At 37.5% G+C, this 288,358-nt stretch overlaps 1 protein-coding gene across 1 annotated transcript; it reads right to left on the bottom strand.

Moving 5' to 3' along the window:
• Positions 1 to 9,585: 9,585 nt before the first annotated feature.
• CLSTN2 (calsyntenin 2) lies at positions 9,586 to 207,562 on the bottom strand. The gene is made up of 16 exons (XM_027650645.1): positions 207,440 to 207,562; positions 88,638 to 88,833; positions 86,741 to 86,949; positions 80,362 to 80,511; positions 66,753 to 66,938; positions 61,230 to 61,478; positions 60,280 to 60,401; positions 35,093 to 35,255; positions 22,561 to 22,727; positions 19,016 to 19,164; positions 17,443 to 17,666; positions 15,622 to 15,792; positions 14,591 to 14,736; positions 13,577 to 13,700; positions 11,825 to 12,009; positions 9,586 to 11,182 (listed from the first exon to the last, which is right to left on the bottom strand). The coding sequence occupies exons 2-16, from the start codon at positions 88,796 to 88,798 to the stop codon at positions 10,973 to 10,975; spliced, it is 2,616 nt and encodes an 871-aa protein (XP_027506446.1). The 5' UTR covers positions 88,799 to 88,833; positions 207,440 to 207,562; the 3' UTR covers positions 9,586 to 10,972.
• Between the last annotated feature and the right edge of the window lie 80,796 nt (positions 207,563 to 288,358).

The raw sequence follows: 288,358 nt of genomic DNA on the forward strand, positions 1-288,358 counted from the left end.
ATTGAATCAGTCATGTGGAAAACATATGGATAGTAACAATGTTGAATTCATAAATGACTGTGCAAATTGACATGGCTTTTTGAAAGACACCACTATGTCATGGAAGGGGTTTTGTACAACTTCTTCCCACTATATGTAAAGTTAGGTTTCATGTACTGTATTATGTGTCAAAATTTACTGTACATTTTCATATAGAAAGGGCTGGGGTTTTTTTTTTACACAGCAGATTTATATCTGTTCAAAAATAATTTCATATTCACCTTTTTAATTGCATATAGTCATTTAATTCATCATACTGCATAAATGGTATAGATTCATGCTTTCAGAAATGCAATTAGCATCTGCAACAAGACATTTCAAGATGTGGTTTATGGTTGTTTCACATAAACATTAAAATATTTCATATAAGAGCATCTCTCCTGAACTGAAGAGTCTGTTGGTTTGAGACATATTTAAGGAGTCACAACCATACAGTATATATTTATTTGAATCCCTTCTCTGGTATATTTTTATTATCAATAGAAGTGGCCACAACTACACAGAAATTGGACTGCTAGGAAGCAATCCCAAGCTACAAAATACATGCTACCAACTGCAGTTACTGCTCCTCAACAAGAACTAATACACCAACATGGAAGTAATCTGGGAAATGATGAACTGTTCTACATTTTTGCGGGCAGATGAGGTATCACTTTTACTGTCAAGCTATGATGAAATATGAAATAGAATTGTCCCAGCCAACTAGAGCACAGCTGTTACATTCAGCATGATGAGAATTTCTCACTCTTCAAAATCCTACACTCTCAGTAACATATAAAAGTTTTAATAACTATATGGTTAATTTTAATTAGAACAACCCCTTTCACCGAACTGCAGCAATACTCAGGGTAAATTTCTGATTCCTTCTCTGCTGCTCATCACATTTTAAGTCATGTTTTACAGTTCCTTGCTCAGGAATTACTCTTCTTTTTCCTCTCCCTTTGTGTTGCAGCCTCCTCACCTTGCAAGGCTCATTCATCTTCCCACTTAGTCTATTAGACTTCGGTTACTCTTCGGTTACTCTGGCTCATTTTGGAAAGGTGAGCAGAGAAGGTAGAGAAGTGATAAGTGACCTAAACCCGATGGCAATTTATCTCTTCCTACAATGTAGTTTGCACAATGCTGATTGACACCTACTGGGGACAGAGATGTGCTGAGGGAAGTGTAGAGTCACCACTGGAAGCCTTTGTGTTCCTGCTTTCCCTTTCACACCAGTCTTGTAGACAGAGCAAATGAGGACGAGGGTTTAATTTCCCTCGGATCTTAGTGATTCAGTGGGCCTTTGAGCACAAGGATTTCAGTTCTGGGTTGGCTTCCAGGTGCACAAGCCAGGAGCAGAAGGAGGAAACAGATCAATTAAAAGACCCAAGCTGACTGTGTACATCCTTCCTGCTTGCCTGAGTGATCAGGGTTCTGAGCCAGAGGACAGAGGTTTGCTTGAGGCGTGCTTGCAAATGAACCATCTAGTCATCATGCCAGTCAGAGACCATAAATGCATCACAAAATTGCAAAATAATGCTTGGCAGTAATCAGAAGAGCTGGCACAATTCTATTTCTTTGCAGCAGTTTAGCACATGGCTGGAAATCTTGAGTACTTGTTTTAGAAAGCAGGTGCATTCTACCAGTGAGATTTGAGGAGAAGCAACACAATCTGTCTTAAATGAACATATTCATAATAGTTACTGTTTAGTGTAGGGAGACTTAAAAGCATGGGCACTTGAATGACACTGTCTGTTTTTACATTAGTGATAGCAATCTCATTTTTACAAATTACAACTTTGTATTATTCTTTGATTGGCTCCAGCATTTATTGTTTGGCTTTGTTAAATCATACTGACATAAAAGACACTGCCAAATTCATATAATGAGAACTCATCCATAGATTACAGAAAAGATTTTTTTTAAAAAATCAAGTTTCATTTTATTGTTTAACCTTTGACAACCAGTGACACACACCAACAGAGAGCACCTAACAGAGTGAACTGACCGTGACTAATTTAAGGAAATTCCAGGGGCTTAGTTTTTGTATTAATGATATTTCATGAAAAGGTAAGAAATACGAGACTGAAGGAATGAACTGGGACAAGGAGGGATTCACAGCATCTCTAATAACTGAGCAAAGGCAACGAACTTGATAACTATCTAAAAATATTCAAAGGATATAAATCATGGTTAGAGGAATTATTTAGAGTGGTGCAAAAGGGTATAACTGGGACTAATGAGATAAAAATTACAAAAAGGATTATTTAAATTCATTTTCAGGAAAAGCTGAAATGGTGAAGCCTAATAGACTCTAGAACACTCTCCTAAGGGAAGAAGTAGAAGCCTCAGGCTTAAAAACATTTAAGTAGGTTGAAGCACCCCCACCCCTAATACTAGAAAATATATTCTAGGAACGATTCTGCACTGTTAGCATAATACTCTACCTGCACTACTTTTTCTGTCTACTAATTCCTATTTCTAGGATTTTATGAGTCTAGAAGCAACTTCTAAACACACTGAAATTCAGATGAAACAGTTCTTAGGAAGCCTAGCCATACTGTGTATTACTCTGCAAAGCAATAACCCACCATGGTATATCTTTCCATCCCTGTTGTGATAACCCTTTGTTCAGAACTGCCTGTTAACCACAGTCAGGAATTTACTCAGGATTCTGGTGGTGCACTATTTGTAACACAATATTTAAAACTCTCATCTCTTTTCAGATGCACCTCACATTTTTAGATCAATTTGTGGAGAAGCCAATAAAGGTGCCAACAGCTGATTCTGAGAATCAAGGTAATAACTTCAGCTCTTGAATTTGTTCGGGGACGATCGTTACCCCTGAAACCTTTTTGTATTACATACATTTTCAAAAATCAAGAGTCTTAACTATGTGGTCACTTAGGAGATTGAATCAGCACAAAAATTTTATTTAAGGGCCTTCACAATATGTAGTATAGTCTGTCTTGGGTGTCTCCAGTTCTCTATCAGCCTACAGAGTATGTTGGGTGTAGAAAATCTCTAAAACTAATCAACACAGTTGTCTGTGTCCAAAAGCTCCACTTCCCATCTCAAATTAAAATGTGTGGTACCTGTACCCTTGAATTTGAGTCACAGCAGACAGAATGTTTTGCCCCAAACTCCCACGGGCCTTCCTTGGCCCTAAAATCTCCTACTTTAATGTACGCACAGTGTAGCAACATCTCTCCCAGTCTTACTCCCTCCCAGCTCTGCTGGAGGTAATGTAACTGTAACTAAGGAAGCAGCTAGAGACAATATCAACCATGCTAAATACCTGGAGGTTCTAGTTCATTACCACAACCACCACCTCCATGGTGTGATTAAGTAGGTGATTTTTTTTTTATACATATATATATACATGTATACACACACATGTGCTTCTGTGCATACACATGGATGTCATCTCAGAACCCTTCAACATCCCATATTCATTCCTTTTCTTGTTCATTCTGATAGCTTTAGTTCTGGACATGAAAACAGCATGTTTTCATTTGCTTACCATTTGATACTCACACTTTTATTTTAATGTCTCTTTTTTTCTACAAGATTAAATTCCAACTTTTTTCACATCAACTGTAAACTTTAACTCTTTCTGTTATTCATGCAGTATTCTCTTCTATCTTCCTGTTCACTCCTACCTAAATAATAACTTGATTTTATAAAAGAACTGATTTTCCAAAGAAAATCACATTCCAAAGAACCTGCCCAAAAAACACATTCCAAAGAACCTGCCCAGCTAAAACAACCATCCACCAACATCTATACGTGTGCACATTAAGCAGATTGTAGACAAGAATTTACTGCCAGTTTTAGTACTGGTTTGGAATGTCATGGTAGTCACAGACTTGGTCAGGGTTGTCTGATCAAATCATTTGTATCTGTTTATATATTTAGGGGAGACAGTAGTAGAAAATAAAAAAAAAATTGTAATTTTAATTTTTTGTTTCCCTTAGGATATCCTGAAATCTTCAGCCAAAAATAGATTTATGGCTTAATACACCTAAAGACACTTGAAAGAACTTTATATCCAATCAGGAAGTTACATGCCTCTGAAAACCCAAAACTATATCCGGATTTATACAAAAAGAACAAGTAGGGCTGCAGAAAACCTTTTTACTCCCATGAAATTTTCTGGGTTTCTAAAGTATGAGGATAGAACATGGTTGTAAAACCTTTGTTCCCTATTTGGAGACAGCTTCTCTCTGCGTCTGGCAGGCTTTATGCACCTTGCCTAAGGAAAGCTGAACTCTTTTATTGCACAATGTACTTAGCTGGGAAAAAAATCCTCCCGCTTTGTTCTCAGAACAGATATAAATAGTGACAATACTCAGCCATGTAGCTTCAACAGCTGATGAATGCACAATTTCCCACAAGTTAGTGCTGAAAGTAGGCATGAGGGCTTTTCCTGAACACTGTTTTAATGATTGTAGGGCTTCACACTATTGAGAGTGTTTCTTTACAGGCAATAACTAATGAAGCCCCAACCCAAAGTTCTTGACTGTAACCATTGTGTCATTCCTTTGGCATTTGCTCCACAATGAGGGATATAAGCAGAGCTGCAAGAGAATTATTGAACCATAACACCACCAAGCTCTTTGATGATGCTTTTCATCTACAGGGCTCAAAGTGCTTTGTGAAGGATGTCAGGCTCACTATTCCTATTTGCCAGCTGAGACATGGAAACCGTAAATACCGAACCACTGTTGATACCTACTCAAAAGGCAGCAAAATGCCTCTAGGGAAAAAGGTTACCTGATCTGGTATCTGCCTTTTTATCACCAGGAATGAAGTTATAAACATACAAAACCTTCTGGATTAATTTTATTCTGCTAAGCTTCAATAATGTGGACTAGAATTGTTTATTGTTTTAAACCCCTTTGTTAGACAAAGGTTTATGAAATTAAAGACGTTGCTCCCCTTTCACTTTTGTGCTGTTCAAGGATTTTGTTTTTTATTTTACGATTATGTCTTCTTTAGGGAAAAACAAAACCAAACTATACCGGGCTTGAACCTTGCTACTCCTACAAAGGTAATGAAGTATAATTACTTCCTGAGATATCGCTAGAGTAATTTTCCCTATATATTTAGCAGAAATATTTATTGAGATTCAGTGTGTCAAGAGAATACGAGTTTTGCTCTGCTGTAACTTTAGTAGTCATCTTTATTCTTTGTGTCTTTATTCTCCATACTAACAAAAAACCAGCTGGATTCTAGGAGAGACTAACATCCTAGAGCTGAAGGAAAATCTGATCACTGGATACACAATCTTTCATTGATTCATCTAAGACTGATATCTTCTTCACTGGAAATCTGAAATGTGCAGCATTGGGGAACCTGATACATTCCAGTTTAGGCCACTCCCCAAACTGCTTGTTATGTCTTTCTCAATTTTTTAAAAAACATTTGACCCAAATGTACAAGAATCTTACAGGATCACTATTTGCTTCTGAGTGCTGTAAAAAGTATTTATTTTCTATTACAAAGTGTTGCATGGTTTGGACATAAGCATGGGAGTGCTGGTTTCTGTGGGAACACCGCGATCTCTGAGGGACAGGGCAGCTGTCACTCTTACACTGTTTGCAGTGGCACTTCTACACTGGGAGCTTTGCAGACTGTGGGCAATGAGGCTGTGGCATGAACAAAGCCTGTCATTCTCTGTGCCTGAGGAGGGAAAATCCTAATGTTATTGTGTGTTTGGTGATACTGGCTGAAGCTTGAGGAAGATTATATTTATATAGCACAGCATCACGCACAATTAATAGGAATAAGTTTAGTGATTTAAAAGGTGGTTTTATTTCTGCTGTCTTTGACAATCTTTTTGATGTTTGTTTTTTGTTGTTTGTTTGGCCTTTATCTCCTATCTCCCTTAGATCTGCCCAACTGCTGAAGGAGAACTTCTTTAAGCAGTTGTTCAGCAAAGGTCAGCAGCTACAGGGATCACCTAGAGGTGCATTAACCCCAAGACTTGTGGTCAAAAGTAAGTGAAACATCTAGATGAGTCTACTGCACATTCAGGTTCCCTCAAATATTCTCCCTCTTTTTATTCAGTAATTTTATCAGGCAGAACTTGGTGATCCAGGATATCCCCAGTCTCAGGGGGGATATCAGGTTTTAAGCTATTCATTCTTTCACACAGTCAGCATGTGTGAATTAAGGAAAGACGAAGCCCTGGAGATGTACTCAGTTTTATTTCCTCTCCCTCTCTAAGTATCCATATGTTTTTGCAAACATCCTTAACTTTGTATTCCAATCTGTATTCCAGGATGCCAGGAGCAACTCAGTCCCACCAGACCTTTACCTGCTGTCACCCCAGTACAGTCTTCCATTCCCCTGTTCTGCTAAGCCTGGAGGGTTGGAGTTGGAGTGCTGTGTGTGCTGGCACCAAATCTTTCAGAGGAGGAAGCGTTGTGTCCAAAGTGCTGGGATCCCTACCAGGTAAAAGATTAAAGCTGCCTCTGAGGTTACAGGTCGGGGAAAGAGACAGGGGAGACACAAAATAGGTGCAGGGCTCAAAAGGTTTTGCCAAAGAGAATTAAGGGCTGCTGCTGCATTACCCTCTGACTGGTCCTTCACCTGGGACTAATGATCTCCAATGCCATTATTTTCAGTTTAAGGTCAGGTAGGAACAGCTCCTGCAATGGAGACAGTGGATTTCATCCCCACAGGAGGAAATTTATAACCCTCTAATCCTTTCTAAATCTTATTTTCTTCCAGAATGAAGTAAGGATGGTGCACAGATGCTCAACAAGCTCAGCACCACAACATAGCAGAAATGGAAACTAACTGCTCCTTCCCATTAGCCCTTGGCAAGGGAGATCACCACCAGGTAAAAAGCAGTCATGCCACCACTGCAGGATATTATTACCTGTTTGAATGAACAAATAGCAACAGTTTATTTTAATTATTTTAATTAGTACGTGTCAAGAACCCTACATGTCTATTTCTGGTTTGAACTGATGTCAGCCAATGTAGTAAATACTAAGATTAGCCTCGACAACTGTGCATTTTAAGGTTTACTTGCAAAGATAAAACACCTGTAGAGGGAGCAGAAGTGAAAAAAAAGAAATGAGAGTTATTAATCAAGAATGGCCATTTGTGCAGTTATATTAATTCAGATAACATTGCATATCACCATCTGGAATTTGCATTTGTAGGTTTTGCAGCTTTTCCTAACCTTAGATTAGAATTTTAAAGACTTAAAGGCATCATTGATGTGATGTCATTTTAGACCTGTGCTGTCATGGATTCCTGTATTATGGGTGCCTCTTCAGAAATGTTTTCTTTGGATACATTTGTTTATTGCTACTGTAAAAATATGTACCTCGTGACATTGAGGTGCTGGAGTGAGCTCAGAGAAGGGAATGGAGCTGGGGAAGGGTCTGGAGCACAAGTCTGATGAGGAGCAGCTGAGGGAGCTGAGGGTGTTTAGCCTGGAGAAAAGGAGGCTCAGGGAGGACCTTCTTGGTCTCTACAACCACCTGACTGGAGTTTAAAGCCAGGTGGGGGTTGGTCTCTTCTCCCAGGTAACAAGTCACAGGACAAGAGGAAAAAGCCTCAAGTTGTGCTAGGGAGGTTTAGATTGGATATTAGGGAAAATTTCCTCACTGAAAGCATTGTCAGACATTGGAATGGGCTGTTCAGGGCAGTGGTGGAGTCACCACCCCTGGGGGGGCTTTAAAAGATGTGTAAATGTGGTACTTGGGGACATGAGTTAGTGGTGGGCTTGGCAGTGTCACGTTAATTGTTGGGCTCAATGATTTTAGAGGTCTTTTCCAACCTCAATCATTCACTTATTCCAGAGAGGAAGGGAGAGACTCTTGGCTTTTGATTAGGGGGAAAAATCCTGTGTGTGTGTGTGTGTGTGTGTGTGTTTGTGTGTGTGTGTATGTGCACACATATGTGTATGTGCTCTGGTTTTTTTGTTGGTTTGTTTTTTTGTTTTTTTTTTTTAGCAAGTAGTTGACGTCAAAAAATAATTCATGGAGGGGAGGAAATATTGTTAAAATTGTTTTAGAAAAAGTGATATTTTTCTGATTTTCTATAAGTAGGCTTTTGCTCAGGAGTCCACTGCTGTCAGTGCTATACAAATATTCTAGGGTCTATTTTGTGAACAAGTATCTCATTCTCACTAACATTTTGTGAAAAGTATTTTTCTGTTTATTTGAATGAAAAAGCTGCATAATGCACTCCAATGAGTAATCTAAAGTAAGTACAGTGAAACATTTTAGTTTGCTGACTATCTTTTTGCAAACCAAATTTTAGTGATAACACACATGCCTGTATTACTTTGCTTAGGTTTAAAAATGTAGGTTTATTTACAGTAGAGAAAATACTTTGTTTGCTTCTTGTGTAATGTATGAGTACATCCTGAAAAGATTTGCTTCCAGTAACAAAAAGATAAAAATCTATTAGATGGAGAAACACACTGATGAATTCACAAACATAAAAGAATTAAAAGCTGTCAATAAGGTTGTAAATTGCTGTTTTCAAGTTGCCCTAAGGTTTGTTATGTTAAAAAAAAATAAAAATAATAATAATCAGGAATAACAGAAACTTAAAAATAATTTAAATCCAGTTTTAAATCTGAAATTGACTTTAAAATATCTACTTTTTTAAATATTTTTTTTTCTGAGCAGAAAGATTTGCTGATATGCACTGAGCAAGCACCACAAAGAGCCTGCTTCATGTCACTAACAAAAATTACACTAGGAAATGACTTAGGGTAGTAGGGTGCTAGGAAATGATCTAACATAAAATTTTAGTTCAGGATATTCAGAAATATGAATATTAATTTTTTACTAAACAGAAATTTTGGACATTTTTAGAGTTGTCATTTCTGCAGATAAATTTTGTTTATGTGGGCTTGATTCTGCAAATATTCTTCTAAGTTTAATACATGTGAGAGAATAAAAATGAAACAGGACTGCTAACATAAGAAAACTCCTGTATTGCCAGTCTTAACAGTCATGTGACAACATGACTGTTGGCACAATAAATAAAAGCATTGAAGATCTCTAATTTTAAACTTAATATAGAGTTTTTTCATTTACTTTCTAATTATTAAACTACAAGGCCTAGTTGCTGTCAGTATTTCTCTTCAACTATCAGATGCAAGAACTGGAATTAAAAGAACTCCCAAACCCACAATATATTCTCTATATTCCAAGATATTCAGGAGCTGCTGATAATTTAGTATTGAGGGGGATGGATACCCCAAAGATTGCTCCATTTACTCTTTGCAACACCAACTCAGGGGTGCTCGGGAAGATCCTGTTGTGGTAAGACTGCTTGTTTCTCTGCGGGAGAGGAGCATAGGAAGCAGCTCATTTTAAACAGCAAATTACAAAAGCAGAAGTCAATGATGAAATTGTAAATGAAGTAATTAGGGGAAAAAAAACCCCAACAACAGACAAGCCACTAAGCAGCATTCTCTTCCATGCCATTTTGTTTTTATGCATTAGAGCAGTTTTCCTAGCAAGTGCTGCAGCATTTGGGATGCAGAGCAGTTGAAGATGCAAAGGTACTTATGGAAAGGGGACAAAAACCACACCACACAGACTTACCAACACATTTTACGTAGCTTTGCTTTTTTTTTTTTTTTTTAAACTTTTTAAACAGTGTTTAAGAAAAATATGCTGTGTTACCATAACAAACTAAAATACTCTCTCAATCTCTTAAGAGTTTAGTTTTTGTTTTCAATTATTTTGGTTCCAGGTAGGTTTTATTTCTCCTTGTTCTACTTTATAAAACCTTTTCTCAACATAAATGGCTTCAGGAAGAAGAAATAAGGGAGAATTATGAGCACAAAAGAGAGCTGACAGTTGTGTATGCTGTTCCTTTCTTTTGTGCCACTATAGGTGGGCTGGGGTACAGAAGAAATAGGGCATAATGTTTTGTAGTCAGACAGGAATTCCAGCTGGCATTCACTAAACAAAAGGGAACATTTTCCTCATCTAAAATAATTGTTTAAATCCCAGCCATACATAGCTATGGAATAATGGGGTCACTTATTTTCCACTACTTCAGTGTGATGCTGCAGCAAGCTAATGATTTCATGGGACAGACAGTTTAAAGTATCGATTTGCTGCAAATTGCTCAATCCATAACTAATGAGCAGCTCTACGGATTTGCAGTGAATCAATCCCATTAGAATTTACAGTTTGCATACGATCATATTACTCAATCTGTGGACGCAGAACAAGTTGGGTGGTTTTTTGTGGGGTTTTTTTGTAACCTTCAGCAGCCCCTTGTTGCTGGTTTTTATTAAACTCTCTTAAATTTCTGTCGGTAGGTTGGACAAAAATCCCTCTCTTGAGGGTCTGACAGCATGCCTGAAAAAATACACTGTCCACTTCTACATAGGCACACACACATTCCATGTGAGGTCCTAGATATTCCCTTGTAAGGGACAGTTAAATCCAAGAAGGCAGGACGAGACGACAAATGGAATTCAGTCTCTGCCCCCTGTAGCACTAAAACCCTGCCCCAGTTTGGAGGTGGATTATCTTTTACACCTGTAGGAGTGTGAAGTCAATTGGAAACTTATTTAGACCCATACAAGTAATTCTTCATAATAAGCTGAAATCTCTCTTGTGTGGAAAAAAAACAACAAACAAAGGCAAAAACCTGTATGCGTCGAGTGACAGGACTTTTGTCACATATCTGTAGTATAGAAATAGGAAATGAGAACCATGCTTGCTAACAGATCAGGTCCTACTTACTTTATTATTACTGGGTAGGCCAGTAGGTTTGTACCATGTTTTCTCCAGGCTTTGTAAGAAAAGGGTCTGTTCTATCATTACCAATTACTACAACAAGATCACTTTAGGCAAAACAGGCAAGCAGAAGTTCAAATCCTGTCAATGAATTCATAGACTCTGAAAAACCATTGTATTGGTTGTTACAAAAGTGTGATATGGCTGCAGGGCTGTTAGTATGGGAGTGTTGAATCATCCCACTCCAGCTGGGCTTGCCTGGTGGCATTCTGTTTGTCTCCCTTTTGGACAATCACTTCCTCTTCCTCCTCTTCTTCCTCCTCCTCTTCACTTTCATCTGATTCAGCACTGGTTGTGTCTTCCTCTTCATCTTCTATGTCTTCTTCCTCACTCTCCTCTTCTGTCTGGTGAGGCTTTTCATATTTCTACAGTACATTTAAAGAAATGAAAGAGAGACAGTAGGAGAAAGCTGCTTTCTTGCTAACCAGTGGCTGTGAGAATATGAGCATGTAGTCCACATTTAGAAATGCTAAAATCCTGGGAAAATCATTCCACCATTATGTGACTATGAGGCATCAAATCTGGTATGATTCGGTAGCAAATATTCAAAAGCTAATGTAAGAGGAATAGAATGTCAACAACCAATATCTTTGTTAGTCATGCTGCCAAAATTTAAGCCATCAATGTCAGTTTCTTTAAACTCTGATCATTTCCCCTCCTTTTAGTGTATTAGTGCTTACATTAAAAGGTTAAACCAAAGAAACTATATAATCTTGGGTACTTAGGGTACAAACATGGATGGAGAGAAGTGTTGTTGTACCCAAGAATTCTTCACCATCCTAATTAGTGATTATATATTACAATAAATATTAAGTTCTCAATTATATATTATCATGGTGTGCAGAGCCGAAAACTGAGATGGGGTCCTGAGTGCATATACAACTGTTCTGCCAAGGCTGAACAACTGTTCTCTGAAAGAGGCTTAAAACTCACTGCTGAGTGAGCTGCCAGCCCAGGCAGTGACTGCTGGCAGTGCCATGATCTAACATTATGCCTCAGGTATGTACCTCCATAGGGTTGACGGTGATGGTCAGAGCAGAATCATCCCAATCCATCTCATTGTCTTTGCTTCCCTCCTGGTCTGCAGAGCCGTGCTGGTGAGCTGTGCGGATCCGATACACGCCCAAGGTTATGACAAAAATGAGGATGCTCACACAGATTATGATCACAATGGTGGCCACACTTGGAACAACTGCAACAAAAGGTGGCAAAGCTTACGTTTGTGGAACAAATCGCCTAAATCCCACTAAATACGCTGTGAATTTTTAACCCATAGCATCTCTTCCCTTGGACTGAGAATCAGGACAGCCATCTGCCGTGTGCCTGGGGCTTCTGAAAGTGTTGACAAGTGCCCACCTACTAAGGCAAAGCATACAGGAATGGTGCTTACAGATACCTTATAATGAGCATTATAAATCAAAGCTAAAAAGTGAGCATGCCTACCATTTGTTCTCTGAGCCACTTTACTACAGAAGACAAGTATTTAATCAGTGCAGAACACATTACTTTCAGAACAAGTGCTTTTGCAATAAGGTTCCCTTCTCTTACTCGTATGTTGACCCCTTCTGATCACAGCTGAGGTGTCAACCTCACGTGAGAGAAAAAGTGCATCTCAAAGCTTATAGAGGTTTCAAACACTTATACTGTGATTTGAATCTCATTCTCCAAGAAATAAAATAATGCATTGCCACTACACTTGCTTGTGTTATAGCCTTTCTGGGAGACTCCTGAGGATTCAAGACATTGTTCCTCACTGTTTGGTTGCGCTCTGGGAAGCCTCTGCCTCCATCTAGCCACAGGAAGAAATTGCTCTGAACTACCATATATCAGCTCCATAAATAGGTTAGTGGAGAAGTGCTGCAACTTTCTCTGTGCCCTTGTTCCTGAGGTACTGCAGTTCCAGGAGCTGGAGTAGTTCTATAATGCATTTTATCACCTAGCCCTGCCCATAAGAATGGAAGTCTGAAATCAGAACAATATTAAAGAAGAAAGAACTAGTTTGCAACAATTAATTTAGTAAAAATTCTGTTTCATTTTAGGGAACTGTCTGTACAAGTGTAAAGAAAAACAGAGTAATCTTCTAAGCATATTTGTATATAATTACTTATAACCACCTACACTTTACATCAGCTTCACTTCTTTACATATGTATCATTCAGCTAAAAAGATTTCAGAATCAAACCTTTAAAGAGGTATCTCTGCCCTGGGTTTAACTTTATTTTAAAAATATATTTTAAAAATATATTTTAAATTCTGTTTTTAGTATATGTTAATGGCCACTGCACATGGCTAGGTGAACCTATCTTCTCTCCAGAGAGCTGCAGACTGAGGCCTTGACAGCAGCTAACAGAGCCATCGACGCAATTATATATTTAAAAAATAATACAAACGTTTTGTCCTTTTGTTTAGAAAAGAGCAGGCAGAAATTAATATGCCATAGAAATACAGATGAACAAAGACAATATGACCATAAATATTACCCTTCATACCATTTAATACTAGAAACAAGACATTTTCTTAACTGTGTGGGTCAGAGTACAAAACCATTAATGAAGACCTTAAAAAAGGATACCCCAGGTTTTAATGAGAGAACAGAATTAAATGTTACCTTCTTTTACACTTGTGCAGCAGTCTCTGTGAGGTTTTACAAGCTGTAACTCTGGACCTCAGGGCTTTTGTCTGTTGCCCAGGCTAGCTCACAAGGGAAACACTGACATACCTGAATCATTATGAGCAGTCTCTGTAAAGGTGTCACATACCTGAGTTGTGAACAGCACTTACACTCCCCTCAGGGTGCTGAACAGATTGGAGAAATTGTGGTTGTACTATCATATGATTTACATGGTCCATGAAGTTGGAGTTGGAGCTGTGTAGAATATTAACCTGATACAAGAGAAAAATAAGGGATTAGATACTAAAAAGTGTTTTATATTCCAAGCCTGCTGGCTCTGTATATTAAGTTACATGAGCAGATAGAAAGAGTATTACATAGATCTTAAAGGCCAAATTAACTCTTTTTATGCCTGTAAAAAAATACACAGCTTGAGTTCTATGATGAGCAATGCATTCTAACATTTCTAGCTGTTCACTATGAAGTGGCACAGAACAGGACTTTATTGACTTACCTGTCTGGATAAGGAATGACTTTTTCTTTTCTCAACACCAATTAGCTTTTAGGTGTTATCTAAACATAACATGTAAAAACTTTATTTTATTAACAATTATTAAGTTAATAACTGCTTATAAAAACAATTAACAAGTTTTGACCCTATTGCTAAAAAGGCCCTGGCCATTCCTGTGGTAACTTGGTATCTGGGCTCTAGGCTGGATAAGAGAGTTCCTCTTAACAGGTCCACCAGTCCTGCTGAGGTGAACCAGCAGTCATCTCAGTCCCTGAGCCACTGTGCTGTATTGGCCTTAGAACCAGCACACGTGGACTCCACAGAGGTATCTAAATATTCTTGTGGTTACTGACCAGTCTAAGGAGTGGATCCAAAGCATTCTGTGTAACAGAAGTAATTCTCTGTGTTAGTGGAGTTTGAGAGAAGGGTCATCTCCTCAATTCACAGCAGAATAGAGACCCACACTGAGGAATGCCCACAGAAGTCGACTTCCTATTTGAATGGAACTTAGCATCTTTTTCTCTTTTTGGTTACGCTTACCTGAGCGCGTCAATCATTTTACATATTTTAAAGAAAACACCATGCTGCTGAAGCTAGGCCAGTGCTCAGCCTCAGTGCTAGATAAGAAAGCTTGACTGCATAATTGCTTACCTCCAAGTTGAATTCATTGCTCGTGTAACGCCCGTTTAGCTCAGAGCACTTGACCCTGAACTTCCTGTCGAAGGTGGCAGCGGTGTCCCAGTTCCGGTACCGGATCTGCCGCAGAACCTGCTCGTAGTTGAACATGCTGTCCACACCTGCAGGGGGGGCAGAGCAGGGACAGGCTCATGTAACATTGAGCAGGGGAGGCCATGTGACATTGCTCTGTGCAATACATGAGAGACTAAATGCTCACAGCAAATATGAAAGTTGGCAGAACGGTCCGAAAATGAGAGAGTGTCAAATACTCCCTGATAGAGCCTCTGGCTGATCCTAGACTACGTGAACAGAGTCTTTGGAAGTGAATGTAGATCCATAATGGAGAGGGACAAATACAACAGCAGAGATGCAAAATAAATTACTTAATAAAAATTAAAAATTGGCCAATGAGTTACCAGCGCTGTACAGGAGGAATCTCCTCCTACCCACATGTCCCCAGGCAACCAGCAGTAGGGCAAGAGGGCACAGTCTTCAGCTGCAGCAGGTTAGACATTAGAAAGAAATTCTTTACAGATAGAGTGATCAGGCATTGGAATGGGCTGCCCAAGGGAGGTGGTGGAGTTACCATCCCTGGAGCTGTTTAAGAAGAGACTGGATGTGGCACTCGGTGCCATGCTCTGATAGACAAGGTGGTGTTGGGTCAAAGGTTGGACTTGATGATCTCAGAGGTCTTTTCCAACCTAGTTAATTTTGTGATTCTGTGTGATTCTGTGATGGTCCACAAGAACCCCACATTAAAGAAAGCAGTGATGCCATTTTCCTTATTTGGGGAGTAGCAGGAGGAATGCTGAGATTCCAAAGGATAAATACAGCACATCCAGAGATCAAGAAGTGACTGTGCTTTTTGAGATGCAGTCCTTCTTGGAATATTTTTACGGCTAGTAAATCACAGATTTATGCATAATTTCTTACATATTAGTGCTTTCATTCCAATAACATAATTGGTGTGACAAAATAAGGGAAGGCAAATTCAACGAACATACCGTAGATGGAATATCCTGCTGTGGAATTTGTGGCATCTAGATGTTTTCCTTGGAGATCCACATGATCTAGTTCTAAACACTCTTGTTCAGGATCTAGTTCTGCGCCCATGACCAAAACATCACAGAAATCCAAGTTGTGGAGCATTTCCTCTACTATCACTGGCTTATCAGCTGTGAACCCATGGCACATATGAAAAAAAGAGGGAAAAGAAGATAAAGGATTACAGAACAGCTCAGTCATTTTATGTGCTTTGCATCAGGGCTTTCAATTTTTGCAAAGATATCTGAATTGTTTTGTGCTGATATTAAATACAGGATAGTTGAAACAAATCAAGAGAAATGTCTTGTCTGTTCAGGTGCCATGATGATGGAGGCCTACAAATACCTAGTGAGATAGACAGAAAATATATTGCTCTGTAATGAAAGGCATCCAAGAACATCACTGGAAGTAGAAAACTGAAATTTGATCTTGGAAATAAATTAATGTAAAAAATTCTGGTTTTCAATACTGTATCAATACCAGGCTGATGCCACGCATTCATTTTTTTCTCAAGGAGAACCAAACAGGAAAAATACACATCAAATATATCTTTGCTTGGATGATTCTCTCAGACACTCTACTGCCCATAAAGAATTTGCATTACAAAGAAATGGCCATCTAGCCAAGAGCAGGGTATTATCATAAATGGCAAGATCCTGTGTTGTGTGACCTAAAGAAATGAAGTTATAAACTGACTATCCTTCAGTACGTACGAGTTAAAAAAAAATAATTCTGTCACGGGAAAAAGAGAAATATATCAAGTTATCATTTAAATTCTCTGATCAACTTAGCACAGAGCGTGTGGCAGGACTGCTTAAGCAGCTCCCTGAGGGCACTGCAGACACAGACACTGCAATCTTGGAACTTACTGCCCATTTTGTGCATCTCATTTTAGAGATACCTTTCCTTCCTTTGGGGAAGGAAGGCACAGACAGAAAAGCCTTATGCCCTAGATTTTTTAATCCTAGTACAGTAAATTTGGGTATCTGATCTCTAGGTACAGCTCTAATCTGCACAAAAATGCAGACCCAATCCAAATTTTCAGGCTTCAGGGAATCCATGCCCCTAAACTTGTAAATCATCACCAATTTTATCTTCCCCAGATCTGTACATCTAGTTACTGCTTAGTCTAGTGCAACAAATACTGTTCAGAATGACTCCTCAGATTACTACACCTTTCATTTACCTTGCACACAAGCATTCAAAACAAAGACTCCTTTCTAGACAATTATTTTAAACCTGATTTATCCTTTGAACATTCACACAGCCTTGAATAATAATACACACATTGCTCAGCATTAGAATAAATTGTCATAATTGAAAAACATCTTTTAAAATTATTATATTTACATTTTACAGTTTGGAAACTGAGGCATGAGATTACCTTCTCAAGTATCATCTACAAGTCAATATCAGAGCTCGACACATAAGAACAGACTAAAAATTCAACTATCAGTCAATTACTGCTTTTCACTTTATCAGTACAATTAACAAAATTCTGTTACAAATAGATTCTAATGAAAATAAGTTATTCAACAGAATATGAAAAGAAGATTTTGAACTAGGGAAGACACTAAATATAAAATCTGTTTTTTGAATCACATTTTGATCTGGCACTATTTAATTGAATTTCTTCAGTACATCATTACAGTGGCCTAACATTGCTCAAATTAATTTGGGTGAATTGACTTCCTTTGCATGACTTGTTTGCACTATCCCTTAAAAAGTAAGAGGGCTCATGTTACAGAATAAATAATAACATTTAAAAGAAAGACACAAACCTCTGTCATGTTCTTTTAAGTCCACTCGATGCTCCATTTTAGTGACTGTGCTGACAATCCTGATGTCAGGTAACAAAATAACACCTCTTTCGCTTTCAAACTGTGCAGCTGGTCTAGCAAAGTGATCCATCCCAGTTATTGTAATCTTGGGCTCATTGGCCTGAAACACCATTACATAGGCATCTATATCTGGGATATTAATGCAGACATCTTCACCAAAACATCTGAAAAAATATATTATTCATTAACTGCTTGTAAAACATTGCACATCAGAGGTGTGTGGCACTTGCAGTGCCCAAACCCCACCTGGTGGCTCTCAGGTCACTCTGTTCCACACTGTGAACTGCCACAATCAAGGACCTGTACCACCATGTCCACAGGCCAGCAGGGAGAGGAACAGCTCTGTTCCCCTCATCCCCTCCCACTCTGACTACTGAAATTATGTAGAGACAAGCTCAGTCTTTCATAAGGCACTCACTTGTTATGATAATAATATTTTGATGTTTAACTGACATTTAACAACAGTAGTGAATAACCATTCACCAGAAATAATTAGATGATAACAACTATAGTAAACCTAACATTAAATTCTGAAAGTGATATCTAATGAATATAATATGGTTATCTTGTCACATGTGAATAAAAGGGCCTAATTACCCATTTAAATTGGTCCCCTGGCAAATACTGGCACCCTCCAGTATTTACAAGGGAGAAAAGGTTCCTGTAACAGCATTTTCATCTGAATCAGCACTGTGCTTTGGAAGTGAATCTCTTGACAAACTCTACCTTATTTCATCCTGGCACAGGGCTTGGGCCAGCCTTGGAGTGTGCAAACTGGACTGATTCCAGTTAAACTGCATCAGAAAATGCTCTATAAATTGTTTGGTCAGCCCACAGCACTGGACTAAACCTGGTACTTAGTGAGAACTGTGCACAGAGCAGGTGAGAGTCCACAGAACTCATGTTGATTTTCACTTTAGACCTTCTCTCCCCTGCACTGTACAACTGTGCCCCAGGGGAGCGCAGGAGTGGCTCTCTGGCTATGTAGAACTGTAAACATTATTGAGCAGGTTCTGGCACAAAAATAGAAGGACACAGATTCCTGTTTAACACCCATCACCAGTATTTCAGTGACAGCAGGCATGTGAGGATACAGACAGACAGACTATTCCAAGTAAAGCTACAAATCCTGTTCTGTTAGATGCAATAGGCCTGCTTTAAAAAGTCAGGGTTCTACATATCTCAGAAGGAACTATAAACATTTAAAATGAAAACTAAATACGAATGCCATAAATGCAAGTACTGTTCAGTCCAGACTACATGTTCCAAACTATAAACAGAATGCAAGTAGATTACATTAACAAGAAAGGTTCCTTAAAAGGATAATATCAAAAGAAAACCACCATGTGAATTGGCATAAAAGTAAATTAAATTAATCCTTTATGCTCAGAAACAAAACAGTATGATTTATCAATTTAATTTAGCCAAAATTCTTCCTTTTACATGTCCAAAGAAAAAAGTAATTCATTAAAAATGTTCCTAATCTAATCAATTCAGCTGAAGTATAACTTACTGGACTTTAGATGAGACTTTGAGACGCCGTACGCCTGCAGTAGGGAACTGTCTGGAGTTGATGTATGAGACCTTTCGGAGAGCTTGATTTATATTCTCAATGTCATCTCCTTCCATGACAAGGACTGACTGGGAAGGGTTGAAGTGATACTAGGAGAAATACACATAATTAGTGTTTAAGGTACCAGGTACAGAGTACAAAATAAGACATTTTTAAGGAACATTGCACAGACACAAGTTTAAAATCTAATGATTTAAGAAAAAAAAAAATCATAGTAGCTATTGTTGGCTGAACCCACATGTTGTTCCCTAAAACATGTACTTGTGTCAGTTTCATATCTGAAGGACTACTGTTATAATTAATTTTGGAGTATATTTCCTGGTTTTTGCCTTATCAACTTTGCTGGTGCTATTTCTGCAGCAATTTCTGATACTGTATATTTTTGAACCCTGTAGAGTTCCAAACCTTAACTTACCACTGTGATTATTATTACTATGTAAGCTTTTTAGGTTAAACACACCCTCCATATAAAAACATGGGCTTGAACCAGACTAGCATGCAGAAGCATATTTTAGCTGCTTTCTCTGTGGCTTTACCCTGGGCTACCTTTCTGAGATATATTTCAAAATGAATGAACAAAACAATTATAACATTTGCCTCCTGCATCTTCATTAATGTCAGACACAATAAAGGGGATTCTCAGTTCTGTCTCATGATCAATAAGGGTGTCATGATTTAAGATGGAGTTGCTGCTTGCACAAAGCCAGCTGTTCATTTGAGCCAACAAACCCTGCAAAGTCGATGGCTGCTCTTGTAGCCCTGAACTTTCTCTAGTCCATTGCACTGAACACAAAACAGCCTCGCTGACCAAGAAACTTTGCTACTATTGTGACATAGCAAATGATTGATTTTTCTCTTCATCATAATTTATCCTGATTCCATTTCTTGTCTCTTAATTGGTTCAGCAAATCATCTGCATTGCAGAGAAAACCAGCTTAACCCCTTTGATTTTGTACCCTACTCTTGTCAGCACAAACCACAAAGAAATGTACCCTGTTCCCACGTGTAGTCCCTTCCTGAAGCTGGATATTGATTATATGAACACGTTCTATTATATACGTCTGCCTACACTTCCTTACAACAAGAAAGGTTAAAAAGCAAAAGATCAAACAGACTGTGAAGAAGAACAGAATGAAGCTCAGGGCTCTCTGTCGAACAGAACATGGAGGACTGCGTTTAAAGCTGTGCAAGAAGGTCATAACACACTGAAGGGTATTTTTAACAAAGAGAACTAACACGAGTCACAGCCTGCATCCACTTATTTTTGCTTTCTGTAAGCTAGCAGTAGTAGAGAATAAAATTAGCAAAAGGAGACTCTAGCTGCCAGAACAGCTGGAATGCTGCCAAAAGGACTGGAGAAAGCCCTAATCTGAGCCATTTTTGTCTTTCTCATTAAAAAAGGCTAAAAATAGCAACAGTTTAGACAGCGTTTTTGAGAGCTGTTACAGATATCTGAAAATTAGGCTGCAGACCAAAAATGTCCAAGACTATCGTGTCAGAAACTGTGTTACAGTTGCATTGCTCCTTCTCAGGTGATTAAAGGGTGAATCTTCACGAGTCCCAAGTGCCCAGCAGAAACACCTTCCAACATCAGTTATGCCAACACTGAATCTGCAAAGCATCATGTAAATAGCCTCACAGAACCCGTCACCTGTGCAGCTGTCACACGTGCCTGTCTGAGATCAGGTACATGTATTTCTGACACCAGAACACCTTTCTCTCTAATTTTCTGTTCAAGGTCAGGCAAACTGCTCTGCTTTTATCTGAGCTTCTTTCTGTCAGCCCCCAAAAGAAACCCTACCACATTCTATCTCTGACTGCTCCTTTCATGTTGAGCTCCTGCTGTTGAGCTTGCTGAGGTAGTAAAAGCAAATCGGTAACTTTAAAAAACCCACTGTGCCTCATCTCTATTTCAGAAAATGAAAATGTTTTGAAGGTTCGCAAAAGGAAGAAAAGGCAGAAAACAAGCCCTCGTCTTCCTTTTCCCCACACCACTGCTGTACTGTAAGGAAGCCAATCCCCCATGCTGCAGCAGCAGTGGGTGACAGAACAGGGATTTTTCCAAGCCCATGAAACTAGAAGACTCAAATATTGTCAAGCTGCAGAATGCAATAGTGGAGGACTTACTATGCTTTCAAGCACCAAGAACCAAGTGCTTTAATTCACGTAAAAAAACCCAGCAAAGAACTTACTGTTGGGCATATACTCTTGGGTTCTAGGAGTCCCTACCTGCTCCTTGTATGCCTTGCCTTTTAAAAACAGGTTTTACCTATCCCTGTGTCGTGTTGCTGCAAGAAGTAGCAATGTGAAATTCTTAATGATGTCCTTGGTAGGATGATAAAACAGCGATTCTTTGGGGTGTTTTGCTCATATATAAAAGTCAGAGCCAGCAAAACTCCTCCTTCTCTTTGCACTTTCAATTTGCATTTTTACCCTTCTTTTCAGAAAACATATCAGCTATACTACACACTGCAACCCATCACCCAGACAGACACTGGAGTGTATTTCAGGTCAGCCTGCTATCTCGTACAATGAGAGGTTTAGCTAATGAAATGTAGTACATGGCACTCCCACTGCATCCTCTGCATTAAGTGTTACAGCACCATCTTCCTCCCAGTTGAGAAACACCACACTGAAACCACACTGTGCAGTTTCACAGGATGCAGAGCCTGCAGCCAAAGTAACTTCCCAGTTTGGAATTTGAAGCTCAGCTCCTTTGGAAGGTGGTATCTGTGTGCTAGGAAATAGCTTTACAGTGCATTTACACAATAAGCACAAGAACACTGGTCACCTAATAATGGCACCAGTAAAATGCAGCTCATGTGAGCATTACAGAAGTTACTGCCAAGATCCTACATATGTATCCAGAGAACAGAGTTTGTCTGAATGAATGTAAAGTAATCTGGCCACTATGTCAATTGAAACAGGATTTCCCTCCATTTGTTGTTCTCCAACCTCAGAAAAAGTGCCACATTACCAGTAAAGATATTCATATGCATAATGAAGGTGGATAATGATTTATATGCAAATTTATAAATTTAATTTCTTGACTTTAGGGGTTTTTATTGTCCAATTTTCACATACCATAATATCTTCCTCTTTGAACACACTGAATTTTTCAATGGTATTCCATTAGGACTTATGTTTTCCTCTGTTTTAAAACTACTTGAGATCAAAATTCAATATATCTTGTCCATTTCTGTAGAACTACCAAAATAAGCATGAGAACACAGCCTAGTAATTCACAGGGACTCTGAAATATCAGCAGTGCCTCACTTTCTGAGCATCTAGCTTAGCAATAATGGAAACATTTTTCTTTGCAGTGTCACAGCTCTTCTACTGTTCTGCTTTTTCTTTGCATGATTTTATGGGAAATTACATTGCTTCTGGGAGTACATTTGTACTGTGTGTACTCTACCTTGGGCTCTCCACTTCATAAATCAGACCTAAATTTTTATCAAAGATGATGTCAGTTCATCCCTCACCTTTATTCCTTGGCCAAGACTCTCAAGAGAATTAATATCCAGACCTTCCTTGCAGGCCTGCAAACAGGAAATCACTTTCTGACTCTCAATTTTCCCTGGCCTGATAGTAAGACTGGCCAGGCTGCCATGGAAATACTGAGCAAATCTGGGCTTGGTGACTTCACCTCCTGCAAGAAAGCAAATAAAAAATGATTATTGATACCAATACACAAACCACACATCTAACAATTCACTTTATGTTTTAACACACTTAGAGAATTTATATTTGTTTTTGCCAAGTGTCTTTGAGATCTCATTTACTGTGGTAAGTGGAATGCCTTTGTGGGTTGTTGGGTGGTACCTGGTAGCAGCCTGTCTTTAAGATTCTTGTTTTTCCAGGACTGTGTTCAGGTGTTTATAAAGCTGTGGTAACGAACTCTCAGATGAACCATAGCTTCCCAAATGTGCAGAAGGAAGCATATAATTTTTAAAAATAAATCGATTAATTTATTTTAGTAATCAAACACCAGTTTAAGAAATGCTTAAGGTCCAGTGTTTATTTATACAGAAACTGTATTTGCAAGTGTTCCATTACAGGATCACTTACTGTGTTTTTTGGAGAAGAAAGGCAAAGGTATCTGAAGTTCTCAGTCATGGCTCTGTGTAAGCAAACTGCTACAGTCCTTATAACGAGCTGTCTCTCAGGATATGGTATAAATTCCAGCAGTGACTGTGGGCCAATGCGCAGCACTGTACTCAAAGGCTGACAGTGCTGCCCCTGGCCCAGAATGGTTCATTTGGTGCCAGATTTTGGTCTTGTCACTGTACCTTGTGTTAGAGCCTCCAGCCTTCACTCCAGGTAGCTTCAAAGGAACACTGATCTTTAGGAGCTGTCAATAAAAGGTGATTACAGACTGCCTGCACCAGTGATCGTAGCATCTAAATTACTCTTGGGACATTTAGTGATTTACTCATCCTCCTTCAGGAGAGTTTTTAGAGCTTGTCTTTCCTGCAGGTGTTAGATCTCACAGTGCATGTGAATTACTGCCTACCTTGAGCCTAGGAGGACTGAGGGAGCCACACAGCAGTGAGACATGCAGACTAATTGGATTAGCAGTTGCTAAGCTGTTGATAAGCTGTTGTAATTGTGGATAACTCATCTCTATGGTGTTTGTAGCTTTAGAGTCAAACAACCTGGTTTTGCCAGGCAAGTTACCTCAAGCTTGAACTTTAGCTTGGAAATCTGTGTGTGGAACGGGGTTAGGATAGGAATGAAGTGGCAAATTTTCTTTAGGCTGATGTTCCTGCCTGAACTTCACTTCTGGTCTCTGCAGGAGAAGCATTATGAAGAAGGCTTGAGTTATTTTATAGAGAGAAGAAAGTATACACTGGTGTACTGAGAGGAAAGAGGTGTCCTGCAGGCTTTTTCTTCACAGAAGTAGATGGGTTTTGTTCTTTTTTCTTAACATTGCAGCATAAACCGCCCTTCTTTTTTTTTTTACCCCAAAGGAAGGTCCCCAGGAGATTATTCTTGTGCACTCTCTCATTCATCTGTCCATTACACAGAAAATTTTCTCTGGGCAGAGTTTTGTTGACCTTTACTGTATGTAGCAGCTAAAGTTCAGCCTTTCTTATACTTACCAAGACAATTATTTGGTACATAGGTAGTGCATTATGGGGACGTTGGCCTTTCAGCATAAATGTTGTTATATTAATCTGTTTACACTGTCTTTAAAAGAACATGCTGCCACTAATACAGCAGCAATGTATCTGGACAGAAAAAGGTAAGCCAAATTTAAAAAAACAAAAACCAAACCTCTCCCTAAAAAGAAGACAAGGAGAAAAAAAAACAGTCAAGAATGTTCAGAAGAAAAAGGAATTTGTGTTTTGAAGCTCCACATTCTCATATCACTAACAGAATTATGAAAACAGCAAATTCTAAGGCTGAAACACCAACTAATCCTGGAGCTTTGAAATTTAGAGATCTACAGTAAGTCTGCCAGTAGGTCTTAATAGTTCTGAGGAGATGCAAAATAAGCAGTCTCGGGCTATCAACTGCTATTTCTTTTTTTTTTTAAAGCAAGTATTTCAAGAAAATGTGAGTGAAAAATAGCTGGGAGTAGCCAGCCTCGTGTTGTGTGAGTGGAGAAAATCTGCAAAGCCATGGCCATGGTTATGGCAGGCGATTTGGGCTGGGACAATTGCACTGGAATAACTGCAGGGACAGTGAGGGAGGATGCAGGCTGTCCCCAGCACCAAGACAAGAACAGCTGCACTTAATCCATTCTTGAGAATTGCCTGAGCTGTTCTAAACTCTTCTGAAGACAGAGGCTCCCCAAACAATCCACTCCAATGGCCACAGAGTTGGACATTTATTCCTAATAGGGAATGAATGTGAGCTGTCAAAATATAGCTATATCATCCCTTTGCCAGGCTAAACAACGACTTTTTTTTACATCTTCCGCCTAACTCTGTAGACTATGAATATTCCTGTTGCTTTTCCTGGTACTTTTGTTATTATCAGAAGTACTAACCGTAACCTAGTGTTCTTCTCATCATTATGTGTAAAACATAGGACATGCCTGCTCATCCTGGGCAGTGTGAACACCAGCTTTTTCCACAGGAAAAAAACAAGAGCCCTTAAAGACAGAATACTGTCTCACACTTTATTAGAAAAAACAGACTGCTAAATAAGCCTTCCACCTTTTACCAGTGTTAAAGACAAAATTACATACCTGCCAATTTAAACCTCGAAGGTGAACAGTGCTCATTATATCTGACTCTTCTCACAGCTGCTTGTAATTGCAGCATGTTGATATTTTGATATTCTTCTATCTCAGCATCTCAGAATATTTCAGCTAAGTGAAGGATGTTCCAATCACCAGTAATTATTAGATTGCAAATGGACAAAATCCAATGCAATAAAATTGGGAAGCAAAAACCAAAACTCACTCTAAAATTGAAGGAATGGCCTAAAGCCAGTTTCCTACAATCCTGCTTTCTAGTTTTGAACAAATGTTTTATTCATACTTGGTTTTACTATATTAGTATGTTTGAAATCTGTCTTTCTTTCTGCTTCTGCAATCCGATAGTCTTCGAGTATCTGACCTCAGCTGGTCAGTGGGTAGAAATTTAGTCTAGGATGGCCAGTCTCCAAATCCTATTCTCTAAAATTCTTAGCTCCCAAGATTAGATGAGTATGAATGTATTTAATCCAGCATGAACATAGCAGTTCTATTGCATGTTTAAACACAGTGCATAACTGTACCTAATGCTCATAGTAATATTTTTACAGAATATTATCCAAATTCTTCTAAATACTGATTTTTTAAATAGAAATCCTTTGAACCTGAGCATGATTCATTTCATGCCTGTGCAGCTCCCCACACAGCTGACAGGCAGCTCAGAGCCACTGGCTCCACAGAGCAGGAGGATGCTCAGTTCCACTGTCTGGATTTGACTCAGTACTGAAGTTACCACATGCTAAGAATCAACTGAAGAAAAGACATAAGGTACTCCCACCAGCTTTTACTGCTTTAAGACACTTTGAACTTAACTCTTGGTTCTGACACCATACAGCCTAAGCAACAACATTTTGGGGATAATGAAAAACTAAATAGATTACACAAGCCTCTGGAGCAACAACTGAGAGAACGAAGTGGAGCTGCAGTGATAATGGCCTTGAGGTAATCCAAGTGTCCTAAAATTTATTCTACTTCTCTTTGTCAGGGTGCAGTGAAAGACACAGTGACTTGTAACATAGCATCTCCAGTTTCTATCCAGAGGTCAGGCCATGCAGTTAACCTAGACTGCCTCAGCAAGTTTCACAGGACTTTTTTGTTGTCAGGGTCTTTACACTTCCTTGTAAGTGAGATACTACTCAGATACAGCTCACCTCCACAGAGATGCTACCAAGATCTGAAAGAATAAGAAAACATACTCCTCAACTACGTTACATGTTGTGTTTCACTCAGCTCTGTGTTTATTGATTACAATGGATTAATATGCTGTGAGTGCTAATTCTTGGGGGACAGTTAAGTGGTTAAGACTTTGATAAATGATATGGCCAAGAGAGGAAAACAGAACCTTCTCTACTGTCAGGGAATTAAGTTAATGTCTGTAACACAAAATAGACTGAAACTAGACTATAGAACAACATCACTGATTCTCATAACAGTTCCTTGCATAACAAATTTTCGAAGCTACTGGTTTTTTTCCATTCCTTAAATGTAAATGTTGTGGTTATCATCACAGTTGTGAGGCAGTACAGGCCATGGTGTTATGCAGACCTTGATGATAAAACTGCCCATTGCTTTTCCCACCTGACCCAGCACGCACCTCCACTCCCAAAGTCTGGTAGATGCAGGAGGATGGATGTTGGCTTTTTGGCATTAAATTAACCCTCATAAAGGGAAGATGGTGTCAACAGACTATGGGAGGCATCCAGAAGAACCATCAACATACATAATTATTCACTATAATGCTGTTCACTGCTTAGTCATTGTCAAAGTAGTATGCATCACAGTTTTCACTTGCTAAAATAATAACTCTTTTCCAGGCTGAAATTATTCTATGCTGGTTCTGATCTCTTTTGCTGCTGGAATTATTTAGGTAACTAGAATTATGTGGGTGTGCTGATGGGTAGTGTCCCATGATAAAATTTCAAACACAGCAGATCAAACATAGAAGCAACCTATTTAATCCTAGATAAGTAGGTTGCAGATGACCATGTTACCTGGGGAGAGCTCAGTTGGGATGACTCCCTTACACACATGGAGGAAAATAAATGCTTCTAGTATACATGTCACCTTCTTACAAACAGGTAGAGTCTCCCAGATGGATAACAATTTAGGGGGGTTAAGAACTGCTGCCTGGCAAACACCTTCTAATCCCAGACAGGAAGAGATTCTATTAAATATAACATTGGAGAGTCCAGGGGAAATGGAAGAGTCTCAGGGTTCAGACTTCATGGGGTTAAGGTGCATTCAGTAATGAAGCAGAGCCTGCTTCCATGACACTTTTGTTTTTCATTTTGCATTGAGTTGATATGAGGTGTGACAGAATTTGATTATTACCGAATTTTAGAGTTGTTGGTTTGACTCCAGAGATGTAAAGTGGTCTTTGCATTCACTGACCAGTCTCCAAAGAACAATCAGGCATGTCAAAACAAGTGACTTTATTGAGCTCACAGATTTTGTAGGCCTTTTGCCCTACCCTAATAATGAGCAAGTAATTATCAGGGCAGTCTAAGTCCAATGGGAAATGATGAATCAAGAGAACTTCCAACTGAGATGTGATTCTTAAGATATTATAGACTCTGGTTACTGTACTGAGCCAGATAATTAAAGAACAATCGATTATTTAGGGTCCCAACATAAAGATTGAAATGAATCTGGGAGCAGCTGCAAGACATTCTGGCTCTGAAGTCCTCAGTTCCCAGCCTCCAAATTTATGCCATCTTTTTGTTATGGCAGTTTAGGGAGCTGGGTTTAATTCCCAGACAAGTAGATTGGCTGTTAAACAGGATGAAACCTAACACAGATTTCAGGAGAAGTCCCAATTAGTGACTTGGGTTTTTATACTCCCAGAGCTTCTCAGCACAAAAAAGTTTTAGTGGGTTTTTTTTTTTTTTCTTTTTTAAATATTGCTTAGATAAAAATTACTCAGAAATTGCTCATCAAACACGGCACTATTTAAGTTTGCCCCTGCTCTGGGAGGATACCATAACCTGACAACCTCACACAGGCTGCTTTAGGCTTTAAAGCATTATCTGAAATACGACAAGTACAGAGAACACGAAGGGCTACGTGCTCTAAAGTATGCATATGCTGACCTATCCCTGTGCAATAGGTCCTTAAATCAAAAGCAGGTATAGCTTACAGTATTGAAGACAATTTTTCTCACGATAAGAAAAAACTCCATCATCTCTCGAAATTAAGCCAATACATTTTTGTTATTTCCAGAGGAACTGTTGGAAACTCTGGCAATCATAGAAAAGTGTTACAATCATATATCTCAGAGTAGATTGCAGTCCAAGCAACATTAATGTTGCCCAAAAAGCTATATTCCTATTCTCCAAAAAACATTCTCATGCTGGTGTATAGTGTTCCCTGCAGAAATTCTATTAGATAAGGGCCATATATCTAGGCTAAATTGGTGACAGTTTTGAATGCAAATTCAGCTCTCCAAGAAAACACACTCCTAAACTAAACCATTCACATCTGTTTGTATTTGTACTGCAGCTAAAATTCAGCAAAGATCTGTGAATTGCACAGAAATCTGCTCCATCTTTGTTTTGATGAAGACAATACAGCAAGAACACTGCTGTACTTAGAGAAGCCTCAGTACAGAGATGTTCAGCATCACGTTATGTCGAAATCCACCTAGGTGCTCTTGCATTAATTTCTTTGCTTTTATCACTCCTGAGAGGTCTCAGGTTTGTGCAATCTATGTCAGCCTCCAAGGCAGGATCCAATGATGTCAGATGTACAGTAGAGGTTATCTTTATCTGTTGAATATCCTAATTTCTGGGGAAAGCCCAAGGTTGAGGGATACATGCTGCTGCTACACTGCCCGGTTTATTTGTCTCTCCTTGATCTGATCCCTCTCCAACTTTTATGGTTCTTCTTGCCTTGAATAGTCAGTCAGTTCTCTGACTGTACTTTGTGATTTCTATGCCAGCAGAGGGCTGGTACACAAGGTTAATAAGGTTACTTCACAGAAGGACATTTTAAGAAACCTGGTTTCCAGTCTAGGTTAAAGAAAGAGGAAAGTGACAGGAGAATACAAAAGAAAATTAGAATAGAAACCAGGAATTACTTAGAAAACAGGAACTACAATAGCCTTCTGTTGTAACCATGATAACAGAGTTTGCCCATTGACAGGCTTCTCCTAAAGCCCTTCCCTGCACAGAGTCCAGCATAATTACACTGTGAGGCTCCACACTCTCGAATGAGTGGCATTATTAGAAACAGTGACTTACAGCCATGGTAAGCTACAGCATAACCTTGTGACAACTCATTAACTTGAGCCACTACTTTCCTGACAGTGCTTTAGGAATGATACATAAACTCCTTCCCTCCCCAAATGCATTGTATGAACTCAAGACCTTATCTTTCCAGAGAAGCCATGAGGAAGCCTGTTTTCAGCCTGTGCTACAAAAAATTATTAGACTACCAAATCACGTAACTTGTTCTCTTCTCTTGTCTGCTTTTGCCACTGAATGTATAGCAATAAAGGGATCAGAGTGGGAATCTATAAACCTTGGTTTAATGGAAGAAATTTCTCACTCTGTAAAAGGGTCCATTTGCTATGTCCTCAGATAAACCAAATCAAAAACAATGAACTCGGAGGAGAACTTACTAGGGTAAGCTCTTGTAGAGCACGCTCCAGGATAAGCTAATGATTTGCTTGTATTGCTTAGGAGAATGAAAAAGGACTGCAAAAGCTAAAACAGAGAATAAGAGCAATTTTGTAGTAGATCAGGAAGTCTGATTCTATTTTTGCTGTGACACAGATTTTTTTAAGTGAGCCAAGGAAGTGTCGTCTACCCTCTTGATACTGCACTTTATCCTCACAGAGACAGGGTAACTATTTCCTGCTGCAGAACTGTGTTACCTCCTTACTGTTTGAAAAGGGCTTGACCATCTTGAGCTAGAAGGGCAAAGCTAAAGTATCTTTATTGCTAAAGAAGAAGAGAGTAGTAATGAGAACCAAAGCTGGGCCTGGGACAGTCCTCTCCTATCCCAATGGACCATATCTGCTTCCAGCATCCATTCAGGGAGGTAGGGGCTCAGAGACAGTGCCAGGTCACACTTCCCACATGTTCTCTTTGGTGGCTCTTTTGTTCTGAGAAGCACACATGCATCAAGTCAATTTTGTCATTTAGATACCAAGAGAAAGAGTGATTTTGCAAAAAGTTTCTTTCACTGTTAGAGACAGAACAGCACTTTGGCTTTAAATAACTTGACCTACATCAAAATCATACCCTTGACAATCATCTGTGAGACCACTGATGTGACCAAAATTTTAAAGATGCTAAATTTTAAGTTATATATTTAACCCTGAGTACCTGCAGAGAAAGCTGTCAAACTTTACCAGTGTACAGAAAGGTCTAATTTCAGGAACAGCTGCACTAACACTTCAAACTGTTCACTTTTTCCCTCAGTTAGCTCAGTAAGAGTCCAGTTTGCTTAGCTCTGTGGTCACTTTTAACCTTTTCCAGGCCTTGTGTCACTGAAATCACAGCTAAAAGTCAGTTAGGATTTGCTAAGTATGAAGGCTGGCACTCTGTTGGAGATGGGCTGCAACAGGTTCAGAAGTTTCTGTTTCTAGCTCTCACTGCTCCTGGGTCACGTGTAACTGAACCAACATAAAGTTTAGCCTAAAGATAATGCTTTAACTCCCACCCTCAAATAAACTACCCCCATTAATTTGTAGCAGTATTAAACATGACCTACCCAAAACAAAAAAAAACAATTCACTCTATGCTAACCATTGTGAAGGACCCTAAATCAATGAGGTAGCTCTACTTAGATCTTCCCTTTAATGAGGTACCTGAAGAAAGAACCAAGGTTTTTAAGTTAAAAAGGAAGATTATACCACAGTAACATCCAGAACACCTAATTTTAATTAGATAAAATGGATATTGATGATGCTAGAATAAACTGTACAACATTCCTCATGCCCAATGTGTCATTAGATTTGGGAACTATTCCCCAGGCTTGGTTTCAGGTAATTAGGTGACTTCCTGGGCTGCAGTAAACTTTACCCAGTGCCTGACAGACCCTAGCAATGTTCTCTTCTATCACCTTCAAAGCCTGGCTTTCTGCTTGTTCAGCCATCTTCACATTCTGCTTGTCTCCAAGACTCTGCTCTTCAGGAAAAGGCTAATTTTTCCTCCTTTTAGCAGAGTCTTAGCACTCAACTCACATTATTTAAAGAAATTTTGCATAAAATTAGGAACAAACATATCAGGCACACTTTTTACACTGCCGAGACAAGGGTAAAGATGTAGGAGAGATTTGCATATTCCACCTTGAATGCTGACACAAAAAAAAAAGCCCCAAACCGAGGTATAGTGAGCACATCATAAGCTAAAGTTTAAATATATCACATAAGCCTGAGAGATTGCACATTTGGTTTGTTTTCATGTTATGGTCAGGAGAACAGCACCAAACTTAAACTGCTTTTATATTTCACTTGAAGAGCTGAAGGTAGAGATAAAAACTAACCTAACTTTTCATAATGGATGCTATAAACAAGGCTATAAAAGTCAGAAAACAGTTACTCAGGCATTGAAATATTAATAATAGGAAATAATAATCTCAAAGAAAAGCATTCCCTTTCCATGTCTAAGATTCCTGCATGATATAACCGTGAGAAAGATAAGGAGGTGGTGCAAGTAGGATACTCACTATGTAACCTCAGGATGAGTACCACTGTAAGTGATGAAAAGATCAGGGCTGAAAGAGTTACAAGAGTTACTCAGAGGATACTCAGTCTCCTAAAGAAATAATTCCCAGTTTCCAGACCAGAACTAAAAATTTTCATATTTGAAAGGGCAAACCCCTCATAGCAGTAGCAGATTTTCCTATTAGTGCTAACAGAGTAAATGATAATTCTTCTTCCCCTTGATTTTTCATTGTTCTCTAAATACACTCTTCCTGCTCCCTGCCAGTTCTTAAGCTGCCCCACAGTCACAATGACTTACATTTTCCTGTGAGCAAATCAGAACTGGTGTGTTAAAAAAAAAAAAAAGGAACATTCCTTATTCTGCTTTATTTAGTTGTGCCAGTGCTTTGATGAAAAGGGAAGGAGGCAATCTTGGCAAATGAGAGCTAGAAACTTCTCATATCCTCTTAACAAGGAGCCCCCTGAATGGCTTATGACACCTAAATCACTGCATATTTTACTAAAATAAATCATAGATTGTTGTTAGGCAATTTTATAATGTTTGAAGTTGTAATTGTTTAGACTATTCTTACTGGATAAAACGCATTATCCTAAGTAGACCTAGTTAACAGTTTCACAGAAAGTATTTACAATCAAATTACTTATTTGACAGAGCCGCTTTCTCCTGAAATACACGGATTTTGAAAATTATCATTTTGAATGGAATAGATTAGTTTTGTATGTTGAATAATTACTCTTCTACAGACTAAAATAAAGTGCTGAATCTTATTAACAAAGTGACTTTCCACACCACTCATTTAAAATCGTTTGAAGTGATCAAAACAGACTTATCAAAAGATAAGCTTTGTCAAAAGCAGTATCTTGAAATCTTGTTTCACATGAGCATTAAAAGTTCATCTTTTTGCCTGACACATGACAGTTTATCAGAATCTTTAGCACACTATCTTAGCTAAATCTTGACATTTTCATGAGGTGGAAAATCTACTTCTACTTTTCATGAGTTCCAATTCTCCCACTATTAAAAGAGCAATAACACAATCTTGCAGTAAATATTAACAGCAAGGTGCATTTTCAGTAGTTTAAATAATGTGTTTCACCAAAGAGGAAGAAGAATCTTGTCCTGAACGGTTACTCACTAAGCCATCAAATTATTCAAGGCAAAGATAAAAATGTTTGAAAACAATTGCAACTTTCTATTCATTTAACAGTTTACATACTAAATATAGCCTGTGCTCTAAACATATTGTAAGCCTATATGAGAAGTTTTGCCTTAATTTCTTCTCTTGATAATTTGCGATAAGAGACAGAAGTGCAAAGGGAACAAGATTATCATTGTTGTATTCAGCTGCAGCACTGTGGCAAAGGAGTGGATTCCCACCAATACTGAGACTTCTGGGAAAAAATCAACCAAAACACTAAGGACTGCTATTAGAGAGTGATAAAAACACAATGCGTGTGAAAAAAGATAAGGGACAGAAGTAATACAAATAATGCACAGAAATATTTAAGTAGATCTATGCAGAAGAACCTGGTATAAATAGGAAGTAACGGATTAAAGTAAAATTTTTTTAGCACACTTCCTGAGAAATGCTGATTTTTCAGAAGGCAACACTCAATCATTATTCACAGCCTCTATGGCATTTGCTCATGTCTGCAAGGAACTGAATTTACAAATGACATTTGCATTTGGTAACTCTGGAACTTTGATTTTTAAAGTACTGCACAAATACTACCTAGAGAAAAAATCAAACAGGTCCAACTAAAAGAAAATTCATGCAAGTCAAATTTATATCTGTCAGCTATTCATCCCAGTAAACTAATGGCCAAACCAAAGTTCTGGTTTCTGAAAAGTTTGATAGATACTTCACTATGTACTTTTAGTAAAAAAAGGACTAAAATTCCCTTAGAATATTAACACTCCACAATAAAATTAAATGTATTCTGTTATATGTTTAATATCAATGAGAAATTACATTATACCAAAAGGTCATCTAAGATAAAAAGCTACACACGCAAATATCAATTAGACAAGAATTAGTCTATACTTTTCCAAATATTTGGGATTACTGTCATTTTGACTGTCTTCTCATAATACCCATCTCAGTGATCAATATTCTAAATTTATCAAGTCTTGTTTTTAGAATTACTGTGGCTTCATTTTCCATATTGTCGTCAAAGTAAAGATTGGATCTTTACCCCAAGGTGTTAATAATTCAACAGTTGGATTTGTTTCTAGAACTATTTACACTGAACAGCTCTGCCATGAATAAGATGTCCAAATTTTGCAGATAACATATCATAAATGAGCAGAGATCAAACTGGCAAGGAAGGAAATAATGGAGAAAGTGACACAACATTAAAGAGTTAGGAAGAACCACAATCTGTGTTAAAGCATTTTTCGTAATTATACAGTTTGATTCACTTCATATTTTGTCTTAAAGTAAAACAAGACACAGTGTATAAATAGCAAATCAGTAATGAAGGCAACTTTACAAAAGCAGACAATCAGAAAAAGAAGAGTACTTCAGGTGTAAGGCAGAATACAGAGAAAAAAAACAGTGGTGTAAGGACCAGGAGAAAAGAATGAGAGGAGTGGGACTATAAAGGGTAGAGAACAGAAAAAGCTAATATTTAAGCAAAGGCCCATACTTTTGGATTTATTCTACTCTCACTTTTATCTCTGGTCTATAATAGGGTGAATCAATTAAATCACAGGAATTGCTGGTAACATCCATCCAATGGGAAGAGCACAGGACTGGGCCGTGCGTTGTGAAAGCAATTTGAGGCAGAGACTGAAAAGAGACAGCTGAAGTTCTTTAGTATTTAGATAGTTTGCCTGAAGGTGGAGAACGAGGGAAACAACTAAAAGAAGTGAAGACAAAAAATAAAGAAGACAATCTTTCACATTGAATAGACGAACTATATCCAGAACTTCTTTAGGTGATGAAAATACAAAACCTATTAATGCCCTGTGTATTTTATCCTTGGACTTGATTCATTAACAACTCTGGATTTACCTTTGGTTTTATATAATCAACCTTTTAACAATTTATTTACTATGCAATCAGCAAGAAAAATAAGATTATTTTTTGTTCTGAATTGCTAATTCCTAATTGTCTGTTATTTGCTGTCACCTTACCTTGCCAACAAGCCCCGACCGTGAGCTGCATGGCAATGTGGGAGGGGTGGATGGGCCAGTCATTGGTCACCAGGTAAGGTTCATATGTGGTTCCATCCATGTACAATGTAACAACGGGAAACTCCACATTGACAATGTAGTAATGCCACTCTTTATCACATATCTGAAAGACAGAATGCAAGAAAAATATTATTTAGCACTTAAGGTGACTAATTGTTATATCCCATGTTTTTTTTAATTGCATTGTTTCAAAATTTCACTCATGGAAAAGAAATAACATTATTGTAATTTATACATCTCTAACATTAATGAAACCTAAACCAACCAACCAACCAAACAAACAAAAATATTCGTGGTATACTTGAAGAATATATGTGATACATAGAGGCATCTTAAAATACACTCTTTGAAAACAAGACATGGATAAAATAGAAAAATCAGACAATTCGGTATTTGCTCAGTATTTTCAATATCAGATTATTAATGTCTATATCCACTTTTAAGAATATAAAATTTTGTGTAAGAGACGCTTACTAAGATGTATCAGCATAGTTACTGAAGATCTCTATGAGCTCCAAATTAAGTACAAAAATATATAGCGCTTAGTCACTAGATTGGTGAGTTCTTATCAATGATTGCCATTATTAACTTATCACATTAGCATTTAGAAAGTCCTGTGCAGCACACCAGGACTGCTGCAGTGCTACAAGGACCTCAGCAGTCCCTGTGTCCAACTGATCTGGGCAGGACACTCACTTCTTTTCTCCGCTTCATCTTTTGGCCTCAAGCTTCTTCACAGATACTTGGGAAAATTAGGATAATATATGGTTTCACTGATACACATTAGCTTTGAAAAGCAATGGTCATATTTACAACAGGCTTTCAACAGGACAATATTAGTGTCAAATCTCATATGAATTTCTGAGCTGGACAACCAGAGATTACTGCAAGATGGCCAAATTCAGTTTTAGTTCAGAAATATACACCCAAGCCTCTAAAGAGGAACCTAGTGTGTAAATATTAATGTCTGCCCAATTATTTTTTTCCTTTGTTATATCTTGCAGATTGAAAAATTCAAAGGAATAAACAACATCAAATTGGTAGGATAAGTGAGCTGTTTCTAAACCAAAGCAATAGTTACAACAATGCTATTTTCAATTCTGGAGAGAGACTTGTTTTGATGTATTAAGAAATGAAAGTGCTTGAATGCAGATATCCTTGCTATTTCACAGAAGCAAACAGAAAAGGGATGTTTAAACATAACACTTTGTCCTTGGCCAGGTTAAGTGCTATCTGCTGCAATATCTGCCCTTTGAAAGCAAAAGCTAATGTTTTGTTCCAGAAGACATTTCAACAAGCACTTAATCACTTCTATTTCAAATGGATACATTTATTACTGCAGACATCATAGCTCCACAGCAAGAGATAAATGCAGCAAGGGGCTGCTACAGCCTTCCTTTTGTAAGCAGCAGACAGCACAAATGTTTTCTGAAGGTTAAATGAACTGAAACCAAAATTGAAAGTAAATAAATTGGAAGACTGAAAACTTTATTGAACAAACAGCAATCATGTATAGTATTCTGCAGCCCTCCTTTTCAAGAAAAACAGCTTGCCAGGTGTCCTGACCTGACCATTAGCATGTGATGCATCACAGCCTAATGTGTCAGACATTTTATATAAAACAAAACAACTTATACACCTGATTTTGAGAGACCTTGTATGGTAAAAACTACAGGTATTAATATTTGACACTTTTCTGAGAACTGTTTCACACTATTTCTGTTTTGCAACCCTAAACTGCATCACTTGGGATGCCCCAAGTGCACCCCAGCGAGTGAGCAATCCTCCTCATATTTAATGAATGCAAGAGCATGTTAATATAGCAAACCCAAACATTTTTGGACATTATATACACAAAGAACCTGATAACGTGTACTATGTAATTACTCCATTGACTGATCATTAGGCAGTTACATTTTTCAAAGACAATGCTGCCTGGAAACACAAGATTACATAAAATCCACACAATTCAAGCCTCCAGCAACTGTGCTCAAGTGCTTCCAAGAAAAATGGAGTTGTGCAGCTGTGGATGTCCACACTAGACAAAGTATTTACTAACTTTATTTTTTCTGATACATTCCACCAAATGATCTCTCAGTATATGTACTGGGCCCCAGTGTAAAATCAAATACTCTACAAGGAAGTAAACATTTCTTTCAAAACTCTGGAATACATCCCAGTCATTCAGCAGCAGGTAGTATTTCGTGGCTGGTCATTTCACAGGTAACAAAATATGAAATAAATAATTGTGGTGTGTAATTTGTTCTGCTGTCATTTCAGACACTTTCTTCACCTTCTAAACATAGGAAGCCAATTTTTACCCTGCATGTATTCCACAGTGGCAAAGAACGTAATATGAAGCAGTGAAGCCACAAAAAGAAAATTATAAAATATACTACACAGCAAATAAAGAAATTTTAATGTTCTCAAGTAAGAACTTTATTTAAAAAAATCTAATTTATAAAGCTATCTTAATGAGATAAAATTACAGATTAGTAAGCTTGGCTTTCAAATACTGCTTGATGGCTCTAATCACTCTACCATGCAAGTGTCTGCCTCTCAAATGTATTAATCAAACCACAGTGAATTAAGACTGAAGTCTTAGTGCTGATTACAAGCCATTGCATTGGAATATGCTTTTATGAAACAGATAAAAACACACTCCCTATAAATCTTACAAAGTAGGTATTCCAAGCTTTTAGCATCTTCTGATTAAAAAAGTCAGGGATTTTTCTGTTTTAAATTGAAAAGCTTGGGAACAGACTGAAACCTGAGTACTTTGGTCTCAGAAGCACATGGTGCTTAGCAGTAGATTTTGTTGGTCTGCAAAATGTCCCATTTTTTGGCTTTGTACAGAAGGGCTTGCCGTGCACATGTGGGAACATTTACTGCACAGCTCTTTAGCCTCACTCAGGTCAGCTTGGGCAATACAGATCATTCGCCTCTTTGGCTATATACACAAAGACAACCTGTACTTCCAGAAGTATTCCAGCGCCTCAGTGAGGAGCCATGCACACCCACCACCCTCTGACGAGCTTCCTGAAAGCCCCTGAAGTAATTTCAGCAGCCCCTGAGTCTGCCCACGCCAACAGCGCTGTACGTCCTGCTAGCGCTGCCCAGTGTGCAGAGTCCATCCCTCTAGAACTGGGAAAGCAGTGTGCTTTACTGCTTCGTGTGACTGCTGAGGAAGTGTTCTCAGAATACACTCAAATATCCACAACAGAAGCAGCAAGGAGAAAAGCAGAGCAAAGGAAGCTCTCTGCTTACTGTAAATAGCACTACTTACTGCAGGTACGAGACACAAACTCCTTTCTGCCTGAGTGGTCTGAACCACTTGTTTGAAGAAAGCATCTTAATCTAATTCCAAAGAACAGAGCATGTCATTCTATTCACTTCTTTATGCCTTTTGTAGCCTCTTAACACTCTGAACCATCTCTATCCTTAGTCATCATTTATAAGACAACTGGGCCTAGTTTAGGCCCCTTTATACAAGAAATACTCATATAAACTGGAGTGAATTCAGAGGAGAACCAAAAAAATAGCCAGCTCTTGCCATGTGAGGAGAGGCTGAAGGAAATGGGCTTGTTCAGCCTGGAGTGGGGCAGCATCAGGGGACTGGTCACAGCAGCCCTGCAGTGCCAAGGGAGAAGTTACTGGAGAGAGGCTTTTCCAGGTGTGCTGTGACAAGGGAACCATGGACATTCGCTGAAAACACAGCCGGTTCAAACTGGGTATAAATTGAAATTCAACAGGTTCAGGATGTAAAGTAAGCCTTGTGGACATTCAGGCAGTAGAGCAGGCTGCCCAGAGAGGTTGTGCCTCCATCCTTGGAGATTTTTCAAGGGCTGGTCCAAGCTCACAGCTGCCCCTGCTTTGAGAAAGAGGTTGGCCCAGAGACCTCCTGTGATGTCTCTTCCCAGCTAAACTACAATTCTAATTCCATAAACATCATTGTGCTGAAGATTATAGAAGCGCAACACTGTCACTCTGATGTAACTTTTTTTTTTTCAAAATGGGAGATTTTCAAAGCCTCTTAGCTACAGGAATAAGGTTGAAATTCATAAAATTCAGGCTTGCTATCTTGCAGGTGACTGTTGTAACCACCAGACCATGAGGTACAGCAGCAACACTACCACACTCCATATTCCTCTGGCCATAGTTTGAAAAAGAAAAACCAACCCCTCAAAAGTTTTTGAAAGGTGCATAGAGATGTCTCCGTGTCTGATGAGTGATGATTTTCTTACATAGACATATGTGGGCATTATTTCTACACGTACATTCCACCATGCTTTAAAAAACTGGATGTCATTTGTCACTGATGTTGACAACATGGACATTTATGAATCAGATCCTCTTATAAGGATGACAAATGTATAAGACTTTCTTTGAATTTTGCACTTGTTTCACATAAAGATTAAAAGATATTTTGCCTCTATACCAGCTTTGATAAGAAGTAAAAGTCTAGAGAGTAAGGAATAAAATTTGTACATTCCTTTTGGCTACTCTGGTGGACTGCAGGAAGGGCACATATTGGAGGTGTTTGTAACTGCATAAAATGAAGGAAAGTCCTCTTCCAAATTAGCTTCATGCTTTTGGAAAACCTGTGCCTGGGTGGAGGCAGAACAAATTCTGCCTAAGCAAGGCCTCTGAAAACTTGCTATGTCCTACCCCACAGATGTTGTCACTTCCTTTGTTCCACTCTTGCTTTGCCAGCTTTAAAGTACTTCTCTTCTGCTGATGGCTCACTGTTAATGTGAACTAGGAGACTCATGAGAATAAGAACTGAACTGTTTTGCAAAACAGATTTTTAAAATTCCATTTTAGAAACAAACCATCCCACATACTAAATTCTCTATGGAAAAAAAAGATCCCAAATTACTGGTTTACATCAATCACAATATTTCCACTGTAAACTTACTTCAGAAATAAAAGAGAAAATAAAATGAAAAATCCCCGCAAGCAAAAAGGCAAAAGTAGAAACAATTTCATTTAAAAACACTAAAATGCCTTCACTCCTAACTTTTCTTTCATCATGGTTTGGCTAGTATCAGCAGAGTGGGAAACACTTCAAGTTATGCTAAGTTTTCTTTTCTGAAAGCATTTTCCATTTCAAGTATTGGCAAACTCAAACCCATTGCATGCACTTGTTCAAAATAGTACGGCCTTTTTACCAAAACCTTCAACAATGGAACAGTGTCTTTATTTGCCAGCATTTCTCCATAGAGCTGGGGCAGGTCATCATTTGTAAATACACAGAGAGAAGTCAGGCTCTGCATGTTTATCTCGCTTCACTAAACAAGACAACAAATGGAGAGAATCTCCCTTTGATCTAATCGTTAATGGCATTAGCAGTACCCACCCAGCCACAATCCCCAAGTCAACCCCCTGCCTCGTTCTGAAAGCAGCCACATGCTTTTAAAATTTGCTTCAAAGCCTGGCACCCATAACCCTAGTTCAGAGCACAGAGGAGATGGTATTTGGATGGGGAGAGGGATATTATTCTGACTTAAAAAAAATACCATGTTATTCTCTCCATCTCCAAAATAATCCTTCTGAAAGAGCTTTGTAAACCTTTACAGAATTTGGCATTGCTCTCCTTCTGTTAGTTCCCCTAATTTTGGTACGGTTTTTACATACTTTGATATAACAAAATATTTTTATTATATAATTTTGGACATATTTTTATAGCACTGGGAGAAAGCACTGCACTGTTTGCAAACAGAGCTCAAAGAACAGACCTAAAGGTTCTGAAAGACTGTTTCACTACACCCTGAATTAGGACTAAGGAATAGTGTCACTGTAAGCAAAGAAGCCTAAAGAAGACATTTTGAAACAACTGGCAGTGGATTTCAAATAAAAGTGAAAAAGTTACATATATTTGAATTTTTTTTTTTAAAAAGTTGTATATTTACATATGCAAATTAAAAAAAAAAAAGCATTTTTGGCAGTCGAGTCACTGTGCACAAGATTGGTGAGTTAGGCATGAAGGCAACCCACAGGTGAGCACAGAAAGGCCTCTGCTCTCTCACTCTGGGGTTTCTAAGGATTGTCTCTAAAACAGGATCTTTAAAGACACTGAATGAGCTTTTATCTGTTCTTTTAGAAACTCATTCATTACCTTAATTGTTTTCCTAATGTCAGTTGTCACCCACAGACTTCTACAATTAAGGCATGTTAGTGTAAAAAAAGGAAAGAATGTACCTTGGGGCATTGCTTTTGCTCTAACTGCTGCTTTCTGTTGATTTCTTCTGATAAATCTTTGCCTTATATTTCAGTAGCTGAGCTACCTGCAAAAGCTGATTAAGTGATATAGGGAAATAAGTTACACAGTTGAGGTTTTTTAGTTCTTTTTCTCATTGTCTATAAACTTCTATGATTTCTTTTTTTTTTTTTTAATTATCCCAACACCACCAAGAAAAAAAGATTCACTGCTAAAGATGCCCTAGACTTGTAGACTTCAAGTATGTAATTCAGATATTCAGTATTAAGGATGGGCTTGCTCCACTGTAAAGCTGGGTTACCTAGTGCATTTCTGTTTTCTGATATAATGAACAAAAAATTATTTCTGCAGGGAATACGCAGTCTTCAAAGTAAAAGTTTGCTTTTGGGAGAATCAACAGATATATACTTGAAGTTGGCTTTGTGCTACAGTATAGTCTGCCAGCATATTCATTTTGGGGAAGAGCTTTTGAAAATAAACAAAAACAAAGTGCAAACACTGACTAATCAAATCCATCCAGGGATATAAATTGCTATATCGTGTAGCATTATTTATTCTACCCCAGTAATAGGCTCTGTGCATTAGGACAGAGATTTGCCACATGTTTGGGCTTTACTCAATCTAAGCACTGCTAAACTGAAAAGGATTAAAACATCTGCAGGAAAGGGTCTGGATATTCTTGACCACTAAGCGGAGCTGTGCAGACTGTAAATACGTCTCCAATATCTGCACAACCTCTTCAGACAACTTTAAATAAAGTTTGAAAATATCCATATTATGTACTGGGTTGTTTGTTTGGGTTTTTTTTTAATAGTCTCTTTGGGTTTCCTGTTCTACATTTATCCTTTAGAAGCTCCTTCACATGACACTTTTTTCCCGTTGTCTGTAAAATCAATATACAATGTCTCTGAAGTGACAACAGATACAGTATGTAGGTAGTTAATTAAGGGAGGATGGAAGAAAAATATACGGTATATGGGAAAAGAAGCATCAATATACTCCCACCAGTTACCAGGTGATACATCAAAAAGCATCATCGGAATCTACCAGTTCAGTGTTTTGTCCACAAGAATATTGCTGCATACTTAATCTCCACATAACACTTGCAGTTTGAACCTTGGCCCTGTTCAAATCTGATCACAGAGTCTCTCTCAGCAAGTTGCTGAATTCTGACAGCTGGTGGCAGTGAAGCAAAAAAACCCCAACCAACCAGACTGCTTTGCAGTGGACCAGTGATTTTATGCTTATGAGACTGGAGCATCTACTACTACTATAAGCACTAGTACTCAATTATTAGCAGTAATGATTATAGGGTGGAGTAATTTGTACTCCTTTGTGAGGAAGCTTTTCCATAGCTATTGGAGCTGTACCGGAGGTTGGATGTCCCCAGTACACATGCTGATGTGATGGTAGCTTCATATACAGGGAGTTAACCTGGAAAATTAAATAAACATTCTTCTACATCTGCATTTGTAAAGGACCATGTATGATCAGTCCTAGAACAAAGCAGATTGAACATTGTGCAAATTAGTTCCTTATTTCTGGGACCTCAACTAAGAATCAGAAGAACATTAACCAGAGAAGGGAGCAAAAGAGACTGCCCTGCTCCTTATGCAACTCTGAAGCAAGCTGATGCTTCCTCATAGATTTCTGGTGAGGAATTTAGAAACTCAGCTTGTATTTCCTACCTCTGGCTGCACAGATAAAAGAAAGAGAAACCTGTTGGGATTATGCTGAGGTGGGTGAGAGCCACAGAAATGTCATTCTCGAGGCTCTACTGCCCATGGCACATGTGTGAGCTCCCAAATGAGGTACCAGTTACGTGCCCATAGACAATATGAAACCCTGACAACAATGGCCATGACTCTCTTTAGATGTCACTATACTGACATCTTACTTAGGAAGCAAAGCAAAGCAGAAAGATTTTCCACAACAGTGCATTTTGAAAAAAAGGAAATGGAGTTGAAGTATTGGGAAGCACTTCTTTGCCCTTATAATCTCAATAATTGAAAAGATAATGCAGCTTAATGATGATCAATTTAAAATAATAGTTCATATACCTTATAAAAGAAGCATTTTTTCAATATAAACTACTGAGTTTGATAGTTTAGAAAACTTTCCATTAGAAAAACACACTGTATTTTCTCATGTACTTTGCTCAAGTAAATGCTAGATGCAAATAAGTACAAATTTAATCTCAACTGATATTTTCAACTGTTTACTCACTGCCTAGTCTATATTTTTTCTTCTGCTTAATGTTTATACAACTTAAACGTTTACTTTCACTTGAAAAAGAAAATTTACACAGACTGTTTAGGAAACAGCCCTAAGATTTGTTTGGCATTTTAAAGAAAATATGGATAAAATATTTGATTAGAATACCTTGAGTTCTGCAATTTGGCATGCAGTATGATTTATTTAATATCTCAAACAGTAGTGTGGGTGTCCATTAAATCAGAAAATTTGGTGAGGGAAGTATCATCTCTTAAGAATTTTTTTCCCTTGAGAAATACCCCAAGAATACCTATTTATCCAAACTAATTCCTGGAATACATTTATATACATGTTTACCAAGTACATTTCTTTATAGCTACTGATGTTCCCGCAGGAAATACTTTGTTGTATTTAATCAGAAATTCTTATTTACCTTGTAGTGACAAATAAAAGTAATTATTTTTCTCTCTCCTCAGCTCTTTCACCTCCATGTACATTCAAATGAACGTAGAAGGAGAAGAAGGATCTAAAAGAGGTGAGTCTGTATTTAGCACCAGACTTACAGATGTAAGACATGTTTTGATCTTTGATTTTCCTGAGATAAAACTGAATCTTGCAGAACTCTGCAGTGTATTTTATTTGGAGGTTGACAGACACAGCAAATGTCTTTCATCTCAAAAAGAGGGTGAACACAGACACTACAAGTCCCCCTGTGGCAACTGGGGTAAATTTTTCATTACTGTGAGTTGGTTTTAATGTGATTTGTGTATGTCATCAGTTTAAAAGAGCTCTGACTCTGAGTTTTCCAAGATGTATTATCTGGTTTTTCCTGAACTACCTGCCCCATGTGCTAGAGGAGGATGTTAATTGTAGTGCTGACCTCTCTGTTAGGCAGGTTCTCTTGTCGTGCTGCTGGCATTCTGCCAGGCAGGGAGATCTCTGCCTTTCATCTTGGCATCCTGTGCCCCCTTTTGTAATCACAATATCCACTCTATTATTCCATCGCTTAATGAAGCCAACTTAATTCCAACCACAGATGACATTTGAGTCATCTGCAAATGAACCTTCAGTGTGTGAAAACAGAAAGGATTTTAAAAAATCTCATGGTAAACTTCTACTCATTAATAGCAGAAAAAGAAAGGACAGGGAATGAAATAACAATCAAAGACATCTCTCAGCTTTTTATTTTCCAGTCCCCTGATGAGATCCTGCATGGCAACACTGCTGGTCTTTTTCCATCAGAAACCATTCTAATTTGAAATATATCTGGCCATTTGCCTGGATAGATTCTTCTCCTGTCTTACTCTTAAAAGACTCTTAACAACTCTGTACTGAATCTGAAGACTTTTACCTTACTGTAAGACTGAGAGATGGTGGGTGGGGAAGGGTATATCAAAAACAATTCAATGGTGCCATCCTTTGCAGCTTTTAGTGGTACATATATATTATGAATGTATGATATATAAAAATATGCATATGCATACATACACACAGGCTTTGGGGGGAGTTTATTATAACCTAAAATGAAACAGATTACAAAACAAGGTTGCAGAATATTTCTAAAGTTTTAAAATAAAAAGCGAATACTGTTTTCAAAAAGTCCACATGGTATAATCACTAAAATGAATAAACTCCAAAGAGCTTGTATCAGTGTATTTTCTCAGACCAATGTGTAGTATTCTACCAGCTGTAAAAATCTACTACTCTAACTGTGAAGACTTCAGGGTACTTTCACAGCTTGTAGCTGAACAAATTGATTTAAAAACTGTTAAAAAAAAAAAAAAGAGAAACTATAAAAGCATACAAAATAAAAAGTTTTCAGAAACTAAGTATTTAATAGCTGGGGCTGAAATTGAGGCTATACTACTGAAGTGATACATAGCCAATGAAAACTGATCGTTTTTAACTATACTATTAAATAAAGTTACTATTGATATTTCTTGAGCTACCTAATAACAAAGTCTTGGTAGGTAATATAAAATAAAATACTTTGTAGAATTTATTATAATGATCCCATAAAGAAATAATCATGAAATTAGGAAGTAGCATGCTGACTATTCTTCATCACTAAGGCAATTTTCCTGGCCATTAATCCTTCTCTTCCTCTCTCTACCTCTGGCAAATAAGCCCAGTTAACACTATCTGAACATGGTGATCTGGATTGGACAATCCCTCTTTCTAGGCTGTCTCAAAGGAATATTAGGTAACTTTGGGGTTTAGCCATCCTCTTAAGGAAGAAGTATTTACTAGGTATCAGAAAAGGTTCATTTTACACAAAAAAGCCCACATTCATTGGACTTTCTTAGCATTTTTTAAAAATTCCTTTAACAGTGGCTAAAAATTTAAACATCTTCATTAGAACAAATATAACACTTTAATAAATGCATGCATTTCCATGAGCATTCTTCTCAGAAGTTCCCAAACCAAAATAAAACACAGCATGGTAGAAAATTAAAAGAAAAGAACCCACAGTAAAATGAAGTTTTTATGCCTGATATTCCTCATATCACAGAACTTCCACAGACCTCAAAACTGCCACTCCAAATTTGTAAAGAGATCATGAGTTCATTGAATCTCTTCGAATCCTGAATCCTTGTTAAACCAAAACATTTTTCTTTAAGAAAATGCAAATGATTACTTTTGACTTGCACATTCATTCATCAACAGAGTAGCATGAAATGAAAAGGTGAGTAGACTATTTATATAGCAGTGTTTATCAGTAGATAAACTCTATGCTGCCCACACCTACAGCAGGCAATTTCTGCTCAGCTTTTCATACTCAACTAACCATAACCAGCTGTGACCAATTCTGTGCTCTCTGATCTCTTTGACTGAGAGATGCTATTTTTCACCCATATGCTTTATAGCTCCTTCTCTCTTGTCTTTATAGATTTTAAAAATAAGTATACAGGCCACAAGCCACGGGCTAGAAGAAGAGGCAATAACTTCTCTAATTTAGGTGTGAAAGTTGGCTGTGCGTTTTAAGTGTATCTCCTCTTCATAAAATAGGTAGCTAAATCCCCTATAAAGTCAATGAAAAAAACCACATTACTTTGAAGAGTTTCAAAGAGACTGACAGTCTCTTTAGCTTTCATGAGCAGAAAATCTTCAAAAGCCCGTTCAGTGACAAGAAAATGAAGGTCCAAATTTAATGTCTTCAGCCAGGCTGAAGAGACCTCCACCTGATGTCTGTCACCTTTTGAAAACAAGCACACAGTATGACTGAAAAAGAAATGCATTTACCATCTGTTTACATTCATTATACAATGACAAAAGTTCAACTTATAAGTTAACAGAGCTGCAGACAGCATTAAACCACTATAACATTTGACCATCACATTTCAGCCAAAGGGAAAAAGGACAGCCCTGCATCACCTGAGTGTACCACATGCAGGCCTAACAATGAATTTTCCAGCTCCCCACTCTGATATAAAGCTTATCACAGTTTTTCAAACAAGACATGTCTAAGTCAAATGCCAAAAGGCAGCTGAAGTGTGGCACTCCCATATTTGCAGCGTTACTGCTGGGAAAATTCACCTAATGCTGCCAGGTTAGAGGTGGCTGAGGTCAACCCACCATTGGATAGGACGTCTACAAGTGCTGCACAGACCTGAAGATACGCTGGTAGTATGGAACACATGACATCTCCTCTGCACGTCCTGCTCAAAAATACAGAAATATATACACGTAGGGAGTTTTGGCAAAATATCTTACAAAACCAGATAGTTTCTGTATTTAGTGAGTAAATATGCAACTTGGGAGAATGAGGACTCACTTGAAATACTGTGTAATAAAAAGGTTATTACAAAGGTTCATAAATCTGTGTTGAAAACCCCAAATAATTTATAAAAGGAATTTTTACCAAATTTTAAATCTCATTCACATTATTTGCTACTAGACAATTTGTGGTGTAAGTCAGTAACAGAAAACAAAACTACAGATACAGCACCCACCAAACTCATTGCTACCCTATAAGTCCGTGCTCTACAACTACCACCTTCTCCATATCAGCAAGGAACATGAGCTACAGCCTAAAACTAATTTTAACAAGCGCTTAAATAATGCTAAAACAACAATGGGAAATGCTAACCACATATTGTTTTCAAATAAGCCTCCAGCTTCCCTTTTACTACTTTAAAATTATTCAGAAAACTTTTAAGTTCACTTGAAAAATCAGTATTGGCAAAGAAGAATTTCTCCTTTGTAAATCGATATTTGGCCAGTGGAAGCCTCTTCTATTACCAAAGCCAGAAGATGATCTAGGAAAGCACCCTATGTGGTTTTTAAAACAAAGATTAGCATTTGATCGGTTCCTGCACATGTAATATTTGTGGATGGAAATTATTATAATATCCCAGTTCTATTAATGTGGGAACTTTAACTATGCTCTTTGTCAATTTTATTCAAAAGATTATCCCACCCATTCATATATTTTTAGCAGCCAAACCAAAAGCAGCATTTTATTGGACACACCCACTGCTTCCAAATATCTTCGCTTTTAAATGGGTAAGTTACACTGATGGTCCTTTTGAGGGGCTCTCAGTTAATAGAATGGTTACTGCCATTTATTTGCAGCCCATACCAACATCCAAAAAATTAGTTATCTCCACACAGAAAAGAATAAATAAAACTATTAAGGATAATGCAAAGGGCTTTGCTTTGGAAGTGCAGCTTGGCCATTGTCAGCATGGATTTGCCCTGGGAAATCTACTGCTGAGGAAAGCAAAAAAAGAAAGGGATGAAAGAGGCATTATACCTCCCACCATGAATGCTGCAGCTTGTCAGGCTCAATAAAATACTTCCTTGGTCCTATCAGGGTGGAAAACTGCTTCTTTCTAACTGGAAAGAATGATCAATATTCTGAGATGAATGCACTTTCTACCTAATAATGAAACATGGGAACATTTTTCAAGATCAACCATTACCTACCTGAATCTGAGGAATGAAAAGAAGAACCAAAATCTTAGTCAGAATAAACATTACAAGCTTAATTTCCTGCCCCCTAATTTAAAGGGCTTCTATGATTATTTTATTTATATGCCAGATATTGATCTACACTATGGTTTGTCAGTATAAATTTTCTGTTAAATATATCTTTACATTACAGAAACTACTATAAATGTGATATATCCAAATCTATATATATGATCAGAGATTAAAAAATGCAAAGGCTTCAGGAGATAGCCCTTGAGAATTATACACAAACAGAACACATTTACCACTTAACAAATAAGAATAACATTAAGGGAAAAATATGAAAACCACCAGATCCTTTGACCTCCTGCCTAACTGAAAGAGCCCAAAGACATCATTTGTTTCACAGTCTGAGGCCTGATATCAGATTGATGTTATTTTATTGAAGTTTTCAATCAATTTTTTGAATTTTGGCTATTAATGCTTTTACAAAGAGTGAAACTGTTTTATTTCCAAACACTACACATTATGTTCATGAGCACATCAACAGGAAGTTACCGAAGAGATTAGGGATAACACTGAAGCCCCAATTGTGTTACTCTTACATTTTTGCATTATTAATGTCCTTTCCAAAACTGAGTAAAAAGGAGGTTGTCACTGTTCAGAATAGGATGATATATCCTTCCCTTGCTGCTGGTGTCTGAACAAGTACAGTGCTTGGTTGAGTCAGTTCTTTGGATGTTATGAAGGTACAGAGGGTGTGATTAGTGCAAAGTAGACTCCAGAGACAAAGAAAACAGGCTGGTTGGGGTTTGTTTGCTTTTGAGAGCAAACACTTGTGCTCAACTCTAAAAACACGTTCTGAAGAGACCTTCTGTCTCCTCCCTCTCACACATTCCCACTTCCACACATCACTCACTTTGTTAGACTCCCTTTATCAATTCAAATCCCAGAGGAAGCGTTATGTGCTGGGTTTAATTCATTAAATAAATATCCAGACTTGATACCTCTCACCTACCATCTGGAAAATGCCAGGATTCCCAGGTTATTCTGCACACAGAAGAAAGCCCTCCTGAGAGCTCTCCTTTAGGCAATGGTACTGCTGGCTCTTTGAAGGCTTTCTACTGCCTGGCAAATCCCTCTTCAAAGGTCTCGTAGCTCGGAAGGAAGTGTTGAGACCACTTGCAAGGGTTGCTTTAAACCTACTCAGCAAAGGAAGACAGAGCTGACACAGGCACTGAACACCTTTCACAATTTCCGCGTTTTGAGAAAGGTGGTTTGCTTGAAAGATATTTGCTGTGTTGAAGGTGCACAGTGCAAATCAGAGATGAAAGAATTTCTGCTCTTACACAACTCTCACATTTAATTGAGAGGATACCTCCAGAGAAGCACTTGGTGTGAATCCCATGGAACCTACCCCTTTAACAGTTTTGAATACTGCTGCAGCCTGAGATGGAGGGACCCATAGCAGCAGAAAAACACATCAGAAATAGATGCTCCTTCTCCATTCAGATTAGTGTTGGATTCACTTCAGTTCCAGCAGGCAATTAGGACATAATGCAGAGAAAAAGCAAAGGATATTTTGTTTTTAATGCAGCTAAAAGGTTGCAATGAGTCATATTTGGCTACCTTAATAATTTCTGTGAGGTGAAGAATGGTTGTGTATCCACACTTCTGTATTTATACTCAGGGATAAGTCAGGAAATTATACAACCCAAATATTATACACAGTCTCTTTACTGAAATGGGGACTTTAATTACATAGCTGGCATTTTGCAGACAGGCAATTATATGTTATATACCATACTGAGATAATTAGTTATCAGCTATATTTGTGACTTTGCCTGAGAATGTTGTTATTTCATCAATATATAGCTTGCTTTCAGTACTAATCATGATCATGTTCTTAGTGTTTTTATGGGAGGAAACAAGTCAGCATTGAAGGTCTGCATCCCAGAATAGTTCTGGGTTGACGTTAGGGACATGAAACAAATAGACTGTGGGAAGAAATTTTCAATATCAGTGTTGCACAAACCCTTAAAGTTTTATGGATCTCATTAAAGTAATTATTTCAAGGTTCAAACATGTATTCACAGTTGAACTGGCTGAAATTTTCCCTGTGAAGCACTGTTTTGCTGATGGAAAATGACTTTTGGATTGCAGACATATTCTTAAAATGAAATTACTATTGCTAGAAATGGGACAAGAGGTTCTTCATGAAAAAAACCCGAACACTGAAAAATATACCTTGTCATTTTTTCAAATAGTTTGTTCAGGTGTTTATTTTCAAAACTGTAAATAACTTTTTTTAAAGAAAAAAAAGAAGAAAAAAATCTGAATATTGAGGACTAAACGTTCAATTTGCTCCCCTAAAGTATATTATAATAAATTCAAACCAATTAATATAGAAGTCTTACATGACATGAAATCACTGTAACTGCTGAAATACTTAAAGATAAGTCCAGAGGTGAATTGTATGCCAACTCAGGGCTGTGTATTTCTGAAATCAAAACATAATTAGTCCACTTGAACTAGAAAGTGACGGTGAAAGAAAGGAAGAAGAGTCCTGCAAGGACTCAAAGTCTGACAGTCACCAAGCTCCCTTACAGCAGACATCTGAAAGAAACTGGACTTTCCTGTCACCTCTGCATACAAAGTACAATGGTCTTCCACTGCATACACACTAGAGTCAGATTAATAACAGAATTTTCTGTTTGAATTGTAATACACTGAACTGTGATCCCAGTCCTCCTGTTGACTTTAGCTGAGTGCTGGCTGATAAGTTACTGCAAGAATCTTCATTAAATCAGCCACATTTGGTTAAATATTCAGCATATGGAAAATGAAGACTGAATTTGAAATCAGGGTCTGTGTGCTGGCCGTGGAGCATGACAGCAAACCCTTACTCAGGAGCACAGCCAAATCCAGGAATGTCAGCAGAGATGCCTGAGTGAGAGTGTGAGGCCACTTATGGAGGAATAAAAAATGCCATGCAGGCTATGCATCCAATTACAACAACAACAGTAAATTACTCTGAACAAATCTGAGTCCACAGGTTAATTGGAATAAAAAAAATTGAAAGGGAAAGACTGAGCTGGTAATAAAAGAGCCATTGTAAGATTGGAAAATAACTTAGCAAGACCCTGGACTCTGATTAACTGCTCGAAAAAATGCAGTAAAACTCTTGAGTGTCTTGAATCCATTAACTGTCCATTTGGAAGAACACTAGCACAGGTCTAGGAAGATCTGTGCAGTATCAGTCTGCAGCTTTTTGTCTATTTTTAAGCAGGCTTGAGTAAATGAGGAACTTTAACTAGCTGCTGTGAGGGTATTTTGAAATTGGAAGGTATGTTATAATACACTGCTAGAACTCTGTGCAACATCTGTGGCATAGGGATGTTTCTTTTGGGAAATTTACTTGCTGATGGAGGATTGTTATGACTTTAATATGCAAATACTTAAAAACCTCTAAAACTAAAAACCATCCCAGCTATCAATAATAATAGCGAAGAATGTCAGGAACTTTCACGAAATTATGATTCAGTAAAGTCACAGTTTCTAACATTAAAGTTGCACTTAGACTTCCATTTGAAAACAACTTCTGCCAATGAAAAATTCAAGTGAGGATCCTACTTTTGCCTGCCTAGGAAGCTTCTGTAGGGTTAATTTCCTGCTTACAAAGAATGTGCAACTCTAAAGTAAAAAATGCTTTTAAGACACAAAATTATTCATAAGGATTTCCATTTTATAGCCAGCACTAATACTACTACAAAACTATAAATGGATTGACAATTATTTGTAACCTAATCAGGGCTGAGATGATGGCTAATGTTAAATTTTGAAGTAATCCTGGCTTTGTCATGCTCTGGCAAAGCTGATGGCTCCAAGAGCAACCTGAAGACTGCATTTTTAAATGATGGCATTGAACTAAAAACCTTCACAGTTACCCTGATCTTATTTAAAAGCTGCTGATGTTCCCTTTGTTCTTAAGAGAGTGAATATTCAGTAGGTAAGAAAGCAAAGGTTTAGATGCTCAGCCAGTGCAGGAGCAGCTGCACTGAGAACTGCACAGATTCACACCAGTGGAAGCACTGGCTTATAATTTCTGCAGGTGCTTAATGCAGCCCTCAGGAATTTTTTACTTTCTGCAGCAAATAAACACACTAATATCATAAAAGTTCAATATGGCCAATAGATATCAATTCTTCTGAAAGCCTGGTGAACGCAAAAAGTGTTTTTTAAATCTATGTCTTAAGACAGTCCATATTTTTTAAAAAGTAGAGCTCTTTATGAAAAGTGAAATTGATCTTTCTTCAAAATCATGTAAATCAAACATTTGGTTTACCCACCACAGTCATTCCTAATGCATCCCAGGAGTTCTGCAAATAAGAATATTGATTTCAATGATCTATGGAGGTGGTGTAGTAAGAACTGACAAATCCATACTACAGCTAAATGACTCCTACAGTCTTGGGTGTGGAGTTATTTATATGGTTACTCTCACATGACAAATTACTGATATAAGTTTTATTAAACCATTAACAACCATAATAATATACTTTTAGAATATTAGGCATTACATAAAGGATCATATATAAGGCTGGAAGGAATTTTAAGATGATATATAAAGTCCATCTCTTTCTTTGCCAAGGTTACACCATGTACATCCAGTACAAATTGAATAATAAATATAAGAAAATAAAATTTGGTGAGTAAAGTATTGAAAGGGAAGATTAGTAGATAAAGTTCTACTTCAGATTAGTAGATCAAGTTCTACTTCCTTTTTAATGGACATTTCAGTAGCAAAGAATTTGATTTCTGTAAGCTTCAGTTTCCTAGTTTAATAACAAGATGGATTTATGGACAACAACGCAAATGGAAGATTTCCATTCTGTTTTCTCAGCACGGCAGACTGAGCTCACTGGAATCTGACCATAACGTGATCTACCCTTTTATTGCATTTGCCAGAATTTCCCATTATTAATATCATGCTCTTCTCAACCCAGCACTTGCTCTTGAGCTCTGCAAATGATTCCCTCTTGCCGTTGATTCTGCCTTGGATTTTGGCCAGGAAAGTTTTCCCTGTAAGACCATATTATTTCCTACTGTCTACCAACCTCTATTCCATAAGAAGCAACTCCATTGCCCTCAGAAAAACACATGCCCTGGGGTGTCTTCTGCACAGCACCAGCTGGGCAGAACAACCTGCTGCATTCTCTGAGGCCTAATGAGCTGAAATAATCAGTGATGAGCTTCATCAGACTCTCATTCCTCTACTCCAGGATCCAGCATTCCTGGAATGAAGATTCCTTTTTCTTGCCTTGGTGGGTGCAAGTAAATAACTGCATTAGGAAAAAGAAAACAGCTTTCAAATAAGAACCTTTCTATGTAACATACATTCACTATTGCATTGTGGCAACACTGTAAGAGTTTGCAAACTAATTTGCATGCAGGCTGTGAGCTGCTTTTGTAGCCTTGAAACTCGTAATGTGTTATACGGATGTTCACAATGGGTTTCAAAAATATGGATGGCTTAATTACAACTTTAAATAATGAAATTGCTTAATCATACTGACAGATAAAAGCACCTGAAAACCCTGATTATGTACTGTATCTGCAGCATGTCTTTGTGCTGTCATGCTGTAACTTCCATGTGTCTTAGTAAATTAGATCCGCAGTTCATTCATGATGAAATAATTCTATTATAATCCACCTTGCTTGTCACTAAATTGCATCAAGCAAACATGTCAGTTCAGTAACACTTGATGACTACACCCTGTATTTATTTTTTAACTGTATAACTAGAAAAGCTGCTCATTTTTTCATTTTTACATAATTTTTCATCATGTGCTTAAACATATGCCTTTCTAGCCTTTGACATTGCCAAGAGACTACCCAGATGTGGAAAGCAAATCAATGGAAAATCAACACCATCCTTTCTTCCTGAACTACAGACATCCACAAATCTCTAAGGCTGGAATAAACAGCTCGTGCACATACACAAATGAATTTATATTTATTGATAGCACAGCCTCTTTTTCTCCTAACCTACGTTTGGGAGGACAAAGATGTCAGTTCTACCTTAGTGAAATGCTGCAACCACCTCCTGAATGCTCCAAAGCCAACCTGTTTTTCTTGAAAGATAAATAGAGGTGCCTCAGAAAATTGCCCAAGTAACAGCTCTGGCTCTTCAGCAACATTTTCAAAACAGTTTGTGCACGTTTTGTAGAAACTCTGGTGGCACAAGTGATAAATCAGGGACAGTGTAAAATAAAAATATTAGCAATAGCTGAAAAATAAGAAAGCAAATGTGACTATTCACTTTCACATTATAGCTTGATAGGGAATTTCAGTCCTAGGCTTTGTATTTCTAGAGTTCCCAGAGTACTGTTGGAACAGAGCAAGTTAACAGACACTTTAATCCAGCTTGTTTAGGCATATCAATAACTCCCTATCAAGATATTCTCTAAGAATTTTTGGGGCCTTCCCAGAGTGTGCTGAAAGAGCATTATACTTGTTATCATCTCATGATACTACAGCCAGTTTTAAATTCCTTTTTATTCTTGTAGAATTTCCTTCCTTTTTTTTTTTTTTTTTTGGTCTGATTTGATCAAAAAAAGTAGGTGTCTTAGGGTCTAAAGGGCTTAGTGGTTGCAGTAGTTCTAACTTCCCTTGATAACAACCATAACTACATATCTGAAAAACAGTTTCCCATGTAAGAGCCAAAAGACAACACATAACAGGTATCATTTTCATGAGAGTTGTCCTCACTCATCTTAAGTCTTTGGGAACAGTAGGACAGCACAAACAGGTCTGAAAATCCCAAACCATTGTAATAAAGCTGCCACGGTCAAAAAATTGAGACAATTGCAAAATACAGAACATAAACCCAGAAACATATCCAAGTAATTTCAAGCAAATGAAAATATAGAAATGACAAAATACTCAGCTTGGTTGCTCCTTAAGGGTTGCAGAAGTTTTACAGAAGCACAGAGCAGTCAGTGCCTTTCACATTGGGCTGGACTGCAGAAATCAGAAAAGCACATCAGCAGATCAATCTGTAGGCAATACTTCAGAGCTGGCCCAAAGGAAATTTGTATATCATAAAGCAAGTTCTGGACAGCCACTGGGAGCAGTTTGTAAAGATTTTGTTATTAGCAGTGATGTAGCAGTTCCATTAAAAACATATATTAAAGGAGCTTCTTTCAGTTGGGATCTCAAAGAAAAATTTCGGGAATTTATCAGCACTGGTGACTCATCCTTGTGCTACCAAAAACTGTTTTGAAGCAAGATGCTGAATAAAAATTTGGCAAAGACTTTTTAAGTTCTGGAATTATTTCATCTCTGTTGCAGGATTAGTGTGATTCATTTATCATTTCTCTCTTACTGGTTCTATAGGAAAAAATCTGATTTCTCTCCGTAGTTTTATTAAAGGTGTATGCATAAAGCAGTGCATGTTGGAAAGTGTGGGACTGGCAAGCCTGAGGTCTCTTATCTAAGAGGGGAAATTTCATGCACAGAGATGATGGAAACTTGCACCATCCTGTCTCCTCGGTGAACCCTTAACCCTCTAGGACTGAGAATACCGTGTTCTGTCCCTCAGTATTCAGTCGTTTTCTCTCTCTCTGAGAGGGAGGCCACTTACAGTTTTCATGATGTGAATGGTGTTCTCAAAACCAGATGCACACAACTAATCAGTTTCTAAAAATCTAGCATATAAGAACAACTTTCACTCAGAAAAATGCCACTGTTAAAAAAAAAAAAGTCCAGGTACCAAATCAATGTCACTTTACTCTCTTATCATGCAATACCAATTTCTTCAGAAGTCAGTTCCTTGTCTATAATGTCCTTGCACAGCAGCTGGGGTTGAAGGGCTTGACTGGACATGACTCTTTCTGTGGGTAAAGACCCTACTTGTGTGTGTGTGTGCTCAGTGAAGTGATTAAGTGCAAATGGAGGCCTTGCCTTGATCCTTCAGCATCCATGTGCTCACACAGACACAGATTGCAGCATATTCAGATTTATCTAAACCTCTTTCTCTACTTCCTGTTTTACAAGTGAGTGTTTGGGGCTTTTCCACAATTAAAAGCACTGCAGGTTTATTTTGGATTATTCAAAGCAATTTATTTCATCTTAGAAAAGAAACAGTAACTTTCTGCATGTTTATAAATTTTTTGCTGACTTAGGATGACTCCAGATCATGCAGCACATTCCCTGTTTTTTAATGGGATCAATACTAATTTTGCCTGTGGGCCGGAAGACTATTTTCAGAGTGATAACATCCTGAAAATAATTTTCCATTGTGAATAAAAATAAGTACGTGAAAAAATTGCTAATTTCTGGCTCAGATGCCTTCTTCCACTAAAAAAAAAAAAAGTGTTCCTATTTTATTGATTTGGGGGAAGGAAAAATGCCTTTTGGCTTGACTATCCTCATATTTGTATGAAAAATGTAATATCCGTGATGAACAGAGTGTGAAATACATTGTGCATTGTCCTATTTAATGGTATGCTTTCCACTGTCACCAAATGCTTGAATGCCTTGGTTCATTATCCAAACTATTATTTTGATTTGGTTCACAGCTTTCCAAGAATTTCAAAGAAACAGCTTTTATATTTTTTATATTTTTCTTAGATGGCCCAAATGTATATTTGTCTGCCCAAATAATTCACTTAAAATGGCATCTATCTTTCTATCCATTTGAGACAATTAGATAGTGATTTAGGTGCCTTTTACTGACTTTGGTAACAAAACTTTTTGTAATAAGGTCTCGGGTCTAATAGTTAAATATGAGAAAAGAAATCACAAAAAAAAGCTGACAAACACATCATTATACTCAATTTAAACCTTTGCATGGGAAACTCAGGAATAAGGTCATAATTCTGAAACAAAAGTAACACCTGCATTTCCAAGGAAACTGGAATAAGTAAAGGGAAGGAACCACCTCTACCTGGGCACCTGTTGCAGTTGTTGGGGAAAACCACAGTTTTTATTACCCAGCATTACAGACTTGAACTGGTTTTCTTTAACATGGCTCTTTCTGTACCTTTTTCCCAGATTACTGGTAATGGATTCTCCCATAACTAAGATAGTTAATTTCAAAAAGGATGAAACTGGACTATCTAAATTTTTTCCCCCCTCATGTTTCTTATAAGTAGTAAGGATGCCTTCAGTGTAAAGTCTGTTACCTCTGATTAGCAGCACTTTCTGCAGATACTCATCTCCTGTGTTAACCTGGCACACTAAAGGCACACAAGCCCAGGGTTATGGCACTATCAGGTTGTGCATCCTCAGCACAGGAAGCGAAAAATTCACCTTGCAAAGGCCATTCAGTCTAATGTGACAAATAGGGCTAAATACACTGAAAGCCACACTGCAAATAAATCCTTAGGTTTATGAACTAACTTAAAGACACAATCTTCCTGGAGAGAACTTGGCAGGCACTACTGTGTAAAGGTTTCAGGCACTTTTATGCAAGACTGTTATGGTCATGTGGTAACATGAGGCTTCAGATGCACTGCTCAGGTGTAACTACGTAAAATGTTACATGGATCCTTGTACTCAGCCAAGAATGGAGTCTGCAACTAAGCTGTGTGCCATACACATCCACCACAGAAATGAGAGCTAGAAAATTAAATTAAACTTGTAATGACAATAAGCTCACCTTCTTGGTCAGTGCCTTGAAACAATGAGTAGTCTTGTGGAGTAGATAGAGCCCAAAGCAGCTGGTATCATAAATTTTACTGTTCCACAGTAAGAATGATAAATGATTTCACTAGTTCATGCTTCACCCTATTCCAAGGTCACCAGATTCCTCTCAGCAAAAACAAGCTATGGATTGTTCTCAGGCTCATAAAGTGAGCTCAGCAATAAAGTGCTCTTTTACTGTGCTATGTCTGTGCTTGCTACCAGCTGTGGCATTGTCTTCCAGAGTCATACATGCAATGCCATCCACAGCATCCTGTATCACAGTGCAGATGGTCAGAGCATGGACAGCATTTAGGTAAGGCCTAATTCCCAGGCTTTTCTTGGAAAAACAAAAAGCAACAACGAGGAATCTGAGGATATGCCACTACAGAATGAACTGTTCTTAAGATGAGGTTTCCTGAGGTAATTCAATATCTAAGTATGCAAATTTAGCATCTAGAGCACTTAAATCTACTTTTTAAGGTTTGGCCTAGCTTCTTTTCATATTGAATGGGATCATAACTTGTTTTTTGATGTGCTTCTAAAATATCCTGTGCTTTCTAAGGTAGATCATTCTGGGTATATAATTAGTAGCTTGCATAATTTTACTACTTGGAAGTGAAAGCTTCTGACTGCCTTGTCTTCAAAACCATGCAAATTCCTTACCAGCCCACTATTCACATATGTTTTATTTTCAGTTTCTTTTAATTTACTCCACCATATAGGGCAGATGGAGCATGAAGAAGAAGTAAAGAAGCAACCTTTATGAGGTCCCTTCATGACAAAACTTACAGCAGTATCACCACGACAGTATAAATTTATCTTCATGGAAGCCTGGTCACACAACTCATAAAAAACTTTATTTTATACTTTAATCTTACTTTCTTTTTCAGCTAGAAAGAACAGCTGAAAATATACAGTGGAAATCAACTGACAGTAGCCAAATGAAAGGAAATCAATCATGTGACCTAAAAATCTCTTCTATCTGTAGTTTCTATCATGTAGGAGTTTTCAGCAGAAGTTAGGAAGGTTCATGACCAAGTTACAAGAGTTACACACAAATTTCAGTTGTTGAGAGGACATTCTCACTGTAAGGTTATTAAAGCTGACTGCACTGACTGATAACACAAACTTTGTATTATCATTAATTTAGATGCTTAGCAAAGAGTTTAAAAATAGAAATCCATCTTCAGTGCTCAGAACAGCATTATCTGAGGTGACATCAGTTACTCCTGACTTGCAATCTTCAACATGATTTATTGTAAATTTGCTTTGAGGCACTGTAAGATTTCATATCAAGTACAGCAAAAACTGATTCCAGACTGGTCAGTGTAAATGCAAACCAAGTACTATGGTCATCACATGCTTTCTTACCACACTCATCTGATAATCACAATGAAGATCAGATTTTGATATATATATATTTAGAAGCTGAATTAGAAAAGTAAACATTCCTATATATCTACATCTTCAATATCATAGTTTGGACTCAGAAACATGAAAAAACTTGCTTTGAGAAAATACTGCTTTGCTGAAGTCTGTCTCCTTTTATCTAAATGATCTTTATCTTGCTTAAGATTAATAAAACTATGAAAGGCAACTCTTATCTCTTTGATAATAATTTTCTTGTGATATACTCTTAATAATAAGGAGACATTATATACAGCACAGCAGATAAAAGAAGTCTGCAGATTGGCTTTACACTACATTACAAATGCCTGTGTGTCAGCATAGTCTTTACTGAAAAGGTTTCCATCACTTCCATTGTGCTGATAAAGCAGATTTTTAAAAAATGATAAATGGAAAACTTTTAGGGAACTATATGCAATGTCATGTCTCTATCCATTGCCAAAGGATATAAACCTCTACTTACCATTTAAAATGATTCAGTTAAAAACCCTAGTGTATAAAATGACTCAAACCAAGTTAACTCACTTAGATCTTTTTATGTGGATCCCAGCTGGAGTCGTAACAGTTACAAATTGCGGCATAACTGCAACAGACTTCAGATTTCCCAGGGCAGCTATGTTGGGATTGGAGTTGTTCTCTATGTTTTGGAGAGGGGGATAGAGATAAGAGAGGAGCAGGGTACCTGATCCAGTTTCCAGTGGAATTCAGCAGGCCGGAAGGTGTCGGCCTGGTCGAAGTCCTTGCGCAGCAGGAACACGAGTCTGCAGTTGTGCACGTACAGGGCGTAGTGGTGCCTGTTCATCTCTGAAAGGAGGGACCGACACCATCAGTGACCTGAACCATCACCAACACTTTGGGTTAGGGGAATGTGTTTGAAAGCATTTACACATAAAAGACAAATCCCAACTGAATAAAAAAAATCCCAAACACCAAAAGAACTAATTTATATTCCTATAAAATATTAAGCTATTAGAGTGTCCAAAGCAGGGCGATGAAGATGGTGAAGGGCCTTGGAGGGAAGCTTTATGAGGGATGGCTGAGGGGACTTGGTCTGTTTAGCCTGGAGAAGAGGAGACTGAGGAGAGACCTCATGGCAGTTACAACTTCCTTGTGAGGCAAAGAGGAGGGGCAGACACTGATCTCTTGTCTGGGGTGACCAGCGACAGGAGGGAATGGCCTGAAATTGTGTCAGAGGAAGTTTAGGTTGGGTATTAGAAAATGGTTTTTCCCCCAGAGGGTGGTTGGGCACTGAACAGGCTCCCCAGGGCAGTGGGCACAGCACCAAACCTGATAGAGTTCAAGGAGCATTTGAACAGCACTCTCAGGCACATGGTGTGACTTGGGAATGGTCCTATGCAGGGTCAGGAGTTGGACTCAATGACCCTTGTGGGTCCCTTCCAACTCAGCATATTCTGTGATTCTGTGAAAATCTACAGCTGTGTTACCCAAGAGGAGAACCAGTGTTGGATATTTAGGCAGTCATCAGTCTCCCCAGTAAGCTCTTAAGTCAGTGATGCTTAGGGTCGCACCAACCCAGCTTTTTCTCAGACCAAATTAAATGAGGAGAGATGGTAACACTCTACTAATGTTGATACTCCCTTTGCATAACATTTTTTCAACACACAGACTCACCTGTCTTGTCAGAGTTGCAGAGAATAGTCTCTTTCTCAGCTCTTAATCCAGGACTAGGTCCATGTTTCATCCACAAAGTGATGGTGAATTGATCAGTTAAATTTTTCGGGACTATTCCATCTGGGATTTTGGCTCCTTGCTTTCCATCAAATTTAAAAATTATGTCATTGCTATCCATGACAAGCCCAGCTGTCCAGTTAGTTGTTGTACTGGGAGATGGTAACAGGTCAATGGCACCTGAGGAAGCTCCTGCAAATTACATATAATGAGTAACAGGATGAGAAACTAATGAAAAAGCTGTGAAGATTAATGTAATATAGGCCAAGGTTCTGATTCCCACTCTTTAGATTATTTTCAATACCCAAATGGTCCTGTTAGCTTTGATGCCAAACCACATAAACATTCTAAAATGTCAACCATTGTAAAGCAGCAAGATTTTTCTAGATTAAAGGTATTGCACAGAAAACTAGAGAAAATATTTTAAAATTATCTTTCTTGGAAATTTTCATTATTTTCTATAATTTACTAATGACATTTCTTCAGTTATTTCAAGAACTTCTAAGACTAAACCCAAATTTTCTTCATTAATCTTCCTTCCCTGATAGTATGAAAATACATGGTATGTGGGGATGATGTGTTGTAAAATGCAGGTGACAAGTCACGTAATGTCCAGTAGACAGCCACAGATATTCACAATGACATTGGCATGAATGTCAGTACATATGTAGCATTCACCCTAAAACAGATAATATCACTTTAAGGCTGGTTTATGGCACACACTTGATGGTTGTAACTCCATGTGTTCTTATTTAATGATGGACTGAGATGGAAAACACGGTGGTGCCAAGCCCTGATAAAATATCACAGTTCTTTACAGCCTGTGTTTTCTTACAGCTTAACAACTGTCAGGCACTATTAAAAACATGTAAGGAGCTACCCAGAGCATTTACCTCGCTGGGGAAAGACAGCATTTAGCAGAAAATGTGATTCCAAGAGTAAAAAGCACAAACAATCTTCGTATTCTTGTTGATGCTTTGTCGAGTAAGAATATGGTGAACCAACCGCGACTGCATAAAAAATCCCCTGCTAAGATACTCTTCCCTCCTTCAGCATCCAAGGAGAGAAAAAAGATCCCAGCTCTCTGCAGGAGTGCAAAATTTTAAGCCAAGAGTGTGTGGAAATGTATCATATGGATTTTTAAAAAGGTATTATAATAATGATATGAAAACATTCACATCACTCAGTAACTGAATGCCTTGACAATTCTCCAAAATTTATTACTGTAAAATGAGGCTATTTTGAAGTGATAGCAGTATCAAACCTAACACCTACATGCTTAGAGTTTGAGCACAAAGTGTATTTCTTTTATAAATTGTAATTCTGCATAATACACCACAGTGCATTGCTTAAATACCCTAATGTTACCAACAGGAATACATCAAACTCAGTTTATCCAGATGGCACAATTTGTTTGCTTTCATTCAAGTCACTAAAAAATAAAATTATTTGCACAGAGCACAAGAAATATCATTTTCACACTCAATATTCTTTTGTGCTAATATTTATGTTCATTTTTTTAAACTTACAGAAGGACCAGAAATTCCTTGCACCCTGGTGTATTATCAAAGGAAATATGCTTTTAAATGGTCATATGCTTATATTAGGTAAATTATGGGTGTAAATAAGCTTCATCTCTCACTTTATCTACTCTGGCCACGAAAATTTGGAAAGATCTATTTTTTCCAATAGAATGAATCTGAGGAGAAACTCCAAAATGGAATTCTCTCATATTCACAGAACCATAGAATGGTTTGGGTTGGACCAGTCCTTAAGGATCATTTTGTTCCAATCCCTCTGCCATGGCAGGGACACCTCCCACTAGCCCCACCCAACCTGGCCTTGAACACTACCATATAGCTTGTTAAACTCTGATTTGTCAAGCTGCCCAGGTAAACTACTTTATTTTCCCAACTTAAGGACAGGCTTGTGTAAGAGCATTTGGGTAATCAGTACAGAGCTCAACAGGTTCTACTTTATCTGCCCATATTTTTATGGAGATTTACGGGTTAGTTTGGAATCTCATCCTGTTAGTGTGTGTTAATCCTGCCCTGTAAAAAACCACTGGATTATGTGCTTGGGAGATTTAGCTGGAATAAATATACTTTTTCTATCTTCATAAATCCAGCCAGAGTCCCAGGCTGCTCGGCCATGTACACAGACGGACCTGGAGCCGTGCAAGCAGGATGTATCTGGAGGCGTTCCCAGAACAGTCTTGTCATGCCATGGATCAGTGCACTCCAAAAATGTAGTGACTGATGTCCTTCTCTTCTACAATGCTTCCAGAATAATGCAGGAGCCACTGATGAAGCACAGTTTTGGACTGACACTCTCAAGGTAACCCTTGCATATTAAAGTGCTTGTTTTCACAAGCAATTTATGCAGTTGGCCCCACCTCCTCTCCCAGTCCTGCATATTTGGGCTCCAAACTTTGAGCCAGGATAAGCACAGAGTGATGCTGCCTGCTGAATTGGACCAGCCTCCTGGCTGAGCTAGAAGCTAATGAGCCAACAACACCAAGCCTAAATTATACTTTTTGATCAGATCAATTTTCTTTCAGCTTCTTGCAAAGCTACACAACCCAGGATAAAAGAGAGAGGGTGGAATCTTACCCGGAGCATGGCCTTGAATCAGTGTTTCCATGTTTATGTTTCCCAATTGCCATAGGTGAAAATTAGCAATCTCATTATTTTCTATTTTATCTACATTTAGAAGGAAAGAAGACAGCACCATACCCATCTTTCCACTAGATTTCAGGCTCTTTAACCAATTCTTGGTTTTAGTGTGATTTATTCTTGATGTTTTTGCAGTCCAAATTGTGCCTTTTAGACAGTCTTTACTTTTTATTATTGTCAGATGACAAGGTGAAAAAATGCCTACTAAAATGCTTTGAGGCACAACAATAATAACTCCTTGACTTTAAAAATGACTCTAGTGTAATTTAATCATTTAAGCTGCCCACCCTGACCATCAAAGTGAGTGCAAATCACGGAGTTATGGAAAAGCAGACTTAAACCATCATACAACGATGAATTTTAATGTACTGTCCTCAGCATCTGTATTCTCCAGATTTCCGACAGATAAATGAAGAAATGAGCACAGGATTTATAAACTGGGTCTTTAACTATACAGAGAGAGCCCTGCATTTTCTACAGCACAGATCTGTGTGTGATCACTCAGTTCTGCACTCTCTGCAACTGCACAGTGATTTTTTGCTGGTAGAAAAAAATTCAGGCTTTTCTTCTTTTTCAAAGAATTTTAGCACCCAGGCATTAGTTACAATAAGGTAATTTCTGGGAGAAAAACGACTTCTGGAAATAATGTAACGCGCTTTTGCAGGAGTTCTCTCTACCTTAAGGCTGGTAAAAAATATTAAATACCAAAGTGCAAGCCAGTCTAAGTGCAATTCTGATGTAAAGCACATTGTCACTTACAACCTTTTTATCCAAGTCCTATTACAAGTTTCTAGCATGTCTGCTCTCTATGAAGATATAGAAAACTTGAACAAAAAAAAAGCAGTGAGATTTTTTTCCCCCATTTACATATACTTTTACACTATCTATTTTCACAAGTGCTTTCTATTCTGTTCCTTCATGGATGTGCTGAGCAAAAGCTGGAAGTTCATCAGTAACTTCTGTCCTCCTGCCTGCAACTACTACAATGGCATTGACAGACCTACTGAAATGGTTTTGATCATTCTGCTTTTCACCAGCTTCGGTCTACACATGGTGCAGACTACGAATTATAGTTGGACTAGTATTGGGAAACACCTGGTTAATTCAGGAGAAAAGAGAAAGACTTGCAATTCTCTTTTCTATTACTGCAGTGTCAGCAGGTAAGGCAGTGAAGCCACACTGCCAACTGAACCCCTTAACACTTTGCACAACCTTCCTCAATTAAGGAATTTTGCAGCAGCTGAAGGTACCTACTTTCAGCCCTACACTTACAATGATAATATGGTTGGATATAGTGTTTTATGTCAAGGTAATGATTTGGTGCTTTAGATCCTGTTCATAGTGATCTGCTCTGAACTGCCATTTGTAGTTCAGGTCTGTAACAGGATAAAGCAATGCTCCTTTTTCTGCCAATACAGGTTCTTAGAGGAGGCAAAAGTACTTCACTTTAGCTACAACACATTTATTTTTATTTAAATGTTAGTATTTTATGAAATCAAGTCTTGCTCAGCCTCTCAGATTTAATCTTATTAACAGGATGAAGATGCATACCGTTGGCAGATGAGTTCTCATCTGCTTTTCTAGGATCCCAGTCAGATGGAAAAAGATACAGGATTATAATTGTGATTGTTTCTGTAATCTTAACTAAGCAATTTTCAGGTTTAAAACATCCAGCTTTTATGACAATGCTACTATTCCTATTAACCTTTACATACTTACCCCATCTCCACTAATAATTTGTAATCATAACCACAAAATATTTTTCCCTGGGACTTGGTCTCCATTTTTTATTTCATTTACAAAATTATTTCATAAAGGTTAGTATATTGACCTTAACATATCTGTGTGGTCATCAAAGCACATAAGCCACATAAGCATATAAGCCACACACCAGAGCACCTCAGGCCAAAATCCAAGCATTTAAATGAAAAAAAATTGTACAATTGCTACCGTAGCTCAGACAGGAGCCAGGGAAAGACACATTGTGAAGAAGATGAGAACTAATGTTCAACACCATCAGGGCTTCAGATGAAGACTCTAAGAAAACAGAATTTTAGGGGAGAAAGAGAAACAGCAGATCTCAAAAGCCGAAAGGCTTAATATGTAGCCATTGCTTTGCCATATACAGAATCTTGAAGTCTGAAAACATACAGCAGTATCTTCAAGTATTGAATTTATCTTTCGAATATAATATGTGTGTTTTACACCAAGTTATTAAAAAGCATGAAAAGGGAAGAAAATAATTAGGAAACATTTCTCCACTGGCCAACTCTTAGCTGAAATTCATGTTTCTTAGATATTTTTGCTAAAATGATTGCCCAAAATATTCTTTTACTTTTTGTTTGTTTGCACCCTGGCACAGCACCTAGCAGAACAGAAAGCTGAGTCAGGAAGACTCAAACACAACATGGAGATTCAATTCCCTTCAAATCCCACAGTCTTCCTATTATGGCAAATCTACACCTGAAATCTCACTACACTGTCACACCAGTATTTGTAGCAGAGGGAAGAAAGAAGGAGAAAGAGGTAGAATGAGGAAGGAGAAAAACAGAAAAGGGAATAGGAGCAGGAGAGAAAAAAATCAGCAGGGAGAAATTATGAAAAAGAGTTGAAAACATGGAAAAGAAGAACAGAGCACCCGTCAAATATCACCACTCTCTATATTTTCATTGCTACAATCTGAAATGAACCAGCTGAGCTAAACCCAAGTACTGCATGCTTACAGGTCACAAGGAATTGGTGCTTTATCTGGAAAAAATATTATCATCTCAACTGAAAAACATATTCATACCACATAATTTCTGCAGAGACTTCTCTGAGTACGTTTCACGATCACAGCCCTTTCCAATGTAGTTGGTCTGCAATTCAATGGTGGTGTGTATTGAGGAAACTGGTCCATCACATGTTTCTAGATGAATGCTGGGAAACAAGGGAATGCTTCCAGAGCCAGGTTTGTATTCAATCCGTTTGTCCCAGTCTGAAAAAAAACCCAACAAGATTCAATAGTGATTAAAAAAGTGAAGGGAGTTATGTAATTTTAAATGACACATTGTTCTCAAAGGTCACTGTCTAAGGCCAAAAAACATTCTGAACTTGGCATCAATAAGTTACTGTATGAAAAAAACTTGGATTTTGGCCCTCTTCTTATAAGAGTGCCAGGATCAATTAAGTAATACTAGTGCTGCTAGAGTCCCACAAGCATGGGGTACACACATACCCTGACAAGAAGTGCTAATTGGTGTCAGTCTGGATCTCCAGTGTCCATGTCCCTGTGACAGACTACAAGCTGACTCTACAGGGATGAGGCTGTCTGCTACACTGAGTTTGGTCACATTTCATTGTTTTGTGATACAGAACAAGTATCTCTAAGGACCAGGCTATATACATCAGTCTAATATAACACATCTGTAGTGCCACTTTTTGTCTTCAAGCATCTCACTAATTTTGTGAAGTATTAATGACAGGATGTTACAGCTGAGGACTACTCATGCTTTCAGCCAGATCTGACTAATCTGTGGTTTTGCTTATGCAGATGTCTCACAGCCCACAATATTTAAACAATCCCTTGCCTTAGGCAGCCACCTGTTTGTGCCATACATACCACTACGCTGCTCAACTGGAGCATTTAATTTTTTAAATCAAATTAATTATGGTGTTTGCAACCTGCTTCAGAGAAAACCCAAACAAGCAGCAATAATTAAAAACATGTATTTTAGCTATCTTTGCAGTTCATATTTTCACCAAATCACAGAATGGTTAGAGTTGGATCACAGAATGGTTAGAGTTGGAAGGGATCTTCAAAGATCATTTAGTCCATCCCCCCTGCCATGGGCAGGGACACCTTCCACTAAGCCAGGTTGCTCAAAGTCCCATCCAACCTGGTCTTGAACAATTCCAGGGATAGGGCATCCACAGCTTTCCTGGGCAACCTGTGCCAGTGCTTCACCATCCTTATAGTAAAAAATTTCTTTCTTATATCCAATTTAAATCTACTCTCTTCCAGTTTAAAGCTGTTCCCTCTTGTTCTTTTGCTACAGACCGTGGTAAAATGTTTCCATGTGCCTTTCTGATAGGACCCCTTAAGCACTGAAAGGTAAGATCTTCCTGGAGCCTTCTCCAGACTGAACAATCCCAACTCTCTCAGTCTGTCTCCACAGGAGAGATGCTCCTGCCCTTTGGTCATTGTCAAGGCCTTTCTCCTCGTTGCTCTAACAGGTTCGTGTCTTTCTCATTTGGTCAAGTCCAGCCAAGTTACCACACAAAGTAAGAATGTCATATTAATATGGAGATGCAAATAGTTAATTATTCTGAAGTCACAAAACTATTCAGCTCTGCTGTCTAATGGGCACATCTGTGTATCTGTGGAGCTTGCCACAAGAAGTGGCATCGTGGCATACTCTCACATACAGAGCTGAAGTTTTCTCTCAGTTTTTTTGTCCCCTGTAAAAGAGAACTCCATAAATGAAAAAATTCTAAGTCCTGGCAGTCAATGAAATCTCTGAAAGTAAATGGTCAGAGACATTCTTTCTAAATATCAGTGGGAAAAGAGTAATAGTCTATACATGAGTATATATATGCATTAAGTAGGTGAAGGAATTTGGTCTTTTTCTACAGATCGTATTTCAGAAAGCTTGAAAAATAGTGCTCTCTCCCACTGCCTTAAACTGTATTAAACATTTCAAAGAAAATCCAAACATCCGTGTGAACATTTTGAAATGTAGGGAAATCATTAGTCCATAGTCCAGACAAAGAAAGGATGATACAATTAACTGGTTTGTATTTCAGAATTCCCAGATTTTCTTCATGAATTTTAATCTAAATGGTACTGATGCAGCATTTTGTTATGAAGAGGAAGCTCAGGCTTCATGGAACATTCTGAAAGCATGTTTAGTATCTCTTTTCACTAAAATCTTTAGGACTTGTACATCACTAAGACAACTATGACTACTTTATTGCCTGTGCACACATCAGTTGAGTTGCTATTTCAGTCGTAAGATTCAGGTAATTCAGTCCATTTGTTCCCTATTAAGTTAGATTTGATCTACAGTATTGCATAATTTCTCAGCAATTGTCAACTAAGACAGTTCCATTAGAATTTCAAGTATCATATATGGTACGTCATTGCAACAATAGATTTCTCTTCTCTATTCATCGCAGAAATTTGAGGTTAACATTTTTCCAATTGAACAAGAGCAGCAAATTCCTTCAGATACTTCAGGTAAAAATAACTTGCTAATTTGCTGTTTTGTATGCAAACTGGTAATATATGAATTATTGATCCTTACAGTCTCTTATTCACCAGTTAGGACATTATATTCTTCTGCCCAAAAGAGAAAATAAAGAAAGTCATATATATATATGAAACATTTCTGACTATTTCAGCAGCTTTCAGCCCATTTTAATTTTTCAGCTATATCAAATTAACCGGCACTCATGCAAAATATTCATAAGTGAATTTGAGATGTGACTGAATTTTTAACTGTCATATATATCTGCAACTGCACACTTACCCCCAGTTATATGAAGAAATTCTTATAAAACCCACGCCATACAAAATGCCACTGCTCACAAGGAAGAATAATGGAAGCCCTCTGTTTCTGCCACATGGATTGGAAGAGGTGTTTTGTTCCGTGGTATTACCTTTCAGTTTGGCAGAAGTGGTAATTTGTACCCGGAGATCATAAACCCTGCACGTTCTAAATCACTCACATTTAGCTCAGCTCTAAATTGTAAAACATCAACTAGACTGGAACAAGTGTCTTTGCAACTGGGCCCACTGCTTTGTCATAGTCCAGTGCTCATCCTAAACACCACCAGCACTACTTTCAGTGACTTACTGCAGATTTAGGAGTCTGTCAGGAAGTTCCTTTCCATGCTGAAGGCATTCCCAGGCAGACATGAGGCAATATTGGAGTACGATACAACCCTGTGATAGTAGGACAGCCCTCAAAGGCAGCAACAGCTCTGACACAGAACAACTGGCTTATTTACATAGTACCTGTGCCTCCAGCAATTCAGCATCCCAGAGCTGCTGAAGCTGAGGCCAGCACCCTCTGGATCTCACCACCAGTACAGTTAGGAATGTTGGAAAGCACTTAAGTTAGAACAAGCAACAAGTGGTGGCAGTATGAAGAGCTTATTTTGAGAATAACCCAAGTGTTTAATTTCATTTTGAATGGGGTGAAAACTGTTATTTTTCTTTCTTCCAGAATAAGACTTACTTGGATTTACTAAAAAGATCAGCACCTTCCCTTCAGGAATGCGATGGCACTTTTTCCATTCCTCTAGAACTGACTCAGAGGAAATGTCTCATGTAACCCGAGTCTGCAATAGCCTCTGAATTCAGATATTTAAAAGATGTATCTTAAAATGTGTGTATTATGCAAACAGTCAAAAGATATACAATCCCACCTGAACTGGTAGGTTGCACTTAGATTAGCTAAATCCAACTAACAGGGCTCTTCCTTTGACACAAACCTGCTACACCACCACGTTACAGTGCAAGTTTAGGAAGGTAAGTACTGTCTCCCCAGTCAGGGGAGAAAACTAATCCCATGGGGAAAATCTGAATAAAACTAGCACTGTTTAGTCCTGCAGCCTTTGTTTGGATTTTTAAATTCAGCAGGCTTTTGCTTGTCACTTGTGGCACAAAGCTGCTCCAGACAATATAAGAGAGCCCCAGTTGGATTAGACCTACAACACAATATTAGAGTGTAAACATCACCATGTCAAGTTTGTGGCTCAGATTTCATCAGTTATAAGCAAACTCTGTACATTTGGATCTTCATCTCTGAAATAGTCAAACTATTCCAAGATCAAAATGGATCAAACTTCAGTGAGAGTTTGAGCCTTTAAAAGTAAGTCCCAATGCACTAAATAAATATTCCTTTTAACAGAAAGATAATGTAGAGACTTACCTTGATCTCTACACTTAACATTTTCTATACATGACTGTCTTTCTTTGTGATCCATGTTTTAAATTCTGATTCATTTCTAATGCTAGTTGACACTAAGAAGCATTTAATCTGATTTTTTTCCTTGAAGGAGAATGGCACTGGTGCAGAAGAGTGAACTGGATTCACGTCTCCTACATGTGTGTGGCTATAAGCTTTGATTCCACCTCATGACATTAAAAACGATGGCAATGTAATTAAAGACAACTGTAACTCAGTGAAACGCAGAACTTCTCTCATGCTGGACTGATGATGTGCAGCTTGGTGACTAAATGAAAGATAAAATTTATGTGGTGCTGTTAATGAGTCTCTGCAGCATCTCTATGTAATAGCTGGAACATAAGGTTCCCAGAGCAATGTAATTGGTATCTCTTCTGTTTCCTCTGCAGCATCTTCATATCTGTGCTATCCATGTAGTCTGGAGACTTGGCTAAAGGTTACTCTGCTGCCTTTTTTGTGGTTTGGGGTTTTTTGTATTGTTGTTTTTCTGGGGTTTTTTGCTAATATATACACTTCATAGCTTTGCTGAAGTGTGGGGTTTTTAATTAAACATTTTTCTCTCTATTAATTTGAAAATCTGAAACAATTCAGAATAAATAAAAATTAAACAAAACAACACAAAACCACTTCACAAACAAAATCAGAATGTCTCCAGAATTTTGCCAAAAGTACACTTGCTTTCATGATCTCTGAAACTCTCTGTATCTTAAAAGCAGTAGCCAGGCAGCTCTAGATGGTGTACAATGACATTTGGAAGAGCAGTACACTGTCCTCACAAAACTACAATTTTCTTTCAACGTCATGAATTTACCAGAAAGTGCATCTTCCCAGAATATCACATGCTGCAGCCCCTCAATAAACTGCTGTACAGTCAGGCATTCTCCATGTGGGAAAGATCAATGGCCATAAGACATTTCCAAAATGGAAGCACTTTGGTACTTGAATTTCTACTTTGAGCTCAGATAAGGGAATTTTTGGCAAAACAGACCCTGGGTAACAGTTCCTGAATATTTTCTCTTGGGCAGCATTTTCTCTATATTTAAGGACTTACAAATTGTGCCAATCTCAAAAAATTAATTTCAAAGGATTTTAATTTCCATATGGAAAAACCCCCCAAAACTCAAAGGCACACAAAGCAATCACATTAACTGTTCAGTTCCTTTGTTTCCTGATTAATCCTCCTCAAAATTCTGAAAAAGGAACATCTGTACTGGCAAAAAAGGAATCTTAGCCTTGCAGCAGATTTATCAAGAAATTCTGAATTCTGTTTCTTGACACAGTTTAAAAGGGGACAAAACTGAGCTAACATTATTATTTTAATTTTAAATTATATCATGAATGTTAAAATGGATCATCTGTTATGCTGTGTCATCTCAGAAGGAAAGTCAGCAAAAAGACTGGCAGTGCCTGCATGCCTGGCCCTTTCTTAGATCCCTTTGTTTCTGTGAAGATCCTGAATGGCTTAAAAAATCCAGACCAGTCAGGTTGTCTAAGCATTTTCACGTTCATGAAATGGAATATTTCACAAGGGAGTGGATTTGGTCAGATGTCCCCTGGTTAACTAGCCACAAATCAGAGTGTGACCATCAGCAGGATCAATGGTTCAGTGAGATGCCTGGAATATAATACAATTGCTAGGTTTTAAAGGGTCAAGCAGCCACCACTAACAGAAACAAAAAATTCTCTTTAATAACACACACATCTATTTCCCCCATTTTAAATTAACATATATATGTATATAATGTACTTATATCCATACATATATGAATACACATACACATATACACACATGCACATATACATAAAATATTAATGTTTTTAACAAAGTAATCATTAAAGTTCAGATAATTTTTAAGAGGAGAAAATATCAGTTTCACATCCAGCACCACCAGTCATAAAATAAGTAAAAGAAGGCTAATAAACATTTTTAGGTTTGACAGCCAATCTACAAGCCAGTAACATACAAGTGACAGGACTACTAAAGTATGTGAAATGAGTGATTTATTAAGGAAATGATAATCACAAGGTCTGACTCAGTTAAAGGTCCTCCACATCAAAGAGAAGACTCAAGTGAATGTCCAGAGCTCTAAGGCACCATGGTTTGCTAAGAGATTTGAATGCATATCTCAAAGCACAAACAAACATTCATATACACCTTTTCTGTCTGCAGCATGTTGGTAGTTTAAAAAAACAAACAAACAAAAAAAGAGACAGAAATTTGTACTAGTACAGGATGGTAGCAAAGTCTGCTGTTGGAGGAGTTAGTGAACCATAATGGCATAGCTGCTGTGCTTGACCTAGTGACACTGAATTCTCCATCAGGTCATAAAGTCCCAAGCCTTAATGTGCCTAATTATGCAAAATAAGCACATAACCATCTAAAAATATGAAACAACAGCATAGGTTAAGCTGTTATTTGCTGTGAGATTGCACTCGGACAATAACAGATATTTTCTGCAGAGTCAGAGCCCCATGGGCACTAATAATAATAGGGGTTCTGGTCTCCAGCTCAGCCACAGTGCTGGCCAAGGGGTCTCTTTATCCAAAAGTCAAGCCTGGACTTGGTGTTCTGGCTTGACAGCCCAGCCTCATCACTATTGACCTGCCCCCCGACCTGATCCCAACTCTATGGATACACTTCCTGAGACCTGCCTCCACCCTCAGTGGGGGTGAGGGGCTGCCCTTGGTGAGGAAGGGTCTGCCAGCTCCGTTATTACAAATGGCTCCTTTTCTTTAGGAATTAACCTTGCTCTTGCTGCTCCTTTATACTAGCTTTAGAGGTGGCCAGAGAATTCTAATGGCTCTACTGAAGAATGTGCAAAATGCTTCTCAGATTCTGAGACAGACTCTAAAAAAATTGCATGGACTAGTGACTGAAATCAATGAACTGAGTATGTCAAAACTTGTGTGGAAAGTCTTCAGTTCTTAAGGCTGTGGTTTATCTAAGAATATGTGGAACTTTATACATGCAGAGAAAAAAAAAATCATAGCAAAAAGCTTCGAAGCTAACTGGATATCCCTTAGTGCTTTAAGTTCTGGGAAGAGGAAATGTTAATGGAACCACCAGCTGCCAGCTACACCTCAGAGATAAGAAATTTCTCAATGAAATTTCTCAATGAAAAAAATTTCTTCAATGAAGCTCATGGAGATTTGCAGTTAAAATTAAAAAAAAAGGAAAAGACTTTTTTTGTGGTTGTAAATGTAGAAATGTGAACAAAGTCATCTTCCACAGAGGTACATGGAAATTAGAATCTAGTTAAATAGCTCTCAAATGAATGGTTACTTGTATCAGTTAAGATAGGAAAGGCAGCCTTTAGTATTTCAGCTGTCACAGATATGCAGAACTGCCTACAGAGAGGGCAATAATGGGTTACTGCGAAAATGCAAAATTCATGGTACACAGGGAAGTAACTGGTAACGATCTGGGTGAGTCTGCCTTGGGAGCGTTATTTGATATTTCCATTTGCTGTCTTGGCACAAAACCAGGACTGTGTTAGTTACTTCTGCTAGGGAAAAGAACAGAAGGCAATGCTACATTAGGAGTCAATACAGAAAGAGGATATCCCAAGCACAGAATAAGATGACCTTGAGAACTGGTGTTACAGAAATAGTGCTTAGCAGTAATGATACAAAGTGCCAGCTCATGCTCAGGAACTTCAGCAAACTGGGGAGACATCACTGAAAAAATGACAAGTAGAAAAGGAGCTGATCCTATTAAGACAAGAACAGCATTGCCATGACCCACCAGACTGATACAGCCAGGCAAAAGAAAGGTAGTTTTGGAATATATAAAGCACTGTGTCTTCAGTAAGAAACACATGAAATCTCCTGGAGTGCTCAGGGAAGATGTATTTAGCTGTAATGCATACACAGAACTTACTGAGGGAAGGAGAGCAAATCTTAAACTGAAACAGGTACAACTGCTTTCTCTAAATACATCTGGTAGTCAAAGAAAACAGTAATGTTGATACAAATACATAAACAAGTATGAACATACGTAAATTTTAAGTTTAGAAATCAATAGTACTCAGGAGTTGAGTTAATTTTCAAATGCCTGAAGTGATTATTTAGAATGGGTTTTCTACTAAAATGGTGCCATTCAAGTTAATAGCCAAATGTAAGTATTTCATTATGATTACCTTGTTTGAAGGATGTATGGCTAATGCATGCACAGCAGTGCCAAGCCTAGATTGGCATAAAGACTCCCTGCTTTGCAATAAGTTTAATTTTAAAAAATATTGGTAAATATCTTAGAGCTAAGTAACCCAGGCATTGTATTTTAAATTGCTAGGTATGTGCACAATAATAATAGAAATTAATTTATATTTATTGCAGAAAACACTTAGCCCTTTAAAATATTTCCTGAAGACTAGGAATATTGTTCTCGTAAGCAAAGTTTCTGCACTTGACCACCCTCCTAAAGCCAATTGCTTTAGTAATCATATTTCTCCTTGTTAAAAGCACTGGCAGCACAAAAGCCAATACAGTTTTGGTTTTCCTCAGTAATTGCACCTACTAAAAGCCCTCATGAACACCCTCCTGAAATCATTCAGCATCTATTGCAAATAGCACCTGTGATGTATGTTGACTCAGTGATCTAAGATCACTCTGCTACTAAAATAGAAGGTCCTGCCCTTCTCTGTATAAAAGAAAGATTTTATTTCAGGAGGAAATGCAAGCTGACCTGACCTGTACAGGGGCTCTGAATGACTATTCAACATAAAAGAGGTGGTAGGAATGTGCCTTTTGGTGGTGGCAAAGCCCTAGGTCACCCAAGTGAGCCCTACATGCCTTAGAAAAGAAGTGACATGCACTATGTTTGATACATTAACTACCCTCATTAAATATTTTTAGAATCTATTACGTGAATAAACAAAGAGAAGCCTTTATTTCAAACCTGTTTTTAAGCAAACGCTATTAAGAAAGTTAGTGAATTTTTCAGGAACATCTCTTTTTTTAAGATGAAGTTTTAAAGAACTACAACTTTATTTTGTTACCTGAGGTAGTTAGGGGTGTGTGTGTATATCTTTTCAGTTTGGTAAAACACTCGAGGCTGGATACTGTGAAATCCTGTTTTCTAATCAGAGTAATTGTCTTTTAAACTGGATATTAGTCACCATTGCTTATGCAAGGCCATATGAAATTTGGCAGGAAAAAAAAAGTCTTCTTTATAAGAAGAGGAGAGAGGAGCCAATGTGACTTCTAATTTTTGGACTGTTGTTTTTGCTACACACTTATCTCCCCAAGAAACACATTCAGCCTTTCCTCTTTGTTTGAGGAAAGCAGAGTTCTCTGATACTTTACTGAGGTATTCAGTTGGTTGGTTTAAAGGAGTTCTTTTGTTTTAATAACTATTTCCTGTCCAAAATCAATAACATTCTAGGGAGCAACCTGACTTGTGATTTAATTGTCAATAATTGAGCACACCTTTAACAGTCTCAAAACGTATTATTTTAAGTTTCTGGGGACATGATTCTGCCCTTCCTTTTTTGAGGTTAAACTCTATTTTCTCCCCACATAATAGATCATTCACCAGAGAGCTTGGTATAGGAAAAATTGGTTTCAATTTTCTGCTATCCTGCATCTTTCAGCACATTGGTTTATATTTAATTTCCATTTGTTATATTTGTTATCCCACTACACAGGGACAGTAAGAGTTTTGTGAGGACTGTTCCTAAAAGTAGAAGAAACAAGACAAGACAATATTATAGTACCATAAATGAGCTAAAGGAAACCTGGTTTAGATTGCAAGGCTGTGACTCTAATTTCACCTTACACTTTTTAATGAAAATACCATATGGATATTTAGTACTGTGTTGCCACAAGTTCATCTACTCTGCTTTGCATAAGGCAGATGTAACTTTACAGAAATCTGTATTTGTGACATTAAAACTACTGCAGTGAAAGGCCACAATGGAAGTGAATCTACAGGAAAAACATGTTGTGTGCTGTGTGTCCATAGAACTGAAACAAAGGCAGGGCCCTGGAGGGGTGGACAGAACCTCAGGGAATGTGACTAAGATACTCCTTAGTATGGAAACTCAGTAATTGTGTTTTAAAAATATTTTAAACAAAAACTCAAAGTATCTTCAGCTGCAGATGGTGTAGAAAATCCTATCATTTAGCTTTCCATTATAATGCACTCTCTTTACTTACCTGGCACTAAGTAATCACTCCATTGTTTAAAAATCATGGAAATGCAAACACAGCTATCACCAAGAGAATTTGTAGCACAGCTCTAAAAGTCAGTAGGCAAAACCCACCAATGAGAAATTCCAATTAAAATAACTGATTAAGAATTAATTCAGTTCATTGATTTACATTTTTATCCTTGCTTAGGATACTAACAACATTTTAAAGTAATCTCAGAACGGTTTAATGTCAGTTTGTTTCTAAAGTAGCCTCTTAGTAGAGAGGAGGCTTTTTTGCTGAAAATGTCTGTGTGGGAGTGCTTGTTGATTGTATATTAATGTCTGTCATCAGAGAGTAAGGAGTAGCTCCTGGATTTAATGAAGACTCCAGTGCTATTACCCAAGAGAATATTGACTAAAGAACAGCACCTTGGCTTGTTGAGTCTTATTTGCTCTGCTATACATGTCAGTCACATGGAGCTGGCCTCGAGAAACAGCAATAATTTTGTACATTGTTTTATATAAGGCCTATTCTCCCTTGTCCTAGCCCTGCACAATGGAGGTTATTTGAAGGGCATCTACACTGAAACCTGCTGCACTGAAATTTTTAACATTGAATTTGCATTAGACTACTACAACCTCTATTCATGACAGTTGCATAAAAAATGCACAGTATTTCAAATTACAAAAGCCATTAACTTTTAAGAACTAGGTGCCAATGCCATAAATTGAAATTCAAAGTATTTATTTCTTCAAGCTAACACTGAAGAACAAGAGAAAAAAAATCACATGTAGTATTTTAGTAACTTCTATATTATAACCAAAGACTCAGAATATTTATCTTTTCTGTCAAAAAACCTCCCATTATTTTACCTCCCTTAGTCATCCAATCTTTACAAACATAGCATTATTTCATAGAAGATGGAGCATACCTGCTGGCTGCCCCTTCGTGGGGAGGTGACAGAGTGACAAACACAGGGAAGAAAGGACACTATAAATATCCTCCATTCCTAGTCTCTTTGAGTAGTGGAAATAATCTTAGTAAGTGTTGCTTATTTGATTTTTTTTTCCTAGCAACAGTTAATTTTTACAGATATTGGATCAAAGTGGAAAGCAACATCACATCTATGAATTTCTTCACCTTTAAAAATAAATAGGCATAAAAAAAATCTCCTCGAGGGAAATGTATAAATTTCTGGAAGTATTATGTTGCAGCTAATTTTCAAGTTAAAATTAATGACTTAGTAATTAAGAACTAAAGCCCTACCTACCCAATTGTTTATCTAAAGACCTTATACTCGGAGTAGGAAACATATTCCCTTGCACTTGCTGCTCTTTGACCTGGGGATGTGCCAGGGAGGTGTCACCTGTTTGACAGATGGTAAATTACAATCCCATATGGATGACATGGATTAAGATGGAGCAGAACATATTAAGCTATTTCATATTCTTACTTTACCTATGATAAAGGCCTATCATAAAGCTTCATCAGACCACAAGGGAAAGGGAGAATGACTATTCATGCCAAATTTCCACGGAAATAAACAAAAATGAGTGCTATCAAGGCACTCTCTTTACTATCTGAGATGCTTTAGACAAGGTGCTTTAAACTCTCACACACTGGATTATTTTTTGTTGATTTGTTGCTTTGTGTATATTCTATTTTCTCTATTTGCTCACCATTACAGGAAAAAACAACAACCTGGCAGCCTCTCATATTGAGTACTTAGTGTTAACCCAATCTGTAGCTACACACAGATCTGACTTGTAGAAGAGAAGAAAATAAACTTTACATGCATAAAAGAACAATGGCTGAATTCCAGCTTCTCATTAAAACCTTAAATACCTTATAAACACTATATATAAACAAGTATCAAAAAAACCCCAAAACCCAACCAAACCTGATTTGAGGTTGTTTCTACCTGGTGTCTATTAGCACCCCATAGGACCAGTAACAACCATCTGTCCTATAATGATGTTTGAACTATGAAATAAGTATGACAATACTGGGCAATACAAACATCATTAAACACCATTTAAACACCATTAATAGGTATTTTTGCAAAAATTATTCAATCAGTAAAATAACTAAAATGGAAGTAATATGAAAATTTAAAAAAATAATCATCAACTGCACTCATTTTATTAAAAATTCCAAGCTAACCTGGGAGTGTTTCATTTATTTGAGATAACTCCATAAAATGGAAACAGAACATTTCTACAGAGTAAAGAGACCATACTGGTTTTATGGAATTAATCATGGGGTTTTGAACAATACGATCAGTTAGAAAATGTGGAAATAGTTCATAGGTATCATATTTTTTTCAACAAAAATGTTCTTCAAAGTACTTAGGTAGGTGGGAAACTAGTACATGCCTGAAGAATTGAAATGTAGCTCTGCTCTCAGAGCTCTCCTGTGAAAATGAAATCAATGACATGCAAACATGTCATTACAAGGTCCTCTAGACCAGGGCTTCTCCTTTTACAAAGAAAACCTTTTTTTCCTTCTAAATGTCAATCTGCCAATTTACCTTTAAGCACAACAGCCAAACTGATTTTTTCCTTCTCAATCATTCTGGTTAAAAATTACAGTTATGAAGGTCAAGTTAGTCCTGAACAGCATCTGCATAATGTGGTTACATCCAATTGGTTTGTCCCTAATCCAGCTCTCATTTTCATCTTAATTCCTTGTAATTAGTGGCATATCTATCTTCCTAGCACATTGCCAGCTGGGGTTTTCTCCATTTCAGACAGAGTGTGGATCCTTATAACCTTTTTAGAAAATCAGTTCCTCCTGAAATGTCTCAATATGAAGACAGTAATCAGCATAGAAAATGCCTTTCACTCCCACTGCCAGGTGAGTGTGTCCTGACTCATAAATGCTCCTGAAAGCCAATTTTGTACCTGGAACAAGATAATCTGAACAACTCTGGCTCACGTGGGAAAAGTACCTTCTCATGGTGGCTGCAAGAGTTTTATTTAAAGGAACAGTAAGATAAAGGCAAATTGTCAGCATTTTTTTCACTTTCCAGTATGTTCAGACTGAATTATAAGGTAGCTTATTAGAATAGAAATTTGTCTTACTCCCTTTTTCTAGTGTGTTCTTTGTTGTTACTAGAGAAGAAACATGAAAAATGTAAACAACCATAGGGTTATTATCCACTTTGTTGGAATGGAGCATAAGAAATGGCAAGTTTTACATACAACTGTAATAAGCACCCCACTTTCCTTACTGTGAGGGGGAGGAAAAAAAAACAACAAAGAAAAGAAATTTAAACAATGAAAAAATTAAAATAGATGAGCTATTAAATCTTACCTTGCCAGCCTGGCTTGCACACTGGTTTGACATTAACTCGTACTAAGACATCTTCTGTTGCATGTTTTTGCCCACAGTCAAAAGCTGTTACCATTATCTCGTACTGGTGCTGTTTATCATAGCTGAGTTTCTCGGTGTTCCTGATGTTACCTACAGATTCAATGCAAGAAAACATTCAGAGATTCATTCTTGGCTAAGCATACACAGACTGTAACATTTGGGTCCTGGTTAATCAAGTCCTTTGTGACTTCAAACTCTCTGAAGCACATGGGACATCCACAGGCAGGACAGTTAAGAGGAATAGGAAAAATAAAGAAGTTCTTAGGTAAATATAAGATGCTGGGGATATAATGTGGGCATGAATATATTAGAAAACATGTGCTCAGTAACACTTTCTAAAGTAAGACAGACTAATTAGCAGTCACATCTTGAAATGTAAAGTATGAATAGGTGCACCCTCCTCTTCCACATTGTCACAGAATACATTGCTTTAACATGTCAGCCACATTCCTGAGATCCACTGCTGAGCATCTGCCCAGCCTAAGGATCTTCCTATTTTTCCAAAATCTATTACCCTTCAGATGAGAGGCATTTTTAGCCCTTTAGCTCCTTTCCCTGGGTTTTAAAAATAGAAGGAGCCCCAGAATCACCATCTGCATTAGAGTGTTAGCAGTATTTGATACCAGAGCACAGTTATCACATGCGAATAAAACTCAGCCACAACAGAGATTATCTGCTGAACCTGACACACATATAAAGGTGACAAATTTCAGGAATAAAGACATTGGAACTTTCAGAAAGCAACGGAAAGATCTTAGAGTAGTTCCTGCAGCACTGGAAGAGTACTGTGCAGAGTGTATGTTTTTGCTGTTAACAAGTTCAGCATTTTAAGTCTGTCCATTTGCACTGAAATTTACTTCTTATACAATCCTCTTTGAGGATTTTTGTTCTAGAATTCAAGAAATGAACTTACACTGGATCAGTGCTACACATAATAACTGCTTACAAGCAAGGATCAGCAAAATCAAGTTGTTTGGGCAAAATTTGAAATGGGAGACCTCAAATCCTGGAATTTAGTCAAATACAGTGAACTGATTCCCATAGGTGCTGGCCAAAGTATCTGTTGTTAGGCATGCAACATTAGGCATTGTTTGCAGGTTTGGGGTTTATTTTCTTTTTTTTTCTTTTCACTCGAATAAAAGACAGGAGAAAGCAAATAAATGCAACTGCTTAACAAAAGTCTTTCACTAAACCTCCATTAGTTTGACAAGACTATTAGCAGGTGTCTGTCACTGCTGCACACTCCTTATCTTGTCAGAGCCCACCACTTTTCTTTCTACTACTACTACATTAAAGCCAACTTTATTAGTTTAATTGAAACTGTCATGCCAGGTCTGAAGGAAGGCTTCTTTTGCATTTATCATCATCTTCAGGTTCAAAATCTGCAGTCTAAACAAACCCTTACTTACATCTGCAGTTAAAATCAGGCCTAATACCCCATTTGCTGTTGGCTTTGAGTCTCCCTCCCTTTCAGAGCAAGCACAGCAGAGGACAAGCCCTCTTATTATTTTTATGTGTCAAGTGGAGAAACAGAAGACCTACTGAAGGCTAATATGGAAACAGTTCTGTGTCCTACAGCTTCTGTGGTTCTGTCTCTGGGGTACACTTCATCTCACCAGTTCTGCCATGTAGACTCCTCTTCCCTCCACAAAAGCAACTGCAATAACAATACCAACCACCTCATTGTTTTTGAATTAGCAATTGGCAAAACAATTTAATCTACCTGTTTTACGATCTTGAGTTGCTTGATTAGTAGCTGCCTAAGAGCATTTAATGAAAAGCTGCCACTATGTATACTTAATTACTGATTTGATATCTGCTCAGTTGTTCTTTCCTTTCTGCATTATATTATTTCTTACAGGAACTTTTATATTTCTCTATTTGCTTCTCTTTGCTATTATTTTAGTCCATAATCAGCAAAGAGAATTCTCAATAAACCCAAATTGCCTGAACCTACATGAGCAGACTGCTAGAACTTGTGTGGCACATTAACTGTCCTATAAGATTTATAAATCATTACAACATATTTACATTTCACTAAATCTCTCCTCCAAGATTTGTATTGTGTTGTGGTCTTTTAAGATTTGGACTACAAAGATTCTCCCTAATATGTGTTATTCTGGAAGGTCATTTGGATGTCTTGCAGATGTTACCCAATAGTTTATTGATTTCCTAATAATTTTTTTGTTACCTCTGATCTTTTACGATTGTTTGGATTTTAACAATTTAATCAATATGATTAAAAAGTAGACACAGAAGGGAAGCACTATAAATACAGACTAATTAAGGGTTTAGAGCTGATAGTCTGAAAGTTTCTATTTACATGTCACCCAGAGACAAACAGGGAATTTAATGTTAAAAAGAGAAAAATGTAATGGGAGTAGTAAGTATATTTCTACACAGTTCACCATTAGGTCATAAAATATTCTTTTTTTCCACTCTTCCTAAATATCTGCCTTTTCCTGGAAATACCCAGAGGTATAACAGATTAAAAATCCAAAACCCAGATAAATGACTACAGGAATAAAAAAAATCCTGCCTGAGGATACAGACATTTACAGCTCTATTTCTTCAAGGCCAGTTTTGGGGATAGGCTGATACAGACATCCCTCTTTTATGGCTGTCTTTCACCTTACTTTGGAGCAGTCACAAGAATGGGGAAAGATTTGGCTCATTTACTATGGCAATTCCCCCTTAAATTCCACACTTACTTCCTGTGTGCATAAAAAGTATAAAACTGAACCTCCTAACTCTTACAAGAGCTGAGGGATAATGTTACATGAGTGGTCTGACTCGAGCCTGCTGACAGGATTGGCAGGTCAACATTTCCACGGGTCAAGAGCCACCAGGAGCTCTGTTTGACCATAAATCCACTGAAGGATTAGAATTTCCTCTTGTCAAAGAGGTTAATTTTTCAACGAAATTGGAAAGAGTCTGTGGTTTAATAGAAAAATTAATAGCAGATGCTTAGCTTTAAAGTTTCGCTACTTTTCTGACCACGTGAAGTTTACACAGCTCCTACCACAGGTCTCAGTGCTGTAAAGGATGACCTTGTGAGGTCCAGTTCACATCTGTTCTCTAAGATATGTAACCTGATAGAACCTGTACTGACTGGACAGGTAAGCCAGTATCTCATCCTCACATTGAACAGTCTGAACACATATTTGTGAAGTGCTTCCCAGTGGTGGGTGGCAAATAACAGTTATCCTCATTTTAAAGATGAGAGTAGGTCAGAGCTTTGACAGAATTTGCAGCTATACCTGAGTTCTCTGATCATCTGACCATGATCCCTGATAAATAAATGCACAAGACGCATAGAAATGTTGTTACCTGGCATTACAACAGATCTGAATTGTGGTTGAATTTTTCTGTCACCTGAAAAAAGCCTACACAAAATTGATAGAATAACTGAAATGATGATTGGGACTCTCTGTCAAGAAGAAAACTACACCAATCTGCATGCAATAGTACTTTAAAACATATTATAACTTACACCTTTAGGCCCAGTTCTTTGCATAGCAAAGCATAAATTTGTCCTCTGCCTTTACATGATTGTATTTTATGCCTAAGAGCTCATTACCCTCCAAGTTAGGCTCATCATATACAAGAGTCAATTTTATTAGTGCTATGGTTTCATAACACAATGTAATTTTTATTCACAAGGAAATCACATACCAAGGGTCAGAGTTGCCAAATGCAAATGGGAAGCTTTATATTACATGCCTTTCGATGCCTAACTTACAAAGGCCTAGGATGTGTAGTATAAATTTTCAAGTCAATGAAATGCTCCATGCATGGAAGTAGATACAAAAAATAAGTTCTGTCTAAAAAGACAATGATCTGCCAAAATAAAAAGAGTTGATGGAATAGCATGTTCATCTTTCTACAGACCTGTGTTTTTGGTTCATTTCATATGTTGGTGGTAAAAAAATCCACCATTTAGGACAGACAATGGCATGTTTTCCTCACCACCACCCACCACACCCACCTCACCCCTTCTTTTTGAGCCCCCTGCAATATTTAGGTTTGACTGTAGGCATCTGGTTATACTCTTGCCGGGCAATGAAATTCCACACTTACATTACTAAAAAGCAGAAAAAAATTATAACCTGCAGAAGACACAAGAACCCAGATTTGTAGTTCACAATGGGTAAAAAAAAACTATTAACAAGAATCCTAATTAGCACAGTATTAGCAGGCAGCCCCAGGCATTTCATACACCTATTTTAGCCATCCTCTAGGGGAAAAAAATGGGCACATTGCCAAACAATTTGCACCAGAGAAAGTTTATATCAGCTACCACAGAGACACATTCTCAGCAGTGAAATATGTTGGAACTAAGCAATGTATTTCTGTCACAAAATAAAAGTGTAGCCATCTATTCTAACTCTGCCTCTAATCCCAGTAGGTTTAAGCAATTACCATTATCTTAAAAATTTGCAAATTAGACTGCAAGTACTGTTGGTTGTGGCAGCGCTGTTCTTTTAGTGAACAAATAGATCAAAAAATATTAATTGAATTCATGGCCAAGAAACTGCAAGTATTACAACCTTATACCAATTATTCACTGTAGGCTTTAAAGTCATGTTTAAATCAATGATTTTCTCATTGCCTTTGCTGAAGAGCAGGTCCCAGGCACATGAGGACGAAGATGTAACCAAGGATTCCTGACATTTCACATGCTTTTGATCATGCCTCTGACTGTAAAAAACCCATGATCGCTCCTGAGGCAGCTGCACTGTGTGATAGGAGCTGAAAAAGCACAAGCAGTAGAAATGCCTACTCTGTATCCTGCTAATTTTAGTGTATTATTTATCCATGATATCTGTCACAAACCTGGTATGAAATTATGAAACTTGTATAAGTACCCAGCCCCACAGGAGGCAAATCCCACAGAGCCCTGGAAAAATAATAGTTTCAAACAGAAACATGGAGAACTTCCTTATATGACAAAATGGGAAATCTCACAGGTAGAAAAAAGTCCACAGAGAGGAAAAGCTTCTAGGGAATTGCTCATTTCCAAATGCCCCCTTCCTGTAAAAAATCCTTTGTGCAATTCTCTGGCAAAAGATTACTGTGCCAGATGACCTCATTTACTCAAACACAAACATACTCATCATGATTATACCTCCTATATCGTATACTTGCCTCCCAGTGTATAATAACATTTTCCCCAATGTCATTACAATTTATTGATGCCAACAGGTTATTACCTTGTGATGCTCAGCTGCTCATTGTGCAAGAACTGCACAAATAGAGATGAATAATTTTTGAACAGGGTAAAGAGCTTTTATAAAAAATCCCAACATTAAAATATCTGCTCAGAGAAAAGAGGAGCTCCACGCATGGTTTCAATTTCCAGTTTGGCCAAAAATCAGATTTAACTTCCAAACAGTGCTCTTTTCTTACATATAACATGGATTAAATGCTTCTGCTAGGGAAGATAAATCAGAGCACTGGTAGGTATGCACACAGGGTGCTTGTTCCCAGGAAACTATTTTGTATTGTCTGAAGCAAGCGGAGAATGGGAGGGAAGATGTTCCACACACTTTTTATGGAACCCAGCCACCACTCACAAACACAGTGTCATGTTCTGTGCTGCTCCCTGGTGAGAAGTTGGCTGGGGAAAGCAGGAAGCCGACATAGAGGGCCATCAAGCTCAAAAACTGCTGCATGTGGAAAACTTTATATGGTTTATTATTTTCTATATAATACTACATATATTAGAAAAACAACTAAAACCAAAACCCACGAAAAATGGTACTAATTCTGCAAAGCACATTTTCTTCCATACTGCAGAATAATGGACCTGCTTCAGGAAGCCCCACAAATGGGCACCGCTGTGGACCCATAACCCTAAAATTTTAACAATCAATAAATGCATCTCGAATATTGTCAATTCTATATTCAGGGTCTGCTCCAGAAAGCTCAGAGGAATGGGGCTAGCTAGAATCCAGTGAATAAACCCTGTCAGGTAGGACTACATCCTGCATTAGGAAATGCCATCACTTGGATGAGAAACTAGATTTGAGACAATTAAGAGGATGGACTGAGTGACAGAGGAACATACTGTTCATCTAAAACAGGTGGTTTAATTTCCACAGTAATTTTCTGTGCTGTTTTCTGCCCAAATCTTACCTAAAAGGGCTGGAATTTCCCAGTGTAACAATTCCTTCATTCTCAGTGATGAGTACAAGATTACTCTCCTGAGTTAACACTCAAGCCAGGTTCCCAGGTAGTATCAACAGGCAATTATAGCATCTACAGAAATTGTTGCTCTCTGTCCCAGAACTAAGGACTGTTCGTTCTCCACACTCACCATTCCTGTCGATGGCAAAGGGAACATCTGTTGTGACAATCTCATAGTTGCAGATCTGGCTGTACTGGGGGGAACAGTCCTCATCTATGGCCTCCACCTGCAGGATGCTGTCATAGATCTTCCCCTCTGTCACAGTGGCCTTGTACACGCTCTCCTTGAATGCTGGTGAAAACTCATTGACATCCTTTACCTGGATGTGGACTACTGCCCTAGAATAAGTAAATAAGACATCAAAGAGAAAAATTAATTTATCATGGCACCTCACTAACAGTTTCTTTTGAAAACACTTGAAAAGACTAACAAAACATATCTAGAAAACTCTGTAAGTACCTATTAAAATGAGATATTACTGAATTTCTATGTTTAATTTACCCAATTTAGTATCTTAATGTGGCACTAAGTAAAAGTCTATTGCCACTGCTTGTAGGGAGAGGACTTCATGGTGCTCCCTATTAAAATCACTCTGTCTCTTAAAATGAAGTCAATGATACCATTACTGTGTAAAATGAGCAAAGAGAGAGGAAGAAAATTACAGTAGTCTTGCATATTCACTGCCTAAAAATGGCCAGTTTATGAACATTTTTCCTATTAAATAAGGCTTCTTCTGCTGATTATAATTATCTAATCCTTTAATTAGTTACAACACTGTACATGTAACCCATTGAGGTCTTTAGTATTTAATGAGTAAACTCTAAAGGCCTTGCTTTGAAAAAATTTGCTCTCTAGTTTGATAGGCAGAGTAACAGAGGGACAGAGAAGTGAAAGGACTTTCAAGATCAGTGGCAGAGCCACTAGTGTAGCTAATGTGGAGTGTAGCTTAGTGTGGGGTTTACTGTAAAAAACATTACAAGAAAGGGTAACAAAGTCTGGTGTTGATGGGCCACATTTCAGTTACTTGAGATTAGACCCAAATTTTCCACAAGTGGAATGTACCATCTTGTTACTGACATGAGAGAGGGAAACATGATAAAACTTAATACTACGAAGCAAAACCTGTTTCTGTGATTTGGTAGTTATTTGATATTGCAGGCTTCCTTCTAAATGTGTATTCTTTTTAAATATCCTGAAAAACTTCAGCATGCATTGTAGACCTAATTAAATTTTTAATTGTCATGTGTCCTGGATCAGGAAAAGGAAGAATGATTACTATAAATCATTTACTTAAGTGGTTCTCAGCAAAATGAACAGTTTGTACAGCACTTATACATCTACATGTAAGTTAAATTCATCTTTAACGACAAATGGTCTGGAGATCAGTTCCATGAATGAAAAGGGAAAAAGAAGGCCCTGTACCACTTAAGCTTATGCAGAGAACTGGCTCCAGAACAAAAAGTACCACCTACTGACCTTCAATACACCTCTCTTTCAGAGGATTTAAGTTCCTCTGAGACTTGCTGTCCAAAAGCTGAGGTCAGAAACACACTGTCCAAATGCAACACTGCTGCAGTTCAGAGACATACATATACTAAAAGAAGAGGGTCATTTATCTGTTCTTACCTTTTGAAGTGAGATGAACAGAGAGAAAACCTATTTAAAATTTGTAATTATCACTTAAAAGCCAGCTTCTTGTCCTGGATGATCTGTTTAGTCAATGTATTTAACATGAAAGCAAGAATGGAAAAAAAACCTGAGATGCGTTTCTCCACTTGAACGGGAATTCTATTAAAAGCTTTAACTGGAACCATTGTAGAATGGGTCAAACTGCAGCAAGCAAAAAAGAAAAACATTTTCTAAAAGGAAAAAGGAATAGATAAAATGGATGGATATTGCAACAATGTTTCATCTTTGTTATATTTACTTTCTATCTGACAACAACATGAAAAGGAGCCCTTCAATATACTACAGAGCAAACGTATGCCTAAGCAAAAAAAAAAAATTTCTCCTCATTTTCACTCACTTGTGAGATTTCTTCCAGTTGGTTCCACTTGGTCCTGATCCACAGTCATAGGCCTGGATGATGAATGTGTATTCCTTCTGCAGCTCACAGTCAATAGGACTCTTTGCTCGAAGACGACCTTCTCCAGATGTCTTGTTCAGCACAACAGCTTCAAAGGGCATTTCTTGTCCATGGATTTTAAAAGCACATATTTCACCTGTGAGGAATAGCATAAAACAGTCATAACTGGGGGGGGTCTAAGTCTTATGCACTGGGGTGACACTTGAGAAATTCAGCTGTATTTCACGTGCTGCTATAGATGGGGAAAATACAGACTCAGACATTGGTTTATAATAGATCCAAAGGGTTCATTAACCATGTGCTTGTACAGCGTGATGTGGAGAGTGCAGTTCTGGCACTCCCCTCTCCCTCTGTCATAACTAAATAGTTTCCTAAAGTCCTAGAGACCATTCCACATGGTACTAACAGCAATGCCAAGCTACATTATTTTTGAGCTAAATTAAGAGACTGTATTTAGTTAAATAAAACAGGAAAAAGAAAATAAGATCATGTTTTAGAGGTAGCCTTTTTTTAACTGTTCTCACGCCTTCTTTGAGCCCCTTGAGCTGGCAGGTGGTAGCAGATGTTCAGATTCTTCCAGTTTAGTTTCCCAACAGTGAAAAAACTAATGGTGCAGAACATGGGCACATTCAAAATATATCTCGCTCTATTTACAGATATACATCATCTTTGGAACAGAAGTAGCTGAAGGAACACAGACGAGTGTCCCTTTTGGACATCTCAGTCACCCACCCACATTCACACGCTCATACATGAATGCCTTCTTGGCAGCAACTCACTCTGCCTCCAAACTGCCTCCTAATATAATGGATCCATAGCTTCTCTCAGAGGAATACTATATAACAAAACAGATGATACTGCAAAGAGTAAAAAAAATTGATTTGGACGCAAAAGACAACATAAAGAATCTTGTGAGAATATGAGTGTGGAAGGGGAAAAAAGACCCAGTTTCTGGTGATCCTTTTTTTATCCTTCATACCAATAGGAAGGATATGCACACTGAGTTCATTTTTAACCACTCCAGAATTCAACTTTAAAAATGAAATATTTATACAAAGACCAATGTGACTTAAATATGTTTATGACACATTAAACACATGCTCTTTTATGAGCAAGTCAGGCTCAGGACATGCATTATAGATTCAAAGCTGTCTCCCACTCACACAATCCTTTTCCATTTATTTCCAATTTACAGTTGCAGCCTTCTAGAAATCTCCTTGCCAATCATATCTAAGTCAACTGCCAAATTCTAAATTAACTCCGAATCTATGACCTCTAATTCAGGCCTGGCTCCTCTTTCTCTATTTCTATTATAATATATTGTTTATTTTTGTAGAAGAGAGTAGACAGTGACTTTATAATAAGGTGCTGGAATTCATAATTCCTATTATGTGTGATAAAGAAAAATGGCAAAGGTGTGTGTTGAGGGAGGGTGGGGATTAGGTACATTTAGAGTATAAACACAGGCTTTTTAGGATATTCCCTCAACTGCCATCACATAGGTTTCCCTTTATTATAACAGGAGTTGAAGCTTTGCTCAGTCATATACTGACATTTAGGCAGACAAATCCCATGCTTTCCAGTTGCAATCAATCCTGTGAATGTCTTTGCAGGACCAGAACACAGTTGTTTTAGCAATTATGAGGTAAAGTACATTAAGTATTTTCTTGGATATTTGCTTGTTCCAACCCCTCACTCAAGGGGCATGAAAGAGCCACATGGTTTCCCAGGACAGACAAAGATGTGCTCTTTTCCAGGCTCTCTCTTGTTTACCCTCAATGAGCCCAAATATTTGGGTCACAGAAGAAGGAAAGGATCTTACCCTGAGAATCAGACTGTGAAAAAGACTAATACTTTGCTTATCCATAAAAGCAGGCTCCAAAATATTTATGAACTGTGCACAGGAATCAAAGCATATGATTAAGAGAGGGCTGAAGTGAAGCAATTTGTTCAGCTTTAATTGTGGGCACTGATCACGGAGTTTAAATCTCAGTGTTGTCATGCACACCTTCGAAAAAATTATCCAAGTTTCTTTGTAACTTCAAAATGAAGCATTCATCTAAAATGATGTTGGGGATTTCAGTTTTATTTTAATTGAATACAAAAAACACCAGTGTAAATGCAGGAAGGCTACTGGAAAATACTATTTTTTATGTTCTATAAAACTGGTCTTTGTAGTTTCTTAATAAACTTTTCCTCAGATGCACAATTCACCAAGAGAAATCCTAACTTCAGTGTTTTGTGTTTATTATTTTATCGATTCACTGTTTGATTGCAAACAATACAGCATTTGCAGACATCCAAGCTACTGTTCTTAAAAACCAGAAATAGCTCAGGGCAGAAAAAAGTTCTCTCAGCCCTAATCTGAACATTTATCATTTTTTTCCTCTCCAAATACAGAGGCCTGATGCAAAGCAATCATAGAAGCAGCACACGTTCCAATTAGTTCTCAGCAAATATTTTAGAAGTCTTTATATCCTGCTCCTATTCTAGACACTCCAGCTTTATATAAAACTCTAATGTTATCTTTATATCCCCACTTGCCAAATATAAAATAACGACAGTTGCCTGGATATGGTGAGATATTTGTAAACACACTACAAAAAGCCCACATACACTTCCAGAATGTGGCTACAGCAACCTATTAATATGAAAACAACTGTAAATGTTTTTAAAAACTAGGTAATTTTTTTTTTCAAAAGAAGGATTCTACTGCTGCTTCCAAAGAAATGAGTTAACTGTTGAAAAATGAAAATGTATAGATTCATAATGTTTTTTAAAAGGTGTCTTAATGACTATATTGCAAATGGAAATGATAACAGAGTTTTAACAAAGCAGAAAATTAAATGAGGTCCACCTTTATACTGCAAGACACACACATTGTCAGATATATAGAACTACTACTATATCTATAAATAGTGTCTTTAAAATATAACAGGTACTATTTCTCATTGTTAATGGCTTTATTTCAACCAGCTGAGCTAACCCCAGACCTATACAATGCCAATGGGAATTGTGCCAAGCTTATCTTATTTAATGGGTTCTCAGGTAAGTGTGGTTGTATAATTCACTGGAGGAAAAGGACACAGGGTTTCTCATTCAGACTCACCACTTAAGTTCCAGTCCAGCTACAGTCAGGACTTTGGCACCACCTTCCTTTCTTCTCCTTTGCAAGGCTGGAATAATTAGAGTGCAAACTGGGACACTCTTTTTCTCACAACAGACAACACAGCAAAATAATGCACTTTAATCTTTATTTCACTTGAATGGGTTTGGGAAGAAGTCGATATAGAATTTTGTGATCATAAAAACAGTGGTGGCAGTGAGTTGCTAAAAAAAGGATAAGTTGATGATACCACATAAAGGTAGAGGCACATTCATGAAGTCCTATAGCAATTGTGTCCAGGGTACAAGGACTCCCTTCTTCCATGGACAGGATGTATATCCTGTGGGTTTCCAGTTGCTTCCCATAAAATCTTCTGGGTGCAAGGTGGAACTCTGCTGAGGGTTGTTTCATTTTAATATGTTTTAACTAAATTCTGGACAGGTTTTTTCTTCAAATCATTCAGACTAAAATTAGCCATAAGAATCTATCAGTTTTGAAGTCGACATTGTTTTAGGTTGGAAGCCTTGGTAGAGATCCACACGTTACTACTGCAGGGACAATAATTATATCATTTCCTCTGTATAAATTATAATAGCCTGAAAAAACCTACTGACAGTTCATAATTTCTGAAACACAACTAACAAATTTATCCACTGTTTGGAAATTGATAAAGACAGTGCTTCCCATTAAGTCACATTTACATGCAAGACTTAGTGATTATAAGCCTTAATCAATAAAATTGCATTAGAAATTACTGCCTTTTATACAAAACACATGGAAACTCATGCTTCTTTCAGTAGAAATAAAAATTCCCCATGTTACTCCTTTAGGAACTACACAGACTCAAGTGTCACCAAGGGAGGTTTAGATTGGATATTAGGAAAAAATTTTTCACCAAAAGGGTAGGTCAGGCTCTGGAAGAGACTGCCCAGGGCAGTGGTGGAGTCACCATCCCTGGAGCTATTTAAAAGACATGTAGATGTGACACTTGGTGACATGAGTTAGTGGTGAGCTTGGCAGTGCTGGGTTAATGGTTGGGCTCAATGATCTTAAAGGTCTTTCCAACCTTAATAATTCTTAATTAGATGCTTAGACAATCATATGACTGCTCATGGAACAGAGTTCACACTGTTGTGTTCAGGACATGTCTATGTGAATGTACACACATGTATTTGTTCCTGAAACCATTTGTTAGTTCCAGCTACATTTCAAAGAGATGAGCTGTTTCCCTCAAATGCTATGAAATTATGCAGCTCCACAATACAGAGATGCTACAGAATTTGTGTAAGGGTCACATCTCACTAAACAGCAAGCAGAGCACAGAAAAACATTTTAAAAGAGAAAAAGCTTCAGTTCTATCTTATACCTTTTAGGTACCAGTAAATCAAACATGAAGCTCAAACCTGCAGGAAACCTAAACTTCACTAGTTCACTGCTGACAAAATTACTCATTTACATTCAAATCCTGTTCTGATTTTGTTACTCTCTAGCCTTTTATTATATTTCCATTTGTGTTTTTCTCAAATACACAAATCAACATAGATGATCGTGTATTTAGAACAAAGGTTGCAGTCTTATATTTCCTAAGGTAAGCACAGAGTCCCCAAAAGATCCCAAAGTGCCTAAGAATCAAAGCCATAAAATCACACATAAATCCACTCAAACCTTGGAAGAGACAAATACTCTGTTCAGGACAGATGCACATCAAGTTGCAATTCCAGAAAGGACAGGAATGCCATGACCAAGGTGTTACTGTGACCTCTAAAGTTTTGCTTATGAGTGACAGCAACACTGCTTTTTCTTATGTGTGTCCTTCAAGAACTTAATTCAGATATGGGGATCCATCATGTTATAACATAGGCATTTCACAATCATCACTAATGAATCTTATTCATATACTACATGCCGCCATTAGGCTTCCAAGAATTTTATATAAGGTATAAACTTGCTTGTGGTCTGACTTTCCTCTTGCTATAACTGAAAGTTTGTCAATGAAACTGAAGTACTCTGAGTACGAATCAAAGTTCAATCTTTAATGCTTTACATCTCTCTCCACATATAGATGGACATCCAAACACAGGCACACCATTCTTTGAAAATCTGCCATTAAAGATCTCTCTTGGCAGTTGGATGGAAGCCTGCAAACAAGCAATGCACTCAGGGCACTATTCAAATTGATGTCTGTTTTCTCAGAAATGCAGCAGGGACCCACTGCGTTCAGTCAATGCCAGGTTTCCCAGTAACTTTGTTTAGGGGTTCCTGTTTCTCTGGTTTTTGAATCCATCTTTCCAGGATAACAGCTGAACACCAGTTTCTCTGCTGGAATCCTGCAAATATCTCCTGCAGTGTAGAGCAGATGACCTTTTAAGTGTCTCTGTGCCACTGGGAAACTTTACTGCTCTGACAAGTTTTTCTATCACAAGTTCTAGCTTCTGTTTAAATAATTACGGAAGGTTACCTTTTAAAGGAGTAAAGGGCAGTTCTTCGGGAAAAGGAGGCAAAATAATGATTAGAGATGTAAAATATCTTTAAGGATAGGAAAAAAATTTAAGTGGGGTAGTAACTACTGTATATGCTTTTCCAGCTCATTGAAGTCTATGCTATTAAACTCATGCTGAAATACTAAAATCCAGCAAGCAATACTGAAATCATAAACAGAGGGAGGCATTCATACCTTAATATAATACCAAAAATTATTGTTTCCTCATATCTAATTTTATGGGCAACATGCTCTGCAAAGCAAGAGCATAAATCCACTGCTACCCTTCCTGTTCTCTGGATTTGAAACTGGAAAAAGGGGGAGACTGCACTTGCACTTCAAGTGATTCATTGTTGCCATAAGTTCACACCAAATGAACCAGACTTCATTCTTATGCTGAAGCAGGGACTCATTTCTCAGGATAAAAAAGTAGTTCTGTGAGTAGCAGTGTTATCTGGGTTTCCTCCTGGCTCCACAATAAGTTTCCCAAGGAAATCACTTTAGGTCATGAAGACACTCAGCAGCAAAGTACCTAAAAAACCTACTTTACAATTTTGTTCACATACATCTTGTTTAAGAAGTGTAATTTTTATGGACACACTTTGACTACAGTGATGGCATTGCTCTGTTGGAATACCCCCCCACTCAGATGTATAACACATCACACTCAGATCTGCACATCACTCTAGAGATCCTGACACTCCAGCTTAAATGATGGAGAACTGATATATGTTTATTTGAAAACTGCAAAAAACATAGAGGTAGATTAGAAAAATATGTAACAAGGAGAGAAAGGTTTGTGCAGATAAAGATGTGCTTAATTAACTAATGGCTATACATTTCTCAAACACTCTCTATTCTAAAAGCATAGAAATATAAAATATTGTCATTCATTCCTCCAATCAAACACTTGAATTTAAGCAAATTCAACATTAATCAAATTAACATTCTATTGAAAATAATTTCAAACATTTCTTAATCTTTTCTTTTTTCTGAAATCTGCAAGATTCGAGAGAGGAAAAAAAAAAAAGCAAGGAAACATGATTTTAAGAACAGTACCAGAAAGGTATACTTTTATAATCAATGTGTGCTTTTATAATCATTGCTCCATGCCCACCTGCAGCAATGGAAGGCTTGTGTCAACCTCATGTTTCATGTTTGCAAGTATCCCATGGATTCAGCAGTGCTTCCCAGTATCACAGGCACACACAACAGCTGCTGCATTCAGCAAGAATGCTGTAAGGCACAGCACAGTCTCTTTAACAGTTTCACAGGCACTACTGAGAAATATTTGCCTTGGCATTTTTTAGAATAACACATTATAATGAACTACTGGAAAAATTAATCCTGCAACCGTGCAGTTAAGTCTGTAAAAAAAGCACATTACTAAAAGGAACTTCATCCTCCAGGAGTTAAATGGAGCATAATTACCCAGTTCCCAATGGGCCATTTGCTGGTCTGCTTTTTCACAGGTGTCAGTAACAATCATAAACACACACACAGGTCATTGCCTTCACACACACTACCTGCATTATTTGAGTGCTGTTCACTGCAACATCTGCAGTCAGTGATTGCAGCAGATGAAACATCGCTTTGCTTCAGACAGTCATCTTCCAGGAAACACAGAAGTCCAGATGCTACCACTGTCCTAATTCCATGTTTGTGTCTGAAAGATGGATCATGAAGCTATTTCACCTCTAGATTACTGAGGTCTACACTGAGAAAAATAGGAGATAACTTGCCTAGTGAGGCTCTGACCCAATTTACTGTGTATATCCTTTGAAAAAAAGTGGACCTATTTTTACAAGAGTATCCTAAAGGCCTCTGCATGTAAGATTAAAAAGGTTATTACAATGCTTGCAATAATTTCTGGCCACTAAGTATTACTGAGTTGTTAAAATGCTAAAAAAAATACATGAAAGTAGCTAATGATGTATAATGTGACTTGATTTTCAAACAAAATAAAGACCTAGAATTAGGAATGTTGGATAGCAAATATGTACTGCTTACAGAATTCCTACAGGAAAACCTAACACAAATATTTCCTGAAGCAGAATAGGTGCACCTACATGACCTGTTAGATTTGTCTCCCTTGTGAGATATACAGGGATAAATAAGAAAATGAACAGCACCATGTCACACTCAGAGCAGAAAATCAACAGCTGTTTAGTCTAGAGAGGACTCATCAGACTGACAGAAAACCTTACTTTTTAATTAAACTACTTTACCCAGGGCCCTATATCAAGGCAGACAATTTCTGAGATAAAGAATATTAGAAATATTGCATTTATTAAAATTATTATTCCTCTAAATAATTTTAAAGGTATTGTTTTGGGGGCATAGTTGGCTAATTCAAAGCACACAGTGAATGACCAATCAGTTTTTCTGTTTCTTTTGATTAAAAGGCTTGATTTAGATCTAACTTAAGAACTATAGCAGCAACTTGGGACTGGCTAACACATAATTTAAACAGTGGAATCAGCCAAGCAAATCAAAGGAGAAGCAAGTAGGACTAAGGCTGTCCTGCAATATTAACAACCGTAATATAATTCCAAATATGTAGACCAAAACAGAAATTATTGTTTGGGCCTTACAAAAAGTGAGGCAGAAAGAAAGGATTGACCATTGGTTGTTATCAATACAGCTGTGTCCCTCTTCCAGCATGCCATTACTTTGAGATAGTTATTCCCTCTTTTTTTTTTCCTCAGATTTATAATTTTAAAGATTAGGTTGATGGCAAGAGAATGCCATTGACAAGTGTGACGGAATCACCTGAGAGCAATGGTTGTCCCCTGAGGCTGGGGGCAAATGGGGCTCAGCAGCTCTGAGCCAGAGCCAGGCTGTCACATTCACATGGTGCTTGTTTATTTTTTTCTTTTCTTAATGAAGTGAGGACCAAGAAAGTGAATTTTTATGAGAATCTTCTCTGAAATGTGTATGCAGACGTGTCAGGTTTGCAAAAATAAGAATTAGAGGTGCAATGCAAAGTACCCTTGGATAACTGTGGAACTTCCATGGCATTGGCAACCTATGAAGTGAGTTAAAAGGGAAAGTATGGAGTTTGGATCTTTTCACTGGCTTCCTGTTAACATGCACAGTTAAATATGTCAGAGATGCATTAGGTGTCTCAGGACTGTTTTACCTTATGCCCATGAAAACACATGAGACAGAACACTGTAAATGAGAGGTTAGGAAAGGGATAAAGTCCTTACACATCCCCAAGTTTTCACTCATCTATTTACTCAGCTGTGGCCTCTTCTTACAGAAGCAGATTAAATAAAAAATTTAGGAACATTAATTTAATCTTGGCATGGAGCCTGGGCACAAGGGTTTAATCTGTGCATCCTGCAGACATGCAGCAAAGTAGAGCACTGAGTTTAATTGTTACAAGAGTACCATATGGTTCCTCCTGATCACAGCTTTTTTTCATTTATTTTTTACTTCCACTTGTCTGCCTTTAAACAATCTGAAATATCCAGCTCCTAATGTAAGTTCATAATTTGGACTGGATCTCTAGCCATGATGAGTTACTTTGGACACAAATGCTTCTACTACAAAGCACCATCACAAATGAAAAGTAACACAGCCAAAATTACAGCACCTGGCTTTTTATCAGAATGGAAATCACACAATGAAGATAATAAATTCATCAAAAGAAAAAGTAAATGCACATCTCACTAGAAGATCATTTGCACTCTAGTTTATGTGGACAGAGAATTCCTATTGCTACATCTAAAAAAATATATATTCAGTTGATCTTATTCCTCTGAGCCTCACAGTCTCTTCCCCTTTTCTTTGGTATAGTTTATTTCTTACCAAAGAGAAGTGTCAGTGCCTTTTGATACTGTGCTGGCCTTGAGCACAAGGTTGCTCCCCACCAGCACCAATAAGCCCTCAGTGAGCTCCAGCCACTGACCACAGCTCAGTCCTACAGTAAATTTGTGCATTTCTATGCAGGAAAGGTTTGCAGTGATTTGTGACTCACAGACAGTTCATGAGAAAGTTTGTTTTTCAGACACAGAAATCCACTGCCCAGCACAGCTTTGTGTAGGACTGCCTTCTCCTCGTCATGCTCAATATTTGACACGTCAGTGGTGTGAGAACCTGAGCTGTGTGAGCTGACTACCTCAGGACTTCCAGAGCTGCCCTTGAGCAACTGCTACTTGACATTTTGTTCCTTATTTCCAGCTTTTCATTCTGTTAATAACAGCACAGACACTGGAGCAGCACAAGATCTCCGATTTTTCTGAGACAGTAACTTATACCTACTCAGAATTTAGTAAGATCCTTGATTTTTAAGGCAGGACTGCCAGCAATAACAGGTGCTGACATATTCTGTGATGCAGATGGGACTCCAGCCACCAAAACAATTTTGGAGGCACAGACCTGTGGCACAGTATTTATAATGGTATTGTGCTCCAGTAAATCTCAGGCTGATTGCAAACATGACTCTTTCATGTAATGGTATGATTAGTGGTACTATAAAATAACTTTTCCTATATAGAAACTTAGATTAAGTTTTTATACTCTCAGACACAAAACCAGCTCTAATGGATACACAAACCACAGCTGAGCTGAGCCTAAAAACAGAGAACAACCATTAAGAACTCCATTGTAAAATCAGGGGCTCTGTCTCTTCTAAGATTTTACAGTGGGATATCTTATTCACATTAATTATTCAACAATGCAAGGAGGTTTGCTATTAAACAGTAAATTCAAAGGCACAATGAGTCCAACATGCTAGGGTTTGTGCCTTTTATCATCTAACCCACTGAAAACCCCTACCTATTTGCTCTGTCTCTTAGATGTTACCTTATTTGTTGCCCTCGTGCTTTCTCTTGAGCAGGAGCTATACAGGGGTTGTTCAGCAGCTTTGAAGATGATGTTAGATTTTTTTTCCAATGTGAAATTAAAAACTATTTGAAACTTCCCATGAAACTGAGCTGTGTCAAAATTGCTGTTTTCAGAGAAAGGTCAGTTTTTCAATTCAGTCCTCTCAAAAACCCCATCAGCACTGCAGAATGGCAGAAGTATCAAAACATCCACAAAACACTTCTACTTCGGTAAGGTTATATTTTTGATAAACCATATTTTTACCAGCTCCATTATAAATATTTCATGACTTTGTTCTTTCTCTTTGATTTCTGCTCCCTTTGCTGCCCACTTCTGGCTGTGTTAGTCTGAGAGGTGCTCGTGACACCATATCCACCTGCATTTTGTGCCATGGTTTTTTAAAATATTTTAGAAAAATTACTTTTCCTTGCTTCATTATACATGTAAGAGTATAAAGGGGAATGCCAGTCCTTCTGAAAACATGCAGCACTTGTCATAGATTATAACGTGTCTGGGATTTCATCCTTGGATTTAATTCATATTTTATTTGAATTTGGACCTTATAGGAATTTCTAATCACTAGACTTATTGCCCTCAAAATATACACGATCTTGTAAACATCTCAGTACCTGAGGATGTAGCAGGGTCCTTCCCCCACCTTCTGCCTCCAATCAGCCTCTAAGTCACTTGCTGCTCATGGAGAACTGGAGTCCTGGAGTCACATGGGAATGACAAAACCCCTAAAACTGGACCGAATTCAATGGAATTGAATTCAACATGGAGCAAACCTGCCATGGACACATATTTCACTTTCATCTCTACATGGAAATATTTGTGGATTTATGACCTATTCCTTTAAATTACTTGAAATTGTTGTTTCTTTTGGCATGTTTTGCATCTCTAAGAGTTAAGACTTCTGTGGGAGTTTCAAGAGGTCTGAATTTAATTATAGACATAAGTCTTTGCATAGCAAACACTTTTAATGTTTTATAATATGAACTCCCAAGGACTGTTCTGTATCTGGTTTATGAGATATTATATTTTAAAAAAAAAAAAAACTAAAAAAAGAAGACTAACTGAAAATACAGTTGAAGTTAAAAGTACAACCGAGATCTTACTGATTATTTACAAATTTTGCATTGATGTCAAAGGCAAAAGGCAATGCCTTGCTGAGTACTGGTAAAATCCATGATTGCTAAAGGGTAAATTAACCTTGGTTAAATGAAGTGCAATAAAACTAAACTTTGTAGTAGAGAAATGAACCCAGATCTCACAGTTACCAGCAGCTGTTATGGATAATAATGCAGTTCTTACTGAGAAATTATTTTTCTCCTCAGTCTGTATTCCATCCCCACTTTCCTTCTAGAAAGTGAAGACCAAAGCTTATTTTTTATGCTGTTAATAGCTATGACTGAACTTTCAATGCAACTTAATGTTTAATTTGAAATTAATGGAATGAAGGATGCAACTATTAAAACCCAACATGTGCAATATAGAGCAATAAAAATGTAACACTATGAAAATTCCACAATAATAAATCATTTCAGCAATTCAAAAAGTGCAAATAAATATCTATATAGTTTCTATGTAACTGCTCCTCAACAGTGTAAAGAAACAAGTTATATTTGCAGTTTCTGAAGTAAATGATAATATTATTTTGAATATATCTGGTAGGAAACACGAAGTATTTTATCAAGATGTGCGGTTAATTCAAAGCCAGTTCTGTGGTTACCACTCAACACTATTTAGGGGTATTTGCATTTACACCTTCACAACTGGCCAAGCAGAATTTGGCTGTGGCAGTACTACTTTGCAAATGCTCAGCCCTGGGAAGCAAGCTCTGTGTCGACACAGTTTTTAGAACAGACACTTACAGACCTGAATTTTTAGGTCACAAATGCGTTTTTGGAAGGAGGAATTAAGTAACTGCTTGTCAAGGCGTTTGTTGAAAACAGCTCCACTGTTAGCTTTGCCCTGAAAATGCCCATATATTTTGGAACACTCTGACTTGATTTAAAAGTGGTATTTTCTCTCTTTGAATATGACGCAAAGTTGTCTTTAGAAATGACTAATAATAGCAGTATTTTCTGTACTAGTTTGTTTTCTTTACTCAAAAGTCATACCCACTTTCTTTCATGACACAAATAACCACTTAGAGTTTTTCTCCCATTACCCTGCAGCACTCAACACTGAGTGAACTGGATCAAGCTTCTGCTTGCACATAATTAGCAAACTTGTTTACTGAAAAACTCATTTCCAGATATATTGAGCAAATGCTGATCCTTGGGACTTCACTGGAAACTGCAGGTGGTGACAAAGCCTAAAGACCAGGCCATCTGTCATAATCATATTTGAGCTAAATAACATAATTTTACAAGTATTTTCAGGGGCATATTTTGAACATAGAGGATCGAATAGTTACCAGTGAGAGCCCAAGGAAATCTTTAATCACAGTAAATACTTAGATAAAATGTTTTGTCTCTGTAAGACTAGGCTGAGTTTATAGATGTAACAGTTAAAAAAAAGCCTGTGATTTGTTTGTAAACTGAACACAAAGGAAAATAACGAAACAGTGACAAACAACATATGGCTTTTAGAACTCAACTACTCTTCCTTTAGTACATAGATATGTTTGCAATTTAGGCATTTTTTTTGCAAAATACACACTCGAAACAGTTTTACATGGACTAGAACTGCCCTTCCTGTGGGAAATCTGTCCCTGGGCTCACCCACCCCATGACCTCTGTCCCTCAGGAGCCTCTCCAAGTTCCTTCTACCATCATGAACAGACAGGGAGACCAGGGTAAGAAAACCATTATGACAGCACCTGATACTCCACAGCAAAGGAAAGAAAATGAAAATAATACAGGAAAACAAAATAATTAAATGAAATGAAATAATACATGGAAGCAGCCATGCTCGTGCCAAGGCTGTTGTCTGTAGGACAGAGTTGCACACAATGAGATGATGGAGGCCACCTCACAAAACCTTGCAGCAAATGGGAACAACTTGGATTCAGGACTGAAAATTGCCCACTTGCTTACCCACTGGTTTTCCTGGCTGCTCCATGGGTGTCTGGGCAGGGCACTTGTCTCTGCACCAGAAGGAACCCAGAGAAAAAGGGTGCTCTCTAGCAGGTAATTCTCACCAGAGTGAAGTTCTTCAAATAGTTCGAAAATGCATTAACATCAGTTTTGTGGTTAATGAAAAATAAGCAGCCTCAACTGGCAAAAATACCAGCAACGACCCTTGTCATCCTCCCAGTACTGTTCCATAATTAGCACATTATGACTGTCAAAATTACTTATCCAGATACGACAGCTCACTTAGCAGATTATAACTACTTAACCAGCCATAATTGTACAGAGATACGCAGTCAAGTAACCATTGAAGAATTTTGAATATTATAGGTCTGATAAATTAGATGATACTGAAAGCAAAGTTATTAAAGCACTTCTCATTTTTCAGAAGTTGTGATTTTCAAATTATCAAGTATGCCAACTTTTACATCTACAAACCACATTCTGTAAATGGGGGGAGGGAGGGAAGCTTCCCAGCTGTGGCACTAGTACAAGTTTGTGTGATGGTATCTGAAAGGAATCCATTTGGCACATCTCAGGTGATATAGCAGCTCCTTCTCCTCTTCACTGGAATTCTGGGAATTCTCAGAAGAGTGTGTGTGTGCACACGTGTGTACTGCAGAGAGCGACTGGAAAAACAATAGCAATTAAAACCCAAGCATTCAAAAAATTCCTGCCTCAAAAGGAGGTGAATCCTTGGCATCTGCTCCTGAACATCAGGGAAGTCAGTGACACTGAGGAATAACTAGAACTTTGATTAATTGTGGGCCAGGCTTTGTAGGTCTTTTGAAATGGTTTCTTTTGGTTTACTTTCCACGGTGGAACAAATGTGTAAACATTCAAGCATTGACACACAAGCTGCTTCCATGACCACTCTCTGCCCTAGACCATAATTTCAGGGATTATTTTGGTGGGATAGACCTGTAGATGGTAAGAAGAAAACATCATTGTTTCTTTGTCACAGCTTTATATTCTGGGCAGTAATGTAAGCAGATAATGACTTTTTTTGGTTTTAATGATGAACTGAGTGATGAACTAGATCTCTCTCACATCAGTTCATTCATAGCATTGTTCCACTGACCTCAGAAAACTGTTCTCTGTTTTTACAGCTGTAAGGGAGCAAAATATGCACAATAATCCCCAGTGACAGCTGCAAATGAGACCTTTTGAGTGGAAATTTCAGAACATTAATGCATTTTTTTAATGCAAACAACACACCAACATTTATTGGTTCAATAGTGCATATACACTGTAAGTGTAAAAAACTGTTCAAGTCTCACTGGGTAAATTCACTGAAGATCTCAAAAGCATAACTTAAATGTTATTTTTACCAGTACCAGTCACTACTACTCTGACCTATAAATCAAAATTACATGAATACAACCACACCCAAAAAGTGATTCTGTTGTCCACAACAGAGGGATATAAAGGTGTTTTTACACAGTATCCACAGTGTCTGACCCTGAATTATATTCTCTCAGCCTGAAAAGAGAAATAAAATACAGATGTGGAAAAGATCTATAAGACACAACCACAGCACGACTTTGACGGGAGCTTTGAAAGATCTTTGAAAGATTGTGCTATCAAGGAATGAGAGATCACTTTGCTTTGATCATAAGGCAAAAAACCCCAATAAAAGAATCAGGAATTCTTTAGGTAATACTGGATTTAAAACAGAGAAAGTACTAATTCACAATCACAAGAACCAACTTACCACAAAACTGATGACAGAATATATACTGCACATATACCAGTAGAGTGAGAAAACCCAATAATATTCTTTATTACATTGATTCTTTGCTCTCCAGAGAAGGAGCTCCATGAAGCAGCCACCAGGCAGCCAATGTTTTGTTAGAGTATTGAAAATATTTAGTCACAATCATCCTCACATGTTTGATTTCTGCTACTGAGTAGCACTGTTTGTAGAATAACAAACCAGGCAACAATTATTCCGAGATACTCCATGTGTTCTCAACTCCATTCTGTAAAAATACACGGCTTTGAATATATATATATATATATATATATGTGGCAATTCAGGGTGGCTTTCTAGATTCTATACTAAATGCTACTAATGTGAAAGAGCAGAGAGTTATTTAAAATGAATGACACAAGTTCCTCACTCTCTCTCTTGCAAAAGCATTCTATGATATATGGATCTTAGAATGGATACATTTTCTGCATTAGAAAGAACAGTACTGGATGAGGCAAAACAAGAAACTAAACAATGATGAAAGTAACCCTTCCAAAGCAATACCTGAGGGGTCTTTGAATGAACAATGAATAGGTTATCAATGAGATGGCTGCTTAAATCCAGGGTTAATGAAATTGTAACTCCCAGGCTGAGAACTAAACCCAAATCACAGAGAGCTATGGAAAATCCCTGCCCCAATAATGAGGGTCAGTTATCAGCAGGTGGTTGATGGAGAAAAGGGCAGGAAGCAGCAGGGAATGCAAAATTGTGTGTTCCTCATATTGTTTACAGACAGACCAAGTGTGATCTATGATCAGAAAGATTATTATTCTAATCTAAGATTATTCTTGTAACATAAAAATTGTTAATCTGTGGAATTCCACACCAAGGCAAGTTTAACAGGGCCAGAGGCAGGTTCAACTCTGGCAAGAGGTTGTAAAAAACTGATAGTGAAGAGAGAGCAGTGACTAATCCAGCCTTGTCAAACCTCCAAGGAAATAAAGAAACCCAGTCCTTCCTCATGTAGGGTAAATACCAGATTTTAATGCTTTTAGGGAGACCTATCTCTTGGAAAGCATCTTTGGTAGAGGAATCAGGGAACAAGACATGTATGCAACTTATCTCTGAGTCGTCACACTATTTTAAAGGAAACACAGAAGCAGCAAGATTTTCCAGAGTCAGAACCAGCAAACCTATCAGACATACCCCAAGGCAGTAATTGCACAATTTATTCTATATGCATCATGATGTCCTGAATATAGACACACATTTTTGAAACTAAAAGTTCTCATATAATTTTTTAAACTTTCCTAATTTTATTAACCCCCTGGGCGTGTGAGGCAGATGTAAAAATCTTGTTCATTCTGAATGAAAGGTGGCCTTTTGTGACCCCTCCCATCAAGGGATTACCTGAGGGACAGATTGCAAGGCAGGGTCCTGAAAGAGATGCAGATTTGCTGTAGGGCCATTCAGGCAAAGGAACCCCCACCACCCAGAACTCTCTGAACCTGTGCTCTCTGTCCTCTTGGGTATCACACAGCCTCTTGCCATGAGATGCTAAAAAGGTATTTTAGGCAAAAGTGCTGTGCAAGTATTACAGAGATCAGCAAAACCTTTAAGGATAGAAGGACAGCAACTCTGCACAGAAGAGACATCCACATCCAAATTTTAAATGTTTTACTTCAGAAAAAAGAAACTTTTTTATATATGTTAACTTGAGTATATTTAAAATGGAAATGGAATTTTGTGCTGGGGCACCATAAACATCAGTGCTACATCTCCGGTTTTGTATAGTTATTCACACAATGGCTTTTCTTTAAAATACTTTTAAAGAAGTATCTAGGTTGATCATAAAAATCTATGTGTTATAGCCATTATATTTTTGAAACAATAATTTTGTTTGATGTTTAAACTTGCAGTATCAACAAGATGATTAAAGGTGAAACGGATTATGTCCTTCATGGTTTAAATCAGACAAAAAGGCTTATTATTTAAAGTTCCTATTTACAAAGAGGATTCCTAGAGCCCCTTTTGTTTTGTTCATAACTTTACTGGCTGATCTGCTTCCCTATTGTGACTTCTAATGTGCTCCCTCTTCAAAAACATCAGCACAATTGGTTTAAAGTTACAGGGACACACCAGCTCTGTGACCAGCAGTTCTGAGCCACCTTTATTCAGTGTTCTGCTCATTTTCAATAAATGAGATGGTGGACTATGCCATCCAAATTTGACCAAGTCTTTGTCTTCTGAGAAAATCGATATTTGGACATGTTCAATAAGCTTGGCAGACACTCTCAGTCCCAGGTGCACAGACCATGTATTGGCTGAGCAGGACTTAATATGAAATTTCTTACCTAGTCTGAAGAATTCTTCAGAGTCACACTAGACCTGAGGACTGGAAGAGGTTCTCAGTTCTTCCCTGCAGGACAGTTTCTAATTCTGACAAGTTAAAATTTCCTTAAATAACTTTCCATAAAGGAGAGCATTGTGAAAATGTGTAAGTTGATGCCTTCTGCTGGACACATTCACTCTCATGTTTATAGCTGAACACAGTACCTTCCATATAATTTTTTCATGCAATGGCTGCAGTCAGTGCATTCCCTAAGATCTAAAAGTAAGAAGCCAGAACTTACCACAGTGCCAGCTTTTTAAGGGCTTTCATAAAACAATATGTTGTCACATGACAAGTGTGGGAGCACATAAAAGATTGCTCTTTCTTACCATCTTACAGTGGATAAGAAAGACACAGACATATCTACTCTCTTCTCTGAGTGAGAGGACAATCACAGTGACTTGGCAACCTCACTCCCTGTTACCAAGTAAAGTTTTGATAAGGAGCATCTTTTCTTCCTTAAAAACAAAATGAAACCAATGAAACCAACCAAACAAAACCTCTTCAGATGAGAAAAAGGACTGAAAAAATAGTTTAAAAATACAGGGGGAGGAAAAGACTAACCATTCCCAAAAGATCCATTCAGTCCGTACGACAGATTAAGCAGTCATACGTTGATTTTGTTGGGAGTTCGGTAGTTTGTTTGATAAGGTGCTTGATTTGTCAGATCATTCCACTCTGCTCCAGATACTTTGTTTTCTCTACCTGTCATTCCTTTGTCTGATGTCAGGCAAAGGATCAAAAGACTGACAACAAGGAAAAGAGCTGGAGTGGGTGATCATACGCAGTGCATGGCATCCAATTATTTCATGCAGCTCGCTTAAATTATTCAAGTCCCTCTTCTGTTGTTTATCACCTTGTGAAGCTTTCTTTCCACAGTTTTTATGGTAGCTGATTTAAAAGCCATAAATACAAATAATGGGGAGATGTAGATTAATTGAGGAGTTAGCTGACTCTTCAAAGCTGACTCGTTACAGCATTTCATACTCAAATCACAGAGTTCTGCCTGAATTAAATAGAAACAACATCTCTCATACCAGAAGGCTGAATCAGATTGCAGAGGAATTTAGTTGCCTACTCCCAAATGATTTTGTTCTCTGTCAGGATTAACTTAACAGCTGGACCTCACCATTACTTTTCAATCTGCTCTAGCTAACAGCAGTGAAAGGTGCTAATAAAGAAGCAAAAATGGGTGAAAAAACACACGGGATATAAAGCAGTCACAGCTCAAAGACTTGGGTTACTCATTTTCTCCCTCAACAATCTATCCTGCTCAGAATAAGAATTCAAGCACATTATGGCTCTGAAAATGAAAGAGTCAGTTATTTTTTCTCTCTTAAAAAAAAAAAGAATTGAAAGACAAATGTAGAATGAAAAAAAAAAATAAAGCATGCAGAACATTCATAGGCAAAACATACTATGGAGATAAGAAGTTTCCAATTTCCTAAACGATATGACACTTTCTTTTAGAGAATGCTTTTTTGTGCTATTCCCTTTCTCCCTTTTTAATTTTTTAATACTTGCTATGAATTTGCATTATGTCCAACAGCCTGCTACCGAATTCACAGCATAGGTGGACATCAATATATCTGCTTTGAACCAACTTCCCATCTCCTGGCATTATAGATCTGCAGACCAGAGAAATGCTTGATTTCCAAAGGATTATTGTGAGAATACATTTTAATGACTCATGAAAATTGCTTCACAGGAAACTCTGCCAGCCGAGCTTTCTATCTCTAAACGGCCACCAATCAGGTCCTAAAGAAGGAATGTCATTAAAAAGCCCATTTTTCTGTGTATTGCACATAAATTCTTGACTATATGCAGGTGTAGATCTCCCAGGAAAAAAGCCCACATCACATCTCTAGGAAAGAACATCCCTCTTAAGGTTTCTTTTTAACCAACTTTCAGCTTTTAATCAGTATGAATTTAATGTTCTCTTCAGTATTACCCAAGACAGTATGAAATATATTGAGTGTTTTTCTTCAGATAGAACAGAATCATCTTCAAAGAATGATTCAATTCTTTGTTATAGTCAAAGTAGCAGTAAATGCATCTTATCAGTCCAGCTACTCTGGATTCATTTTTTCAAAATAGATTTCTGCTTATAGTGGCATTTATTTTCTGGTTCTCTGTAAGTTTTCCTAGTGAACAGTTTGCAGTTTTGAATCCATTTATCCAGATCAATTCCCCATAAAAGACTGTAAGCAATATTTTGCAGAATAGGAAATACAGCATCAATGACTTAAAATTAAATGAAGCCACTAGAGAAACAGTGAATTTTACCCAAACCACTGTCATCAGAACTGCATTTTAAAGCTGTTGGATATTTGCTATTTCAGAACAAATGCTTTTTATTTTTTTTTTCTCCCTAAACCTTGGTCTCACCTGCTGTGCTACAGAAATCTCTAGTCATAGAAAGCATCTGAGGAAAATAAAATATTTCCTAACCTCCAGGCTTCCTTAGACTCCTTATGGGATGTTGATGGGAAAGACAGAAACTTGGTCTACTGGGAGGTGTCCCTGCCCATGGCAAGAGGTTGGAACTAGATGATCTTTAAAGTCCCTTCTCACACAAACCCTCCTATGAATATGTTTCTGTCAAAAAGATCCTTGAACCAAAAAAGTCTGTAGTCCATTAATATGGAACATGGACTTCTGAGACTTCATCCAATAGACAGTTAAGTAAGAACAGGAGCTCAAAAATCTAGTCAAAATTAAAAAATTTAAAAAAAAAAAAAGGAACAAAACTAAAATAACAAAAAATATCCCAATCCCAGCTCAAAATCAATAACAAAATCCCACAGAAACTTAAGACATTTGAGCAAAACTAAAATATAAAAATGTAAATTGGGCATAAACATTTATCAGGAATGCTTTGATAGCTCTAGGACCATTTGCATATGTAAGACAAGGAGCAATTAAGCCTGGAGCAAACTTAACCACAGACAGTGTCACAGACTGTGCTGCTCAACAAACATGAGAAAGTACGACCATTTCTACAACTCAGAGAAGTCTTGCAGCTTATGGTCGCACAACACATGTAATTTATGCCTGTGGGTGCTGGGTGCTCTTCAAATGGATGAAATGAATGTCATGGTCACCTCTCCCACTTTAACGTCACAGGAAGGGCTGAATAGGTAGAGATGACACCTAAAGGACACTTGAGTGCTCTTCCCACCAAAAACCTATGGGTGAGGACAGGAAGCAAAGACTGTAGAAAATTAAAGAAATGAGCAAATCATAGCTTAATTGTAGAAATTGTGACCTTCTGAGTGTGGCTTTGCATTTACAGGAGCTGGACCTGCCAGTATGAGGCCCTAGATTGCATCTCCAGTCCCTAAAACACAGCAAGGAAGATTTGGCCCAGCCTTCAGAATTGGGCTTGAGGCAATATTTCAGTTTCAAACTAAAATAATGCTTAAACTGGACCAGGACCATGTCCCACTGACCAGCTGGGAGCACTTGAGAGCACAGCACATCCTTGATTTGATCAACTGGTCTTGACTGCAACTTGTTCAACCTAAGGACATACTTGGATGCATGGAAGTAAATATCTTCAGCAGAACTGAGCACTTCTCCCAGTGACAGTTGGATTTGCCTGAACACATAATTCCCTAGTGGTTTAACTGTTAAATGTTTCTAGTTGTTTGAGATATATTTACAAAACTGGGAAATAGGGATGGGAAATAATTCTTTGTCAAACAGAATGTTCGAGGAATTTTTTTTTTTTTTTCAAATTAGGAGTTGTTTTCATTTATTGAAACTTAAAATGCATTCTAATCTCTTTTTCCAATTGTCCAGTTCATTAACTGAGGGAAAAAGGTATTTATAGGCTTAATACATAACACAAAATTTCTGTAATATGTTGGTGGCACCTTTGATATATATGGACTATACATGACACATTCAAGAGTGCTGTTTAAATGAAATTATTTTAAAAAGGAAGCAAAATTTCCAAAGAAGAAGTTATGAAAATAAAAAGTATGAAGGAAAAAGAGATATTAGGCAATGAGATGTATTCCAAAATAATCATGGATTTTAATTTACCATTTAATTAGATACTTTACAATGGGGAAAAAATGAGATGAAATACGCAGTGCATTAGGGGAAAACTACGCACAGTTTAAAAACTACGATGAAAAAATTAGATTTTCTCCATTTCTATGCAGTTCACTCTGCACGGTAATACATATATTAATATTCAGCTTCAAAGGAGTGTCCTTAATGGCAGTGTTTCAGTTTTTTCAGGAAAGACAGATGAGAACTAGATGAAATGGAAACACAATGGGAATTCTGCTACGCCAAAATACATATAATTCAATTAGCACACATGGCTGAAACCTCAAATGAAACTAATGAATTGCAATGTCCAATATGCCTTTAAAACAAGATTTAAACTAAGTCATTATTAATGGAATAATTAATGTTCCTAGTAATTGACAGGCTCTGCTGTAGTTGCCATTAATTTATTCAGTTACATGACAGGTTGTTCTTTAGTATACAGAGACTGACTTTGATATGTGTTTTCCATTAGGCAGGAAAAGGTTAAGCAGCAGATGTAAATGGATATTTAAACCAAATTATGTTGCAGAAAATCAGTCAATATTTGCAAACTACTGCTTTTGTTAATAACTCTCTCTGCTCCTCGGTTCTGTGATAATTGTGGATGTGTCTTGGTGGATGGCACCTGGGAATAATTCACTGCATTTTACTAACTTTGCAAAATCTTTTCAATACTTTTTATATGGGACACTCCGTAAGAGTTCACTGCCCAGTAACTCACTGGATTTCAAACAGAGTCACTTTGTGGGCAGAGTCTGTAGAGGCACAGTTCAAACATGTTTTTCTGGCCAGCTCTCACCTATGAAACAGGAAATGCAAAAACAAAGGCAGAGATTTGATTCTATTAAATTTAGGACCAACATTTATTTCTCCAACCCACAAACCAGACACCTGGAATGACAGCTCTGGGAACAGGGACTCATCAAAAACTGCACAGTTCACATAGAATCTGTGAACACACACAAAACATTGCAGTCTGTCCCGGACCTTGGAGACCTGGCCAGCTAAAAGGAGGAAGGTCAGTCACAATTTTCAACAGCAACGTAATTTGCTAGAGGGTCCAGTTGACTCCGAGTAAAAAGAAACAGCAGAAGAGAAAACCCAACATGATGCAACTTCCCCAACCACTATGTCAATGCTTTTGTTTCCATGGAGAAAAGAAGCATAATATGGTCCTATTTAAAGAGCTTCTTTTCCATGTGAGAACATTAACTTCAAATGTTAGAAACAAAGATATTTCATTTGTGAATTAAGTATTCATAAATGGAATATTCATTTATTAATATAATCCATTTCTAACTGTTGTATTACTGAAAAAGTAGTTTGAAAGTATAGAAATCATCCATGAATTTTAATTATAGTCTATAAGAGTCTGGGATTCACTCTTCACTTTTTATAAAGTGACTATTTTACAGACTAAGTCACTGCTTCCACAAAAAATGTGTTATAATTCCCTGATTTGGACTCTCAGAGACAAGAAAAAATCCCCAAACCAACCAGTCTGTTGTCTTGGTTCATGGACAGTTCTACTGCAGTGATTTGATGTGTTCATGCACAGGTTAAGAATTCCAGCATGACCTTTGAACAGGTCCTGAGCAGGAAGTTTATTTGTTCCATGTGCAATGTCATGGGCTCTATTTGGCTCAGGGTGCAGTTCCCTGCAGCACAAGAGTAGCTCTAAACAAAAATTAACTGAGTTGGTAGCAAGACCTCGTCCACACACTTTGTTCCTGGTGGAAAGAAATTCAAACCAGTTTCTGTTTGCCTGGACCTCTTCAGTTCCCTGATGTGATTCAAGGCCCAAATCACAAACAGCTGTTTGACTAAGACACAGACAGGTCCACAAAACTTTCACCAAAATTCCCCAGGGATGGAAATACATAAGACCAAAGCTGCCACCTTTTTTCAACTGCCATTACAAACAAGTTGATCACTGAGAGCAGTAGGAGCTGATCTTACAAATCAGCTCTATACTTTCACCTGAATAAAAGAGTATGTGCATATGCTAATCTTACTGGCAATGTTCCTGTAGAATGACAGAAAACATCTACCTGCTAATAATGGTAAAACTATTTTCTTTCTAGTAGGTTTACGTAATGAATCATATTGAAATATTATTTGTTTTTAAACCATGACAAATCTGTTATGGTCTCTCCATGTTGAAATACATCATTAAGAGGTCATTTGTCTTGAATAAAGCCACATGGGAAATGAAGATTATTTTAATACTGTTGGGTTCTCGTAAAATAAGTAAACAAAAAGAGAGTTCCCAATGCTCAGAAATAAAAACTACATAATTGTTGGAAAAGAAATGTCAAGATACAACCTCACATTATGGGAAAATATTTTTCATCTGGAATTCATTAGCTCCTGACACACACTACTAGTGTAATAATTTACATCGCTCTCCAGCTACTAAAAGTAAAATCTGCAGAAATAAACCATGAATACTTTAATTGGTTTTTGTGTTGCTGGCTGAGATTGAACATGAAAAGTAAATAGGAAAAATTATTTAATGTCAGTAAGTTGATCATTTTGGATCAGCGGTGATTGTCTGCAAATACCTTTTAAAATGCAGAAATAGAACTTGAAATAATTCTTTGAAATTTATGATATATGGATTTCACAAAAACCTCTTGAAATATTTGTTTACTACTAAAAAACATATAGTACTCAGGCAACTTGCAATTTACTAGCATAGTAATATTATACTTTTGGTTAGATATCAGAAAATCATAAAAATTATTCTGAGATGGAGTTCATATTTTAGTTCCTATTTTCTGATTGACCAAAAGGGACAGAAAAGACCTTTTCACAAGAAGGCATAAACATTACCTTCTTTCATTACACAGTCAGCTAAATCCATAAGCAAAAACCAGAATTAGTAGCAATCTTCCCTTTCCCATAAGAGTCTTCCATGATTTTATTACAGCAGAGAACCAAAGCAGGTGTTCTTTTACTTAAATAAAAGAGGGAATGAGAGAAATCTTTTGAACCAGTCTAGAAGACTGTAAAACAGTCTCACAAAACACTACAGCAAAACAACCCACAGATAAATGTAAACTTAGCAACAATATTGTTTATTTACCTATCAAATGTGTTTCATGTATACAGGACTATCTGATTGAATGGTCTTTATTGGTTTTTAGCCTGTACAGATTTTCTTTCCTTCTCCTGCATCTAAATCAATATTCAAATATATTGGCATTTTTTTAATGGGACTGTATTTCTTGTTCCTGCACATATGACCAGATTCAAAAGCACAATGAAGTCCAGGGAAGCCAACCCTCTCATTTCACCCTCTTATTTGTCACAAATAAACTTTCAAGAGCCAGAATTTATCTCCCAAGGGCCCTGGTGAGGCAGGAAGCCCCTCAGATGACACCTACTTACTGAGCTTGCCAAGTGACACCAACACACAGCCTTGGCCCCTACTCTCACTCCATGCTACAACAGGTCTCTTCCTCAGTTGTTCATAGAAAAATACTCACAGGAATATGGTGTGAAACAGATTGTGGATTAAGCCAGGTTAAAAATAACTCTTAAAAACAACGCCAAGTCTTCACATTTTGACACAACCCTCAGGGGTTTGGAAAAGCCTTTTTAATGCTGTTTTCACATCCATAACCAACCCACCCATGCAAAAGCAAATACTAGTTGGGCTTTGAATTTAATTCTTGTGCTCATCTGTGCTTCAGTCTCACAGAAAAAGAACTATAATTTAGGTTTGTAATCTCTCTGAAGACTTTGAGATTAAATTTAAGTATAACTAAAGGCAGAAAATCATTAGTGGCATGTCTCAGGAGCTAACCTAGATTGACTTTCAGTTCCCAAGATTACAAAAAAAGTTTAGGGTTTTTTTTGTATGTGGGGGTTTTTTTGTTTGTTTTGGCGGGGTTTTTTGTGTTTTGGTTTTTGTTTTTGTTTTTTTTTATTTGCAAGGCAGATTGTCTTCATTTTTTTGCTAACAACTGAGATTTGGTGTTGGTGCCAGTGGAACACAGCTCCTTTTTCAGATAAAATCATGCTATTTCCCATAAGAGAAAAACTGGATACTTCAGCTGAATAATCACATCATTTTATGAGCCAGAATATGTACCTTCTCCCTTTCCTTTCTCCCTCGCGTTGAAGGAACAATGAGATTTTTTCCCTCTACTTTTCCTATAACTATATACATATATATAGTTATAGTGGTCTAAAGGCATCTACAGATGTCAGCCTTTCTTTAGGGAAAGGAGTCAGGTGAGGAGAGTAAGAAGCTGTACAGTCCATTTCAGTGGGAAAGGCTATACTGAAATATAATAAATACAAAGGAAAAGTACTACTTACACCAGGCAGTTAGTATAGTTCAAGATGATTTAGATTCAACATGAAATTAGACTGATAGATGAAAGGTAATTCAGAAAATATTGCTATTTTCAAACCACACTCATTCTTGGCTGCATCTTAACCAACAAACAGAAGGTGAAATCGTTTTAAAAGCTTTGAATGTGGCATGGTGTAATGAAACACTATCTATGATGGAAAATCCCCATAAATAAATTCCAACGGGGTTTAATAAAATAACAATTGTGGGAAAAAAACACAGAAATTCACCCAACTAAACCTTCTAAAATCTTTCAACAGGGTTGTTTTACAAACAGTTGAAACAGAAAGTCAAGTACTTAGGTATTACCCAAAGAGAAGACAAGTACATAAGCAGGTGGCACTGCCATACTAAGATGACAAACTCACAGGTCTCGAGTGCCTGTTTTCAAGTGCAAAATGCAATGCTCATAAAATGTTTTCAAAATTTAAGAGCACTTGAGAATGGATCCTCATTAATCACAGAATCATTACAGTTGGAAAAGACCTCCAAGACCACTGAGTCCAACCTTTGACCAAACACCACCTTGTCAGTTAGACCATAGGACTAAGTGCCACGTCCAAACATTTCTTGAACACTTCCAGGGACACTGATTCCACCTCCCTGGGCAGTCCATTTCAATGCCTGACCACCTTTTCAGCAAAGAATTTCTTCCTGGTGTCCAATCTAAACCTACCCTGGTGCAGCTTGAGGCCATTTCCCCTTGTCCTGTCTCCAGCTGCCTGGGAGAAAAGGAAGATCCCTGCCTGGCTACACCCTCCTTTCAGGATGTTGTAGAGAGCAATTGCGTTCTCCCAAGCCTCCTTTTCTCCAGGTTAAACACTCCCAGCTCCCTCAGCTGCTCCTCATAAGACTTACAATAATGCATCTTCTAATACAGAAGTTGTACTGCTACGTAGGAATTTGTTTTGTTGTTCATGTGCAGAACACTAAAAACATTCAAAGAAATATTGAATCATTAAAAATGAAACAAAGCATGAAATAGGAACAGCACAGACATGATGCTTTAGCACTTTGAGTTCTTTGCTGCTATTTTCTAGCTGCCCTTAGATTTAAAGCATCCACAAATTCGAATTCAAGAATGATTTCATCAAGAACAATTGGGGTTGGGTAAAGAGGAAGAGAATAATGCTACAAGGAACCTTGTGTGCATTGCTAAAGAGAGCTGGTGTTAAGTCCAATGGGTGCTTGCTCCTTCTCAGCTATGTGGCTTGGGAGTCCTGTGGGATGTCACGTTATGTACCTGTGTCAGCTGTGCAGTGCTCCACTTCCCCCTAGCTTTGCAAACTCCAAGTAAACCCAAAACACTGTTTCCATGATTTCCCTTTTTCATTCTCTATTTTTTTTAACATGTCTGTAGAGACACAGAGTATTTGAAAGAGTAATGGACTCCAGAGAGAAGCAATGGCAAGCAGATGCAAGAATATACGTGTGCATATGTGTCTGTCTCTCACAGGTAAAAGCAACAATCATAGTGATTCTGCAACCAAAATTAGAGCTTGTCCAAGGGCCAAAGACTTATTTGTTTTACAAAGAAACCAAGCATGATTTCTTAGAAGTATTAAAAAGCTTAATTGGGTTGCAATGATGGAATAAGCCCTTTCAACCACCTGTATAACAGCAGCTCCTAGCAACCAGAGTTATTCCAACCTCACACTCCCACCTGACAAAGTCCAGATATGGGACTCAATCTGTGACAAAGCTCGTAATATCCAAGCAGGAAATTGCAAAATTATGGGCAATTCACTTCCTCTGTACAAATAGCCCTATTTCTACCACCGGTAATTTTGAACTGCAGAATGATAACATGCCAAGTTTGTGTCAATCATGGGTAATTTTGAGATTAAATACATAACAGAGGCCCTAAAGGCAAGCATACTCTAAAAGCTTAACACAGTTTTGATTTTAAATGTTGTCATCCAATATTTTTTTAGTGAAAAACCTCAATAGTATTTTGAAGTAGAGACAGTATGCTCTTTACAAAAATATTTTTTCCTGTTGTGTCTTCCTAATGAAATCATATTTGAATTATTTGGTTTTGCATTGTCTTTCTAACCTTTAATACTTAGAACCCAGTATTAAGATATTTGCTGTCTAATATGTGATAAAGAGAATCAAAGTAGGTCCTCTCAATTCAACAACCAAAATGGACATGCACTGCTCTATTTAAAGAAGTGGTATGTGCCATTCTAATTTTTCACACCAGTTAATTCTGCAATTGCCTCAATTCTATGAATCACCTCTGACACCCTGACAATACCTAACAACATTTTCCCTTCCATCTTACAAATTATCACAGGTTTTTTGCCCTACTATTCTTCTGTCCTCGTCCCCTTTCATCACAGATCACAAAGCAGAGACATGCTACTTACCTACTCCTTTTACCAGCCTCAGTAACACATCCCATCCTGTCCTTTGCAGAAAATTGCTTGCCCAGGCTGAGGAGTGCCCATCTTTCCAGTGTAAGGGCATATTATTTTTCCTTGCCTCATAAAAAAACTCAACCAAACAAAACCAATCCTTTCCATCACTTCCTATCCATACCTTTCCCTGGCTACTTGGGAGCCCTGATGATTCAATGTGCTGTTTCTCAAAGCTGAAAGTCTTTTAAAAAATGCCACCCCATCCACATCCAGCATTTCCTGTGATCTCCTGAAGCCAGGCCATGAGTGTCCATTTAAAATGGGCAAGTGTCTGGCCTGCAAGTCCTCATGCAGTGCACATTTGAGATTCTCCAAGCTTTCAAAGATAAGGACCTTTCCAGAATTTGTACTACAACACACACTCATGTTTCATAAACTTGTAACGTTTCCTGGGTTTAAGACGTTACTCCACTATTATATTTTTTTACAGCTGGCTAAAAAACTTCAGATAAGCACCTAATGTGGCATTAAACAATGCTAATTATGATCTAAAATGTTCTCCATTTTTTTCTTTTAATAATGCATTAAGCAACATTTAATTAGTCATCAATAACCTCAACTATATTTTTACACAATGATGAATATATGGATTCTGTATTTGTACACCTAAAAGTTAAATACAAACTGAACATTTAAGGTATACATTTCATAACATTATGCTGTTTGCTCCATGAAAATAAGACTAAAACATTAGAAGCCAAGTTTTTGCTGAAAGAGACTGTTGAGCTTGGTATAGCAGGGCCTGGGATGTGATTAAGAGACAATATTTGCAAAGTGCCACTAAAATTCCTTTCAGTTTTGGTTACTCTCTTATGAAACTTATTTTCCTTAATGTTGTAAAAGCATGCAGGTGGCATTATTTTAATTTTTATATTATGCCTGAAGGCTGAAAAATCAGCTGAAAATGAAACTCTACTTTTTTTTGAGGCAAGTACCATGAAAATTATGGAAGGACTCAATAGTCATACAACTGAAGTGGTTGTATATTAAAAGGGCTTGTCACACGCACTGCACAGTTAAAGACAACCTTCCAGCTCCAGTGTTTTCAGCGAACTCTTCGTACCTGTACATTGTTTCTTCCCCTTTGGTTACCACTGTGGTACTTATAAATTTAAGTAGTGCTTTTTCAGGAGGAAGCAAGACAATTCAACTGTTAGCCTACTTTGGAGTCAGCCTGTAAACAGGTAAGACTACCTATGTCTATAAATTTACCTCTTGCTCTCGTGTAAAGAGGCAGCACTGTGTTAATCACACACCTGCTGCTTCCCTGCTCCTGCTGCTTCCCTGATGCCACCTCTGGTGCTGCCAGTGGCACAGCAGGGAGCAGCAGGAAAGCTGCTGATGGTGTGCAGCTTCAGTATCTAAAACTGCCTCCGTTTCAGCCATCTTTCTCCAGAAAACAGATGTGCAGTTTGTAGACCAGAAAAGGCAGCAATGGTAACCTCAGCAAGATACAAAATGTAATGCTAGGATATACTGTTAACTGCGAGGCAGGAAACTTGTTTCCTACTGATCATGTAGTATGCAAGTGTTCAGGGTCAAATGGAACAGAAAAGGACTGCTGCAATCACACTGTACTCATGTGCAACTGAACAAAAGATACAGATGGAGAGACAAAGAAAAAGCTCAGAGAAGTGCAGACACAAGTATGGTACATAAGTGTGTTTTTACAGTACAGAAAGCAGCCATCTGACTTTCATCTGACCTTTCATCCCTACTACTACATAGAACTGTACTTCAATTATGAACTGAATGTGGTCCTCTTAACCCCTTTTTTTCAATTTTTCTTAAAAATGCCTCAAAGTTTGTACACAGACTATACACACAGTGGCTATACTGAAAAAATATTTAGGGCTGGCTTAAGCCAGACTTTTAAGCGACAGTCCTTGGTTTAAAATATCAACATTGCATGGGGAAAATGAACCTGTTTCAATAAACAAACACCACCACCACCATTCATTAAGCAGATGAAATTCATTCCAGGAAGAAAGGAATGACTGATGAATATTTCCAATCGATAGTCAAGATTTGAGCTATTTCCCAGGTCACGGAAGGCACTTGATATTTCTCTGCAAGGTAACCTCTCATACAGTCCATTTCCTAAATACAGGCAAGGGGAGAGCAACACACATTGTTCTTCTTGACTTCAGGAAGGTTTTCCACACTGCCTTCCATAACATGCTCATTGACAAAGTGATGAAGTTCAGGCTAGATAAGTAGACAGTGAGGTGAATAAAGCTCAAGATTGGAGCACCTAACATACAAATACATGGTCACTTTAAACCTGGGATTCATCTTACATGAACATTTGGATGACATTTTACATCACTGAGAGGAAACATCTAAGCTTAGAAGAGGAATATTAAGACACTTTAGAGTCAGTGAGAAGTGGTAGAAGAGAAACAATTTTTCAGGTATGTTGACAAGACTTCCTTCACTGTCAGGATAGAAATACAATAATTTACAGGAACCTGGGAGAGAATTAAGCAGAGCTGAGCAAAGGATTCAGAGAAAATGGATATTGCAGAGCTCTGTAGCAATGTGTGATGTGTGCATGTTCATTATTTAATAGTGTAATTTCTTGGAAAGGCATTTTAGTAGGAAATAAGCAATGTGCCTTCTTGGACTTGAAATATGACCAGGCTCTATTGAAATTTAATATCCTATGCAAGATATGTAGAAGTAGATATTCTGAAACAGAGCAAAAAGTGTGACCATGTCATGATTCAACGTCTCTTAAAACATGAAAATATTTACTGTCTCAAAGGATGTGTGAGAAGACATGTTATGGGGTTTTATATATTTAAATTGGTACATTACCAGCAGAACAGTTGCTTTCTATTAGAATTAGACCAAAATCTGTTCATTCCAAATGAAGATTTGATTTTGCCATTTCTGTGTTTTTGATATAAAAATAAGAAGGTAATTTTTTCAAATCTTATGGAAAAGCGGTTATCTGAGGGAAGGTAAAATTGCATGAAATAGCAAACAGTTTTGTGGGGAAAAAAGCTTCAAAGAAACATTTTCAGCAACCCCACATAGCTCTGATGAATACCATAATGAAAGAAAATGAAGGCAGACACTACAGAATTGAGTTATCAAAAATCCAGATGAAAGCATGTAGTGTCTTTTTGTTAGTGCTCTCTGAGGAAGTAGAACATTCATTTACGAGAAGGAGGGGTATTACAGATCCTGCTTTGGGGAGTGAGAAGTCATTTAGAATGATAGTGAAAAAGCAGGTGTAAAACAAGTAAGATATCAGACTGAGAAACTACAGAAGCACCTGTATAATGATGTATTTCAAAGCAGTTTGTGGTGAACAACTGTATATATGGAACAAGATATTGTCTATAGCAAGTATGCAATTGCCACTCCCGGATCTCTGCAGAGAGGCTAAAATGTGGGTTATGTGTTTTTTCAAGAATGCTTTAGGAAAAACATGGGGTCTAATTTTTTTCTTATCAAAAATGTTCTTAGAATACATTTTCCAAGAGTATATTTTGAAAAGATTGCTGCATAACATTAAGAAAGCATAGCCTATATGTTAACACTACAGTTACAGTTTTGTTAAGAAAAGCTTATTAGATTTGAAATTGATTGAAATGTAAAGCTACTTCACCTATGCCACTGCTGCTCTATATGCAGTGTGTACTTTAATATACTTTAAAAAAAAAGAAGTCTTTGTTCCTCCTTTTCTTGTCTTTGGCATCTCTTTATTCAAGTATTTCTGTTAGACAGGGAACTCATTCTGCTAAATTATTAAGATATACAATGAAAACTATGAAAAGATTACACAGGTTTCTACTCTAGTGTTGTGCACATTTTAATAACTTCTTCACCATCTTGGTTAGTTATGTCACTTCATATATTATTTGACAGTATGCAAATACTGTAGGGTACAGGAAAATCAACTGGCTGCTGGAAGCTTTCAGTTTTACTCTCTAAAACCTTTTATTGTCTACTATCTACAGTAAAACAATGATGCTGATGTGTTTTTCATCTTCTAAGCTACAAGGCACAGAGGCAGCAATGAACACTTTATATGCCGTGTGTGTACACATGGTATTACTCCTCTCCTCTTCAGTAAGCTTGAATATGCAGTATGGTCTTCATGCTTCCAGCAGCCAAAGAGGTGAGTCTTGTTTCTGTCTGCTTTTAAACATGAGTATGTTTGTTAGGCTGTAAGTTTGCACACTTAAATACTGTTTTTTTCATGGGCAATCAGTATGTTTGGGGTATTGAACACTCTGCAACTGTAATCCAACAGTTTATTGTATGTGAAATGATCAAGGTATCTCAAAGAGATGCAGCTTCTTTACACATGGGAGAGCCTTCTATGCTGTGCTTCTCCTCAGTCTATATACTCATGAGCCACAGAGCTGCAAAGGCCTAGACCACTTCCAAAAATGTCACTGGCAAATGGTGAGGCAGCAGCAAAAAGGCAGTTTTGCCTCATGCTCATGAATAGCTTGATAAATGTTCTTCAGGCTCTTCCAGAATTTTATTTTTCTTATTCCTCTTGAACAGAAACAGAAGTAAATAACTCTGAAGAGTCCTGCTCTGCTTTCTGGGTTAGAAACCCTGCAACGTGGTGGGCCACACTATGCCCTTAGCACTCGTATCTCCTTTTCAGTACAGCATGAATATAAGATGTATTTGACTTTTCGTGCACAGAAAAGTCTCTCCCTTGCTTTAAGTGGTACTTCAAACATCAGTCAGCTGACCTGTCATGGATCACGGATCGAGTGCTATTCAGATTAAACTAGGCATTGTCAAGAAGAGTTGTCTTCTAATATCTGCTGCCAGCAAAACATCTTGTGTTGTATATCCTGCCATCCTGTTATTCCAGTATCATTTTATAAGAAATTACAGTCTTCAACCAAGTAAGGCTAATTCAGCAAGAGTTATTTTGAGTAAATATTGCAGAGTAGTAAATAATCACACAGAGGAAAACTGTTCTCCAGTCAACAGCATTAAAGTTACAAGTAACTGCTAATTAGACTCTATAACTCAGGATCTCTCCCCCTCTTCTCTGTTCCAACACATTCTTACACGTACATGGCATTTTGGATCTTGGTCCAGAACATAAATATCTCAAGTACATCTCTGCTTACTATCACCTGCAGTCAATCACTGCATTCTACATGTTCATTCATTATTTAATTTCAATTACCTTTTTAATGGTTGCTCTATGCAGAGAGAGAAAATTACAGTGTATCAAAGGAAAAACAAAAGCCTACTTGAACATAAATAACTACTTAATGAAGAAAAAAAGCACAACCAGCAGCAACCAAAGCAGTTCTAGACCCTTTTGTTTGGTAGATGCAGGAGAAAATAAACTAGATTTTGTGAAAACTTTCACTTCATTTGGCACTGGAGAACCATCCACAATAAATGACAGCAATAAAAACTGAGAAGGGAATAAACCAGTTTACCATTGAGTAAATAAAGCAAACTCCCTGATTTAATTTACTAAAAAACAAAGGGAGCCATAAATTCTGTATCTGAAACACTGAGTTGAAGCAGGATGTAATCTCTTGCTCCTGGGACTCCTATCAGCAGCAGAGAGTTTAAAGTCAAGTCCCTTTTCCATAATGTTTAATGTGATCACATTCCAATTCCTCATCGAACTCAAAATGGCATGGAGGTAAGATGTTGTTAGCCTTGCAAGCCCTACACAGCATGAAAGAGGGAGCAATAACTTTCTCCCATCAATGTCCAAAAGTTATATTTTGCATTTTCAGGTCTAAGAACTGATCTATTCTTTACTTAAATGCTTGGATCCATCTTACTACAAATGCCCAATGTCAAATAAACACTTCTGTATGCCTTTATTTAACTATCGTAAAATCTGTCAACTGTCTGAATTAACAGACTTACAGAATTTTTGTCTTAAATAAGAATTAAAAGTATATCCGAAAAGCGATGAGCGTACAATTTTTCTGAATGGGAAGCATAAAATGGACAGAGAGTGCAGCAATGGATTCAGAGATTCAAGAGCATCTTGCTTTGACACACTTGAACAGATCCTGCTCAAAACTAAAGTGGGAAGATAACACTCTCACACAGCAGGACAGAAGGATGTTACAGGACAGATGAGAGGATGAAAGGGCGGGATAAGGCACATACTGATATCTGGACTCAGGTTCCCTAAGCGCAGGAGGGTAATGCATAAAAACTATGTTAGCAAAGCAGTGGAGAGTCTGAAGGGGTAAAACAAAATGAATCCAGCTGTGGTGCCACCAACATGCTGTGGTTATTTTCTGAACAGCCCAACTATCATTAAAGTGCTCCTCATGGACTTAGAATACAAGTATAAAGGGACTCTTCCTTTTTTTTTCCTTTTCTCCTCGCAGCAGTGGCAGATAAGCTAAAGGATGAACTGCTTAGAAACACAGTTTTCATATCCACCATGGTTCTGGTTATTTCCCAATTTTAGACATTTTTCTCCCTTGTGCAATACTTTCCCCTAAATGCAGTAGGCTGCCCTCAGTGCACATGGGTCCTTGACCTTACTATTGGTCAGGGGTGGTAAAGGTACAGTCTGAGCACAGATTAAGCTCTGTGGTAACAATACACACATCAAACTATGCTATTTCTCCACACTCACTTTATTTTGGATGTCTTTCATTGACATCCTAAAGTGAATGGTTCTGTTGGGACAGAGTCCTCCTGCCAGTAAAATAAAAGGGTGGGGACATGAGGCCAAAAAATGAGAGGAAAGAATGGAAGCAAGAGAAGAGAAAATACAAGCTCCTGCTTTACCACTGTGTGGTGTGTTTAACCACTTTAGACTCTTGCAGGTGAAAGCACCAGATAAACACCCCTTTATAGTAAATTACATCATCAGCTGAGTGGGGGAGGCAGAATTTTTGGCTCTTGGTTAAAAACAGAAGGGAAAGACTTTAGATTCGTGCTTTGAAAGCAAAAACTCAGAAGACAGACATTGCACATGAAATATAGTCTAAAACTGACAAATTACACAGACAAGCATATCAAAAGCTATTGGAATAAACACACACGAGCATCCTTCTGGTATTCCAAGAGTTTTAAAGACCCGGAAAACTCCAGTAAAGAGCAAGCCTCCTGCACACAGCTGCAGCACAACATTTATTTCTAAATCTGAGGATGTGAGCTACATTCAGGGTTACTCAGCAGGTGACAAATTTAGAGTAGAAAGATAATAAAAGTAATTCTTCACATTGAAGTGGCAGTACCACCGATTATTAAGGTCAGGAAGACTGAAATAAATACAATCCTGGAGAGTGGTTTTGTTGTGAATACTGACTGCTGGGGGGACAAACTTACAAAGCTTAGTACCTATTATGTTGCAAAATTTATCCAGCAAGGGATTCTTACATAAAAGCTACAGATTTAGACTCTGATCAAGGAAAGTGTTTTACACAAGTTTTTAGCTCATGTGTAAGCAATCCTGTAGTTGCCATTTATTTGTAATGAGAATGTAAAGAGTACTAGATTTTCTTTTCTTATAAATATGTTTTATTCAACCTCTAAATGAAACATAATTTCATCCTATTTCTCTACACAAAGTAGCACTGGCATAATTTCCAAGCATATATAAATATTTTCAGCTATTTCTCATGTCTTATTCAAAGTCAAACCCCTCATCCCCTTAGTACAACGGATAAACTTATTTTAAGAAGTTAAGTTTTGAAATCTTGGACATTGTACCTCATAGAATGCTAAAACTAAGTCTAAAAATAAGGCAAGTTTCCAGTGTCAATGAGAAGAATCAATACTTAAAGAGAAATGCATCAGACACGTAAATTGCCTGAAATAAGCAGAAAACTCAAATGAGTAGGAAATTATTACACTGATTAGGGCACTTAGTGAATTAAGCTGTGGTTTTTTATTTATATTCTCTAATGCTAAAATAGTAACTTGCCTTCTTTGAATTTCTAATGGTATAATTACTAGGAAACAATAATTGAATCTTTGAGAAAACTGAAAAACAGAATCTTTGAGAAAAGCTGTAAACCAGCAATTCTTTAATCATACATATACAGAATGAAAGTCCCTTTCTATGAGAACTATCCTGCGATTACTTCTGAATCTTTCTTCTTCTTAAATGTCTAAGAAACACAGAGTGATCTACTCCAGAAGGATATATCCTTACCAAAATTATGTCCAAGATGATGAAAACATAACTCAGTGTTGTTACATTCATGTTACAATTCAGTTCATCAGCAATTCAGGTGCCCAAATGCTTCCATCAGTGTTAAAGGACCAAATAAACCAACTTTAGACAGTTTAATTGACCCCCCTCACACCCTCCAACGAAAGAGGACACATCCAAATGTCTGTGCCAGTAGTTAAGAAGTTGAGTCCCCAACGCCTGTGATGCCTTTGTGCTAAAGGAATACACAGCCAAGGGTTCCAGGAAGGCATTAATTACTTAGTATTAACTTTTGAAGATAAACTTATGGTAAATCTATATATACACAGTATGTGGGGAGGTGAATGAAAACACACTCAGTGTGGTACAACAATCAATAGCATCCAATTCTCTCTCTGATGGTGGCTTGTTAGGGCACAAGACCATTCTGCATATACACAACAGAGCAAACATCACAGCCTACGCCTCCGAGCTTCAAATTAGGCAAGTTCCGCATTGACAAGGAGGCTTTATGCAAGAACCCTATTGCTATCATATATTTGCAGAGAACAGCAATTACGGGTAAATATTTACTTCTCAGACACAGCACAAACACATACAAATTGTCCACACAGATACTTGTGTCTGAGGTGAGAAATGGATGACAGCAAAGACTCTAAACCTAATGTGCACAACTCAGGACATATAGAAGATTATCAGCAGCAAAACTAGGGATCATGCAAGTTTAGAAGTGATGAATACAATCCTACTTATAAATGCACTAACTCTTTCATTGCACACTGGTATAGCATTTCATAAAACCACTCTGAAAGTACTTTTCTTTCTTACTAGATGTTTGTATGGGCAGAACAGGACAGAACTGGGCTGTATTATTCCATGCCTTCATAACTGCTTTTACACACCCTCACTGTAACTACTCTTACAAGACAATGGATTTTTACAGACCAATTCACAGACACCCTGAAACTCTTCAATTATTTACACTACCAGAGAAGTGGCCTTAAGCTGTACTCCCACAGTGAAACATTTCGGTATTTTATAAAGCTGATGGATGTGTACCCACCAAAGTGTGTCTGATAACTCAAAAATAAATTGGTAAAAGGAACAAGACAAAGAAAGAAAATACAAAACTAGCTGATTTTAATAATGTTACACTTTAGATTGAAATCTTCAGTGTAAGGAAACTCATGGGAAAAGTTGACAGTGCTCCTTCAGATTATGCCATTAAATAAACTCTCTGCTTTTCATTTTTATTTTTTTTATAGGCATCTTTTCACTTTTGGTGCAGACAAGATAAACCTCACATTAGATTCTTTTTTCTTTCTTGATGCTTCAGGTCACAGTTGGAGTTATGAAATCTTTGAGGTATTTTTCTACCCACTGCCAAAAGTTACCAAAGATGTGGAGCTCTGGGGTAGTGTGGAATTCATAAACATGGCCTGGAAAGAGAATCTGAGCAAACTCAGGTTATTGTTCTAATAAGTCTTATCAGAGCACAGCATTTTCCACAAAATCCTACTAAAAAAATCTCTATAGCAGCATTAAACACAACGTGCCATGCTGCTGGTAAGCTTATTGAATGTACAGGCTATAAACTTCGTGGAGCCTTGGAACAAAATTCCCCCTTCATTTTTTATATGTGGATACCAGAAAATGAGCAGGATGACTGACTAGTTAGGACTGTGAATTAATTTTATGACTATTTTGCCCTGCAGTTTTTTCTCTTTAAGATTCTGCTCTAATAAATAGCAACTTCAGAGATACCTCACACACTGGAAAGGTTCTAAAGGAGCTCAAAAGATTGGGATCAGGTGTGCAGAGAGCTGGGCAGGTTCAGAGCTCCCATTCCAGGAAATCTGGTATCACCCTCTCGTGTACCTTTGAAAGCGTCCAGTAATGGAACTGCACAGCTTTCCTGGAGCCAAAGAGCCAGCCCAGAACAACCCATGATGTTTCAGTGTGCAGGCTATCCCAGACCCAAACTTTCTCCTGCAGCTATTGCTTTGTCTGCAAAAATCAGTTTCAAAAGACAAATATTTAGGCTTTTGCAGGCAGCAATGATGTTGTAGATAATATGTATTTACAGAAACTGCTTTATCATCAAGCTTTTAATTCCTACATATTTGAAAAAAGCAGGGCATACGACTGCTACAACTCTAATAAAAACCGAGTTAGCCGGATTTTTAAGTAGTTTGCTGAAAACTGAGCCCCAGGTGCCATATGACAACAATCTGCACAATTTATTTGTTCTACCTGCTGCCCTTATAGGAATGGGTAGAATTTATTCTGCTTTCTAGCATGAACTGGCCAGGGTAAGACTGACCAGAAGAGCAATTGTAGTCATTTGTTATAATTGGTAACTCGAGGCAAGAAAACTAAGGCTAGAGGTTTGGTTCAGGCTGAAATACAATACTTACTTCTCTTGCCTAAAGGGAGAGAGAAAACTGCCAGGGAAAGACAAAAATAAAGAGATGACAACACGTTGTTTTGAAAAGCACTGACAACAAAGCAAGTTAGAGTCACACAGGGAGCTGTGCACCCAAAACCAAGGGAAGATCCATGGCTATGTGTTCTGGCTTTGCCCCGGGGTCAGTAAGAGAACATATTTTATCTTCCGTTTGCTTGCCTGAGACTCCTATAAACTTCTGAATGAAGATGAATTAGAGAGGGGTCCTGAGTCTATGAGCTTATGTTCCACCAATTTCAATTCCTCTGTTCTTTCCTGTTCCAATCAAAGCTCACCAATCCTGTTCCTTCACCAAATCCTGTGACTTTCCTGCACACATTTGTGTGTTTACACACACCATCCACGGGGCACCAAAAGCAGCAATCTACCACTTAATTTAAATCTAGTCCCAGTATGTGACATAAGCCACCAAACCTTCACATGCAGCTGTATTAATCAATCCCCTGGGAGGTAAACCTGACGTGTTTATACAGATCAGTCAGAGACTGGACAAGACTTTTGCTCACTTGTATTGAGACATGAGAAATGAAAGGAAAAGTTATCACAAGTATGTTTCCCTCATTCATAGCCTTGGGGACATTTATTTGCAGTTTTTCATCATGCATCTCAAAAGCTGGTGTTTGATAGGCAGAGTTGCAGGTGGACAAAAGGAAAAACTGGCAGTAGGTGGTGGTTTGGGTTTGTTTTGTTGTTTTGTTTTTGTTTTTTTTTTTTTTACTAACGATGAAAACTGTTACATTACATTTAAACTGCTGTGAAGATTAATACCCATAGAGCTTGTGTAATAATAGCTTACCTAGCAAGAACTTTTGCTTAATTTATAAGTGTGCAATGATGTTTCTTTCAAAAACTTAACTGTTTTGCAGAGTATTACTATAATACATAGTTTTGTATCTAGAAATCAAACTCGCAGAGATCACAATTATTTAAAAGATCATTTTGAATGATCATAAACCCTCTTAAATATATCTATTAAAACCAGTTTTACTGTCAATTACAGGAATCAAGAATACATAATTTTATTTGACTTGTGACTTCAGGGACACAAGCACACTGCTTTTTGAAGGAATTCATTAAACACACAGGAACTGCTCTTGCAATACATACAAAGCTGTGACACTTGTACCTGCATTACCAATATGTGCTATGCAAGCAAAGCATCATATTCTTTACCCCTCTGAAGCAAATTCAGATATTTCGATTTTACGTGACAGAAAAGTACTTTCAGAACTAGTTTTTGCTTTATTTTCTTCACATCTACAAAGCATCTTCTGAGATTTACTTCTGGTTTGTCATTGGTTCCTATCACAGGGATCTTACCATAACCTAAATGAACCCTTCCTAAGGAGGACCATCAGAAAGAACCTCTCTGAACATGATCAAATAAAATGCTAAATTTGACACAAAGTAAAGAAAATGTATTTTAATAGAAAGAGGAATCTAGAGAAACACAGTATAATCAGGTAGTCTGCAATATAAATGACGGAGCTGCACGATGTTTCTTTTGATATAAGGCAGAGAGCTTTATTTCTCCAGGCAGATGTGATTAAGAAGGAAGAAAAAAAATGAAAGAAAGCAAGTTCAGACTGCATGAGACTGGACTGAAATGGCTTTAAGGTGCAGAGTGAGAAGAGGTTGGAACAAAGCTCAAAACAGTAAAGGAAAAACATCCAGTGCAAGACAATAAAATAAATAAATAAATGATAAAACATGTTATTATCAGCATCAAAAAGGTCCTCACAACATTCATCCATATTCCCTCAAAGGCAGAACTTTAGATGTCACCCATTCTTCCCTGGGTACCAAGGACAAAACCTTCAATATTTTCTCTTTCATTAAATTTTGGCATATTTTTTCCTTGGAATTCAGACTACAGATGTATGCTTTGGAAGAAAGTTGTCAAAATGCAACTCCTTAATTCATTATATACTGCAGAAAGAAAAGCCAACCTCAGCATTTGAAATTTCCACTTGCTAAAAGGTTCTTCCATTCTAATCCAGTCAAGCCGGATGAATGGAATTCAAATGGAGAAAACTAAGGTCATATTTGGGCAGGTGATCATTTAGATTTTTGTTTTTCAGTAATGTCTTTAAAGAGTGAGGGATTTTCTGTCCAATTTCTTACTCTGAGAGCCTTAACACCCCCCACCCCCAAAAACAGAAAAGAGAAGGCGGCAGCACTTCAGGGAGAGAAAGCTGAAGATGGTAACAGAGAATTTGGAGAGTTAAGAGGTGTCCAGTTTCTTTGACTCCAAGAGTATTTATAGAACAGATTGCAACAGAGTCACACTCAGCTAGAGTTTCCTAGTCATCTTCTGACCACGTGGAAATTCTGGAAATAGTGTGAAAATAACAGACGACTTTTTATTCCCAAGGAGATTTTCCTTTAGTCATTAAAATCACGTAATGTAGAAGAACTGGTCTGCTGAAAAGCTTCTTGGAATAAAAACCATCTCTTCCTTCACATTTTAGTATGATTGAAGCCTAGTTTAATCCAGGGCAATTTTAGAAAGGATATTTTCTTTATTACCAGAACAAAACAAACAAAAAAGCTATGAGTGACATGGCAAAAGAAGGTTACACAAATTATCAGTTCTATAGGCATGGAGAAAAGTAATAGAATTTTTATCTTGCATTAAAGGGAAGAAAAAAGCATCAGCAATAGAGAAAATGCAAAGGCATATTTTACAGCCTGAATAAACTTACTGTAGATCACACCGACTACAGAAACTTATTTCTTTAAACTCTTGAACAAGATGAGAGTTTCTTGGTGAAAAAGGAATTTTACTGTATTAGCCATTCTGTGTTGACTGAACAAAGATTGAAGTTTTTTGGTTTTTTGTTGTTTTTTTTTTTAAATAACATTAAAAGAATCCCAACCCCTCCAAGCTTTTGGGCACAGTAGAGGTCATATAGACCCACCTAACGGGGTGTGAAAAATTACTATTTACAAGGTCACATTTGCGATGTGTCCATGAGAAAAACAAATCATAACAAGAAATGCAACAACAGGTTTGCAGACAGCAAGATAATAGTTCTATTCCTTCAGGCACAGGAATTCAGTGTATGGAATATTCACAGGCTATATCTGGGTGCAATAGCTACAGAGGGATAGGACCAAGTTTTGTATACAAATTTTCTATATTTGGGGTCCTGTTTATCAGTAATTCAAGGAATGTATCTCAATTACAAATACAGTTCGGTCACATTTTTGGTATCTGGACAAGACTATGGTTACTACAGAATAAAGCATTTAATGAGCTGCAAGAAAGACAGAATATCTTTCAGAAGATGCTCTACAATGTTGACAGAGGGATTTTCCAGAGCAGAGACTTCAGCTGCATGGAATACAGAGACATAAAGGGGTTCAAAAATGGATGGATGGATGCATCCCTTTGTATTAGAGGTTTTTCCTGTCCTCCCTTGCACATGAACACTAAGCAGTTTACCAAAGAGCAGATGAAATACACACCAGATAATACAAATCCAAACTAGTAGAAACCTGAACATTCCAGTAGGTATTTAACTCTCTTTAAGAAAGACAAGGTGCTTTCTGCTCCTTATAAAATTCAAGAAAATTTTGCTCCTGGATTTTATGAACCTAAACTATTCTTGGGTTAATTTTATTTGCTATTACAGATACTTAAGATACTGATATAGTCACAAATGCTAACAATTTGCTATCACATTATAGCTGAAAAACTGATAAATTGACATCTGAACACCCAAATTCACTAGTTTATTCCAGCCCATGAAAATTCTAATAGCTATTGTATCTGAAAACGAAAAGAGAGTCTGGAGGGAAATTTCCCCTCCTCTCCAATCAGATACAGCCTGAGTAGCAAAATGTAGCAGACAGCACTTTGTATCACAAAGAAAGTGTTTTCCAGAAGTGTCCACTGTCAGGAAACAAAGGGGACACTCTCTCTTTAGGGATCAAGTCTGTCATTTATTACCTACTTATCAGTGCCATTTATCTGGAGATACTAATGCAACCCAGGAACAGACAGAGCCCCTCTATCAACCTCTGCCATTTGGTGACATTCCTAAATTTAATGATTCACATTAGAAATTAAAGAACATAAGTACCGTGACAACAGAACTTCCAGTTCTGCTCTCTGGACATCCCACACACATCCCTGCCTCATTTATCTGGGCTTTCTGTGAGGAAGGATCGCAGAGCAGAAGTGACTCTTGTACCTGACTGAGGTCAGAACAATGAGCTGAGCCTCCCTGCTGTTCACCCCAGACTGCTCACCTCTGCAGCACACAGCATGCTAAGGCCAGGGCAGGAAAACCAGAAGTTAGGCTTCAGCTATTTTGCAGATGTACTTGGATAGGAAAAAAAAAAAAAAAAAAGCTAATAGAGCTGGAAATGAGGCAAGATATTCCAAACAGAATCCTTTGGGGAATTTTACTCTCTCAACCACTTTCTTGACTGTTGTTCACGCATTCTGCCATTAATACTGTACAACTGAAGGCCTTACATACTTTTTCTGTCAGCCTGGCTCCCAGATATGCAACCAAGTTCTAAAACGTTTAAAGTAGAGATTGGGGATTTCCCTGTTTAAGGACAAAACAGGCTGAAAAACTTCCTGATTTGAACTGGAATTCACCAGTACTGAGATTTTAACCTAGACTGGGCAAAACATAACAAAGTTATAATAAACAATGGGCAACAAACATTTTTGTCTGGTCATTTTGGGCTCTCCCACAAGAACCAATTATCCCACCGTCCTGTGATGCTTCGGGTTACATTAGTTGTCTGAAATCCATTTGTCCTGTCACATTTTTGAGACTTGACAAGCTATCACAACACTGTAAGGAAGTACTATTTGGTTTTGGTGTTGGGGATTCTAGTTTTGTGATTTTGCAGCTCTGAAAACATATGGACTCAACAAGCACTGCTGATTATAGAGACTCAAAGTGGCACTAGTTGTACACAAATCCCCTTTGTAAAAACTGGACACAAATGTTGTATGTAAAAATTTTGCTTTTACCTTTTTCCTCAACCACTATCTTTTCCTGTTATCATACAGGGAGCTTCGGCACACAGAAGTTAATAACTTGAGAGCCAGCAAATTATTTTATTTCTTTTTCTGAAAAGACAACTTCCCAGAGCTGAAGACAACAGAATAACCAAGCTCTGTTAGAGAAAATACTGCATAGTCTTACTTTTGAAGTGATTGCTAGAGCCTGTCATTTATGGCAGGGAAAAAAAATAAGGATTTTTCTTCTTTGTATTTCTAAGGAATTATTAGTACATTTCAGTTTCAAACTTCAAGAAAATCCAACTGATGAGTGGCATTTCCTCCCAAAGCTGGGCCTCACAAAGTATTGAAAAAAAAAAAAGGCAAAATACAGAAAAAAGGGGGACTGTGAAAAAAGGGGTTATGTTCAGTCAGTTGTTTTTACAATAAAAAGAGAATATTCATGTGCATGAGAGCACTCATTCATACAAGATTGTTTAGCACCTTCCATGATGTTTCTGGCTTCTTGCTCTGCTTATACCTGCTGCTTACAGAGAACTTTAATTTTACAAAAAGGCTTACATTAATTTAGAAAGTTCATAAAAGAAAACATTTGCCATTAAGAAAGGTTAAGTCTATTTTTTCTTAGGCACCTTAGTGTACAGGTGGAATTAACCAAACTGACATGTTAGTTGCTTCAGTGGTGCACTCCTTAGTCTGGAATAATGACGTGTACTTGGATTATTTCTCATGTAATATCATCTTGCAGTCATTTACTGCAGTTTACTCACCTCTGTCACAGTAGCAGTATTGTTACTGTACTATATCAATAAGGAGATACAGATCTAAAATCTGGAGCTAGAAATACAAACCAAATCATACCTTTCAGCCAAATGAAAAGGTGAACACCTTATCTAGGTTATCCAGATCTCATAAATTTGTAGAGGTACAAAGAATGTAATCCTCATTTGTTCTAACAGATCTCAAACACTAAAGGCTTTGTAGCATGCACAGTGCCCTCTTACTATTTGAAACATTTAATTTTTCTCTCACAGAAATCAATCAGCAGTTTTCCAGTCATTGTCAGTGTAGCAAGGGCAGACTTCCACTTGTTTGCCTTAAGGAAATCTATTCTGTATATTTATATATCATGGTGTTAAATCTTAGATGCCACATCTCTCATACGCTTTAAACTCCAGTAAGTATATGGGCGCTAGCAGCAGGTTGTACCCTAAATGAGTTATGGGGGAATTAAACTGTAACTGTAAACAACCAAGGTCACTAATGAGCTGAGACAGAGCACAGAATTGCTGGCTGCCTTTCAAGTTTATGGGAATATTCAAATGGATATGTTAGACTTGAGACCAGAGAACCAGATCAGTGTAATAATTAATTCATTGTTTATTTGGAAGTTGTTAGAAATTTCAAGGGTAATATCCAGAATGCAGGAAATTGGAAGCTATGTCCATTCTGTGATCCAGTATTTGTCACAGCAGGAGATTCAGAAGCTGTCACTGAGGTCACAATTAGACATACAAATGTGAAGAGACAACCATCTCAACACAAAGAGCCACCACACATTAAAATCTATTGCAAATGCATCAGAAACACAATGTCATGTTAATCCATGTGTAAGAAAATGGCTTTGATGCCCAGAAGTTGTCTTTGCCACCAAGGGGAATTGCAAATGCTGTCCTGATGACATTTGTTTCTGTAAAAAGAAAAATCAAGAGGGGACCAAGGCACATGCTCTCTACTGGGACAAGTTCAGAACAGGAGAAAAAAAGGCAATTATATAAGCAGAAATGTTTTGACAGATTAGGTACCATTTCTCTATACCCTGGAGCAGTAATCTGGAAAAAGAACTCTGCATTATTTTTGCCAGATCTACTGGTTAGTAGAAGGCTATGGAAACACATATGCATGACCTTCAGCTTCAGACTTCAGGCTGAACATGATGAGTTAGGGAGCTGCTCCTAGGCCCAGTAACCCTTAAGGCCCTAACAAGTCTACAGGAAATAAACACATTTTTGCTCCTCTCCATTTTTTAGTATGAGCCTGCTCAAAAAGATAAGTGATTAGAGACATCTACTGAGATCAGAACTTTATCATCTCACTATGTCAGTGCATCCAATTTGCCTTTCCAAAGGGAAATATATGACACTGGCTTCCAGGAAGTGGGAAAGGGTTCTCAAAGAAAGCAGAAGAAAGATGTTCTGTCCCAATTACCTTCCTCTCAGATGGGCAAACATGAATGAACTTTTAATTTGCTCTGTGAATCAAAAGACTGAGTCATCTGGTTTGGTCAACCATATCACAAAAGCCACTTTATATTTAATATGATACTTTCCTACACACAGTACAGATCTGTCCTCCCGTCCTTTGCACCACAGGATCTATTTGAAGCCAGACTGTTATTCATGAAGTCCAACATATAACATAAGTAGCATTGTGGCCATTGCTATCAGCAACACACTTGTTCACAGTGCAGATATTATTCTGAAGTTCTATCAGTGTTTACGGAACAAATAAGCCTTTGTCATTTTTTATTTAGTACTATTAAAATAAATACCTTAATAAGTAGACAACTAACAGGTAAAGCAGGGTTTACTGTAGTAAAATAAATTAAGAGTGTGAAGGAATCTATTCTTTAATATTACTGCTTGTTAATCTCTTTTAGTTGTTCTCCCTTACCATAAAGACAAAAGCTATGGATTCAGAACACATTAGCATTTGACCTGTATTCCAAATGGACTCATCAGGAATTTAAGCTACTAATATTAAGGCAATCCTAAAATTGTTACATTACTATAGAAAGACCATTATGTATTTCATTAGACTAGTAGTTTCAAACAATACTCACTTTGAAATAACTTTAATGTGTCCAAAAACCTTGTGCTAGAGTGTGTTTTATGCTAAGGCTAATATTATACCTTTGGAGTCCAAATCAAACATATGCATTTGAACTGAAAAACTATGCATTCTTTCTTAAAAAAAACCCAAAACACCAGTGAAAACAGGTGTGTATTTTTTCCCCATTTTTAAAAATAAGTGCTCTGATTTGTTGTTTCATTATTTCAAATTCATTTTAGCCAAGACATTTCTTCCTGGTCAAGAAATAATGCATAAAAATTCATTCAATATTTACATATTAACAACAGTATTATCACTTCACCAAAATTAAAACAGAATCATGTAAGAAAAGGAGTGTTTTGAAACCCTTCAGTACTACACTGGCAACACATTCAGGTGCAGACACGCAGAGCACGGAATGCTCACAGCACAAGAATGTTCCCCAGCACACAGCTCTCATCACAGCTGGCACACTGTGATCGTGGAGATGATCCACACCTTGGGACTAGTCTGAAACTTTGACTGAAAACTGTGTAGGCAGCCCCCTGGGCTTGACTTCCCCAGCAGAGAAGTATTTGCTGCACAGATGAGCTCCAGTAAAAAAGATGATGGTTGAAGCTGAGGAACTTGATCTCACATCCTTGAAACTGCTGCTGCCAGTTAACACAGCTGAGGAGGGGATGGGGAATACTAGGGGATGAAGACACAAACAGATTCCTGGGGAAAACTCCTAGTTTTACTAAAGTCAAAGCCAAAAAACTTTAAATTATGTGGACAGACTTACATTCAAAGTTTATATAGAAGATAGGATATCTGTCATCCAGGTCAAAAAATATCTGAGGTGCATGCCCTTATGCCTGTAGGGTCTTATAAAACTTGACATTTAAAAGTTAGTAATAAAGTGTATAAAACTATTTGCCCCTTAACTAAAGATTATTTATTCACATTTAGGTAAAGTTAAATTCTTACAAAGTTGTATAATTCACATTAGTCGCAAAATCTGATCCTGAGAATCAGTTCTTTCTTAAAGTATGAAGTATGTTTTCTCAGATGTAGTTCTTGGTTGACTTACAATCCCTAGGAAATCAAGGCTAGAGGCAATGAGACAGCTCAAAATAAAATGAAACCTCAAAAAATGCTTGCTTCCCTGATTATCCTTGTATTTTCCTGAACACAGCATGTTAAATATTCAATGTTCAAGCTGTAAATTTCAAAGCTGATACAACACATAGTTCCAAATCCTTGAAAACAGAAGTTTACAAAAGAAACTTCAACAGACCTTGAACAACAGCACCTCACAATTCCTTCATAATGCAACCTGACTGCTATTGATTTAAGGCTGCTCTGTATTCTGCTTAGCTCTGCCTCTTCATTTGAGTTTCTTGTATTATCCTCATTAATTAAACTGGTTTTGTGTTAGTGCAATGACAGCTGAGCAGTACCTTTTGAATACCCAAATACTGTGCCCTCTTTAGCAGGGAGTTTCCATGACTGCTAATGACCATTTGTGTCCTAGTGGGTACTTTTGCATCACTGCAGGTTTTGTGTGGTGGTTTTCACTGTGCCCATGTCAGGCCTTCAACTGCCAAAGCAATACACTCAGGTGCTCATGTGAATTTTATCCTCAACAGGATTCACGTTACAAAGGTATTTTTGTTGTTTTGACATTCAAAAACATTTTAAATGCTCGCTATGGGTTCTGTTTACCAGTCTTATAAATACAAAGATTGCTTACAATTCCAAAGCACAGTAATAGGAGACAGAGGTTACAGTCTGCTGTGTTCACTGACAGGAAACATTATCTACCTACCGCAGAGTACAGATCACAAACCAAGTAAATGACTGGGGTTCATCTAAGTGCAACTTACTCTATTCAACTGAATCTGGTTTGTCTTAATTGTAAAAAGATGGCTTCAACACTTCCCAACTTGTGCAGTTTGAAGACTTGCCACTTGAAACAAAAATTTAGAATTAACAGTGTTAACACTGGACGCTCGTGTTTGAACATGGTTTCAAGAATTACTGATAAACACTTATTTCCAAACCCTTTTAACTAGTGATATATCTACAAAGAGAATTCACATTTTAAGATCCAAGTACAGAAGTGTAGTAGTTTTGTGTAAGCAACATAGCAGAGAATGTACACGAAGTGGTCTGCATGGATTCAAGTAGATATTCAGTCAGAGGACTCAAACAGCTACACAGGGAATCTGCAGTTGTGCCAAATGCAGGAGGTGACAGTCAGCAGCTCAGTACTCAAAATAAATCAGTTACTTTCATTTGATAGCAGAGAAGACATCAGCACTCAGTAGAGCACTTTTTTTTCCCTTTTCTGATGAGAATATTAAGAATCAAAAAATAAAATATAGTTTTTAATTCAGACCGGAAAAGAGAAATGAGGAAAAATACTGTTGTACAGTTTTGCATAAGACTTGGATCAATACCTTTACAGCAAAGCAGAAACCCCACTGAAATCTTATATTTATAAAGATATGTCAGTGTTCAGATTGCTTATTATATCATTGTATCTTCCAACTCAAAAACTGTTTCAAACTAAAATGTCAAATAGTGGCGTTTTGATGGTCAGTTCAAATGTTATCCAACTTCTCAGGTTTAAGACCTGTGGAGCTGGGCATCTGAATTGGGAAAGGTGCAGTGCAATATCTGAGTCCACCCTTCTCAAAAGAATAAAGCACTTAAGAGAAGTCTCAAACATTGTCATCAGCACTTCATTTATTTCCTAGAGAACCAACAAGGCAGACACCACATTTAACCTTCCCGTTTTCTTGATGTGCAGACCTCTCTTCTCATTTAAAATGTGGAAGTCACCTGAAGTTTCTGCCATTATGAATCCCTTTACAGTTCTTACTACTAGCTACTGCTTTGATAATCCAGAATTCTTCCCAAAATATCAGTGCTACTTTCCATGGGGTTTTGTTGTCGAGTTTTGGGGTTTTTTGGTTCTGGACTCATTCTAGATTTCTAAATAGCAAGTACAGCAGAGTGCTTTTCGTGATAATTAAATATTTTCTTTTACTGACTCATGCAAAAGTTTACCTGATACTAGATGACAGTATAAGGTGTACAGAAAATTTTATCCTAAAATCACTTGGGAAATGAAGTTAACTTAGGTTACAGCTTCATATCATTGGACTGTGCTTCTTAACCAGAACCTACAGTACACCTTCCTAAAGGAGATAAAGCTTTTGCTTAGTCAAGAGCTCTGAAGAGCATACTTTCATTTCTCTTTCAGGATCACCTGTGACTGGCTCAAGTTCAACAACGTTTTTAAGCAAAGGGTCAGGTTCAGTTCCAGTTCAAGAGGAAAATAAACAACTACTTTGAACCAGTTCTCAATTCAAGGTTGTGCTCAAGAGAGTTCAGGTTTTGGGTCTACATTATAGTTCAGCTGAAAAAAAATTAGTAAGGAAACTAACTTTTAGCTTGGTTCAGTTCACCTCTGTGACGTAGGTATTAAACAATTTGAAGCTCAAGAGGCTTCCATTACCCATCCAACCAACATCCCCAGTGCAATTGCAGTCACTTAAGTGATTACCTTTCAGGTTGCCAGGGAAGAGATGAGAAGTACCCAATGAGTGGTGCTCATCCCTCAAAATGTGGTACGGTTTGGGTTTTATTTTTATTTGTGTGGGGTAAAAAGCAGGGACCAGTGATGGTTTTTGAAAACAGCTACCATAACCACTGATCACTGTAGCTCACACCTCCTGAAAGGTGAAAGTAAACAGCCAGAAAGGCTTAACCACTTTAACCTCATGCTTTTCAATGAAGACTCTGAGTGTAACACATCAGCAAAAAGAAGTCAGCATCTCAAAGGGATCACAAGCTGTGGCTGGTTGTATTTGGGTTTCCTCTGCTACTATACCATTTTACACATGGAATAAACAATGTGTACTCATATACTTAAAATGTATGTGTTTCTCCCCAGTCTGGTGAAGCTACATTCTCAGCCCTTTGAAAGATTAGGAACTTTAAATAGAAATGACCTTTCTAATGACTTATTCACTAGGCAGCTTTTGCATAAAAATGCTGTAACACTTCTAATTAGACACATAGCACTTTTAGAATAAATTGAAATGTTTGCACCAGAGATCGTTCTACATGGAGGAAGATAACACTTAGCAAACCAGCTTTATGAAGGAAAGTAACAGATCTTGATTGTGGACTCTCTGCTAGAGGTCTCCTGGAGAACTCGGTTGTGTGGTCCCCCTTTGGCAGGAGAAGAGAGTGACCCAGTTTCCTCTCTGGGTGCCAGGGCAATAAGACCTTTATTTCAAAACTCCCGCAGTTTATATGGGCTTGGGGGGAGGGCAAGAAGAAGAGATGTGATTGAACCAAGGTCCAGTTCCTTTGTAGCCAGTGCTCTGCTTCTAATGTGTCTGAGTTCAAAAGCCGACAAAGTACACAAAATTCTGTGTCACTGGATGCTCATCTTTATGCTGCAAGGTTTTCAGGTAACTCTTTCTGAGGTTTTAGGGGGATATGGAATATCACTGCCCAAGCAGTGCTCCCAGTGAATGCCTTTGCTCAGAGCAAATTCTTTCCTCCCAGCAGTTTGCCTTTTAAGCAATGAACTACACCAATCAGCTTACATCCATCATCCTGGAATTTCACACCTAAAACCTCCCCATTATATTCTAAAATCTTGCCAGGCAAGAGTCAATGGAAACTGTACAACCTCCCTGTAACTTCCCTGCACAAGGCTTTATCTATTTCTATGTATGGTACATTGCACACTTATTACATTTAACAGCAGGCCCCTGTCAAGTTTTGCCACACTTTAAAGATAGATAATTTTGAGTCCTAAAGATTAGTGTTTAAAATGGTTTAAAGACTATTTAATAATAGAAATGGAATTCATTCCATTACTGTCTTTGCTGCACCGTGGTGATAAAATTTTAAGTTCTGTGGCTTTACTTTCCCCTAGCAATGTGGAAGAATAACATGGGCAGCAAAAGAGTACTTAAGCAATAAACATTCTGCAGAGTCATTGATCCCATAAAATATTACAACTGCTAAAGGATGTAATTCACACTGTATTTTATCAATTTTCTTCAGTGCAACGAATGATCTGATTTTAGCATTTTTACAATACTTAATTCTCCTTCCATATAAAACTTTGCTGGTATCAAAAAGACTTTCTTCTGCAAAGTTTTGAGTGAATTCCTTTTGTTTGAGGTTTAAAAGAAAAAGATGCAGATGTTAAAACACTGTATGTAGCATCTCTAGGACAATAAAACAGCTTGGTTTTAATCACATTTTTTTCACAGCATACTAGAGGATAAAAGGTGGGGTTTGTTTTTAACTACTTACCTGCCTGTTTTCAACTTCCATGAAACTAGTAGGAAATGAGGATAAATCTTGGCTTTTAGCAAGATTTAGTGTCAATCAATCTGTTATGTCTGAGAAGTTTACTATGTGGAAATGTACCCTAAGAGAGACAAAAATGCCAAAACAAAATTCCTTAATATATTTCCTGGAACATTTCAGAATGTGAAATGTTTTTTATGCTACAGGAATTATTTTTAAAAAACGTACGATTTAGCTTCACATTAATAGTTCATGTCAGATCAGAAGCCTGTGCCATACAGGAATTTACCAGTGCCCCCATCTTACTTTGCTTCAGTTCACATCACACAGTGGCTTCAAACTCACTATCAAAAACAAGTTTTGTGCCATACTGCCAATTACAATCCCTCAAAATCACTTTGTCATTTCCTCTGTGTCTCGTCTCACGTTAATTCTTTTACAGTTTGGTTCCTTCACCAGCAACTAAAGAACTGCAGCGATGGAGACACAGGACATGCCCTACAAATACACACAGCAGGAGGTCCAGAACAACTTCTAATTCCAGAAAGCTACACAACAGTAATAGCTCAGGTGACCCATTTTTCACTAACATAATCTCAAAGGATACAAAACTAAACTGCCATTTCAAGAAGAATGATCTTCATTTTAAAGCCATTTTTTTTTTCATCACAACCTATTTTTTCTAATTCATTAATTTATTTTAATGAAGAAAGACCAGGGGGAACAAGAAAGAACAAAATCACTACAATTACTGGTCTACTACTAAAACTTGGTGGGTTTTAAAGACATATTATTTCAAAAGAAAAGCTGGTTTTTATCTAAGCACTTGTCCTTTAATCCTAAACATATAGTTTGGTGAGGAAGACTTAGCAATTTGTAGGCAGTTCCATGCTGATGATCTCATCCTACACAGCACATGCTAGGGATGGCGTGTGCTGGTTCATAATTTGAACACAAAATCCGTAGCACAGAAAATGATCCATTCTCTGCCCATCTGTAGCCGCTGTGGTCCCTTGTGGGCTAGAGGAGAAGAAAAAGAGTGCTTAAAGCACATAGGCAGCAATAAAATTGGCATTTCTTTGCTTTGTTTAGCCCCAAAGAGCAAATGAAAGATGATGATGTGACCATAATACGGCAAAAAAAGCAAGGCAGGTGGTAAGATTTAGGGTTAAGAGGAAGGCTTAAAGGGGATGGATAAGAGATAATAGGTAATCATTTATCCTTGAGTAAGGCAAAATTTTTATTTTTTTCAGAAAGGTTCTGATTCAGGAAAACATTTAATCCTGCTATGCTGAACCAGGGGTTCTATCCCTGCAGTGGGGCAGATATCCTTCAATCTCAGTGTGAGGGTGAGGAGACAAGGAAGTAACGTCGGGCAATGCCTTTGTAATGGAAAAACTGCTAAAACCAGTAATGGTTTTACAAGCCCAATGATTTCACAGCATTAAAAATCTCTTATACGCCTATGAGATGCTCAGCCTTTCAACTATCAACCTGAAGAAGGTTTTTCCCATATTCCAAAAAAATAATACCATCAGAATCAATGCACTTCTATAATATAGGGAAGAGATTGTCCTTATAGGACTTGCTGCCAGACACCTGCTTTGGTGTTTTCTGAACCCCTCTAACCAGGTCATTTCAGCCAATTGCAGTCCATTCTATTTGTTTTGCCAAAACCAAAATGATACCACTATGGGAGAGGAAAAGGGATCCAGCACAGATCTGTTTGGAGAGTAATACTGCTCAAAACAGCAAAGGCATTTCAAGTGAGTTCACCACAGCCAGCATCCAGTCCCAAGGAGACAATGACTGGAAGCTCTTGAGGTAGAAAGGGGGACCCTAATGAGAATCTGGTTTGTGTGAAAAGGTGGTGCTGAAGGATTCTTCCCTATCTCCACCAAGAAAGAGTCTCCCCTCCTTTCTCCTAGGCACATAGAGCCTATGTAGCAGTTCAAATTCCTCAAATGCACAGGTACCTGTAGTCACTGCACAAACAAGTTAAAAAATCCAAACACCTCCAAAACTGGAGTACAACTCATCAAATCCTTAAATTCATGTAATGACCCGCTGTGGTACACATGCAACATCAGGTCTCAAAGGTGTGGTTCTGATGGAGGCAGTGCCCAGCTGCAGTGAGCAGCACAGCATTCCAGAGGGAGAAAGGGCACACTCCCAGTGCCCACAGATCTCAGTTCACCCTGAAAGGCACAGACTGCAACACCAGGTACTGCTGCACACAAAATGAGTGCCCCAGCCTTGATTAAATAATCAGAGAACAGATTGCAGACTGTGTTGCCGGTGCTGTTCCCTTAAATCACCCTCACATTAAAAAGAACAAGTGGGAAGGGAAATCTGCACTGAAATCCGTGAAAAGATTTGCTGCAATTTGGTCATTTGTGCAAAAGGGAGAGTTGAGCTCCAGATTTGTGTGTTAGATACTTTTCTTTTATAAAGCTGATCTTTAATTAGTATTGCAGGCTAGCCACAGTGAGGGATGCTGGAACGACTAGTAAAATGTCCCTATCCAAAATATGCTCATACCAAAGAGCAGATGGCTTAATAAAGAAACTATTACGCAGCACAAGGATTTTCTACAATAACATAATGATTCTCTTTACTACTGGAATTATTAATTTCCTGGGATGTTTGTGATAAAATCTAGTTAAAGACTTGGCTGGGCTAAGCATTCATTTCCAACTAAAATGTTGCTTCCTTTTACTCAGTTCAAAGCCAACTGCAAGAATAAAGGGTGGCAATGTTGTTCTAGAATACTCTTCCAATTTAGGATCATAGCTTTGATATCACAGTAGAGAAAGGGAGGTGGTTTTATCCATCAGTAACAGATGGAGATCACAGTCCTACAGTAAATTCCTTGTGGATGATCTCTTCAAGGGATTCTTTGAGAACAGAGAAAATGGTTATTTCTAGAGGTTGTGTATTCTAGTTTGACAGAAGCCTCATTCCTGAGAAAATTATATTTGGTTCACCAGTGAGACCTCTGTTCAATTTTTTCAGGTCTTTATTACCACTTTTGCCATTAAAGTTCCCTAGGTTTTCGAGACTTGAAATGAAAATTTCCTTTTTCCAAAGAGACCAGAAAAAAAGTAATAAAAATAACTACTTGCTTTCTTTCAGCATTTCATCTGGAAAATCCATATATGCCTAGAACTATCTGCTGTATTATTGTGTGTTGCCAAAAAACAATCTGTGACTGATTACTATAGGAGGAAGTAGTCTTGGACATTCCTTATCTTATTAAGGAATGAAATAGGGACCAAAAAGATGCTTTGGGGAAAAAAAAATATGGGAGAAGAAGAAAAGAACAATTATATTAATTGCAGACGTAAATAATTCAATCTTAAGTTTTGCCTCTGATTCAGATGAGAACTCTGAACTCTGCCTCCTGCACTCCAAGTGAAATCTCTCTAATTTTCTTTTTCATATAAATTCTTCTGCTAAAGATGGTTTTATCTGGTTAATTCTGAGGAGAAAGAGAATGATAGACACTCTCGACAGTCCACTGGTGAGGGCACTTGCTTGGGATAAAGGAAGGAAAGGTTCAATTTCCTGTTCCAATGAATATTTCACTTTCTTCAGAATACAGCAAGGGAAGAAAGTGCTAAAAACCACCTTATTGGTTAGTGTACTTGTTTTGGACACTGAAGACCTCACCTGAGTGCTCTGTACCAAGGAAGCCTCCTGCCTGCCCACACCACCTACTCATCCCAGCACCATCCGTCATGTTCAGACTCTCTTTGCCCTCTTGTGACCAGGAAGGACAATTCAAGATTGATGAAACTGTTCAATTTAAAGTAGAGAATTTCCATTACAAACAGAATGAATCTACATAAAATAATCTAGAGCTATTGAATAATTAGATACAGATGGATTAGACTTTGAACTCATCCCATAGTCTGGAAAACTCTGTAGACTTCAATAAACTTTATTGATTTGCTTCTACATCAACTATATCAATCTAAATCTGATTGATAAGGGAGATATAGGCTATTTGTCCCCTCTTATACCACAGAATTCATCTGCTTTCACAGGTACTGAAAAAATATTCTATTTCTACGCATTTTGTTGTTAATTTTCTAATGTGTAAAAATTCTAAATGCATGTACATCTTCATCTATTCTCAATTTACATGTAAGTACTGAATTACAATATCCAGCTCTATACTTGGATTGTTTGTTCTAAATTGTTTCTAGAGGAAAAGCAGAACAGGATAATTTAAAAAAATTGAAGTTATTTAATGCATTAAGTATTTTTTAACATTTTAAACATTAAGCATTTGGTAAGCAACTGGTAAAATGCCTTGAAAACATAAATTACCTAAATCAAAGAAAACTAAGAACACATAATAAAAATTAGAATAGTCAGACCTGTCAGGGAAGAGTTCTGAATAGGAAAAAGGCAAAGAGTGAAGATTAAGGATAATTACAGCAGAACTTTCCCACAGAAAAGTTACTTGCACTGAGTCTGCTCTCCAGACATCTCTCAAAAGAGAAGATAACAATTCAACTCTTGCTTTTTGATTTACTTTCCTTTATTTTGCCAATTTCTAAATCCTCTTTTATATACTTCCAGATCACATCTATGCTGCACTTCCTTTCAAAACACAACAGATTAGAGAGAAAATTGCAAGTATCAAATAAAACACAAAAAAAACCATTTAAGCTTATTAAATCAAGAAAATAATAGAATATATGGATATATAAGAGAATATATGGCTATGTATATTTATTTAACAGTCAGGTCTGTATATTCATTTTTCTAAGGAAGATGAGAAAATTCTGTATCAACAACAAAGGTTTGGACTATCATTAGTCTCTCTATCACTTACTTTAAACAAGATCACAAAAGAAAATCATGCAAACCCAGGAACAATCTCCCTACAAAAGACAGACCTTTTTCTGTATCAAATCAGTGGTCTATAAACTCATGAGAAATGTTTTTCAAGTGAGTTTAAAGTGTAAATCTTGGCAACTAAAAATAGTGTAAAGGAAAACAAATTCTGAGACACCAAGTGGGGATATTTTTCTATTTTTTTCCCCTTTTCTTCCCAATTTCATAGATAAACAGAAGTCTTAATAAAAGATGAGAAACCTCAGCTTTAGAACTCTCATCAGACCCTGTAAATATTCTCATCTAATCTGTTTTTAAGACACTACCCTGGGAAACAGCAGGATACAAAAAAGGATGAGTTGTTAATAACATTTTCGTAGGAGAAACTGAACAAAAATAGAAAGAAACAACAGAATGACTGAGGTCAAAATGAAACTTGCAGTTCAATGAATGCAATTTTACAGACCCAGCTGCATTGATAAGTCACTGTATGGGGGTTAGTTGGATTATATCCCAACTAAAAATGAAAGCCATAAAGAGTCGTTTGGAAGATGGTGGTTGCAGAGGATTCACTTCAACTATCCTGCATCAATTCCTACAAAATGTAATTGGGTGCAGAAGCATTAAAAGCCTTGAATTACCCAACAAGGTATCAGCTACAGACTGGCTGGTATCCAACAGAACAGAAACATCTCTAACACAGCATTTAAGACTGTGCAAGTTCATAGGCTTTGGGAGACACGTGTGAAATTACTGCCCTATATCAACATATGCTTTTTCACAGAAAATAAGTAAAAGATAATTTCCTTCTACAGTAACTGAATAGTTTTTGAAATGCTGGTTGGGTGTTCTTCTTTACTATTTTTTAATTTATTTTGCCCAAGGCATTGTATAACAGTATTGCAGATATTTACTGCAAGTATTTCAGCTAACATTATGACAAGCCAGCAGTGCCCACTTTTATTTAGGATCAACAGAAAGTGTGGAAACTCGGTTCACTATTTTGGACCACAGCAAATGCCTTAATTTTACATGAAAATGTCTGTGAACTTTATTAATACATTATGTCATTCATAAAGGTAGGTTACTATCTAAATATTGATGCTCAAATCCGTTTGGTAAAATTGCATTTCTGGTGGTAACCACAGACATTACAACTCCTGAACTACATCTGATAACACAGTGTTTACTCATCTTTAAGCACAGAGCAAATCACACCTGAAACTTGTCCATTTCAAAGCACAAGTCAGATAGAATCTGTCCCCATTGGTCAACCCAACCCAACTCTGGTTAACTTCCTTTTTGTCACTTTTGAAATGCCAATTGAATTATTTACATCTGAATTGACCTTTTTTTAAATTTATGAAATTCAACTCAGATACCTTCCCATCCAGACTGTTTCCTGGAGATTTTATTCTCAAACTGTATGGTGGTGTCTTTCTCTTCAATTGTCTTTAATTTTCAAGCCACACTCACCAAGTGATATGTCCCACTAGGTGTTAAACTCTACATCCTTTGAAAGCAGCAAGGAAAGTCCTTAAAGATTTCTGCAAAAGCACTGATGTTCATCTTCCAACACTCTGATGTGACCCTGCTCTGTCCTTAGAATTATGACAAGTCTGGTAGTCTGTACATGTCTAACAAAATGTTTCTTATAGCCAGGGATGGCAGAACACAAACAACTAGAAGTGTAACCTCTGTCACCAAGGCTCAGACACTCCCCAGGAGCAAGTGAAAATGAAACTCCACACCGCACTCCCACACCGCCACCAGTACAGCAGCGTGGCAGATGTCTTGCTAAATGAAATCAATACTCCTACAAATAACATCAATCAGAAATACAAAAAAGAACAGAACCAAAAGATGACACTCTAAGGCTCTTATTGCTGAAAGCGCATTAACACAAAATAAAGCAGCAGCTAAATGGGCGCAGTACCGGATACATCAATTAAAGAGAATGGTCTTCAAAATTCTCCCTAGGTTTCCATGTTTAACTGAAGATAAAACAGAATCTCGATAACACTCTTACTTAACCTACTAGGAAAGTAAAAATTGCTAAGCAACTATAACAGGATTTTGAAGCAGAATTATAATCTTAGCAAATGAAAGCCCAAAAGAGAAAAAAGCTTATGTGTCCAGATTGATAAGATTAGCAAAAAATAAAAATAAGAGAGGTGTTAGTACAGTAGAACAAAACTCTATTATGCACCATAATTAGATGTCAGCAGATATTCTGCAAGCTTACATGCTAATTTTAATTTCTAGGGCAAACTGTTTTACACGTTTGGACATTTAAATTGATGCTATACAGTCTAGCCATGAGTATCAGATCTGAAAATTAACCTCTTTTGACAGGCTATTATTTAGGAGTGTGATTCTGCAACCACAAGTGAACCAGGTTTGGATATTGCAACAGTTTGGATGGAGAGAGCATTTATCAGCTTGTCTGGCATATGAATAGAGGTTTGTAGAGCTTAGGACAAGCAATCAAACATCCCTGCAAAGTTTCAGTCATGGTCTTCAAATTAGTAGAGTTCAGCCAAGAGTCAAATGACTACAACTATTTGTGTCCTTGTAGGATCAAACTCCATGACTGCAATAGGCTCAAGTCAGGATAACTGGGGGTTGCTGCTGGTCACAGTGTACGACTGAAGAAAGAAACATCCATACAAATATCCCAAAATACTATAGTCATCTCTAGTAATTAAGTAAGCACATCAACTGATAAAATACTACTGACATCCATCTATTTCACAAAAGATCATGTCTGAACTGCACCAACACCTTTTCTATGGAATGCTTAGAGAATTCGTTCTTATTTGTAGAGAGTATAAAAGATCTGTCCCATAAGAGGCAATGATTTTATGTCTTCTATGCCCATTGAGTGTGAGGGTATAAGAAAAAGATTAACAGTAATATTCAAGGATTCAATTACTCTTTAACTTCTATTTAGGGGAGAAAAATTTTTCCACTCCCCCTCCCTGTCACTCCCCGTTAACTTTATTCTGTTTCAGTCGAGTATTTCTACCCAATGTCTCTGTATTACATAAAAATTAACTGCCTCCAGATAAGTATGGTTCAGTTTGCCTGATATTATAAAACATTGATGATGCTGATTTATAGCATCACTCAATCAAAAGGTTCTCAGAGGATGGTTGAGTGGCATTTTAATTTCATACAACAAAGAAAATTCTAGGGTGCCACTGGAGGAAATTTAAATAGAAGAAAATTATTACCAAGCATGGAAAAATGGTACAGTGTCATATTCATTCATAACCCAACAGAGACATAAGCTTACCAAAAGCTTGGGTTCAGTTTTATGCAAGTACTCAAACTGATTTTAAAACAGTTTTGAATTTATGAACAATCAAAAAAGATATAATTATGGGCATTTTAAAAAGCAGAAATCAAAAAGCTGTTTAATGCTGAGGTTCCCACACAATGTGTTGGAGTATTTTGCAAAGGCACTGGAGTGAAAAACTAGTTTATTCTGGCTAATGAAAAATATATTTGATAAGCTATTGACAAAATGCTTCCATTAAAATTGTATTAAATGTATTATTTCAATAAAGTAATATTTTATTTATTTTATATTTAATAAATAATTTAATAAAATTAGTCTTTTATTTTAAAAAAAATTGTTGAGACAGTATAAATTCCATGAAAATTCAGGGTCTCTTTCAGTGCTCACTAAAAGTGATTTTAAGCCACAAGCCTTGACGAATTGTCCAAATACTCCCATCATAAACCCTTGATAAGAAGGATATTACTCAAATGACTTCAGAGGGTAAATACAAGTATAGACCCCACAAAGCAATAATCCTGGACTGCTCAGCTTATTGTGCTGCCCAAGAGCCAGTACAGTGAAAGGTTTGGAAAAAGTCCCTCCTCCAGGAGCAGCCTGTGAGCTAAAGCTGGGTCTTTCCCAGCAACACAACATTAGGTGCCATCTTGGCTGACAACGGCTGTATTTTCCAGTCAGCAGCACCATGTGTTCCCAACCTTACTGTAACCACCATGACCCTATGATTTCCCACTCCACCTTCTCAGCAATTTGTGAGAAATCAGGAAACAGAGGCAGCCATACAATAAAATCCACATACAAACTCCTCTCCGATGATGCAGAGACAAAACAACTTCTCTAGGTTGTGATGCCACAGCCAGTTGATAAGTTAGTAGGAGATTCCGAGCCCTTCAAACAGCCCTGGGGCAAATGCTGGCAGCAGGGAGGGAGGACGCAGCTTCCACAGATTTTGGGAGGACTCACTGTCTCAACTCAGTGTTTTCCAGATCCGTTTGCACAAACAGCAAAAATGCATCTTTACTATTTATTGCAATTGCTCTGAACCAGGACTATTATGAAAATGTGAGTTAGATTCCATCTCCAAATAACCAGGAGATGCCAGCTAAGTTTCAGTTCCAAAAACAATTTATTGGCAACGGTGCATGAACCAGAATGAACACAGCTTGATTTACATCTCAAGCTGAGTCTGTAGCACTGACAAAACAACAATAACAAGAAATCCTGAAGTGCTTTACTTGTAAATTAAACAAGTGTATCCCAGAAACACTTCACTGCAACAAACATCAAATGCTACAATGCTGCACACTCAGTTTCAGGTTATTTTATCTTTCATCTTAAAAAACAAAATGCATTTCCCATATGGAAAATGCAGAACTCAAAAGCAGACAACTGGTCTACAGCGATGGCCTCTGTATTCTCTTTCTGCCAATGTAAGAAAACAGCTCAAGTCAAGAGTTAATCATCCCTTAACACATAAAAATAGTCTTCATTGTATGACACCATACTAAATTTCAGAAAGAGGTAATTTGTAGTAGATGGTAAAAATTGATGATGGCACATGCCCCAGGATGTTGTTTTGTTTCTGAACATCACTGGAAGCCAGAGCAGTGGAAAAACAAATCCAAACAAGTATATATTTGAAGGAAGAGATAGAACAGATGACAATAAAGCAGATTATGTGAACTGAAAAGTTAAAATCTAGATTAGGTTCTGGCTTACTATGGAACCTAAACTTGTTCAAATTTGTATTTTATTGAACTGATACATGTACAGATATAGTTTTCCAAATGTCCTTTCCAGGTCACAATCACTGAAGTATATTAGACCATAGTCTTTGACATGTAGCTACTTTTAAATAAAAACAGTTTCAAAAGAAACAAAAAAGACCACTGGTCTGTGCAGGAGTCTCAGAATATCCAAACAAACTATTCCATCAATTCAGTTGTGGAAGCAATAATTCAGGTTGGAAGAGCAATGAACAACATCTCAACAGGAATGTATTTTACACCAATTGTCTGTGTAAAGAAACAGGAATTATATTTCATCGAAATGCTGCAATATCCAGGGATTTGATCTGATTTAACAGGATTAAGCTACTTTTCCTCTCTCCATTCTAAGCAATGAGAATGAAAAGTCGTCCATTTACCCCTATAGAGAAGTCCAATATTTCTTGAATCTCACTGAGTTTTCCAAGGCACAGCAGCTTCGGTTGTTCAGAAGGGCTCCAAGTTCTGGAGAGATTTCTCATCTCCTGTATCTTGTGGCTAAAGCATTTACTTTCATCTCCTGCTGCATCTGCTCTTTTCAAATTAACTGTGATACTGCAGTACAGGTAGTAGAATATGATTTCAAAAAGCTATAGCACAAATTGTCTGTGCATATAAACAACATTGAGGGAAAACTACTTTCATCACTTCAGGGTACTTTCTTGGATATCATTATGAGAATTATCTTATTATGTTAACGTTTTGCACTGAAGCTCTAATCTGTCTAGGATCTCTAGAGTGATACCGAAAGGAACAAACAATTAACTACCAGCTAGAAACATTTAGGCATAAGGAAAAAACGAGAAGTTCTGGGAGACCATCATGGCCAGTCTTCACGAACGAAGATTTGGGAAAGGTCTCTACCCACGTGTGCTACAAGCACGCTGGTGATACAGGGCTTTGCAAATGCAGGTAAGGCCTTCGAGCGTGCACAATGGATTTTTTTAGGTGAGACACAGTGTGTGCTGAACTGAGCCCACCCTTTAATCCTGAGGTTCATCTGCTGGGGCCGAGCGAGCTTGGACAGTGGCAGTGAGGTCCTCAGGACATGGGTTTGCTTAGAGTGACCTTCTCTTAGATGGACAGTCTTACAGGGCTGAACGAGCTCCATCTGCCCAGGTTTAGAGTTGTCTTTCTCTTCTGTGTGTTCCGGGGCTCCCCCTCTCATCTCCCACGATGGCACTGTCCACACAGGTGGAGCTCCCACTCTCTCGCTCTTTTCTGCACCCGGGGTCGAGCCGGGCCTGTGCCCCCGCAAAGCTCTGGGAGATCAGTCTCAAAAAAATTAACAAATCCATCTATATTGATTGAAATGGCAGAAACGAGAGGTTTCTCTCTGGTTTCCCATAAAATAGAACTTGCCCCATTTAGAAGCATGTCATTGGAAAGAGGGGAAAAACAACTTTGAGGATTAAATATTAGTGTTTCTGCTCTGCGTTTTATAAATTATCTTACCATTTCAGCACTGATTAGACCAGTAAAGACACCACAGCAGCAATAAAGCTCTGACTGAAAGTGGCACAGTTGGTAATTAAGGATTTGGGGGATTAGGAGATTTTATTCTCCATCAAGCTCCTCAAATAAAAAAACAGGGGAAAATATTTTAAGATTATTTCCTAGCAACCTAATCTAGAACTGGAATCGAGTTCAACAAAACATAGAAACATTCATACTTTTAAAGATTTTTACCACAGCATTTCAAAGACTCGGATAGGAGAAAAACTTTGAAGAACAACTTGCAGTCTGTTGGTGTGTTTAGGCTTAAAAACCAGTACTAGAACACTTGACATGATTAGCATAATAGACAGTTGAAACTACTGTATGCAATGTATAAGAAAACTACTTAATTTTGATACCAGCTGTTTTGAACTCCACTGAAATAGTGGGTACATGACTGAGTCGTTTAATTGAATAAAGACTAGTTTATAGTAGCAAAAGAAATGGCAAATAATTACATTCAATTAATTCACTTGGGATTCAGCTTGTTTTCTGCTTCCTTGATATTAATGAAAAGAAATCTAATTTGTTCTACATGGCAAGAGATGTAATTTAGATGCTTATTAATGCACAGTTCTGGTAGTAGCTCTCTGAGAAATGCAGTCTTTAAAATGTTTGTTTGGTAACTCCAGGAAGCTATAAATGTAACAAAACAACATGTTTTGCATCCAAGTATAATAAAATGGGGAAAAAACCTGTTTCTCACTACAAGTAGCAGATCTGTAGACTTTATCTGAACTTGGAAAGAGACCTTTTGTAATGGTATGACTTTTAAAACAGATACATAAATACAGTATTTTTTGAACTTTACTGTAAATCACACTTAAAATTAAGCAACATGACAAAAAACTTCTCTTATAATTTGTAACATTTCAGAACTACACACACTGGGCACAATCACAACCTCCTTGAAAAAATATTACTAATTGGTTTTGTCCTAATTATTTAACAGCTACCTAATCTGTTTTTACTAGCATAACCCTTTCTGGCACTGCCTGCATTCTTGCCACCCAAAGAATACTTCTGTTGCTTCTAAATTTTTCTGCTGCACGTGTAGGAGTGTTGCAAACATTGTACATGTTGGCTGCAGCACAGGTTTAAATACAGAGGGAAAACAAAACATCATCAAATACTGCCTTGAAATTAAGCAAACGACAAACAAATATCAGCTTGTGATCTACAAAGTAAAACACAGAGAAAAGAACAGCACGACATCAGAGTTCCTATGATCACAGCTTCTAGTCTGATGGTAACTAAGTCTGAGGAATCAAAAGAAATAGATTTCTTAGGTAATGCTTAGTTCTCAATTTTTCACTGCTAACAGTACAAAGAAAAGGAAGATGCACTGTGGAATAAGGGAGGAGACAAAAAAAAAAGAAAAGCTTATTCCTTTAAATACACTCAAATACTACATTACCATCACCCAATAGACACATGTGAGAAAATCAGTGTGATATTAAGTAGTTAGTGTTATTTTCTAGGCAGTGGTAGGTATGACAAGCAACTTCATTTCTGCTCTAATCACTGATATCTGTACAAAATAAATGTATAACACGACTGCTATTTAATACAGAATTCTGACTGAGGAGAGAGTTACCCAAACGGAAACATGAAGTGCAAGTCAGTAAAGAACTAAGTAATTTTGCTGTAATTTCCATTTAAGTTGAACCCAAAGAATCGATCTGGTTACAGCAAAAACTAAGAGAAAGTCCACAATGTGATCTGATGTGGCTCCATGACCTCCCTAGCAGAACCAGACCTCCCAGGAGAGACACTGGCCTGTCTCTGAGCCAGTAGAACAAACACTCCCAGAGCGTGGCCCACAGACCTGAAAGGCAGGAGGCACAACGATGCAAATGTTACCCTGATACAGAGATGAACACCAACTTAAATCCCCACAGACCACTTCATTTGGAATCACTTGAAGAAAACGCAGTGAAAAACACTACTAACCACTTTAGCTTTTGTTCTGAGGGATGAAAAGAAATGACAAAATTTCCTGAAGAAAGAAACACTTTCTCATTTCATGAGAAAATTGGTTTTCTTCATCCTCCTCAATTAACTTCTGTAGATGGCATGGACACATAGTGAGACTTTCAGGAAGAAGAGAGTCCTGGAGCTCTCTACACTGCCAGTGAGAGGAACATTCACAGTATTATTATAGTCATTTGTTTGCTATCTATTCCAAGAACTTTTCTGCTCTCAACAAGTGGGCACGGAGGCATCCAGATGAGGTCCCACACAATTTTTGTGCTGGACACTCATTGGTTTCCTTCTAGTTTTAATTTTAACGTATTTGCAAATCATATGTACACCACAAGCATTACTTGAAGTTGGTATATTTTTAGCTTTAGGGTGAAAAACAGTAACTGTGTCAATGAGGTTATATTTGAGTAATGTGCATCACAAGATTAGTCTGTTTTTCTCCCCAAGAGTTTTTGTTTTCAAAGCTGGTAGGAAAGAATAAAGAGTACTATGAAATTTCTCTTTTCTTTACACTCTCAGAAGTCTGTGTTTGCCTCTTATAAACTTTTTCTTTTTGTGCTGAAAATTTCCAGTTTTCATATTATACCAGAACTTTTTAAAATGAGGATTAGTTCATTCAATATTATGCTGCTAGCTTGGATCTCCACTAAGGCTTTACAAACCCACTGGCAGATGTTAAGAAACGGGATGTCATCATCAAGAATATAAACAAATTTTATGATGGATCTGGACTTGATTCCTCTTGTCCTTCCACAAGACTAGAGGAACCATTAAGCTTCCACTATGGCTGCATATTGGAAGTATTCAATAACCACAAATTTAGTTCCATGGCAGACAATTCAACTACCATGTTTCTATACCTTTCCCAAGCTTGGATTTCACGGCACAAGGCCCTCTTGACAATCGCAGCCAAACCCTACCACTGTTCACAAAGAGGAGGAAAAAGACAACAAATTTATTCCGAGTGCATGTACATATATCTATGGATCAGTAGTTGTTAGTCTTTATTTATCTTGTTTTCCTACAAAATTACATCTATAAGGATTATCATAGAATCATTTAGGTTGGAAAGGACCTCTAAGATTATCAAGTCCAACCATTAACCCAGCACTGCCAAGTCCACCACTAAACCATGTCCCCAGGTGCCAGATTTACACATCTTAAATCCCTCCAGGGATGGCAACTCTATCACTGGCAAACCTGTTCCAATGCCTGAGTACCCTTTCCACAAAATTTTTCCTAATATCCAATCCAAACTTTCCCTGGTGCAACTCGAGGCTGTTTTCTCTTCTCTTTTCTCTTGGTACTTGGGAGAAGGGACCAACCCCCATCTCGCTACACTCTCAGAGACTCACACAGAGCAATAAGGTCTCCCCTGAGCCTCCTTTTCTCCAGCCTAAACATCCCCCAGCTCCCTCAGCTGCTCCTCATAAGACTTGTGCTCCAGACCCTCCAGGGGTCTCAGGTCACACTCCAGCACCTCAATGCCTTTCTTGCAGTGAGGGGCCCAGAACCCTACACAGCAGTCGAGCTGTGGCCTCACCAGTGCCCCACACAGAGGAGTGGTCACCACCCTGGTCCCGCTGGCCACACTGTTCCTGATACAAGCTGGGATTCCATTGGCCTTTTGGGCCACCTGGGCACTGCTGACTCATGCTCAGAGCAAATTATATTATTCAAACAATTATGATTGTTTACTTCACATAGTCAAATATGAACTTTTCAAAGGTCAAAATTCAGCTGTTGCTAACCTAAATAAGCAATATTTTTGAGCAAATAGATGCAAAAAAAACACCAACAAACTGGTCACACAAGTGAAGCTATTGCACAAGAAAACAGATACTAAAAGTATGACCACCTTTAGCATGAGACTAAACTCCTCCTGCATTTTCTTGTAGCAGTCTTTGCTTTCTGGATTTCTTTCCTTTTTCCTATCAACATGCAAGTAAAGGTTTATTTTTACAGAGTGTAATTATTATTTCTTACTATTTTTTGGCTGTTCCTACAGATATTTTGATGGAAGAGTTTCATTGCACAGATCAGGAAGAGTTTACATTTATTCACATTTTCTGCCCACTTATTTTTCTGGTGCCATATGGGGTATGGATGCCATTGTCAACTGCGTTCACTTTAACAGCAGATTTTGTAAAACAGGAGTGTGTTATGGTTTTGATTTATACTCTGTTTGTTGCCTTTTAAAGGCTGTGTACTCAGGCCATTTGTGCACTGCATTTCATGGAGTTTTTATACACGGGGTGGGTTGTACAATACTTGCAATAGAGTGGAAATTTCTTACCTCTGCCTCCAACTAAATTCATTCTACTATCCATCTGAATGCAGTCTGCATCCAACAAATGTCCACAGGGGTCACTTACTCTGGAAGTCATGCCAGGCTTCCAATACTGACCTCCTTAGTTTTTAGCTTGTGAAGGACAGGTTTATATTCCAGTAGGTGTCTTTTGAAGCAAAGAGGGTCTCTCAACATGTACTGGATCAGGGCCAACCTGGCCCAGGTGTTCTCCTGTAGAACTAGTACTTGCTGACCTTGCATTTCTTCTGTTTGATCCCACACTGGTAGGTGTGGCCAGTTTGCTCAGTCCAGGAAATTCCAAATTAGTTCAAGAAAGTTTCTTGCAATACTAATTCAAGCCCACCAGTTTATATGAATATGAGCAAAACCAGATCTACACTTTCCTTGGGCTCCTGCACAACAGACAACTCTCATGCTTCGAGGGCAACCTTGAAGATCAACCAGCTATCCTCAGTCCCTTTATGCTTCAGGGCAGCCTCCCATGCTCCGCACATGTTACCTGCCATCAATATTCCCTGAATTTTAGAATGAGAAAAACCTCTATCTATTGCTCTGAATCCCTAAACTTTTAAATTCCCTGATTCAGGAGTTTAATTTACAATGAAAACTGTAGTCACTAGGGGAAACAGAAATGAGGGACAGGAAATAATCCCAAAATTAAAAAAAAAAAAAAGGAAAAAAAATCACAAAAAACCCCATTTGCCATTTAAAGTCTCTCTTTAAATTGGCATATGTATACATATACACTTCCATATATAAATGAAAAAGACTTACAGCTATATAGATAAAACACTCCCATCATGCTGACAATTAAGCTGGTGTATTTCTAGAAACTGAAACTTGCTTTTAATGAGTGCTAAAAACTTTCTTTTTCCAAACTCCATTGTATTCCAACTAATTGTCTAGTCCCTAGCTGCTAATTAGCTGCAAGTCAATAACTGAAGTTTCTGTCAACAGTATTTGAATTTCAGCTATAAAGCAATGAAAATTCTTTTCCACCAGCACACCTTAGAAATTCTTCCAATTAGCTGCCTTTTGTCCTGATTTATTCCTGTGGGATGAATATAGTCCTGAACTTTATTTGTTTCTGTACTTATATAACCAAGATTATTTTCCAAAAGCCTATTTATGTTTTCCTTTTATAAATCACCTCTAATTTATTTCCACTAAGCTGGTTGCCCCTATAATGTTAAGTAATTATTATCTCGAATACCATTTTGTAATAAAACCTAATTTGCAATAATTAGAATGTAACAAAAAATAAATAAGTATCACTAACAACCTAAAGACATTTTGCTTGGATGGTAAAATAATAAACTATCTATTTTCCTCTTCAAAGTAAAGATCCAACATACAGACTCTCCAAAGTAATATTTAAATTATATAAAATATATAAAATATCTATTATTCATAATATATTATATATAATTAATAATATATTATATTATACATAATAATATTTACATTATAATATAAATAATTATAAATGTAAAATATATTTTTAAATTGAAATATGATTAAACTTAAGACACAGTCCAAAACTGCAAACAGAAAAAAAAGCAGTGTCACTTTTCCTCAATGCAAATATTCAGAATTCTGAAGGCAAAATTGAAAAGCCAGTAAAAAAAAGGTCACTTTTTGCTTTTAAGTTTGTCAGATTTTTTTTTTCCCCCACTCAGATCTTGCAACAACACAAGACATACAAAATAATTTGTGAAATATCTTTGGCTGTAGATATAAACCTACTGGAGCTGTTTCCTCCTTCTATTTGCTGGCTTTAGCCATGTGTCCTTCTGAGGAGAAGTCATCTTTTATGGAATGGTATTAAAGAAGACAGAATTCACTGAAGGGAGTTTTATAGGCAAGCATATCAAAGAATTGTTTTGCAGCAGAAAAAAAATATAAAGGAATGGAAGAAAAAAGACAGGAGAAGCATTTTCTAGGCTACTTTGTCAGATATTACTTTTGCTTTGTGATCAGTGCATCAGATGGGTGGCATTGCAGTACCATGTTAAATATTGCCTTGGAGCACGCACAGCAGAACTAGATTCCAAGAAATTTACCTGTGTATGTATTTGGATTGATAGAATATTGTAGCAGAACCCATATTTGATCAAGAAAAAGGAAGAGATGCACTTCAGGAGCAAAATTACACATAGTCCAGATTTTGCTATTCTATTTGTACACAGAGCTCAGAGGGGGCAGCAGAAGCATTCACAAACTTGTAGAAGAAAAAAGGGCAATAATGAACTTGGGTTCAAATAAATTACAAATCAGTAAAAGGTCCTCTTAGCAAATAATTGCTTCTCTCCTTAAAAAGGATCAACTTCACCTTCTTTATCAGAGAATAAAGATCCTCTGCATAGAAATACAAAAACATTCTTCTAAAAAGATGACTTTAGACATCTGTTTGTCAAAATACAGGATATGATGGCCCTCTACTAAAGAGAGAAATAATATCAAGAAGGAACTGAAAATAAAAACTGATTGGAAAGCAGAGGTAGAAAATTATTACCTAAAGAGTAAGGTGCCTAAATATTAACTAAATGGCAAAATACCTTTGACAGCATATCTAAATTCCTAGAACACAGAAGAATCCCTTAAGTCTGAAATATTAGAAATGTAGGCATAAAGTCTGCTAAAGTCTGCAGTGGGTGTTTCGAATGAGAAATGAAGACAGTACTCTGGACCGCTAATCCAGGAAAGGTTGATCCAAGAAAGGTCGTCTGTTGCAAACTCTTAAAATATAAAGTACAAGAAGTATTATCTACTATACTTCAGCACATCCCACTTTAAGATCCAAAAAAGCTTTGTTAATATGAAATATCTGCATTGCATGATGTCCACATGTGTTCGGAGATAAAGGCTGTATTTCCCCTAGAGTTGCTATAGTCAGCTCTAGACTAAGGACTGGTGGGGACCCAGACACCTGCTCTGAACAAACTGAAGCAGCACACCAGGGTACTGCACCCTAGTGACCAAAAAAGCTTAGTATTTATTTCTTAGTTCAGTCGTTAGCACAGTTCCTAATACCATTATGGATCAGAATTGGACCACTGGATCAGAATCATCTGACTTTCAAGGACAACTATTCTTCCCTGAGAGATTGTTCGTGTACAAGAAATAAAGCTCCACTTTGTGGAAGGTAGTGATCAAGAAACTAAAAGGAGAACAAACTTTTGACTTAAAATGTTTCTCATTTCTTGAATTTCAGCTAAAGCTTATGAAACCATTGGTAGGACTGACTGGTGCAGCGATTTGGGGTGCAAGGGAATGAGGTGTGCTGTTAGAAGTACTATCCCTGCCTGATAATACACTAAAGCTCCAAAATGTCAACACTCAGTAAGAAAATCACTTTCCCCCCCCACTGCTTTTGACATTAGGAAATTCCTCCTTCTCATTAATTGCATCACCAATTTATTTCCAATGATATCTTAACCTTGCTCAAAGCTATTTCACCCCTTTTTGGAGCACCCCCAAAATACTGGTCCACATCCTAGTCTTGTCATCGAGCCTCAGAAGATGGCATTGCTCATTCTGAGCAGAAGTCAATTCAGGTTAAGGACTGCAGATACATTTTCCACAAGATCAGCCACCAAACGCAAGTTTAATATCCCATGTTTCTTCAGGTACAGAGAAGTGAGGGGTGTGGAAGATAAGCAGATAAAAAAATTGGTTTGGTTTAGGCTAACCTGAAACCTTACATTTGTCTTCATGCACCATCTCCATCTGTCTTGGAAGAAATCAGCAATAGCTTCAGTATTTTTACACTCATTCTTCTACCACTGAGCAACAAGTTATTATAGCAAGCCAATTTCCAGCTAAACCCACAAAATGTGATGGACTGTGCTTCTAAAATGAAAAGTGCATGAAGTGGTTGAGATCGAAGCCACAAAGGAATTTTTATTTTTCTTTAACTAGTTTCTTCACTTTAAAGGTCTGTTTTGAGATTCCATCTAACTTCAAATACACCACACAGTATAGAAATACAACTGGGAATGTCCCTAAACAATTTTTAAGCACTTGGGCCATCCACCTTGCTGATAATGCCTTTAAAATATAAATCATATGACAACAAACATTAGTTCCTCCAGGGTTCTCTTCAAGGCATTATCTCACACAACTCAGCAAGGTTTAATTTATCTCAGTCATCTTTTTAGGTTAAATCAGGAGTTTGTAAAATATGCCTTCCGATCAGTGCCTTAGATTACTCATATTATTAGAGTTAGATCCGGAAATAAGATTCTTGGCATTCCAGTTATGACTTGTTTAGGAAATTGATATTGGCGTTTTCTGCATCATTTGCTTTTTCTCCACTGAATTACTTTCCTGTGTTTGATTCTCCTAAAGAAATTTCAACCTTATGGGAGAATAAAACTAATTAAAAAACCTGGTAAATTTAACTTCAGGCAGAGTCTGAGCTTCCTCTTAGAATTAATGTACCTATTGATCTGTTAAAATAATAAACTAAAAGTTGCAGTCTATCACAGAAAATAGTAAGGTATTTGAGGTCAAACACTAATTTATCCTTTAAAGGAGAGCATCATGTTTCTTATACCATATCTGGGTTAACCTGACAGCTTTTCAAGACAGGATGATAAAAATAAACAGGAATTAGGTCCCAGGAAATACATAGGGAAACAGTCATGTGAAAAACAGGTGGTTTTTTTCTTTACACAGATAGAACACCTGTAAGAGTATGGAGAAATGCAAAGCATTTATTCTTTTCAAGGACATATTTTAAACTGTCTAGTGAAGAGTTTTTTGGGGTTTTTTTTGACCACGTTAGTTAACAGAGTTTATTTTAATAAAGTAGTCTTAATTCTGCAATGTACCTGTGAACTTTCGTCCTCTTCCCAAATCTTTCCTGAATACAGTTGCTGCTATTACACAAGTTAGGAAGAAAAGGTCTGTTTTAGAATTTCAATATCAAAGACAAAACAAATCAATTCTAATTTTTCAGGAGATGAAACTGCTGATGCAGAAGGTCATTAAATACTGTCTGCTTTTCAGTGGCACTGGAGCCCAGAATAAAGGACCTTACAAAACAACAATCGCCGAGTCTAAGATGAAGAGAAAGGAAGAGTTTCTGCTGTGGAGGGGGAGTTTTATATATTCACAAAAGCTACATCCTCTTTACTATTCACGTTACTAAATATATCCCAGAGATGCAAGTTCTTCAACAATTTATGACTAAAAGCTCCAAAGAAAAATTAATCTTTGCTGCCAGCTGTCCTCCACTATCACCATTAGGTACCTCAATTTTAAATTAAGGAAAAAAAAAAGCCAAACATTTTCACTTCAACCAATTCAGGCATCTGTTTCCTTCTGCTACCTTATCCTATGGAATCTTTATCACAATACTTACAAAAGAAACATATTCAAAATTATCAAAATTCACATAAGTTATATTAAATGGAAGCAATAAAGGTACTGCATGGACAAAACCACAGGCACAGTGTTAAACAGAAGAGCAGGGCATCTGAAATTGCATCTATGGTTTAGGTCCAACACTGGACCACAATCTGCAAAGATGGCAACTTACAAATTAATTCTTTTTGGAATAATTTGGAAAGCCTTATCAGCATAGTTACCAGTTCCCTAGTTTTGTTGGATTCCTCATAACACCCTTGAATTTGTATTTTCCTGACCAAAACAGCCTGTGTGAATATATTAGATATTTGTCACGATTTTAAGTCAGAGAACTAAAAACATCATTTTGGTTTAACTACCCTATTTTTTTCACTTTCTTTTTCTACCTATTCTCTCTCCTTTTATCCTTTAGTTGCCTTTTGTTTAACAAGAATCAGGTTTATCCAGACCAGACCATTTTTCACAGCACTGCTCTGAGCCTGTGACCAATGAGGCAGTCAAGAGCATTGAACTAAACAGTTAGATGTTAATTCAAGTTTGTCAGGTCACGAAATTTCTGATAAGACTTTGAACTGAGTTTTTGTTTCTGCAGCAGTAGTACTGTACTAAATATGAAAAACAAACAAATAGGATTTTTTTTTCCACTTTTATTATTGGTTTCTTCTCCTCTTGCCAGCATTTGTCTTGTTTTCATATAAAAGAAATAGGCTTCACTTCAGTAATAGCTCCAATCCTTCCCAAATAACTGTCTCTATTAACTCTCCCTCAGCCAACCATCTCTACAAGGAGCACTTTTTACTGTCTCAAAATATATTGTGCCAGTTGTTTTTGCAAACTGCAATTCCTTCTTTCCTTGTGTCTTTAGAATTCATTGAAAACATCTGCAATTATGCACTACCCTTGGGATTAAACTGGCCAAAAGCTTGTAACTGCCAACCATGCTTAGCTGGCCAGTGTCATGGGCAAGCTACTTGCAACTGTCTTCATCTATAATTATGACTGTATTCAGTGTTACTCCCTTTAAAACAACGTTGTTTCTCTAATGCAGCACTGTATAAATTAATTTTCAATATCTAAACACTTAAACCAGGTAAACTAGTTTCCTTTTCTAAACTTAATATATTCCACAGACTGAAACTGGAAACTCCAATATCAACAGTTATCTTACATAAATACTTTGGCAGGTTCATTAGTCAATATACACATTCACTTCCAAACAAGTGCACAGAAATTAGTGTGTAAACGCCTTTGAAGTGAATGAACCAATTCTCAGACATGGAGCTAATAATAAAAGAGTATTACCCACAATACAGTTGTTAACACTGCTATAATTAGGATTTTAACGACTGGAGTTACTATCTAAATTTCGATAGTCATCTTTTTATAGTCACGTTAATTAGGAGAACATTATAGGGTAAGCTGTACCAAATGCTTTCAGTCAAAAATTATTTTTTGATGTTATTACACAATGTTGAAAAGTAGCCTTTCTAAAGCAACTTGCATACTATCAAACTTGTGTAATATTGTAAGCCTTTAAAAATGTAAAGAAGAACACCCAGTGACCTGCCCCAGACAACTGCTCGGGTGTTAAAGAGGAGGATCCCAGGTGGGGCACTGACACTGCTGCACTTGGAGCTTTATAGATGAACTGGTCAGTGTTCCAAGCCTGGCCATACCCACTGACCTGTCCACTCCTCCAGACTGCAGCCACGGACCTGGATACAAGTGTGTTGTGAGAAAGGGTGTCAAACACCCAGCCTGAGTTGAGCTAAATGACATCCACTGCTCTCTCTCCTTGTCCACAAATCAAGTTATATGGAAGTCAGTGAGGCACAATTTACTCTTGATAAACCCACACTGATTATTCACAATCACCTCTTCTCCTTTAAGTGCCCAGATATGATGTTCCAAGAGGACTCAACTTATGATTTGACTTGGGACAGAACCTGTGGTGAGTGACCTTCTATTACCTTCAGACATCAGTGACACAAGCACTTAGACCACACTTTGACTAGGAGATCATTTAATTCTATACAGTTGAACGTGGACTGTCCAGCTCTGAAATTGGATTCAGAACTCCCACAGGCTGCAGTGCAACCCTGCCTTTGCTATAATTTTTCCATTTTTGAGCGAGTGCTCAAGCCATTCATGAGCAACTGAAAGCTGCCACTGTACTAAATGACAGGATATCTTTTTTACATACTCCAATTATATTGAATATTTTTGTTAGCTATGACATAACAAAGCTTTGATATTGTAACTATACGTCAGTCCGTGTGACAAACATAAAAAAAATTTAAATTTACTGTATTATGATAAAGTCATTTCAAGTGCCTTAAAGCAAAATGCAAATCTGTCATCCAAGGCAATTAGGAAACAACATTTCTTATTCTAACTACCTATACTTTTTGCATAAAAGTCACATCAAGATCAACTGTCATTCTCCAATATCAACATCCATCAAATGACAACATCTCCCATCATCAACTGTTTGTTATAATGGAAACAGAGTCCTCAGAATACAATACTCTAGCAGGATAAATTACTCCTGTTTTGGAAACAAATGTCTCTGCTTCACCTCAATATTTATTTCCTACGAGTGCCAAGGGGATAGAAAGACATTCATCCAGCAGTGGGAGGACATTATCCCATTGCAGTGTTCTATTCTGGTATTCTCTCTTAAATAATCCAAAGTCCATTATCAATACCCCTGACCTATAAAGCTTCATTTTTCAGCGTAGGCACTGTAGGCAATGTAGGCACTGGAATGAATTCTAGAAGATACTCATGTGATGGAGCCTTAGAGAACATGTCACCTGGAAAGAGGTTTTACCATTTCATGGCCTTCTGTCTTTAGCAAATATCAAGTGTGCAAGGAAAAATGGGTCACACTTAACAGTTTTAATGTTTGATTCAAGTAAGGGCCAATGTCAATTTTTTTATCAGTTTGGTGAATTTGCTTTTAGAAGGCTTGTGTGAATATATTCTAAGAAGGATTGTGTCATCAACATAAAAAAGAAAACCCTATGTATTTATTTTAGTGCTGCAGAGTTATTTCAACTCAGAAAAGCATTCTGTGAACTCATAATGGTGCTCCGATCTGCAGAGATATGAGCAAGAATGCAAGTCTTTTGTAGGATGAAGCATTCAGCTGAATGCTTTCCTCTGATTTAAAATGCAACTAAAGCCCAAAATACTGAAAGTATGCTCAGGGTGTACAATAACATCACCATTTCAGCTTCAAAAAAGGCCTCTGACCTTCCCTTTCCTACCTGTCACTGTCAGATTCTGAGAAGTTGGTCTAAGCGTTCTTCTAACCCCCCCTATTAGACTGTCTCCAGGCTCAGGGTCACTTTGATACAATTGATGGGAAAAAGAAAACCTTTACTCCACCAGTCACTGAAAGAAAAATATGATATATCTCCTTATAGGAAGTGTGATGATTCTGTTATAGAGTTTATTATAAAATAGTAATAGAAATAATTAAAAGTGAATGTTCTTTGTCACACAGAGAAGATGGCAAGATGCGTACACTGCCTTTTTATATATTTCTTATCACAGAAGACATGCAGGTTGATTTATTCAATAAGAATTTGAAATAGTAAACATAAATTAGGATCACAGCTAAGAGAATAGGAAAATGAACACATAACAGTCTACATCTATTTGGAAGCAGAGAACACTAAGAATATCATCTTAATGTTTTGAACTTCAGAGCATTTTCCCTGTTCTTTTGTGCATTATAAATCCTACTTTTCCATGTCCAGTATAATGAAAGTGTAGAATAGGTGTCTCCTCTCTTTAGGTTCAGCTGGAAACAACCTCTCAAACCCCTTTGAGCCTTTTTTTGTGGTTGGTCCTGCTTTCTTAAGTTGGTCAAAGCTTTCTTAAGTTAAAAAATGTGGTTGTTAAAGCATTCCACAATAGAACTACATCCCCAGTGAGGATGTTATCTTTAAGGTTTAATTAACATTCATTGTCAGTTCCTACATAACTAGAGCTTCAGCTTCCAGATGTTTAAAATCATTTCATTTCACAAATTTGCAATACAGTCAACCTGGAATTAATTTCCAATTAAAAATAAAATAATAATGTGAATTTCATATTCATGTAAGACAAGGGGAAAAAAAACACAACAGGAAAAACAGAATCAAACCAGGAAGCATGCTGCCACTGAAAACAATATCAAGATTTTTACCTGACCTAAAAATATTTTAAGCACAAGCATTCCATTTGATGTGTGTGTGGAAATATATTCAGTTCTACAGAATGTCTTTAAAGTTGGTATAAAACTTGGAACCATTTCTAGGTATCCAATGCATATACAGGAAAATGTTTACATCCCTCTTTCTACATTTGGCAGAGGGAGGGGAGTCCTCAAAAACTATAAGCTTGACAAACACAAGAAAACTTCATCCAAAGCATTGATGTTGTCAAAAAGGAGAAGGGCCCAAACAAAAAAAAAACAGGCTGATGCATAAAACACGAACATCAAACTGATTTTCCAAGTGCTACATGACAAGCAAGCTGGACAGAAGAGGTCACATCTTTTGCTCCATGAACTGAAACATGCAGCATCCATGTCATTAGAAAATTTTTAGAGATACTGACATTTCAAAAACTGCTCTTCTGCATAAACATCCTTTATAAGATTTTATAACACACTTAGGAACTACTGCTTTTGTCCTTAAGATTTCTATAGTGTCTAAACTCAACAGAGTACTAATTGTCATTTCAATATTGTTTACTAATACTTGACCCACAAGTAAGTTTATACTTGAAGAGATCTAAAATAAATACTACAAAGAATTTTAAAAACATCCCCACTGATATTTTCTATTTGTAGGCATCTCTCCATCCCCAAAATCAGACAACATTCAGTTATTTTGTACTTTAGAAGTCAGATATGTCCATAATACTTGCCTATTTTACCCAGCATATTAACTGTATATGCCACAACTACTGTAAATTCATAGCATGAAGTGCAAGCAGTAAAGCACATTTGAAGGAAACAGTAAGACACTTTTGAAAGGAACACAAAAATTCGAGCTTATATGCTATTTTCTTTTTATTTGCAACTAAGTTTTAGAATTTAAAGCAGTAAAACTAAGATGCAGGAGGACACAATAAGTAGATACTACTTGGGACAATAAGATGCTTTAACCTGAGACATCTTTCGTATCATCTTAAACAACTTAAACTATGCAGCAAAGTACATATAAGAGATCATTAAGGACTGCATCAGCATTATGCTACTTTTCACTGAAAGACAGCCACCTCTTGGAAAAACACAAACATCTATTTAGCAGTATATACTCTCCAAATTAGCTAAAAGTTCCCAAAACTGCTACAACAGGGCAGGCAAACAGAGCTTAATTGACCTACCATCCACACCCTTGAAAAATTCAGCTCTGTTTAAGTGCCACAGAAACCTGAATTTTGTTTGTGCTCATAGGGCAGATTCCTGTGACAGCAGAAACTAATAAAGTAATGAGGTTTTACTGTGGTTTCATCATAAAATGCACAGACACAAACATTTCTGAAACTAGAAAGGATTGAAACCCACTGAGTACATACAACTGTCAGCATGTTCCAATTCAATTGCACCCAATAAGGGGATATTACCAGTGAATGTACAATTTGCCTTGTCAAACTTTGTCCCAGGATTTCAGAACAGAATGAATCTATAAATGTCTATATCAGACACCTGGAGCACATACAGGGCACACATAACTGCAGAGATATGTGCAGAAATTCTAGGGCTGGAAATAGATAGTTCATGATCCCCCATGTTACCTGAAAAATCAAGCAGAAGCCCCAAAGGTGGTACATGTAACCACATTCCCCTCTGAAACACTGGGAAGCCACTAGTGCCCAACTCATTGCACACCACCTTGTCACGTATTTACATAAAATTTTATTAGCAATTCAATGAATGCAAATTGCAAGATGATTTGTAAATGTTCCCTCCTAATTTTAAAACACTGCATAGCAGTACTATGAATTATATGGGTAAATCTGTACTACAGCTCAAGGAGAACAGAGAATATGTTTATATAAATCTGTTCAGATCAATAAGGCTTGAGTAACAACTAGACTCATAAAGACACAAAGAGACTTCAGGGAACTTACTTCTACTATCAAGGAACTGCCTTTGCACCTAATTTAAGCATACAATAAACTATTACATTACTAGGATTCTTTTTAATTGTCTTGTTATATATTTAACATTTGTAACAGCTCTCACAAGTACAAAATTAATAATTGATTATCCATTATTTGGAAAATAACCTAAAGTGTCTAAGATATATATAATTTGCACATACAGAGGTATTTTCTTTTTAATGAAGTATCTTCTGAAGTCCTACAGGAGCACCTTAATTTTAATGTCCAACATTTAGCCTCTGTGAGATTAATAATAAAGTATTAAAATCACTAAGATGAAAAAAGATATAGCTAAATAACACTCACTCCCTCCTGATATTTAGCACTTTACTTTTAGCAGAAAAGTATATTAAAAGGGGTAGGTTACAAATAAAATAATTAAAATAAATCATCTTAATTGGTCATTTATGTATTCCATTAGGACTCCATAAAGCACACTTCCATACAACTGAATAAAACCTAAACCTCCATTCTGTGTTAGCCTTCACATTTTTCAAGAAGAGTTTTTTCTTAAAATAGTGCTGGGGTTAATTTACAGAACTGGATTAAAAGAAATATACTCGCCCCCTAAAATAACCCACAGGTTGATGCCAACAACAAAACAGGTTGCTGCCACATTTGTTGTGCTCAAATTCTCCACAACCCCAGAGACCACTATCACAATTACCATTTTTGCACATTATAAAAATTAAAAATTGTCACTAAATATGTTCTAAAACCTTGTCAACTTGATATACTTTGTTGCTTTTCTTCTTCTCTTCCTAAAGATTCCACTTTTATTCTTCCCCAGTTCAAATTGTGCATTTGCTTAAGGCAATATAAGCATGTCTTTCTTTCACTTCCATTTGGTGAGTTTTACCTCACACTCCATGCAGTCACTTCTTCAGTATAGGAAGTTTGCTATATTTTTTGCTGCATCTGTACAGTTGCTCCTGTTCCTCTCTCATTTGGATGTTCTGTCCACCCAGACACCCAGCTAATGGCAGAGGAGCAAAGCAGATCCCCTGCTACCCACAGCAAAGCACCTGTAGATTTTTTGGCAATTAGTCTCTTGATAAGCCACATGCTGTGCTGTTTGCACATAATTGGGTTTCTTGGAGGAAACCTTTGGGCTTCCTTTTAAATATGCAGCTCTCTAAGTACTGCTAAAGCTTGCTAAATATCCGTAATTAACTGACAAAATGCAAATATTTTCTTCCCATTTTCCTGCAGCAACCTTACTGCTGCTGTGACTGGGGGAGAAGGAATCCTGCAACTGGTGTTTGGATTCTCTTCCAAGTCCTCCTCTAGCATGTCTCACAAATTCCAACACAGGTGGGATGTTTCCAGGGAAGAGCAGAGTGAACCCAAGGTGATTTCTGCCAGGTTTACTCATGTTTAAAAATGTTCCTTACACCACACGCAAATCAAAGCCTTACATAGCAGAGCTTGCTTGGCCCACACCAGAGTTCATGGGCCTCAGGTTCCCAGTTGTAAGAGGAGTGAGTCTGAGTAAGGAGCTGGTGAGTGTTTGGGGATACAGTACCCCAGGCCACAGACACTGAGCACCCTTTCCTCCACAGTGACACAACATGCAAAACTCCCCCACATTCCTGTTCCTGGCACTTATTTTATTGGATAAGGAAACTCATCAGAAAGGCTGCAAAATTCAATTCTGTGAAATGTTTAAAGGATCCTGGGATGGCTCTAACTTCAGCCATGCTACATCTTGGAAAACAAACAAACAATGAGCTACTGTGCTACTGCTCTTTCTAAAGGGAAACATTGCACTGGATACACTCAATTTACCATGTAAATTTTTCTGTTCAAAACTATGGACTACAAAATTCCTAGTGTTCAAAAATCCTATGAGCAGTCATCAGATTATTCAGAGTATGTAGCAAAGCATGTCTTTTATATTTATCCTCCATAAACCTCCACACACATAGCAGGCCATCACATTTCAGCAAAAATATCTCAGTACAAACAAGATTGAAGCAAATAGTCAAAAGGAACATCCAAGTGCAAAGTAGCAAAGAGCTTGCTCTTCTAAAGTTATCAGTTTTCATTACTGAAGTACAGAGATGAGAGACACAAGAGAAAATGCCAGATGAAGTCACGCAAACCAAGAACTGCAAGCTGGGAATGTAAGATGGCCAACTACAACCAACACTGTACTCAGAAATAAAGACTGCAAAGTTTAATATTAAATTTCTGTCTACTTCCCTCATTTTAATAAACATAAACTGCTGGTATTTACTCCTGCTTACCACTCGGGGATGAAGGTATTCTGGAGAAAAAAAAAACAAACCAACAACCACCAACACACATTTGAGGGCTCAGACTGAACTTAAGTGCTGATCCAAAAATGCTAAAACTTACTGTTTTATACACATGCACATACCAGCTTTGAATTTAGTTGGTGAAGAAAAACACAAACAAGGTCATGGTCTAACAAAGTTGCCAATTAAGTCATTCACAAACAATTGCAGCATCCCAGGAAGCCAACACATACATTCTCTATATGTACAAGAATTATCACAAAGCACTCCAGGGTACCTTCTCATTTAGTGCAGTATAACTATTTCTACGTTAATTTTGTTACACATTATTAGTATCACAAGAGCATCAAAACTAAGGTCACATGAAACTACAAAGAGAATTTCTCCTGGTAGGTGTAAAAGCGAAATATTCCAGCATTCATAACAGGTCTCTGGTTCAACAACCCAGTGTGGAAACTCCAGTCACTTAGCACCCCTACACAGCTGAATCTGTGCTTCTGTTTCTGCCTAAATCAACGAACTAAATAGTCTGAAAATTACATTCAAAATTTTATGACCATTTTAAACAGTTCTCCTTCCTCCTACCATTAAAGATGAAAGCATTTAAAATCCACCACACAGCTCTTCTCCTTAAAGTATATTCATCCATAACCTAAGGCTGGGAAGATGAACAAAAGCTTGCAGAAAGTGCAAAGTTATGACACATTTCCCTGTGAAGCAATTTGAAGGTTCAGATATAGCGCTCCATTCATTTTAATAACAGCTTTAGGAAATTGAAGGAAAAGTAAGTAAAAAAAACAAACCCGTGCAACTTTTAAAATTAAACCCTCTCATAACCTGCAAAACATTACTATGATACAGCTGTGCTTTTTCCAAGAACCACTCCCTTCGTCCCTTTCCAACAATCTAAATAAAGACAAAAATAAGGATATAAAAGAAAATAAAAAACTGACACACATTGAATTTCCCTCACTTTCACCATTTCATTCCCTTTGTACTTAACATATTACTAGTGACTACATTCTCATTCAAGGGGAACAGCCTTCTCTTGTCCTTAAAATGACCACAAAATAATTATGCTAAATTAAAGCTCCCTGAAACGCAATGGTAGTTTTTCTTATACATTCTTAGCACTGCTAAAATAATGTAGCAGGTTTGATTTTCTCCTGAATTTTAATGGGGAAACAATCTAGTAAGAGAGCAGATTAAATAGAAAGGTTCAGGGGAAATGATGAGGAAAAACATCCACCTGAAGTTTTACCTTCACACAAAGCTAATGCAGTCTGAGGGCTCCAGCAGTAAGTTCCCCCTACGGAGGCACAGCTGACCTGCTCTTGCCCCCAACTCCATCTTCCCAGTGTTCTCCCAGCCTGGCTGAACAGGAGGCTCTGCTGGCACAGACGTGAACCATGAAATGCTCAGCTCTTGGCACTGATGGAGCCAGTGAGCCCCCAGGGTGCTGTGGTGTCACCAGCACTAACCCCATGCTCAGAGTCTTGGGATGCCTCAACCCTATTCCCTACTCTCCCCTTACACACACACCCCACCACCTCCCCAAGGAAGAAAAGTGTGGGAAAGAAACACAAGGACTTACCTGTGCTCAACATGCTGTAGAGAAATCCAGATTCACAAAGGCACAGCCACACATTGTGAGGACAAGAAGACTCCCTGAACTGCCCCCTTCCCCAGCCAGCACACCTGAAATCCTCAGGGCCCCCCACCAAAAGGGAGGAGCCCTGTCTGTCCATAATTGCCATCAGCTGGCACTGCCCCATTCCCACCTGTACCTCCAGAACTAACAGCTTCTGTGGCACATTTGTTCGAGCTGCAAACACATATAAATATCAGAACACTTAATAACAGTCAATCCCAGATGATAAGTGAGATGAAATATTAAGAAACCCTCACTTTACAGTCAATTTACTTAGCATAAACATTCTTTTTGCTTCATTTGCTACATAAATGTTTTACAGCAAAGCTAACGGTGATGGTTCTTCAGACAGCAGAGATGAACCTTGTTGTGATTTCCAAGCAGGCAGGTTGAAGTTCTCCAACTCTTAAATCAGAAAGAGTGTATGTATTGCTACAAATACTTAAAGCTACCTGAAAGGATCAAACTAATTTCTTACTACTCAAATATCCATATGTCACATACCTCTGAAAACAGCCAAGTATACTTTACAGTGTGCAGAAGGGACATACACTGGGATATTTATTCCATTTTTGAATGGAATAAATCCAAATATGAATGACTTTATTTAGGCTTCTTGGAAAAGAAACCTGAATAATCTAAACAGCCTTCATGTTTTTAATATTTTCAACTTTTTACTCCTCAGTGAAATTTGTTGTGTGAGAGGGATAACACGAGGTGATCACAGCTGGAATGTATTTTACATTGTTTTCTAAACGCAGCTGAAACAGATAAGCAGTCGGTCACTTTTAAGGGGGTCAGCTGGCTGACTGGGCAGGGCAGTGCTATTGCTGTATAAACGATGATAAAGGCAGAGATGGATTTTTTTTTTCCATTTTATCTTCCAGGGTGCTTTCCCTTTTGCGCACAGACTAAGTGCTATTTTGTTACTGATGTTTGGACACAGAACACATCCTGCAGTGTTTCCATAACAAATTCCTCACAGCATTCACCAGTGTCAATACAGTTATAAATCACTGCTGCAAGCAGGCTGAAGGGAATCCCAAATATGTATGGAAGCTTATCTGTAGGCAACAAAGGTGTGTTTGTAGGAAAACCCTTTAGTGGTTAAAACAATACCTTCAGGTTTGTTCACACCTCTTTCTTATTCCCTGAATACACCCAGGGGAAAATCAGGAAAGACAATTCTCTTAACATTTTTTTTAACCACATCCCTAAAAAATACTGACTCTTGCTTTACAAATCTGTGGTTTTGTACAGAGAGCAATTTTGTACAGATGCAATGTTTACTTCTTCCCACAGCTCTACCTTTAATGATGTTTTAAAGAAAGGTAGATAAATTCTTGCCTTTGCAGTCATTGTGTACAGTGGCTAAATGAATTTAGCTGGAATACAAAATGAAAAAGGGACCTCTAAAATGTAGATGGTGTCCTTCAGATGACGAGTAAAGCAGTATAGAAAGGCAACAATTTTCAATGAAGTGCCTATAAAGCAGACAGTTCTGGTACATATGAAGGAACATACCTCTGTCCCTGATGGAGTTTAATTTGCTTTTGCTTACTGCTAACTCAATTTCACCGGAATGATTTATCTGATACTCAGAAGTGTTCTATTGAGGAGAAAAACATGCCTTTTGGATGTACACTAAGACATGTGACAACACCTGAACACCTCTTACATATAGATATTCCTTCCTCACAATTCCTTATGCAAAGACTAGACAGCTCTTTTCTATCTAATGAGAAAAAGGCAGGTGCCTTTTCACAAGACAGAAAAGCTTCTCACTTTTGCACCTACTTTAATTCAGGTATGGAGTTACAGAATCAGAGAACAGCTGATAATACTGTTAACAGTCTCTTTAAAATATTACTATTACATCAGTGATGGGAGTTGTTAAGTGCTCAGGGTCAGGGCAAGATGAGAAGCTTTCCTCCCACACCGGTAACTCCTTGCCACATGTTTTCAAATACAAGAGTGCTCAAACAGAACTTGAATGCTGGAGTTTAACCTGGCCATCTAACGCTAAAAGTTAGGTAATTCTTTGTTGACAATCATTATTTCCATATGTTGTGGAAGATAAGCAATGCTCCAGTTCTTAGTTGAACTAAACAACTGCTCCTACTCTCTGTATTTCTGTGGCCTCTTGGCAGCATTACAGTAGCTGTGTATCACCACACTCTGTGCTCTCCTTTGCATGGAAGGTCCTGAGCTTTGCTTCCCAGAGGCCCATTTGCATTCAGAGGATAAACCAGCGTGTGGCTGTGGCAGAGTTCTGACAGAACTTCCCCACTAGGAAATCACCAGTATGATTTGAAAGCAATTAATCCATCTTGAGCTATTAACACAGTACTTTTGTGACGAGATCTCTCAGTCCAACTCTGAATCAGGTTTGTTTCCCTACCTTGGTCTAACAAATGTCAGCTTACACACACTCCCAATGAAAGTGGAAAAGCTGATAGGAGAAAATATTGATTTTATTTTAACCCTTGCTCCAACTCATTTAGTTGTGCTGAACACATGCCCCAGACTTTGCCTTTCTAGGTTCTACCTCTCTAAATTAACGTCCTGGACACTGTGGCAGCTACACAGTATCACACAAATACACTTCACTCGCTTAGGATTTTTCGCAGCACTTTGCATGTTTTGTAGAGGAAAGAAAACACAGGTACCATAGGGTACTATGTGAAATAGGATTCTGCTGTATCCAGATAAAAATTCTTGCATTTACAACTCAGAATAAACATTGTCATTATTCTAGTTTAAGCAACCAAACTTATACCTTTTAACTGCAAAGGAGATTAGAAAAAAACCCCATTCTTCAAGTCTGTTTCCAAAAGAGATGACAGAGATGCTACAAAGGACACTTCCAAAGGTCTAGCTCATCTTTCTTACCATTAGTTAAAATTGCATTAATTCTTATGACTTGATAAGGGAACTTCTCAGTTTGAAGCCTTTTAATGTGGCGTTGGTAGAAACATCACTGTAAAGACAAAGGCTCAAATTTCCAAAGTCATACAGGAACCTGGACTGAATGTTTTTTAAAGCTACTTCCTGTCCCTCAGAATCAAAATTCTTTCAGGAAGCCAACAGGAGTTTTAATGCACTTGGATGTCTCTGGCTATGTACTCCTTCAAATTAAAATGGTGACATTTCATTTAAATCCATTGGACTGTGATTTTTGGCCTAAGGTATGACTAAGATGGTCATACTAACAATGACATGATTTTTCTGTGGTCAGTCTAAAAATCATGAAAAGAAACATAACCTAAGACTGCACAACCACTGAAAACCTTTTGTAGTCCTATCTATATTTAGCAGGTTAATTGACCTTTTTATTATTCATTAATGCAAAACATACTTGATATTATTATTTCTATTAAAAGGTTTCAGTAAATGACAGCAGATATCAGCATATTTATTAACACTAATGTGTGTTTCAGTTCTGCCTGTCACTGCACAATTAATTCAAAAGAGTCTAGTAGCAGATACAAACAATAATCAAAACAGAAAAAGTGGTACCTTAAATACAGGCAAGTTAACAATAATTTGGTTAATTTAAACTGACTATTTGGAGAGCAAACTTGTCTCTTTTTAGACCTTTACCTTTACAAAAGCAAATATAAAACTCCCAGAGATAACTCTGTAGAGAAATTACAGAATGAGGGGGTAAAGATGCTTGGAAATTAATCTCTTCAGGAGTTATAAGAAAATTCTACAGGAACCAGGAGATGTTTGACAGACCTGGATATGTAGAAATCTGTTTTATTACCTGTTGATTCTGCTTGGTATATACTTTTGCATCAGTTATGCTTTATTTTGAAAAAGATGGTGTTTAAGGTGATTTGACTGTCGCAGGCTCCAGGGAGAGCTTAGTGACTGATGTGATTTCCTATGTTGTCACCAGGGAAACAGTGATGCAGCCTAGAAATGATGATTTATTCCTGTGGTTTGTCTTAGAAGAGAAGTCGTACAGCCAAAATTTGAGAGAATGTCTAAGTCTTCTAAATCTACTCTTCTTAAAATACATTGTTTTTTGTCAATAAGGGAGATGTAGAACCACGTGGACAGTGTTCTGTAGTCCAGGTATCGTTATGATATTATGTTAAAAGACTTTTTCCATTTGAAATAGGGGAAAAGGGAACAATTGGTCTTATCAGATTTTCTAAAACCCTTTATCATGCAATCGCCTTGTTATCTCTTCAAGGCCTTTTTTTTTTTTTTTAATTTTTATTTTGGGTGTGTGAGGTATTTCAGCCAGCTTAATAGAGTTTGTTTCAAACATGTTCACTGGGATGTGGGACTGGTTAGAAAACACTGAATAGCTTATCCTAAAAATCTATTCCAACTGAAAGTTTAAGCTAGTACTAGTGCCAGTTTAAAGCTGCCTCACAAAAACTCCAGCTTCTCCACTAGTACAGTAAAACCTGCCACTGCATAAAAACTAAAGGAATTTAGATTCCATATAATTCCTAATTCATGTTCTACTTGAAGATATCCTAGCAGCTTAAAAACTTGTCAGAGTATTAATACCTCTTAAATGACCTCACTGCCAGAGTTCCTACAACATTTTCTGTTATTCTTCTTTGCTCTTAATTAATGTCCTCTTGTAAATGTCAGCCTGAACAAGAGTGCAGTAGTGTAATACGCAATGAGATCTATCTCAATAAAAACAAAACAAAAAAATCTTCAAAAAAAGAGGAAGATGGTGCTTTTCAAAACTCTAATTAGAATGATATCAGTGTTTTCTCTCTATAATTTTCATTTCACCATTTTATTGCACCTTTCTCTTTTACGCTTGATTTTTCCTCCTAATTAAATTTATTTTCCATTTTATTTTTCAGTTTCATCTATAGTTTACAATATTTCATTCCAGAAGCACAATTTCTTCCCCTTTCTCTATTCTCTTCTGGCAGGTTTAGTATTAGAAATCATAAGGAAAAGAGTATAAGGACAACATCAGGCAGATGATTTATCGTAAAGATTACACATTAATAGGCCAAATCAAAACCTGTAAAAAAATGTATGAGACACTCTCTATGTTTTAGTGAGCTCCAAATGTTACATCTGAAAAATTATGACAGGTGAAAATTGAAATATTAGTATAGTGATAGAGCCAACTGGAAATAGGATGACAGTATCCCTAAAGGTTACAAACCAAAAACCTGGATTCACACAGAAAATAACCTGAGCTACTTGAGACATTGAATTCAACATGACAGAAACCACTTCAAGCTTCACTAAAAAGCAGAGGATCCCACATCTGGCAACTGGGTAAGTGAAGACCTACAGGTCCTCCAACACATGCTTGAGGGAAAGGAAGGGGCACGCTCAGATGAGGTAATGGGGTCAGCTATTTTTCCCTTGAATCCTAAGAATGCTCATCAGTGCAGGTAGGCTCTACTATCCTTGAAGAATGCATGTTCTCCACACTCCTACCTGCAGTGTCTACAGACAGTGACTTTTCAATACAGTCATTGCCTTTGAACAAGCATTTCATTCACTCACAAACAGAAATCACTCCAAGCTGCTGAACTGCCAATCAGGAACAAGTTACAATCCTTCAGCCAGAAGGACTATGTAGACTGAGTCTCCCAAAAATACAACCGTTCTTTGTCAGTATTTTAAGCTCAAAAATTCTTTATTGTTATTATTTTTTTAAGTCTATCCTCTTTATTCAATGCAAAATAGGAAAATCATACACGTTAGACTTAAGTGTGAAGCCTCTTACTCTGTCAAATGATACAGAGAATTGCTCGCAGAAGCCTTTCTGAAAGATATTCCTGAGAGGGAAGAACTCTTGTTATGCTTCAAATAGAGCTGAACCAGCCAATATCCCCAAGCCTCCTGGAATGGAATTTAAATGGGATACAGAAAACTTTTATCCCTGAATATCATATTGCAGGTGTTTGGCCTTCATCCCTTGATTTTTCTGGTAATTCCTAATAAAGGATTATCCATTTTTTAAACCTAGCTAAACAAACACTGAATGTGTGAGCAGCTGCAGAGTTTTTCAGTACCTATACTTTATAAAGATAATTCTGTCTCCACAAAAAGGAGGACTAGGGCATCCAGGCAGAGTTATTGCCATCTACATGAAAGATGCTGTGTTTTGCTTCTTCATTTCTCTGAAGCACACACTAACAGCTCTACCAAAGAAGCTAGATTGTATAGAGGAACATCTTACAGGCTCAAAAGCACCAGGTTAATAACTCCAGCTCACCTCTCTAACACCAGACTACTACCAGCTTCAGAGCTTTACCCACTGTGAGATTTATCAGAGCCCTGGGAAAAGAACAGAGGAAGTGTTTGTCTCCCTCCTTCTGCAGCACGGAACAATATTTTGCTAAGGTCACAGAGAAATCTGTCACCTAAACAACAAGACAGCAGTGCAGGAGCCCTAAAAGCTGTTAGCACTCTAATGCCTTTTTCATGGCATACAAGTACGATGGCTTCCAAATTATAGCAACGTTAAATTAATACCATCATCCTCAACACAGGTACATAAATGATCTTAACAGAACCTCTGACTTCATTTTGTTCCTTAAAGCCATGAAAACCAGACTGGTGCTGGGCCTTCAACCAGAAGGGCAAGGCTGCAAAATCAAGGGCTGAGTGGAGCAGAGGCCATTGGCAGCTGTGCTCACGGTCAGCCCTTGGTCTGCAGAGACAAATGGCCTGAGCCACTTTTGGCATTATTGCTTTAGGGTGAAAATGAGTGTGAAATTGTCCCTCCCTCTATTTACTGGACAGTTGGCTGTCCAGTGTAGACCCACACGACATCCCAAGCTGCAAACAGCATGTTCATGGCCAGACTTCAACTTTGGTCTCTAGATCGTGACACAGAGGGGCTCCTGAGCTCATGAAAATGGTACCTGTATGAAGTATTGCCAATGCAACACTCTTTCAGAAAAAAGGAAATGAACCTTTAGTTAATGGTGCTGTGAAAACCAAACATATGGGGGTAGTTATACAATAATTTTCAGCTACCTTACAAATAATTAACATAAAGCTGAATATCATATAACCCAGAAACATAAGTGATGCAACTTATTTCTGGGACTCTAAAATGTCTCTGTTCAACAAAGAAAGGTTCATATGCCTCATTTTCCTAAAGCACACTAGTTCATCCTTTTTGCTGCTTTAATTTGAAGTATTTTTATTTTGTCATTCAGTGTTCACTACCCAGCTTAATGTAAAGCCATAAAGTCTAGAAATATGGCAGAACCCATCCATCTTCTTGCTTGTATTTTTATTAATTTTTAAATTAAAATTAATACTTATATTAATGTAATGATCTCGTAAAAGGGAATTTAATTTTTTTTCCAATTTAATTAATCTCTACTGAAGTCATCTGCTGCCACATCAGCAAGGCTTCAAAAATTGATAAAAGCACCTGACAGTCCTTGTAAACAATAGCTGGTCCTCGTAAGACCACATTAAGCTCTCTATTCCAGTGAATTAAGAAGCATGAAATAATTTTAATGATAAAAGTTAATATTTAAACAGAATTATCATGCCAGCATTTTCTCTACTAGTAGTCTCTCTCACTTAACTTCAGTTCTTACAGTCTGTCTAGCAAATTAAGGAGAATCCTGACATTCAAGAGATGTGATATCAAAATGTGTGGCTTAGCAGAAATGAAGAATGTAGTAAAACATTCAGTGTCAACCCTAAAAAATAGATTACAGGGAATTAGGTCTTAATAGCCATTACAATATGGCATTCTAATGATAAAGTGAACTATAGATAAACAGAATATATACCAATCCCAATCTCTGCTATTTATTGTTTTAAAAGATATTTTTAAACTGTGTTTTCTTTGAATAAACAGCGTTGATGAAAAAGGAACAGCTAAATCAAGCACTGCAGCTGGCTGCATAAAATCCAATATTACATTTGCTAACATTGTAAAATATGCATATATGAAGATATTTTTATTAATGTACCCACCCTCTGCAGAAAGAAAATTAGGAGAAAGAAAACTCTGAGAGAATAGTGATACTTTTGTGATGTGTGGATTGCTTGTGTATCTGCTGTAACACTTCCCAAGGCTAAACCACTATCTTGCCATTATCCCACTGCATCCATACAGGAGCCCTATGACTTATTTTTTAATCAGTGATGAGAAGAACACAAATAAACAGGCCATCCTTATTCTTATAAGTTTAAAAACTGCAAAACTACAAACAAACTACGCTTCATTTATTGGAATAAAAAAAAAATCTATGAAGAAACAATTAGTACAGTTTTTAAATACTTAGGGCTCTCTACACCCTTCACATGTTACAAATCTTACAGCACTCAGTGCTTTTGAAGCACTTCTCATCAGGGAGCTGGTAGTCATCAGAATCTCATTATTCAACCAGTCAGCATCCTGATTGCTATCATCCAACAATTTACTAAATCAGATATGAACATTCAGTGAACCACTACCATAGAAATGGGAGCCCTCAGGGAAAGTACCTTTGCTATTGACTACATACAGACAAAGTGCTGTTCTTTCCCCTCCCTGTGTAAAATACATAAAAGTTTCTGAGCCACGGATTTATAATGCCTTATAATTCATAAGCAACTGGGTTGGCTAGCAGCTGCCAGAAGGATTAGACAGTTGTATAATCATAAGGAAAATCTATTCAACTCTCCAACTAGTATCAATTAATTTCAGCAAGAGCTAAAAAAAATTGTAAAGGTGAGCCAAAAAAATATATTTAAAGGAAAGGACAATGTAAAAGAGTAGAAAATAGAACATAAAGAATGGTATTATTTATGTCTATTCATAAGAAATTAGTTACAGTTAAGAGGTCTGAATAAAGCACCTCTATGAAAGTCATGCTAATAAAACTTTACACCATGGTATTTAGCTATAGCTGATGAAAAGGTCAGAAAATAGCCATAGTACCCTGAGTGGATTTTGAATCTGGACCTCATTTTGGTATGGATGTGAAAGTTTGTGCCCCAGGGAGTGGATTACAGGGCAGGGCTTTCTCAGTGCACCAAGGAATTCACTGCTGTCCTTTCCAGGCATGCCTTACATTTAGCACTATTTTCAAAACAACTCAGATTTTTCCCATCTTTAGATCTTTAGATCTTTAACTGCTCAGTAACTGTTTTCCTTTCAAAAACAGCTCAATGCAACATCGAGTCAGCCCTTATTCATCCCTCTACCTGTGTGAGTCTCCTCCTCTGTCAGCCACCACCACGTACACATGCTCTGGCTCTTAGGGCAACACATACCTAAAGTAAATGCACAACATAATTCAGAAGCTTTTCTAATCAAATGCAGTTATGCAAACACCATTCTCTGAAGTTCAAACAAATATAAGAGTTTCAAGAATTGCCATCTTACGGACAACATCCCTGTTAAAAGCCCATAGTCTATTGTCTTTTACTCCCCATCTTCAAACATGTGCAACACTTGTGATTCAGGCAGGATCTGCTTGAACCTTTCTCTGTTCCTCATCAAGTCTCAGGACACAGGCAGAAGAAATCAGCCTCTTCTACTTGCAGTGCAGAGGTTTTCAAAAACACACAGACATTTAGTCTGTGCCTTGAAATAAATCACAGCCCTCAGTAACTACCAGTTTTCAAAACAGCTGATTGAAATGCAAACTGATTCTGCGAGATAGATCAAAATCACCATGTACTAGAAATGGTGCTGGACATGTCCTGCACCTCCCTGTCCACGGACTTATTTCCTGAAAATTCTGCTTCTCACAGCATAAGTTGCAAATGCAATCCATTTTGTCATCAAATTATAGACACTTTGGTGACCAGGACAGGAGATACCTATACTCCATCCCCTGATCAAATTAAGAGAAAAAATACAGGAGCAAATCGGAATTCAGGTTAGACACATAAATGCCCTGATATCAGGCTGAGTTCTTTGACACTGGTATTGGCAGAAATTCTTGCATTTACATGGAACATCATTCTTAATTGCATAAAAAGGGAATTAAAAAAAAATCTACTGATGTTTTCTATGCTTTATTTGCAATCACACTTTGCAGAATTAGTGCCAGGTATGAATTGCCTTGTCAACCTGAAGTGCTTGCATTCAATGCTATAAACCAGTGCCCCTTTTGGTAAAGAACTATGTTATTCTACCCCTCAGAAAAAACACATCCTAAACAACATGTGGAGACCAAATGGACCTGTAGCAAATACATCACCTTTCAAATAGGATACTAAGCTGTTCTCACAGCTGAAATGCCTAAAAATAAAGTCATTTAAAGATTCTGAGCCCAGTGAAGTTGATGTGCTCAGTTACACAGAGCACTAAGAGCATGCCACACCAAAGCTTTCTATTGCCAGAAGTCTCTCTTTGAATGCTGAAAAATTCAAGAGATTTGTCATCTTTAAAGACCTCAACAGATTTAACTGACTATACCTGAGAATGATCCAAGGCTACCAAAACTATATCTCAGTCAACAGTCAAGAATTCAGGGGTATACTTGGGGTTTCCCCTTGCACACAGAACACGCAACAGCCACAGTTCAAATATCAGGGAATTAATAGTAAGATATCTGAAAGTACAATATTTGCTTTTGGAAAACCTAGACAAGACAATGTTCAAGGTATGTACTGTGTTACTGACTATCTTTATGCTGGATAAGAAAAGAGATTTTAACTTGTAAATTGCAGAGAAAAAGACTGATATGGCTTTTATTTTCTATTTACATTCTATTTGATTAAAGTATTCCAGGCAGTTTGCCGTCAAGACATCAGCTCTTCAAAAAGACAGGCCAACAGTTTATCTTACAGAGTGACAAAACAGGACAAACAGAGCAAACAAAACAAAAGATAGTTACATTAAAACTAGATTACAGTTATGAGGAAGTGATTCTCTACAAATCACACCAAAGAAAAACAGTGTAGACTAGACATGTACGACATTTTATAAACAGATATTTTATAAAGTAAATTATGTAAGAATGTCTTTTTAACTCATTTGAAAACTTGTTAAAGCAGAAGAATATTATCTACCTTAAGGACAACCAGTTAAATGCTAAAATACAGTAAAAGGCTAAAACACAGCCTTTTCTTAGCACGGTATGATTTTTGCTGTGTGGCATCTGGGAAACTGGAAACAAAACTGAGAGAAGTGCACAGTATTTAGATTTTTTTTTTTTTTTTTCATTTCTTGTAATGTACTGACAAGAGTTTTCCATGGAAAAATACTTGTTAAAAGAGTGAGACTTCAAGTCGTTTTTCTTATTCTTCTATTGCAATGCTTGACACCAAACTGGAGACTCCATGACATACACTTTTAACCCTTTAATAGGATGGATTTCAAATCCTTCGTAAAATAATCATCAGCAGGCTGGAAGGTGTCTTAGAGACAGTTTGCTCCAGCTGTCTCTCTAAGCATATTAGAGATATTTCTAACCCAAACCTTTTTCAACATTCACTTTAAAACTTCCAATAACAGAAATGTCACAATTCCCTGGCCTATCTAGTCTAATAGTTAATAATCTTTAGTACATCAGAGGATTTTATAAAATAAAAATTGTAAAAGATCAGAAGTTCTCTTGCTGCAATTTCAAAGTACTACTCTTTGTTCAAGTCCTGGTAGACAGAGAAGCGTATTCCAACCTTCCTCTTATCAATTCTTTCATATATCTGAAAACTCCTTTGTTCCATCAGTCCTTTCTTCAAGAGTTCAAATAACCCACATTCCTCCTAGGGTCAGACTTCTTCAGGGCTCTGTGCCCATGCTTCTTGCACTATAGCATCACAATGTGTGTGTACACAGAAAACCACTGCTAATAACTTATGGGCATATCAAGAAGTCATATCAACACTCCCTTGTTTACACATACAAGGAAAGGTATAATAGATGTAAAATCCAGCTATTAAAGTAGCCTTTTCGGGTTTTATCTTCTTTGTGAAAATTACTTGAAGAAAGTCAAAAGTGAGATTTAATCCTACAAGACAAACCACATTTAATTCATTTAAAGACTCTTTGAACAGCAGTAAAGGGAGTTTTTTTTGGCCTGAGATCATCTAATAACAGGCAAGCACGAGAGCAAGGAAGGTTCAGCCAGAGGAATCACTGGTTTACAGGAGGAACAACATAGGCATTTGATAATTTATGATCTTGAAACTGGAGTTTATTTTCAGTGACATATAAGTTAGACAAGAGTTGTATGGTAAGAATGAGCCATGTTATCCCTGAGTCCAAAGTGAATTTCAAGAGAATGCTTGCACCTTCAGGTCATGTTCTCTACACGCCTCTCAATGAGATTCCTGGTAATTAAACAATATTGATGGAATCAAGAATGCTTGATTAGTCATATTAGTTTGTCTTTAAAAAGAGAAGAGATTTCCCTAATTACAAATAAGAGCCTGATCTAATTTGGTTTCTCAGGACATGTTGGTATTTCAGGCCAGTGCTCCAAAAAAGGTGCAGGACTATGTAGAACCTTTGCCATTTCTAGTGAGCATTTTATTCTGTGAACAACTAATTACACTAAAGAACTATTTGTGTGAAGATGTGTTCATCAATAACACCTTGCAATGAAAGCAATTGTCTCAGCTGCTTTTGACTTCCTTACTTCTCCACTGCCGTGAATTCATTTCAGAGATGAGTTTAAAGGAGGATTTTTATACACTCATGTTTGCTCATAATTTAAGCAGCTGAGCAATTCCTAATTGATGTAGTTGTTGGAACAACATTAAGTCTGAAAGAATTGTACAGAAATGGGAATTGGATTTTTTTCCCAATAATAGCAATGTACCATTTTTACAGATTGGTGTAACTGATTATTTTATAACCTGTTCATTTGTGACCAGCTATGCAATCCTTTGCAATTAGCATATTTTTGATTGAACTACAATCCTAAAACTTATTTTAATTCAAATGTTTTGGACATTTACACAACAAAACAATTACAAAAGCAAACCTTTATTTAATATGAAAGGGGAAAATTATTTTTGTATAAGAATAGAAAAGTTCCTTGACTAAAACTATTTTTATTAGGTATAATATAAATTCACCAATGGTATGTCAAAATCTGCAGGTTTCTAACTAAACTCAGCAACCAAAAAATGATTTCTGCATTGCTAAACATGTCCAAAGTATATTAATACTACAGTTATCATTTCTTAAAAGGCCAAACAGATATATACCTTTATTTTTTATTGAGGCACTTAATCCTCTGAGAACTGACAAAATGGATTTATAATCCTTATTACTTTTTGACATATCTCATCCAGTTTATGGACAAATACTCAATGATATTGATTACTTAATGAAAGCATTTATGTGAACATTCAGAAATATCCTAGTTAAGGACCTCAGCTATATTTCATTTCATGAGGATGAATGTGTTTAGTTGTAAATCCATCTGCATTGCTTTGCACATTCAATAAATAAAGCTGAAATTATAAACCAATAAAGTTAATAAAATTTGCTACGTCAAATTTGTAGCAAGAATGAATACATGTTTAATAATTTCTGTGAGCATTTTAAGCAAACAGGTATATGGAGAGCCAGTGCTGAGAGCGCTTAGAGAATCAACTTCAAAGAAGTGGAATTAATTTAATTCTCTGTAGGCTTGAGAGGGTTAAGATAAGGCCATATAAAGGTACAAATTTTATTGGCTGTGTGAATATGTCACTTAAAAAATAAAAAAATCCTAAACCACAGAAATATGGAACCAGTACCACCTATGTTTAAAGAATTCTTCTCTTCAGTACATTTTAAATACAAGTAGCCTCACCTTGCCAAATCCCTGAAAGGCCTCCAAGTAAGGAACTACAAAGATGTACGTATAAAACAAAGAAATAAGGATCTTAAACTTTGATATTTTTTAATTCCAGCAAACTGATTCTAATCTGTTCTGAACATTGATATATAAAACTACATCAATATTTAAAAAACCCAAAAACCCCAGAGAGACCAGCCTACAACAAAGCTGAGATATGTCTGGAGTTTCAACTCCGATACCAAAAGAAAAAAATGGTAGAGCAAAACTCTGAATGTTTAAAGCTTCTACTCTGTTTTAAAGCTTTTATTATGATACATTATTCATTTCTTTCTAGCAGCATTGAATATCTTGAGGATATTCACATCCTACTCCTTGCTTAAACTAAGAGTGCTAATTATACTGATCTTTGATTAAGGCTTTACTCTTCTGATTGTTATTTTCCTGTGTTGGCAGCTTGATAGATACTACCATGTACATTTAAGTGAAATAATTAACTGAACTGGTTTTTCTCCCCTCTGGAAGTATTGTTTATGCTTGCTTCCCCTAATTCCTAGCTTTAAATGGAAGCATTCTATTTATAAAAAAAAATTGGCCACTACGAATTGTAAAATTAAATATTTAGGCACCTTAGTAGAATGGATTAAATGTCAACTGTGTCATCTAATACAAGGAAATATCTATTAAAAATACATTTGATAGTAGATATTTTCTCATAACGCTAAAAAGCTGGGAAACAAAAAATTCTCAGGGTATTGCCAAATTGAAAACCATGCATAATTCAGCACTCAAATTGAATTTTAATCTTTTCATAATGCTTCGGGAAATATTTTATACTTATGAAAAGTAAGGGAGATAAAGAGCATTACAAACCAAATAATTTGTTTTATGTTCAGGCAGAAATTATAAAATGGCTAATAGAAATAGGTTATTTAAATCAGAGATAGGAACAGGAGGCACACTGGACATTACAGATTCACAGCCAAGTTTACATGATTGTTGAAGGAAATTAAAAAATACAGTTAGGAGGAATTCAGGAAACTTTTCATCATAAAAGGGAATAGTGATTCCTTTTAAGATTTGAAACAGGACAAGCTGAAAGAAGCAGCTGCCCCTCAGTAGACACTGCTGCACTTTCTTACAATGGTCTTCCAGAGCACCACCTTGCAACTAAATCACTCCCTGCCCACCGGTTACTGTCGCCTCCCCGAGTGCCTCTTTGCACAAATCACCAGTAAAAAAAATATTTCTTTCAAACCCAAGGACAAAGGGGATTCTCAGTCTGAGACCTATACAGAACAATACTACCAAAATTACTGCCTCTGGATTGGTAGAAGGGTCACTGCCAATAACAAAAAAGCAAACAAAAACCATTACAGTTGGTGTCAACACCAAGAAAGTTTCCAGCAGAAAGAACCAGTACTGGCATTTCATTCACACTGTGAAAGAACAGTGTTTCTTTAGAGATGTAATACAGATGCCCTTCTTAAATTTATTCTGATTCCATAGCATTAGTCAAACTATCAAAGGATATCTATCCTAAGGACAGATATAAAGGACTATTTGATTCATAAGTAATCCCACACCCCACACAGTTTGGCTCAATAGGCCTACAAGAAGATATTTATAAAAAAACCAAACCGGTTGTTTCACTGCCTCATCCACTTCAAACTGCTTTGAACTTGCTTGACAGGACACATTTATTATACCTTTCAGGTATATTCTCCCATTCCTCCTCAGTTATCACGACTTGGAATAATTATTTGTTCTTATTTCCTCTTGTAGTTTTGTACTGTAGTCTTGAACTTACACACAAGGCAATTCTTCAAACTACAAGATAAGTCTTTGGCAGCGGGAAAGGATATCTACCCCTTCTTCAGCTTTGTGGCCCACATATTTTCGAGGTCTCCGATGTGCAAACCAACTTTTTCTACATGTTGAGCCTGGGGGAAGAGCTGAGATCTGGGTCCCTGCTTCATCCAGACTATCCTGCAGATGAGAATGCCAAGGTAAACACTTAACTGTAGGTTTGTAGGGAACAACGGACTTCAAAACCAGGACACCTATTTGAATTAACAGTGTCCAAGATTTCCACATCGTGTACTTGCCACTCATCCTGACGCAAATCCCAATCATGCTTGGATATTACTGCTGGTTTCAGCAGATGGCTGCACATTCGGAAGAATGAGTCATGGTGCTAACAGAGTTGGCAAAAAAAAAAAAAGTTTATTTCTCTTTACTACTTCTGCTCATTTTCAGCCACAATGAAGATCCTGGTCTCATATCAGTGATAAAAATTAGCTGGTTTGCTGCAGCAGTTGATTCATTTTGCTTCATAGGTAATTGCATTTTGTTTGATAGTCAATTTTTCAATTCTTCAAGGGCTTGAAATTAGGAAGATAAGGTCCATCAGGAAAGTTAGCCCCTACTTGCTGAGCACAGGAAGAAGGTTATGCAGTAGAAATATACCATTTTTACAGATGAGACTGGGAAAAAAGCCAAAGAACTGCTGTCAGCATTTCAGTAGAAGAAATGAAAACTAGATTCAGAACTTGAGTCATCATTAACAGAGCAGAGGGTTCAAACAGGTCTTTAATATTTAATTCTATATGTATAATTTTAAATCCATTACACTTTTGATATTTGCAGATCTAACAGTCATTTATTTGCTGCACTAACATGGCCACAATCATGAAACAGAAGATGAAGTGCTATTCCAGAAAAACTGGAGAGGGAGGGAAGGTGGTTGGGAATTTTGGCTCAGATCATATTTTTAGCTGTTTCTATTTCTCGAGAGCAGTTGGGATGGTCAATTTTCCCAAAACAGCACTATTTTGAGTCACGTACTTTAGACAGACCAAAAATGAACATTGGCATATATTACTATTATTTGTTTTTACTCATTAGTGTTCTAAAACACTGAGGCTGCTTTATGTATCAGTGAAACAATTACTTCCCCTTGGAAACCAAGGGGCACATTATTTAATTTAGCCACAGAACTGAGCTTTTGGAGCTGTCCAGTCTTTTGAGCAATCAGATCTATTAACAAAAATAAATAAACCCCCCCATTTCCTCCCCTTATGTCTGAAAAGAAAGGATTCACTGAAGTCACAGCATGTGGCCTATTATTCCTGTCAGTTGTATAGTAAATATGAGACCTCTTAATAAATCAGTTAGAAATACCTGCAAAAGAGCTTTTTGAAACAAAGCTATTTTCCTGAATAGAAGGGAGAGTAAACTAGAAAAAAATTATTGGCCAGACCCATGTGTGTCTTAATGGACCAGATCCAAACTGCATTCACTTTTTTCAGTAGATCAGCAAAAACTCATGCCAGATGAAACTCTGACTTGTTATCATTTCAAACAGATCTCGTCCATTTTCTTAACAAACTGAAGTTAATCCATTAAATGCACAAATGGCCTCTAGACTCTTCCAATGTAAAGAATTAATAGTGTTTTCATGAAAGGATCTTATTTTTCTGTTCTGAAAAGCATTCCTGAAGGAAGGAACAGAAAGCATTACTGTAACTGTCAGTAGGTGCAACATTGACAGAGTGATGCTCTGCAGATGTGTGTCAGTGCACGTCAAAGGGGGGTACTGGCACGAGGTTCTAGTGTTAGTGATGAGATCACTTAGATCAGAATTCCTATGACAACTACAGTACTGTGTGACAAGGAAAAAAAAAAAAGGACAGGAAAACAGACCATAAATACACCCACATATTTATCTGTGGTGTAACTGAAAAGGCAGCTTCCATTTAACTTTAAAAGCCTACCAAATTAAATTAAAACTACATTGTCATCACCTATGATTACAACCACTATGCCTAGAAACAGGAAAAAATAGAAAAACCCTTTGTGTATAACCTCTTGGTGTACAAAGAATGAACAGCTGAGATTACTCTGTCCCCTACACGAAGGGCTCAGCATCCAGCACATGCCATTCCATGGAGCACTGCAGCTCACAATGGACAGTTCTAATGGACTGATTACAACTGGAATAATTTGATAGACAACAGAGCATGAGAATTGTGTCTTTAAGTTCTATTTCAAGTGCAGACTGTGATAAATAAAATGGCAAGAAATCTAAAATTAAATGCTTATCAAGTGGAGCCAATTGAAAAATTTGCAATAAGCCATAAGAGGCAAACACCCACATTTCAGGATTGTTCTACCTCTTACAAGTGTCTACAGGAAATAAAATGCTAAGAATTTTTTGTTTAAGGAAATAAATATACACAGACACATATTCTTTATATATATACTTATAGGAAGCTGATGTACATGCCTGTACTTTTGACCAGTTTGGACAGGGCCCTGAAACTGAAGCAAGTGTGGTATTGAAAATCATAGAAGGCATCTTGCAAAACAAAAAAAGGAACATTCAAGACAGAAAATATTCCAATTAATGTTGGAATATGAAAGAGTAAGGATTACATATATAACAGTCTTCAGGTTCAGCAGCAATTATATTAATAACATTCATTTATTTCAAGAGATTCTTACATGTGGATAGTCACCAAATAATGAGTGGTAATCAACACAGGCATTTAAGTGACTCCCCAAAATCTATGTCAGATGAGAGAATTAAATTTTGATTTCTGAAGTCCTCTGGGCTCTAATTCCTTTAAGAAACAGTTACACATACAAGCCTTTGGTCAAAGAAGAAATTATAAGAATTTATAATTCTTAGAAAAGAACAACATAAAATGAGTGTATGAGAAAACTGGCTGACAGGTGAGGTGGAAACACAAGCTGGCAGATCACAGCCTTTCTCAGTCAATTCAAGAATGTGTTGACAACTAATGGAAGAGAGGGAAGACTCCTCTCTTTCACTCCTTTTCTAAGTTGTTTCCATTGTCATCAGCAAAACAGCACGTAATGGCTTAAGTGCAGAATACTGAAATATTAATTCCTGTGCCCTAGTTTTATGCTCTGTGCACTCTTCTGAAGTGTGATAAGTTACTTATTTTGGTTGCCTGATAAAAAATTGATCAATTCTGGCCAGTGGAAACCTCTTAAAAAGTCTGGTTTTACTCAAGTGTAAACTCAGAAACCAGCACCGCAAAGCAGCTTTGGTGCATTCAAAAAGCAGAAAAGCACAGTGCAATATCACACATGAGATACAGTTTTCAATAAATTATACTGAATTATAGTAATTCTCTCAACGCAAAAGATTATAAAGTCTGAAAATTTTACACAGATGAAGACAAACTCGGAATAAATATTATAACACTCACAAAACTACCTGAAGCGTTCTGTGTATTCAGGCTACTGTTTCCCAGAGTTTACCTACTGATTTATCAATCTCAAAAATTAATTATAAGCCAAGATCAGTACAGCTGATTTCCCATTAGTTTTAGGAATAACAATGACTCAGTTTTCTCTTTTTTTTATTCAAAGCTGAATGCCCAGTTTTAAATCTGCTTTCACGTACCTTCTGATGCTTGGATTTTTCCATGTTTATTACAGGAACAGAGTTCAAAATCTCATATTTTCATAATAAAAGTGTCCCAGAATGACTTAATAAAAAGTTGGTATTATTTATGTATGGTTTGGACTTGCAATTTAAAGTCAGTATCTTCTCTTATTAAGAGTCATTCTCGAGGGTGAGCATAAGAACTACCTTCATCTTCAGTAGAACAATTTCAAAAACTGGCCTAGGAAGTTGTATGCTATTTTAAACAAAGTAGTTGTACTTTAGTCTCTTACTGAGGATTACACACTAATTCATCCAGAAATTGCACTGTGGGCAAAGTATTACTGATAATTCCCATTCAGCTAAATTACAGTGAAAACTTTACTGCCTTGGCTTCCTCATGGCAGTGTTGTCCTCCTAGAAGGTGATCATTAAAAATCCCAAAAAGCCTATGGCTCCAGATGCTTCACCCAGTCATTCAATGCCTTTGACCCAGTGTTATTTCAAACCTTAGCAAACCTTCTTATGGTGAATCAGTTTAAAATCTGCGAAAACAATTAAAACACCACCATATTTTAAGATGGTCTATAGCTTTCTAGCTTTTAAAGAGTTTATTTGCAACCTTTAAATATGCTTTCAGCGTTATTATTAGTTTTCTTATTCTAAAAATTCTCTTGCTGTTCTGAGAAGTTGTTCTTTTTTTGCTTTTCAACTCTTAGGAAGTTAGGCCACCACCTCTACACCTGCATAGTTACAGCATTAGGACAGACACACATGGAAGTGTTCATCCCTGAGCAGTTTATTCCTTCTCTTCTATGAATATAACATGATATTGAAATAAAAACTAAAAAATAAATCAGCACGTGCGGGGGAGGGGGGGGTATTTCTGTATCTAATTCTGCCCAAAGCCACAGTCACTGGCAAGAAAAGTTCTAACGAAGTTTACTTTTACCTGTAAAACCATAGCAACAAACAGATTACACACGGACTCAGAGAAAGCTGTCATTTTTCTGCTGTGCTATCACATGCACATATAAAAGCACACTTTGCAATGATCAGCAGGCAGTGCCTTCTACTTAAATCTTGCAGATTAAAGCATAAGACTATTTTGTTTTCAGTACATCAGCTGTGTGTTCAGCCCCATACCCAGCAGCCTTTGGCTTCTGCAGTGACACTGATAATCTGCCATATGTGGCACATCCTATAGCAGCACAGCCCTAGAGAGATTGGACCGAGATCAACAACATTGTTTGTTGTAAAGGGCATTGAGAATCTGACAGATGGCAACAGCTGGGTCAAATTCGATTCAAGGGGGGACTTTTTAATCAGAAATTTTATACAAAGCGTATGGGGCTTTTCATGGCATATGATTTCTCCCTCATTGCACACGATTTCCGCTGCCTTTCATGATGCTGTTCCGAGTGGGCAGTTCCCACAGAACAGCCAGTTTCCACAAATAAGGACAGCACTGAACTAGCATAAATGGATAAACGTTCATTTAAGTCAACAGAGCTGCATAATTTTGCCCTTTGGCCTACCTATAGTTTCAGTGAAACGCTGCAGAGGTGAAGCCCTGGGAGAAGAGGCCACACAGAAACACAGCTCTCAGCTCCAATGGAGTTGCCAGCTGGGGTGCAGAAGCTTTGCTGTCCTAAATACCATGTTCTAGTCCAAAAACACCTAGAAGCTGATGCTAAATTACTGTCATCCTTTCAGTTCTGGCATGCCTATTCATTATAGTGTTACAGTGCATTTGATTTCTGTGCTCTGGATTCCACATCAAATACGACGTTAGCTCTCCCTGCCTTCATTCACAGTGTTTTCATTAGCACACCTGGAAGCTCTCCAAGGCAAGCATCAGTGAGAAGCTGAAGTCTCATCAGAAATATCCATTAAATCTGTCACATGTACTAACAAATCAATCAAGCCCCAATGCACCTCTCAAAAATTTTTTGAGCGGCTGGTTAAAAAGTGACCCACCTGACTCAAACTTTCCAACAAAACACTCTGGGCCTGACACACTGTGGTTATTATATCCACTGCTGTAGAATAGCAGTTACTTAAATTTCTTCATCATATAACAGAAATAACTTGATTTTAAATGCCTGAATTAAATTTAAATTTAATTAATAATTCTAAATGAATGAGTTAAATTTAAATATAGTTTTCTTATGGAGATTAATTTCTATAATAGGTTGGTACTTGCTCTCATTTGTTAATCCAAACTATTTTCCTGTTGTTTTAAAACTAATCTAAAAAGCAAGTAAGTTATAGTCCGTTATGATTTTTAAAAATTAAGGAACAAATCAGAAATTTAAAAATTCAACTCACATTTTCAAAGGTAATGTAAGTCTGTTTTGCCATAGTTATGTTACCTTGCTAATTGGCACACCAATAAACTGGAGTCACTTTCAAACAAGTAACTAATAGTTATCACTTGGAAGAGCTAGTTCTTTTTCTCTCAGTCTTTGTTATTATTCTCTCAATCTTTATTTTCTAATCTTCACAGAAGAGACAATGCTATAAGTGAGGGAATTGTTCTGTGATGCGAATGAGTTTATTACAGAAGTAGTGTAATACAAGTGTGTGTGTGTATATAACAGGCATGTGCTGGATAATTGTGTCCAAAAGATGCTATTACAGCACAGAAATTTTAAAATCATGTGCATCCTAAATGTCTATAACATACCTACCTATATTTTACGTATTCGTGCCTTCATGGGTTTTCACTAAGAACAGAATGTCTCAAATTCAGGGTCATGGAAGGGCACGACAAACAAATCAATTTACAATCCATTAGACTGAAACAAGATATTGGGAGTGTGGTGGGACCCAGAGGGGCTGGAAAGAGAGCAAGAATCCAAGTGAGACCATGCAGCTATCCAAAGAAAAGGATCAGGGCATCAGGAAGATGACTGAAGCTGTTTAGAGAGTATTGGTTGGTGATTTCACATCATTTAAGCACACCACTATGTCCTCCTAAATTAAACATGCCTGAACCAATTAGCTGGGCAACTCTAATTTGCCATCATGGCAGGAGCAGATGATAATGAGGGCTCTGTAGAACTTGTGACGTGGCAGATCTTGAAATAGTGCAAAAGATTCAGCAGATGATATATTCAGTTTTCTCAAAAACTTCTGAACTCTTTTTTTTCTGATTGTCATCCCCCTTGTGATGAAGGAGGCAACAAAGCAAAAACATCTTAAATTATCTCCACTGTCCTCTCTGCACTGCCTTTCAGTCTGAGAAACAGGAGTCATCCTGACATCAGAGAACATGTAAAATAAGACAAAGACTTGGTCCATTTAATACAAAAGCATCAGGTTTCACTTATAAATGAAAAGGTTGTTTCTGAATCACTAAACAAAATTCCTGTGCACTAGTCCAGTGTCGCTGGCAAAGAACCCAATCAGTGTTGATCCTAAGAGATTCTCCAGATAGCTGGAATAAGGTTAGGTATTTCTAATTGCCCCATTATTTTTGCTTGGGACTGTGTTTTCAATTATAAATGTATTAGATTTGATACTCCTAGCCAGCATGCAGATTCATGTCCTTTGGAACTATTATGGTGTAAGTTTTTAACCAGTACTCCAGAGCAATGGGCACTTAGATGACATTTGGGTGTCACTGTGGCAGAACACCTTTCAAAAGAAAGTTTTATAGTATTTAACATGGGACAAAGAACATACCAAACTGGCCAAAGGGATATTCCATACTGTATGTGTATAAACCAGGGGGAAAGATGGCAAGGGGCTGCAGCTCATGAACTAACATTGGTTATCACTTGGATATTCTAATTCTGTTATTATCTTCTTTCCTTTTCTGTTCCTTTAAACTGTCTTTAGCTCAACCCACGAGTTCTCCATGTTTTCCCTGATTCTCTCCCCAGTCCCATTGGGGTGGGGGAGTGCAGGAAAAGCTGTGTGGTGTTTAGCTGCCTGCCAGGTGAAACCACAACAAGATCAATAGAACATAAAAGGTCAGAAGGGAGATTATGTGCAGTAAAAAGTCCATTATATATATATAATAAAATCTTTCCTGTAAAAAGCTATTTAAAATTAAGAGTAAATTAATATATTGCATTTAACATGAAACAAAGACAGATGTCCAACAGCATGACAAGTTTGAATCCCTACCAATCTCTTGCAAAACCTCCCCTCCAAAAATTTTCACACAATGACAGTTAACCAGAAAATTAAGTCCCACTGGTAGCCAAAGTTCCCAGATGAATCAATTCCGGATAATATAGGTTTTTCTTAAAGTAGTATTCAACTATTTATTTAAAGATTACATTGAAAATATTTTAGCATGTTTAACCATTAATTTCATATCTCATAAGCTGCCATATTACTGAGAAGGCTGATATTAGTGTCTACTCATTTTTAATACAATCTAAAAAACATTGGGATAATGACAACTAAACGAGTACTTATATGCTGTCAAGGTTCACAGGAGATGTGGCCTCTGATGACTCTTATGTGATTACAGTCAATCCAGAACTGCTGTACAAGACAATTCAGTCTGGGTGTGAACCCCTGCCAGGGTGTTCACTCACTACCATGTGGTCATTTTGCCCTAAGAGTGAACTGTATGAGTCACTCTGCTGTCAACTGTCTTCAATGTACTTTCTTCTGATTTTTATATGGGTACAAAACACATAAAGAACATTTATGGCTTAGCAGTCACATAAAGTTAAACCACTGGTGTTAAGGATTTTTATTCATAACTAATATTTTATAAGTCTCCATTTTTTTAGTGTATTGTACATAGCTGTACTAGTTGAGAGTGAAGAGAATAGTTTCTATAAAATATTAAGGATCATTTTCAGAAGTACTTTATTTTGAAATAAATAACTCCAATACAAAAGCAAGACTCACACTAAACAGTGAAGTTGAGAATAAACATGCAGATAAAGAACACTGCTGACTTCAGCCAGGTCCCTGCTATGGAGATCCTGCTTCCTTTTCTTTATCAAGTGGCCTTGCAACCCTGACCCTAACCTCTGTAGCAATTTAATTTCTGAATGAAACATCCAAACATCATAAAATCACAGGACCAAGAAAAATCCAAGATTGGGGGACCCTAGAAGTTCTCTGGGCCAATGCCCTGCTCAAAGCAAAGGCATCTGTGAGCTCAGGTTACTCAAGGTTTCATCCTCCTGGGAAACCTTTAAGGATGGAGGTGGCTCAGTTTCTCCAAGCATCCTGGTCCAGTCTTTGACTGTACTAGTGAAAAAGATCTCCCTTATGTCCAATCTGAACCCCTCTTCTTTTAAGTCCTATCTGTCTCTCCTCCTGGCTCCACTTCATCAATCCCCTCCTCGTAGGTGTGGTGAGGCTTCTGCTTTATTCCCTGCAAATTGTCTGTTCTCCATGCTGAACAAGTCCAGTTCCTTCAGCTTCTCCTCATGGGCATGTGCTACAGACCCCTGACCGATCTCACTATGATGACTTCTATACAAAAACAAGCCCATTTACTCCTATGAATTAATATTTAAGTTTTGTTTTGTGAATTATAGATAAATAGTGATCACTGTAGTCATGAGCTGACTTCCATTTTCTGTTCCTTGGATTTCACGTTGTACAAAATTTGCACAGTGCACTTACAGAAAATCTCTCATTCAGGAAGTGTGGAATAAACAGTCTACAAATAAACAAAGCCTCAAAATACAAAAAAATCAAAAGAGAAAAGCAAATCTCAGCTCAAGATCTAGTTAACTACTATATTTTACCTGCAAAGGCCAACTACCTGAATGAAATAGATATATATATTTTATATATTTTATATAGCAGAATACCTAATAAGAGAATAATTTATTTTGGTTTTTAAACCAACTTGAAGTGTCTTTTATACAGACAGTAAATGTAAGATGCAACACCATAAAAAATAAGAGAGGCAAATCATTTAGGAATAAAGGTAACTTACATCTCCCTTCCTGCGAAGTGTTTCAAACTGAAAGAGTAGGTTCAGATTAGGTATGAGGAAGAAATTCCTGACTGTGAGGGTGGTCAGGCACTGGCACAGGTTGCCCAGAGAAGCTGTGGATGCTCTGTCTCTGGAAGTATTCAAGTCCAGTTTGGACAGGGCTTGGAGCAACCTGGGTTAGGGGAAGGTGTCCTTGCCCATGGCAGGGGATGGAATGAGATGACCTTTAAGGTCCTTTCGAACCCAAAGCATTCTGTAGTTCTGTGATTCTCATACCCAGTGCAGCAAGAGTATATGTGACTGTGTAATAGCTGAAATAAGGATCCTGACAACCGAATATACCAGATACACTTGACTGTGTCTGGTATTTCCACACGATGTAGCTATATCAAAGCCATCCAGCCTCTCTGGATTTGCAGATATCTTAAAATGTAGGCAATTAATTTTTTTAAGTCCCTTGAAGCCTGCTTTAACAAAATTGCATGGAATGAAAGCCAAACAAAACCTAGATATTTTATTAGCCCTGTTGTTCTTAATATGTCTCCTCAGAAAACCCAGTCAATTTTTACAGCATTTCTCTCAGTTCTCCTTGCTGCCTCACTGTATCTCAGTGGGACCAGTACCATTCACAACATCCCTGTGACATTTCCCTACACATGTAACGTGATTAAGAAAATACTTGGTTCTTTACATCATGTGTTATCATCATAAACAATTGGGTATTTTATTTCTTGATATTAAATCCATAATGGCCAAGAACAAACACAGATCTATTCAACAACAAGTATATCTAATTTGTTCTGCATTTTTAGAACAAAACAGGACATATTTAATTTCTTCTTTGCAAAACAGAACCCCAAGACTAAAGAAACTACTTTTTAATTTTGAGAACCAACAACCTTAAACACTTCTCCACAACGCATCCTATCTCAGCAGTCTTCAACGTTTTTGTAAGAATACACTTCCCCACTCCACTATTTGCCAATAGTTTATCTTCCTGTCTCTGCTGTGCCTCAGTAATGCATCTGCCTGAGCAGCTGGGAGCTGTGACAGCCAGAGACAGAGCTGTGTAACCATATTGATGGGCATCTCTGGCACGACTGTTCACTCGGGTTCAACACCCACACTAATCCAATTGTTACACCTACTAAAAACATACTACACACCTATTTCACAAAAGATTATGGAACAGAAGACAGCAACAGCTGAGAACAGCAAATTCTCCTTGTGCTTGGTGCTGCACTCAGACTGTTCAGGGCTCTGTGATCACTGAGATAAAAGCACTTACAAGATTTTTTTTTTTATATACAATCTAAACACACAAGAAAAAGGACAGTAGAGGAAACCACAGACCAGGAAAACAAATTGGTTTGACCCATTTCACACAGCCAGAAACAGGACAATTGAGTAGAAAATCAATGACCTAAACCACCTGTCCAGAGTTTGAATTCTTTATATTCTCCTTCCCACTTTTGCTGAAAGTAAAAGTAGCATCACATGAAAGTAGCATCACATACATTTTTAAGGCTGCCCTAGCATGCAAAGGGATCAACAGCACTTTGAGGCTATTGAGAGTATCTGTTCTGTTCTAGAAAAATAACTTTTTTTTTCAAGTTGGGAGTGAAAAATAGCAGGTTTAAAGGAAAGGGGAGTTTCTTAACTATTATTTCCACAAGAGAATCATTGGCCAATTAGCACAAGAAACTCTAAAGATTAAATAGTTCTCTATTTAGGCTGTTCTTTTAAAATGTTTTTATTATTTAGAAACCATTACAGACAAGTGTCACGTCCCTGCTCCTTACACTGACTCAAGTAGGTCCATTCTGAGGAATACATTTCAAAGCCTTTTGATTTTATTTTTAAAGCAAACTGGAATCCTGTGGTGTCAATTTTGTTGCAGTAAACTTTTAAGTGATGAAAATTTCAAGTTCATTTGTTACATTACTAACACTTCATGGTATTATAATCTATTTTTTTAACACTTCATAGTATTGTAAATTATTTGTCTAAGTCTGTATAAATAATGCTTCATGCCTTTACAAGCAATCTATTATAATATTTATCATCATTCACCTAAGAACATGACAACACAGGAACACACACAGAGAAGGAAATATTTATGTAAAGAGACAGACATCACTGAATTAATGGAGAGACCATGGAAGGGATGAAAGCGTGAAGGCAGATATTAGAGGGGAATTTGCATTATTTGACTCAGTTGTTTATTCCTTCCTTGAGCCCTCTCACTACTTCTTTCAGCCCTCCCTCCGAGAGACCTTTATGTTACTGTAGTACTGAAAGTAGAGATGGGCACAGCTAAGGAATTCTCAGGTTGACATACTTTTGAAAGCAAAGATGAACAGGTCAAGTTTACTACTTCTTGGATATCAAATAATGAAGAGAATCAAACTATGCAAAATGAAAAATTGTACCAGGGGTATCATTCTTGCCTGTTTCAACCTATTCCATGTCCATCTTCATTCCTTGCAGTTATTCTCACTGGCATGATTTTTAAAATAGTTTCATTTATATCAATAAACATTTGAAAATGTTTATTCTACCTGAAATTGTAAACATTGAGGCAGTTATGATATCCACTGCAAGATTAACTACAGAAGCTTTACATTTTTCACCTGCTCACACCTATTTGGCGAGCACTTATTTTAACATATGAGCCTGTTCAAACCTAAGGCAGCCCTCAATGTATCACTCAAACCAGAGTAAGAGAACTATTCCTCACCCTTTTTATCTCCAAACAGATGTACTTCCTTTGCCGTCCTTCCTCTAACATTCAGAATTTAAAGTCATTAAGGAAACTTCTTTGATTTTAGAGAACAGCTAAGAAGAGTAGATTCCTCGCTTAACTGTATAGCAAAAATAACATCTCAAAGCAAGTTACAGACTTAATTCACTCCAAAACATTCCATTACAGAGAAAAAAAAATTGTTAAAATAGTGTCTCAACAAAATAAATTATTTTCTGCAGCTTTTAAAATGTTTTCCTGAAAATAGACAGGTAACGAAAGTAGTTCATTGAAATAAATGACTTCAAATTTCCACTGCAGCTTCAAGCACATTGTTCACAGTGTACTTTTTAACTAAGAGCAATGGTACTCAGACAGAAAGGCTTCATTATTTTCAAAGAAAGAGTGTGAGACAAAATCTACATCCATAGTCAGAGCAAAATAGCAGCTACCAATGTTTGGACCTATAGGCTTAGCAATTCCAGTACTTCCCACTTAGGTTTATCTCTAGTATTCTGAACAGCCCAGAAGTTTATTAACTCACATTATTTTCCTGGCAACATCAGTTATAACTTGTTCGAACAAAACAGTGTTTTACTTAAATGCTTATTTAGTACAGTTCGTGCCAGATTCTGTCCCTGTCCTATTGTGCAAGTTTGCATATCCACAGTAAAATCCTGCTCTATTTTTCAAAAGATCACATTTTATTTACAAAGAAAATGACTCAAAACCATTTCCAATTTATTTCAAATCAGTATTTTCCATAAATAGTCCTAAAGTCCAAGTGATTATCAGACTGGAATTAGGTGATTATGCTACTTCTTTCTTTCTAGCTTCAAGTAATTTAACATATTTAGGTGTAATAAAGTTTATCTCAATGTTCCCATTCATTATTCATTTAACCTGCCAAAAGCAACTTCCATTCACTCTCCACGCATTTAGGTCTCATTTTCTTCCTAACCAATTACTCCTGCAATGACAGACCACTTAGCAGCTCCTAAAAGCTCCATTAGAACAGCCTGAATACTCGAACCTTTAGTCTCCTATGGAGACATTGACGTTGCCTACTATTATTTCACTACTGAAAAAGTGACTAAGAAAAATAATCAAACTTACATGAAACTTCAAGAACAAAAAATAACCAAAACCCAAATCCCTCATCTCTGAACTTCAGGGACAAACCAACAGAGGTCACTGTCAAAGTGATTGATTTTTTTGGTGCATTCTAAATCTGAAACTTGAGCATGTATTACTCTACCTTTACTGGACAAGGAGCAGCATCCCCTAGACCAAAACCAGCATCTCTGGACCTGATTGTGATATTGCCAATCTTCTATTTTTCCTTAGGTTAGGATCACTATGAAGAGATTCTTTTTTTGCCTTTGAAGGTTACATCCTTAACTAATTAAGCTACATTAATAAATGTAAACTTCAAAAATAGAAGTCAAAAAATTATTAAAAAAACTTTTAGAAAAAACTGCAATACTCCATGGCTTCACTTGAAGTTCAGATTTTTTGATCATGCATAGTTTTCACAGAGAAATATTTAACACCAGTTAATTCTGGGCATCATAAACTGACAGCATGTTTTAAGTCTGGCTGACAGTGAGTTTGAAATTATAATATTCAGAATCACAATTTTTAAATAATTTCTGTATCAAAATTATGTGCCAAATAGATAGTTTCTGTTATTAATGCCACTGCTTATCAATGCAAATAAACAAACGGGAAGGCCAGACAGCTTCACAGTTTGAAGCAGAGAAATGGGATTTTGTTTTCAGCCCCTGGGTGTAAGTGGACTGACAACTACTGGATTTGCCGTGGTGCAGCTGGGAATACACAGTCCTCTGAACTGCTAAAATAACAAAGATGATCTGAGAGAGCTTGTGGTTGCAGCTTGTGGTTTAGTGAATATTCTGACATCCTCCTTGGCTGGTTTTATTGTCTCCTTATTCTTTATAGTGGTTTCAGCAGAGCCAAAATATAGCCAGAGACTGGGACTCCATCTTCAACTGCTTCAGAGACACAGATGATTTGTCTCTGTGGAGGTAGGAACATCTGACCTCGCTTAAAAAGACTATCTACAAATTTATCAAGAGCATAAAAGTAGCTTAAGACGTAGTGGGCCCAACTCAGTGGTTGAATTATCCAGCTTAACCTTAACACATTGCACTCAAATGCAAGTCTGAAAATGGTGACACAGAGATGAGTTCAAGGTAAGAAAGAGCATCCATCACCTCATTGTTCTGAAAGTTTCCCCTTATTTCTGTGCTTCAGGTCTGTATCAGACAGCAGAAGCCCCCTCCCCCCTGTGCTGTTTAAGATGCTCACAGTGCTTTTAGAGAGAAATATAAAAAACTGCTTTGAAAAAAAAAAAAAAGGGAATACTCTGCTCCTCTGCTCTGCCAAGCTATTGTGGATAGGACCAAAACCAATGAGCAAAAACTGCAGTACAGAAAGTTCGGACTAAACATCCTGAAAATCAGTGAGCATGGTGAAGCGTGGAACAGATCGCCCAGGGAAGCTGTTGCATCTCTGTCACTATGGATCTTTAAGATTAGTACAGAAAACTATTTATCAGGAATGACACGGGAATAAAGGGTCCTGCCTTGGGCAGGAGGATGGACTGGAAGCATCGTGAAGTTTCTTTCAGATCTATTTTTGCACAACATTGCTGAGGAAATGTTGTTGCTCTTATTGAAATGCAGATAGCTGTCCTTTCCAAAAGCCTTCCATAATCTTGCAGCATTTTGTGAGGGCTCTTGCTATCACAGAAACAGAATGCTGTCAAATTGATTTAGTGGATCTCACCTTGTTTCCAGTCAAACCACCCCTAAGCCTGAAAGTCAAATCCTTGAAGTGATTACCAGCCTCTTCACCAGAATGTGAGCTGACTGTTGTATGGCTGAGCCTGCAGGTTGGTGTAAGATTAATTGAAGTCACATTCCTTCTTTTGGGTGCATTTTGTTATGTGTTTTTCAAGAGAGATTCCTCTGATGGATTTCCCTAACTGAGATAATAAGCCCATACTGCACCTACACAATGCCTGCAATTTCTTAATGATTTTTTTGTGGAATTTTCTTTAGGTTTTTTGTGGGGGGGGGAGGGGGGTTGACCAAGGAGGTTGGGAGGGTATGGGGAAATGTCTGTGATACCCTGCAAAAAGCTCCAGGCTACTGCGGTGAGTCTAATTATTTTAAAGATCAGTTGTATGTCAACACCAGCGTGTGAAAATCCTTTCCAGGTCAGTACTTGAAAAATTGAAATATGGAAAAACTGTTATTCCTTCTCACACTTACAACTTTACAACGGTATTTTTTCAAGCTTTCCTTCAAAACTAGGCGACTGAAAAATATACTTGCACGGAAAAGAGAAAGTGGGTATGTTTATACCATGCTGATTTTTACATATACTTCAATTATTCACAATAAATTCATAAGATAAAGAGACACCAAAAACCATTTATTGCAATCTTGCAAAAGTCTTCATGCTCCAGTTATGAAATAGGCCTTATGAAATGATCACATTTGACAGCCAGCATTTTCACAGGCACATTTAGTCCTGTTAGTCTCTCCTTAGTCCTTCCTGGAAACACAGCCCTTTCGAGAAGGTAACTGCATAGAAGATTCCTTTTTCTCCTGTCATCACCCTTGATGTTAAAAATTATACAGAGGTGGGAAAAAAAGTGCAGATTATAATAATTTTCTCCTGTGACCACTTGGGTTTGATGTGCACCATAATGTGTATCCTACTAGAAGGGGTTGACAGACTTACTTTAGTAGTCATGGTGATGAAAAAAGCACAGGTATAGGGTAAAATGTTAAAGTTTCCGTAAGAGAAAAAGAAAACACAGTTTACAGTTTAGAGAAGGTCTATGCCACAAGTAACGTTTAAATTAAAAAAATAGGAATAGGAAAATGGGTATGGAAAACAACTGAAAGCACTAAGGGCAGATAAGAACCACTGAATAAAAAATGTGTCTTAATAGCTCAGTTCTGCTGTTGTGCTTAATAACAAAGGGGTTATTCGGTGAAAGATTATTTGCTCAGGTGAAAAATATGAAATGCATAAACTACTTGTGCACCAGGGCAATCAACAGGGGCAAGGTGGTCTGTGCAGTGCTCAAAGCATCCCTGATAATACACAGCTTGGAGTTGGAAAACTAACACCACTTCCAGGCTGAACTTAGAGCCTGTCCTGGTTCCTGTAAGCCAGAGCTGTACAGCAGAGCTGTGCTTTCCTGCCTGGAAAGGACAGTGCAATCCCACTATCTGCTAGGACCTGCTGTGGGTAGTGCACATCTTGTCTCCAGCCCTGGGGAGCACAGTGCCAGGCCATCTGCAGATATCCCTCACTGTGGCTCCCAAAGCACAATGCAGATTACTTGGAGACAAAGCCTCAGTGAGACTCAAAATCTCCAGTGAGGCCCCTGAGCACTCATTTTGACATGCCAGACTTTCTGGCTTGAGATTACTGCTCCTCCTTGCTGGAGATCTCCTGTCTTGGCCATAAGGACTCCCTACCCTTCCTTCCACAAGTCAAGCATGGATCCGAAAGGACTACACCCTCACTAGCAAGATAAAAATATGGAATAAATAACTACAAATAATAGTAAATGTACAATATAAAGATGCATTTCGCCTACCATGACCTGTCATATCTTTCAATGATAAACACTGTAAATTTCCCTAAACCTGTCCCGGATGGAAGAGGAACACTTAAAAGGGAGTAAACTAAGAAAAGAAGAGAGATCCACATAACATCTGTCCATACAACATCCAGGTATATATTCAGGTATCCCCCAGGAACATCAGCCTCGTGGTTATCTCGATGTGCTTCCTGTTAGTTCCATTTTGTTTCTTCAGAACTTAAGCACATGTGCAAAGTGAAAGGATATACAGCAGCTGGGTTGGGGTTTGGTTGGTTGGTTTGGGATTTGGGTTTTGTTTTGGTTTGTTGGAGGGACTCATTTGTTCAAGGAGATCTAAGTAGATATCTCAGCAGAAACCAAAAACTGCCCTGATATATTGTTGAATCTGGGCCTACTAAAAAAACCCAAAACAACAAAAATGCAAAATGTTTCTAAACACTATATTTCTTTTCTTCTGCAATATTTGGACAAAATACTGAAAATATTAACAGAGTGATGGTAAAGGAACTGCTGGAGCTCTGATTCTGTTACAATGGAAGACTGATATATTATACTGTACAAAAAGTTTTTCAACAGTTAAACAAAATATGGCCATAGAAGATATACCACGTTACCTCACTATCAAATGTACAACTACTGAATATTGTTACTGTTGTAGCTGTATCTGTTTCAGCTTTCTCCTACTAAATACATTAGAGAAATTGAATTTTCCATAAAAACCTACAATGAAATTAATGATATTATGAAACCAAATAAAACTACATGATACTAAAGCAGAAATTAAAAGAGAAATAACAAATTCCTCCAACAATTTAAAAAGGCAAGAGTGTTTAAAAAGAAGCAGATGTTTTTCTAAACATGTAGGGAATCCAGGCGCTTCAAGGGAATTAAGGGTTCAATAAGTACTTTATCATTGCAGATCACTAGGCCAAATGTACAATATTATCTGGAAGTGAACCATTAATATCAGGGAATACACAGAAAGTATTTTCCCATCTAGACACTTCTTATAATATAAATAATTCAAATCAATAAACAAAGACAAATTAAAATACTGTCTAATGTAACAACGTAATCACATAAGCCAGTCTAAGTTCAGTACTTCAAAGGATGATTTCCTACATGAAAAGTAAATCACTGCTTAATGAAAAACGTGTTGATTCTCCCAATGTAAAAAGTGAAGAAAATAATTAGGCTACCAAATTCCCAGTCAGCACAGTTTGCAGTGTCAGTGAAAACAGCATGATTATCGTTCCTTTTAAGGATCCCAGGGGAATGAAAGCAAAAGAACATCCTTAGAAATAGAAAAATTAAAAAAAAAAAATTAAAAAAAATAAAATGAAAAGGGCATCTTTTCACTAGGAATCAATCTTCATTCCTAAATAGCTGTACCTGAAGATTTCACAGATAGGTTTAATTTAGCAAGGGTTTCATCTAAGTTTATATTATTGTTCAACACAAACATTTGGAAGAATGACTTGCACACGCATGTGAAAGTTACCAATATAACACAAAAGTGGTCTCAAATACAATACAGAATACTGCTTGTCATTCAAAAATAACTTGGAAACAAGCATTTTTCCTCAGCTACAAAAAGTAATAACTAATTTAGGACACCTTATCCTGCACATCTTTGTATGAAGTGACCCCGCTTTAAATTTTAATTAGCACCTCCCAGTTCAGGGCTGGCTGTTTGTGTTTGAATGGACACTGATTATGCCTCTATTAGCAAATAACTCTGTGCCACAGGAAGGGATCAGTAGACAAAAGGGTTTCATACCAAGGTTGCTATACCAATATGCACAAGCTATTTGAGGCTTTTAACTCTGACTAAATAAAGCTCCCTCCACTGAACATTCCCAGTGCATGAGAAAGAAAAGGGTTCTGTGCAACAAAGAACCATGGGGCACTGTGAGTCACAAACAAATCTTGATATTACATTGCAGTTCAATATATAAAAAACATTTGTGAATCCCTCTTTGGCACGGTATGGATTGATGTGAGTATGTGCTTTTGGGGAAAATGTCTAATAACAGTTCTTTCATGATGCTGTAAAATGCTGTTTGGGCCAAGCACTTGGACTTGCTGCTTACTGAGCATGACTGTACTCCATAAGAACAAGGATCCTTATCTTACTAGTCCCTTTCCTTATATGAGGAACACTCAGGCAATAGCATGTTTTTGACAACTGCATCTTTTGAGGATCTTCAAAACAGCTGTCAAGCCTCACTATTCTCCTTCTTCTTCAAAAAGAAGAAAATAGAACAGGGAATTTAAAAGAAAACTTACTTCACATGCAAAAATACTCTATTCTGCTTAAGGAACTCATAATATGACAGAATAAGTGTCAGGAAAAATAGACTTAAAACAGATGAAAACTTCCGTACGACACACATCTGTCATGCAGCAACCTGAACAAAAATCTTCAAAAACACCATTAAAATTTCTGTCCAAGCCTTGACAGTTATAAAGTACTCACACAGTAACACATGATTTGAGCAACTTTAAATATTTGTCACACAGCTTTTCCACAGCCAGGGAGAAGAATAGGAAGAGAGAAAGCAGGGGCTGTTATTCCTGAACAAAATGAACTACTTTAGGCAACTATAATGACTCATTTCTATAATGGGAAACTCAAATTTAATTACAGAAATATTGTGGTTTTTTAAAAAATGTGTTGATAGTGGAAGCCTGCTGTATTATGCTGTTAATAATCTCTTTTGTCTTGAAACAAATGAGCAGACACATCCATTGTAAGAGACACCTCATTTCAGGGTCTGTGGGCCAATGGTCAGGTCCTGAGTACTCAGACACAGCCTTTACATGTTCTTCACAAGTCCTTCAAATTACATTATCTCTGCACTGCAAATCCCATCCTTAAAATGCTAATAAATTCATGCTACAATCCATAAGCCCAAGTGCTGCTGCCAGAGTATATTCCTACCTGCAAAGGGAACAGGTGCATCTTTGTCCAAAGCAACAAGGGGAGGATCCAAAATTACAGTGTCATTGTTCTCGGTTATGATTCCGTGGTAAGATGTCTCAATCCAGGGTTTGTGTTTGTTCACTGGAAGAGAAAAAACACGTCTAATTAATTTGGTTTGTGTTTTACATCCATTTAGCTCATTTTATTTTTAAAGAGAAATTATTTAACATATGCCCAATATCAATGTTATCACTTAAAAGCCACTAAAAAAAGCCCAAAGTACTTCATAAACATTCAAATATCAAAACAAAGTGACGTGTATTGTACTGTAATTCATTGACAAGAAAAACACTTACAGACATCCCTCCAATTAAGACACCAAAAGCAAAACACAATTTTCAAAGTATTTTTAATGTGTTGTCAATTGTCAGACATAATTAGGGTCAGACACTTTTGAAGGAACTGCTTCCAGTTGCAAAGCTCCGATGCAAGAGAAAGTACAACCAGAGAAACTCAACTCAACAAGTCACAAAGCCAAGAGAAGGCAAGTGGGAACATTTCACTCTTGATCAACTTCTCACTTTATTTTTGGAAAAATATCTAAAATTACTTTTGTGTTCTGCATATCATAGACAAAAAATAAACTTCTACATTTAAATCACTTTTATCAAAGCCTCCACCTTTTTCATTTATGAAAACCAGCTTTACTTATGCTTAAATGGGATCTCAAGTTTTTCTAGAAAAATCTGTCCTTCAAATTCAGATCTTGAACATTTGGATAAATCTGGTCTTGACATATATAGGAAGATCACACAAAAAGACACTTTAAGGAGAGGATACCCCACTTATCATCATATTGTCTTATTCCTGAACCTCTTCCATGTTCATCCCTCTCACCATCCATCTAATATTTTTTGGTAAGTATAAAGACACAAAATAAAAAGGAAGGGGAAAATGTAAGAGGCTTAGCTTTGCTATGCTTATCCTTTTCTTCTTGCAGCCACAATCTGAATGTTCTCTCTTTGGAGCTCCTACATAAGTAACACAATGGTGATAGCTAATCAAATTGCAATTTGAAGGATGTTCTCCCCCAGGCAGGAGGGAGCACTGCACTAAGGAATATCTACCACATGGACATCAAACTCAGCTGTAAAGTAATTTTTGTACCTATTATTTAGTTGTGTGTACCAAATGCTGAAGAAAACATCTGGTGAGTTAACAGAATTCACTTCAAAGACAGAGAGTTTCTCACTTAAAGAGAAAAAAATTGAATCAGAAGGGGTTATTTTAAATAACGAAACATTACGAAACCAAACAAAATCCACACACACAACCCTAAACTCTTTCCTGCCCTTTCTTGTGTAAAACCCCAAATATCAATGAGTTTCAAGTTTTTTTCCACAGTTTCTTCCTTGTGAAGAAAGTAGCAAAATCCACTATGATAACAAAGGGGGCTCTGGCCTCAGGCACAGACCTGGGCAATTAACAAATTATTATGTACACTGGATATCTGGCAAAAGCCAACAAATACATTTATGGCAAACTGAAGTTCATTCTCTTTCTTTCTTTCTTTCTGCTTTGTTTAATCCTTAGGACATGGTGGACATTATTTTATATTCTAGTACTAATATGGCAACTTTGAGTTCATTTCTATGTTGCAATGTATTTTCTTTCAGAAGAAAGCACACTTAGCTTCACAGTGGTTGGTTCTGCCCATTTTTGCAATAACTAAGCAACAGGAAGATTAAACTGGGGATGTGTCAGGGAAAGGTGAAATGGAAAATAGGGGTCTCAAATCTCTTCATCTTGTAATGACTGTACAGCCAGAGGAGAGATTGGTGAGTTTATGTAATAGATGAAGGCCAAAAGTCTTGATGGTGTTGAAATATGAGAAGTGATGGATGCAATTTCAGAGCTTTGTATGGCATTTGGGATTCCAGTTTGCAGGGCAGTTGAAATATTCTGCATTTGTTATTTGAATACGTGAATTGCCTGAACATCCAGACACAGAAACGTGCTGCACTGATGCTCTGCTGTGGCTCAAAGGCTTAGACTGACACGTCCTGGACAGAGCTAGAGGGGATCTCTTGATTGAAGACAGGCACAATTCAATAATGATGAAATAGTAAACAGGGATTTGCAAGAAAATGAAGCCCCTACTGGAAATAAAATTTCAAGTACTTTAATGCTTTTCATTCCTCCTGATTCTGTTAATTGTCTGAGCTCTCACCAAAAAAACCCAAACAAAACAAACACCAAAATAAAACCAAAAAAGCCAAAACAAACAAACAAACAAAACCAACCAAAGCCACAAAACAAAACAAAAAATCAAAACCCAACCAACCAAAAAATAATCCTCCTCTGGATTCTACAGAATTGTTTTAAAATTAAATTGTTTAATTTTGGTTTAAGAAACAGTCTTAGGACACAGTGACTGCAATTCTACTGGCCTTATGTTTTTTCAATTAGTGTCCAATGAGCAATAATGAGTCAAATGAGTGACAGCAACACAATTTCTTAAATGATGTTGGGGTAGGAAGAAAAGAAAGTACATTACAAACATATTCTACAACTTAGACCTAGACCTTAGAGGATGGTGTTTAGAAGAAAAGAACAATAAAACAAAAGCAAAATACAATAAAATGTCAAACTATTTGCAAGTTTTATCAAATACGTCTCCAAAAGAAAAAAAATACGACTATACAAGTTTCAAGTAACCTGTGATGTGGAAATTTTACAAATAATGGAAATTATCCACAGTCTTTGGGAGAGCAAAACCATTCTTTTGCATCAGATGATCTATAAATCTGAAATATTTTCACATCACTAAAATTACTGATCCTTTACGCTGTTTTGGGTACTTGTTTTAAAATAAGAAATCTATAATACTGAGATTACTTGCTGGTGTTCTGGTTCAGAGGGTTGTTCATAGTTTCTCTGCTAAAGGTTGGTAAAATGTTAACAGAGAAACTAACTGCATAAACCACTATATAGACTCCCATTAGATATTACATTGTAAAAGAAAAATCTTCAAACATAACATGATCAATGAATACTTTAAGTTTCTTACTCCAAGACAAAAGGGCAACTCCAAAATGTTAGACTGGTTTAAATCAGTGTTTATCCACAGATTAACACACCTCTCAAAGCTCTGATATTTTCCTGTCCCTATTCAGCAGCTTCAAAATAAACAGAACTTTAAATATTCAATCACAAGTGTTTTGTCCTGTCTCTTTTGAGCTACTGATTGTAGTTAAGACATTTGAGTCAGATTTTAGGTCAGGTTTCCAAAGCCACAGTAAAGCCACACTGCATTTACTTGAAAACCAGAACAAGAAAGTTTTCCCATGCTATTTATTTCAGGCTATATGAAACTGTATGTTGAAATAAAAAAGAAAAATAAATTTCATATCATTTAAGAAATTACCTAATTCCAGTTATATCCAGCATTTATTAGAGTCTCTTAAAGATTAACATGTACCTTTTTGAAATTTTTATAAACTTTTCAATAAGATGGGAACTCTGTTTTATCTTTAAAATGGAAAAGGCATGAATGGTTAAAAAATATTTTAATGCTTCCCAATAATGCTTACAATTAACAACATTCTATAAAATAAAGTTAGGGGTTTTTTGGATAAAGATGATGGAAGAAATCTATATACAGATTTATGTGAAGTTTCGGGTACCAAGAAAGCAGAGCACTACACAGCAAGCTAAGCTCAAAAGAACAAATAAACTGCATAATAAGCAGATAAGACCTATACAAAAAAAAATTCTTTTCCCTCTTAAGGTATATTAAGTTGTAGCACACTTATACTAACTCCAAAACTAAAAAAAAAAGAAAAAATAATATATATAGTTCTGTCTTTTTTTACCAAAGATCTTATCTGGAAGCATTTATTTTTTATCTTTTCCTTGCATTCTTCTAGTTCGGTGAAAGCTGAAATCACTACAAGGCTTTCATGAATTCAAACACATATTTAGTTAAGACATACAGATGAAATATACCCATGCTGTAAGTTGTTTTTCTTTTTTAAACTTGCCTCCCTTTGTGTAATTTATTAGTCATTCATATAAAACCATAATATAAATAATTTATAGCGTCTAGGATAAGGTAATTAATCTTCTTCCTTTATTACAGTTAGAGGTCAATTCATTAAAATTCATATGCACCATTTACACTGTATTTTCCTACTCTGTCCCACCAAAGCTTGTGGTTACAAGCCTTTGGATGTAATTAAACCATCCTGCTAGAAAACTGCCTCTCTGTGTTCCATCTGCAAATGCACTTGGCACATAAAACAACGGAGTAGAAAATGGCAAAAGAAAAACCAACTCATTTTGTAGAGTCTGCAGGAAATCTCATGCCCCCAGGAACATTGTCTTGGAAGTCAGTTTAAGGACAGGCTGAAAAATTAAGCAAAATTATTACAGAGAGAGGCCAGATGTTTAGAACCCCAAAAATACGCTGAACTCCTACATCCTACTCTGGTGCATTTTCTCCATCCTCTGCACAGTGCCCTGGGTTTTACCCCTTCCCTGTGTCATGCTCAAAACCCATCCTGCGACTTGAAATTCAACATCCAACTCCTGACACCAAACTCTGCCCGAGCTGTGATCGCACCGAGTATCTCACGTGGCCCAAGCAGCCCACGGGAAGCTCTGCAGCAGAAACGGAACAAAATCACACACCAGACACTGAAACATCAGCAGTAGGAAAAAAAAATCATCAGCCCCCTCCCACCCTAAGCCCTTTGGCAATTCACCAACAAGGCCTTTACCCAGAGCATGGCTATGGGTGCAGGAACTCTGTGCTGCAATGCCTGTGCCCTGCCTTATGAGCCTGCAAGACATGCACAGAGCTTTCTGAAGGTAATCATACTCTGTACATTAAATCTTCCAAGTCTCAGTGCCTGTGAACAACAAAGCTGCAATTTGTCAGTGCACAAGCGTTAATATAACAGGATTACAATACAGACAAAATGTATGAGGACATCATCTCATGAGGACAGACATCATCTTTTCTCTAAGCCAAGATAGACACTTGTTTGGGGCAGGGAAGGGGGGAGCGGGTGGAAAGCAGCACGTGTGCAAAGGATACAGTACAATGGTATTTGCAAATTTCAGATGGTTTCTCACCGAAATTGCTCAGAAAATGTCACTGATCCAAAAATAACCCATTAAAGAATTATGAAAGAAAAAAAAAAAGTGTGTATTAGAAGCTTTAACTCCAGACACTAGGGCAGATTCAATATGGTCCAGCTGATTTAACTGCTGATTTCTAAACTACAGGGAGCTAAAACCCAAGGTAGCAAATTATGAGGGTTAAGAATTGCTTTATGAATGCAAATGTTTTCTTTCCTTTTTTTTCCAGTATAGCACTTTCCTTAGCACACACTTCAGCTCTAAGTCTTTTTATCTGCTAACTTCAGTGATCTTCAGTTCAGCCTGCTGGAATCCTGTCTAAGTGTCAAAGGCCTTCCCCTCAAAAAAACAGCCAAATTGAGGATACTCAGGAAGCCTTTTAAACATGTGCAGAAAATCCCATTAACTTCAGTAAAATACAAAAGTCTGAACTTCATGCCTTGTGCAGTTTGCACTACAAGCAGCAAGCCCTTATCTTGTACAGCAAAGAAAGAGAGTTATTCTAGTGCCCTACTAGGAGGGTACTGCATAACAAATATCCCAATGATGCAGATGACATCCTGACAGCTGCAATGCAGTCCACTCCTCCTTTGGGGTGATACTTTGCTGGGTAAATGCCACAGTAAGACTTGTGGGGTCAGCAATAGCCAGAGCTCTAGCTCATTTTTCAGGTATTTCATAGAAAATGGCTACTAAAAATAGAATTTGTCCATTGTTAAAATCCTATGACCTGTTCTCTGGATAGTTTTATCAGCCCTGAGCTTTGGATCAAGAAGGAGAAACTTTAAAGGGAAGAAGGTGAAGTCAGAAGATGATTTTTATCTCACCAATGTGGCCTGTGTCATGTTCATTTTTAGACATCCAAGTCAGAAGTTTTGGACACTCATACCCTTAACAGAAATTTCCTGGAGTCTCCAGTGACTCTCATTTCTGATAACTGAAATACTTCAAAGATTATGTTTTCACTAAGCAAGTCTTCTCCACATAGTTCATAAACGTGACTGTATAGTGCACATGCAACTTCATAACATAATAGACCTTAATTCCTCCAAGACATGTCTTGAGACAGTAACATGGATTTCCTGAATTATCAGCTCCAGAATGGGCCAGGGATAGAAACTAAAGATAGCAGCCAAATCTAAAATCTCATAAAGTAGCAGCTAAGAACAAAAATGTTTAGAAGATAGGCAGATTTGGGGGCTTAGGTCACTAAAGAAATGAGGATTAGGAGCTTGATTAAGAATATAAGACTTCCTCCGGAAGGCAGAGAAAACAAGGACACGGATAAATGCATTTTTTGAGGAAAAAGAAACCAAGAAGTGGAAACTGAAAATGGTTGAGAAGTAGAAGTACATAAATATTTGCATTTCATAGGATTAAGTCTTTCTCAGCTTTAGAAAAAAAGGCAACATTGGGTAGCTCTATCAGCAGAACACGGAATACTATGTTTCCCTATATACAAAAGAAAATGAAAACTTGCCAGGAACTTTCACATATAAAACACATTTTACATGCTTTGGCAAAGAAAAATTGTAAAGAAGAAATTTATTCTTCTGTAGTTTAATGCTTATTTCTCCATGTGATGTCATTGCTTGCAATTACTGAACTACCAGTAGTTATGTTCTGGCTTTATTTTTAGATAGATAACTTTAAGTCATAATGCTTTATGTGCTTTTACATAAAATAATAATGTGAAATTCCTGTCCCAATTAAGGCAATGTGAGTTTTGACACTAAGTTCAGTTAAAGTAGAATTTATACGATTTATGAAATGTGATTATGAGATGTGAACTCTTTGGAGAACATTTTAACTAAGGAATACATTATGAGCAGTGCATCTCAGCAACATTAAATTACTCAGTGGAGATCCTACAGATAACTTGGCATTGATTTGAACAAGCTGCACAACAAAACCTGTTTTGCATTAAATATACTGCACAAAACAGTCTTCTGGCATAAGCACATTTTCCAGCCCCCAAGAGAAGGTCTTTCAATAATGACAATTCCCACTATCAAAATCTGTTCTGATATGAAAAAAAAAAAAAGGGAAAATTTGAAGTGGAAGGCTCCTTTGTTAGTAGGTCATTCTTATTACAAGCTAATTTGACCAAAAGCATGAAGTGCCTTGTCTAATGGAATTGATAATATTAGTAATTAGTCACCTGTTGGCTATTTCTAAGTAAAATGACACACACTGCATGTATTCTGACATGTTTAGATGTTCATGTATCTATAAATATGCTTGATTCTCTTGCAAATTTTTTTTTGTTGTTGTTTTTGGTTTTGAGGGGGTTTTGAGTGGATTAATATTAAATTAATATTTATTAATAACCAAATTAATATTAAACATTCAACAAAAACTTAGTAAATGGTTTGGTCAATCCAAACCTGTGTTCTTCAGAAAAAAAGAGTCTAGTTACGAATTTTGTAAAACACCACTCACAATATCGATACGTAAACCTTCTGACCCTTTCTGATCAGCACATTTTGAATTTTCATATGCATACCAGAATTAGCCTCATCATCACCTTTTAGGTAGTGGACCACATAGCTGTGGGTCTCCATGCTTTGAACTGCCTTTAAGCTTACAAGTTATTTTTATTAATACAAAAGAGATTTCAACACCTTCATCAAATTTATCTATTGATATTTGTCATAATAAATAGACTACAGAGAATGTAAAACTGAATTCTGAACTACCAGACTTAATACTGAGCCTCTGTGTCTCAATATTAAGACTAGGAATATCTTGTTTACTATATCTAAGGAACAAAACTGGAATTAGATGATGAGTCTGTCCCAAAATTATGGGAATTTCAATAGCACTTACCTGATTATGTCCTGATAGATGAAAGTCTATCTTTGGGAAAGTATTTGATGGTATAAAAATGCTTTCATTCATATCATAAGGGGAGAAGATGGTCATAAACAAGTTATGTTTTCCAATATATTTAGTTGTACTCAAAATCCATTTCATTTATCTTGCTTACTAATGCTGACCTTTAATTCAACAGAGATTTCTTATGCGTAGCCTCATTTCATTTAAAAATACATAAAAGCTTGAGATCCCCAATTTTTAACCCCTCTATAATTTCATTTAACTTTCTTCCAAATTTAATAACTCCATGCTCACTATATGAAGCTGCCCCATTCTTACACACTTTATCTCTTGTTTGGACTGAAAGATGGACAGAACATGTATTTATTTTCCATTATGAGAGTTTACAGCATGCATGTAAAATAAACCTGACTCTAGTCCTTATTCCTCAAATAAACAAGAATGGAGCGTCCTCTGAAGAGTTTTGTCAGATGATATCTCAACAGGGCTTCCAGCACAGTGGTTTCATGGACTGGCCACCAGTATCTTGCAAATAACCCATATATTTCAAGCAATGCTGAGGAACATACAAATCACTAGCAAACATTTTTACCAAGACAGTGTGTTTACATAGGGAGGGAAGAAAAAAAAAAATCACTGATTATGCAGAAAAGCAAGAGCAATCCCCCAATAGCACCAAAGACAGACCTCACCAAGGAGTTACAGATCTGCAGGATGCCCTATTCAACTAAAGAACCAATTTGCATGAATAATACCTCTCTTATTGCCTCAAATACTAAAACCAGGGAATTCCAATTGCTGCTATTTCTTCCTCTGGATGGTGTCAATTATGACATCTCTAAACGAAGATTGCAGCTACTACAGAACATGAGACATTTTAACATTTGCTGACCACATTTTCAGAGGTACTAATTTTTCAGCACCTTAGGTTAGCAGGCTTTTTTCTTTGTAAATAGTATCTTAAGTTGAAGTTTCAAAAAACAATATTAAAGTAACTCAGGTTTTATAGAATTATGTCTCAAGAACTTCAGCAATACTCTGTTGGTGTGAATGGCATTTTGAAAAATTCAAAGTTAAAATCCCTATTAGATTATGAGTCTAAAATAAATGAACAAAAACCTCAAGAAATTGTAACCTTTATAAAATTTCATGCCACACTATTTTGATAGCACAGACTCTTGTGTGCTATCACAAATTTAATCTCACTGAAATCCCAAGCTCCTACAGATAAGCCTACACATTTGGAAATCTTGGGAAATGAGATAAATCCTAATGCCATGGATTTTAAAGGAGTAAGTAATTTGGGTTTTTTTTAAATAGAAGAAAGTACTGATGTTCATCTTTTCATTATTTGTTCAAAACTACAGCTTTCCATATGGCAGGGGCTAAAGGATATTCCTGTAGAGAGAACATGACCATATAAAGGACAGGTATTGCTTCAAACTACCTGTCCTTTACTTAATCATGAGAAATGGAGTCCCAGGACATCCATTTGCAAGTACTTCCCTCTTCTGTGTTCAGATATCTCTTAAATCAAAACGTACCTCAAAATAATATATTAACTGATCGCCCATCCTCACCACAAACCTCTCAGAATATGCCTTTAAATATTGGCATGTCTTACATGACCCCATCCATTGACAAAATAACAGCTACATAACTATTAGTACCACCAAAGCACAATGCAGATGCCAATTGATGGTGTTTTCTGTGTGTCACAGCAGAAAGTAGGAATGCAGGAAATAACCAACAGGGAGGATAAAGATAACACTGCAGTGTCTTCTGCTGTGGTGGAGTTGTATCCATGACCGTCATTTGTTATAGACTCTCTGTTTTCTCCTTAAGAACAGATTTCTGGTGCAGAGTCCAACTTCTTTTCACTTTTATACAATGCCTCTTATTATTTTGAGTCCTGACTGAAGCTTTTACACACTCCAATACAAATAATAATCTGTCTACCCCAAAAAATCAATAGGAGAGTGGGTGTTCCAGAAATTCTAATAGTCAAGACCTACGTGTTTCAGGCTCTCCACGACAGAAGAATGCACATAATTACATGGGCTATATAATCCATACGGAGAGCATATTGACATCCTTATTTTCATAACAATACTGCAGTTTTCAGCCATATTCTAGTTACACTTTAATTTTTTCTAGTTCATTTATTTTCTTTTAAGAGTTTACTACAGACATAGGAATTGCCTGAAATAAATATTTTTTTTTAGGCTCTGATGATGTTTCTGATTATAAGCAGCTCTGATTTTATAACACAATGTTTAATTTAATTGTCTTTTATGGTCCTTCTCATTTTCAATGCAGTCTTTATTTTTTTCCAAGGCAATCTTCTTTTTCTCTCACATATTTCCTACAGATTTAAACCTAAAGTTATGATTCATCCTACTTGAATGGTTTGTTTTTTCCTCAAAACTACCTCACCTCTCTTTTGCATTTCAACCTGAAAATGCCTCTTATTTTCCTTGTTCCCCTCAACGCTCTCAAGTATCTCCTAATTTCTAGATGTTTTGAAACATATCAGTCTATTTACATGGAAATTAAGATTGCCAACAGTCTAGTTTTAAAATGCAAATTCATACATTAGCAAATACTCCTTCCTCATATCAACACCTATGTATTTAAAAAAATACTGAGTACAGGTGGTGCTCAGAGTGAAAGTGTGCCAGAGTTTACCTGTATTAGGAGTCAGAATTACCAAGCACTAAGCCCTGTTCCAGTCAGAGCACTGAACCAACAAATAACATATTCATGTCACCACATGGCTCCAACAACAGCACCAAGATGCTTTTTAGATTTCAGCCTTTTTTAGGAATGACAGCAAACTATCAAATTCCACTACAATGTAAGACAGCTTTCCAGCAGCATTCCAAGCAACCTCCCTGTACAATTCTCCCTCTCTTTTTAGCCTGATCATATAAACAAGCAAGGAAGGAGATATCCAAGCACAGGAAAGTGAACCTAGAGATCACTTGAATGTAGGGGTCACCTTTCGCCCTCCCTCTGATATTAAGCATAACTGAGGCCATCATTCTGGGCTCTGCATAGCCTTCCATAAGCTGCCAGCATAAATATTACTCTAAGGTTTATTTTGGCATCTTTCTTTGTTCCAAAAGTTTTTAGTTCCTGTCTTTTAGGGCATTTGTGCCCTATTCAAGCAACGCCAAAACGCTTTTAGACTTGTGGCACGTTGAACAGGGGACCTCACAGTAAACAAAAAACTGTGGCAAGACTGACCAATCTTCCTGGGTGTATAAAACTACATGGTAAAATCTCCTCCTCATTAAAAACCACAGCAGGGTTGCAACTGGGTTGCACGTGGGAGATGATGGTCCCTCTTCTCTGCTGTGGGATGGGATATTTCACTCACTTGCACGGCAACCAAGTGACATCTGCTACAGTGATTCCTACTCTGCAGATCTTCCCAACAGCAGGCACTGAGTTTAGCCACCTCCTCCTCCCCCAGCACAGCCCTGCTGCTTGTCAGGTGATCACACGCTCTGGGAACAGGGGTCTCATGAACTCCAGGAGAGTCACGTGCGGCTCGTGACTTATGGGCAGCCCCTGGGTCTGCTGACAGGACTACAGCAAATGAAGGGAAATAAAATGATGATGGAAAACTGCTGGTTTGAATCTTGATGTAAAACATCATATTGTGTTACAGGCTACCAAGCAGACGAACAAGAGTAAAATAATCAATGGTTATCCAGACAGGACATCCAGCCCTCGGGCACCACAATATCTCCTTACACTCTTCAGAAGTTGGCAACTTAGCTATGTTTTTCCTCCAAAAATGAAAATACACATCTTAGAGAAAATATCTGAGATACTCTGAAAGACTGGATGAAATCAATATTTTTCTCCTCCAAAACAGAATTGCTCACAAGAGCTTGACACAAGTACTTGCATAAGATAAAGTCGTGATGCCTATGAATTCATTGAGCAATAATTTCTGTCTAATCTTAAAAACAGCTAAGCTTCCATTCATTACTTATTAGTATTCCTGGATAATTACACAGATAATTTCTTAATTACTGCTGTCTGCTGTAAAAAGAGTTTTCAGGGCTTCAGCTAGTGCAGAAAAACTTGTTTGTCAAACAAAAGACGGACTGATGAAAGAAAATTTCTACCCATTTGGGGAGTTCTTTAGTTAATTGGTTATGTCTCATAACTCAGTACCAAGCACTACTTTTTCCAGCTTATCACTTTGTCCCTAATTATCAACTACCTCTATGAATTGTTAATAGGAATGAGTTTGACCCGTGACACATCAGCTCTTGTCCTACAATGTTGCAGATGGGACATATTTTATTGCAAATTTCATTTCATGCTTTTTATTGTGAAAAGTATGGAACACTGAATAATAATTATATATTTTACAGTTCATTCATTTCAAACTGATCATTTGATATTCATTACTTCAGTGACAGACACGTCCTGTCAGCTTTATCCCTCATTATGCACAGAATATCTGCATTTGAGCAAGCAAGAGAATTTTGAAAGGAGAATGCAACCAAGTTTCCATTAAATAAAAACATCAAAACCCCAAAAAGCCCCTGCCAGCTTACCTTGTTACATTAACTTTAGGGGCTGCTGTCAAAGGAACAGCTGACTAAAATCACATTTCTGATACTTTTTTTTACAACCTGGTTGAAAAACTAGGTTTGGGCATAAAAATATACAACTGTATAAATCATTCCTACGAAATCTGAAGAAAAGGTTAAAGCTCCGGGACATATTTTCAAGAAATAAACTTGAACTTCAATTTTTCCCAATATTTCAGATGTTACAAAGAAATCATTATTTTTGGTATTTTAAAAGGTCGCCCTGGTGATAGTCAATGATTACTTGAAAATGGGGGTAACAAAGGAGAACTTTTTTTCTGAGCTTCCTAAAGCAACTATTCCACAGTTTCTATGCACCAATTTCAAGTAAAAGCTCTCTGGATACTCTTCTTTTGAGACTCCTTTCCTCAAAAATAATTGCTGATAATCAGAATCTTTTCATCCATTGATTGCGTGTTCAATGGTGTATTCAAAGGACACTCTGCCCTCACAAAATTTGAGTAGAAAATAGAAAATTGGTCTGGTCTTGCTTTTAACATGCTCAAGAACAGGTTCTGGCTCCAAAAACAGAGGTTATAAGAAATCTGATATGTTAAGTACAGAATACATGGAACAAATGAGTTCAGTTCAAAGGCAAGCACACATAAAAAGCCAAACCAGAAAATACACTTCAACACAAGCGAATAGATGGTAAAATTAAGTTTTGTGATAATCACAGCTGAACAGTATCAATGACTGAGCTGGGGAACACGAAATAGGAGAGAGTTAAGGTAACCTATTCACTCCTCAGCCTTGTGAGAACCTTCTCAAACAGTTTATGCAGAGCAGTCAGGCCATGGCAAAACCAAATCACTCAGATTTTCCTGACAGAAGCCAAGAACTCTACAGAACAAATCAGCAAAATGCAGAAGAAACTGCCTGCAGCTACTTAAATACAGAAATGACACCATATCATAAATAGTAAGGCATAAAAATACGTATTTTTCAGGGCTCAACACTGATAGTTGTTCATTACCTGATTTCGAGAGGTCATTGCTTGAAAGGAGAATTAAGAAAATCACAGTTAAAAGTTTAATTTATTTATTTCTTTGCAAAATGCAAATAAAAGTCCTGAAGACCTCACCCTACATCTACATGGACCCCCTGTGCAATGGCAGGAAGGTCTGAATATGTCATGTCCTCAGCTGAACTGTACATTTACAAGTTTTATCTGAACTAAAAGCACACTTGTAACTGTTCGGAGTTTCCCATGGATTAATAAAACAAAAAAAGGCAATGAAAACCAATCAAAAAGCCAACTCAACTCCAAGGGTTTTGACGATATTGAAACTTCATCCATTCAAGATCCACACACAGTAACTTGACAATGAGACTTAAAAGCACTTAAATTGTTATACATTAAAATATAACAAGAAAGAGCAGAGTTACTTCAATGTTTGTATCATGCTTGGGAGCCCAGGAAAGTGCCTGCAGCCACATAAAGGCAGAAATGATACCCCATAATCATGTAAACACAAATTTAACAAGGTTGATGCAGGGATTTGGCAATTGTCTCTGTTTATATCAGCACATCTTCAATACTGCTCATCAACCTTTACTGTTATAGTAGAGATAAAAAAAAAGCAGGAAAACCCCCACCACCTAAAGTTCCAGACTAACTTGCCTTTAGAAAAAAATTATATTTTATGTTATTTGTGTCAGTAATAGAATCTACAAGCTCAATTTGCTTCATGTTTAAAGCAACTGAAGCCACCTGCCTGGCAAGGGTCTGAGGACTGCTCTGGTTCAGCAAGAAAGGGCAAAAGGAGACCCCTTGTGTTTGACTGTTCTCATATATTGGTAGTCCCCAAATACAAAGGAGAAAAAAAACTGCTGTCAAAAGGGACATGTAATCAAGCAGGGCTTGGCAACCCTTCAAAAGTACCCTCGTTTTCAAAGCAATACTTTGAGTGCCTTTACATCAAGGATGCCAATGTGAACCTACCAACAGCAGCAGCAGTTCATTGTTCCCCAGTCCCTCCTGGGTTTGATCCGAGCTGGATCGCAGCACACCCGGATCATGGAGGGCAAACAGCAGGGCCCACATATGGGAGATCTTACAGAGACAATGCTTTGGGAGCCACTGCCTCTCACAGATGCACATCAGACAAGATTATTCAAATGTATTTAATGTGTTCATGCATTTTAACAAGATGCAGAGGACAGAGGGAAATGATGACAAGCAAGCTGCCCTAACAAATGCTGCACATATTTTCATCAGTCTTACCACTGATACTACACTGCACATTTGCATAACAAAGTGGTAAAACCACACAGGCCTCGTGCTTGTATCCTTGTGAGGAGGAACACAGAAAAAAAGTCCCTGAATTTGCTAAGTGTGGCCCTTGTTAGTTAAGCACTACCACAAATAAGAGTCCTGCTAACAAAATAATTTATCTGCTCTCTCACCAGCAATAATTCTTCTTTTCACAGCTCTTTGCCAAAATTAAAACTGAATAAAAAAGAAAATGTTAAGATAATTGTGCAGATCACATTCTCACTGGTGTAACAGTAAGTCAAATCCCAAGAGTTTAAGCAACTGATTTAAAGGTGACAACAAATCTATAGTCACTAAGAGCCATAGGTTTGCCATGCTGGCAGTGCTAGATTAGAATTGGATGGCTGAAAGCCCTCGTGCCCTGCCTTTAGCCCCATGTTTTTGACAGATTAATTCTGCTCCCCTAAGGCTGGGACTTGGTGTCCCATTGTGAATCAGTAGTTCCTGAACTACTTCAGACTTCCAGCTCAGTGCCTCACATTAAACAAGATGTCCCTACAAAGAAGCATCTCAGCTGCTTTCCACATTCCTCCCCTTGACCACAACCCATCACTAGTATTTAGAGTCCACCATTTTGTATTCTAGGACTGGGATGAAGGAGGGGGTAGGTGTTGAGATTTGTTTCCCCCTCTCCATGGAACAAAGTTGCTGTCATTGGTTTTGTTCGATGGTTGGTTAAGCACTGTTCTCAGGAACAGAGCCTGCTCAGGGAGCCTAACAGAGCAGTTCACAAGCAGAAGCACTTTGAGCAGTCTCCAGTCTTTCAGTCGTGCCTGGCACACTTCACTGCCACAGGAAAGCTGTCTTCTTTTGTAACATTATGATGTGATGCCAGCATATATATAGTGCAGGTGGCACAATGCAAAGGAACTGCCTCTTGGGTGGAGAGATCAGCCAGTTACCTGCAAATCTGAGAACCAACAAAGGAAAGGCAGGTCATCTCCTCTGCACTAGTAGTTTCTAGTCTTTGCTGCCACTGAATGAAGGAGACTGTCAAAAAAATGAGTTCAAAGAAAGAAAATGAATGTCACATCAAATCAATCATATAGTCATTGGGTTTAAAGGGGGGGGGAAGTATTTGTCTGTAAAAATTACTCATGGCAGTTTATTTTTAAACAGTTATATTCTATAGAGGAATGCTGTTGCCAGGTTCATTACTAAATCTGTCTTAACAGAAGCAAAAGGACTGAACCCGTGCAAGTCATAATTCGATGGGCACTTGAAAGCAATGTAAGTCAGTGTTAATGCCAACAGTTTCAATGGCTGCTTCTGTAACTATTATCTCACACCGGCATCACCCCCAGACAAAGATAATCACAGCAAAGTACAAGAAAGTGAAATCCTCTCACACCCCCAGACCCTCCCCTTGCAATGGTGTCTGTTAGGAAGCTGATTTCATTTGGAGGATGTAACAAATATACGGAGAATTCTGCAGATTCAGAAAGTTTCTGTGCAACAGCATCAAAAAAGTCCACATCTCAACTATAGCAGAGCAATCTGTAACAGGATCACACACTTCAATGAAATTATTCCAGCTTTAGGCCAATATACCTGCCCTGGTCATATTTCCGCACAAGTAGGAGATAGGATTGAAGAATCTTTGGTGAATTAATCCCAGTAAGACTCAAAGCCTATGTATAAATTAACTTTTCAATGTGTGTTCTTCCAGTTTCTGATACCACTTCTGGTTTTATCCTATGATCATCTTGCCCTGTTTGCAATAGAAAGAGCATTATGAAAAATAAAAATTCCAATCGTCAAGTTCAAATGCAGTGGTTTGAAACTCCCCCCTGTGACAGCCTAAGCACTGGACTAACCAAAATGAGTAACGGGGGTTTTTTTTCTAATCATACAAGGTTAAAATAAAAGTCCTTTTTACACAGGAGATTATGACTGATGGCACATGGCTGAGACTGTTCAGCTCAAAAGAACATCAAAGGGATTCACAATGTCATTCCTAGCAGAGCACTTTGCCAGCACAGAGACCAGGGCACAAAAAAGTATTACTAGCACAATGAGTCCCACAGAACTGATTGTGTGGTGCAAACCATGATCAGCTTTGTTACTCGTCAGTGTTTACACAAAGCAATTCCACAGCAAGTTAAAAATCTAGTAAGATTCAGGGTTTGGGTTTTTTTTTTTGCTTGCTTGGGTATTTTTTTGTGTTGACTTTAACTTTTTGATGGTAAAGACAGTGGATTTTATTCCTGTACATCTGTCAGTGTTTATATTTATTTACCCTCATCTCTTTCTGGTATTGATCACAGTATATTTACTTTTTTTCTCTTACATCAATATTCTCAGTTATTGGGGGTTTTATATCAGTTTTGGCATCATTTTATATAATGGCCACAATATATCAATACAAATTTCTCCTTCCAAAGGAATGGTGCACATTCAGATGGATTGGGCTGAAGAATATTCAGGGCTACCTTGAAAAAGGACAGGTAATGGTTACAAGCACACTTTTAAGTTCTTAAAATTTCTTTTATCAATTTTCATCTGAAAGATGCAGATAGAACATACCTTTTTCAAGGTCTTTCCCTCATAACTTCCTTCTGGACATTTCTCAGAACGCAGGGATATAACCGTAATTGTATTGCATCAAACTTGCAGTGAAGATCGAACACTCTAAGCCTCATGGCAATGCTGAAGTGAATGAAATGATCTTGATTTTATGAATAAATGTGCTCTTAGATTATGAATAATTAAGAGTATATTGCAATCTTCAGACTACAATATGAAATTCTCAAGATTTTAAAGAAATCACCTGAGCTGTAATTGAATTTATGAATACTCCAAATCTATTCCAGTGCAAAGCCAAACCTCTACGAAATCACAAGTACTTGTGGGCTCACTCACATCCCAGTAGGAAAGCAGCAATTAGAAGTGAAAGACAGAAGTCTCTGAACCACATCCCAACTTTCACAGACCCAGTTCTGGCAGCTGACATTACTGCAAAACCTGCAGAACAAGGTGATACGCTCTAAACTCGGCAGAAACAAGTACCAGACTAAATGCTTCCACATCATGTGGGGATTTGAGCACACAACACAACTTGGCAGCCCAACCTTAGCCCTGAAACAGGAATATAATTCTTAATGTGGTCTCAGACTTCAGCTACTTCTGTGTTTTCAAACAAGGGAAATCTGAACAAGAAAAAAAAAAATCTACAAGAAAAGCAAAGCTGAGGTGCCTCGGGGCCCTGAGCCGAGGGCAATCCAAGGTGGCCCTCACAACCCACACAGGTACTCTGCCGCCTGCTCTGGGTTTGCTTTTGTTTTCAAAGATATTTAATCGTTCACAGGTCCTCTCAAAGCCTGTAACTACACCTCTCCAAATTCCAAAGCAGCATGAAAAATTGATGAATTACATTTAAGTGGCACGATACAAATATTTTGGCGGAAAAGTGACGGGAACTTAAACTGGAATTTACACTTACAATGCAAACATAAAGAACCAGCCCCACTCCTCCTGACCTCTTTGCTTGCCCCACTTTCAAGTCTCCAGCTGATATTTAACCTCTAAAGAAATATCTCCCACAGCAGCACTTTAATGTATAAGAAGAAAAAATTAAATTAAAATTAATCTATCACAATTCAATACCACATCATTTTATGATCATTCATTTTATGCCCTGTATTCCAGGCTCAGAACAGACTGGCTCTAAAGGGGCTTCTTCCTTGAGAGTTTTAATGCTTCCAAAACTTTTGGTAGGATTAAGTACCATGAAATCTGTACCTAAAAGCAGCAATAAAATAAGTTCCAGGTAGGTGTGTCTACCCCAGGTCTGTAACAGTCACACAGTCACACTACATGTTCGTTCATACAAAGAACAGGGGGAGAAAACTAAGTACATAGTAACAGTTTTGGTTTAGGGTTTTTTAAAACAGTTTTAAACAAGCAAATTGAGAATATAAACGCATTTTTTATTATTCTTTCTCTGTGTAACCACCCTACTTCAATGCAAACATATTGTCCTTGTTCTTTTGTTTGAAGAACAACACAAATAGCTTTGTGGTTGTTTGTAGTTCTTGCCATTCTCCTCAGTACTTTGCAGATCTCCTCAAATCTCTATATTTAAATATTACTCTTTGAACCTTTCATAATAATGGAAACAGAATTCTGAACAACGTTGCTAGGTGTGCACTCAGCAGCCCTCAAATACTCCTTTAAAATTATTTTATTCAGACAGCATGTTTTTTACAGCTTTTATTTGTAGCCATAATTCAGTTCCTTTAGGTAGTATATCATCCTTGATTTCCATGCAGATGTTAACAAATGAAGGTTTTAAAAATTAGGAACACAATGCCAGTAAGGTCCATAAAACCTGTAAGCCTTAATTCTATGTAAATATATGGTGGTTTTAAATTGTTTTTTACTGACTTTTTTAGTATGTTAAGCAGTAGGAAAAACTTATTCTATTACTATTTGCTCTAACAGTGGATTTTCTTTTTCTTGAGGTGTGCAAGATTAAGAGATTACTTGTCTGTTTGTATTTTTTTTACCAATATGCAAGAGTAGAGCTATTTCACTTGTAAGGAAAACACCTATTAAGTTGTCAGTTATGAAATCATTTACCTTAATAACATGCAGCAACTGCAAGCTCAAAAAGTGACAGATAATGCAAAGACATGTCGCAGAAGTGAAATAAAGAATAGCAATTAGCATGGCATGAGGGAACACAGAGATGGAAACAAGGAGAGGGATAAAATCCCATATATATACAAATAGATACTATATGTGCACAGCACACAAAACTGGAAAAGATCATGGATCATTTTGTAACCATTCCTTTGCCAGGAGGTAAAGAACCTGCCTGCTTCTATTTTGCTATGGACAAAGACTCAAGTTGATGTTTCTCTGGCCACACTAAATGTGATATTCTTATTCCCCCTGTAGCAGGTGAACACAGAGAAATTAGACAGACAACAGAAATTTGCTCCTGGAGAAGTCCAGACATTCCCCATGGAGGAAAGAAAATGTTTGCAGATAGAACCACATGTATGTGTAGACTTATGTATAATCATTTCTAGCTGAGAGTACAAGTCCTTTCCTTCCACCTGGCTTTGAGGTGGAGGAAATAAACTGCTTTTCACATGCAAGCTGACAGTCACGTGAATGTATTCACAGTAAGAGTCTCTGCTTTCCAAACTAACTTGAGGATTATGCAACACACAAGTGCAGAAATACTATTATCTCTATTAACCTCATTACAATAACATTCTTGAAGTGTGTGAATGACAGAAATAAAAGCAATAACTTGCCTTTGCAGGAACTTTTTAATCGAAGTTAAGAGGCAAGGATAGCAGTCTGTCAGTGTTAGGTTCCATCAGTCTCTAAGCTACATCTTTCTTTAGAAAATATAACCGAAGCAGAATGAAATGTCGAACTGACAAAAAGATCTGACATCTCTTTCATAAGAGAGGAAGCAATTCAGCTGGAGGAAAAGATGACCACAGCATCTACCATATACTGAAACTAATGTAACAGTCCCAAGCAATTTAAAATTATGAACACAAATGACATTTTAATTATTTAGGGCTTTTTTTAGCTTACAACTAATAGTTTGAAAATTAGCTCCATGCTAACTGGAATAATAGTAAGAACAGGAGGAGTCCCATCTCTGGTGCACATTCCCAATTGAACTGACAAAACTGTAATAGTCTGGGGTAAAATAAAGAGAATATAGAACCTTACCTAGATTTTACATAACATGCATTAGATACAGTTAATAAAAAGGAATGCATGTTTAAACAGTGTTGGCCAAAGAGTGTAGAACACACTCAGCAGTGAATATTCCAGTTTGAAGTCCTTAATATGAGTTAATTGACTTATGGGTATACACCTGTATATTTTCAGCATATTAAGACAGATGAATTTGCAGGATCAGTATCTGCATAGATTATCTGCCACGTCAAGTGCCAACCTGCCAAATGCAGAAGATAAGCCTGTCAGAAGCAGCTCTTCTTGCATCAAGAGTAGCTACAGAAGTGTCATTTGTAATGAGTCCTTCATTACTGGGTACACTTTTTGATAGACTGTTTTCAGTTTGTTTTTATCCAAAGTCTGCACAGAGTATACTGGGATAACTGTTCAAATGGAGAAGAGATGGGAATACAAAACCAGAAGCAGTGAGTATGCATTTAAGTTGCAGGCAGTATCCTGTAAAAATCAAAATAATTTAAAAATTCTTCTTTATCATCTAGGTTATAAGAGAAGCACGTTACACACGTGCAGCTGGCCAGACAGCATATAAAAAAAAAAAAAAAACAGACAAAAAATGCCAGAAATTGATACTCACTATACTCACTATGCAATCTAAGCATTGCTTACTTCAGTTATCTCCACTGCATTAACTGCTCTGATCTGGACATACCAGATGTGATTTTAGTGATGTACCAACACAAAAGGTGACCACAGCCACATTGAAATCTACTTCCATGTACTAGGATGGTAATGGGATTATCTGAGTAGATTTACAGAAAATACTTAATTTTAAGAAGGATGCTATTTTCACTAACAAGCTTCTCATAGCAATCACCTTTAGAAATTAAATTAATTACCCATTCAATTATTCAGTTAGTCACAGTCACACTTTATTATTTTTCCTCAAGCAGGGAGGTGTTAACTTTGGCTGAATCTACCCCACACTCACACATTTTTCCACGGTGACAGAATGAGGTACATATGGCACTCACTGTTTGCTCACCCCTGCAGGGAACCATCATTGCATCATGCTTCGAGGTCACACAGTAATATGACGATTTAAATATCCTCGGGATCAAAATAATTCTTCTTAAAAGGAAAAAAACCCAAAAAACAGATGGAAGACTGGAAGAAAAAGTGCTATTTTTTACCCACAATATTTTGGAATCACATGGAGAACACAACTGTATGTGGGGGATTTGTAAAATACAGACCAGAGAATTCAAGAAAAATGGATATAAGCTTAAACAAAGTCGGACAGAAAAAATTCAAACCTAGTCCAGTTTTGTTACAATAACCCCAGAGCATAACCAGCACAGTGCAGCAATGAAATGCAGAAGCAGCAAGTAGCTGTCCACAAGAAAAACTTTCTTAAGTTTTAATATTGATAAAAACACGTTACAGAATTATTTCTTGAGAGTGTTTTTGCCCTTTTCCCTTGTCCTGAAGTCCCATCTATATTCAGTCTGAGAATAAAAGGTTTCTACACCTGGATCTGCAGGTTTTATAAACTCACACTGCAGAGACTTTATGCCACAGGGTCTTCAGTACCCAAGTCACCCTCTCAGCCACCAGCCTGGACCATGGCTACTGTTGTAACACAAGCAAAGAAGTCTTCAACTTCTTCCATTTCTGTTTCAGCACCCCAGTGAGAGTTGCTGTCATGGTTCCCTTCCCTCTTCAAAGAGAAAGAATTAAAATATTCATATATATAATTAAAATATTCATATATATAAAGTAGATCTATAAACCCCAGGCCAGAGAACCAAAAGATATTATAGTGAGTAATCATTTCAACATACACCCCTTGAATTACTTTGAGGTAATAATAAACTCAATCAGTTACAATTTCCTAACCAGCTTAATGCCAGTGGTGTTTTTACTCAAAGAAGCCAGAGGCAGAGACACAACTCTGTAATAGCAGACTCCCACACCCCACAGACACCTATCTATAAGAACCACCTCTACTGAAAATGTCTTTATTTGATCAGTCTTAAGGGAAACCTCTCCCTCTCAAATCCCCACTCCTTTATTGTAGTGAATAATTGTCTATAAAATAGCAACTATGACACTGAGACTGACTGAGATCTAATTTGCCCTCTCTGTTCCTGTGTTCATATTGCTATGACAATGTCCACATGCCAAAGCCACAAACATCTCCTGCTCTGAGATTACCTGTATCTGAGAGTAGCCCTTCAAAATAATGGATGATGTACATCATCCCGACAGAAGTTCCATAAGGAACTGTCACCCAGAAAAGCACTTTATCTGAGGGGATAGAGATTTACTCTCCTCATGTTTGAGGTACTGTTTACCATGTGTGCCATGTTTACCATGGACTAGTTTGCCTCCTTGTTTTATTGTTTCTTGTCTCGAGATGAGAGTGTAAGTCCCCTTCCCTTTTGTGGCAGAAGGACAAGCCAAGCAGCCCCGAGCCCTGACCAGGGAAGAGAAGTCCTTATTCTCCCCCCCAGCTGTAGAAGGACAAATGAAACAGGCATTGCAGGAACAGCATATGATATTAGAGCCATATAAAGATGGAAAAGAAACAGTTTCCTGACTTCAGAAAAGATTCAAAAGTATCTTCTATTCTACATCACAAGAAAACCAAAGCATTTTAAGATTTATTTGTTAAAAAAAATAATAATTAAAAAAATAAACAGAAAGCAAGACAACAGAGCAGCTGACATCAGTAAGACATTTTTAGCATAAAGACAGCTCCAATATAATCAGTTGGGATATGAACAACACACATGAGACTCCAGATCCCACATATGAGGCTAGTATATATTAATCTCCAGGCTGTGGGTTTGATGAGGATTTCTCTTTCAAGTTATCACTTTCATCCAAGACCTGAGGAAATACTCTTGACAAAAGGCTCATCAAGGCTGGCATATTTCCATGTACATTTTCAGAGTCAATAAATGAGTGTTTCTGATAAAGCACACCGTGCTGAAAAAATTATAATCTGCTCTTATACACAATTTTTGTGCTTCCTTCTAAAACCAGGATAATTTTTTTCTACAGAAATGGGCTTCCTCTGTGAGGGTGAGTAGTTTTAATAAAACTTTCTTTCCACCGGTGCTGGAAGGTTCTAAAAAGCTCTGTGGTATTATGCCTATCACTGGTATATCACAAAAACAGCTGAAGTGTTGGGAGCTCAAAAACAAAGCTTTTAAAATATTGAATATTCAGATTCAAAACGCATATGGAATTATTTGGGCATGTGAAAGACAGAGACAATATGGTTTTTCAGGTCCACAACAAAGTGTAAATGAACTTGACATCTCCCCCACTGTAACCACTACACTCCAGCTGATGGATCTTATGATGACTGCGCTTGACATCATCCCCACCTTTCCCTGAGCCCACAATCCACAACTGCCACCACAAATGCACTTGCTGCTAAAAGTCCCACAGCAGTAAAATGGGCCTGAGTTATTGCTCACCTGCCTGCATTCTTGATTAATAGCACAACCACAGCTGTTAAAAACTGGCAAGAGAAAGAGTTACGTGAAAATTGCAAGTGATAGTAAAAATGTTTCTAGAGAAAGGAGGCTGTGTTTGCAAACAGGTAATTTAATTTCCTTGCACTGCTTTGTAAACTGAAGTTTGTCAAATTAAAGTGAGATTTGTTTTCATGCTAAAATCCACTGGGAGGTTGATTATGCTGAAACACACTTCACCAAGTGTTGAAGGAACAAAGAGAAATGCAAAGAATGTTTCAATATATGGAAACTGCATATTAAGCAACTCCTTGATTTTCCTAAAAGAATACACTAAAATGAAAAAAAAAATCTTATAGAGCCAAATGAAGATTTACCATAGAGTAATGAGTAACTGCAAGCAAAATTATAGCTCTTTAGCCAGTTCACTTTATGTTAATTACCTTGCTAAATACTTTGAGGAGAATTTCTTATGCAAGAATTGTGTTGTTCTCCTTCAATAAGGCAGGTGCAGGTAAACTCATGCTATGGATCATGCACAAGTCCCAAATAAATTCTTATCTTCATTCCCACAGGGATTTGACATTATCTTCACAGCCCAGTCACTCATTTGCCACCAGTTTCATTCATATATACTTATAAACTATCAAAATATTAGGCAAACGAGAACAAGAAAGTTTATTTGACTCAAAGACTCTGTTCACAAACACAGTAAGAAACAAGTTGTAGGTATCACTCATCTGGGATCAAAACTGTGACAGAAATGCTTGAACCTAGATAAAGATACATCAATATTTAAATTACTAAGTTCTGAAAATTTCTTTCCATTTCAACTTCAAGCAAAATCAAGAAAGGGACATAGAAGAAGCAGCAGCAACTACCACCTTAGAATCCGTCCTCAGAATATTCCATGGGGTAGTTTGCACTAAAGCAGGTGGTCTGAAAAATCTAAATGAAGACACAAGAGCAGTATAGTCTCTAAAAGTGAGATGTCTAATTATTGGCATGGAAAGGTTCTTTGCCTTTTTAATCTGTATGACTGCAATAGCTTTCCTTTAGAGAATGGGTGTTCCTTGCCACCCCAAGTCAGTTCACTAGACTGTCACCAGGTTGTTGTCTGTTCAAGTGCTGGCAATCCAGCTCACTGCATGAATCTGAAAGGAGTCAACCCAGCCATGAAGCCTCAACCCTCACTGCCAGAGGCAGAAGATTGTAACACTGCTTGTGTTACAGCATCGCAAGCAACAGAAAGCTTCACAAGTTTCTGCTTCCTCCACTTACTCATGATTTGCTCAAGATAAGCAACATTGCCCAGCAGCCTCTAACAGCTGGCAGAGCTGACAGTGGTAAACCCCCAAAGACAGTTACAGTGCAGCATGAGAAGAAAAGAGATCAGCTCTGAAATCAGCATCATGCCACGTCACTGTGTTGGGGACCTCATTAGGAAATATCAAAAGAGTTCCAGAGCCTAAGTGCTACAGGAGTAAAACCTCACAGGATTGTTTGCTAATCAGACTCAGGGGAATATTCCCATGCTGACCACAAAACAATAATATTACACTTTAATTCTGAGTGAGAAAATATACCGTGTAAGCACCTAGAACACTTTAATAACAGTGCAGGAGTGCATCCTCACCTATAACCTGTGTGGAGCAATCATCAGCTTTCACAACCATGATGGGAATCCTTTTCCCATCCCTCTCTCAACTATAGAGAAAGCAGGAAAAAAAACCATCTCTGATGATCTCTTAAACATATATCAAAATCACATCCAAATCAAGGTGCACACACAATAATCCCAAATGATATCAAAGGTATTAATGAATGAAAATTTCAACCAATATATTTTGTTAATTTCTATAAATGTGAAGGTTTGGGTTTAGTTTCAATACAGTACACTTTGGAATACTTCTCTTGGAAAATGGGAAAAAGTCCTCTCAAGAAATGTTTCTGGGTGGTTCAGTTAACAAAACAGCAAGGATTTCTCATCCTCACAGAGTTGCAAGAGTTTCAGCTGAGGGAATTTCCTTTCAGAAGTTTTCTAATTCTTAAATGAATTAACAGGAAAATGGTACAAGCATTAACCCACTGGAATTCTACACTGCTTGGGTGCTTCCAACAAGCCTTCAGAGGCTGCCCTTAGGAATCTTACCATAGCAGATGGATTTCATTCAAATGGCCCCATCTGTCATTTCTCATTCGTGTGGCTGCAGCTTGAACTCAAAGAACACCTAGGGCACATTTTCATCAAAATGCCTGGCTAAGCGATCCAAGAGATGAAAGCGATAAAGAAGATAATGCTCCAAATCTTACACTGGGCAGAGAATCTGACCCAAACAGAATGAAAATCTGGCAGATTTGTTCAAGTTAAGAGATGGGAATAAAAAATTCCTCTCTACCCCTGCTCCCTTTACCCAATGAGCTCCAGAGGTATTTGGCAGAGAGAATTTTTTTCCTTCCTGTCATTTTATTTTCCAGGGCTTGGCCATCTGTCCACTATTAGGTCCCTTTGAATGACAAACCAGTTTAGAAGCACAGAGTCTTTTTCACAACTGTTCTCTTGCCGGGCAGATAAGGATAGAAAGGGATGATTAAAGTTTTTGCTGCCTAACAATAAAATAAAGCAGGAGGGGAAAAAAAGAGTTGATCTGAGTCTTATGAGACAGAAGACGGTTTCAAACTACTGCACATAATTAGTCTGTCTGAGGGAATGGAATCCACCCTACACTTGGCAGCACAGCAGTTCCATTTTAAATTTAAAGTACCTGGGTCTGTTAAAATGTCATCATTTCAAGCACAGCCAGTCAGGTGCAGACGTCCAATTTCCAGTAAAAGAAGGTGAATAATACAGATGGTGCACAGAGCTACAGAGGACAGACCTCCACTTTTTCATAAAGGGGCACTTGGTGCTCATATCTCCTGCAGTGTTCTCCTCTTTCACATGCAATTCAATAAGCTTGTTCCTAATATAAAGATATTTTTTCCTTTTTCTTTATTTTCTTTTCTCTCCTGAGAGTTTCATCAATATCAGTAAAGACATTTATCAAATGCGGTAATAGGGAAGGATCATAAAAGTTTTTTGATAAGGCAGGAGTCCTATTGCCTACACCAGGATTGTCTCTGGATCACAATTGTATTGTTCTAGTGTAATGAAAAAGTGGATTTCATTTGTCTAGAATAAAGAGCTGTGTTTTCAAAAACACACTAAAAACATGAAACACAAAAACCTGTTCAAAAAGTAGTGCCTTTCAGAAACATGTAATTAATTTAACAATAAAATCTGTGAGTTGCCAGACCAAATCACTTACCTGACCAGTCTATCTATTCTGATAAATTTAAGTAAACATCTGTTGTCTGGTAAGTGGCACAGCAATTCTGCAAGGTATGTAAACATATCAGCTGTTAGGAACTCTAGCAACTCACTTATGAAGGGAGTGAGCCCTAAAGGAGCCCTGATCCCATCCCAGGCAACACAGAAGGGCATGCAAAGAATGAGGCAAGGACTGCACTGCTGAGTGCTCAGTCCACAGTAGAGAGCCTTCTCCTACTGATCAGGGACTGGTTGGACACAGTACATCGCAGTTTATTGTTCCTTTCATGGGTCAACAAATTCCAAACAACACTCATGTTTCTCAAGCCATGCCAAAGCCCCTTTTTTTCCCCTCAGGAAAGGATCTGAAATGCAAAACATACATTTTGATGCCAGTCTCTGACACTCTTTTTCCTTGACCCTTCAGACTGGCATCCTAATCACCCCCTCAGATTTGAAGCTACAGATCAGAAAATGCATATTTCTTAATATCAGTGGGATGATACAAATATAAGTTCAGCATTTGTACCCTACTGAAACTCTAAGGTCATAAGAAAGCTGCACCCCAAAGAGAACACAATGGAAAGAAATGAGTCAGAACTCTCATAGAAAGCAATTCCAAATGCTCTGTACTAATGCAGAGAATTGCTACCAATAATGACATTTCTGTTGGCATTTTAAAGCTGTCTTAAATGTAGAACATTTTATACAGACAGACAGTAGAGCATAATCAAGGCAATGTCAGCAATACTTTAGTGTGGCAAGATCAGTCACAGGAACCAATAGCTCAGGTAATCATTGTGTAAGTCCAAAGAACTGGAAGACTCGCTGGCCATGCCTTTCTTCCACTTTTTATCACTAAGCCACAGCATGATGCAAAGCATCTTGTAATGCACAGTGAGAATCACTTTTATAAATATGAGAGAAATGAGATGAAAAATAGGCAGAGCAAGAAATTACGTAGGTAAGATCACCAAACTTATGTAGGTAAGTTCCCCCAGTTCCACTGGGGGGACTACACAGAGGAGCTTGCACAGCATTCCTTTGCAGCAGGTCTAATCCCAGCCAGTAGTACCTTAGTTTATGAATAGTAAATTCCCCTCACACTTGAAAAAAAAATATTTATATTAGTCAATTAAAATGTAACTCTATATAACGTCTCTGTATATACACAGATATTACATATGCATCAAAAGAGACTACAGGTGACAGAGAGACACAAGACTCACAACAGTGAGGTGAATCACTTTACAAAATATACTTCTGAAAGCTCACGAGGGAATACCTAGAGTGGTGGGTAATTGCTTGTTCCCTCAATAGTGCTGAATTTAGAAGTGAACAGCAGTAATAATATCCATAATGAAAGTCCCTTAACTGTTTAGAGACCACGAGCCTCAGCATACTATACTCTAACTACTGCATTAGTGATTTTTCCTAGGACAGGGAATTTCAGCATAATTTTTGTTAGAAATGCTACAGTATTTAATATTTTAATGGTTATTTTCATGTCTTCTAAGCAGTCAAATCAGTCTGAGGAAAAAAGACCATACAGAAAACTTACAGTAATTATACCATCAAGTTATTTCACCATCAGTTTCAGTATCACACTGTCATACCTGGAGTACCTCCCAAGACATCAGTAGGAAAAGACAAAATGAACAGCTGAGAAGTCTGGGCCACTACCAAAGTCACTGGGCAGATTTAAAGTAACACTAATACTGAGAAAAGGAGAAATTTCAACCAAATTTACAGATTTTTCTATGAATTCTTAATTATACGGGGAGGGGCGGTGAGCCACAGAGATAAGATGGGATTCTTTGACTTCAGTCTAGATAACTAGTTTCTTCCTGTTCCACATTCCTACAAAGGAATGCCAGGTCAACTTACCTGCTGTAGAAAGACTTGGTTGCTAATCTTGAACTTTCTTCATAATTTGAAAATAACAGGCAAAACCCTATTTTTCACTTAGTCAAAACCTTATTTCAAAAAGGTAGCTGGGAAAGGTTTTGAAATGTTTGGCCTTTTTTGGTCTGATTTAAAGCCCACTGCAGTCAAAATTAGCTTGTCTGTTAACTTCATCAAAACCCAGGTTAGGCCTTCTGCCTTGCTCCCTTCTGGACAACATGAAAACTTTGAGGTATATCCAAAAATCCCCCAGCACAGCAGAGGAAAGAAGGAGGGGACAGGAAAAGGAGAACAAAGCTATTTAGATCAACAAATCAACTATACTTTGTCTCCTTGTTTATACAAAACAGACATGGCATCAAACAGTTCTTTTGTAAGGTTAAGGTGAAAAAAAAAATCACTTTAAATTTGCATTGATTGTCATTCAAAATGAGGCACCTCACTATCCACTGATTTCAGACATTGCTATAGACACATTTACTGCAGCCCAGGAAACCATTCAACAGCTGTCTGTCCATCCAGATCCTCCTCAGCAACAGCAGCACAGCCTTCTGCCATCCAGCCTGAAAAGCCTGTATTCCTTCCAACTTCACGTTCCTTGTCTTTTCCTCACCGAAGCCGTATCTTGCCTTTCAGAATTCTGAAGCACAGCTTAAAGTAGGAGGGTCACACCATTCTACCCCAGTACGAACAACAGATGTTGATACATCACAGCACGAGAAAGGTTGGCACAGAGACAGACACGCATCTCTCAAACAGTCCATTTACTCAGTTGATGCAGGATACAGCACTGGGATTTTCAATGGATTTGCCAGTCCAGATTCAGGCAAGATGCTGTCATGCCAACCAAGAACTTAGACAAAGTCATAATTTTAATATCAATGTTAGCACAGGCAGCAAATACTCAGTTCCAACTGCACTTTCCAGTAAAGATGCACATAGTCATTTCATTCTCCCACCTTTTTGTGTTTAAGTATCCCTTTTTCTATATGTTAAAGTCAACATAGTTAGGAGGACATTGTAATGGCTTTCATCATTCAGAAGAATAAAAAATACAACTGAACAATAAGTGACTTATGTTTCTCAGAATCAGCTGCACAAGAATTTCACCAGCAAGTATGAAAACTACTCAGTGAATTGTAATTTTGCAAATACAAAATGAGAATGCCCTGAAAAATGTTGTGAATGGTATCCTAAAACATTATTTTGAAAGACAACAGAATCTCAGTGTGTCATAGAGGTGCAGTAGAAGGTTGCCCAGTAATCCAGTCATTGTTGAACCATATACAGGAAAGATGATAAAAATTGAATTCTACTGTATAGTCCTTCTATTGCCCACTGAAAAAGCCATTTTTGCACAGAATCACAGTAATGATAATGAGGCCAGACCCTTTTCTTCCAATTATATTAAAAAAATTTAGTAAGCTTTACTGTGCTATTTTAACCATGGAAAGAATGCGACAAATGTACCCATTAAAGGTCAACACTGTTAATTACAGATTCAAGAGCCACGTGAATTAGGACTGGACTCTGGCGACACAGATTAGTTCTAGTGCACCTGACTATTAGAGTTGGGGTGTGAGGACTCTACTGGGGATGAGGTTTAGGGTTTCCCTGGTTTTCAGTGCAGCCCTTCATGTCCAAGATGACACGCAAAGACAAACAGGTCCAGGCAAGCAGCAGATTAACATAGTAGGTTTTGAGATATTGCACCTGTTCCAATATGACTTCGTGATCTAGCCTTATTTCAAATTTTCTTTTCTCACTTTTCATGGTCTTTGAAGCCTAAACAGAAGTTACAGATAAGCCAAGGTATCATGTGTGCACACTGGGAAGAAGTTTGCAGCCTGACTCAACAGGATACAAAATCTATCATTCAGGACTAGCTGTACACAGTGATATATTGCTATTTCTTTTATCATACTTTGAAAACCACCATTTCAGTCCCTCATGTAAATGTATTTTGATCCTCATTTATCAAACAGCAGCAATGTCCTCCTCTGCTAAACTAAACTGCCTAATGCGCAGTGGGTATCAGCTTTCCCCACAGCATACTGAACAACTAAGTGAGCATACCCTGAAAGAGCTGATCTCAACAAGGATAAAGGGTTTACCTCTGATGTTATCAAGATAAGGCTGGTTTACATTACAATACCTTTACCACTTCAAGGCATAGTAAATGGACAATTTTGCTTATACAGTTTGTTTTCCCATTTTTAAGGACAAGAGCCAGAACAAAAGAGATTAACCGGAAAAGAAATGATAGGATTCTGATTAACAAAACAAAATTTATCTAATTTTAAAGCAGATGTAATTTCAAAGATTTCAGGATACAGGTCTAAGTCATATGTCAGTTTTTCTGCGTAAATAAAAGTAATATTGTGATTTCAATAGTCAATATAAAACATACTGAAATCATTTTCATTAGCACAGGACTAAGCAGCTATCAATGCATTTTTTCAATAAACATCTCTTTCATGTTCAGCCTTTCCATCTTAGAGGCATTGAGATAATTTTCTTCAATAAAACAATTTCATTTAAAGGATTTTATCCACATTTCACAGCCTGCTCATGACCTACTTCTTTGTATTTGAACTAAAACTAATCATATTTCCCATGCATTTTACAGAATAATAAGATCAGGGACAGCATATTGGAGAGAATGGAAAAATCCCACAGAAGATGCTTCCACACTGCTTCAAACAACCATGAAACAGCTCCATCCACAAGTCTGAAGCACTAAGTTTCTGCTTTGTTGGCATTGATAGTTTGAGTTTTGCAAATCTGCATAGGTTAATTAACACAGAACCATGCCTGAGCAAAGCCCAGTAGCCATCAGAGAGTGGAAAATGCTTTATAAATATAATTCCTTATAATCACAATGAAGGCAGCAGAGCCTTGTCTGCCTGCACCACGTTACCAGCTCTCCTCCCACTCCTGGCTTTTCATCCCTGTCTCTGTCAATCCCCAGCAGCACCAGCATTATGCCCAGGGAGTTTATCATGATGTCATCTAGGTAATTTTCTGTGAGACCTAGGTCAGATTTTTAATCAAAGTTGAAAACAACGATATCGATGTATTTCGGAAAGTCTCAGTGGTCAATTCCTAATGAATTCTAAAGGTCTAAAAAAATAAAAATCTGCAGATTTTAACATTCTTCCATTTTTCAAAGGGCTCGGTGGTTAGGAAAATTAGCCCTGGGGTTGCAGCCTATTAAACAAATACACAATTTGAAACTAAAATCTTGCAACATATGAAACAGCATTTTTCTGCAGGGTATGCTGGAAGAGCAGTTCCACCATTAAAAATTTAAGTAAAATAAATTACACAAGTTTGCCAGAAAAAGTAGAAAACGTATGAGAAATTTAGTTCACAACATGGTTTTTTTTCAAAAATAATTCCAGTGAGCAAGTCCAACTGAGCACCTTAGTTTCAGCAGTATCATTATACAGCACAGAGGTATAAATGCCACTGAAGATCTGTCACACTCAGAACTTTCTGGTATCTCCTTATTATCTGATAAATAAAATAAAATAGTGGTTTTTTTTTAAGCATGCCTTTGTTTCTTTCAAGGAGACACAATAACAACCATGAAATTTTATGTACAGCCTTTGTCAAGGTGATCAGACAAAACATCCACTTTGTTGGTGATCAGGATCATAACCTGGTTTTCACTGATGATCTGAAAGGCTGATGATTAGTATGTGCTAAACCCCTACTAAAAGACTCCCCAAACTTCACTGTTTTTACTATTTAAAATGAACTATCAGACATTTAACACCATTGCTTACATTTTCAAGACCGAAATGCAAGGATTGTAGTTCTCTAAAACTTTTTGCTCGTGACAAGTCAGACTACTAGCCTTTTACAGTCCTGTGGTGATACAAACTGCTGTGCATTACCACAGTGGACCAAATGATTTATTCATACCCCAGGCTCTCTCTTTCTGCCCTGTATCCAGCCACAACAGAATTTATATTTGATTGCAAATCATAGTGGCCTATGACCAAAACCCAAGGGCAAACCTGCCACTTTTATAGATACATTAATGATTAATAACTGGAAAAGGAATGAAATGCATGCATTATTTGCTATATTAAATCATCTTTCTAAAGTGTGTTGTATTTCAGGTTGCAACAAGTGAAAACACAGAGGAATAAAAAAATCTTAGCCCATTATTTCTGCAAATGCAATAGAGAATGAGAGCCTACAGATCAGCAAATTCCACATCAGCACTCATGTTCCCATTTTCACTATGGCAAAAGAACAAATCCTTCACTCTCCTTCATATATATCTTCTCCTTAGCCTTCTCCAAAGAAAAATTTTAACAGCAAAATAACTGGTTTAACAAGAATCAAGCATTTAATGAGGTAAAACGATGATTGTCTTGAATTGGATAAGTCACTTTTTGGCAATGGAAAAAAAATACAATATTCTCCATCTCAATATCATTTTAACCAGCATATAAGCCTGACTTTGCCCGGAAAAGTAAACTGATATACTGTATCTAAGGCACAAGGAGCAGCACTTGCCATTTCAAAACAGTACAGATGAGTCAACTACACTGCTGGAAGGACTTACACCAAGAGAAAGTGCTCATCATCTCACTGCACATCATTTCTTAGCAGATTGTACTATACCAGTAACAAATAGTATATTCAAATAATTTTAAAAATTTATAGTGTTCACAATTATTTGTAAATTATTTCCTTGTTTGTTACAGTTAATACATGCAGAAAGTTCAAACACAACAACACAGAGTTACACTAATAGGTTTTTACAGCATGATGTGATACTAGGATGCCTACAAAGTCATACAACACTTTATACTCAAAGCTCGAGCTTTTGATCCAAACTGGCAAGTTCAAATGTTTCAAAACCACATAGTTTCCATGAAAACATGATTGCTCCGAAAATGGGAACAGCTTTGATTTTTAATCAGTTCTGTTCAGATGATAACTTACAACAGTCTTTGCCACCCCTGCAGCTGATAACACGGCACTTGCTGAGCCACCTCATTACAGTTTTCTCCCAACTCAGCACAGGCTTCCTTTGGCAGTAGATTGCACAGCTCACACCCTCCTGCTCCCAGGCAGGGATGGGAGGAGCAGGATTCACACAGAACAGAAGATGCATGAGCTGCCACTCCGCTACTCAGTGCAGGAACATCGTATTAATCAAAATATCAGCAACAGGGCAAAACATCAAATGCTAACTGCAAAGTTTCCAGAAAGTGTTACCTGTGTACAGCGTGGTACTGCAGTGTTATTTGAGCACACAACCTAGAAAAAATGAGTATACAGTTCTATGCCAAGATAGGAAGTAGAAGGATACACATGCAGGATAATGGATTTGTACTTGCCAGTCCTCTTCTTTCTTTTACACCACCCCCAGCCATTCTACTCTGGGAAAAAAAGGAACTGATTTGATCATACTGTGTGCCCTCACCAATCGAGTACTGAGAGACATTAAGGCTGTCAAATACCTTTGTTTTCTGAAAGAGCATCGCCACCTCTCCATATAAATTAACCTCATTCCCAACTGTAATCCCAAACCAGTAAATGCAGAAAAATTTGCATAATGTGGCACAGAAGGAAACAGGTAGAACAAGTGCAGATCTACAGCACTAACAACCTATTCTCAATCACCTCTAACTTTTTAGATCATCAGTGAAGATGGTAAGAAGGAAAAACAAGAGGGGGGGGATTCCTCCCCAGGCACATGACTTCAGGAGCCTTTTTCCCCAAAACAGCTCTGTGGATGGGATGTATCCCACTCCTCATCGAATGATGCCTCCCTGGCAAACAGCACTAGGACAAGAGAGTACAGTCTCAAACTGTGCCAGGGGAGATTTAAGTTGGACATTAGGAAGAAATTCTTTAACAGAGTGATCAGACATTGGAATGGGCTGCCCAGGGAGGTGGTGGATTCACCATCCCCGGAGGTATTTAAGAGACTCAATGTGGCACTTAGTGCTGTGGTCTAGTATGGAAAGTGGTAATAGGTCAAAGACTGGACTTGATGATCTCAGAGGTCTTTTCCAATCTACTTTATTCCGTGATGGACACTGGCATTTGTAGAGCCCTGCAACCATACAGGAAAAATCAGCCACTCTAAGATTCTGGCTCCTCTAAAGTTTTGCCTAGTAATGCCAATCATGTCAGAAACCCTTTGCAAAGCTGTTAGCATTTCTTCAGCGATTGGTAGGTGTTTTCTCCTGAGCATGCCAAACCACCACAGCAGCTCCACCTGAAGCTGTGTCCTCTGTGAGCACAGCCCTCCTTCAGGAGCATCTTCCTGTTTCTCAAAAGTAGTTTTTTTAGTTAATCCTACTGACTGCAGAGACAAGGCCACACTCACCTCCTTGCAGCCGTGGCTTCCCAAGGCAGTGATAATCCCCCAAAAAGAGATGGTTTGGATTTCAAAGGACTGAAGTTTCAAAGCGCCAGCCTAAGTCTGCCAAATTCAGTCCCAGATGGAAAACAACCAAGCTGAGTCAAATTAGGGAGTTAAACTGAAAATCCACCTCTCTGCCCCCAAGGATTTTTTATCCCTTGCTCTGCTGTGGAATGGGTCACAGGTCTTATTAACTTGAAACTGCCTCGTGGATATTTCGGACACTGATATTTATAGGTCATCAACACATGTTTGGAGTTTAGTGTTTACTTAAAATACACAGATACTAGTTTTTCAAAGTCTCAGTTACTCAAGTTTTTTCTCCTGTTCTCTTTTTGTGTTTCTAACTCCTGAGGAATCTAAATACATGCTTTCAAATCTCTAATACTTTGTATTTCAAATAATGTAGAGTGTGTCACTCTGATATAAAATCAGACTGTGATTTGCAAAGAAGGCTTGGCTCAGAAATTAAAAAAGAAAAAAAAAAGAGGCACATGTACAATGATTATTTCATTCAGAGATGGGGTGTGCAGAAATGAAAGTTACCACAAGATCAGAGAACCGTTTATATTGATTAGAGTTTAAAAGGATAACAAGAATAAAGAATCCCGTGAAGAGTTATTAGTACAGGGTAATCACCTCTAATGAGTTATCGTTAGAATATGCATTATAACGTCTTGAGGGATCTCAAGGATATAATTCCAGGAACAGAAGGAAGGAGGTAGGATTTAGGAATATGGGTATTGACAGGAAGGAGAAAGTTCACCCATTTCCATACCAGATTCCTGTTTATGGAATAATTAGTCCATTTCCATTTCTTTTTTTTATCTCTAATCTTACATTGCTGAAATTGCTTCAGGACAGTTATTCTCACAAATATCCAGCGAACAGAAACGTGTGCCTTTACAAGTTCTATCATTAATTACCTTTCACGTGGGCATTACGATTTCAGCACATCAAGCAATTGCCGCTGACTGGGCAAACCAGATCAATGTTGCCTTAAGGTAAAAATAACTGATCAGCTCCGAAATCTGCACTGAGGTGCAATGCAAAGCAAGCAGCTTTTATGCCGTGTCCTTTTGAGTTTGTGATGCCCTGGGAGGCTCATATGTCAAAACACACTTGGGTTAATTAAAACCAAGGTCAAATTAAGAGTACTTCTAGTTTATTTTATAAGTAGGTATTACATCCAATTTCCTAATATCAGCAAATTTGGTATCCAGATTTGAGCTGCAAAATTAGTTCTAAACTTCAGTTAATTTAATAAGGGCCATGGAGAGGTTAATATCTATTTAAAGGAATAAGGAAGTAATAGTGGGGTCTATAATTTCTCCTGAACCTCTTATACTGTGTCTGAGGTTCCTTGGTTTCCTTTGTAGCAAGAATTGCAGATAATTAACAGGAAAAACTCATTTATAGAAGACAGTGCAATGTACACAGATCAGAAGTAAAATATTTACAGGTTTTCTTCTTTTATCAGTATTGCAATAATTACAAGTAGGAAGAAAGGAGGGAGTGCTCCAAAAGTATAATGCAATGTAATAATTAGTTTATTTTCCTTCCCAGGAAAGCTTCAGAGTCTGGTGTAAGCCTGGCTTTATTTCTTATTGTGAGAATAAGAACCTGCAACATAATCGAAGGTGTGCAAAGCTCTTAAATGGTCAGATTGCTGTGGGCATTTTGGCAGCTCTGTTATGTAGGAGACAATCACACTCGTTTAGAAATACTGTTGAATATACCAGAGGACTAATGACCTTCAGAATTTGGGGAAAAGATCTGTTCCTGAACAGGTTTTACCTAATTTAGGGTACCTTCCACATTCCACAGACACGTCAATTTACATCTCAGGTTTGCCACAGATATGTCCCAAATCAGCACAGTTTGGTCAGACTTATAGCTCTGAAGGCACTTGATGGGATTAGGTACAATTCTGAAAGCTTGATCCAGGCAGTATTTGCATAGGACATTCAATACTTCTCTTACGTTAGTCATCTCCAGTCAAAATCTCAGGAGTGGTTGCAATGACACAGATTTCAGTGAAACAAGCTTGAAGTTTTCTGAGGCTTCTGAATATAGAAGAAAATTACTTGCTTTTAAATTACAGGCTCAATTAGGGAAAGAAAAGGATGATGGCCTCTGCTGCTTTTATAACTGAGGGTTGGTTTATCAGCATTAATGAATGACACTTAACCCAGGTATCTACAGAAAGATAAAACCAGTATATTTTTCTCAGAAAGGATTCCCTTTAGTGACCTGTGTTGGAAAGAGCTTCTGATCTTGAACTTAAAATCTGTAAGTATAAAAATAACAATCCTTCAAGGTCTAAAAACCCGACCAATTCATTACATTTGTCTTAAAGAAATGCTCAGGATACACTAAAGACTTGCAGCGCAAAACAACCCTCTAGAGTTGCATTTCTGCAATTCATGGGAGGTCACAGTGCTCATGTTTTCCTAAAATACTAAACAAAACAAGCATAAAAAAACCCCCAAAGAACAAAACCAACAAACCCAACACCAAACCAAACCACCAAACCACCATCATTTGCTCTCCACCAATCACATCAACTCTTCTGTGCCTAAGTTCGCCCTCCCACCCCAAATGTGATGTCTTAGCTCTAAGATGCTATTCTTGTTTTCATGATCTTTACAAAAGCATGTGGTTTTTTTTATCATTCAGTACAGTTTAACTCCCCTAAATTCACGGTCCATGGCAGACACGTCATATGAATGTTCTGTCAATTTGTTTTTCAATTTGAAATTCATCATTCCCAAACTCATACCGAAGCCCTCACTTAAATAAAGCCTCTTCACTCACTTCAATTACACCAGCACTGATCCTGTTTCTTCCCACACAGTTCTACCATAATCTGGTTACTTCACACTGCAGCCATCATGTTTCTCTTTTAAATACTTAACCCCACAGAAAACTTTGAATATTTATAACATGCAAACTGAGCAGTTACCCAAGTGTTGAAAAAGGAATGGAGAAAAGCACAGTATGCCTGTTGTTCTGAGCAGATGCAGAAAAGCTCAGGACCTTACTGTCACTTGAAGGGCTGCCTTTGGTTTGCACAGATATTGGACACTGCCATGTTGAGCACTCTGTTCTTCCAAAGGATAAAAACAGTGAATCACTTCAGTGGCCACCCTACACTTCCATCTTACAAGTACGGAAATGCCTACCCCAGTAACACATCCATGTACATACAGCACCTGGGACAGGTTGTTCTGCCTCAGGCAAGTCCTTAAAATAAACCAATTTGGTCCCACCCTTGCCTTTCTCCCTCTTCCCACTCTGTCTCCATGACATGCCATATCACAGCATGAAATTCAAGGTCCCGACTACATTTACTACCCTCTCAGTAACAAAAATTCTTTTCTTAACAGTATATTTCCAGTGCTTTCCCAATTTCAGTCTGAATGCTTCAGGTGATAACACTTCCACCTGAGAAACTCCTCAGCAGCACTAAAAGCATCTATTTACAACATTTTTTTTCCTTGGTGTTTTTCTTAATGATACTTCTTGACTGCCCGCCTCACTGCTGAACATGTAACAAAACTGAGTTCTTTATCTGTGCTGACATAAAACTAATTTGTCGACAAATAGATTAATGATATTATGTACGTTATGCTTTCCATAGTTCCTATTTAATCTTTGAGTCTTCAAAATTTATCCCTTTTTCTTCTCAGTTTTCTGTAAATATTTATTTTGTTTTTCTATGAATCTGAAACAATGTAGCATTCCCTGTGAGCAATCAGAACTGCCTATAATCTTGCCCCTAAACTAAACTTGTGGTGTATTGCACCTACTGGTTCCTCCAATATTTCTCTTAGAAATCTCCACCTTCTCCTTTCTTCTGTTTTACCTAGTCACACATGTATCCTTTAAGTTGTTCTTATCCAGTGATCACCCTCCCCCCCAAATATTCCATAGATCTATTTGGTATCATCTTTTTCCAAGTGGCCAGTACTTTTGATTTCTACTTCTACAACACAGATAAAGCTTCTGGTTTACATTCACGGAAAGATTTGTACTGTGACACAAATTCCCTCTTCCAAATGCCTAATAAAGTGAGAAATTACCTCATTTAACACATCACAAAACCTCATGAAACCCCACTGAACTAACTCAATCTGTCTGTGATCTTTCATCTGGTTTTCTGGAACTGAAGCTGCCAAGTATAAGGGCAAAAGCATTAGAGCCTCTAGAGACCCAAAGACCAAAGGAAGCAAAAAGATTATTTTTGAGACTAGGAGTAGAGAATCAAACATAGAAGCAAATACTGAGAGGTTCATCAAAAAAAGTATAGAGATTTTTTATGAATTTCCAAATGTGGAAAAGAACAATGCAATAGAAAAAAAAAAGATTTCAAAGTTATTTTTACTTATGGTGCAACAACAATTAGGTTTTCCTGCTCTTTTGTCCTGTATACAAAGAAGGTTTTTAACTAGACTTCACAGCTTAAAATTGATACTCCTTCTTTACATGGATTTACTTGACATGTTTACAAGCTGCTGGAAACGCATACTGTCCTCCAGCAGAAGTAGGGAGAACCTGTTAATAAAACAGAAGCCTCATTCTCAATTAGTGTAGCAATTAGAGCAATTATAAACAACTGTCACTCTCTGCAGAGTAAGTGATCACAGAGTAAAAGCTGTCAAGGTACATGGTGGCCTATTACATCCCATGTGACTTGGGAAGAACTGTGGATGTGACCTTCATAGATGGGCAGAGTGTTGTGATGGACTACATTTATCTTTGCTTTAGTTAGAAAAAATCACAGAACAAGCACTGATGGGTGGCTGTTCCTGCACACCCTCATAAAGCAAGACAAGAGTCGCTGACAGCAGGGGGCGAGAGCAGGTGTCACACCTGTGAGGCTGCTTCAAGTCTGACCTCAATCCCCTGCTTGGAACTCGCTGCTCTGTTCAGCAACAGTGTTCAGCAACATACCCATTAGGCCAGGAAACAGATATAAGCTAAAAATGATGTAGCATTAATTAATAAAAATATGTCATAAAGCAGCCCTCAGAAGTCCTGCAAAAGCATCTACCGGCAAATTAAACTGATTGAGGTCATTGGGCACATTAAAGCCACAAACCGTCAGTACTGCAGTGAGGAATCACAAGGCCACGTGTTTCATGAGCACCCACAAACCCCTCAGGGGCAGAGCCACAGAACATTCATGCTCCTGGGTCACAGCAAACACAAGGAAATCTCAGTGAACAGACCAAACTCCGAGTATTCCATATTTGCTACTGACACATAAACATTTGCGAGTGACTGGGACAGTATTTGCAGATTTACATCCACTGCCCTCTATGACACAGTGAAGTGGAACCCCAGAGTGGGATATTCTGACCCGAGCAGGGCTCTGAAACCTCTTCTCTGTGGAAGGAAAAGGACCTGTAGAACCAGTAAATGAGTAACAAATACACTGCTCCCAGTCATCTATTTAAGTGAAATCACTTCTGCAAGATTTGCTTAGAGATGTTTGAGCCACTGCCATGAAGGTCTTGTTATTCAGTTCATCAGGATCTAACTCTGAAATTACAGAATGCACTAAGCAAACTGTGCTTCAAAACAACAAAAACAGGTTTCTTAGCCAATTTGACCCATTTCTATTTTTAAAGCCTCCAATTTAGAGCCTGTAAAGATGTACACCTTTTCAGTGTAGGTGAATGGTCTCACTGATTTGATGAGCAAAGCTAATAATGCAATTAACCCATTACAGAATCAAAAAGTCAATTCCAAATTTAGGTTTTTAATTTAAAAACCAAATTACTCTGCAACACAACAGAGACAAAGGGCATTTAAACAAGTTCAGCATTTACGTTAATGTCAAACTAGATATTGTATCTTCAAAGCTTTGCTCTTCCTTTTTCTGGTATGATCTTATATTTCTGCAGTTATATAATTGAATTTATTGACCTAAATTACTAGAATGTAAAATAAGAAGGTGTTTGCAATTGAAACGTTCTTTGAAAAAAAAAAAAAAGTGTTATAAATAATAAAATGTGTTTGTACTGTGAAAATTTCAGTTAAAAAAATATTCCAAAACAATAAACATCTACTTCCTCAGCACACAAGAGCTACCAAGAGTGACAAGGTATCATCTGGAAGATGTATTGATAGTGGTAAAATAATATTTTATGGAAAGTAAGAACACAAATTTTAAGAAAATAAAAATATTAAACTGGAAATTTTGGTATTATTCTGTACTTACATGAAACAGTCAGATTTTCCCTTCATGCACCTCTCTTGGGATAGGCAAGAAACACTGCCCCTTCCCAGGCATTCCTAACTAAAAATTTAAATATACACTTAATTAACAAGGCAAATATACAGGATCACTTGAAATTTTGAATATTATCAGAGAAATACTGCTCATTTTCACACTCACAGTCCCAGAGGCAAACTCACAGGCATTCCACCTGCTCAGGCAGTCTTAAAAGGAACCCTTCTATCAGTTAATTGCACACACTCCCAAACACCATGTTTATGGTACCAGTGGACCTCCTACAGTCCAGTCTCTTGTCCAGCAGCACCTTTGTTTTTACCTGCACAGGACAACAATGCTTACTAGTTGGAAATAATGTGATATGAATATATTGCTTGAGCACTGCTAAACTTTCTGGAAAGAGAAGTCCACTCGTGTATGAGAATGAGCATTCAGAGCTGACCCAAAACCTGCATTCCTTTTAAAAGAAACTGGACTCTCAGAGAACAGAAGGGTCCCTCCAGCTCCAGTCTCATCAGCTGCCTCAGGCTACTTTCCTTAAGTAAAACATGCCATGCAACCTAATGTGGCTCTGCTTCTGAATATTATCTTTTTGGAATGACCGGTCTTCGGGGTTTCTAAAGTCAACCAAGTACATTTTGCAGCCACATACCCTCTGCTGCTGTCAGCAATTTGAAACAGCCCAAGTAACAGAGGCAGAGGGGGGGAAGGATTCCAGTTTACAGAGGCATCCTGGGCTACACAGGGAAAGCTCAGAGGTGTGAAAGTTTCATTTCCTTTAAGGGGTAACATGTAACATACCTCCAGGATATTAAGATGAAAGCCATGTTACTGACAGGCTGGTTTATTGTAGTTCTCCCACAATCTCAGGGAGATTAAGAGGTTGTCAGAAAGATATCATGGAGTTGTTTTCTTTGATAAAGATTTGACTGCTCAGATCAGTTCAAAAAGAAGACAATTTTGTTCAATATCAATTTAAGTCTTGGTTTGGCAATCTCTTTAGTCTCTAAGCACCAAGGTAAGCTGCTTAGTTCATCTTTGCAAGGAGTCAATCAAATAGTCTTTGATAATACACTAATTACAAAGTTTTTAGCACAATAAAGAATCTGTAAGGTCACGCAGCCCTAAAAAGTTGGCTATTTTCCCACAGTAAGTAGATAATGATTACATTTGTGCCGAGTTCAACCAAAAAAAAAAGCAAAACCCACCCAGAATTAGTTAGAAACTATGCAAATTATTTCAATTTTTACAGAATAATTAATGCTTATGAAATTTTCCAACATTTATCATCACTTCAACGTACAGCCAGATGACCAGATAACAAATGCACTGTCTGAAAGGAGGAAAGTCCCTATAAATCATCTGTGTAGTTAGATCTAGGCACAAACTGAGAAGTTTGTGTAATAGATTTATCTAAGAATAAAATCTGATGTCTTTAATACAACTTCTATCAAAAACCATATTTAAAATATCAATTTGGGTAAAAACAATCATGTGCTTTTAGTAATTCTGTCTTTTCTAATGTTTGGAGGGGGTTTTCTGTTGTTCATGGGGTTGCATTCATCTTTTACTGACACATTATAACAACAAATTTCAAGATAGGGAAACTGGAAGGATAAGGCAGAGGAAGTGATCAGCCTACCGTCATGGTTTTTTCTTTAATTTCTTTTCCCCAAAGCACACTCCCACACTGACAGCACGAGAGAAAGGACAGGTCTTTGCAGTGATCCCGTACGTTCTCATTCCAGAAAAGAGCAGGAAGTTTCCTCTGACGAATGAGACTCAGCTCAGTATTTTGTGAACAGGGAAGCACAGCCTGTCATCCTTCATAGGGACTCCTGAGCTACAGGCTTGAAGTGCCAGAAACTTCAAGAGAGAAAAAAGGAAAACCATTCAGCCTAAAGCTGTGAAGGTGAACTTCAGCTCTAAGAAATGCACAGGAGGATCGTCTTATTCCCAAGATTAACTGTTTGAGAATACAGCTATGAAAGGATAAGGAGCCTTTATAAGGAAATTTGCTGCACAAACACTGGATAAAACTATTATGAAGCTAAGTGGGGGTCACTTTTGTCAAAGGTATACACTATATTAGCTGTTCCTAACTTTTAGGTTCTTGCATGCAAATTATTATCAAGAACCTTCATTAGTGCATTCAAGCCCCTTCAATTAGAAATACATGTTAGACATAAAATAGCAGCCAAATTAAGCAGTAGTTTATAGGAAGAGCTGTCCTGCTGCTAATCCATACAGCGTAAATTGTCAAGAATAAAATTTGGCCCTGTGGAAACATGCAGACTGCTGAAGCCAGGAGACTTGTTTGATTATCTGAACTCTGATTGTCTGTGTCAAGCAAGTGCTTCACAAGCTACTGCCTACAACCACCTTTGTGGAGAACAAAACCAAAATAGAAAGCAACTCTTTTAGCAAGACAGAAATAACATTGTATCATTTAATTCTTCTGGAATCTTTCTTTTATTAAATTTAGTTTTAATTAAACGTCAGGAATTGCTCTTTCTTTTTTCAGTACCCACTGCTGCAAAGGGCAAACACTAAAGCTACTTAAGCCGTGAGTGACAGATAAATAGCTGGGAAGTGTTCTATTCTCAAACTTCACGTCCATACACAGAAAATGCAAAACTATTTCTCAGTTCTAGCTGTCCTCCTGCTTGCCCATTTGTCCACCATACACTGGACAGCCCAAGAAAATGCAAGCTTTTTATGTCAAGATGACTTTTAAATTTCTTATTTCAATTTGTATGGCTTTGATATCTAAATAACATTGTTAAGTGGTGTAAGATTCCTAATTTTCTACTAGTTCTTAAAAAAGTACTAGGAGAATAAGTGAAGTTTCTTGGCATATATTGTACTTGCTAAATGTAGTCTCAGGTATGAAACACAGTAACCTATTCAACAGCTTTCATCTCATATGGAATGAGGTGTTGATGAAAACCAGTTTAGATAGCAGGAAACACAAAAAAGCTGTTTATTCTGACTCATGTTAGGTAAATGGCAACAAGAGATGGGTAGACCTTTCAGCCTAGGAGCTGGGACATTATAAAGTTCTATTTGGAAAGTCATTAACAAGTTCACAAATTCTAAAACCCAGAAATGAGGCACTACCAGTACAAATTGCCTGGGGTTTTGCTAGGGTTTTCTTAGGGGTTTTTTTGCTGCTGCTGCTAGAGGCAGAGAGCACCCCAAAAGGGGAAGAGAGCATTCAGAGGGAATTTCAACATTTTGTAACACTGAAGATGGTTTACAAAATGGCTAATCACAAAATACACATTTTGCTTTCAGATCTTGCAGAGCAGGTGCCTGTACTAAACTATACCCTACACTAACTCCAAATCAGCATTATGAATTCGAAATCTTCACATAAACTACTTGCTTCTTGCACAGGTTTACATGATTAAGGCAAGTGTACTAATGTGTCCCAAGGCAGGTATGTTTGACAAAATTTGGGTTAAAAGTACATTTAAATCTGCGCACACAAAATGCTTCAGTTCTTCATGTACTAACCATCCCACATAAGAAACCTTCACTTTTGAATATGATTTATGAAAAATCTCATGTCCAACACAACACAGCACAGCTGTTTGTTAGCCAACAGCAAAATGTGCTTGCAAACATAGTACCTTAGTACTTTACCATTGGTAACTTTATGCTAAAATACAGATGGTCACTTAGAAACTGATCCACCAGACAGTGGGAAGGGGTTTTCTGAAGGGATTCTTCGACCTTTTGCAAGAAATGAGCACTTAACTCAGTGACCTTTCGCAATATTTTCTTAGCCAGCTGCAGAATTACTATTTTCTTTTGTCTTTTTCTAACATACCCTTTTATCTTATGACTTCTGATCTACTGAAACAATGAACTGGGTAAGAAGAAATTTACCAATGGGTAAGAAGAATTTACTACTCCCTCTAAATTTCATTGTGCTTCTTTTCATGTTAAAGAACCATCATTTTCACAGTTACCATCCTGGAACAATCACAGATACAACTGAAATATCCTTTTTAGAAGGAATACACAAAGCTCCAAGTTCCATAAAATTAAAAGTTCAACTTGAACTGTTCCAGATTGAACAGAAATCTGCACTTGTTTTAAGTATTTCATTTTCACAGTTTCAAATTGAAAGTAGAGAGAAACCTAAAATCCCTGAGTTCCCAGTTCTGCTAGCCAGGGAGGAATCCCATTAAGTTTCCAGAAGATGCTTATATGAATATACCCTCATAGAATGCTGGGTTGGCATCTCCCACTGAAAAGCATTAAAGTAGAAAAAGTCTATTTAATTCTCTTAACTGGCTCTAATAAGCCCTCCTTTCAATTTCTAATTCTACTTCAAATTGTAATAACTGAATCTCATTGCTCCTTTTGGGTTTCTTGGTAGATTAGAGAGCTGTCATGAATCTCTCCAACTCTCCCCTGTACTGGCCCTCAGTATATATATAATCAACTGACCCTCAGCTTTCCATACAATAGAATGCCTGAACAGACGGAGGTGATCATAAGTCTCAATGCAAAGGACTTTCCCTACACCTTCCTCTTAATTGAAAGGACTAATATCTGTATATTCTGCTTTACATGAGAGCTGTTTATTTGGATAGCTCACCTGAGCTAATTCTTTTATTCAGCTATTTAGAACATATCACTGTTCCTCTTCCCTGCCTTATCTCCATTTTCCCTCTTTAGATAAACTGTTAAAAGAAAAGACAGAACACAGTGGGTTTATAGCTTAAAAATGTCCCTTATCCCAGCAAAGCTCTCAGTCAAGCACAAGGCACGAGGTTCTCACATGCAGACCCCCCTCCTGGGCTCTGGAATACCCCTACATTCAGCCTGCACTGTCCCTGCAGTCCCCTCAGGGGATGTCACCACCAGCTTGAAAGCAGAAAGTCACAGACTCACATCAGGTATCTGTGACAAACCTCTATAAAGCTTGAACTCCTGCAAAGTTGTCTGTAACAAAGCAGAACAGAAGTTCAAATGGACCATCCATCCTGCAGCACTCCTCACCTTGTAACTCAATCTGCTCTTAACCCTCCAGAAAATAATCCTGATGGATTTTTCTACCTTTAGTAGCTGCACTGCAGGACCAGAAAAAGGCTGGATTAGTCACCTGAGTGACACTTTTCCTTTGAAGTGTCTCGAGGGAAGGACTGTTCCTGAATCAAGAACACATTAGCTTATCCCAGAGGTGTCTGAGACAGGGGGACTTCAGACTGCAGCTCACTCACAGATAAATTATCTCGATGGTTCTTACAGTTCTGAGCCTTTGCCATGTTCAATTCCATAATCTCCCAGCATGGGTACTCCAAACAGCACAACAAAGCATGGATACACATCAGATGGACATCAGGAAGAACATAGATTACTTTCTTGTTGGGTCATATCAAAATTAATTAAATCCCTTTTCCTTCCTTCCTTCCCTATTCCCACCAAAAAAAAAAAAATAAATCACAACATGAAAGTGCACGCTTGGGAACAATTCATTTTAACTTCACTAAACTTCTGCAGCCATCAGAGTGCACCACGGCAGGCATGGATGTGCTGGGCCATATCCAAAGCAAGTTTCTATTTACATAATAAACTGATTTACTATATATTAAACAAACAGCTGCAAGTACGTGGAATTAGATGAAACTTTTATTGTGAATCTTGAAAAGAAACACGGCAACAAATTTCCTCACAGAGCAGGTGCTGGCCAAACCAGGCTCCTGGTAAGGATTTGTTTACTCTTTTCTTAAGATCAACAAGAATTATTGTCAAAAGTTTTTTAATATGATTTTTTTTGTTGTTGTTTATTGGCAGGTTTTTTTCTGTAGAGCAATTAAGACAAAGCTTGATTGCGAGGAAAGCTTAATTTGCAAAGAGAAATACATATTTCATGAAAGCTGATAAAGTGTTTCTAATTGTGGAAATTGCATTACCTCCAAAAAAATGCTGTAATCTCTTATTTTGGGGAGGAGAGACAGATTTTTCTGTACACTAAATATCCACTCCTATTGAACTAATCAGCTGGTGATGCATGAAATTAGACTTCACCTGTCAGGGTGACCTTGGGAAGGTCTTTGTGCAACCTGTTATTTATCATATGCTCCATGATAATTCATCAGGAAGTCCACAGAACTGGACACAGACATAACACCTAACAAAAAAACAAAGCCCTTTTTTTTTTTGTAGCTACATATTGTTATAGTAGCAAGTCACAACCACCTGTTGAATCTTAACTTTTCTTATAGTTTTTAAGAGATGGAAAAGCTCTATAAATATAAAAGCCTTACGAAAAATCTCTCTTTTTTTTTTTAATTTGGTATGCTTTTATTATTATCCAGTATTCCACATCTAGATTGGTCAAATTACCAGCTGCTATAATGAAATCCATGTGGGTACAAACAAGTCACATTACAGCATCTTGTACTACTGAGCCTCCATGAGGACAAGGAGCCTCCATGCAGCTCCTGTTTCTCCTGAAACATGAAAAAAGTTAGGAAAAACCCCTTGTGAATGCAACTACAATATTCAGACAGTGAAGGAATCCAGGTGATATGTCAGTGATCCAAGACTTCACCTGGTTGTCTGAAAATCCTACATTTGGTAACATAGCAGACTGAGACAGTGGGAAAACAAAATTTACAGTACTTTCCATTTAAATGAGAAGTCCTTGGGCCTTCAGTAGGAGAAATGGCCAAGGGAACAATCCAACAGAGAAGGAATATATCCATATCTGTATCTGTATACGTGATCTCCACTTGTCCTTAATAAAAAATTAAGAACTCTACAAAAGCAAACACAACCATCTCAGATCATCCACTTTCCTCATAAAGCAACTTATTGAGTTAAATACATAGTAAATTGATTTATAAACTGATCAAAGGATAGGAGAGGAAGAGAGAAGAAAAGAAGCCGTGTCAGAGCTTATTTATTTTTTTAACCAGGCAGTCCCCATTTCTCTGCAGTGTCTCATCCATCCAAGCACATGTGCTGCAGGCTGCTTGACTTGGAGGATGAACTTCAGTATCCATGACTGAACACGCAGCCTAATCACCAAACAATCTTACATTAATTCTTGCTACGATCTTATGTGTAAGCTGGAGCTTTTTGATCTGATGGGATACAGGAATAACAGGTGATTACCCATTAGACTTCCTGAGCCTCATTAAACGTTAGCACATGTAAACAATTATCACAGCATTGTGCTTAAATTACAGGTGCTTCTTAAGTGAAGCATTTTCTGGGAGACTTGTGTGATAACCAAATGTAACCATTGACTTGCCAAGTGAACCAGAACACATCTCTTAGGACAAGGAGCTAAGTTAACTCAGCTTTTTGCATTACTAGATTTATGCCTGGGGACTAACAGGATCAAAGAGTCAAGTCTAGAGACACTCTCCTACTCTTAGCTGGTCTGTCAGACATCTCTTTCTTCCCCCAGGAGAATGGCTCAGAAGGAATATTGCAAGCTGAGGCTCTGGCTGTGCCAGAGGGTCTTTTTTGATGAAAGTTTTCAGCTCACTGTGCAGAGAGCCATTAACAGAGTCCAGTCAGAGTGGACTGCAGGAATTTACTTTCCTAGTGTATTGTCATGGCTTAAATTTTAGCAAAGCAGTACTTATTTTAAGAGAAAACTGAAGAAACTGGAGTGGGGTTTCGAGCTGGCTGGGTTTCAGTTCAGCCCAGACAGAATTCTGGACAGAAACAACAGAATTCTTTTGTGATGAAAAAGATTTGGAAACACTGACAGACATTTTCATCAACAGATCTTACTGCTTTCACCTAGCTCCAGATGTACTAAAACATCCTGATAAACTAAAATGTGGACTTTAGTAAAAATCAGTTTAAAAATGAAAAATATTTAGATCAATTCTTTGTAATCTTTAAAAACCAAAACTTTTCATGTGTTGAGAAAAGTTAAATGCCTTTATTTGACTCAAGGCTTATAATATACACAAGGCTAAAAAATCCTGATGAAATTTCAGAACCTAGCACAGAATCCCTATAATTCCTATAAATACTCATTTTTATTGACTCTTGCAGCAGTATCTTCTAAGTACAGGCCCAGAAAGGTGCACAGAAAGCTGAGTTTCCTTAAACTGTTCAGCTAGAACTGAGATTTTTCTAAACTTACTATATTTACCCACAGGGGCTACTAGAAACATCAAGGCAATTTACTGTTATTAGGGATGCCCCCACCTTCCCTTCTCTCTCAGGCAGACAAACACCAAGGCTGGCAGAACACAAGGCAGAGTAGAATCAAGACTAAATTATAATAGCAGAGAAGTTTTCACTTCAGTGTTTTCTTCACATTAATCACATTGCAGACTTTTCGTTTCTGTGAAAAGGAATGATGCTACACCACCTTCCTCTTAAAAGCCATTCCTGTGCAATTTATGCTCCAAGGTAAAAGCAAACAAAACCAAAAACAACCACCACCACAAGAAAATGAAAAAGGCTCCAAGGAAAAAAATAATCAGCCATGTCATGCCCCCTCAGAAAGAATAATTCATTACATTTCAATAAATTATGGCCTTGAGTCCACTAAAGTCATAATGAAATTACAAGGCTATATTTATTCTATCCATTTATGAAATGGAGGAAATGCTGAAGCACAGAAAGGCTTTTCTGTTCAAGGTTTTTCTACATTATTAACAAATAAATGCTAGGTTTGTATTTGGAATTTGATAAAGATTACCAGTGTAATTTCACAGGTTTCTAGTGACACATTCAAGAAAACTGTTTAACTGAGAACTCAGCTGACATTTGGCTTGCAAAGCCTTTGAACTAGCAAGTGCATTAATTCCACTGCAAACATCCTAAGCCCACAAAGGCTTATGCTATTGTTCTTGAATTATCCACAAGCTTTGAATTAGCACATGAGAGACCTCCCAGAGGGTCACAGATCATTGATTCTGCCTAGACCAGTCTCGAGCATGCTGATCAATAAGAGACATAATTGGAAGGTCTCAAATAATTGGAAATTTCAAAGGACTGCTGCAACCTCTACAACACACAACTGGTCTAGAAGCATATAAAAATATCAGAGTCAGAAGGGAGTTTAAAACAATGCTCTAGCTTCAGTTTTTAAAGACTTTTCCCATTCAGAAACATTTTTCTTCATCGTTGGTGGCTGGCAATTTCCCCTATAGTTTTCTGAACAAAATTACTTCAGGATACAAATATTCAAGATTTGAAAATTCTTTTCTAATTTACATTGGAATTGCTCTGTTGATTTCTGTGACAGAAAACAGAAATAGCAAATATGCTTTAAGGATTTTTTTTTTTTTTAATGCAACTGGCAAACTTTAAAGTGAAACCAAATCCATACAAATGCGATTACATATTTCATACAAGGTTCATAGTATATCCTGGTCTTACTGAACAATAAGAGTTCTAAGAGTAATAAATTTGCCCTGTCCCTGCTCTCCTGACATTAGAAGTTTATCTAAGCTTTGAGCTCAGATGACATATGGGACATGCTGGTGGTGCCAAAGAAAGCACAGGACCTGAATACCCCATCATCATATGCCAGTACCAAAGTGCAAGAACAGTAACACCACAGTGGTTTTGATGGGGAAAAAATGAGCTGCTGCTGAGGTGTTACCTAATTTTCAGGACAAACTTCAAAGGCTCCACCAATAGCCTAGAAAGAGGTATCATTTAATCTTGCTACATCTCTACAGTATTTCAGCATAAGGAAATAAAAAAGCAAAGGGTTTGACTGTTCTTTTTTTGTACCTTTTACTGCCTGTACTTTGGATGGCAATATCACCTCCTGGCAGCCTCACTTTTAAAATGCTGCTCTTCAGCATATTTTTATTGTTTTTAAAGCCTCAATTCTTCCCCAAGCAGGTCCAACTGCTGTTCATCATCTCCTTGAATGCAGATCTTTATGTGAAATAGGGATTAACTGCCAATGAAAAGATGCACTTTAGATGGCTCATTTCTTGTTGAAGTAGGCTGACAAGAGAAAGGAAAAACTTCCAGCAGTGCTAAGCAGAAGTCAGATCAGCCACAGGATACAAGACTCTAGTGCAGATCTTATGATTTGTCACACCGAGGAATGAATATTTCATTCTGCCTGGGGATGCCATCAAGAGCCTGAGTGCTAAAAACTATGCAAAATACTTCTGTCCTAAAACTTCCTGTCCAGGATGATGATCTCTTTCAACCAGAGATCCAGGCTGGCAGAAAAAGGCATGTGGTTACACCTGCAGGCAGCCATGCCAGGCAGTGCCAGCTGAGCTCCCTGCCCAGGCTCTGTGTGTAATTCCTGAAGGAAAAACACTTTGCTCCCTGCACTGGGAGACAGAGGGTCTGGGGCAGGAAGGGGACAGAGGAAGTGTGCAGGGATCTGTGTTTGTTCTCTTCTTTAATTTATACCTGAATGAGCCATGAGAAGGCTCTGCTGCAGATGTAAGCCCTGTGCAGAATGTGCAGCCGGACTCCATCCAAAATATCCTTCCTGGCTCCCATCAAAGGTGACCACAAAGCTCGGATTCATGCTTTGGAATAAGAATGCTTTTACATAAGAACCAAGAAAGGATATTTAGCCCTACAGACAAGTAAGAGCACAGGACTGAAATGCTGTGCACCACAGAGCAGTGGCTCAAGGCCCTTGATAAATAAAGCTTTCTGCAGGAGTCAGTGGAGGGCAAACTGTGCTCGCAGCTACAAGACAGACAAAGGCCGTGTCCTAACTTCACATCCACCATGGACTTGAGACTTTCTTCTATCACTCATACTGGAAAATTAATTGCAGCCACAAAATATATAATATAACAATGTAATTCTGGAGAGCATTAATCTACTTTGCAGTAAATATACATCTTTTTTGATAAAATACATGAGAGATTAGACCAGTTAAATATTATATTCTACCCTGTTCTAACAATAGGGCTCCAATGGAAAAGCAGCCCCAAAACAGACAAGTACTTCCAACACCCTCAGAAAGAGGAAAAGCAATTCATCTTCTGGAAAGTTCTTAAATATTATGCTCAATTGCATTTTTTGTTGAACTATCCCCTCTGGAAGTGGCATTTCAAAGAACTGAGAGGATAACTAAAACAAACAGCTTAAAACACAAATCTTGAAACTCAGCATTTCTCCATGTTTAACCATCCTAAATCCATCCTGAAATATGAATCAGTCTGTAACAGGAAGGAAAAGAGAATTGGAAACAAGGTCCAGAAAAGGCAAAGGAAATACCAAATTTCAATAGGAGTGTGACGAATTTTAAAATATTGAAGGAGGTAAAAAAATCGTATCCCAGTTGTAATAAATTGTCTTTGAAACTATAAACATGTGATTTCTACACATTTCCTAACAAACCTTTTATTTAGCCATTGATGGCATTTTACAGCTTCTCTCTCTGATAACTTTTAATGCCAAGTATTTCAGTGTGACAGCTGGCGAGAAATCAGCTTTGAGTTTTCTCATTAAAAGTAAAGCTATGTTAGTAGCCAAATACTTGAAAATGTGAAATGTTAGATTTAACAATGGGGAAAAGACTTGTTCCAACTTAAGAAAAAAGCCAGAACTTGAAGTTTGTCATGGTTTGTTACTATTTAAAAGGAAAAAGTTGTAGGCGTTAAAAGGTTTATCAGGAGTTTAATAAATTGCCAAGAAGCTGAAGGCAGAAGGTGAAAAAGAAAAAAGAAACAACTACACAATCACCATTTGCAGGACAGGTCTAAGTTGTGGAAAATCCCTTGCATCCTCTCTTAAAATACTTTCTTCTAGCCAGTGTCTTTTTCCCATTATCCTCTTACAGTAAAACTTCGAATTTATTGTTCATATTTTGCTTACGTTTTAGACAGACAGACATGTTTTGTTTGGGTCATCTCACTCTTGGGTCTCCTAGTGAGAAAGAAGCTATAAAAGCACACAGTGCATCCACCACCACCCTCCAGGACAATTCTATTTATGCCAGCGACTGAAAGAACAACCTTCATTTCAGACTTAACAGAACCAGGGCTTTTGGCTCAGGGGCACAGCAGAACAAGAGACAACACTGAGGTACAGCTTTTCTTTCCCTGTCACAACTCAAGAAGCACATGTAAATTTGGGAGCAATGATGGAGTTGAAGATACAAGTGGAAGTTCTTGGGAAGGATCTGACCTTCCTGAGGTCACCTCAATGCATAAGAAATGTCATCTGAGAGGGCAGTTCAACCTGCTGATTGGTGACCCTCGCCAGCCCTCAGGGTAATGGAGCCACAGTTTCCCATTCAACCTTCACATCAACATTTCCAGATCCAAAAATGTAATGAATTCTCCATTATAACAGCTCCATTTTTTCCTCTGATTGATAAATTTCTTTTACCATTTTCAGTTTTTACCAGTGATATATTCAATTCCTTTCATGGACTTACTACTAACATTCTAGAGAACCAATTAAGTTAGACAAACAAAAACTTAATTATTTCACTTTAAATGTGCTGTGAAATATTTTAATCTCCTGGAAACATTCTAGGATAAGTTTAGTTTTATACAAATTAACCTTTTCTTTTTTCTCCTGAATACAGCAAGAATTTTAGTTTGCTTTTTTTTTTTTAAGTGTTTTTACGTATCAAAGAGTACATTTGCAAAAGATTTTTAAAATTCTTACAAGAATAATTTAAAAATTATATTAATTTGCCCTCATCTGCTCAGAACACAAGGTGAATGGCTAAAAAAGAAGGCAGGGGAAGTGGGAGAGATTTAGAAATATAAAAACATACTCATAACATAACCATGTGGAAATATTATGACAAATTTATGGAAAAAAAAGAAAGTTGTGACAGAACATTGAGTCTTTTTAAAGAGAAGTCCCCAGCTGTAGCGGCTGGGCAAGCAAAAGTCCAAGTGACTGTTGCAGCCACAGATATATGACAGTATCCAAAATGTGGCACCTTAAACCCACCAGTTCAGTGTCTCAGGCCTCCTCCAGCAACAGCTGCAGCCCTGGTCTGTGCCACTCAGTAGTGTCATTACTTAACAAATCAAATAATCTCTTCTCCATCAAGGTCCATAGGTGGGACCACAATACAGAAATCCAAGGTAATGTGAGGACGAAGAAGAGGGATCACCTGGGCTGCAATTCTCAAACACAGTCTAGTCACTTAAACTGGGGGGTGAAATGTAACCTAGATAGCAATTCTCCATGAAATTAAAAGTTATAATAAGTGAAACAAGCATCTACAGGAGGAAGGTAAGGAAAAAACACCCAAAAAATTGAAGCTGATACTCTCATAAAACACAACATCCCTGTTAGCCACCACCTCCTTCTCCATTTCTAAAAATCTTTCACAAAACATAAAAAGGAATAAGCAGCATTTGGATTCTGCTATTTCTTTTTAAAAATACACTGCCTTTTGGGCAGTTTTAAAGTCTGATAAAACACCCTCTAAACCATCTTATATTTTGAGTAGACAGAGGGGTGAGGTCAACAAAGATCAAGATTAGAAAAGCAAGATTCTGAAAAAAAAGTCATAAGAGACATACTGGAGTTTGTATGGGTATAAAAACACAAAAGATCTTCAAGGATTTGCTCTGTAAAAACGTTGTGAGTGCAAGTGCTCCTGGAAGTACCTATTACCAGAAGATATCCCATTCTAATGGACATTCACTAAATCTTTCATTCTTAATAGAAAACATTGCCTTTGGGGGACATGCTTTTACAACAACACTATTTCTTCAGAAATAAAACTCACCTCATTCTTACATTAACAAAGCGATTTTACTTGGGCCTGTTTTTTTTCAGAGGAAAAAGAATACAAGGCTACTAAAATATCCCAATCATAACAACATCATGGTGCAATAAGTGCTAATTAGACATATCCCAAGCCATGCAACATTCCACCTCTACCCAACACAAATGGGATCACACTGTACTATCACAATTAAGTATTCACACAGGTTATACATTTGGTTAAGTTTTATGCAGCCCGAAATGAAGTTTTATGAAAATAATTTATAACTTTATGTTGCTTCTGGCTCTTGCATCCAATACTACAAAAGTGAGCATTAAGGGGAAGCAGGATACAGTTCAGAGACATTAATTCAGGTGACAGAATCAATAGACAATATTTACTGGTCAGCAGAGTATCAGCCTTAGCTTTACGACCGAAATCAAAATTATTGACAACAGCAATTCAAATAACTCACCCCTCCCAGTGTTACTGGAACTTGCTCTCCTTTGGCATTAATTTCTTTAATGGGAGCTTTGAGAATTCTCAAATCCAGACAGCTTATTTAGGTGTTTAATTTTAGGCACCTGTACTCCCTGTGATGACAGATCCAAGAGAGATTTGTGCATGTTTGCCCCAGTTCACTGAACCTCCTCAGAGCAGCAAGCAGGACACCTGGCAAACTTCAATACAGATATTGTTATTTAATTATGATGTCTAGCTGAGCACATTCTGACCCACACAAGATTTTATAGCTCTTGGTTTCAGAACCCAAGTCCTGGTGTGGTTTTACCACCAATTAGCCCTAGATTCCCTCAGCCATCACAGTCACTTAAAGTTACCAAAACACACGATTTCAGCCAATCCACCACCGATACAAAAGTCATCTGTAATTTGCCAGTGTCCCTTAGTACATCTGCTGCTTCACCTCGATGCCTGAAATAAGATGACCACTGCTTCTGCTTTTTTCCTTCCTTTTTTATCTTTCTCAGCACTTACCAACTCACATACTCTCCTGTTCAGAAAAAGGTATCCCTGTGTGTATTCCAGATAACAGAGCATTCATTTAGAATCATTCTACAGATGCAAACTCAGTGGCACAAACCAGAAGCTTAAGTCTCTACAATATTTCCTGAAAGGCACAAGGTTTATTCCAATAGAATAAGGTTTATTTCTCAATCTAAGCTTTATTGCATTAGTCTGTGTGGTGCCGCTCCACAAAAAACCAAAGGCAGTATTTAAGGTGAATCCAAAATACATTTTTCCTGTATCCAGAAACGAGTTTTCTAAAATAGTGCTTATTTTCAGCTAGAACAGCATTTTCTTATTGTGTCTGTGAAATAGTCTGCAGATATGGAAATCCACTCATAGCAACTACAGGTAGGTTTTAAACAAAACTCTACCATCAACCACATGGTCTCTACTCAGAGGGATTAACTAAGCAGCAGAATGGTAAAATCACCCCATCACCACACCACCTCAAACCCAGGCTGCTGCAGGAGGCACAGCTCAGAAGGAACACGACTTGTTTAGACTTATTCACCAAGATTTGTCAGGTATAGTGCTTTGCTCACATTAACTCAGATTATTACTTTTTTTAATCCACATGAAAATTCATGATTTTTTTCTGTCTGGATAACCCAAAGTATTCAAGGAATTGTGTTCCCTTGGTTTTATTAACAGGGTATTTTATACTCCAGCTCAACACCTCAACAGGTTACTGTAGATAAGCTGATTCCCAGCAAATTAATTGACCAACTTCTTAACTTGCAACAAATGTAAGGTAAATTGTCTCATCAAGAAAATACAATCCCCTTGCTGTGAAGGTTGATACAAGTCTTGAAAAGGGAAATATTTATCTTGAAGAATTCATCTCATCCTTCAGATACTCTACACCATTCTTTCCCTCATAGCACACCCCTCTTCCAAGTATTTTCAGGTGACAATGTCCTGCCCACACTTCTCACCATGACCAAGTCAGAGGTAATGGTGAGACATGGAAATATATACATATTTAACCAGCTGGCTTTTGCCAAGTAGTTTTTTGTCCTAAAATTTCCATCTGCTTCAAGTTGTGAAGGAATGCTAACTACAAACTTCACAAGATATTATCCCCATTAAATCCTACTCAACGTATCAACACATCCACGGTTCATTAACTTCATTGTTATTTGTGTTCAAATGTTCACAAAACACAACACCTCCTAGAGGAAGAGACAGACTATAACCTGAATTCTATATCCTTTACTATTTAACAACATAACTTCAAACTAAGTATCATTTGGACCAACAAAACCTGTTTTGTGCTATAAAAGAACAATTTACCCTTGTAAAAGGGAGCCCAGCTCTGTCTAAAATCTGCCAGACTACTCCCTGCAAAGGGTACCACCAAAACCAAAGCAACTAAACTGTTTTTAGTTTTTATAAGAAATATCTATTCCTCTGCCTTCAGAGATCCATATCCTCACTGCCATCTTGCCTTTCCTTAGGCAATTCAAACCAGCAGTTTGGGGTTGGGGTAAACTCCACTACTGCTGCTGAGGTTTGTATTTCTACAGAGAGATTGTACACTCAGGTGCACAGGGATAGGGTGAAAAATAAAGTAGGATATAGCTGTTCTTCCAAGGAGGACACACGGCTCAGATTGGGAATTCTGGGTCGTGAACTTTGGTCCCCATCCTGTATCTGTGACGTGAACTGGCCAATAATCAGAAAAATGCAGGAAGAACAATTGAGATTTACAAGAAGTGAAACAAAGTACCAGGAGTGTTACTTGGAACAAAATTACAAATTATAAGCGTTACTTGTACCGGAATAACAAAGTCTAAGCTCAAACACTCATCTCATCACCAGCTCAGCCTTCAGAGCTCTCAAAAGATGCTTTGGATGCTCAGCCAGCCTAGAAGACAACCTGGTTTAAAGCAGGACACACATTTCTGCTGGGGGAAGTAACAGAACCCGAATTCCTGATCTCAATTTTTAACCATGAGAGTTAGGCCTCAGGACCACAGTACCACAACTGCTGCTGCTTCTGCTCATGATTTGCAAGCATTTTCTTATTGTTAAATTAACACTATTTGCAGTGTGCCAAATGTGCACACATGGCACTGTGGAACCTCCAGCAGCTCTGAACAGTCTGCACAACAATGAGATGAAGTACTGATTATGTTTTACTGCAGTTGCTCTTTCTAGCAAATGCCTCAGAAACTGCAGTGGTGCAACTGCAATACGTTGATGATCAAGTCTTTCACACCATCTTGACACTTTAGGAAGTTAACACGGATTTTTATTTATTCTGTAAGGAAAAATATGAACAATATAATTATTTGGCCTCCTTTTGTCACTTCAATATCAAATCAACTTTATACCCCAAAAAGAAAACTTGCCTTTCTGTTTTCCCACTCTTCAAACTCTGTCAGCCCAGACTGAAAAAAGCAATGGGAGTTGCCAAAAGTGTTCTCTCTTTCAAAATAATCAATCCAACTCACTCAATATAACTTTTATTCTGGTTTCCACTAAATAGTGTTACAAATTTGATCTTGTCAGTTTTCAGTGTAAATGGCAAGGTGCTACTGATGAGACATTTTATACTCAAGTCAGTTTGAAAATAAAATACAATTGCAACCGGTGTTATTTTTACTCATAAAATTGTACAGGCACAGAATAAATTAAGTCATAAAGAACCCTTTAAGGTCACCTGCTGCAACCACCAAACTAAAGCCAAATCTGAAGCTAAATACACTAGCTCAGGGCCTTATGCACCCTGTTTTGAGTATCTCCAAGGACAGAGATTCCACATTCTCTCTTCTCCCTCTTTATGTCTCTAGTGCATCCCTTGGGCTTTCCTTTCCAATTTTACATTTGATTTAGATAGATACAACTTCAAAACTCTATTTGCATAAGCAGTTTATATTCAGCTTTAGAAACTGTTGAGCCAACGTACTAAGATGACTGGAAAGCGGGTATAGGTACAATTCTGCCCCTAACTTTACTGTGCCTTAGTCATCTTCCAGCCATGAAAACACTGGGTTGCAATCACAGAAGGACAAGATTGAGTTTCTCTCTAGAAAGCTCTGGGATCTTGGCACCTCTCAGTTCCATGAAATGAAAAATTTCTTCCCAGTAGTGGATGTGTGGAGGGAAGCTATCTGCAGGGTGATTCTCCCAGATCTGAAGGGATTTAAAACCCTAAAACAGAACTTAAAAGCCCTCTAAAAATCCAGACACATTCTTATATTTTTATGTTATTCACTGTGGAAACTTGAGAACAGAATCTCAAAAATTAAAAAAGCACCTACTGTGATTAAGATAAGCCTGTATCAGGCAGCAATACTTCTTTATTTCTTCTGCATCCCAGAACTTAATCTTATGGCATCTGAAAATTCAATTGCGTTAAAATTTGTTTAAAATAAAAGCTCTAAAAAACAGTTATTTACAGATGACATTGCAGTTTGAGATGCAGACATTGCACCTTTTTTGAAGGATGTTGAAGTAAAAAAATTGCAAGCAAATAACAACAGATTTACATTGGTTTCCACTTTCTTCTTTCTTTTCAAAAAGGTTTTCCAGGCATGTAGTCCCCCTTCTGCCCCATCTAGACTTCACTGCCAATTCTTTTATCAGATCTGTGAGGAAATCTGGTTTGTACTCTCTGCTCCACTACAAACACCTCATATCCTTGAGGATATAGGAGATACATCCTTTATGGCAAACCTCCAAGTAACCATCTGACTCCTCCCTGTCCCTTAACATCATCTTATTGAGAGCTCTGTTTTTTCCAATGTCCTGCCTCTTCTTGCTGCCGTATGATGTCACAAAACCTGAATCATGTGGATGAGGTCAGTCTATGCTGCTCCATATTTTGAATTTACAATTTCACTAGGGTCCTTTCACTGATTTGGAGGTGAAGGACAAGATAATTGGATCAGGTTTGGTCAGACTGAGGGAGGTTGGAACTCAGTTCTAATTTAATTTTATGTCTATTAGTACGTCAACAAATACTAAAACGAGACGCCAATTCAAATGCTTATTTTTAAAGGACAGATGGCAAACCAATTAAAATCTTTGAGATTTTTAATTCTGAGCTTAACATTGTCCTTTTTCACTTTTCAAAATAATCTAGATCAGCTCGAACAAAATTAAAAGTTTATATGCATCATTTTACATATTGACTGATCACAGTTAAAGTTTTATATTCAACCATAAACACACCAAACTTTTTTTTAACCTCTTCTCTCCATGTAAAATTCCAGGATCTGCATTACAATTTCACCTCAATGAAACTTGTAGTAATTATATGCAAAGACAGCAGGTTCCTTCATTACACCTCTGTATGCAATAAATCCTAAAAGATTTGATAAGTATTTCTCAGTAAAACAGTAACAGCACCTAAAACTAATTTGTAAAACCATCATTCCATTCAAATATATGAAACATAATTACTTGAATTCTTTACATGCATCATTTTAGATTTAAAAAGGCAGTAGTCATTTCTTTCTGCCTTGTCACCACCTGAAGCAGGATGAATGTTTTCAGACAGATGTTAATGGAGAGTTACATTAGAAAGGTTATTTTCTTTTTCCACAAAGAGTTATTTTTAAAAATCCAAGAAACACAGAAAAAAAAAGTCCAAACTTTAAAAATACTTAAATCCTCTTCCAATTGAATATTTAGGTGTAGACTGGTATAATAATAAATCACTAAAACTTATCTCAGCTGATGCAATTTCTAGTTTGAAAAAAACCTTGAAACATAAGTGAATCACCTTCATTTTGCAGTTGTACCAGGATTTTATACATTTGGAGTTCATTTATTGCAAAGAATGAGGTTCTTCAAAGTCAGTATTCCACAAGTCACCATTTCTATACATTATATACTTCCTCATGTCAGGAACAACCATCCATGACATATTTATCTGAATTACTTGGAGCCATTATGAGAAGAATTTCCATTACACCTGCTTAGAAATACTTTTCCAGGCCATATGCTCTCAAATTAGCCTCTTCTGTGTCAAGACAAGTACAGCACAGTGATTCAATAGAAAGGTGAATCAAAGTCTACTTGAAATTTTTTGTGCAAATGTCCTCAGATCATCAGGATCTCATTATGTTTGGATACATTAATTTATGCAAGTTTTGTATTTAGTGCAACAGTGGCCAGAAGAGTCTCTTTTGACACAAGTTGTCTGAAATTTAGAAAATCTCATATTTAAGAGAAATTTAAGAAAACTGATAGCAATGCTTTCCTTCCTGTAATTTCATACACAAAGTATACATTATTCCTGTTCATATGTCCACAAGAAATAATGGAAGTCTCGTCATTCATGACTCCCAAATCCCAAAGACTGAGATTTGTTTGGCTAAGGAAAAACAATACAGAACATTTTTTTCAAATATTTCATTTAGGCAGCACATGAAGAGAGACAAAAAAAGAAAACAAACAAAAAGCTAATAACAAATAACAAACACAACTTCAAGAAAAGGCTTTATGAAGATGTTGATGATAAGGCTTTGTTATAACATCATTCCTCCAGCCTTTGAAAACCAACAAAACTAAAATTAACACAATGCTTCAAGTGAGAAGAGTGATGTCTAATGTAGATAATTTTCCCTTTTGTTTAAATGGGTGCTGAAATCATTTGGTGCTGGAAGCAGGCAGATAAAATATACAGCACTGATTCAAACTTCCTAAAAACTCAAATACCAGGCATTCATTGGATTATTTGTTGGAGTTTTTTTCATCATTATAGCAGTGATGTTTCCTTGGCAAAAATCATGATTTAGAAGAACAAGTCCTATTCATTTGTCAGCTCTGTCAGAAATGCTGGATTAAAACTTACAGGGCTGGTTTATTTACCTCCAAACTTTCATTTAAAAAGACAAACCAGAGAACAGTGATTACTGCTTATTAAAATTCATTTCATCTATGTAATAAATGCAGTTTATTTGCCCTTCCAAACAGCAAATTATCTAACTGAAGGGGTTTGCAACATAGAGGGTGGCAACATCTGCAGCCTTATCTTTGCAACTGCTGAGCACAAGGCAGATGTTGGAGAGCAGAAATCTGAGGTAGCACAGACTCTTAACAGCCAACATGAAATCAGAGGATTCCTGAAACACACGGAGCAGAGGAGTATTTCCATGACTATCTGCTCCTCTCTATCCCACAGTGACCCAAGTGATCCCACACCTTGGCTTGGGCTGGCACAATGACCTGCCACAGAAGAGAAATCATCAGGATTTTTCCCACTCTTAGGTGTGAGAAATTATATAATATAAAAGCATAAATTGATAAAACATATAGTTGGGGGTTTTTTTAGCACTCCTGTAACTTTAGGTTACCACTTCTTATTTATCTAGTACTCTTATATTAGAGACATCACTGAAAACACTTCCAGGGATTCTGTGGAGGGAGAGATTGGTCTACCACATTGCCACCCACTTCAACTTTCTCAAGGCAAACAATTACTTTTGAAGTGTAAAGGAAAAGCATGAGATTACAGGTGAAAGAAGTAAAGGTTCAGAACTTTAAAAGATGTGAGGTCTGAAGGGCCTCTATAGGGAAACAAAAAATTTAACATAGCAGAGCTAAAAGTATTGGCTTCTGTATGAGGAGGTGTAAAGCAACTTAAAATGATGGTAAGTATTTTATTATTTAAAAATACCCATTGTTGAATTATGCATAAGCAGAGCACTTGTATGCAGATGCAATTACTGACAGTCTCCAGCTCTAAGAGGCATTAAAGCTGCCCAAGCAGTCAGGTAACTGCTGCATTATATCCCCTTTATGCCCTTATTTATTGTATCTGCCCAACACCTAGAGTTTTACTGTTCTAGAAGGTGAACCCAGTTCTGAAGAGCTCTGGCATGTTTTGGAGTAACAGGTCCATAATCTTCAGGCTTGATGGCAATATTAGCATCAGAGGCTGGTATATTAGCACGTTATCACCCTGGGTCTGGCAGAGATGGAGTTAACTGCCATCCTTGCTGGTGGGCCCTGGTGCTGTGTTTTTGGATTTGTGGCTAAAACACCCTGACAACACAGCCTATTGCTGAGCAGGATGTGCAAATCATCAAGGCTTTCCCTTTTTCCCCTCTCTGTCCCCACAGCAAGCAATAAACAACCTCCCAGAATTCCTCCAAAGACAGACATTTATAATTAGGATTTGGTTAAGCTGGTAGTGCAGTATTATTAAGCGTTTGCAGGTTTTCCCAGTGAAAACAAGAGGAAGCTTCATCCCTGATAGGACTATTTTAAACAACATTCACAGGCGTGTAGAGACCTCGCTGGCCACAGATGAGCTAAATTCCCATAGGAAATGACTCTATGTATGTGCAGTATGTGCTGTGGCATCTGCACAGGACCTGAGCTGTGTCAAACAGAAACAGGTCTGAGGCTCTGTGATGTCACACTGGCCTGACTATTCTGCCACAAAACTACCTAATTAAGTTCTATTTGGTGCATCTATGTCTTGCACAAGACAAACTGTTCCTATTAAACCCACTGCTTCCCACCTGTGTTACACTCTTAGCAGGTAGGGATGGCCAGGCTGAGTTCCACATTCACACCCACGCACAGACTGCTGCTGGTGTCTTGGAAAAGGGAGAGTTGCTGAAGACGAGCAGTTTCTGGGTGGCTGCCTCTTACAGAATGATGACACAGTTACCACAGTGGTGACAAAAGGCATGAAAGCAAAGACAGGAGTTGCAAGGTGATTCTCAACACTGGTACAGTCACTTTTCTAGAAAGGTTTAAAAGGAAAAAAGGGAAGAAACTCCAGGAAGACAGCTTGCTGTTGTACAACCCTGTATTTTCTTAAAGACAGGGGCAGGAAGAAAGATTTTCTCCCCAACAACACACAAGTACAGCATCTTTATCACATGTATTTTCTGTCCCTTTTTCTGTGGTACAGGTGAAGTCCTTGTTCCCAGCAGTCTTAGGAGTAAAAGAAAATGGAAATTAGTATCTCCACTGAACTGCCTCACTCCTCCCCTCCACCAAACAACCAGTAATTCATTCCTAACACAGATGCTGTTCTCTTTCTTAGGAAAGCCAAGAGCCAAAACCTCTCTTCAAATCAAGGATCCAAACTGGTCTTGACAACAGCAGAAGTAATTTTCAGGTTCATGTTGACTTTAACACAAAGTTGTATCTTTACATTACACTAACTGCCATGAATATTTGGTATTTTATACTACAGGAGGATGACCTCTGCTACGACTGATCTTTTGCATCAACTTTCCCACTGTAATAAAACTATTAGTTTGAATTTTTAACAAGTAAATCTGTACTTATAGTTGAAAAATGCCCCTTCATTTTGATATAGAATTTCTTTCTCAGATAGAACATTCTACAAATATGCATTACTGAAAAGATTGCTATTTGAAAATTCCAAAAGACAGAGTGCAGATTACAGTAACTGTTGAATATTTTTTGTAATGACTTAGAACATTCTTAGGCATAGAACTTAAGGTCAAAATGAGGAGACATATAAGTTCCAAGGAAAAAATCCATTACAAATTACAGGAAGAACTAAAAAAAAAACCCGCACAGATTAAGAATGTAATTCCAAAACTGCAAAGTACTTCAAACACTTTTCCTACCACTAGGGCTTTCATGGTATGTTTTCATAATTCTCCATCCTAAAGAAATATTTAAATATTAGTTTTAGGAAGTTCAGTGCAGAAAAAATTTATTTCAAATCCACTAATTTTGCCTGTCTGTGTGTCCTGTTGGTGAGGCCACTGCCTGTCCCTGTGCTTGGCTCCCAGTTCCTCTTCCCACAGGGAGCTGCTCCCCTTCCCAGCTGCTGGACACAGAGCAACCAGGGAGCAGACTCTTCTTTCTCTGGAGATCCCACCTATGGACACCAGGTTCACAGCACCGTAAAGCATGATATAACTTCCAAAAACACCTGGCCCTGGAGCCAGGGCAGTTCCTTTGAAGCTCTGGAGGCTCTGATACTACTGAAGTTTAAGACCAATTCACTATAAGACCTTACCTATTTAATTTGTGCATTACAACTTGACAAGGCCATTAAACCAGGAGGAGTTTTTTAACTTATTTTGCAGCAGCTCAGAAAGCATTTAACTTCTGAACCCCAGAATATTTTTTTGCACTATAACCAACACATCAAAGTTATATGAACATAAGTTTCTCCCCCTTCATCTTGGAGATGGAGGTCAGCCATTGGTAACAACCCACTCCTGACTTATGTCAAAGAGTACTTATGAAGCTGGGATTTGTTTACATACCTTACAAAGTGAAGAAGGAAAAGGCTCACCTTAGATGGCCAGAATATGATCAGGTTTGTTTACTTTTCACATTTCACAGACTAATTGCTTGAAGGAGAAGACAAGAAACAGAGGAGAGGAATAAAAAACTTTAATGTAGAATCCTTTCTACATGGAAATGATACCTTTGAGGTGTCAAAAGAAAATGGCAAGAAAGTGAAGGACAGACTCAAGACACATTAATGAGGGAGAATGAATGGAACTTTAACACACTGCAAAATAATTCTTAATTATCTGCAGGAATCTGGAGCCTGGTTTTCAGATTAGACTAATACTCATGGATGGTACCTAAAAAAAATCCCTCAGATTCCCAGTGCACAGTAAAGCCAGAACAGTAAAACAAGAATACAGGTTGCCTCTTATAGTACCAAGTCAGGTTATTTTTAGAAGACATTCCGGTTAAACACGATAAATGATTTAAGAATCCAGTTTGATCACAATAATTATATGGGAGGTATATTTTGTATTTGAGAATTAGTTTGTAACTGCAATGATAATTAGACTCTTCATTATCCTTGTACAGATTACTTTTAGGAAGGCAAGGTCTTATGAACACGTTCTGACCAAGGCTGTGCTTGTTAATAAGTTGTTGAAGATGAAAATTATAACACAGGAGAACTACCAAATAAATTTCCCTCCAAATGTCCAATTAAAAAAGAAATGTAAATATGAGTAATGTGGCCATTAAAACTGGTGAAAATACTATGCAGTTATCTCTGAACTGTGCAACCTGAACACAGGGAGCTCTCACCTGTGAGCTCGGATGTGAAAGGCAACATCATCATTTACGGACCTCTGCAGCCCAAACAGAAGATTTGTTGCCCCTTCCATTAAGTAAAAGCATCTCATTCTCATTCATCTTTTTCCAAATGATCTGTCACCTCAAGACAAATCTGTATATTTCCAAAACAGTTGATAGATACACTGAGACTTCAACCAGAGAAAGGGGCAGGTATGCAAATCCCAAGTGCATTTTTCTTCCTTTTCAGAGAAACAAACAACCCTTTTTCAATTCCTCTTGGACACTTAAAAAACAAACGGTCTACGAATGACAGCAATAAGCCAGTAGTCTCTTGAATTAATACCAATTTTCTTTTTTTAGTTATTAAATTTTGATTTGTGTGTGTGGGAAGAGATATTCTTAATTCACATGTCATTTATCTGTCTGCGTAGCTATTGCTGCACAAGAAAGCTTCTCCCTTACAGAGGGAACACCAATGTTGTTTTTACACTCCACATGAAATTTGTTACAAATACCAGAGTTCTTTAAACAGTGCCTTCAAAATAATTTTGATTAAATTTCTCTTGAGACCAGAACAGGATTACAGACTACTTCACAACTCATTTATCTGTCATTTAAACAGATCTACACTGAAATAGGTTCTGACACAATACAAATAGACAAAACTACATAATTCGGACGGCATTTCTGGCAAAACATTTATTTAGTGTTTGCCCTGTTCCTTCAGGTGCCTTTTATTGATTAGATGAACTATTTTAAGTGCTACGGCTGAAGCAGGTGGATGAAGGGTGAAGATATGAAATATGCCACACGAATAAAGTACTGGGCTGGACAGAGCACACCAGCTCCAACACCAGTTGTTAAAATACAGATACTCAACATTGCTGCTATAAAACCATGAAATTATATGACACATATCCCAGAGACATGGCAGGAAGAGAAAGAAAGAGGAGATACTGCAAGACATTTTCATCTTATGATAATACAACTAGGAAATTTGTTCAAACCTGGTTTTGTGGATTTTTTTTTTTAATATGCTATTTAATGCTTCTCTTTGAAAATAGGTTTATGTACAGTACAGAACATCATTCTGAGTAGTTTCCTGCCTTTGAGCAGGAACAGGCACACAAAGACAGAAAGTAGAAAAGCAGACAAGCACGTGCGCCCTTCCCTAGCGAAGGCGGCTGCACATTGCACACCACAACACAGAGCATGAGTTTCAAAGTGGAGGAAGGTGACTTCTTGGCAATTATTCAAAAGAACTACATCTTATACAGGGATTTAATTACTTCCCTAAATATTACTGGAACCTCCTTCACCTTAGACATTAGTCACAAGTGCAGAAATTCATTTGATATCTTGATACAATAAAGGGTTTGAAGAGAAGGCAAACAGGCTGAGAGATTCAGCCTTGAAAAAGTTCCAAGCATGTGTGTATATTACAGAAGAACAGGGAGAAATTAGACCAAAATATCAATTCCAAGGGTGTTAATAATATTGGATAAGTAGTCTGAACACAACGGTGACAAAACCTAAATCTCCTTTATGCACGCAAGGCCACACACACCTTTTAGAAGAGAGAAAAGAAGCTGTTGCCAAATGCGAGCAGCCCTTCAAAGCATTCTCCAGGCTGCCAGTTCTGGCTCTGCTCCTCAGCACTAACCCCTCGCCACAGGCCAGCTGAGGTATCTTCACATACTCCCAAAAAGAAATTTTAGAGGAAACATTTCATGCAACTCAGTATTTTTCGACAGTAAGATCCTAATGAGCAAGTTCTTATTGCAGCTTTAGCCCAGAAACCAAAACTACATACAAACCCGTAATTTTAAAACATGCTTTAGCAGCTTGTAATTTGTTTTGCTACCTGCTTGCTTTACTGAACTGTCATCATGGACAGTGACATGCAAAAGCTGCTCCATGGGGGAAATACCCATAGAAACAGGAAGCTGGAATTTCACAGAAAAATCTCTAAGTAGGACTGGACTTGGCCACTGACTTTGCAGAAATGTGCCCCTGGCAGAGTTGTTCACCAAGCCTTCAAAGCAACAAGTTTTGTCAAAATATTGCAACATGTGCTACAGCACATTCGATAGGGCAGGATGGGGGTATTTGTGCTGAGCAAATAAAAGTAACAGATTAAATCAGTTAGATTTCAATTGACTTGGGGTGCCACAAAGCCTCATCTTAACCATAGTTCTTAACAAACACCTACTTACTAGAAATGGCTAGGAACCAAGGTTTTAGAAATCTTCCAAATTCTGAGATTCTAGTCAAAGCAAATAATGAAAAAATCACAAAAAAAAAAAAAAATTCAAAACCCCCCCCCCAAAACCTAAGAACTGAAATCTGCTACTTTTTATGTCATCCTGTTCTCTCCATTGTTGCAGAGTTGCTTATCCCACTTGCCTCCAGAAGCTAATGCAGAGCCTGCACACCAAGGAAAGCTTTTCAAATGCTCACCACGTACTACCAAGGACCACCTGACCATACATACATCAAATCCTCATATTTATCATCTCATATCCTTCCACAAAATCTGATTTACTTGACAATTAGCTCATTTCAGTTAAATGAGGTGTTGATGGTTTGGTAAATCCAACAATAATTTTAAGTGTGAGAACAAAAACCAGACCTAAGTCTAATACTGAAACACAGTTATAAGCAGTTTGATTAAAGACATAGCATTTTTGTTCTTCTAACAAAGAGAGACTGCAGGTAATAAAACCAAGCAGATGTTTTCATTAGCTGATATTCTACTTTGAATTGTATTTTATATATATATATAATATTCTTGTTAAATATGTCAAGTATTTAAGTTGTTTTACTAGGAACTATTCACTGTTACTTTTGGTGCAATTGCTGTGATGTTTCTGCACCACAGTAGAGGTGAAAACAGTATTTGAGATCTGTCACAAGGAGCTCACTGAGGCGGAAGGAGTCAATAGATTTGCTCAGTGTTGAGCATCTTATGGGCTTCTGTGAACTAATGGGACTAACTGCATAATAAGAGTTTGGATGATGACACCTTTGAAGTTCACAGTTTATCCTGATGAGGAAAAGGAGATGAGTTCTGTGAGCAGGAGCTGAGCAAATTCCTCTAGTGTTTGAGCCAGAGCTCAGCACAATTAGCAACACTTCTTCCAATTCACTTCAGTAGATTATGGATGAAATCTACTCTATAATCACTCACAAGACTGACTTTCTTTGAAGGATTAATTGGACCCTAAATTATTTTGGTTTACCAAGAGCTTCACAAATCCAGATGTGCTACATTCCATAGTATTAGAGCTGGTAGATGACCATTTGCAAAAAGGTACCGCAAAAAAATCTGTATAGCAGGTTGATTTTTTCAGCTGTATTTCACAGATCTCTCAGAAGTAGTTCTGCAAAGCACCAGCAACATCACAGATGATTAGAATGCCAGCTGAAAGCAGCAGTACTGGCTACTTTTGAGAGAGAAAAAAGCTAAATAATGTTAGCAATACTATTTATTGCTTATAATTTAGATTTCAATTATTTATTTACACTACTACATTCCACTGGTACTTGAACATTCCCTTAATTTCCAACTCATATTTAAAGCAGTGCATCTTTATTACCAGTTTTCATCCACAGGCAGAAATAATTGGCTGTCTCATGCCAGTGGAATAGTAATGACATTTCCTTTGCATTACAGGAAAGGAGACGTCCTTTACACAGGACATGGGCTCCAACCACCACTAGAATTCAATCACAAAAGGATCAAACCTCAAGTGCTCTTCAGCTCTTCTGTTCTCTCTATGCCTGCCCATCAAAGCCAAGCCAGGAAGGTTTGTTACAAAACAAAAGGTTGAGAGAGCTGTTCAGGATTAGGTCTTCTGTTATACCTGTTATGTACAGAAGCAACACGTAAGATGAGGATTTGCATGGCAGTTTTAGTCTTCATGTAGTTTTGCAGATAAGCTTTGCTTGTTCCTAACCAAAAAGAGGACTCTGAGAAATAAAATGATAGAGCTAAATATGCTGTGTCAACAGACAAACTTGATTTGATAAATGCACTTTGAAGGAGAAATACTTCAGATTTCTTATTGCATAGGATTTAAGCGTTATTTGTATGAATCCATGAAGAACTTGACAGAAGCCTGCTGTTATATTCTTAAAAAGATACACGTTATTATGAATCAGAAGGGATTGATTGCATAAAAAATGTCTTTTTTAATATATTTTAATGGTAAAAAAGAATGCAGAAATAGTTAACCTAACTGTAAGAGTGGAGGAATTTGAAAAAAAACCTGAACAGGTGCCTGGAAACATTTGTACAAAGATGGTGTGATAAGACAAGGTCAGCATAACACAGAGCATAGGATCCTTCACTTAATTCCTGTCTGATTTAAGTATGTCCTTGCATCAGATGAGTGGAATGGAGGATTCAGTGTTCATCATTTCCACTTCCTTGTATCTATCTTACAGTCCTGCCTGAATTCTGATGGCTGTTGCTGGTTTTTTTATAAGATTTTATATAGCTACTTCTTCCTAGACTGAAGATTCCCCTTCCTTGGAGGGATCCTTTCAAGAATAATATGAAATAACAACATAGAGAGGAAGTCTTTAATCCATCTAGAATTAGAATTTGAATACTTAGCTCGACATGCATATTGGGTAGCTAAAATTATACTTCTCACTGTGCTAATCACAGATGCAGGTTCCAGAGGGTAATTTTGAGAATATGATGAAGGATTTCATGGAAAAACAGTTATTTTAAATGAGCAAAGTTTCCTTCATGCTTGCATATCTAGTCCAAGACTAGAGTGTGTCACATTTGGGTTCTCTGTGTTGCATTTATATATTCCTTTCAGTAAGAGTTACACTTATGACCGAGTAATGCTCATGCTCTGTCTTATGGTAAATAAGCGCAACTTCAACAGACACGAGCAGCCAGTTCAGATCAGCCCTTTGCACTGTTAGAATGTGCACTACAGGTACAGCCAGTGCCACAGGGGTGTTCAAACTGCACTACAGCAGTTACAGTCTGTAACACCAGGGCTCTCCAGTGTATGCACAACCTACAGACAACCATACTTCTTGTTGAACTACACAAAAAGCAGCCAGAAGAATTCAAAGTACTTTTTTTTTTTTTTTTTTAAAGAAAAGTATATACAAGTGCATTTCAGTTTGGGTCTGGTTTCTGTGCAGTAGATTTACCTCTACCTTCAGTGTCCTACCATGTTACGTTACTATTGCTGCAACTACAGCAATAACACCACAAACTCTCTATCTTACTCCAACTCCAGCTCCAGTTCAACTTTAAAAATAAGCATGATACACTCTAAGTCCTCAGTAGATCTGCAAACTAGCAGCACCAATTAGGAAACTTCCTCCTTATGAGCACTATCATTCTTCTGTGATTTCAGTATCTTAGCCATGTTCAGATCCTAATAGACCTAATTCAAAATATAAAGTAAATGCAACTCCTTGCATCCAGCTTTGCACACTGCGGAAAGATCCCCTCATGGGCATTTAAGTTTTCATTTAGAGAAGTGCTGGTGGACTCATTCAAACTAATATAACAGGAAGTTTACAGAAAGTGAAGTAAAGATTTAAGACAGGTCTCAAGGCTAGATGGAGATGTCAAATCATTTAGGGTGTATAAAGAGAACACATTTTCAATATTTAATGATATTAAAGGTGCAGATCTAGAACTTAAAAAACACATAATCACTAGAAGACATTGTTTATCACCAACCTCTCTGTAAGCCATGGAAAGGTTGTACATTTATGTAACATCTTTTCCATGTTCCAGAGTGATAAAAATACAGACAATCAGATGTCGCTATCCCCATGTAATTAAAGCACTGAGACACCTGCCCGACTATAAGGATAGAGAACCCAAAGCACTTTCTGTCCAAGGTGTGAACTTGTATCAGTGCAGAACAACCACAGCCACATGAGCATGACTCTTGCCTTAAATAGAATACATCTTGACATAATCTTACCAAAACCAAAGCATTCATGTTATACAAAAGTCTGAAATAACAACGGCAGCATGGACTTACAGAAGCTTGCATTGAATTTCTCACAGGTAGAAAAAGAGAAAAAAAAATCTTTAAGACAGAGATGGATCAAGATTGTTGCATCTGTGAGGGAAAAGCAAAAGTGACAAACAGAGAAAGAAGTCTGTGGAATTGACAGCAACCAATCCATAAAAACAAGATGGGACATCAGAAAACCAATTGAAAACAGCATTATGGGCACAATAGTTTGGAGATTTTATTTCCTAACCACATATTTCATTCATGATACACATGACTGAATTGGCAGCAGGTTCATTTCATACTGCAGCAAAGACTGAAGATTGTTAAGGAAGACATTACATGTACCATGTCCCAGAGCAGCAGGACAACAGTAGATGAGAGGGATTCTCTTAAAAATAGCTGCCCTGCTGGATAGATTTAGGGAAGTAACATAATGAAGTACTGGAGATTCTTTCCTGAGCAAGAGGACAGCAAGACTGTACTTCTGGCTGATCTGGAATAAAAGACAGATCTGTTCCCTACTGCCTCTTCCATGAAATATTTGCAAGGATAAGAGATAAAAAAAAAATGTGAGTTATAATCACCTGACAAGTCATTGAGTCATCACCACCTTCTCACATATCACTAAGACTTCTCTTTTGGATTTTAAGATGTGGGCTCTTCCTCCTGTCTCAGCTGATTCCATGGAGGATATTAAATGATTCCAGCACCAATTTTGAGAATAAGTAAAAGGAGTTAACTCTTGCCTAGGAGTTCATCTACCTTAAAATTCCATAACCAGGTACTGATTCTTCAAATAGTTTAATTTGTCAGCAATTAATTCCTCAGGCAACTCTAAAAATTGATTTAGCTCTTCATAATTTTTAACATTTTTAATAACCATCTGTAATAATGCCAAGGATCCTACTCTACACTGTATCATTTTTCCTAAGGGACCCCAAGATGGAATCAACCATTTTGTCAGCTGAAAAGTAAAAATAGAATGCCCCTTTAAGATCATTTTAGACACCTCCTTTGATCTCACTCAGGAAACAGTGGAAAACAGTCTGTTCTCGAGGCAACTTGGCCTGGATATGTCAGAGATGTGAAATAGGAGGATCTAGCCAGTTCATCAGTTTTACCATTCACAGAGTCAACAGCCAGACCAGCAGCTGGGGGGAGTGAACCATTCAGTCAAAAGGACAAACAAATTGGGATCAGCCAGGCCTATCATGAGGAGTTACAGACAAGAATAAAATTCAGGAGGTAAGTAGTTTGACATTTCATGTGGATGTAGTCAACATAAAAGGCTAAAAAACATATTTTAGAAGAGGCTGGAAAAACAGAAAATCTAACTTGTAATCAAGAACAAAAACCTAGAAGATCTAGATCCACGTATCTTGAAGTGCATCTCATATTGTTTCCTACATGTCTTAACTACATATAAACTATTCAAGAAAGAGACAGACAAGGATATTCACTGTGATTGCAGCTCTCAAAACTTTAGTTTTGTACAAATCCAAATTAACCTTGCATAGGTGTTCTGATTATATTTTCCACTAATATAAAGCTCCAGAATACATCAGTGTAACAAAGAGGTGATTGTCCATAGCTCATAGGGTAGGAGGTAGAAGATAAACACGGTTCCAACGTGGGAAAAAGGATAAAAAGAAAGAAAAATCACCCATGATTTGCTTTGGTGATAAGCAAGACCCTTCTCGCAGTCCAGCTTATATTTTTTTCATCTTCGGTGATATTTCAGTGATGGAATTTTGTTTAGATGTAACAGATTTCACTGACAAGAAAGATAAAGACAGCTGAGGTATGTGAGATACTACAACTGCTTCCAAGAAAGTGTGATACCAGGATGTGCCAGTGATTCTAATCTGAAATACATTTATCCTCCACAACAACATCAACATGTGCTTTTAAGCATTAATTATCATAAGGAAAACAAGGTCATACAACACAATTTTTTATTTCCACAGGTGGCACTGTGGCTCAAGTCGGGCAAGAACATTTCTCAAAAGCAGTAAATTCACTAGGGAGAAAAAACAATCTTTCAAGCACTTGGAGCTACTTAGATGTTACGAGATTAATTTTTTGTATAGCTGGACTATTGATATTGATGGCACACTATCAGAAAAGTCAAAATACAGTGGTTTCAAGTTTCCTGAGATATGCTAAAGGAATTCACAATAAAATACAGTAACAAATTACTAAATTTACAGAACTGGAAGTCCATTTTGCTCAACCTGTATTTAAGAGTCAACATGCGAGACACATTCAGCTTTCCCTCACAGGTTCCACATCTGCTCCAAAAATTCAAATCTACACATGGTATGAAGTACCATGACCACTGTGCAGTGAAGTGTCCTGGGACATCCTGTTCTTCAGCCTTCTGTGGAATCTGCTCATACTTTTAGCAGTCATTAAACATTCAGTGACACAATAAGAAATATTTTAATGCTGTCAAAAGTTAAATGACAACACTACAGTTTGCACTGAACTGAGTTTAAAATAAATGCAACACTCTAGAAGTCACAGACCACTTAAATACTTTTCCCCTCCTCCTAACACCACAGAAAAAAATACCCACAGGCCTTCGGCCTCTAAAAGAGGTCTCTAAATGAACTTTCATAGAAATTACACCACCTGATGAATAATGAAAGGCCACCTAAAAAAAATATATATAACAACTTTAGAAATTAAGACTTAAAGGTTAAGTATTAAAATATTAAATTATTAAAAACACTAACTTTTTTCTCAAAGTAGGATATTCAAAACTGGAAGCATAGCTTGAAAATGTTCAATTAAGGTGTTTTAGAAATACATGAGCTGAAAACAGCAGTTGGAATAAGAATAATCCTACATTGTTGCTACAGCAGAAACCCTTGCATCATATTTCCCCTAAAAGGCACTTCCCAGAGCAACCTTGTCATGGGTTACCCAGGCATATCCAGTTATAAGTGTAACTGAATGAAGGTGCACATGATTATCAAAAAGAATAACAGGCTTGATCCAGACCTGAGCATGGGCTGTGTCCCTGGAGCTCTGTAATCCCAGTCCTGGACAATAACTAGAGTGTAGTTAACAATTCCAATGGTGGTGTCTGGTTTGACAGGGTCATGGTCAAGGAATACTCCAAAGCAGGGTGTATAATTAACACCAGGAGCCAAATGGTATTTTTTAAATCTCCATGGCTCACCACAGAGTGCTTATGTTAGGAGAAGGTTTGCTTGTGCCTACAAGAAAAAATAATTTATTAGTATAACCTCTGACCAGAGCCCTATATCAGCACACACATAGATACTACAAACAGCTTTATTTTCACTGCAATGACTGCAAACCATTTGTTTTCTGTTAATATACTCCAGTGTTTTAAACAGATTTTTGAAGGCTCATTTATTTAAATGCACTCATGTTACTATGTAAATACTCATGGTCCATGATTCCTAAGATTTTGTTCTTAGCCACTTCCTTTTTTTTTTTTTAAAGATTAATCATGACAGCTTTGCTTCTTCTTCCGCCGGAAAATACACTAGAGAAATTAGAAGTGTGCACTCCATTTATGTCAAAGAAATATGGTGTGTAGTTACTGAGAACTTACAAGACCCTATGGAAGCGCTGCACAAACAGTTGTCCCTCAAATTTGCAGAACAAACAGACTTAAGCAAATACAAGCTGTACAAGCCTCCACACAGTTCCTGCCTTGCCTGAAGTTATCACATCTATTCCCTGATGTCTGTGATCCAGGGATTGTGCGTGACAAAGCCTTTTTTTCATCGCATTCTTTGGAACAAAACCAGGCTTAGTTATTATTTCTATCTTATTCTGATCTGACAAACCCTAAGCCAAGGTTTGTGTGGCTACACAGTTACAGAAGTCCTCAAAGACCATTGTGTACCCACTTATGCAGCTCCATTTCTAAATTTAAGCCTTCCAACTTATTCCTAGCAACGCAATCTAGGCTTTCAAAACTCACTTCATCTCTCGTGTAGCTTCTTGTAGTATTGATAATCATTACTGTTAAGTCTTCACGACAGTTTTGCTCCCCACTACCTGGCACAGCTCTCAGGAGGCCACTCCATGGCCTGAATACTGGAATTACACACTGACACCACAGTCCTGTTTCAGCATGTTGGATGGATATGGAACAGAGGTCTTGCTCTCCAACCACATAAAATCAATGAAGCATTTGAAAAAGGTATCATGAAAGATTTATTATCCAATTTTCAGGTCTCTTGTATTGCTTCTTAACAATAGTTTAATAGTGGTGTATAAAATTCAGTTTTTGGAAATAATTCGTCATATTCTGAAAGGCATTTCGTTTGCACTCCAGACTAAAATCTCAAGCTTGACTTCAATATGAAGTCTGAGGACCCCTCCTCTGCTCTGAAATGTGGTGTTTCCCATTTTTAGGCCTTTCCTTACACACTAACTCCCACCAGCTCAATGAGCACTTTCAGCAAGCAGCTCACAGAAAGCTGTCACCAGCAACGTGGTTGACAAACCACTGGGACCAACAGCATCCACAAAGAACTGACAGCCCAGATCCTCCTTGTGCTAATAGCTGTTGATGCCTCTCAACAAGGGTTTCTTACAGCCAATATGATCTGTTTCTGTTGAGACAGGTTCTCCATCCAAATAAGCAGCTCCTCCTGATCTTTTGCATTAAAAGGGCAGCAGCTGTTATTTTCCTATGACTGCCTGAATTGAAAGTAACACAACATGCCAACACAGAATTGGTAGCAATCATCCCATTTACAGCCCCAAAGCACTCTAATGATCTATCCATCATTCAAAAATCAATTCAAGAGATGTGCCTGCTTTTAAATGAGGTACAAAAGCCACACATATGAGCTGCATTAAAGTTTTAAGTAAAGAGCTGAAAGCACTGGGTTCTAAAAAGCACACTCTTTTTTTTTTTCCATTTCCATACTTTTTTTTTTAAAATCACAGATTAATTTAACCTCAATTACAAACATATCACCTTTAAAAATCACAAACCTCTTGGATGGCCCTTAGTTTCAAACTCAAACATAAAACACTGTGTCTTTTCACAGCCCTGAAGGTTTCCTGAGCTTCTCCCCAGCCTTCTGTGCTGCGTGCAATGGGCATTATTCCCTTCCTATCGCAAGAGAAACACAACTGAGGATGTAAAAATCCACTCAGGTCAAAGCACTAGAGTACAATGAAATAAAAAATTCACAGATCTATCCTCTCAATAAGTATTTGGGGACAGTGAACATACAGAGAATAAAATAAAGACTGAACAACTGTATAACCTCTGTGCTTTCTCCTTTTAAGTGAACTTCAGGGACTGCAGCCCAAACAGGAATGAACCAAAGGTAACACTGGAAACCAGAATTCAAATACACATCTACACTTTCAAAATATGATAGCATTTGATTTCTCTGATAATGCTATATTTTTTCCTCCCTGAATTTTCTTTTAGTCATCAGTTATTATTGTTATGAAAAGATGCTGCAATTAGGATCAGTTTACCTCACTGTTTTTCAGGCACACAAAATCCAACGTGCTGGGCCTAAAAATGTATTATCACATTTTTCTGTATGTTTTTACTTTTAACCAGAAGGCTATAATTTCTGTCTGGAAAAAGATCTTTGTTATGGTGTATTCAGCACTTCTATCCAAAAAAACTCTTCCCTATACATCTGTATTCCAGCATGTTTCTAGAGGAAAAAACTTCATTACAATACTTCACACAACCAATATTTTATGGCAATATAGTCTCATGTCAAAAATATGGTAGATGTACCGCTTGAGCTCATCAAATAGAATCCATCAATACAGCACCTAGGTTAAAAATCTCATTTATTTTCTGCATCTACTGAACAGAGATGGAAGAAGAGTTCAGCTATGTGAATAAGCTATTTATTTTGTTTTCCATAAGAAAATAGAGTAACACACATAATCAAAAACTACGTATTCATTTGCTTTAACACTGAATGAACTTTTTGTCTACTGATAAGAGAACTGCAGATTCACACCAGTTCTGCTTCCTCTGTGTGCCTATGAAGGTATAAGCTGTCACAGCTACAAGACACACAGATTGGTTGATAAAATATGTCCCACATTTTCATATGCAGTGATAGATTAACAGTTGGACTGGATGACCTTAAAGGTCTTTTCCAAGTTAAATGAGTCTGGGATTCGTAGATCTTAATCTAATGAGAATATCTGTTTTCAGGGGAAAAAATATAGACTAGTGTTCTACATTATGAAAACAGGCCCTGTAACTTGGAACCCTACCAACTGCTGGGCACTCCCTAGAAAGGGGTGACTCCATTTGACCTGATCCTTCAGAGCACCTCTCCCAGCCACACTGCCTGGCTGTGCTGTCCTGGACTCCCACACTTCTGGAAGTCTGCATCTCCTGTCAGTGTAAACGGGACACTGAGTTTCCAGGGTGTTATTGTTTATTTCTGTTGGATTACTTCTGTTTTCTTTGTGATGGTTGAATACAACAACGCACACCAAAGCCACTGCAGGGCACCCCCGTTCACCTCACCTCACAGTCTGATTTGGCAGCAGCTTCTCCCCCTCAAAGCTGAGCCCAGGTCACCAATGCATTTCAGTGACAGCACAAGTTACAGAAAGAAAACTGGAAGTTCTAGGACAAATCCCCAAATGCCCAGACAATATGGTCCACAGCCATAGCAGGCAAATACTGTAAAAACAACAATAAAGCCATCTGCTACTTTCAGAAAACCCAATGATGAAGCAAGCAATATTCTGGGGAATATCCCACTTGGGAAATAGCAGAGTACTCACTCGCTCATCTGAGACAGTCTCTCTACTTAAGTAAACACAGTTGAGTTTTAATCAGGCTCTCCTCAGCCTGGGCTTTTGGCAGCTAGAAAAGTGCTCTTGTATTTCTACTTTATCTTGTTAAGTGGCACCTCAAACCTGATAGAACCATAGAATTAATGGTTATTTTACTTATCTACCTGAGGGCAATATGCCCAATAGAAATGTTCTCAGTAACAGGAAAAAGAGCAGCATATTTCAAGGCAGCCTGGCTTTGAGGCAGAGTAGCCAAGATGTTCAGGAAATTTACATCTCAGCTAAGATGTAAATAAATGCCAAAGATTTTATTCCCCAGTGATTATTTTGAATCTATCAACTCCATGCAGCAGATATGATTTTATTATCCCAAAAAGCCCCCATAATTTTTAGAACCCCCTAAAAGAAAACTTTGGTACAAAGGATTTTCATAATTTGTCAATTTCATAATTTTTCAGAAATATTTTTATACAAATTAAATCTTAAAAATTCAGAATTCAGATCAAAGACTCCGGAAGAAAGCTTTCTTCTGGGAAGAGTATCGTACATCACACATTAGATATGTGTCATCTTGTCCCTGTATCCTACACTTGCTCTGAATCCAGGTCATATAAGAAATTACTGTAATCTGTCTTCCTTTTCAACTGGACGATCACTGTATGAGCCAATTTGATAGTTTTAATTATCTCTAAGGACTGGTTTACCAGAGTTTTATACTTTAAAGGCACCTATCAAGCTGCGGGGACAAATTTCCCCAGAGCTCAAACGCAACTTTTTGGGAGAAACAAAACCAAGTAAAAAGTTGAAACTGGCAAAGGGAAAGCTTATCCCAGATAGCCCACTGATCCCAGGGTGTGGGAATGTTAAACAAGCCACTGAGGAAGATTCGCTCACTGAGCTAATTCAGAAATGTATCATCTGTTGGAGGTGATCAACAATTGCAACATTTGCTGCCAAAAATTCCACAGTTTTACTCCCATCATTTAAGCTGTTCACATATTCTTTCCTTCTAACAGCTAACGAGTACCTAGTTCCCGTGATCCCCAACACTAATGACAGGATTTTCTTTATTCCCCAGGTAGAGCCCTGAAATGTGCATGATTTATCTTGCTGGCTTCGTAAAACAAGGGCAGTTATTATACTTGCTCTCCAATTTTCCATCTTCTCCAGACTAGTGCCTTCCCCCAAAAACCCAACCTGTTGCTTATTCTGTTGTAGGTAATGAAACTTCATCACTGAAGAAGCCAGGCACAGTTTCCAAGGCAGCTATAATTCTCATTACAAATTACAACTCTACAAGTTGACTCTCACAGTATTATGAGCAGATCAGCGACAAAGTTGACTTTCGTTAGCAACATGATAAATTTGGCAGTAACGAAGCTATACACTATGTACATCAACACATCCTTTGTGCAGTGATATCAATTATATTTCCTTGATTTAAATATAGTTCTTGTCCTCATGATCTCAAGAAATGTCTTTCTACTCAGTCGCAGTAGAAGAATTTCCCAAGTTATTATTTTCCCTGCAGAAGTTCCACTAAGATGAA

The sequence above is a fragment of the Corapipo altera genome, unplaced genomic scaffold (genome assembly GCF_003945725.1).
Source record: "Corapipo altera isolate COAL_440 unplaced genomic scaffold, ASM394572v1 54, whole genome shotgun sequence".
NCBI lineage: Eukaryota > Metazoa > Chordata > Aves > Passeriformes > Pipridae > Corapipo > Corapipo altera.

Excerpts from the sequence above, each read along its gene's own strand:
- CLSTN2 (XM_027650645.1), bottom strand. The coding sequence starts at position 88,798 with ATGCCCTTTGAAGCTGTTGTGCTGAACAAGACATCTGGAGAAGGTCGT. Across the intron at positions 12,010-13,576 it reads AAGTGCTGTTCACAACTCAG|TTGTTCCAAGTGTGGCCACC; the intron begins GTATGTGACACC and ends CTTTTGTTGCAG. Across the intron at positions 11,183-11,824 it reads TCACCGTCAACCCTATGGAG|AAATATGAAAAGCCTCACCA; the intron begins GTACATACCTGA and ends AATGTACTGTAG.